This window comes from Thunnus thynnus, chromosome 3 (assembly GCF_963924715.1).
Source record: "Thunnus thynnus chromosome 3, fThuThy2.1, whole genome shotgun sequence".
Lineage (NCBI taxonomy): Eukaryota > Metazoa > Chordata > Actinopteri > Scombriformes > Scombridae > Thunnus > Thunnus thynnus.
Genome location: NC_089519.1, coordinates 9,645,233 through 9,933,590, shown reverse-complemented (window position 1 = coordinate 9,933,590; position 288,358 = coordinate 9,645,233). Strand labels below are relative to the sequence as shown.

Sequence of the window (288,358 nt, the reverse complement as noted above, 5' to 3'; positions counted from 1 at the left end):
AAGCCTTGGAAAGGAAACTCGCCAAGTACATGGGGCTGGTTATTGCATGTTCAAAGGGCGGCTGGAGAGGTTGGATTCAGGGGCTTTGCTGCCTGTCATCTCTCTGTCAAGCCTTCATCTTCTTGGGCATTAAGGAAGAGAAGAACCATCAGTGAAGTGGCAGCAAGCTTCAAAACACCTCATCAGAAGAACTGAGGGGCCATCTGGACACATATTGGGATCAGATCAGCCTTGGCCCAGTCACCTGGTGGAGGTTGTATGATGTTGAAAAAATTTCAGAAACATAACTGATGATGTGTCCAGAGGCGAATGTTTCAACACTAAATCCGGTTCAACACTGAACTGCAAAACTAAAATGTGACTATATCCATAACTTCACAGACATCCAACAGGGCAGTCTAGTGCATTTACCAATGTGTAAGAGAAAAAGAAATAAAACACAGATAAATAATAAAAACTAAGAAGGACAGCATCATCAGGTACAAATAAACGGTAGGTACAGATAAAAATGGCTACAGGGGCTACATTAAAGTTAAAAGTTAAAAGTTATGGCCAAAGAAACAATAAAATGACGTGATATACATAGATGTACACATACATAGTGTATGTATACTGTACATACATATACACACATACCCATACGCCATAAATATACATACATACACACATGTATTCGCACCAAGCTAACTAAGGGAATGCTTAATCTGAAGGGAAACTATTTCCTCCTTTTCCACCTCCCTCTCCCCGTCCCGCCAGTCAAACATGATGCATTGTAGGCTTAGTTTAAACTATGTACACGTCAGATTTATCTTATTTTACCTTTCCTGATCTGTGTTAGAAATGGGTCCCAGATTTCTTTAAAAGTGTCAGTTTTCCCATTTATTTTGTATATTAGTCATGCATAAGAGGCAGTTCCTGGGCTGTGAACCATTCCAAGTAGGTAGGTTTGGTCCCCCCCCCGCCCCCCGTCAGTATACCTCAGTATGACCCTTCAGCTGTAGTAAGAGTAACTTTTAGCCATTGGACCTTCCTCCCACCTATTCTCTCATTTCCCATATCCATACCTTATACTGTATCCTGAATTTCTACTCCCACGTTTTCCTTCTTCCATTTTTATTTCACCTTTCCAGTTGTCCTTTTCACTCCTCTGTTCTAATCCTCTTGTTCTCCCACTGAGGCCAAAGGTTGAGCTTGAAATAGATATTCATCATTCGGTGATTAGCTATTCAGATCGGCTATTAATTCACCCCAGCGGAGAGGAGAAAGTGAGGGAGAGAGAAACAGAAATATGGTTTAAAAAGAAATGTAAGTCAGAGCAATAAAAATCAGAAGCACAGAGTTGAGAAAAGAACAAGGTTAATTGGGAGGCTGAAATAAGATACCCCCACTCAGTCGTACAACACGTCTCCCAGGAGGCACATTCAGAACTCATGAAACATTAAGACATTTCAGTCATGTCTACCTTATTTTAAATCATTTATAGTGTTCCTGTCAGTGATTTCCTCGTATGTAATTCCTCATTCATCACAAAAAACTCAGGAAGATTTCAATGTCCTTCAATGCTCTGCTGTAGAGAAGGGTATACAGTACTTATGAATATACAAAAGAAGTATTTGCATGTGTTTAGTCTGTGCATGCACTATACTGTACACGTGTATGTACTGTAAAGAGGCATGCCCCTTCATGTGTGTGTGCTGTAGCATATCAATGTCTAAATAGAGTCATCTGAATGAAAGATGAATCATGTTAAAATAATAGAAAAAGAGAGAGGTCCAAGCTAAACAAGAGAAGTGTGTCCTTGAGTAATGAAATAAACTAACCAAATTACAATGGTTAAGGTTGACTGTGAAATACTCCAGAATAGAGAAGAGAGTGAGCGACTAACGGAAAGAGGTGAGGAAGAGCATGAGGTAACAAGACATGAAAATTTGAAGAAGACATTAAGATAGATGGAGAGAAAAGGCCAAAATAACAAGAGACAGCGAGACACAGAGAGAGACAGACGGAGTGTGTTTCTGATTACAAGGGAAGAAAGATTGCCTCGGTGACATATTAGTTTAATCAAGCTGTCATCATTCAACTAAATTGATGCCGGTCCTTCCTCATTTTCATCCCTCTCGTGTCTCTGATGTATTCTGACGTGCGCACAGGGAGACTGGACCCACATCTGACCACAAATTGCCTACTCTCCAAAAGTGCACTCCATTCAACGACTGTGTTTGTGTGCATCAGTGTTTGCAAACAGTTTTTGTCCCTTTTGTGTGGATGTGTTCATGCATCTGTATTTGCAAATTTGTGTGTGTGTCTGTGTGTGTACTTCCCAGAAGTGGACTGCCTGCAGCTCATTGGCCACCTGTTTCTCTGTGATAGCTCTAACCCAATAAAGAGCTCAGAGAGACTGACTGGCAGTGGCTGTCAGGGCAAACCCTGCCAGAACACACAGTCTGTGAGCGTGTGTGTGTGTGTGTGTGTGTGTGTGTGTGTGTGTGTGTGTGTGTGTGTGTGTGTGTGTGTGTGTGTGTAGTTGTTCAACTGTGTCTCTACCCTTATGTTTCTGTTTTTACTATACAATATTTGCACCTTGCTATGGGAGGAACCCTGTGCTCATCTGATTTGTTTCTTACCAACTAGGTTTCCAGATGAAAACTTTTGAATACACCCTTAATCCAGACTTTGGTGACTCAAAGCACAGCTACCGCTATTAAACATGGAGATGTTGAGTTGACATGAGTCGAAAACAAGGAATAGAGCTGCATCACTTATCAAACTTGCCTTTTATCTTTACACTGCTGACAGCGCGAGACAGAATGACAGCTGAGACAAATAATTTGCATGCCATTGTCCGAGCTATGCAAGAGAATGGATGTTGCTTAAACAAGGATATGCTATGACTAATACACAGAGAAGTCTGTGATGTAGTGCAGTGTTTTAAAGAGTTGAGAGTAAAGATTGTGGAAAACTGTTGGTGATGTAACCCCTAAGCCTCTGAAGATGTTTTGAAGTCTAGATTTGAAGCCCAACTTTGCCATGAAAGACATGCTACAAATCAGAATCTGCAGAGATAATATGAGCAGATTATATAGGCAGTAAGATAATAGTGATCAGTCCAAGCACATAAATTAAATCCGCACAAGCTTAAACAACTTAAAATTAAATGAGAACATGCACTATCAACATAAAAGCATTATTAATACCAAGAGAAGAAATGCACACACGCACTCATGCCCACGACATGTTGACACACAACTGGGGGAACCACCATTTCTCCTGAGTTAAGGGTTAATGATGTAGAGGGGAAATAAGGCAGTCAGAAATTATATTACCTATTTCAATGTGTGTGTGTGTGTGTGTGTGTGTGTGTGTGTGTGTGTGTGTGTGTGTGTCTGTGTGTGTGTCTGTGTGTGTGTGTGTGTGTTTGTGAGAGAGAGAGACAGAGAGAGAATGTAATATAATAGATTTGTTTCCATGAACAAAGTGATTGAGAGATAAGGGGGGAGAGCCTCTGGTTACTGTTTCATCACAGCAGATAGACTGGACTCCACTCTCTGTCTCCCTCTCTGTCTATCTCTGCCTCGTCATGACCGAGCCCCACAGATACTCTCACATACAGAATACACACAAGCACACACCATCCTTTCTCACACATGCTGAGCACACCTACATAGGTAGAAACAAAATGCTCTCAACATAGTCTCCTTAATACCGACTTAATCTTAATTCCTATTTGCATGCCAGTTAGATAATGAGATAATCACCTGCTCAATGGACATGTTAAAACTCAGGGAAAATCCAACACACAAGAAAACAACATTGCATTCAGGCAGGAGTCCTAATTCATTGAGAGTTGTGTTCAGCAAATTCTATGTGTTTCAGAAATCATGTAGCATCTGGCACCCAGTGTATCTTCATTTCTGAATGAAGCATGAAATAGTCATACACCACAGCCTCCTTTTCAGTACCACGGACAGCATCACTGCTACACAACCCCCACCCCTCACACACACACACACACACACACACACATACACTTTTTGATATGGCAGATTGTCTTGGAAGCCTTATGGTCACAGTGTGTCTTTGATAGTGTGTGGTTAGTGCAGTGGTTGGTTTGTGTGTGCATGCCTAGCACTTTTTTCAATATGCAGTGCTTAGGTTAATTATGTTTAATCACACATGAATGTGCTATAGCATAATACATTCACATAGAAGAAGGTAGCTTTGTGATACTCTTATTTTAGAAGCTAGGTCAACATGATACCTCATGAGGCTAGTTTTTGTACCTGATTTCTCGAACTCATTAACCTGTTCGTTCACATTTATCAGGCTGCAGATTCTCCACAAGTTTCAAACTGTTTCGTCAGTGAGTTCTACACATGCCATCCTGTACCAATTATAGGAAAGAAAATTAATATCAGCAGCGGTTCAGATGAAAATAGCAGTTCAGATGTAAACATATTGATGTCACCTCCTATAGGCATAAAGTAATAGTTGCTGCAATTTTGAAGTCCAACTGAAATCACATTTAGTCAATCCTTTTTGCAGTCAAGAATAATTTCAGTGTTTTTTAGTGTCAATATTTTTTATTTTTAAAAAAACTTAAAAAAAAGAAATATAAACCTTGGACAGACAGTCTTTTGTTAGCAATGGTGTGTTGTGGAACAGGCTGTTGTCTGGAAGTTTGTCAGTGTGAACAATTTGATTGGCTGTATCTAAACGTTCTCCATTTACGTAGACAGAGAACTAACTGTATTCAGACAACTAATGCAAAAACAAGTGGCACTATCATGAAACAAAAAACAACTCTGACAAACAGAACATAATTTTTAGATTCAGCTGTTTTGGTATTTTCCAAAACTTTCAGCTGAATAATGGCAATAGAGTTTAGGTTGCATGGGTTGCATGTTAGGACTAATGCATGGATTTGGGATACATACCTTATAACCTGGTAAATTAAGATCAGTTGCTAACACAAGAGCTGGTACACACTCCACTACCACACACACTCTATGGTAGTGAATATATAGTGCTGCTTGAAAGTTTGTGAACCCTTTAGAATTTGCTCTATTTCTGCATAAATATTACCTAAAATGTGATCAGATTTCCATTCAAGTCCTCAAACTAGATAAAGAGACATCAGTTAAACAAATGAGACAAAACCCTTACACTTGTTTATTTATTGAGGAAAATGATCCAATGTTACATATTTGTGTGTGGCAAAAGTATGTGAACCTCTAGGATTATCAGTTAATTTGAAGGGAAAATTGTGTAGTTGGGTGTTTCAGTCAATGGGATGACGATCAAGTGTGAGTCTGGGAGGCCCAGCCTCATTTAAAGAAGAGAAATCTGGGTCTTCACTATGAAAGTATGAGCTTCATAAAACAGGTTTGTGGAAGTGCATCATGGCTCAAACAAAGGATATTTCTGAGGACCTTAGAAGAAGAGTTGTTGAAGCTCACAAGGCTGGAAAGGGTTACAAAACCTTTTTCTAAAGAGTTTGGACTCCACCAGATGACTGTCAGGCAGATCATGTACAAATTGAAGACATCCAACACCATTGTTCCCCCCCAGGAGTGGTTGAACAACAAAAAACACACCAAGAGCAGGCTTGTAATAGTCCAGGAGGTCACAAGGGACCCCAGGGTAACCTCTAGGAAACTAAAGGCCTCTCTTGCAGTGGCTAATGTCGATGTTCATGAGTCCGCCATCAACAACAGTGAACATCAATGGTGTGCAGGACAGAGTTGCAAGGAAAAAAGCCACTTCTCTCCAAAAAGAACATTGCTGCCTTCTACAGTTTGCTAATGACCACGTGGATAAGCCAGAGGGCAATTGGAAGAATATGCTGTGGATGGATGAGACCAAAATCAAACTTTTTGGCTTGAATGAGAACCATTATGTTTGGTGATGAGAAACACTGCATTCCAGCATAAGGGCTTTATTCCATCTGTGAAACATGGTGGTGGTAGTATCATGGTTTGAGCTGCTTTGCTGCCTCTGAACCATGACAGCTTGCAATCATTGAAAGAGTCATGAGTTCTGAGTTGTACCCATAAATTCTATAGGAAAATGTCAAGGTATCTGTCTGTGAACTGAAGCTCAACAGAAAGTGGGTCATGCAGTAAGACAACGACACTATACACACAAATCATTCATTCCAAAGAATGGTTAGAGCAGAAGAAAGATAATGTTTTGGAATGGCTGAGTCAAAGTCCTGACCTTAATCTTGTAGAAATGCTGTGGAAGGACCTGAAGCAGGCAGTTCATGCAAAGAAGCCCAGCAACATCCCTGAGTTGAGACTGTTCTGTAAAGAGGAATGGGCTAAAATTCCTCCAAGGGTTCACATACTTTTGCCTCACACAAATATGTAAGATTGGATAATTTTCCTCAATAATAATTTTAAAAGTTTTTTTTTTTTTGTTTAATTGTTCACTATATCTGGTTTTAGGACTTATAAATATCTGATCACATTTTAAGTCATATTTATGTAGAAATACAGAAAATTCTCAAGGGTTCACAAACTTTCATGCAGCACTGTATACATTTATAGTGTTCGAATAACTAATTTCTTCAAAACACAGCAGCACATATTGGGGCCAATAAGGTGTTATATTTATTTCCAGCAACTAACAAAAAATGATCAAGCAAGCACAGAATTAAATGCTTGTGTCTCCACTGACGTGGAAAAGACTGTTGGCCTCCCAATTAAATGTGCTGAAAAAACTGGCCAGTAGATAGAACTAATTGCCAAGCCCTCATATAAAGGATATTCTTTGATGTTATGTTACATCTTGTCAGCTCAGGCAACCATAGTAAGACTTTGTGATAGGACCACATGATTTTTCATGGTTGTTTGATTGTTGTCCATCACACCACAGTGTATTAGCAGAGAACATTGTTTACTGTACCTTAGGAAGAAATATATGTATAGTGTATGAGAATATGTGACTGGTAGTCTTGCTCAAGCAATCTGGTGGGTAAAGAGCCAATCAACCATGTTTAAATGCCATAATAAGTGGTTTCTATGTCAACTTTTATAGTAACCATGGAGATAGAAATCCCAGAAATGTCAGCAACTGCTGTCCTTGAGGGTTTCTATCTCTGGGATTTCTTTACTGTATGTACAGTCACAGTATCTGCTGTTGCACAATGACATTATAGGATGCCTCTCGGGTGTTACACAGTGACATCCATATTGACTAACTGGTCTCCGTCAGCTGGCCGTGCTCACACTTGCTAACACATAATACCAACAAGGGAATTTGAACGGAGCAAAGCAAACTAAAAACAAATGGAAGTAGGGAGATCTGTACATACAACCAATTTTTCATGTATTTTTTAATATGTTGGAGACAAAGTAGGATAATGTAATGAGCATGTACAGTTCAGGTATATGGCTACAGATATACAATCATGTAAATGAGGCTTTAGCAGTAGATCAATGCTTTTCTCTGCCTCATTAGCGCTTTCCACTGTCCTCTCTACCAAATCGCATCAATCCAGCCTACACTCCTTCAATTACAGACTATTGATTATCTGACATGACTGCTACAAACATTTAGGGTCTACGTCTGTGAGTAAGTGTATGGGTGCGTATGCCTGCGTGTGATGAAGAAAAGGTCTACAAGTGTAAAAGTATTGGTTTATTAACCAAGGACTTTGTTTCTCTCCTGTGCTCTAAGTGCTATCATTTATTTTCATGTGTAATTCAGTTTGTAAGAGAAGGCTCCACTTTTGACATTTTTTCATTTAGTGAAACTTTTATCTTTGTAGTTTTTGCCAATTCCCCATTCATATCACTCTGTGTCATAAGTATAATCCTCTGTGTAGACTACTATGTGCTTGCTAAGATACACATGAAGTCATCTCACCTGCTGCTTCACATGATAAGTTCTGCCATTTCCATTGTATTGGTGCTTGACTAATTAATAATCTATTTGTTTGTCTAAGAAGTGTCCCACTGAATAATGTGTTGTCTCCTCCATAGAATATATTGTGTTCCATTTTAGCATTTGCAACCAACAGATCATTCTTATTTTTTCCTCTTTCTTACTCTTTTTTGCAATCATTACAATGAAAGAGGCAGAAAACACTGGTGTAATGATAGCTTTTGTTGGTTATTTATCATAATATTGGGTATTTTCCAGTAAAGTTTCCCAACTCGTCACCCACTAATACAATGGCGCTTCTCCTTGACCGTGACCGCAAAAAAATGTGAATCACCTCTCCTGTAAAGATCCAATCCATAAAAGGTTTGAGAACAAGTCGGAGGAGTTGCAGCCTGTCCTGCATTAACATTGCTCTGACAACAGCAGGTCATAGCAGAGTAGCCAGAGAGTTGTTAAGATTCATGTGACCATGCGATGTTTCTGCAAGGAATATATTAAAGAATGAATGTACCAGTAAATTACTACCTCCTTTGTGGAGAACTTAATTGAAGAAAACCCTGAAATATCCTCTAGAAAGGGATGTGCAGACCTTATAGAAAAGCAAAGCTTTTGTGATTAGATGCAGAAAGGGCATTTGATTAAGTTAGATGGTCTTTTCTACAAAAGCTGCCAAGAAAATTTGCAAATTTCCATTACACTTTTATCAGAAAAATCCATGCAATGCATGAGAAGCCCGCACAAGAATTAAAATGAATGGGGATATCTTACATTCATTTGTCTTAGAAAGAGGAACAAGGCAGGCCACTTCTCTGTTTATTGAGGCTTTAAGTCCAACACAACACTATTAAAGATATTAAAGTCTGAAACTGCTTTTGTTTGTGGACGATGTCTGGGACAACCCTTACAATAATCCAGGATTGATGGTTCTCTTAGTAGACTATTAGGTATGAACTGAAATTTAAAGATCCTCTCCAGTTGTCTTCATTTAAAAATATTCTACTTACACAATAATGTGTCTGTTATAGTTTTCCCAAAAAAAAGTATTATAATCTTGTATAAATCCTCCTCCTTCTCCCTCATTACAAGTTACAGAATCTATGGATATGCAAATATTGTTCATTTTAGAAGTTAAGTTGCTTATGGACCACATATTGGCTTCCAAACTATTTGTGATGTCACAAATCATGCTCATAGTCCCACCCCTTAAAATACAATTTTTTATGAGCTCAGAGAAACTTTCCACCTTTCAGCAGATGTGAAAACAGCCTTCTAGTGTCAAACTCTGCACAGTGAAGCTCAAACATTCAAGTGAAGGAACAAGAATAAAAATATATTTTTCAGTGTGTGGGGACTTTAAATTTTAGTACCCCAGCTAATATTTGGGAGGCATGCAGCATTAGAACAAAAAAGGATAGTTTCATGCATTCCAGCTAGTTCCACTGATAAATTAATGATATGGTGAAAACATTACATGATGGAAGGAAATTTTAAACGCAATCTCGCATGCAAGACTTGTTCTAGTCTTCACATGTCTTACCCTCTCAAAAGAGATGACAGGAGTATATATTCAAGAGAAGTGGTCAAATGTAGGGCATGTGATTTAAAGGCTTGAGAAAAGGTCGTAACATTTCAGCAGTGGTCAACAAGGTCTTTAAGGTGGAGAGAATGCAGTTGAAACAATGTTGCCGTCTTTTTTTAAAACTTTACTAAAGGTTATCTTGAATCAAAGTCAAACAGCCTACATGGCTCTGATACAAACATTTCCATATGGTATGTTTTGGAACCATCCAAGGTTGACTTTGTTCTGGAAAAACATAGTGCTTGAAGTTGATATACCATTCAGATTTGATACACTGTACTTGCCCTTTGAGCTGAGACATAGTGCACTATATCCCTGCAAGTGAAAGACTGACCTCACTTTTGTGATTATGTTTTTATTGAGTTACCTAACAAAAAAAAAAGTAAAATTAAGTAAGACCCGCTTCTGTAATGTCAGGTCTGATTATTTCAGTTGTCCCCTTTTAGTTTTTGTTTTAGTCTTGTTAAACTTCCATCGACAAAAATGGAACTCAGTGCTTGAAAAATGCATTTTACATGATTCCAGTGAAAATAGTTGCAAAACAGGAGATGTTGGAGATATTGATATGTTTATGTATGCTAAACACATAGTGGAACGTTAATTTTGTCCCACAGCCTCAAAATATTTTTTTTAATGTTTTACCAGAACAAAGCCCTCTAATTTAACTTTATCTTTACTTTAAACATGAGACCCCTGAGCCACAACATCACCACACAGTAATTTGTTTCTGGATTGCATTATATTAAGCGACAACAAACAATTATATTGAATTATCAGCCAACCTTATCAGTCTCAGTGTCAGCTTTCAAATACCCGTGAGTCAAACTGTCTGCACAGACTGTCGGCACAGTACAAAGTAGTGCAGCAAGCCGTAGCTACAGTGCTGCTGTGTTTGAAACTTGGTCTTCTAAATTTAGACAGACACTGGGAACAAGGGAGAGGAAAACTTTCTGTAAGTTTTCACTCTGCAAGAAGACAACGTCCTTTGTCAAGCATAACAAATAAATCTGCCAGATTTTGTTGTAACTGTCTGCTCCCCTCTACCCCATGTCTCCCCTGTCTCCTCACACATCACACCTTTCCTATGTCTCTCCTGATCCCTCCATCTCTCTTCCTCTCATGATTATCTCTCTCATCATCACTTCTTAATCTCAGCCTCTACTCCTTCCCTTCGACCCTCTCTCTGTCTATACACTTATATTCCTTTCCTCCATTTTTTTCTCCTCTTTCTTCAATTTAGCAGCCCCAATAAGTTTATCAAATGAATAGACACTTAGAGCCATGAGGTATCCCTGATTACAAACCAATTACAGAATTTCTTTTTTCCCATCCTCTCTCACTCTCTGTGTTCGATCTCTCTATCCTCCTCTGACCCTTCGATTCTTCTTGGTCTGTTGTGAGATCAATAATGTACCTCACCACAGTTGCTCCTGACGTGTCATTGGATTGTGGCTTAAATGGATCTTTTTGAATATGTGAAACCAATTAGAAAGCTAATTCTCTTAAACAGGAATAAACCCCTTTTTTGAATAATTGAATTGAACATTGAAGTCTCTGTAGCTCAACTAAGTCGCTAAAGTTGTATGTATGTTGTACTCTAACAAACCATATTAGCTCATCTATCTCTTAGCTTCTAAGCTTTACATTCATTTTAAACATTAAATAGGTAGAGATGTGCATCTTTCTATAGAACATAAGTTATTGCAGGAGGTCTATAAAACTAAGGTATAATCCTTTCAAGAATAAGAGCATTTAGCACTTAAAAACATTTACAAAGAATCAGTTAATAGGCTCATAACATCTGATTTGATTGTGGGTTACAAAACGCAGATTACCCCATCTGTAGAATTACTGGACATTTTGGTCAAAGGTTCGCTTACCTTTGTTCATTTAGTGAAACACTGGAGGAAAGGGAAACATGCCGGTGCGCTTGTGCGTCTCTGCAGGCGTGGACCACGCACTCCATTACTGGGAATATTTCTTTCTAACATGTGATCACTGTGCAACAAAGCAGATGAGCTTCAGCCACTGGTGAGAAAGAACAGAGACTTTTCTTCATCTTCCATTTTGTGCTTCACAGAAACTTGGCTATGTGGATTGATACCAGACTCTGCGCTGCAGCTGACTGGCTTCCACCTGTTCAGAGTGGATTGCAACACAGAGCTCTCCAGCAAAATGAAAGGTCGAGATATTTGTTTTTATACTAACAGTGGCTGGTGTTAAGATGTGACAGTGATACTGCAGCACTATTTTCCTTCTCTGGATTTTTTTTTATCAACTGTAAACCCATCGAAATGAATGAACCAACCCATTCATTCATTCTGGTTGGTGTTTACATTCTAAGGACCGGTTTAAAGAATCCAAATACAGATTTAGCAAGATGGTGAGAGATGCTAAACAACTGAACTCAACAGCAGCTCTCAGAAAACAACTCAACCCCCTTTCTAGAAGGACCTCAGACAGATTAACAACTACAAACCAAAAGCCCCTTACCTGAATGAGTTCCTGACACCATCCCCCGTGACTCCATCTACCAGCTACTCCTCCCCCACCTCAGCAGGGTCCAGGGCCTCTCCACCTCTGAGGCCCTCTCCTCTCCTACCACAATTAGGGTTTTTCCATTGGCACTTTTGGCCACCCCGAGTCAAACCATGCTGCATTGATTTGCATTTCCATTACCAGTTTAAACGCATCGAGTTGTGCCAAGTTGCACCCAAGATGGACCATCTCCGGAGCCGGGTCAAAGCGCACCCGAAGCAGGTTGTAGTGACATCTTGCAAACTGCAGCAAACCTGTGATGACCCCCCTTCTCACCCTCAAACAAGTGCGTGTTGCACAGTGAGACTGAACTCATGTCTGTGCTGGAGACCGGAGAGAAAGCTGTTTTTAAAAGTCTCTGTGTGTTCACCTCTCAGGACATTTGTAGCTTCTAACTGAATCGCTGTGGTTTAATGCTTAGTTTCTCTCCTGTGTTCCTGGTTGTATTTTTTCAGATATCTGCTTTATTTTATTACTTCCTGATTGGCCATATCAGAGCTGCGTTAAGTTACTGCTGATGAAAACATTTCCTGTTGCTTCATATTAAAAGCTTTCCATTGATGAACTAACGGAAGGCTTTTATTGTGAAGAATTTAGAGGAAATGAAATATGTCTATCCACTGTTTTACAGCCATGACTTTGACCTCTAGTCACAGCCATTATCTATACAGCCCAATGCTTTCAACTCAAGACAAGCACGTAATCAGTTTAAGACACACCTTCAAGCAGGTAGCCCTGTTGTAATGGGGATGCAAATCCCTGCCGTGTTGGGCTGATGCGCTGAGCCAAACCGAGTCAAGCCAAGCCCACATGTGTATGTTAACAGACTGTTCAAAAGACAGAACCCCCACAAAGCAGCTGGACCGGACTCTGTCTCTCCCTCCACCCTGAAGCACTGTGCTGATCAGCAGTCTCTGGTGTTCACAGACATTTTTAACATAACACTGGAGACATGCCACCTATCAGCCTGTTTCAAGACCTCCACCATCATTCTCGCCGCCAAAAAACCAAGGACCACAGGACTCAATGACTACAGACCCATTGCCCTGACCTCTGTGGTAATGAATTCTTTTGAGCACCTTGTACTGTCCCACCATAAATCCATCACAGACCCACTCCCCCCTGCAGTTTACCTACAGAGCCAACAGGTCTGTGGATGACGCGGTAAACATGGCCCTCCACTTCATCCTCCAGCACCTGGACTTTGCAGAAACCTACGCCAGGATCCTGCTTGTGGATTTCAGCTCCACCTTTAACACCATTATCCCAGCTCTGCTGCAAGACAAGCTCTCTCAGCTGCACATGCCTGACTCCACCTGCAGGTGGATCACTGACTTCTTATTTGACAGGAATCAGCATGTCTCTGACTCCCGGACCATCAGCACCGGTTCTCCTCAAGGTTGCATAATTTCTCCACTTCTCTTCTCCCTGTACACCAACAGCTGCACCTCCAGTCATCAGTGAGTCAAACTCCTGAAGTTTGCAGATGACACCACTCTCACTGGGCTTATCTCTGGTGGGGATGACTCCGCCTGCAGGTGGGAGCGTCTGGTGATTTGGTACGGCCATAACAACTTGGAGCTCAATGCTCTAAAGACAGTGGATATGGTTGTGGACTTCAGAAAGATCATGTCAATACTGTGTCCTTCTACTTCCTGGGCACCATCATTATCCAGGTCCTCAAGTGGAAGCTGAACATCAGCAGCCTCACCAAGAAGGCTCAGCAGAGGATGTAATTCCTGCATAGTGAAGAAGTTCAACCTGCCAAAGCCAATGATGGTGCACTTCTACACTGCCATCACTGAGTCCATCCTCACCTCCTCCATCACCATCTGGTATGCTGCTGCCACTGCCAAGGACAAGAGCAGACTGCAGCGTATCATTCGCTCTACTCAAAGGGTGGTTGGCAGCAACCTGCACACTTCCAGGGCCCTGATGCGGGCAAGAAAGATTGTCACCAACCCCTCCCACCTTGGAAATAAACTCTCTGAACCACTCCCCTCCAGCATGAGGCTGCGGTCCATCATGACCAAAACCTCACGACACAAGAACAGTTTCCTCCCAATTGTAGTTGGCCTCATCAACAAGGCACGTACATTAATGCACGTGTCCATATCTGACTTATGCATTACATTAATGCACATCTTGCACATATTCTGTATTGCACATATCCTTATACTTCATACTGTGAACTTTTGCACATTCCCTGACAATATTTTGCACATTCTTGCACAAAACTGTGCATTTATTTTTAAAAACAGACATATCAAACCTATTATTATGCTTATAAAAGTTCATTCATTCATTCATCTTCTATTGTTAATTTGTCACTTATATTTCTTGTATTTTGCAGTACTTGCCTGTATTTGTCCTCACACTGTGTTTATTGTTATTGTTACGCATCATCAAGCCAAAGCAAATTCCTTGTATGTGAAAACCTACTTGGCAATAAACCTTTTTCTGATTCTGATTTCTTGTTCTGATTTGCATACATTAAAACAAATTTGTTCAACACCTCTCCACTGTCTTTGCCTCCAGTCAAACTTACCAAAGCAGCAGCTAATTCTGCAGCCAGCAACTGGAACTGTTCTCCAGACACATTCAGCAAGTGAAGCCGGGCTTGAAAAGCACAGCTCAGTGATGGGATTAGTCTAATATCAGAATGCCAAAAAAAAAAAAAAGAAATCAAAATGTAGATATGCTTGGATTGTTATTTTTCTGATTCCTCCCAAGCTGCACCTCAGATGATAAACTGCAAATAACATGTACATACCTCGGCAGGGAACATGTGTAAAATAAAATGTAAAAGCTCTAATAAATCTGGTCCTGAGTCTGTGCAGACCATCCCACTCTTCATAAACCCTGATTCAACCGTCAGATGGTTTTGACGAGTTATTTTCTATTTGACTTCCCACCCTGCCAAGTCATGGAGGCTGTTTATCATTCAGAGAGTGAGCTTTGTTAAATCATTCTTAGTCCCTGCTTTTTCCTCCACAATGACCTCTGACCTGCCCAAAATGCACCGTCTCTTCCATGAGACAAAGCCAGTTGCGTCATCCTACTGTGACAGGCATACGTGTGTGTGTGTGTGTGTGTGTGTGTGTGTGTATGTGTGTGTGTGTGTGTGTGCGTACGTGCATGTGTGTATGAGGCAGACAGACAGAGGTCTTGCGTCTGTGTCAGGGCAGGAAGGAGGCACCAGCATCCTCATCATTAAAAAATGAATTCTACACTTTCTCCCCCCAGAATAAGAGTAATTTAATGAACAATTTGAGAAGTTTTAAAAGATCCAGAAAAGGTTGTGTGTACATGATTGTTTTGTTTTTCATCTATTTGTCTTACCTTATGCTACATTCAATTATGTACATTAACCATTGGTCTCTCTGATATTCAGTTGGTGATTATTGTTAGCAGACATTTTGAAGGAAAAAAAAATCAATCACAGTTTCAGATTTTTAAGCAATAACCTAAATAATTTAACTTATCCTGACATTGTGATGTCTACAATTATAAGCATTACTGTCATAAAGCAGGTTAATGGGGAGAATAGAGTGTTCTGCAAACTAAAAAGTGGGTTATTTGAGGTTTGATTGATGGTTTATTGTAACATTGCAAATTATATCAATCCTTTCCAGGTTCATGAGGCGTCACTCTGACAAGCCAGTCAGTATTGATTTTTATGTCATTTTTAAGGGCACTGTCTCAAAGAGCTTAGTAACTAGATAAGTATTGACAGTTAAATTAGTTTTTTTTTGTGTGTTACTGCTGTTTTTCAATAATATGTGAATGGAATATGTTATTTTTATGTCTTATCTTTCAGTTGACGTTCTCCATTTCTCATTAAGAGCCTGAAGTGGGACTAAGGAGAGTTGTTAGGTCAAAAGGTTATAGTATGTTTTATTACTGAATCTGTTTTAGAGTTTGTTTAGCATGAGCAAAATGTCCCAACCTTTTTTTTTCTGGCTATAGCACGTAAGTGTAGTTATGAATTTCCAACATTTACTGTAATGAATAGAAATGGGGTTTGACATCTCTCCTATAGAGAAAAGAAACTTCTACCTAACTTCCAAACAAACAATTATGGGCTTTGTCCTTTGGGTCTTCCATACATTATTCAAAGCAGACACTTGGAAGCAAATATGAATACTAAAATACAGCCAAAACAGCTCAAATAGAGTTATATTCCAAATTATAGCAATAATGCCAGCAGGGCTTAGTTAACATTAATATCTGATTCTGACCAATATCTGTCATCTACAAAGCTGGCATGTATGAAGGTCTTTCAGTTGATGAACTCCCTGTAGAGCCATCTGAAGACAGCAGGTTTGTTTGAGTTTGTCTGAGTAATCGGCCAAGGGCAAGTTATTAAACCACAATATGAATTCAGAACAACCAACTAGCCGGACATAGGTTCATAGCCAGTGAGAGAGCGAGGACAGAGGTTTTGACTCAACAAAACAATGTGTCTGTAGTGGTTTGTCCTGTGGGAGAACTGAAACAGTGTATTTGGCAAAAATATGAGTGTGTGTAATGAATGGATATCTTTAAAGTGGATTATACTGCAGGAATGCATTAGAGTGTATTTTCTTTTGACATTTTGATACTTTTTTATGATGTAACACTGGGTCACAATATGAAGGTTATAATGTTCAATTTTTGAAACTTCAGTTACAGCCACAGGGTGTTAAGTACAATGATTTTGGATGGAATATCAACCTGCAAAACACTAGAACCCCTTTTTTTTTTATTTGTGTTTATATAATATATACTGTATCACAAAAATGAGTATTGTGTCATCATTGTCATTCCATTTTGCATTGCATTTTGATAACTGTATATTCACTCTTTCTGACTCTGCACAACCTTACCAAAGATATTAGTTTATGCTGCAGCAAAGCTGTCTAGACTGTTACTTTATGCCCCCTCCCACCCATGAACTCCCACCCATTCAGTTCCTTTACTAGAGGACAAGAGAGACTGGTAGATCAAGACCCTCCCTGGTGTGGCGCCATTTTCGCAGGACAGACTGTGGAGGGGACGGGGAGGGTGGGTATTATGATTTAATTGTACTTACATCACAAAATCATGAAAGCACTGCATGTGTGTGTGTGTGTGCTTGCGTGCGTGTCTGTGCTTGTTTGTCTTTCAAGAACTGAGCTACAACTTAGCTCTTGCTTGACTCAGAGTTATAACACCACTGTGGACAACATTAATTATATTTATGATTTAACTTCCAAGCAGTGACAGGTTACAAGAGGGTGACTGTTTGGAGTAACAGTAATGCTGGCCACTGAGAATGACATTTTATCTGGTGAATACAATAGTGTGAGTGTGAAACAGTTCATCAGTGAGTGTTTAACAACTGCTCATACTGTATTTATGTAATGCTAGTAATGATCTTGGAGCTGGGAGAGGTTTGTAACTTGCTCATGGATACATCAGCAGGGCAGACGTTTGCTGACTCAAGGGCTTTAATTGAATACCTCCTCTCAACATCACCCTGTGCACACACAGGCAACAGTGTATAAAGTACTGTAGGTTATGTGTATGTGTAATTGGCTGTGTAATGTCCCTACGTTACAGAGCTCATTGATTCTTGGTATTCAGAGAAATACACTTTCTAATTCAGTGTTTCTTAAACAATGTGCCCAGGAGGCTGCTGGTATGATTAATGGCTGCAGTATCGATCAAGCTAATTCAAACACACCCTCTCTTCTAATTGTTCATTCTTAGAGGTAATGCAATTCATAAAGCAGCATGCTGGTGTGGTCCATCCCCTAAAAAAATGTATAGAATGTGTCTACAAATACTATATATGGTTTTGGTGAAAAAGAAATAAATTGCCTCACTTGAGGGCAGTAGTAATTTGTCACGACTCATGGACCACATGCAGAAACGCACACATTGAGTGAAAACGCTTTGATTTAATTTGTAATTAGTTCACTCTGCTGATAGCAGCGCAGTTGAAGCAGTGCCTTTATGAACCCAGATAAGCAATGGGCCAATAACTTAACAAAAAAGACTAGGTGATTTAACATTGTGCAAATGCAAAACTAAAGCTATGCAGAGTAATTACACTGAATCACCAAATCATAGGCTCTGTCAAGAGTACAGTTAATGTTGTGAGCAGTAATAATTTTGTTCTCTGAACTCCAACAACCTCTCTGCTCCAGCTAAGCTCCCTTGATTACCTTCACACCAACTTCTCAAACATTCCATCTATTCTCAGCCCTCCCTCTTTCTGACAGTTCCCTCACTTTCCAGTCCGTGATGGATCTGTCCATTCGAGAAAAAACACCTTCTCCTCCATCGTGAGGGATCACCTGTCAACTGGTTTCTCACTGTGTGTTTGTTTGTGTGTGTGTGAGTGCCTACTGTTAGTGTACTCAGTGTAAATGAGCTTGGAGGGGATTCAGAGGAAGCATTTCGTTGAACTTGTGTTCCTCGCTAACACAGCAAAATTTTACCACAGTAAGCACAGCTCACAGAGTTCACGCTGGTCAGGAAGGACAGATGAAGGCAGAGAGAAACGAAGACACAGGGTGGAGGCTAAAACAACAGGAACAGTGAGTCTGTAGGAGTCTGAGCACCATATGTGAGAAGATTAATTTCAATTGATAATGGAACAATTAGTCGACTAATCAATAAGTTCATCAACAAAAAATTAACTTACAATAAGTTTGATAATTTATTAATTATTTCCCTAATTTCAGCTTCTCAAATGTAGAGATTTACATATTTTTTCAGTTTTACATAATTGTAAATTGAATATTTTGGGGGTTTTGAAATGTTGTCAGATAAACTAACAATTTTGAGATGTCACCTTGGGCCCTGGAAAAAATGTGATGGTATTTTTCTCAACTATTACAAAACCACTTAAGTAGGAAATGCAAAAGTGTCAAGAGCAAATATTGAGCTGAATATCATACTGTATCATCTGGTTGTCGTCATTTAGAGGGTTAAAGGTAGATGGAAAAGTATGATTTCCTTTAGACTTTCCTTAGACCTACATCATTTTGGAAGTATTGGTTTACACCCTGCTTGTACAAAATATCATAATCTTTCATTATTTTGGTGAGTATTTTGGTCATAAACCTAGCTGGATCTCAGCTCCTCTGCCCCTTTTTGCTGGGGTCTTATTATTACTTCCACCAGCAGAGTTGAACAGGGGTTAAGGTCTATTTTTCCCCTTGCCTTTCCTTCTGTTTAGTTTGTCTTTTGGCAGGAAATGTTAAAAAGTTGAATGGGTTTGCACTAAACTTAATGGAAAACGTTTTTTGGGGAATGGGGGAACTAATAAATGTTTCGCTCCACCTGACTAAATGGGAATGATTCACAAAGCAACTGCCTCTTACCCAAAACCATCCAAGGTAATCACTACTTACATCCTGCCCTTATGTTCCTGGTCTGCAGAGATCCACTTCACCAGTTATTGGCCCAAAAAACCAAACTACTCCATAGTTTGTTAAAAAAAAAAAAAACTCTACTACAGTAGTAGATGGCCAATTCAAGTAAATTAAATCAAGTATAGTATTCCTGCCACACTTGAGCTCCATGTTTTCCTGATGCTCTGACAGAAAAATTGAAAATGCCTTGTTCTTAGTATGACACATGGGCTTCAAACTCTTGGACGACAAAGACACCTACATGCTAAGGACACATACATTAGGCATAGCATTAGACTGCTTTACATCTTATCTCACTGACGGAAGTTTCACCGTCTCTATTGGTGACTTTGTGTCTGATTCCTCTCCACTGTCTTGTGGTGTCCCACAGGGCTCTGTTCTGGAAATATTAATAAACTGAAATCAGTAGTTTCGAAGGGTGAACTAGAGATGCTTACACATGCCTTTATCTCATCTCGCATTGACTATGGTAACGCACTTTTCTCCTCATTTAGTATGTCTGCTCAGCAATCCAGAATGATGCCACCAAGACTACTCGCTATGTCAACCATGCGATCTCATATTACCCCTATACTTAAAACTGCTCACTGGCTCCCTTTAAAATTCTCTTTCTTACTTACAGAGCATTGCACAGTCAGGCTCCTGCATATGTGGCTCATTTACTTCACCCTTACTCATCAGCTCATTCTCTTAGGTCAAATATGCTAAATTTGCTGTCTGTCCCAGAGAGCTTTAAGGCTGTGGAGAGGTCATTAAGCTTTTGAGGTCATAGCACAAACTATGGAATGCTCTGTCCACACCTTTACGATATGCTGAATCCATAGAGTCTTTTAAAAAGCAGCTAAAGACATACCTGTTCAGACCGACGTTTGGGTAACCTGTATGCACCAGGTCAGCATTTTATGTTTTTATTGAGTATTTTTATTGTGTATTGTGTTTTTTCATTGCGAAGTGTTTTTTAGTTTTTAACTTTTTAATCACGTGACTTGGTTAGTCACTTTATCTGCTATGATTTCTGTCTTTTTTATATGTTGTATTAGGCCCTTGTAAAGCACTTTGTGACTCATGTCAATGAAAAGTGCTGTACAAATAAATTTGACTTTACTTACTTTACTATAGGTCAGGACACTTACTGATTTCAGCTCCACCACAGTGTCTTCAATGAACTCCATAGCAATACACTCTACAACTGGATGTCTGACTCACCAATCAATCACACACTGATATCTGTATGAGATTAGTCATCTTACAGGGAGGAGGTACTGTAGAGCAATTTGTAGCTTGGTTTTCTGACAACCACCTGCCCTTGAATGTCAACGAAACTGTTTTTGACTTCTGGATAAAGACAACAGCATAGCAAAAGAACCGCTGAAAGAATTACGAGATTAAGCTTCCTGGGTGCACAAATCACAGAATGCCTGAAATGGACTACAAACATTTTTCTTAGTTAAGAAGGCCCAGCACACTTCATAACAAGTTGTATGTAAACAGTTCTCTATTGTGACCACTTGGCCGCTCTACTGGAAATGATGCGTTTCTTTTTTTGTTCAGTGTTAGTCAAACAAAATGCCCTGCATGTGTTGGATTTAGATAGATTTCTCTAGACAAGCTTAGATATCTATGAATGCATCCAATGTACCATATTTACACAGTGTACTTTGATGGTTTGTGTGATCATAATCTGTCACGAAATCCACTTGGTAAAACCAAGAGGCTGTCCTTGCAAGAAAAACAACAATGTTGGTAATTTGTTTAAAGTCCTAAACTGACCTATGTTAACATTCTCCTCACATGGACTTCTTTACTGTTGTTTATCAGGAGCAAAGGCAACTCAACAGTCAACATTATTTTCTTTTCACCATGACCACAGTTTTTCCCTAACTAGGTAGCTTTTGTGCTTAAATATGACCAAACCACAAGTAAGTGGTGGAAGATCAGAGAATTGAAATGGTCCTGCAAGGCACTGACAAATTATGTGTTCCTACTAATAGGGACATCAGATCTAAACACACTCATAGGAGTCTTTGCAATAAAGACAATGACAAATGTTTGTGCCTTATCTTATCTATATATCAGGATACAGAACAGTATGAACAGTTCACTTCAGTTGACAGCAGCCCAAAACCTTGATGACAGATATAGTTATGAAATGTATCATTGCACATAATCAAGGAATTTTATGTAAAATGGCATATTTGTCTGGCGAAGATTGACCAGTATCTTTGGTTTACAATAATGCTGCATTTATGCCATTTTGTAGAACAAGAACTGTGTAAGGTAGCATACAGTCAACAACCAATCCAATCCATCTTTGATTCACACGTGTGAGATTTCTATTATAACTATGTGTTGACAGGCAAGAGGGGGTGAGAGTTTGGAAAGCTTTGGTGTAGAGACAGAATGTCTATTTAGCCTGCTAACGCAGTACTTGATTGACTGTGATTTTGATGTTTTTAGTCACATTTGTTGCTTTCTTCCTGATTTGGAAATGCATACCAAAGATGGAGCCAATAATAGAGCAGATTGAGGACAGTTTGACAGAAGAGGTTTAGCATTATAAACATTTGTGCTTCTCATCTAAATGTTACAAAAATGGAAAAATTACTCTTGGAGAGTCAGTGGAACACTTTGAGAGCATCTTGATGATTATTTTCAAAAGTGTAAAACTATAAATTCAGCAGCTATAAATGTCAACAAAGCAGTGCCTATAGTGTTATTGTGCATTAATGTCTCTTGTGTAAAGTTTATGCAACAATATGCAACAGAAAAGCTTAATCTCTACTCTCTTCCACACCATGCTGCATAACCATAATCAGGCTTTAAAACACCCAAATGGACAGGTTGCCTGTGGATAAAGGTCTGCACAAAAGGAGGAGGAGTGATGGAAAGTGAGGGGAGACAGAAAGAGAAGGGGGGGTAACAGATTAAAGTCTGAGTAGGCAGCTTCACAACATTATTAGTAGGTAGTACACACCAACAATGCAAACAAAGTTAACTTTTAGCAAAGTTGGATTATATTTCAATTAAGGCAAAACATGGAGCTGCTAATTAAGATTAGCAGCTCAATTTTTTATTCACTGCTCACTGTGAAGGTGGTGCAAAGGTATTGTTCTCCTCACACTCCCCTTTATCACAGCCCCATACCGTTACAGCATGCACCCACACTGCTTGGAGCAATGAACACAAAGCAAAGCACCAGAGCCCTGATGATGCCACACATCCAAATCGTGAGTCTATTCCTGCTGTTACCAAGCTGGCAAATCCACTGACAGATTACAGCTGCTCATTAAATAGCCTCTCTATTGTTTTTACAGGTTTTCTCCTTCTGCTTTAAAACTGTCTGGAGCCATCAGAGACCCTGAGCTAGCAAATGTAGTGGATAAATTTCACATTTCCACCACACCTCACCAAACACAACCACACTGATGAAGCAGATGGTGGTACTATAAAATGCAACTTTATGTTTTAGGCAATCACTCTTGACCCATATGGCACTGAATAAAATGTTTATTTATTCATTACAAGATATTTTAGCTGCCTTTAATTATATGCAAACCCTTTTGTTTTGCTATTTTCCCTCCAAAGTTGATCAAGTCTTTAGGTCATTTTTGGGAGGGCCAGCAAATTTCAACTGCCTATATGTTGCCTCTTTTACAGAATTTGGCTCTTGAAGCGGTTTGGCAGTGGTATATCAACAAAGTTGCTGATTCTGATTAAAAATATGGGAAGGAACCAGCTAGATCGTAAATGGTTCATGGGTTCAATTTGATGGATAGGTTTCAAACTAGTGAAGCAAAAAAGCTTTACTCTGGTCAGTCAGAGGTAGAGCAACAGCATGCCATCTTAACATATTGACCAAATTATTTCTTGCTAAAAACGAAGCTGTAGTTCATATCGGTTATTTCTGCACTGATCCACAATATAAACCAATTTTGTAAAAACAATATTTTGACTTCCTACATTATGGCGAGTAAACATACAAACAAACTAAGTTATAGTTTGGGATGGGCCCCGGAGACTACAGCAACACCTCTGCACAGTTAATGACCTTAAATTACTTTATATAGTACCAGTGACAGTGATAAGTCCTAACATCATGATCATTACAGAGAAAAATAATGAGTAATAAAAAATAATTAGTAATAAAGATTCAAAAATGAAACCGACAGCAATTTTAAAATGTACTGCTACAGCACTCAACTTCCAACAGATATTTGCACAGTGCCTTCAAAGTCTGTCAGATCACATTTGGTCATGCTATGTAGTAATAAATTGGCCATTTTGCAAATTTACATAGTCAAGTCATCTGTGTGTGTGACTGATGAGCTTGGACCACACAAAAAGAAACTTACAGCTATTGTAGGCAGCAGAGACCACAAGCCAAACTGCCATCACATGGATGGAAATAAAGCAATTGTTGCAGAATAGGCAGAGTACAAAACAATGTACGTGTTACTCTCAAATTATATCAGCTAACTGCTGTTCATGTCGACAAGAGTGCACATAAGAGAAATGTTTACTGGTGTCAGTGGAAATAAGGTTCAAATGGGCCTAGATGAGACCAAAACAATCTTCCACAAGTTCTGCAAACCCTCAGCTTTAAGTTTGAGAGAACACAGTTGACTTTTATAGGTCAGAGTTTTCTCTTCCTTTTCCCTCAGCTGATACATTATTTGTATGAACTGAACTGTTTCATATATTACTGATAGCAGGAGTTAAACTGGGATTTGTTATGTTGGGAGGTGATTTGGCTCAAGGATCTTAATCTGCTGTATCCTATCATCCCATCAGCACACAAAGAAACTGGTCTCCAGTCTACTGCCATGCTAATGATTTTTTAATGACAAAATATATTAACACAGGAAAATATATTTGAAGAAACACGTTAATATCATTACTGATGTCTGAGAGGATGCCAGTATTTAACAGGCCAAACAAGAAAAACGATGAGTTTTGTTTGGGTCTCGGTTCAGTGGGTCATTACTGTGAGCACTCTCTCCTGCAACACAACAGCTTAACAGAACGAGGAGACAGCACAGCAAATGAGTCAACAATGTGGACGCACATGTGGCAGCGTTCCCCTTGTCTGTTTGACAAAAACAGCAATAACGAGCATCAGTGTAAACAATAAGAAAACAGCAATACCGACGAGTCAAAGTTGCCCACAGGGGAACCTTAATGATTAAATAAACAAGAGGGATGGCGAGGGATAAGAAAACAACTACCACTGGGACAAGATGGGACATTTGTGTGTGTGTGTGTGTGTGTGTGTGTGTGTGCGCATGTGTTTATGCATCGCATCACATGTCTGTTTTATTTGTGTGTTTTTGGCCATGTATTTTTACAGCAATATTTTTCTGTACACTTAGTTAAACAATGAAACACAGGGTTGGAGTATATTTGCCTATAAATGAACAAAGATGTGGGTATTAGTATTCAAACCAGCAATATTAATTATGTTCAGATATAATGTAAAGCAGGCTGTAAATGGACATTTCTGTTACCTTTAAGATAGAAATACCTTATTTAGGAACAAATTATTTTTCAGTTGTTATTTCTAATTGTGGCCATTTGAACTCTCATACAGTCGGTGGTGAGGTGTGGGCATTTCAACATTTTTCTCCCTAACAGGACCAAAAGTAAGGCAGGTATGATGGAAGACAGAATGAGAAGCACATATATTAAAACATCGGGTCTGTCAATCACTCGTTCATAAGTTGTGTGCGATATTGGTATTTGGAAAAAGTCGGGGGGGTTTTCTTCCATATGTCTGTCAACTTTTCTCATTCTCCGTCCTGTTGACCTCCCTCAGCAGCACGATCTGTCTCTCTCTCTCACATACACACTCACAGGTTGTGTCAAGTTAAATGTTTTTATGGTTGGGCAGTCACTATTACTAACTGATGAAAGGCTGTTGTTATGACAAGCATGGCCTTGAAGACAAGCTCATTCAGCTTTGTAAATGTATTGTACCATCCAAGGCTTCAAGAAAGACTTTTATAAAGTTATAAGTTGTAAAGCAATTTTTTTTAAAAAGCAGACTGATACTTTAAATTAAAGCTTTTGTCCTAGTTTAGCCTAAAGGATTAAAATGTTGTTTATATTATAATAAATAAGCTGATTTAAAGTTTTGTGCTGCACTGCATTTTTCTTCCATATTCTCATTAAATAGGCAACTACAGTATACTGCATCTTTAAAAGTAAATACAGCCCATGGAATAACATCACAAACACATATACAATCATCTAATACAATGCAATGCCAAAGCCCTGAAGCAATGTGTGTTTGTAAGGATTATAATGTGTCTCTACTTGATGAGTTGTATCTACAGTATATATTTTGTCTTGTCCTTGGCATAAAGAGACAGGCTGTGGGGAGGAGAGGATTTCAGCATCAAACAATACCCTGGCCATTGTTATGAAACACATGTTTACTTGACAAAAGGTTCTTGCAATTGTGAAATTGATTGAATCAAGTGACACACAGTAATGACAGCTGTGTATTTGTAACATTACAAGTTAGTGCTCTCTAACTCAACAAACAAAATCTTTTGGAATAGCTCAGCACAATTTTTAATAAACATTTTCTTAGATTAATGTCTCTTGTCACTGGCTAACATACTGTATAAGTGCCACAGATGAATCATTGCCCATCATCTGTTGACAAGTTGTATAGCAATATGCTGACCATGCCTAGTCTTCCTGACACACTGTATTGATGTCACATTTTCACATGGTTAAACCCTCCTCACACCCTCTGAGTGACAAAACAAACCTGCTGTGGTGAAAATGAGGAGAGTTGTGATACTGAGAGGAAAACAGTCAGCAGTCCGTGGATGTTGACATGTGGCCAGAAATTGAGTTTCCTCACATATACTGTATATGTTTCTTATTTCAACACTTATTTTGAAACAGAGCAGTTAATCAAGATGGTGTCACACAAAAAAAAATCTGTGTTTTAATAAAATATATAACATACTGTACCTGATTGGGGCAGTGGTGGCCTAAAGGTTAGAGAAGCGAGCTTGTGACTGGAGGGTCGCCGGTTCAGTCTCCTGGACTGGCAGGATAAATCTGGGTGGGGAAAGTGACAAAGCAGCACCTGTCCCTCATTACCACTACTGAAATGCCCTTGAGTAAGGCCAAGGGCATTTCAGCTGGCCACTGAGAAAGCTGCTCAGTGGCAGATCAGACTGTGGGTGTGCTGGGCAGCTTCCAGGTACGAATGTGTAACTGAGAGAGCATTGCTCTCAGTGAAAGTCCCCTGAATAAATAAAGGTTTAAAAAAAAATTAGACTTGTCAAGAATGATGGCTCAGTTCCATTGAAGTGTCCTAGTAATCCATATCATTGAACTGGTATGCACAAAATCAGATTTCTGGGGCTGCTATCCATTTTGGTGTTGCAGCCCCAGAAATCTGATTTTGTCCATCAATAACATCATCAATTACACCTCTGCTTTTCCTGCTATGACACATTAAAATGTGAAAAAGGCCAAAGGCAGACCTCACACAACAGCTTTTAAACAACTTTTCATGTGAATGTTTCCATATATTTTAAAGTCATCCTTTCATGCAAACCTGTCTTTATTGTATTTCAAACATTTTGTTCTGACATTTTATTGTCATTAACCAATGAGAAACAGTTGTGTACCTCTAAATCAGGTACTTCTCTGGTGATGCATCCTTTCGAATGGACAGTATTCCATATCTTAATTAAACACCTCAACATTTTTTAACATATTGTAAAAGCATGGCAGCCAGTCTAACATATCATGGCAGGAACTGTATTTTCACTCGAACACACAGAATAGTGCTCCTGTCAAGCTCAGCTGCTACAATGGTGCTCTCGGCTACACTTTAGCATTTATTAATAAAGCATAAAGATTTAATTCCTCGAGGGAACTGAACCAATGGCCTTTTCAGTCACAACCGATGTGCTCCAGCATTCCAACCCACAGTACACTGACTTAAACCTCCAGGGAGAAAAGGTAAGGGGCACTACAAGGCCAGGGACCTCCAGCTCCTCTCGACCTCATGAAATTGCCATGTTTTTTCCTCTTCTTCTCCTCTCCCACACCTGTCCTGCCCTCACTCCTTGTTTTTTCTTGTTATATATACAGTATATGCAGTATATCAGGGGCGGCCCTTGTTATAGGCGACATAGGCAGTTGCCGGCACCACAAGATAAAGGTTGTTTTTTTTTTTAAAGTGAACTATTATAATAGTCTTGGCACCAGAATGTTATGTTAAAAAATGAAATGGTATTTAGTGTTTAGGGTTGGGCACATAGGGGGGAGGGGGCAATCTAAAATCTTGCCTAGGGCACCAGCACTGTCAGGGCCGGCCCTGCATAGACAGTCTAGTATTTCAAGGCTGGCTATCATGACAGTAGCGTCCTTCTGTCCTCAACCCTAATGAGTACCTTTATAACCTGTATTAGTGAGACAGATTTCTGTATAATTACTGTAGCTGCTGCCGTAAGTGATTCAGATTCCCTCTCAGCGAGCAAACTAATGCAGATTAAAGCAGCCTGATCTTGAAATCAGACGACAAGAGACCTCATTAACACTTTATCGAGGCTAAATAATACAATTGAAATAAAACGGCGGCTCACACTGCAAAACAACAATGTTGGATTAGTTCACAGAATGTGACTCTTGAGGACTTCAGTGAATTTATAGGGCCACACTTTATATAAACGATTTAATGGTCATGGTAGGAAAACATTGGAAATAATTAATAATTATGATAATTGAGTTAGAAACCTAAGTTTGAGGAGGCCTCACATGGTTCAGCCTCATCTATGAAATGCAGCTTTTCAGACAACAACAACAAAAAAAGTTCAAAAAGGAAATGGAAGAAATAAGATTTAGACATTAGATGAATGTGTTGCTTAATGGCATCTTCTTTCCAGGCAGTAATGGCATTGATGACGTTTGGAAAGCTCAGAAAGCTGTCTTCTCTGCTTTTCTTAATGGCTTTATACTCCACTCCATCCTTCATTATTTTTCTCTCTTTCAAGATAATTGGGATTTTAAAGTAAACAGTCTGCCTTCACTTGACATTTTGAATTTCTGTTATCACACACACTCCAAAATCATGAAGATGTCAGCAGTTGACACTTGCTTAAGTGCTAATTAGATGTGTGTTGAAGGAGCCACACTGTAAATGTTAATTCCCACCGAGATGGGAACCCAACCAGGACATTCATCTGCCTCTATAACCTCCGTCAGCTTATTTAAAGCTTACACACCACACTGCACTATATATCCCAAGGCCAGAGTTTAGACAGGAATAATGTATTACCGGGGCAAACAAAACACACAAGCCTCACTGCCATACACACAGACTGACACACACTGAGGAATATGAGGATGTCCATGTACAAAAACACACAAGATTGCTCCACTGATGATTATACTTGTGGGTGTGATGAATGAAACTATCTGTACGAGTATGTGTGTGTGTGTCTTTAAGACAAGTAAAGAGTGATGTACGTAAGCAAGTTGTTTTGTGGCGATAAGAATTCACAAACATGACAGTGACCAGCCATCATATGGTATTATTATGAATCATGTGACATGAATTTTAAAACAGTCGACGTAATAAGGGAGCAGATGTCAAACAGATGCTGTGCTCCTTTGAGGATCATACTTGGCCTTGCTCAAAACTGACAGCATGGGTGAAGGGAATTGCCACTGGAGAGATACTGTTCAGTACATGTGTGTTTTATTATATTTTAGATTAATTAATATTCTAAATAAATTAAATCTGCTATATTAATCAGTGACAGAAGGAGTGAAAGCTGTTTCAACATCTGCTAAAAATCGTACCAGCTGATCTCCACCAAGCTCTTTTTAATAATCCTCTTCCTCTGACATTTACATGTCATGCATTTAACTGGTGCTTATCCAGTGTGACCAAAGTACTGCTTTTTTGAAAAGTATTTTATCTAGGAGATGATTAACTTTCTCAAGTATTCAGGAACAGCATTACAAATCTACACGTTTATGCTTTTCTGACGAGAGACCTCTTGTAGTCGTGTAACTAAGGACTGTCCTATCAGAGAGGCAAACTCCGAAGTTTCAAAAAGTTATTATGACACCACAAAACCTGTAAGGAAAGAGGTCAGGGTGGATGGTTGGGTGTACAGAGTCAGTGCTGGTTTCTCTTTATTGTGACAAAAATCTTTCCCTAAGGAGGTTTTGTTGACTGTTGGTGTGGAGTTTGCATAACTGAACATTGAACATCATGTTCAAAGCTGAACATCATGTTTGTGTTTTTTTCGTGAGTTTCGCGGCCACTATAGGTTGTCCTACACCCTTGGGAGGGGAGAGGTATTCAGTTTTTTGCAATCTGCAACCTCACCACTAGATGCCACTAAATCTCACACACTGGTCCTTTAACTGATGACAGACAACAACTATGTTGAAAGAGCTACAGTATTTTGTATCTTTTCCAAGGAATAGATTTGAGTTCTCACTTTTCAGTCAAGTAAGTCTTATTAAACAGTAATATTGGTGAGTTTGGTTTCTTGCTCTGTCAGGACACTTTGGCGTGACACTCACAACACAGAAGCCAACAAGGCCTCATATGGTTATTTTTTGTTGTATAGCTAAATATCAGTCATATCACTTCTGAATTGAGCAACAGAAAAGAAAACTATTTGAATTATAACATCATCAGCTACCTCAGCTTTTTGTTGTTTTACTATTTCTTTCAGTTGAAATCTGTTGACAAATGATGCAATTGCTTGCAAATTTTGTTTTTATGATGGGCTTTAATCACACCTATGAGACTACCAAATAAGAACTCTGCCCTGCAGCAAAAACACTATTACTGCTTCAGTAAATTTTTGTGCCTTAGATCTCTGCTACATCCTGTAACTTGCATGTGGACTATGCAAAATTTGCTGTCCCTAACGTTCCTTTTAATAAGTTAAGAACATTTATAACCTTGGTGACTGCAGTTCTCATTGCAGTCTTCCTCTTTTTCACTAATGTAAAATTTATTTCTGCTTATTTTGGTGCTGGGGGGGGGGGTTTAAGGTCATTTTCATGGTAGAGTCTGTAATCTCTTCATCAATACTTTGATACACACGGGCCACTGACTGCAGATTATATGACTTTACAAATCATAACTTTACATAGCATACTCAACTACATAGCATAACAAATCTCTCTAGCCACTCAGTCACGCTGTAAACCGTCTCCTCTCTTCCCTCTCTAAATGTGTCCTGATTGGCAGCAGTGCAGAAAAAATGGCAGGATGAAGTTATGTTGCTGTCAGCAGAAACTGTGAACTGCTGACAACAATGATCCCAGATGTCTGTCCCAGGAAAAATGACAGAATCAGTCATTTTAGCAACTGCTCCACAACAATATACATTTATATTCGAATGACAAAGCCCTCCAGCAATCATAGTCATTCTGACATTCGACATGATTATAGAGTGACAAAGTTTGCAGAGGGAGGAGGTTGCAGTGGATGCTTGGGTCACCAAAACATTGCCACAGAGAAGCAGAACAACAACAGCAAAAAACAACAAACAGCAGCAGCAGCAGGAGAAGGACATCCCCACATCAGCGCAGTCCATGGGGTTTCCTGCGGATGAGAAAGCACAAAGAACTCTGGGGAAGAAGTCAAGTTAGTAACATGCATTAATGGTAAATGAATACATACAGATGGAGAAGAGGAGAGAGGAGCTCAGTGTGTCAATGGAAGTCCCCCGGCAGTCTAGGCCTATAGCAGTATAACTAAGGGATAGTCCATGGTGAGCTTGGTCGGCCCTAATTATAAGCTTTATCAAAAAGGAAAGTTTTAAGCCTACTCTTAAAGGTAGAGAGGGTGTCTGCCCCCCAGACCGAATCTGGAAGATGGTTCCACAAGAGAGGAGCTTGATAGCTGAAGGCTCTGCCTCCCATTCTACTTTTGGAGACTGTAGAAACCACCAGTAATCCTGCATTCTGGGAGCGCAGTGTTCTAGTGGGGTAATAGGGTACTATGAGCTCTTTAAGATATGATGGTGCCTGACCATTAAGGGCTTTGTAGGTGAGGAGAAGGATTTTAAATTCAATTCTGGATTTTACTGGAAGCAAATGCAACGAAGCTAAGATGGGAGAAATATCATCTCTTTTTCTAGTTTTTGTCAATACATGTGCAGCAGCATTCTGGACCAGCTGGAGAGTCTTTAGAGACTTGTTAGGGCAACTGATAAGAAAGGAATTGCAATAATCCAGCCTAGAGGAAACAAATGCGTGGACTGTTTTTTCTGCATCTTTTTGAGACAGGATGTGCCTGATTTTTGTAATATTACATCAGTGAAAAAAAGCAGTCCTTGAAATTTGTTTTATGTGGGAGTTAAAGGACATATCCTGATCAAAAATAACTCCCAGATTCCTTACAGTGGTGCTGGAGGCCAGGGTAATACCATCTGGAGTAGCTCTATCATTAGATAATGTGTTTCTAAGGTGTTTAGGGACAAGCATGATAACTTCAGTTTTGTCTGAGTTTAGTAGCAGAAAATTGCAGGTCATCCAGGTCTTCATACAGGTATGCTTGGAGTTTAGTTAACTGATTGGTTTCATCTGGCGTCATTTATAAATATATTTGGGTATCATCCGCATAGCTATGAAAATTTATGGAGTGTTTTCAAATAATATTACCTAAAGGAAGCATATACAAAGTGAATAGTATTGGTCCAAGTACAGAACCTTGTGGAACTCTGTGTCTAACTGTTGCCTTCATGGAGGATTCATCATTAACATGTACAAACTGAAATCGATCTGATAAATAGGACTTAAACCAGCTTAATGCAGTTCCTTTAATGCCAATTAAATGTTCCAGTCTCTGTAAATAGGATGTGATGATCAATTGTGTCAAATGTGGCACTAAGATCTAAGACAAGCACAGAGACAAGTCCTTTGTCAGATGCAGTTAGGAGATCATTTATAACATTCACCAGATTTAGATAAATCTAAATCCAGATAAGACTAATTCACCAAAAATCCTCCTCCTTTACTATTAGTACAATATCTGGGTCTAAAATTTAAAAAGTCCCATATTATAAGTACCTGGGTATCTGGTTAGATGAAAAAATATCTTTTAAAACTCATGTTGAGGAGCTGACTAAAAAGCCTAATTTTAAATAAGGTTGTTTTTTGTTTTTTAAATAAACAGTGCCTGTCTTTTAAAAGTAGGTTGCAGCTTGTACAGGCAACATTTTTATCAGTACTTGACTATGCAGATGTAATTTACATGCATGCCCTGAAACCCCTTGATGCTGTGTATCACAGTTCTCTTACATTTATTACAGGTGACAGTTTTAGAACCCATCATTATATCTCTATGAGAAAGTGGGTTGGAAATCACTTACCACTCGAAGGGAACAACACTGTCTCTTTTTTCTTTATAAAGCCATCCTAAATAAGCTACCATTTTATTTATCATCACTTTTAAGACTTAGAAATATGGGATACCACACTTGTTCACCAGAGTGCATTACCTTGTTTATCTATATATGAACACAGAACTGGGAAAAATTATTATGATGCTCCTCATAGGTGGAATAAGCTTCAGGACTCCCTTAAATTAAATAAGTTTTTATACCTAGAACATTTTAAGATTCTGTTGAATGATGTTTTGTATAATTAATGCCCTTTTTTTTCTTAATTGTGACTGCTTTGTCCCTGTAAAATGTACTTATTGTACTGCCTTCTTGTTTTTTTATATTTTGTGTGTGTGTTTGTGTTGTATTTATGCTAAAAGTAGTAAAAACCAATATGATTATTGGTTTTATACTTTTTGTTATTTGGTTGTTTTGGTTGCGTATTTGCAGTTGCACCATTGGAAATGGGAGCTTTGCTCTCAATTGGTTTCCCCTGCTAAAATAATGGTTATCTATCTATCTATCTATCTATCTATCTATCTATCTATCTATCTATCTATCTATCTATCTATCTATCTATCTATCTACATTCACACCCTTTGGTTAAAAAATCATTAAGTATCAAACTGTCAGAAGCGGTCACGGTCATTTATTTCACTGTGAAAATGTTAATGGAAGTTGCTGGACAATAAACTCTGAAGTGACTAGTGAAACCAGTCATAATGTATTCTCACAACAACAGAAAGTTGACAACTTCATTTAAATGAAACAACTGGGAGACTCAGCTTGTTTGCCAGTGTTGATAATGATATTAGACTGGTTAGCTAGTGGCAGTGGAGTTGTGTTAACAAACAAACATGATGACCAACATAGCAACAAATGCAGTGGGACGTTCAATATGACATAATTCATCTCCATGAAAGACAAATGTTAGATAAAGAGTCACCCTCTCCCTCCCTTTTCTGATGGTTAAATGTTTATCTGCGGCCGTTGTATGTATTTATCTCCTTAACAAGAATGTAGCAAAGGGATCATATAATGTGCTGTAGGTTGTTTGCCTGGACACTGAAGCTGTTGTGTTACAGCGTGCTTTTAACATGAACAAGGACAAGGACAGAACCTGATTCGTTTAGAATGTATCCAGTTTTTCATGTATTGGTTGTCCAGCCCCCTATTTACTGTGTGTGATTTGTGAATAAGCATGTGCAGAGGGTCTGGTTGCCTGTCAGATCTTTATTTTCTCTGTGATGTCTAATGAGCTTAAAGTAACAAGAACATTGTAAGCTTTGTAGACTACTGTATGTCATGCAATAAGAGAAGTCACGTATTTGACACATGTATTAATAGTTTTTGATGTAAACATAAACTTTTAGATCTGTGAATGTTTAGTGTTCAATCTTTTTAGTATTCTGTACTGATCTGTACCTGCATCGGAGTGTAAGCTTTGTAGTATAATAGGTGCAAAGTGCAAATATTATATCCATGATATGTGAATTGTCTCTTTTTTATGTGAACATAAATCTGTTGTCACAGTAGAACAGTACTATGCATTTGAAGAAAATGACACATTGTCCTACTTTATATTTTATTTCTTTACATGACGTGTCTGTCTTGGCTTCTGAATCATTCCACTGCTGAAATGAGCGCTTAGTTTCAGAGTTTATTTAACGGGCCCCTCTAAAACAGCTGGTCCCGGTCTGGCCCCTGTGGTTAAAATGGACTAGAAGTGCCACTGTTTGTGACATGTCAAAATATCTTATGTGAAAAAAGGCATTTTAGGTTAGCCTAAGTGGGTTATATTTGAATTACACTTGTTGAATTATGTGTGACCAGTGACTCTCTACCTCTGAGCAGAGTCACACACATTGACCTTTTCACTCAGTCAAAGCTCTCCCTCTTAGCTTCCTCCTCCTCTTCCTCTTCCTATTGCAAGCACATTCAAAGCTAAAGTGGTACTCCAGAAACTGCCAGAATAGCCCTATGTTTGAGGATGAATATTTTACAGAGTGGAGTTTTTGAAAAGCACAGTCTGCACAGCCATTCTCTTTTTTTCCTCACTATATGAAGCTCATGTAGTGCACGGCTGCTGATAAAATTGGTTCATGGGGGAAATAAAAGAAATAAAGAAACAGGCGGTTGCGATGAGGAAGCCACAGAGGGACTACACTTGTGCATTGCTTTTCACTGACCAAGCATTTTCTCTGATATAAAATGAGTAAGTATGATGTTAAAATAGGGAAAAGAAATCAACATTTGCCTGCATTTCACTTTTTAACTATCAGTCAGCTTCCAGATAACTGCAGCAAGTTGTAAAATTGGGTCTGATAGATTCTTTTTCTTGTAATGTCTTTATTTGAAGTCCAGTATTCAGCCTTGAAATGTGACTTTCATTGCAAGTCTCTGATGCATATGATTACATCATTTGGTCAGGGAATAGTGAGGATGGCAAGGTACAACACACAGTGGGGCTGTTTGATTTGCTGCACTGTCAAATTTATTTCCAGATTCACACACTCCCGCCCATGCAGATACCCACAAAGGATATTGCAGGCATTACATGAGATGACAAAGGACAAAAGGCAATAAAGGAGTGTGACATGAATGCAAGGTTTCTCATAGGGAATACACACACACACACACACACACACACACACACACACACACACACACAAATGTGCATACATAATGAATTACTGTTGAATTCAGCAGAGAGTTGACAAAACAAGGCAGGGTTGATTGCTGTAAATGAGCTGAGAATGAAAAGTGTTAAATTAATTTTGCATCATCCACAGCCAAGGGAATTGAATGAGAAAGTAGGCAAGAAATCTGGTTAGAGGTGGAGAGCTGCAAGATTCAAAAATGTCTCTTGCTGCCACCCTTTCTCTTTTGTTTTTCCTGCCGCTCCTTCTCTTCTTTCATTCTGACTCCATTCCTATGTCCTCCATCATTCACGCTTTTTGATCTCATTGTCAGAGACGTATTCATCCATTACTCATGCATGCACAATTACACACACTAACCACATAACTGTAGTGAATCAGCATATACTTTCTGTGTACTCGGCACATATAAAGTTCAGTAGAGACCGGGAAGTGTGGGAAGAGCGCTCAGAGCTGAGAACTGAGAGACAGGTGCCCTGCGAAACATTTTGATTAAAGAATAGGTTTATAATTTTTCAAGTCTGTCTTAAAACAACAGTCAGGTTCCCCAAATGAACATTGAGACAGGTTTTGCTTGCCGTAATCATTCCTACTGTTCATTCTGACTGTTAGAAGGTCCCCTCCTAATTGTTTACAGTACAGTTTCAGTGATGGGGGACAAAATCAGCATCTCATTTTGAGCAAAAATGTGTAAGAGTTTATCTTCAGATAATATGAGGCTTCAGCCATCTGAGTTAGTCAAATGAAGTGGATATCTTCCACAGTTACAGTCTTTTTAGTAAAAATTCCCTCTTTGTGTCTCAACAGTGTTTCAACAGTGTTTCAACAGTGAAGGATTGTGACAAAAAGGGGAATTTAGTATTAAAAAGATAGAAGCTTTGGAAGATATTGACTTGATTTGACTGATTTGAGCGACTGAAGCTTCATATTAGCTTTTAAATACATTTTTGCACAGAAGGAGGACTGTAGACTTTAGCATCTAATTCACAAAGCACCCGCAAAGGGTAAAATGCACCGCAAACTGTGCTGCCAAGCAAGTAGCATCTTGGTGCGCCTGTTCCATTTGCATATATGTAAATTAGGTAATATTCATACATTCAAACCTCATTGCAAAAAACAGTCTAACACAGAACATTAATTACTGTCTAGGTCTTGACCAATCCAGAGTTAATGAAGTTACGGCTGCTGTGCTGTGTGTGCGTTAATACACAGCCTCTTTCTCAGTGTGGAGACACACTTATCATTTCAGCTGCTCTGTGATGCTGCAGCCAGCTGTGACACACAGCCAGCTGTGGGCAACAAACAGAACATCAGTACTGATGTTTCTGTTAAATCCCAGATACATTCAGTGACACCTGACCAATATTATTCTAACACGTTTCAGACCTGCCTGAGTCACATTAATAGCTGTATTTTGACATTTGACATTTCGGTAGATTATGTTATAGATGTGAAATACGAGAGAAGTAAAAAAAAAAAACTTTGAGCGTGTTTGCGCCAGCATATCATTAACACAAAATCTTTTGTGAATAGGACCTTAAAACGGGGCAGATTGTGGATGCAAATGCTGCGCAATTCACAGTGCAATCCATTTTTATGGATCTGGCCCTAGGTGTTGATTGGAAATATATCTAAGTGTAAGTGTTTTTTAACATCATGTAAAATATGACAGTTTGAGACATCTTTCATCTAGTATTTAAGGTTTTGCAATGAACAGTGTTTGTATATTCATATATTCTGGATTTTCAACAAAGGAGAGGGACTAGATGTAATTTTGAGATTTTTTTTAATGTCTTTTCTGAAAAAAACAAAATATTATCAAAGCAGAGTATTTTAATGTCTTAAAACACATCAAGAAGGCATCTTTAAAAATCAAACAGAAGTTATTTCAGGGCACTTTTCACATAGAGCAGGTTAAGAACATACTCTTTAATTTATAGAGACCCAACATCCCCACATGAGCAAGCACTTGGTGAAAGCAGCAAGGAAAAGCCCCCCTTTAACAGGAAGAAGCCTCAAGCAGAACCGAGCTCCAGGTGAGCGGCCATCTGCCTTGACTGGTTGGGTTGAGAGAGAAAGAGGGAGGGGAAGATGGGGGAGAGAGAGACACAGAGAAGCACAATAACAACAATAATAGCATTAACAACAATAATAATAATAATAATCATAGAAGTATGACTAATAATAATAATAGCAGGTGTGGGTGTCAAGTAGGACCACGGTGGTCCCAGCAGCCACAGTCCATGCAAGCCCACAATCCATAACTAGGGGGTCAGTCCACGACCCTGATCCATAGGAACCTGTGGGACGAGAAAGCGCTAAAACTCAGAGGAAAAAGCCAAGATAGTAACACTAATGGTTAATGAATGCATACAGATGGAGAGGGGGAGGAGGATAGAGAAGCTTAGTCCCCCAGCAGTCTAGGCTATAGCAGCATAACATGGAGCTGTTTTGACAGTGGCCTTAAGTTTAGTCTTGACAGGAGTAACCATGTCCAGGGTGGATAAGCATAATTAATTAAAGGCTAATAACTGGTCATTTATGTTAGAAAGAATAGTTAAAAAGTGAGGAGTAAGACTGAGTTGTGTATTTGTTGAGAAAATGGAACTGTACTTTTTGCTTTTGAGGTTTGTAGTAGTTTGGAAAACTGTGTTAAGCAGGATACACATATGGCCAGAGACAGCAAGATCTCTAATGGAGAAACTGTCTAGATTCAAGCCAAGTGTAAACACTAGGTCTAATGTGTGTCCACAGTTGTGGGTTGGACTGTGCACATGTTGGACAAAAAACAAAAAACAAAATTGTAGGACTCAGTAATATTTAAAAACTCAGGTGTAGAACAATTTTAGGTGTTATTGACATGAAAGTTAAAATCCCCAACAATCATAATTTTATGATACTTTAGAACCACGGAGGCTAAAAATTCTGAAAATTCAGTGAAAACACAGGGTTAAAAGTTGGGAGTGTGAACAATGAAAATTTATTGAGTGTTTCCTAAAGGACATATCCTGATCAAAGATAACTCTCAGATAGTGCTGGAGGCCATGGCAATGCCATCTAGAGTAGCTCTATCATTAGATAATGTGTCTCTAAGGTGTTCAGGGCCAAGCACGATAACTTCAGTTTTGTCTGAGTTTAGTAGCAGAAAGTTGCAGGTCATCCAGGTCTTTATGTCCTCAAGGCATGCTTGGAGTTTAGTTGACTGATTGGTTTCATCTGGCTTCAAATAATAATAAATTCAGTAATCAGTCATCATCTGCATAACAATGAAAATTTATGTGTGTTTCCTAATAATATTACCTAAAGGAAGCATAAATAAGGTGAATAGTATTGATCCAAGCACAGAACCTTGTGGAACTCCGTGCCTAACTGCGTGCATGGAGGATTCATCATTAATGTGTACAAACTGAAACTGATCTGATAAATAGGACTTAAACCAGCTTAATACAGTTCCTTTAATGCCAATTAAATGTTCCAGTCTCTGTAAATAGGATCTGATGGTTAATGGTTTCAAATGCTTTTTTGATTTTGTCCGATGCAGTTAGGAGGTCATTTGTAACTTTCACCAGTGCTGTATCTGTGCTATGATGCCCTCTAAATCCTGACTGAATATCCTCAAATATACTGTTGTTATGTGGGAGTCACACAACTGATTGGTGACTGCTTTCTCAAGGATCTTAGAGCAAAATGGAAGATTAGATATGGGTCTATAGTTGGCTAAGACGCCTGAATCAAGAGTAAGCTTTTTGAAAAGAGGTTTAATTACAGCTACTTTAAAGAACTGTGGTACATAGCCTTTTAGATAAAGAAATTGTTGAAGTTAGTTCAGGAAGGTCGATTGGAGAAAAACAGTCTAAATATATATCAGGTTTTACAGCTGTTTATAAGGTTCCTGTGTTTGGGGATAAATTTGTGCCTGTTGAGGGCAGGAGGTGATTAATTTTGTCTCTAATAGTTAGAATTTTATCATTATAGAAGCTCATGATGTTGTTACTACTGAGAGCAATAGGAATACATGGATCAATAGAGTTATGACTCTTTGTCAGTGCTGAAAGGAACTTAAGGCTGTTTTTTTCCTCCTCTATTAATGATGAGTAAACAAAGGGCCTTCCTATATGTTTTAAGACTATCTTGCCAGACTAAGCGAGATACTTCCAGTTTGCCGGAATGCCATATCCTTTCAAATTTTTGCAATGTTTGTTTTAATTTGCATTTTTGGGAGTTATACCATGGAGCTAACCTCTTTTGTTTTATTATCTTCTTTTTTAAAGGGGCAATGGAATCAAGTGTCATTCACAGTGAGCCTGCAGCACTGTCAACAAGATGATCAATTTGGGAGGGACTAAAGTTAGGATAAGAGTTTGTTGTATTGAGACATGTGATTGAATTCAATACCGATGGAATTGCTTCCTTAAATTTAGCTACAGCACCATCAGACAGACATCTAGTGAAAACATTTTTGTCTAATGGCTTGTAGTCCAGTAATAGGAATTCAAAAGTTATTTAGTAATGGTCTAATAAAATAGGATTTTGTGGAAAAACTATTAAATATTCAATTTCGATGCCATATGTCAGAATAAGGTCGAGGGTGTGATTAAAACAGTAAGTTGGTTTTTTTACTCTGAGAGAAGCAAATTGAGTCAAATAATGAGATAAATGCAGTTCTAAGGCTATCATTGTCGATATCCACATGAATTTGAAAATCACTTACTATAATTACTTGATCTGTACTAAGGACTAAATTTGATTAAAAAAAATCTGAGAATTCAGATAAAAATTAAGAGTACAGGCTAGGAGGGTGGTACAGTATAACAAAAAAACTGGCCGTAAAGTTTTCCAGGTTGGGTGTGAAAGACTAAGAACAAGGCTTAAGTTTAGGTCTAGGGTCCACCTCCTTGGCCAGTGTTTCAAGTAATGTGAATATTAATATGACTGGGAGAGAGTGGATTCATTTAGGCTAACTCATTCTTCAGCCAGGTTTCAGTAAGACAAAATAAATCAACATGATAATCTGAGATTAGATCATTTATTAATACGGTTTTAGATGATAGAGATCTAATGTTTAAGAGTCCACATGTAATTCTCCTATTTTGTTGTACTATTGCAGTGGTGGGGTTTATTTTTCAATTTTTTTTAGATTTTTGTGAATAACTCCTCTTTTGTTTACTTTAGATTTAATTGATTTAAATGGTTGGGGGACAGATACAGTTTTTATGGGGGTTTGGGTGGGTAACTGCTCTAATGGAAGCGCAGAGAAGCATGTAGGACTGAAGCTCTGCCTCCTGGTCTCAACTCTGGGTTGTCATGGTTTTGGTCTACTAATAAACTAAACTAATAAACTAACATATTAGATATGAGAGCAGCTCCATCCAAAGTGGGATATACGCCATCTCTCCTAATCAGACCAGGTCTTCCCCAGAAGGTCCGGCAATTGTCTATAAAGCCCACATCGTTTGCTGGACGCCACCTTGACAGCCAGTGGTTAAATGATGATGTGGCTATACATGTCATCACTGGTCAGATTAGGCCAAGCTCCCAGGAACAGCACTGGGCTGTGAAGCCAATTTGACATAGCAGCCAAACCGTGTAATTACGTCACGTGATGCTATTGGGCCCAAAAAGACTTTTTCCCATAGACCTACGTTGTGAAAGAGATGTCTGTAAATCAGCAGATCTTTTTTTTTGAGCATTACAAAGCCTGCGAGATGACTCGTCTCACTATCAGAATTTGATCCATTTGGTCCGATCACATTTTGACAGTATAAAAGAAACACACGATTGAATTGTTTGCATTCAAGTTAGCCAGAGGGCTAAACCGGAAGTAGCCGGCTCAGCTGGCGAAAGTCACTAGTGCACTTGCTCTATGGGCCCAACAGACGCGGAAGCAATACAGAAGAAGTTGAACTTTTTTGGCTTCATGCGCCACTAAGCAACTTTCATAGGAATGAATGGGGCACCACCTCAGATGCTGTATCCAGTTCTCTTTATACATCTTATACTCTTTATACATCCTGCTGAGCTAAAGTAACTACTACAACTGTGGCAGAAAAGTCGCTAAAAGGAGAGAGCTAAGAGTGCAGAACTAGCATAAGTTTAAATGCACATTATCTGCAGTAATGAAGAATACAGCAAAATTAACTGAATTGAGAGCAGCAAAAACGCTATCAGTAACACAGCCGGCAACCAGAAATGAGACAATACCCTTACTGCAGCATGTCAGCAGCACGTCAGGGGGGATCAATGCAGGGATCAGGGACAAGTTCATCATAATGTCTCATTGAAGGAGAGCAACTTTTATCTCCTGCACAACCCTAGATATGACACCTGTCCAAAGCAAATACCACCTGAACCTTATGAACAAAGTGAAAATTGTGAACTGGATATGTGAGATGAGTGAAATATAGTCAAGCCATTAAATGTCCGTTCAGAAAACAGCTTTTTAGATAATGAAATCTGACATAAATGCTTACCCAAAAAATAAGTTTACTGTATGAGCATGCGTGTGTTTGTATGCACAAGCGTAACTGCCAGCTAATAATGTTGGCTTGGCTAGCACAGACAAGTGTACTTTTGGTTGATACGTTGTACCTGTATGGACCAGCAGGGACCAAAGATAGGGAACAGCAGGTACAGATGGCCAGTGGGTGTACATGGCTACATGCTGCACAGCAAAACACACACACACATGCAAGCATGGACACAAATCATACAGCAGGGCCAGATTCACACATTAAGCTCCACACATTTTTTACCCTTTAATCCTCGAATTCCAGCTCTATAATTATGAGCAAGGATACATCAAACAAGAGGTAATAAATATGCAAATCATGGTGTGTCGACCTTTATAATGTAATGCAAACATCGTGACAGAAGCCACATTGTGTGCTTCATTCTTGACATGCCATGAATCCTACAATATGCAGAGCACTATCAGTTTCCTGGTTTAAGGCAGTACATATGCATGCTAATAAATGGCAGTAAGATATGAACTGCTGAGTCACAAAAAATGAAAGTTAATAACCAGCATCATTAACATTACATGGATGTTAAAAGAGAATCATAATGACTTTAGCCCTCTAAATTTTGAGCTTTTACTCACAGGCTGTCTTGGCCCACCCGCTGTCATCTTCTTCATCTCACTCAGGTCAAGTGAATTTTTAAGGAATCATCAAAGTGGATGGCACTATCAAGCCACATACTCTGTGCCAAGATATAATTTAAATGGCAGAGGTGCATTGTATTCCGCTGTCTTGCACGGATGGGTAAGGAAATTGAGAAGAGAAGAGAAAAGTGTTGCATTCTTTATCATGTGAGAGTTCCCAATATCGTCAGTGCCATCAACGAACTAGAAAGCAGGTGTCTTTAGGAAACCAATCTTATCAATCTAAAAGTTATTTTTAAGAGCTCAGGATTTTCAAAAAGTATATTTTTTTCATTATTTGCATCATTATGGTAAGCTTAACAACCAATTTCATCCCATTGTTTTTTTTCTGTTCTGTTTTTTTTTTTTTTTTGCTTGATTGTGTGAAAATGGAGGAACTTTCATGTATATTGTTTATTAATTTGAATAAAGAATAAAGTTATTACAATTCATCCTGAGAGGGACATGAGTGTCTGACCCACCAGCTGTACATAAAGATCAGCCGGTCCTCACAAGAAAAACAACAGTATAGGCCTAAAATTCAGCTGGCAAAAACAACCTATTGTTACATTTACGCCATATAGCAGCCATAGTAATTACGACGTCAATATAAGGTGACTTCCTTATTAAGTGAAGGCGGGCTGGGAGGATGCAAAAAGTCAAAAAGTGGACATAGCTGCAAGAGACCACTGTTTGCTTCCCGTTTCCAACCGCGAGTGTCATGTTTTCAACCACAAGTCAGGACATTTTTTTTAAAAAACATAATGTGGGGATAACCACATTTCAAGTAATAATTTTAACCCAAACCATGGGTTAACCATTTAATCATTTAACCCTAACCCTAACCCTAACCCTAACCCTTCCCTGAACATAACCAAATGGTTTCTGTGCCTAAACCTAACCAGACCTTAACCACAGCGTTGTCAAACCAAAAAACATAATTATTTTTTAACAGTGATTTGTAACATTTTTGGAAGGCAGTATATTAATGTTGCCATATATTACGCTCCTATGGGTTTTTCTGAAAATGCCATCCGTCCTATAGAGGGTGCTGAACACACACATATATGTTGTTTTGGGAGTCATTGGAAATAGACCTATTCTGTAATTTCAGTATGAGGAGGTGTTGTAAAGATGAACGTAGCAAGGTGTGACATCACCCATTGGTTTGAATTGGAGCCCATTTGAAGCCCAGAGTTGCTGCTTGGAGCTGAGCGCACACTTGGGCTAACATTTTCTACTTAAGTTAAATTGTGCTAACAGGGAAGGTATCATAATCATTTAACATTAAACTTCCGAAATATTGTGACAATAATCTAACTGACATTTTCAAATCTTAACGGAGCAATAATCTCCAAAATGGCCACCAGCACAGTTATTAGAGGGCCCGAATTTAGCAATTAAGACCATAATGACCCGTTGAAAAAAATTTTGACTTTGCATTTCTAAAGAGAAGTTGACACTTTTTTATTGGGAGTCTATTGGAGCCAGGGATTTTTTGGAGCCAGCATCTAGTGGCCATCGGTTGCATTGCACTTTAGGGTACTTCTGCATTGGCTTCAGCCTCAAGCTGTGGTTGATGCCCCTTGGTCTGAACTCAATTTCATGGCATCCAGTAGTTGTCAAAATATTTCACTCAAAACCACAAATCTCAACTTTATGGTGGCCCTAGAGGAAAACTTTGTCCCAATCCATCCAGTAGATGGTGAGATATTTCACTGGATAAGTGAAAACTTTGACCTTCTGACGGCATCATATGAAAAGTCAGGGGATCACCATTACAAATATGATTCCTCCTCAGGGGACCATGACTGTCTGAAGAAAATGTCATGGAGATCCATCCAATTGTTGTTGAGATATTTCATTCCTGACCAACCAACATTGCCATCCCTAGAGCCAGGCTGCTAGCATGGCTAAAAATCTTGAGAGAAAAAAACTCTGAATAGCCTCAGTCAATTCATGTAGACAAAGCTGAGCCATGTATTGTACAGGCTCCCTACTTTAATTGCCACCATTATTAATTATTTCTGATCATTTCCTCCTGTGACCATTAAACTGTTTAATCAAAGCATGTCCCTCTAAATTCACTGAATGAATTACTCCAGGGTGACATTCGGTGAGTTAATCTGACATGGTTGTTTTGCAGTGTGAGCTGCCATTTGATTCTGCTGTATTATTTAGCCTTGATAAGATGTTAATGAGGTCTCCTGTTGTCTGATTCCAAGATCAGGCTGCTTTAATCTTCTTTCATTTGATCGCTAAGAGAGAATCTGAATCACTTCAGGCAGCAGTTAATAGGTATGGGAATCTGACTCAATGACACATATTTAAACTTATTTATTAAGTTAAGTTATGAACGAATGCATAACATACTGTAGATACTAGATTATACATATTATATTATATTATAGTATATTCATCAGTGTGTAAGCATTCAAAAGTCTTAGAGGAAAGGAAGAGAAACCATAGAGATGTTCACAATATTCAGTTACTTGAATACTCACTTGTTTATGTCCTCCATCAGTAATGAAGACAGTTTTGTTCTCTGACCTTTGATAAAGTACTCTCTCTTCTTCACAGAGTAGCAGGCTGTCTCATATAATATGAGCTGAACACCAAATGGCAGATTTAAAGAGCTTATGTGTGAAATTCAATTCATCTAAATGTGAAGCTAGAGGAGTGCACTCAGTAGAGTGCAGATCTCCACCAGGTGTGTACAGTCAAGATGGCAGCGAAGATAACAGGGATTTATTCGTGTCGTACTGTGCCTAACTGCAGTGGATCATAACATATCAGGTATGGAATTAATCTGCAGATGCTCCGATTCAAGATGAGCCCACTTTTCTATGGATGTCAGTTTTTGAGCCACAACAAAGGCCAAAATGTGGCCTGCAACAGACTAGGTAAGCCACATTTTTAGCCTAGCTGATTGCTAGAAATGTCTCTTGCTATGTTGTAAGGCATATTGTAAAATGGCGAGGACTGAAAAGAGGAAAGTCTAAGCTTTGTCTGAAAATACAAAAGTCTAAGCTTCAGGCTCATAAGAAATGGTGTTATAAAGTAGTTTTTTCAAAAATTGTGAATCACTACAACCACAAGAGGTCCTTGAACATACAGTCATAAATGCGCACTAAAAATCAGGTCAGAAAGAATCAGAAATCACGACCAAACACATGATCCCCTCCGGACTTATGCTCGGTGGAGATAATAACCTCATACCTCACTGTGTCACATGCGGATGAGTGCACATGCTCTATCTCTTCTATTCTGTCCTTCACTTTTCCTTCTTCTCTTCGCTGTCATTCCCTCTGTTTATATCACTGCCACTGTCTAACTGTCACTTAGAAAATACATTTAAAAGTTAGGAAAAATGAACGTGGTGCATCACTTTTCTGTTTTTTACTTTTTTTTTACTTTTTATAAATGTACAGTACCCAAGAGGGAATCCACGTTACATATGATGACAATTGTGTGAGAAGTCACTCCCTCATTCATTCATTCACTGTCCTGTGTATAATAGACACTCAATAGTTTACTCACCAGTGAGTGATAAATTGAGATTTCAGACTTACTAATCATCATAATTTTGTGTCAACACTTACAACTGTGAAGTCATAAAACAGTTGTTATTGCATTGTGGGATTGTTGAAAGTAGTGTCCATGCCATGGACACTGCTTTTTTTGTCCCACTGTGTAATTTTTTAGGGCAATGGGGGGAGTCGGGAGTGATATGGGACACAAAATGACATGATGCATCAATATTGCTATATGTCATGGATATTTCTGGGGTGCATTTTAAATCAGAGTAGACAGGAAATGAAAGGAAGAGAGAGACTGGGGGTGACATGCCACAAAGGTCCAGTGCCAGAATCGAGCCACGGACATTGCACTTATGTGGCATGTGTCTTAACCAGGCTACCACGCCAAAACTATGTTTATTTTATTTTTAGTGAGAGCTACAGGTAAATACGAACATTTAAATGGGGGGACCGGCATTTTGGTCTTTAAGTTTTCGGACCCCACACCATGAGATAGAAAGAAGATAAAACACACACCATAAATTGTGCATAGCTGCAAACCTGAGACAGCTGTTGCTGTGCCTTTGGGACCGGAAACTGCTGATGAGTATCATTACTAAACACCGTCAAATAAAAACAAAAGTTAGTCTTTCATCTTTTAACAAGAATACATGTATTTAGTATTCATAAAATACCACTTCTTTTAAAGTATCTTAAGATGAATCTTACTGATAATATGCTTTATTTTTCCGCTACCAATCACATTGTAAAAGAGGATGTCAGATGTTTCAAACTGTATGACATTCTGTGTCTTTGTTATGTAGATAAAAATAAAAAAAAACTCATCAAAAGCAAAATAAAGAATGTTTGACAGAAATATGATTTCTGTTTCTCTGTGAATACAACTGGAATTTATTCAGGAAGACGTGATAGTAGTCTAATGTATGGTTTGTGAGGAGCTTTATATGGCATCCACACTCACACAGACAGAGATGGAGTTTTGATTCACAGCCTGACTGCACTGTATTTCATCGTATACATAAAAAACATCAAAACTACTGTGAAGCATCAACAATAACCATGTGACTTTTCAATAACCTCCACGTATAAATTGCATTGCTTCATGTTCAAATTTCTGTGGACATAGTGAAACATGAATGAAAATGTTTAATGATCTCAGTGTCTTAATGTACCAGTCATTTTAATGTTTGGCTAATGTGTGGTGGGTTTATTCTGTATTTTTAGGTAATCCATTATTGCAGCACTTTGTGTGTATAGAAGCTTGGTCTTTTTACTTTTTTAGTGTTGAGGTAGAAATTCTACTTGGATTCTGTCTTTATATTACTATAACATTTGCATAGTGAGACTGCTGTGAAAAGTAGAAATAAAGCTTCTACTGTAACAGCATACATCCATGTGAGATCCAGGAAGATCCATGTGTGCACATGAGCGCGTGGATACACACACACACATACACACACACACATACTCTCTCTTGCACACAAAAAAGGGAGTACTGGGAACTGGCGGCAGATGTACTGTATCTTCTCCCAAAAGCCCAACTGTTAGCCTTCTGTTTTTATGACTTTCGCTGCTGGCAACTTACCCTCCCTCTCACGCGCACACACATGCTTAAGGTAGCATGTGGTATGTTATGTTTTAACTTGTGTTTTATGCCTGTCACACACACATACACACACACACACACTGCCTTTACTATATATCTTCTGTCTTTACAGTTGACTCACTTTCTCCTCTTCAATCAGGTGATATTACTGCTTTCAGAAAACATCTATCAAAATCATCCCACCTGTAGCAACCATCAAATAGCAGAGCACCGCTACACAACAACAAAGGCAGTTTTATTTTTCATGCCCTGATGCCCCTGTGTAGTGTACCATAAAGTTTTTGTTTTTGTTGAGACCTATTGGAAAACTTGCACTCAAAAACTTCAGTTTTTGGTAACCAAACAATTTTTAGTAATGACAACTTCAAGAGAACTCAGCCTCAGCTCAGCCTTTTAGGGTGCAAAAGTCCCATATTAAAGAGTATAGCATATAGTAAGAAACCAGTACACTTTCAATTCAATCTGGAAATTATGATAATAAATATTAACCATTTATTGCAGTAGAATTGTTTATTTAAATTCGACTGTGGCTCAGCTCTTGTCATGTTTCAGACACAGAACCTTTCAATTTTCAACTGACGAGAGCTGTGACTCTTACTAAACACACAGTATTTTCTGCACATACTCATGCCCCCAGGACGTCCCCATTAAATTGAAACTTTACACTAGTGCCAAAAATACTAGGTCCAATAATGGCAAAATTGTCTTTGTAGTACTGTACGTGATGACCATTTCAGTCATAATAGAAGAAGAATGGAAATTAATACACGTACTGTATGACAATTAAGTTTCCCCAAAATATAAAATTGATCCCATTTCTCAGTTGATAATAGCTGAAATCCAATCAAAAAGCACACTTGAATTTATTATTTATTATTTATTATTTATTATTAAAGTTGACATGGTTGAATAAAAACACAAGATTTGACAGAGTTTTCAGATGATCAGGAACAATGATAAAAGTTTTGTTTTGTAGAATTCAGCAACTCAGTTATAGTTATAATCCTATTAATAGTCACTGGTATGTCACCATAAATTATGAGTTAAATGCATATGTCTTAATATTCCTTCTACTTCATTAAACAAAGACCTGCATAAATATTCTTCAAAGATTTAGTTCTGTTTTGCCGAGTATTACAAAACATCTGAGAAACAACATGACCCTGGTGGCTACTGATCAAATAATCAGCTACCACAAGACTGAATTTATAAAATGTGCATTTTTATTATAAGAATCAAAAAATGCACTGTTCAGTAAAATGAATGCCAGATCTGAGAAGAGTTTGAAGGTTCTGACAAACAATATTTGCACTTGTCTGACTAGATGAGAAAAAATATTGGCACTGCTTATTCCATTGTTTGTTTTTAATTTTCTAAAACTTGTTGTTCATAACTTTGTAAAACTTTGATTAAAAACATGGCTTTTGGACTGTGTTTTTTCCACTTTTAATCAGGTTACTGCACTGTTTTCTGGTTTATTGATATCTTTTCTTGTTTGTACATTTTTACATATTTTAGATGACTCAGGTGGAGGAGGTGTCCAGGAGGTGGTGTGGCAGATGGTGGGGGAGTAAAGGTAGTTGTTAGATTGTAGAATAAAACTATGGTCTCATTTATTATTAGATGTTTCATTGTCATATTCTCACTTGATAATTCTCTAAGTTAACAACAATATAACTAAAGTTTTAAGTCCATCTGTTAACTTCTTCTGAATATTTCAAGCTAATTGTTCTGTGTTTTTGATATCCTGGTCCGACATGCTGTGCATCTTGCACTGGTTTAGACATTTGCTTCCAAACATCTGTCTTCAGTTGATTTGATGGTGTTGTGTTACTCATAAACACTGAGCAGCATTGAAAATTAATTGTCTGCCAAATGCCATAAACAAAAATGCAGACATAAATGTGTTTGTGACTTGATGTCACATTAATGTTTTGCTCCACAGCTGATGTTTGCAGAAGTATCGTATTAATCATATAAATCAAAGACAGAGTGTGCAGACTGAGTCACTCATCTCTCAAACAACTTATAGCATTCAGGGCAGTATATCCACAGATGTGTTTTAACAAGGGAGGGGTTGAGGGAATGAACTGTGACTTCAATCACTTCCTAAGACAAAAGCTTCAAGAAGCAGAACAAGAAAAAGAGAATAATGAGACATTATAGTGGAGACGGAAATAGAGTAAATAGGATGTTCTCCTCTGAAATGTATTTGTCTTCCTTTATTGTTGAACATATCAGTTTGCCTATGGAATGAGACAGAGCCCAACTGTGTGCTTTTATGTTGTTCACAGAAGGCTGCGCATAGCTTCAGGGCTAACACATGGCTACATTACAGAACATCGCTGACAGAGTCACAGTGCCGTGTTAGTTATACTCAGCATGAACACTTGCAGAGATTTAACAAGAAGGAATGCAAATTATTACAGACACAGGCTGTGGGAGGAATATTTCCTTGTTGTCCCTTATTGCCTGACTGTAAATTTGTAAATGTTCAGACACACACGTACAAACACTTATTTTGTGGCTGTGCTCCCAAAGCCATAATAGTTGTCAAAATCTCCACAGGAGTGGAGGGGTACACCATCAATTTAGTATTACACTTCCATAAAGTTGGGAAGATTAGACATAGATTTTTAAAAGAAGGCATCTGCGGCAAAGATATCCTGACCGTTATTACCAGTCTAAGTCAAGCTTCAAAAACATTGGGTACTACTGCATTTCCCACGATGCAACTTGACAGCATCTTTCATTAGAACCTTCTTGTCTGGTAAATGCCCATGTTTTTCAAACATGGACACTCTAGGAAAAAAATTGCCTGATGAGATCATTACGATATCATTTGTCATTTTCTCAGTCTTGAAAAAGCTCGTCCAGAGTCACAGAAGACATTATACTGACATTTAACTGTTTTCACAGGCTGAATAGTTCTCCTAATGACAAGTAATCTGATATTAATGTATAAAATCATTGGCATACTCCTTTAAACCATTAAACCATACACTCTGATGTAAAATAAAAATGACCGCACCTTTGAGGAAATCTACCTGTCCTCTCTTTGAGCAGCGTTACCCGCCGCTGGGCTGTTTTCATTTTCTTGTCCTTTATTTCTCTTTGCTCTTGTTGTTTGACTCTCACGGTCTCTGTCTTTTTGAAACATTATGCTCAATGATGGCCCTGCTCCTTATGAATTAAAGATAACAGTTTCTCCTCACTCCAACTATAGTCCACCCGCTCTTTGACATCTCCCACAAACTTTCATAAGAACTCTCCTTTACAAACTCGCACACATTCAATAAAAATGTAATTCTCTCAGCACCTCAGCATGTAAAGGATCATTTCCTTTACCACCGTCAGTAGATGGGTGACTGAAATTGCATCTAATGTTCAATGAGATGACATCTACAAGAAATAAATTGGAAAATTGAACAGTGTGAGCTTTTGAAAGAGCTGTTTTTTCAATTGGCAGCTTGCATACCAGCACCGATGAATCAGGTGGATGAATACTTTGATCTCAACTTTTAATCTAAGTGATGTGATAAGTTTCTCAATAAAATCTATGTTCAGACGGATGATTGTCGGCTCTATGAAAATGGATTGGATTCCTTCCAAACAGACATTACCTCTCCCTCTCTCTCTCTCTCTCTCTCTCTCTCTCACTTTCCTCCTCTTTCAATTTTGCTTTCGTTCTCTCGTTCTGTTATCCAGAGACATTTATCTTATTTATGTTTAATATATGTAAGATTACAACTCAACAGCAATTTATGATTGTTGTAGAGAAAGTAGAGAGAAATGACTTTCAGAAATGGATTTCAAACGAATACTCACACTTTGTACCTTCAAGTATCATATAGATGACATATGCAGTAAGTTTCGTATGGTAGTATAAAGCTTGTTCTTTTCTCTTTTTTTCCCAATTCGAAGCCCACCTCAGATCCCACAGTCTTTGGTTCTCAGTGACAGACTCCCCAGAGAAACACCTCACAGCTTCAATCCTCTATTTATCTGGCTCCTTGCTGCTCACCGGGACTCAGGGACTTTCACTCTGTATTCTCCTCTTTTTGAATTCCAAGGGCAGGTGTATGTTAGGACTGTATTCATTCACATGCATTACTCTGGTAAATAGAGTTGCATGCCTCTGCGCATGAGATCTGTGGTTTATCATGATACCTGAGGCTTTTACTGTCAGAAAAAATTTAAAAGGAGCTGTATGTGCGAGTGGCACCATGCTGTGATCGGATCACAACAATGATTCAGAAAAGGCTGTGACGTGCATTTTTTTCCAGAAGCCTGGCCATTTTTCTGACAAAACATCCTTTCAAATTCCAGAGATGATGCTCAGTATAATTTATGGCACTGCATTTCACATTAAATCGATATTTTGATATTCTACAGAGTCCCTGTGTCATTATAAAAACATCTCACAGGTGCCTCAAGCACATGGAACCATGCATGAGAAAAGCTTGTTCAATTATTCATTTATTATTATCATTGTATTCATACATATTGCCTTTTTGCCTAATTTATGTAATTTCCGGTGGCACTCTTTAAGTAGTTTATAAAAGTAAACATTTAGCCAACCACAATTGTGAAGAAAAGTATATTGCTCTGCAATTATCCGACTTGTTACCTCTAGGCTACAAGTAATTATGAATTATTCAAACATGCAAAACAGTTTCAGGTAAATCTCAGAAGGCCAATATTTAATTGAAAATTATGTTGCGAAAATCTTTTTTATTACCTTGTACTGGTATACCTATCCTCAGGAGTTCAGTTTTGTAAAAATGTGATTATCCCTGAATTTACTATTGAACATTTACAGCAATTAAGTATTAATGAAAGAGGAATTCGATGCCTATGGCAGTTTAAGCAGAGAAATCTCAGCAAAACTCCAAGATGCAATACTCAAAGTGAAAGTCTAGTTTGGAGACATAATACAAGAACACCTAGCTGTCCATTATATTTTGAGATGTTTTGTCATTTTTCAGGGTGTTGGGTGGACTGGAGGGGAGGGTGTGGTGGGAGGCATAATACCTTTTCAACCACTGGTGGGTAGAATTTTTCTGACCACATTAAAGTTATAATCCTTTGATAATATGGTTGTCATGTTTGTTTGTTTTAACCAATACCCATTAAATGTATTTACACTCTGAAATTACCTCTTCAGTAATTTTCAATATTAGTGACGGAGTACACCATTTGTGCGCTACTCAAATAGCCTTCACACGCAGGAGAGATTCACAGGAAATGATGCAAATACAGTACCAGTCAAAAGTTTGGACACACCTTCCCATTCACTTGAATGAGACAGTGTGTCCAAACCTTTGACTGGTACTGTATGTAATCGAGCATTACTGTTTGTAATTTTATCTCATTGATGTCAGCCTCTCTGTTTACTGCTCACTCTCATACAGCTGTATTAAAGCTGTATTAAGTTACTGCTAATGCAAACCAAACATTTCCTGCTGCTTTACAGGATTTGAGTTGAGTTTTAGTATCTGCAGGCAAAAGGCTGCACCCCTCCAACTTCTCAGCAAGGTAACCAGCTCTTTTCACCGTGCCCTGCTGTTGAGACTACTCACACCATCTACAGCTTAAAATGATCATGGCATGAGTGAAAAAGGCCAATTATTGACTTTTTAAATCTTATTTATTAAAACTATGAGTTTGTTTGGCTGCACTGTAAACTGATACAGCAGTTACTCCTCTGTATTTCTGACAAAGTAGCTTTTCGGGAATGTTTTCTGACCCCTTGGACCTTTAGTGTTAAACCACACTTGCTGTTACCACGGTAACCACAAGTGTCACCAAATCAATAAAAATTGAAATCTTGAGGATTCCTACTTTAAAGGCCTCTGATCCATGTTGGCTTACACAAAGGTAGTTTTTATCACATGGTTATTATATTTGCTTCAATATGTGTTACGTGTTCATGAAAGCCAAGTGTAATTTTGCAGTCTGTATTCTCTATAACAGTCAGTCTCCAACAAGTACACACTGATCAACAGAATCGAGTCCCGGCAGCCTACCTGCATCCGTGCTTGTTTCAGTTCAGTGCAAGCAGCAGGGTCTACGATGTAACAAGAGAAACCAGGTTTTCACTGTTGTGTCCACGGAGCTAGCCCCAGGCTACAGCTGGCCTTTGAGAAACAGATTTCTGTGGACAAAGATGCTCTTTTGGAGGAACGATCATGCTGTGTTTGTCTGCTCCTGCTTCCTTTGTTGTGTCAGCTCCGAATAGAGCCCTCTACCCACGGCAGTCAAGACATTTAGCTCTGGTCTGTGAGCATCTCGGCCTTTCAGTATGAGCAAAGTACACACACAGCTCAAAGTCTTACTTTCTTCTTTTGCCCTTAAAATTTACACTTAAACCAACACGCTGAACCAAAATCAACGTCTGCTAAATGCTGTTATAAATGTCTTTGTCATTTAATCCAAAAAGGTGCAACACTACAACATTTGGATGCCTAAGTCAAATTACAGCCTTACAGTTTTAATTCTGATGTATTTCATGACAAATTCCTTTATGCAAGAATTGAAATCTCATATTAATATGTGACAGAGTGCTGGAAACAGATACTTTGACATTAGCCTGTCGACAGTCTGACAGGTGTTGTTTCTGTTTTATTTTGTTCTCCCAGGTGAGCCAAAATGTGAATTTTGACAACTTCACACTGCGCTCTCATGTGCTAATGTTCCATTGCCTCGAACAACCATCTTATAATCCTCCTCATATTCTTCTTTACACCTTTCCCCCGCTTCAGCTCTACTATAAATATCTGCTTCAGTGGAGTTAAAAAATCTGCACACCTTCATAGAGTCAAGGACCCTGTCAGAGCACAAATTAATGGTATTTTTCCCTCTCCTAAACTCAAAATGACAGTTCTACTGCAAAACAGGCTATTTAGCCTTCCCCTTTTGTCTTTCTTTTCCTCATTCCACTGTCATCCGTCTCCTCCCAGCTGATCTATATTGTCCCTCTTCCCTCTCCTCTCTGTACACAAAGCAATACCCTCAGGGAATAAATCTGTAAGTGAAGGTTTGCTTTGAAAATTAACGTCTCTTATTGAATCAAATGAAGCATGGACTCAGGGAGGGAGGTAGGAAAAGGTCAGCAGACTGAGAACATTTAATGAATATTGAATCCACCACCTCTCTGTCTCACATACAAACACACACACACACACACACACACACACACACACACTCCAGCAAAGCATGTTTCAATCAGAGGAGTAATACAAGAAATAATAATATCAATCAAAACATGCACCCATTTTTCCACAGGGACTGGATGTATTAGACTGGTAAGAGAACAGGTTATACCTAAATCCATTTTCTTTGTGAAAGAAGTGCAGTAGAGTCCTGTATTTCTTTTGACACCAAAAGAGTAGCTGCAGTCCTTTTAACCTATACAAGATCTTGGCGTGTTGTAGTTGAGTGTATCTGCAAACAGTTTTATTATGTGAATCCATTGTAGAAGAGATTGTTTATTACAGCATTTAGGCAATTAAACAATTCATTCTTCTCTTTCTTTCACCCTCCATTTCATCTAGCCTGGATTAGACAATTATTGATAAGACATCAATTTAAAATCTTACCAGAAGTATAAATTTCTCTATAGGGAGATTTGATTGGTTTTAGCATATCTTTGCAAACTTGTTGGAAAGTTAGCATTTTTAATACATGTATACTTTGGCAACTTCTGATAGCATCATAGGCATAACTCTTTCTTTACTTGTTTCATGAATGACAAATAACAAAAACACCAAGGTACGACAAGGCCAGAGTGATTATTCTTTCGTGGCAAACATATCTTTGAGGGATCAGTGGTTCTGCTCCACTGCATATTCTGTCCTTTTTCTAGGATGCAGCAGAGAGGGCAACTTCAAATTGTCCTCATCAATTGTAACAAAATGACCATGATATCAGTGAATGCCAATAATGTGCTTTGTGCACAATAAGTAAGACAATAAGTAAGCAAAGTACATTTCCTCACCACACAAACATTAAGAGAAGGAGACTTGATTAGAACCAGGAGGTACTTTGACATTTAAATAGCACAGTGTAACTTAAGGCCAAGTTGACCTGGTAGATGTTAGCCATTCATATCCATTTCACTTCAAATGTTGCCTATTTACCTTAACTAAAAACTTTACCCTGACCTTTACTGAAGCATTTTATCTCCATTACCAAAGTTCTTCTTGCTTAAATCTTACTATAACTTGTGATTACCTTAATGTAATATACAATACTAACATGTGAAAATCATGTCACGTAATCTTTTTGTCACAGCATCTGTGTGCACAACATGTAAACTTAATTTCAGTGTTGTTCAGTGACATTTTCCCTTTAAATGATTATCTGCGAGACAGTAAACCATCTTCCCATTTCTGTATCTATTAACCTGCACTTCCTACCACTCTTATCTGCTCCCATTTCTCTGATTAGTCACACATTTTATTCCAACAAGACTTTTTCACAGCAGACATTTAGATTTGTCATAGTAGTAAAAGCGCATGTGTTACTAATAACATTAACAATGGCTTCGCTCTGTTCAAGTGTAGCAGTAAGTCATGACAGTGTGACAGTGAGCCAGCGTGTACCAGGATTGTGGAGGAAGTGAGGACAGTGTGGGAGGCAGGTAAGGTCTAGAGGTGTAAATTGTAAATCACTGATTCGAATTGTTTCATTCAGTCTAATTAAAAGAGTCGTCACTGTGAAATCGTTGACTCATTTTCATTTTGCGACCATACTGTACAGCAGTAAGTGAATGCTTCACCGCTCATACTTCCATGTTGTTCATCACTAAGTCTGACTGTTTTCAGTTCAGTAGTACATTCAGTTTGTTGCTAATTCAAACTGTTGTGTTCACTTCTGTGCAAAATTGGGCAAATATGCAGCACTGTTTATAAGACAATAAGAAAAAAACAGAAAATCACAAGCCAAAAACTTTGCTCCAGACAATCAGATTTACAGTGTCTGGGTCACAGCATCATGTACAGACAATCCCATATATTCACTCTGTCCCTTAAATGTGCCTTCATTGAATGCACTGAAAGCAGATGAATAAAAAAGCTTGTTAATTATGCACAGTAAACATATGGCTGAGCTTCCATAACAAAGAAAATAAATCAGCACTAAATTATAGTCTACAGTATTTAAACATTTCCGAGCCGTTACCAAAAGGATTACAAGATGGTGTCTGCAGTTCATGAGTGAGCAGCCGGCTCGCCAATTTAGCTTACCAGTGGCCAACTACTCATTTACACCTAATATTAAACTATTCCTCATACATCCATTACACTGTAACAACATTAACAAGTTTGGCAACGGTAAATCACAGAATCAAAGCATATCATGTTTATTATCACATGCTAGTGTCACCTGCCACTAGCTTACTGCTAATTATGAAAACGTGAGTATGTATGATCACATATAACTGAAATTAACTTATATGGCATCATTAAACCTCAGGAACAGCACTTGCCAACTAGGCACAAACTGTCTCTGTCTCTCACTGCTGGAGATTGATGCTGTTTTAACAAGGTGCAGCCTTCAGTCAAGTACAGTTGAGAGTGCGGTCCAATCTGCTGTCACCTCCAGCAATAACAATGTCACTCATTGGCTTTGTCTTTCTAACAAGGATCCTGAAATAGAAGCAGCTTCATGGATTTATCATTTTATTAGTCACACAAATGCTTCTCCGACTACGATGTATCAAAATGTCTTCCTTGTAAATGGCCTATTGATCAGTAATTGAGTTGCATAGGGGTGTCACACTCGGCATTTTCTTCAAGTCTGGTACAGGGCAGCTGTCCCATATTAATTAATAAGAAGCACCAAATCCCCAGAGGCTGATGGGATGATTGGCAGTTTATAGACAGGAATATGTAGGCCTGCCAGAGAAACAAAGAAATGTGAAGCATAGTTACATGTATCTGCTTGTGTGAGTGAAGTAAGTGATTCCCGTCAACTCAAGTGAAGCTGACTGTAAGGCAGAAGGACACATTACTGGCAGCACTGAACATGATATTACACAAGCTATTACTGGCATATCAACCTTATCGATTTCCTATTAAAATGTATTGCCTTTCCATGCCAGTAGGTTTTAAAATAGAAATAAGGAAGTGAGTCAGGGTAAGCAACTTTAAAAAAACAAAATTAATTATAATACTGGTTAAAAGGTCACAGTTGTTCAGTCTAATGAATATAAATAAATCCAGTTATTTATTTATTATTTCTAATTAATTGATTATCCTATTGATAATTTTACATTTAAGTATGACTACATAATAGTAAAGTAACTCATAATGTGCTGAACTTTAATGTCAGATGTGCAGTCTTTAATCAATTGCACATTTTCATCCAAAGCACATAATTCTACCGTTCAACCAAGCTTAAACTTCTACTATATCTTGTATATTCATTTTCTTCTGATGACATTAGAAATGAGTTATATATTGTACTGCTGCACACTTCTAGGACTGAATATGCCCATTTTTAGCTTTTCAAAAATGGACAACATCATATCACTTGCCTCTTAGCAGAAAACTCCTTTTTGCACTGACATTTCAGGCTGGAAACTGCATCAAAGATGTCAGGAGTTGAAAGCCGCCGCTGCAGCTGACAGATTGAAAAATGCTAGAAACTGATCATTTTGTAATGCTGAAAATGAGTAGAGGGGATTCTAGACACTGTGGACATCAGGAAAAAAAAAAGTTCTTGCTGCAGATGTGAGAAATAGAAGCTCTTTTATTTTTCAGCCATGCTCTAAAACCAGTGCAGACATTTTGATCATAGCATCTTCCTCCATTGGGGATTAAGACATGTTCTCCACCTGTATGGGTAAAAACAAGAAACTTCATATATTCAGACAAAGCAACCCTCCTAGAAATTATGTTCATATACAACTAAAATATAACAACATATAACATCAGAGCCCAGATGTCCACAGTGGTGTACAGGGTGACTATGGCCATGGATATATCACAGTCCCAACATGTCCTACACAGACATAGAAACTGGATGTGTGTAGAACAGACACTAGCTGCAGAAAATGTCAACGAACTGTATTTTCCATTTTTTCCTTCCTTCTTTCTTTTTCAAAGGCCCAGGTTGGGCTGGCACAGACAGAATTACATGAAAGAGACAGACACTGACTTTGAACATTATATAACAAATCTCCTTCTGCAGTGACATATATCATATTGCATGTGACCGACATAAAGTCCATATAATGCTCACTGAACTCTGCGAGATGTGCACTAGATAGACTCACAGGTCAGTCTCTTAACGCTTCGCTCAGTTAGAGACTGTGGACAATCTACCAGCTTTCATTGTTAAAACAGGGTGGAAATGATTAGAGAGTTAAAAAAAAAAAAAAAAAAAAAAAAAGCTGCATTGCAGAACCAATCCCCAGTCTTTAGGGCAGCCCTTCATACTGGGGCAGTGACATGCAGTTCACTATGGAGGAGAATGGGGGTAAAGCATCATTTCAAGTAAGGAGTGTCCTTGACAAAATGTAAGGAGTGTAGGTTTGTCATTTGCATCTCCATAAATTATGCTAATTGAGATTCTGCTTCTTTTTGTATAAAATGTCATCTGTCTTACAATTTCACTCTGACAGTCTGATCTAGAATAAAGCAAGCAAAACAACCCAGTATATTTATTTTTTTACAAAACATGGAAGGAATATTAAGCTCTAGTGTATGTGACTCAGAAGTCAAGGGGCAGGGTGATTTGTGCAGGGTGACAAGCAAAGGGGAAAATATAAAAATATTTGTCATGGGGAAACAAATTCTCTTCTTTTCCTTTATCAGCAAACATAGTTGGTATATCTGCAGTCATTAAATATGAATTAAATTTAATTCACCACTGAGCTACTGCAAAACATAGGCAAACTGCTATTTTAAAAACATGCATTGAAACTAATCCCAGCTTTGTCGAGAGTACAGCACCATCAGATAGCTGTTTGATTTTTGAAATGCTGAAATTTATATTAGTGAGGAGCTAATTCGAGCTGAGATAGACTCTGAGGTTAATGTGATGTCTGCTGCTGTTGTTCCCTGCAGTTAAATTAGCACAAGTAATAAGATGATCGAAACCTGTTTATTGCAATCACTTGGTCTTAATGACTGTGTTTGTTCGTGGTCAGTGATTGAATATGTCCTTCATTTCATTACAACTCTCCCTCGCACCCACAGGACAACACAACCTGCTGATAAAACACCAGCTATCTCAATCTCTTTGTTTCAGTCTTGATTTCTTCTCTTTCCTTCCTCTTTCGCTCTGTGTTTTCTGTGTCTCTGTGCTCTCATACCCTGCCTCAGCCAATTTCTCTCTTTCCACCTAATGGAAGCCAAAGGGAGACAAAATGATGCTGTCATCAAACATGGTTTATGTAACAGTCATGGCACTGTGGGCTGTTTGCTGTGCTGCAGCCTCCTTCCGGCCTAATATCTCTCTCCTTCTTGACTTCCTACTCCAGAGACTCTTGCTGGCAGAAATATTTGTGCAGGCTAATAACTTATCACAACCAAACCAACACCTGACACTTAGTCTGTCGCTTTGTGATCTATAAAATTACAATTGAGTACAACTGAGTTTATCTACAAGTATGTCAAGAAGCGCAGGGAATTAACAAAACTATACAAAACATTTCTATCCGTGACACCAACATTGTCCAGAAAAATGTCTCTGACCTGTTGCTAAAAGCATTCATCATAACTCAATAACTATGAAAGAAACTACATTGTGTCTTTATAGTGAAGTGTTGTTTGAATGCAACCCCATGCAAAGATATGCTCATACATCTAAATAATAACACTTCATGAAGTAGAAATTCAAATTATTTATTTTCCATCTAATGATGTGGACCAATGATGATTAAAATGTGTATTTATTGATATACTACTAATATTATTACAGATTAAATATTAATTTTATATCACACTTAAAGATACACAGATGTTTCACAGCAAAAAAGAAGCCATTTTTTACAGTTTTTTTTTTTTATCATTCAATCATATATTGATTAATACATTTATTTATTTGTCCATGTCACTCACTTAAACATTTCAATATTATTCATACATCCACAAGGTATCCATGCTTGTGCTTGTGCTTGTGTGCATGTGTGCGCACAGGGATGCTGCAGGCGTGCCAGACGCAGAGACAGATGTGACAGTTTCAACTGTTTCCTGACAAGGTGCTGTTTGACCTTCTGAATTGCAGCTAGTGCTGATCTATCAGTAGCGGATCTCTTGCAGACATTTTTGCTCGTTAAAGCAAAAAACCTGACATGTAGAAGTGCAGTAAACAGAGATGTTACACAACAAAGAGGAAAGGAGGAGAGTTATGGGAACTGGAAAAGATCAAGAGAGTTTCATACTGTAAGTGTTCCTGTTTGTGGTGCCTTGTCATATGCAAATGAATACTGCAGGCGATATCTGATCAAAGCACAACCTCGTCTTTAAGAAGTTAGTGTTGTTATTATAATAGCCAAATTAAAATCAACTTGAATTTGGTTAAATGTGCCATTAAATAAGGTATGAAGATTGTAGGCCTCCAAGAAGTTATTAGAATACATTTTCAAAACATTTTCAAAGGCATAAATGTGTTAAAGTTATTAGATATGATGTTAGTATTCATTTACCGTCTGCCTGTCTTCTGTTTTCGGAAACTAGATATCAATATTGCCATTCTGAGAACACTTCACTCTGAATATAATTATCTAGCAATATTTTTAACTTTGCTATTTAATAATCAGAGGACGCTGCAGCTCCTAACCCCTGCTCTTCTTTTCAATGCGTATGCTGCCTCTAACTTTGTTGCTCATATACTACAAGATTGCCCTGCGTTTAACAATCAATGTAACACACACTAGAAAAGGCTTCTGCTAAATGCCTCAAATGTCAAAGTAATGCCAAGTAATGTGTCAAGCAACAATGTTTTGACATAAAGTGCTGTCTTGAATAACTGCTTGCCTCAGAGTTTCTGCCATAAACTCCTGTGTATTGTTAAATCAAAAATGTCTGAGCTCAGTGTCCCCTGAGGGAGCATCAATGGAGAAAGCAGCCAGACACGTACAGTACATCAGTCTTGTCTCAGTCCTGAGAACAGAGTGTCCCCCTTCACCAAGGATATCTCTGGCCAGTTGATAAGCACTGCATCTCCACAAGAGAGTCACTTGAAACAAATGAGAAAAGGACTTTTTTTTTTTACTATGCAGATGTCTTTTAACCTATAATTACCATGACATATAATATTTCGCCTATTCAAATAGAAGCTGAGGGTATCAGGACAATATTAATAACTAGTTGACAGAGACTAAGCTGTTAATTCATCTACTTAAGTGTCTCATCCTCGCGGTTTGTCTTATATTCAGTCAACAGCAATTTGCGGGACAGCAAATAACTGTCACAGGGAAAATGAATATAAACAACTGCTTGTTAAATTACACAACACTGCAGTTATAGAATATAAAACAACTAGCTTATCTTTGTCTGGTCTACTGCGTCTCTAAATTTTATAATATCCCAATTAAAATCCATTCATTTTCAGATGATTAAATTGACCGCTGCTGAAAGTGACTGCTGCTTTTCAAACAATGTAATTTAAGGTAAAATCCATCTTTTAATAACATTTCTAATTAGATTTTTTTTGTCAGGAAAGTAATAAAAGAGTTTTCTGACTAATGGTAGCATGTCATTTTAAAACTACTGTGAAAAAGTATGTTATTTGTTTGGTCTTTTGTTGAGCGTTTGTGAATTGCTGCATAGCAGTCACCCATGAGTCCATTACTCACAGTCTCTCTCGCTCTGTCTCTACCTCTCCCCTGATTCAATCCAATCCCATCTCAGTTGAATGAGATTTATCAACATTAAACAATATTGTCAAGGCGGAGGAGTACAATATACTGTCTCTCTGTCTGATTGTCCCACTCACTTCCCCCTCTCTTCCTCCCAGTTTAATATTGCTTAACTGAATTCACTTCAGTTACTGTAGTGCATTGGCATGAATGCTGTATAAACAATTTTGCCAAGGTGATCAGTTCAGTGGATAAATGATGAAGAGCTTGCCCTCCTTCTTTCTTTCACTAAATCAAATTAGCTTGATTGGCATGAGTTTGTGATGAACGATATAAATTATGAATTCATAAAGCCCTGTGTGTGTGTGTGTGTGTGTGTGTGTGTGTGTGTGTTTTGCATTATCTACACACTCCTATATAGGCATGTAGGTATAATTACCATATACATCCCAGGCATTTCATTCACTCTAACTCTGAACTCTTTCTCCTACTTTTTTAGGAGTGCTGCACTCTTTAAAGAGATAAATAACAATATACTAATCTTTTTAAGCAAAAACACAAACATGAGATAAGTCTACAAATAGTAGCTATGTGGGAATTGCAAGAATAAATATTAAAACCAAAAAACTATGGGCTCGCAATTTTCAAGTCTTTTCTTAAAACAACAGGAGCCTAAATGAACATTGAAATAGGGTTTTGGGGTGTTTGTTTTTTTTTTTTTTTGCTTTAATCATTCCTCCTGTTCATACTGACCATTATAAGATCCCTTCATAAAACACTTACAATATAAGTGATGTACAAAATGTGTTTAAATGTTTATCTGAAGCTAATATGAGGCTTCAGTCGTCCAAATGAGTCAAATGAAGTAGATATCTTTCAGTGTTACAGTCTTTTTAGTGTCAAAGTTCCTCTTTTTGTTACTATACTTCCTCCGCAGCTCAACAGGGAAACACTGTCTGAGGAAACACAAAGAGGGAATTTGATGCTAAAAAGACTGTAAATATATCAGATATCCACTTGACCTTCAGAGAGCTTAAGCTTAAAATAAACTTTTTTAAATGCATTTTGACTGTGTGGACACACTGTGGATTTTGGCCCCCATCACTTACACTGAAAGCACATTTGAATGGGATCTTTTAATTGCCAGTATGAACAGGAGGAATGATTACAGCGAGGAAAACCTCTTTCAGTGTTCATATGGACACCTGACTGTTGTTTTAAGACAGATTTGTGAACCTATCCTTTAACTCCAAAGAAATGTTCCTGAAGGGCTGCGTCTACTATGAAACTGAATTACCCCTTTATTATCTCTGTTACTAGACTTACTAAACAGACTCACGCCTTCCAATGAACTCCAGCAATCCATGTAAACCTCCTGTACAACAGAGACCCTCATACAGCAGCGTGTGTGAGGATGTGAGCAGCATCCAGTCACGTAAACGCGTGGAGGCTTTCTATTTGCTCAGGGTTTCGCAGCCTCCGTTGCCAGGTAACAAGGCACAGCGGCATTTCAGGAATTGTAGTTTAAAGGAGGTCGTATCCGCTTTACCAAGCCCACAAGGGAAGGGACATGAAACAACATATCCCAGAATGCAATTCTTATGGAAATGCCCTCCCCTTTTGAACACATGACTTATGGTACTCCAGTGAGTCACAATAACAGGAACAGTTTTCGTGCTCCATGTTCGTCTAGTCAGTATTTTTTTCGGTAGCGTTAGCTTTTCTGTCGTTTGGTGTGTATTTAAGATGAAGCTGTGGTGTGTAGTTGTTGTTGTGTGTCTCGGGGTGGGTGTAATGGCCGGGAAATACTCTCGGGAAATGAACGAGGCCAAGCCGGGCAGCAGTGATGAACAGACGGTGGAGTTCAGGATAGCTAAACTCAACCAGGTGTGGGAAAAGGCTCAACGGGTACGTATGTGTCCGACAAGCTAAATAATATTTACGATTAAAGTTTAGCTCAGCTGCAACGTTAGCAGCTGTAGAAACTGTAAGTAGCAGCGCGACACGATTAGTTAGCATAAATCACCAGTGGTCAGTCAGTGAAGTCAATAAATATTAATATATATTCAGGTTGCAGCTTTTCTCACTGTGTACTTCATTGATAATAGTAGCAGTAGCCGTAACGTACACATACAGGCTATAGATAAATAGAAGGAGTTATCCACAAACTGGTGCGAGGTGGGCAAGCGTAGTTAGCTATAAACCTACTTCAGTTATTAGTTGTGCAGATATTCTTTGTTCATTACATCGACATTTACAACCAAGAAGCTGTCAAGCTTGGTACTGTAAAGTTGTGGGGAAAACATGTGAGCAAGGTGAGATAGCATGAGTACAATTCTACTCTTTCAAAATGACCACAGCTGAGGACCTTTGGACAAGTTCGTTTACTAACCAGTGGCCCCAGTAGACCTCAGTCTGTGGTTCACAGCAGGAGACTGTAATTGTACACATCTTTCTGGTGGAAATATGTCCGCTTCTGTACAAGGCAGAACAACACTTATGTTAGGGTACTTTAGAGGTTATATCCAACTGCAAAAAGAAATGGTATTTTTGTAGGATTTTGTTTTTATCTTTGAGAACACACACACACACAGAGGAGACCCATGTGACTTGAGTGCAAGTTCTTGAAAATTAAGCAAGTTAGACATCTCCTCTGCAGTATACCATGCTATAATCAACATTTTTGGCTATCTTGCCTTCACCTGAGTCGTTCTTGACTGCTCATCAGAGCTGACTGTTCCTGGTGCCCTTTTTATCAGACCAGTGCAGACTATGATCTCGAAATTCATCATCATGGTCAATATAATTACACTTGTAGTATGTTTCCAGCTCAACTTGTAAAAAAAAAGTTTCTCTAGGAAGTGAGACATTTTCATTAAAGATTAAACCCACAGTAAACAACACTTACTTAAGCAAAATGTTTAGACACAGCTGTAACAGTGTGTTTGGTCTGTCATTATATCGCTCTCCTTCTCCTGTCTGTCCTTCCTCACCACTTCTTCTCTGTCCTCACACCCTCAGTTCTCCCGCCTTCTGTCTGACTAACGTTATGTCATTTGGTTTGATAGATGCAGTTGTCTCCAGTGCGACAGGCCGAGCTGCACAGTGACCTGAAAATCCAGGAGAAGGATGAGCTGCAATGGAAGAAGATGAAGGTGGAGGGGCTGGATGAAAACGGGGAGAAGGAGGCCCAGCTCCGACGTAATTTTAATGGTGAGGCAGTCTCTGGGGCTGATCAGTTCAGGATTCAGTTGAACCTCTAATCACTGAAGAGTCATTCTGCCCTGAAGATTTGCACCCTTTTTGCTGAAAACTGCATGTTTTTTTTTTTTTACAAGTAATGATGTTTGAAATCTAGGCCAGGACAATGTCAATCTAAACACTTGTTACTATTAACTAAATGTAAAAAATACCGTAAAGAAGCAGGCTTTTTCCCTTAACTGGAAGGATAAATCTGGCTGTGGTAGTAGTGGGAAGCTGTGAGTGTGATCAGGGTGTTCCTTGAACAAGAGACGTTGGCTATTAGTGAACTTCCCTGAAGAATTCAAGGGTGAACATATATATATCAAGCTATTATACAGGAGTTTCAGCTCAGCTCATCTCAAAATCTGGGTTGGTGATGGTGATGTCGCCCTTGGCGAAAATACAGGATTTTTTCTTTTTTTTTTTTAAATAATCTTCGTGTCTTGCATATGGTACTCAGAGGTGCGTCATGTCTGATTAAAAGTTAAGAAAGTAAATGTAGAGTCTATGAAACTTAGTATGAAACTTTATCAGTGTTGCCATTTAAAGCCAGTGCTTCAAAGAGATCAGTTGAGACTAATGATAGATCAAGCACAGGGCTTTTTTGCTCACCAGCCACTGTGGCTAGTGGTTTTCCAAAGTTACTAGCCACTCAGCATTTTCACTAGCCACAATTTCGTTTTTCTGTTTTATTTGATTAAAGTGGACTATGGTGTGCTTCAGTTTAATAAAAGAACTAGATTTACAATGCTTTAAATGTAAATGACCCCTGTAAAAACCCAAATCAAGACTACATAAAATGTGAAACACTACAGTCATCGTTATAGCTCTGATAAGGTTGTGTGTAAAGCTTCTTTTGTATGAAAACATCCAACCGATTAAGACAAAGACAATAAAACAGTAGCTTCATATTACATATAGGCCTAATAAAAGTGGTGCAGGGGTGTAGAAGACCAATTGAAAAGATAAAAATTAAACTGTAAAAACTTAGCAAGAGAAAAACTTTGTCTATTTAAGTATTTATGAACAACAACAATAGTAAATAATACAAAGTAGAAGAAATCTCTGCAGTAGAGAACAAGTTCTTTTGTCTAATCAATTCAGTTATTGCTAGCTGTGTGTGTGGATGCAGCCGTAAGGTCCATGATGGGTGTGTGTAAGCAGCCCGGCCATGCTCTCGTAGCTGCAGCAGTTTTCCTCGGATCGATCTGCAGCGCTGCTCCAGTTTATGACAAAAGAGTTCATCACACAGAACGCCACCCGTCAAAGTGACTAGTAGGAGTGACTGTGTTACACGTCACCGCTGAATTCTACCCACATTTGGTGGGAGGATGCTAAAGTCAAGCCCTGAGCAAGCACAATTTTTCTAGAGTTTGTTGTGTACTACAGTGTTCATGGTAAAGGGTACACAAAGTATTGTCTCATACTGGAAAAGAAAGTTTATGTAAAAAAAACTATAAGTTACTTTCCAGTCCAGCAACGGAGTCCCATAAGGAATATAATATCTGATCCCCATTAAGGCTAGGCAGTTGCTAACATCTCATGACAGACTCCCACTGTATCCATGGCACATATATTTAGTATGTGAAAGGTTTGGAGAATGCATGAAACACTGACAGAAATATTTAATTTTTTGAGTCTTTTCCTGTACTGTGTCTACGGTCTGTTGGGTTTGACAAGAGGCAGAGCTGAACATCTTGCTTGTAAATTGGTTGATCTGACGGTGTAAACTCATTTTACCGGATGCAGTCATTGTATATCACTTGGGTCAAGAGCCTCAACTGCACACATAAAATATAAAGTATATGAGGCCAACAGTACTCCAGAGTTTGTCTCCAAGTTCCTGCATCCTGTTTATGAGGGTTTAAAACTAGCCCCCCTGTATGTAAACACTCTCCTTATGAGGTGTGACTGGTTAATAAGTGACACTGATGGGTTACTACGGAGATGAGATGGTGCTGAATCAGCTGCTGCAGTAAAGGTTTACTGGAGCAGAATAATGAGGGCTGAGCCAAGTCCAACTTTGTGTCGTTTTCTAGCGGTCCAAAATGAAACAGGACTAGATTGCTGGTATATTATGCTGCTAAATATCGATTCTGCAACAAAACTGACAAGTATCGAAACTTAGTCAACAAATATGTGGCAACATCATCAGTTATCAGTCCTAGAAAGCGTCTACTTGAATTTATGTCATGGCAGTTTGTGGATGCACTAAGAAATGTTTCTTAAAGGGAAACTTCGGTATTTTTCAACCTGGACCCTATTTTCCCATCTTTTTGTGTCTATGTGACTAATGGGGACAGCAATTTTTGAAATTGGTCTAGTATTGAGCGAGATCACTTCAGCCAGCAGCCGCGAAATGGGCTACAATGGAATCTGACGGGGCAATAGTGCCCTGTCAATGTACGTCTACTAAAAGTGCTTGTTTTTGCCACTGACAGGCTCAGATTGTTATTATAAGTGTCTGAAAGCATTATGGAAAGGATCATACAGAGAAATGAAATGTTTTTCTTTACCTTTTGCTTGATCCAGTCTCTTTGTTATTGTGTCTAACCAAGTCTTTGCTCAAGAAGAAGTCTTGTTTTGAAATCTCATGAGAGTTGAGTTGTTGTTGACATCAGCTAAATATTCAGTGCATATACATATTTGATGCAGTGTTTCAAAAAAATTGTCGTGGTTGTGTTTTGCAGTGATCTTGGCCAAGTATGGGATGGATGGGAAAAGGGACACACGGCCACTGGAGAGCAACTCCCTGAAGGACCATGACGCCAAAGAGGGAGACATATTTGATGATCCCAGGCTGAACAAACTCTGGAACAAGGTGTGATATACGTTGGAATCGGTGCCTTTTTGTAGGCGTTCATGACTGCGCCTACAAGTCACTGTGTCACTTTTACAGCTTCCGCGTTGCTGCTGGTGGATAAAAATCTACCAACGATGTTACAAAAACATAAAGACATGAACTATGAATCAGCTAAAAAAGAATATCTCTCAGTTTCAAATAAAAAAAGAGCAGGTGCACCAAACAGTTGATAAGGTTACAAGCTTACAGTTACAAGATTCTCACCCAGCAGCACCAACAGTCATTAAATGTTTACACCAGACTCAATAACTTCATTATTGTGTTAAAAACATTATTTTCAAGAGCTTGTGCAATACATGAATAAATGACACACCAGCACACAAAACATGCTGTTTGTGACAGACAACAAGTTAAGTATGCAGCTAGTTAGAGAAAGGAAATGGAGAGTTTTACTCTAGCTCTGTCTGAATTCTCCAAATTACACTTTTTAAAACTGAAACTTAAATCCTGATATAACACAACGGTGTACTAGTGGAAATTAATCTTAATCTTTGACTATTTTCATTTTTGTGAGAGGGGTTAACAATGTTTAAATACATTCATATGTATATTATACTGACATTAAACATGTTTATTACAATTGCAAGAAATAACTTAGAACTGCAGTGATCCTATCTAGAATCCTTTTCCATCCAAAATATGCCTGTTTTTACTGCTACATTGAAGTTTGACACTTCTATTTCTCCGATGACTCTTCCCCTGCCAGGCTGAGAGCTCAGGCAAGTTTTCCAAGGATGAGCTGATGAGCCTGAAGAGAGAGTTCCAACACCACAAGGACAAGATGCACGAATACAATATCCTCATGGATACTGTCAGCAGGACCGAGGGTGAGCCGCTCGAATAACTCCCTCTGCTCTCTCGCTGAGCAGAGGTGTCACACCGCCTCTGCTTAGTTTTATTGGTATTTTCTGAGGCCAAGTCTTCGAGTCTTTAAGCCCTGCGCTCCTCTCCTCTGCTGCTTCCTTGATGTTTGAAATCTCTAAAGTTTTCAAGAAAGCTAACAACTAAGTAGCAGTTTGATAACGGCACACACTTCGCTAGCTCTTTACTGCTCCTTAGGGTGTGTTTTCTGTATGAAGTTATGTGTTTATCACAAGTTGGCTCCTAAGCTCATACAAGGATAATGCTCAAGTTAAAAATTTACATATTCAAATGAAACTAGGGAAATTTTGCAGAGAAATAAGGCAATTTTCTATCTTTCAGTGCTGTTTTCAAAGTAGATTACTGCAAAGAAGAACACCTCCTCACTCTCTATCACACTTATTTGGCTGTCACCCATTCTGCTGATGAATAGGTCAGTCATGTAAAAGTCAGCATCCAGTCAGAAATGCTCTGTGTTGTGTTTGTTGAGGCGATGTATCCACTCCTCTGGTCATATGTGTAGGTGGCAGGTACCACATGTTGCCACCCACCGCTCTGCGCTCTATCAGCTCTTGTCAAATCTCATCAAGCCGGGAGTTTTAAACCGATGCTGACAGGCCTCAGTGTGTCTCAGATAGACAGCGGCGAGGCCGGGCACGTCTCCTTTTTGACGTGACTGACACTTTGCAGCTGTTTCGTGCCAGAACTTTTCTGTTAGTGCTCACCATGCGCTACGTCTCTCGCGAACAAGCCGGAGGTATTTTTCTGCTTGTCTGATGCATTTAAATATTAAGCCAATCACATGTTGCCTTGAGGGGAGTCTCCGCGCACCACCACACCACCGTCACTTCCATCCGCTGCCTGTCGAGGTTCCCCAGTTTTCATTTCCGCTTCACTTTGACTTTTTTTTTTTTTTTTTCTTCTTCTGATCCAAATGTCAGCGGAGTCAGTGTGGGTGCTATCCAGTTATCTCCTCACCTTTTTCCAGGGTGAGACAGGCAGGAATCTGGTGATAATCAATGCGATAAGGCTCGTAGGATAATCAAGGTTCTTATGAAAAAATGAATGATATCTATAATGTATGATAATATAATCTAGATGAAGTCATAAATATAAAACTTTTACAGGTTATTCTATGGCTACTACTAAACTCTCCTTATTAAATTTTGCCTCTCTGTGTCTCTTTCATCGCATTAATCTCCTCTCTTCTTCCTTACTAATCTCTCTTCTTCATGCTTTCTTGTCTCGTTTCCTCTACTCTCTAAACCACCATAACCTCCCACCCGACGGCTTTTGACTCCTAACCCGCCCCGTCACCACCCCTTTTTTTTTTCCCCATCCGTCTGTTCGTCTCAACAGAAATACACAAGAATGTGATCTCTCCCCTGGAGGGCGACACCAAAGAGCATGTGCTGCACCAGAAGCACACGGAGCTGAAGCAGAAAATGAGAGACCTCAACCAGGGCTTCGAGCGCCTCCGCAAGCTCAGCCACGAGGGCTTCACTGAAGACAGTGGTGAGAGAAAGCGCACACACACACACACAACACAGCTTGTCTCTTCCTGCATATCAGTCTCACTCCGCATTTATCTCATCAGCTTAATCACTGGGATTTGTAATCATAATAACACGCTCCGCCATATCACAGTTGGAGAGTGTTAATATGCTAATGGATTAACATAAGCGTTTTGTGCTTTTAGTTTCAAATTTAATATGTTTCTAAAAGAGGGAAGGACGCAAAAAAAGAGGTTGTTTAAAGCAGCAACCGTCCAGTGACGTAGAACAGCGTGTACTTGTGCTGTTTAAGTCGGAGAAAACATTCATTACTCTCTCATGATTGAATTTTATTTTAGTTTTTTATCTCTCCACTCCACACAGACGTTAACATGTAACTGTTTTCGCTGCTTTTGGTCTAGTGTATAGCAGAGTTTGTGTGTGTGTGTGTGTGTGTGTGGAGTCTCTGTAGTGAAGGTTTCAGTGGGTGTCTGTTGGAGAGTTTAGATAAAGGTTATGTTCCTTCTGCTGATTCATACTGACTCCTTTACTTTCTCTCTCCTCATTCCCCTCAAGCTGTTTTTTCGCTTTTCACTCGACTATTTGTTCTCGTCCTCCTTTCGCTTCCCGCCTCCTCTTAGACAAAATGGTCTTAATCTCCTTCTCTCTGTTTTCTCCGTCTGGTTTTGTTATACCTGCAGTTTTGTTGTGCTTAAGGAGTTTGCGGAGTGAAAAGAAATCTGTGACAGCACCTCAAGCTGAGATTTGAATTCAAGCAGTTTTCGTCTCTTTTTATTTTGTTTGTATACACCAAATTATTGAGCAACTAGTATAGCTGCTTGTTGTGATTGTATTGTATAAAACATCTGCTGTGGCTGCTCCTCTTCAAAGCTCCCTCCCTCATGAGTGCGCAAGTATTGGTGAGGCTCCAAACTTGTCTCCCTGGATAGTTTATCGCTTCATCTTTCTGTCTGTCTGTTCTTCCTCTGTAGAGTTTCGGGAGCCCCGAGTGATTGAACTGTGGGAGGCTGCCAAGAGAGCCAACCTCACTGACGATGAGCTGGACTCTCTCAAGGTAGCTCTTACATCTCTTGTGACAGTGTTTTGGACACTTCTGCTCTCACCAGTTTGTTTCCAGATAACAGTTTTTTTTGTTGTATCACAGTACTGCAGTCTAACTCTTAGAATTAATATTGCAGAAACTTTTTAATCAAGTGCTCGGCATCTGCTGCATTCACTTTTATAGTTTACTTTTTTAGCTAAGTGCTACTTGTGAAAGGTAGGTAAGCCATGAAGCCTTGAGCACATCATTATGATAACATCTTATGCATTACACATTTGACCCAAGTATTCCACTCTCCTATCTCTCATTGTGCTCCTTCAACCTTTTGTCATACGGGCAGAGGATTGCAGTGAACAACTCAATTTCTTTTTTTAAAGATATCTGGCTTCAAGATCAGATGTATCACAGGGAAACATTCAGCTGGGATTTTCTCTACTTTAGACGCATATTGGCTCCCTTGCGCAGCCATCCATGTAACTGACGGCGAACTGAACTTACACTCCTCTGTGTTGACTGAACTTTACTTGTTCATTTAGGAGGAGCTGCGTCACTTCGAGACCAAGGTGGAGAAGCACAGCCATTACCAGGAGCAGCTGGAGCTTTCTCACCAGAAGCTACGACACGTGGAGGCTTTAGGAGACAAAGAACACATCAAGAGGAACCAGGAGAAGTACAACACACTTGCTGAGAAGACCCGGGAGATGGGCTACAAGGTAAGGAAGGATAAAGAGGGTCATCTGTTAGCTTTTACTCCACATTCTGCCATCAAACACCACTGAGCTATTTCCAATGGCTAACTGCTGCCTGCTATAGAAACTAAAATGGGCAAGGAATAAAACATTGTTATAGTGTCCAGAGAATGCAGTTACACAGAAACAGGGGACAAAGGTTAACAACACCTGATATTGTTCCTGTCACAGAAGAGTAGACTCTCTCATTTGTGGACTTGCAGCACAACAGTTTTTGGTAATAAACAAAAGGCTGTTGACGACTGTTCAAGAGCTCCAAAAGAAATGGATTTGAGCCAACTTTACAAGAAAAAACCTGTTATAAATATTGTACACTGTATTAATATTTACACATATTGTATCATCATGGTTATTAGGAAACAAGCTGATAACCAAGTGTATCACAAAGCACCAGGATAAACCCAAGCATTCAAAAAACGAGTGAGCTCTGGTGATTTAATTGGAGATGAATCCTAGAAGTTGGAGCACTTTTTGTATTGTAATAGATGTGAAGTCCGCATACTCAGTTCATTCCTATACAGTATTAGTAAAATTAAGTAATATCCTTGCAGAAGATTGAGGAGAGTCTGAGGCGAAATTCACCATGAAAACAACCAAAACTGAATGTAGATCTACTGGAGTTTGTCAGTAGTTTAAGGCCAGTGTTTGTGCCTTTATTTATACATGAGATAGAATAAAAGTTGAATAAAAGGGAGAGACAGGTTTGACACTGACTGTTGATTCTTTGACTTGATTTCAGATGAAGAAACATATGCAGGACTTGAACAACAAGATCTCTCGCCAGGGACTCGTCCACAATGAGCTCTGAGAAGCTCAGCTGATGGTCATCATCTCAGTGAAGGTTCAATGAACTGAAATAATTTCCTCTGCAGCACACAACATACGCCGCCACCCCCCCTCACCCGCCCCCCCCCCATTCCCTTTCAACTACTGTAAAAGAATCAGTGTTTTCCATGGGAGGTTTTCTACTTTTCTAGTGTTAATAGTTGTTGATTTGTTGTTGATTTTACAAAATCGCTGAATGAATGAATTGTGGGTTGTTTGTACATATTACGCATACGTGAGATTTCTTATAAATCAGCTGGCCTTATTGTGATAACTAGTCAGATGATTAATCATGGTACAGATGAAATAACGATGGGATAGTTTACACACTAGTCTGGTACAGCTAATGACAGGCAGATGAAGAAGAATTGTCTGGTTGTTTCAGCAAAAACTGAAAATGTAGCAGCACTCACAGAAAAACAAATTTTGTAGGGGTGGTTTTTGAGGGATAGTTGAGTCCACTTAACCAGATGATGTGGTTTAGGTGCTGAGTGATGGTCGAGGTCTTGGGGAACAGCAATATAGGAATATTGGCACATTGGTAGCTAGACAATTAGTCCACACCTGTCTGTCATTAGCTGTGCAAGTAATAAATGCTACATCACATACTGTAGGCTGTTACCAGTGTAGTAACTCATACTTTGGCCTGCTCAAATGTGGTCATGTTACTGATATTGTCTTATCAATATGAGATGAAGATGCTCTGTAGATTCAGATAACAAGCACTGAAAACTTGGGACCTGAAAATGTAACAGCAATCTTTAATGTTCAGTAAGATACAGGTGCCAACAACATACAAACAGTAATATTTGAAAAATATAGTTTAATATTATTCATATTGTCTTGGCATAAATAAAAGCAAATACTATTTACACATCCTGTAGAAGAAAGCAGCTCCTGCAGAGACATTAACAGGCTATTCTTGGTAAAGAGCTAACTTTTTCTGACTCCCCCCCCCCCCCCCTCTTGTTGTTTCTCCTCGTCTCCTCCTCAGACACACTAGTGGGGAAACACCACCATAAAAATAAATTAGTGTCAGATATTGGACAATTTGTCCCGATGATATCAAGAGGGAGGTGAGAAATTGGAACACACACTGTGCTCTTCCATTCATCAACTCCTGCCCTCTCACAGACCAGAAGCAGAGACATTGATTACAGTGATGAATGTTACTGGCTGGCTGATTACTCAGTCATGTCCTGCTTTGGCCACATGGGCCTGGATTAATGTAATTTGCACCTGAGATATAACTCTAAGCTGCTTATTTCAATCGAACGCTTTCAAGCTCTGATGTGGAATGATAGCCAAGCAAGCTGGGACTCTTAACGGTCGATTGTTGAGTGTCAGTGTGATGAGGGAGGCTTGATCTCATTGTGTGATGATATTCTGCTCCAACCCTGTGATAAATAATATGAATTTATACCATGGCAGTTGGTGACCTCTTGGTAAGAGTGGTAACAACAAACAGACTCACACCCAAACAGTGCTACAATCAGGAAAAAAGTTAATCTAGCCAGAATATGAAATAAATTCAAGCTTAACAAATTACAATGTGACATCACAATACATCGCTGTATATCTGTGTCTGCTATCTAGAATATCTGTGGTAAACATCAGGTTTTGGTGCCATTTCCTCAGATTAAAGCCATTTTCTACCAACATTCAAGTGAATTTTAAAGGCAGTTATAACCAGTTTCCCCTCTGACATTTGTCTCAGCAGACATAAGTGCCATGCAGCCCAAAAACTTTGGGGGTAAAAGTCATCAAGTGAAATGTAGGAACACTGATTTAAGTATGCAAGTGGGGTTGAAGGAAACTGCACACACAAAGAAATGACAAACATCCATAAGCAGCTATACAAGAGACTTCCCAGGCATTTCCTATTTTCTTCTTATTCTTAGTGGAATGGATTGTTTTGCAGGAATTTCTGTTCACTGGCAGTACTGTGTGTGTATTTATGAGTATGACAATGATTGGTGAGCAATGTAGCTTATTCGAAGAAATGCAGAGAATCAGCATTGAGAACTGTTTTGAAGTGTCATCGAGTTGGGCGTAGCAAAGTCAGGTCGGTGGCCCTCTCCGCCTGCTCTCCAGCTGAGTCAGTCTGTCCTGCCTGCCCTGAACGTGCTCCGCCCCCACTCTCTGAGCTGTTTCCATGGCAGCGATGTCTAGGTGGGCATACCCGATGGAGCCCTCTTCTGGTTGGGTGGTACCAGTGGTAAAAGGGGAGAAAACAGAAGAAATGTGTGTCTACAGTATGATGCATTAACTTAACATTGTGACATACAACAATGACCTCTCAATACCTGGGATGCAACGTTACTTTGACCTCATACGGAGCTGAACCTTACACCATTTTCTTATGACAACATTTTCTTCATTGTTAGTGCTGGAATATATCGATAAAACATTCATTTTTATCTGTGTGATTTTAAAAATGCACACGTTTTCAGTTTGCCAATTAACACCTGATCATTTTTAAACATTTAGATCGCTGGAAATTATTTTGTCACTGCTGTTACTTGCTTAATTTTCACCGTCCAAAAATGTGTTACTAGGCTCTGAAGCAGCAATAAAAATTAAATTCATGTCTGTTCTCAATCAGCCTCTGTTTCCTTACACTTCTTCAAATATCACTGATGGATACAGAGAGGCAGATCAGAAAAATAAGTAGCAGCAGGATGCTCTCAAACAAACCAAATGTTTAAAAAAAATCTGCTTTGTAAATTTTTTTAGTCTGTACGTCTGCCACGCTTCTAGTTACAAGCCGGTGCATGAGAAAGATAGATGACATTTAGCCAAAAAGAACTGATATTTGCAAAGCAACAGGACACTTTCTAATAACCCTGTGCTGTTCTTCCTTCCTTCTTGCTGTCTTTGTTAACTTTCCCTCATGACAGTGGGTGACATTCTGTAATGCTCTATATGCATTGTGGGTGGCAGAGAGTTGGGGGTAAAAATCTGACACAAAGGCTGATGTAAAGATGGAAAAGGAAGAAGCAGCAGGAAACGAAAAATAGAGATTTTAAAATGTCCATTTAAGGCTCGGTGTTCTTACTGGGTCTGCAGAGCTGCAAAGTGTTACCTCTGACAGCACTGTGTGGACTGGAGACTGGAGATGAACTGGGCTCCTGCAGGTCCAGCTCTGTGTAGAGGAGCTCTCTGTTAGTTCTGGCTGGCAGGGGGCTAATGGGGATGTTGACATAATTAACAGTGCTGTCACTGTGTAGCCCGGTGTCCAGGGGTGCAGATGGAGGAGCTTCACTGTGAGACTGGAACATACCTGAGAGAAAAATCCAAAAAAAGAGAGCTCTTTAGAGTGTTTGCCCATTTGATCCTTGCCAATAAATTGACAATTAATCAATAGTACGCTACTCTTCATAGAAAAACACCAAGACAAACCTGTTATACCTGGCAAGTATGAGACATATGACTATTAACTCATCAGAAATTAGGTAATACTCTTACCACAAGCTGATGTTGGGCGACGCATGCTCAGTGTGACAGGCAGAGGCGGAGGTCCAGAGGGAGGCAAAGAGGGCAGCCACCTCTTCAGACCTGCAAACTTATTACCAACATCCCCACTGTCATCATGTTCCTCTCTCACACAGAGAGGAGGGTCTGAATGGGAACACAGTTTAACACATTAGTGTTTGACACTGACACAGTTCCACTTCAATTCACACAGTGGCAGCGAGACAATGAGACACAATCACACTGCACCTGGTTTATCTGCAGAAGGTGATGGATCTGATGGTGAGTTGTCAACCTATAAAGTAAGTGACAAAAGGATTATTTAAAAGGTTTTATCTTGAAGCACTGGAACACCTTACTCTTTCCTTCTGTATCTGTAAAACTTAAGCTGCCTTAAAAGACGGGTTCAAAATTTTTCAAGTCTGTCTTAAAACAACAGTCAGGTGCTCAAATGAACACTGACATGTTTGTCTTGCTGCAATCATTCCTCCTGTTCATACTGACCATTCAGAGATCCCTTCATAATGAACTTTCAATGTAAGGGATGGGGGACAAAATCTACAGCCAAAGAGTATTTAAAAGTTTACTTGACACTAATATGAGGCTTCAGCCTTCCAAATTAGTCAGATCAAATCAATATCTTTCAAAGTTACAGTCTTTTTAGCACCAAAGTCTCTTTTTGTTACGATCCTTCTCCTGCAGCTCAACAGGAAAACACTGTCTGTTGAGATACAAAAAGGACATTTCTTACTAAAGGGACTATAACTGTGAATGATATTATTTGTTTGACTAACTCAAACTGCTGAGGTCCCATATTATCAGAATTTTTTTTTTAATACATTTTTGCACCAAAAACAAGTCTGGATTTTGTCTCCCATCACTTACTGTATATCGAAGAAGAATGGAGAAAGGAAGAGTGATTATAGCAAGCAAAATCTGTTTCAATGTTCATATGGACACCTGATTTATCCTTTAACTTATCCTTTCATGCTCCCGTCAGTTGCTTTAAAGACATCATCATGTTTATCTGTGACATGGTAATATGTAATGTAACAGTAGCTAAAATTAGCCACCATAAGATACTGGTCATACCAGACCAAGTAAGGCTGTAGCAGCAAAACCACTGAGTGTATTGAAATGAGAAAGAGTGTTTTTTATTTATTATGAACTCAACTATTCATTTTAAGAGGAAGACTGGTATTTCTTCTTTTAAATGTTACATAATCACACTTCAAACCTACTACAGTTCTTTTTACAAGCCACATAAGCAAGTAAAACCTTACCGGCGTGAAGCAGCTGTTCCTTGCAGACCACAACTGCTCTGGTGAAATGTAGTTGTCTAAATCATGACTGCACTGTGTGGGGAGATATGAGAAGTTATCGTCATGGCAGGGTTAGATATTTGTCCTGGCAACATTCAACACTGACACTGTCAAGTAGGAAAACAGTAACAAGGACAAAAAAGATGGTGAGAGGGGAGGAAATGCAAGCAGCCGTGGACAGAAAGATTTATAAAGGGATTGATAAGGAGAGAGAAGGAAGTGTGAGGGCATGAGGTGAAGAAATGCGGGTGTTACAGAGCCAAGAGAACAGAGCTGACATCTTTAAGAGGTTGCAGACAGGAGACAAAAGGATAGCTGGCTCAGACATTAGAAATCTCTGACAGTGTGTCCCAATTTACCACTTTCTCCTGCCCACACCAGCTAACAACGCAGCAGTCTCCAGCTTTAGGAATATTCTCTGTCATATGGTTTGTTTCAGCGGACATGAAGCAGGAATCATCTTATTAACAGACATGAAGAGTGTGTATTTTTTGCCACGTTGAACCGCTGACACTTCAGAGTTGAGGATTGATGAATAAAGAAAACTCATTTGTGCTTCGTACAACAGGATTCTCCTCTCTGAGGGTTTCTGTCTGTTTCATCACTGCTCATTAACTTTCTGGGTCCCCTTTTGCTCTCTCTCTCCAGCGTACACATGCTATATAATGAACGCACACACGCGCACACACACACACACTCCTACACAAGCTGTCAAAAATCACAAGACATGCTGCTTCCTTTCCTGCTCTGATAATAATTTGCTCGCTACAAGGGGGAAAGCACTTTTCACAACCCATCAGAAAATTAATTATACACAATGTGAAGAAGTCTCTTCTGGGGGATTTTGGGGTTTCAGACAAATGTATCAAAAGGAAAATAACAGCAGCTCTAGACAGGTTTTTGATGGAAACTCACACCTCATTTTTTACCATTATTGCTTTCCTATATGGGCGGTTCATTGGCTCAGAGATGAGCACTGTCACCCTGCAGTTATAGAAGGACCTGGGTTTGACTCACTGTCACATATGTCTGGTGTTTGAATCTTCTCACCATGTAACCGATGCCTGTGGTCTTCAGACCAAAGGCATCCAAAGTCCTGACATTGGATGTCTTTGGGACATCCAAACTCTCCATATGGAAGAGACAGAGAAGGCATGCTGTGAGTGCAGGAAGGCAGCCAGGCAGGCAGTAGCACAGCATGAGCTGGTGTAGCTCACAAATGGTTAGAGAAGTTTTTGCTCTCCGAGTCCTGTGTTGCAGTGGTAGTGATGAAGAATATTGTGTACAGAAATAGTTAAGTTTAGGTATCATTCTTCCTTGGCATTATGCAGTGTTTTCGAGGGCAGCTACCCAAGTGAGTCATTTGGTTGAATAACAAGTAGCAGAATATATGTGAAGAGGCCAGATAATTGCTACTTGAACTGCAGGTGCATCAGTCGCAATCACTGCAAAATTATGTAAGGCGGAAAGGGCAAAAATGAAAATGACTACATAGGCCAAACAGAATAAAACTGCACTTACAAAGAGCAGCAGTGATAAGACATACAGTATATCCTCACTAAGACCGACTAAAGAAACACTTAATGAGCAATTTGCTGGACAACCTATAACCTCAAAAATTACCATAAAGTTGAACCAACATTTCTGACAGGTAATATATCTATCTATATCTATCTACATATATATATACATACATATATATATGTACATATATATATGTATGTGTGTATGTGTGTGTGTGTGTGTATGTATGTATGTATACATATATATATATATATATATATATACATACACACAGAAACACACACACACACACACACATATATATATATATATATATATATGTTGCTGTGTTAGAAGGTTGTAAGTCCTGCACTTTATGACGACTTTCCTGATGTTTGTGCCATATTTTCTTTCCTTTCCTTTTATTACCTCTGATCAATCAATACAGGTATTCCTGTATTGATTGATCCTCGGTTCTTGTGATACATTCTATTTGTGGAGCTCCCAGTTAATTTGGACTTTGGGAACTTCATTTGTGAACTGCATTTCCCATGTGTACTTGCATGAATAGGCACAGGGTTGCTCTATTTAATGTCATTATACCTTTTGAGATTCCCTTGTGGCAAATATTCACCCTGATGAAGGTCTGATTAATGAAAAATGTTGAAATGTGGCCAGGATACAGATCTATCCCACTAGCACAATAGAGCATTACAGGTCCTCAGAAGTTAAGAGTGCATCCCAAAATTATTACTGTCGGAATATATGAGAGAGGTTCTAATTTTTGTCGCTTGTTAAGAGAGAAAAAAGACATTCAGAGCTCACTCCAGGATGCCTAAATTTACAGAGAACTCTATTACAGCTAAACTTCTTTGACAGCAGGTGCCAACTTGGTAACCTCAGTAATATCACTCACCCAGCCTCTTTCCTTATTCCCTAACATCCAAACCATATTTCTACTGGGGAGCTCATCCTAGCTTATTAGCACAAGGGATAGTTATATAAGATCCCATTTATTTGGTCAAGAATAAAAAAAAAAATACCACTGTGGGCTTAATAAATGCAAGCAGGCACATTAAAGAAAGATTAGCAACTGTGGGAGCAATCCAAGAGCTGGAGTAAGTGATTTGCATGATGATTTGCAAACATCTCGTTTCATTTCATTAAGTCTCTATTGTTAATGTAAATGTTAGCACAGAGACTAAACTCCCAAAGAGAGCTTGAAGCTGGGAAAAATATCAGTTCAGGGCAGAGATTCAATTATATAATGATGAGAATCTGTTTACATTCTTGGATTGTACTGTATTATAATGTGATTAACCAAATCTCCTCAGGGTGATTAGACTCTAGTATTATGAAAATGTTTCAAAAAAGCATATTTTCTCTTCACTGGTCTTACTTAGAGCCTGTTTAAAATATAGAACTGAAATGATCCAGTTCCATACATGGGGTTTTAAGTCCATAGAGGACTTAAAGGTATTAAAGGTACGTGTAGTCTTAGCCTTAGCTAACATGATACTCATGTATAGTCTCTCCTGTGTGAAACATTCTGCTCAGTTGGTTTATTGATTGATTGAAAGAGTGTGAGACCATCAGTACCTGTGTTTCTCCACAAACAAAGCCTCCAGGTAACAACGGTGATCTGGGTGTGGACCTCCCCTCACTGTCCACAGAGGGCGCCCTCTCACTGCCCCAGGAGTGTGAGCGCTGCATCATGGGCTGACGCTGAGCCCTGGGTCCTGTGGGGCAGTTGTTGAACTCTTGTCCCTGGCTACCACCCCCATCCCCACCGCTCCTGCTGTCCCTGTCCAGCCCAGGTGGGCCTCCCTGGGCTGGGGGTTCCCTCAGGGACAGGGTCTGGAGCAGACTCCTTGGGGTATCATACTGCAGTCTGAGCAGGCTGGGGATCTGGTACTCCTCACCGTGCCCCTGAGATGGACAAGAGCTACATCTGGAGGCACAAGAGCGGGAGGAGGAGGTAGCACCACTGAGCTCTGGGGTATGTATGGACTGAAAGGGAAAAGGAGGAGGAGGAGGAGTGGGGGGAGGAGCAAAATGAGGTGAAGAAAGAGGAGGTGGGGCAGGTAAACTGGCCACGGAGCCAAAGTCCTCCCCTCCTCCCTGACTGGCCGTGTCCAGACTCCCTGTGTATGAGGAGAAGCTCCCTGAGTAAGACGACTGACTGCCTGCCGCTATCCCAATCCCACTGTCTAATGAGCTCTGCCGCCCGCTGTCATGGAGACCACGAGGGTGGAGCTGGGCGGAGGACGGACGAGTCCCAGAGTTTCCCATCACAGCCGCATAAAGCCGGTCATCTGAGCTGGCCAAAACCTTCAGCGTGGATGAGCTTGACGCAGTCTCGTTGGAGAGGTGCGGCCTAGCTAACGGCTCCGCCCACAGTGGAATTCTGCTTCCATAGCTTGCGTCTGATTGGCTGGAGGAGGAGCTGGAGATGCTGCTGTGGTCGTCCCCGGCAACAGATGTACTGCAGCTGTAAGTGGAGGCTGAAGAGAAAGTTATTGCTGAAGTAATTTATTAACCAATCCGCAAAGTGACACAGACACACACTGAGATGCATTCATCCTACACAAACCAGAAATTAAAACTGCTGTATACACAACATTTAATTAATAATATGTAAATCAAACTGTTAGTTTGTCTCTGGGTACAGAATATTGTGACCCTGTGAAATTCATTTTCAATTAACTGCTCTCATTCGCTACAGTTCAAGTCCTCTGCAGGCGTTTCTATGGGTGACGGCAGAAATCATGAAGGCTTACTTTCCAAGACTCTCTCTAAGCTTTGTAGGCAGTCAGCAAAAACAAATCATACTGAGCCTCACATTTCTGACTAATATACACACATAATTATGACTATACTTCTCTAGAATGGCCTCATAAATATAAACCAGTGATTAAGCCTTTGTGTGGACAGACATCCAGCGAGCTTGAGGAGACAAGGTTCAATGATGAATAAAAGACTCACAATTTACAAGCCCTAAGATGATGCATGCTATCCCCCTGATACATTACAGTGCTCATGTCGGTTACTCATAAATAGCTTGAAGTGAAGTACATAGAATAATGTACCTGTGCTGCTCGCTAGACTGCAGTGAGACAACATGCTGAGTCTTTTCTCCAGATCTGATGCCTCCTGGCTGATCCGTTCCTCTGCTGAGGCTGGGTCAGCGTAGGGATCCGCTGTTTGTACATTACACACAGAAAGGAACAGACACACGCACACACAAAGACATCATAAAACCTTTAGACTGCAGGGGAATGAAGGACACATTAATACACACAGATTTACCATTTACAATTTGACATTTTGTATTTATAACAGATAATGTTGTATTTGCATCTTAACTTCCTTTACTGGCTTATCTTTGACTGATTTCTGATTCTTTTTATGAGACTATTAACTGTATAGTAAGTCTACTGGAAGTAAAAAATACTGATTAAATTATATGTATTTTTACCATAGACACTGTGTTGTAAGAGCCCTACTGTGCTCATCAACCTCCTCCTTAAGATGTCTGCAATGTATATATGTCTCCATCTGTTACACTGGCTTGTAAATTTAACATCTCCCAGAGGAGGCTATAGACGCCTCGATTATCTGTTGGAACATCAATTTAGTGTAAAACCCTGCCAATTACACACTTAATGCCTACTATATATACATACTGTGGAGGCGGGTGTAAGGGAGGAGGCCTCTGGGGTGTAAGAGTGTGTGTGTGTGTCATTGTGCGAACGTCGCAGTGGGTCAGGGTGTTTGTGTGTATAGGTGTCAACAACCTAACCCCTGGATCTCTGCCTCTGGACCGGAGCAGCTAATGCTAACGTGCAGATGCCAAGTTTCTTCACTACGCTATGTGAGGTGTCAGCTAACATTTGCTAACGTTGCTAGTCTATGCTAATTATAGCTGCTTCACAGCACTGAATGTCGTGAGGTTACAGTGGGGCCCAGAGCAGACTGACTCAGGCTGGCTGACACTAGAATAAAAGTTACAGGGAGGCTGAAGTTTAACTGCGGCCACTTTCAACCTGGATGCTATTTTTCCATTTTTTTTCATTAGACTGACGTGATTCTGACCCAACTCTAACCACCTACAGGCCTACAACTATGCACAGGACAGATGTTAGCCTGTGTTTTTATCTGTCTAATCCAATCCTACTATATTCACTTTGTAACATGTACAACATATAGATGTATATTTTAGTCATATTTTCAGTATTTACATTACTTTAATTGTAGTCAAAGTAGCAATAATGTGAAAACACTCCATCACAAGTCACACATTCAACATTTTACTTAAATACAGAAGTTTTTGCCACAAATTAGTTACCTCTGAAATGTAGTGGCATATAACTATAAGATGTACAAAAAAGGGATAATCAGTTAAAGTACTTCAGGACCAAGTACAGCACTTGAGTAAATGTGGTAGTTTCACCACTGCAGCTCATCCATGAGCTTATAAATATGTCAGTGTAAGATTTTTTTTGGTTGATTTTTGGAGAGCCTTGGCAGTACTGAACTGCAGAGGAGCACTTCACACCCTGACATCGGTGGAGTGTAACTCATTATATTTACCCAAGTACTGTGCTTAAGTACAATTTTAAGATACTTGTACTTTACCTGAGTATTTCCTTTTTATTTTACTTTGTACTTCTGCTCCACTACATTTCAGGAGCAAATTTTGTGTTGCATTACATTTATTTCACAGCTATAGTTAATAGCTACTGTACTTTTCAGATCAATATTTTATACGTTAAAATTATCAGTTTATAAAATATGCATTGTTATAGACTGATATATTCTGATTACACGTATATGTATCAATGAATCAATATTAATTAATACTCCGATAATATATTTACATATGATAAATATCACACTCTAAATGGGGACATTACACATAATGAGAACTTTTACTTTTGATACTTTAAGTACATTTTGCTGCCAATACTTATGTACTTTTACTTAAGTACGATTTTGAATGCATGACTTTTACTTGTGCTGGAATATTTTTATGCTGTGGTATTGCAACTTTTACTTAAATAAAAGATCTCAATACCTCTTCCACCACTGCACCCTGACAAGCAGGATAAATATAATTCTACAGAAACCTACTGACAGGAAAGTTAAAATCCATCAGTATGATGGAAATAGATGGGAGAACTGGGTCCAGGTCTAAAATAGTCAGGTACTATCATAAATTTAAACGATAACTGACTCTGCAGAAAGTGTTAAGAGCAGTTTTATTTGCAGTAGCTAACTGCTGAAATGGAGAGGAAGGTTTCTTCATAAAGTCAGTTGTTACAGTATTAAAAAAAAATAAAGCTAGGAGGGAGTTACTGTGGATTTTTGTGCATTTAAATATCAAAAACCAAAAATAGACCCTGAGATGTGTATGCGTATGCTGTATTAGCACATTCTCACAGTGGAATAAGCTTGTCTCTGTCTATACAAAGGTATTATAGAGTTGTCAGATCCTTGGTATCTGTCCTGTACAGGTTCTGTCTTTTCAGCTGTCACTAAACCCTCTGTCTGCATATCGTAGGTCTTAGAAATGCCTGTGAAATTAGCAGTATGTTACAATAGTACACAAGTCACATGCAAAGGCATAACCCCCTAATCCACAGGGTGACCCTTGGGGATTTAAGCATGTGATGTTTCCGTTAGCATGGCGCCTCAGACAAATGCTAAACATGCACACTAAACAGGCAGTAAACCTTTATAATGGAAGTCACAGAGTCACATACCGATATGATTGATTGTTTTAGTTCAGAGCAGTGGGACCCTTTTGAAAACATCCTTGCTTAAAAGACTGAAATTCCTGCTTACACTGCATCTTATTTATGTTTGCAGACATATTCTGTGTGTATATTGTAAAAAAGCTTGAGTGATACTGTTCGCACTTGTGTTTGTGTGTGTGTGTGTGTGTGTGTGTGTGTGTGTGTTCACCTGGCAGGGCGGGTCGCAGGCCATGCGGGACCCTGCTGGGGTTGATGCCCCTTACGATGCAGTCAAAGAGGAAACTGATCTGCTCTCCTTCTGAACAGGACAAGAAGAACACACCAGCCCCTGGGAGACAGAGGAACAGTGTGGCACAACAAGGCAGAGGTAAAAAAAAAAAAAAAATCTGTAGTAAGTGGTAAAATAATGAGTAAAATCACAATTTTTTGCGCAAGGCCAAACAACATCCTCTGAGGCTCAGAGGGCTCTTGTAAACGCAAGGCTGTTCTTTGAGCCAGTAACAAGCCTTTCATTTAAAGGTTACATAAAACGTCCCCCCCCCCCTCTGCTATCAAGCCAACACAGAAGTAGGAGTCTGTGAAAACACAAGACAAGCAAAAATTCATGAAACATCAAAATCTCACATCATGGTGTTATTTGAAAGACAGCCACAAAGTAAGCCCTTACTCAGGGTTTTAGTTTAAAAAAAAAAAAAAATCATCTTTGTTCTTTTGTTCATCTATGCACGGAGTTTGCTGCTAATAAAAGAGCGTAACAGCTGAGAAAGTAGAGCAGAAACACATTATTTGGAAAGATAACAACTGAGTCAGTCTTAGTAATGCCATTCAGCAAAGTGTCTTGGTTTAAAATGTCATTTCTAAGAAACAGATTTGAGAAGAAAAAAAAGCACTGGTATTGAAAATGTGTCTTAGTTGTGATACATTATGTTTGTATTTATGAGACAATCTAAAAGAAAATTCCAAAGCTCAACAAAATGTACTTAACCTTACTAACTTATCATTTTTCTTACTTATTAAAAAATGCTTTCAGAGCTCTGTTTAGCTTTTCCAGTTGAATGATTGAAAAGATTTTCTCATCGCTGAACATTCATTGTAACGGAAGCCAATCAGCCTCATCAGCCATCATGTATTTTATCGTATTCTCTGGAGTCAGTGGAAATGTCTGGCCAACTCATCGAATCACAAGCTCAGTCAGAGTTTCACAGCAAGAAGGAGATGAAGCAGAAAATATAATCATAGATATTATCTTTGTTCGGCCATTAGCTGAAATTATGCTTGTATGACAGAATTTCACATAGTAACTATCTTTTACATTTTCTGTTTAAAAAAAAAAAACAAAGACTGATAAAGAGACTTTTGAGACTTTTTGAGTTTTCAGATCTCTTCTCATGATTTAGTGCAGTCACAGCTACTGGGGTTGGACAAAATAATAGGAACATAATAAAATCTAATGTAAACACTACCTTTGTGAATGTCCGGTATGTTTTATGTCAACCGTTGAGGAGATGTTTACTCAACTCTGCTGTCATTTTTAGGCTTGTGGTTTGAATTGCATTACATTGTAAGGTGTTCACTGGATGATTGTTCTATACTTAGATAACATAAACTGCAGGCTCAAGGATGGCTCATGCAGGTATGACGTCAGACAGATACCCAGTCTGATGCTGGAATGTATCCAGTATAACACAATACAAACTACAAAGTCTCCAAAATAACCATAAAGTTGAATCAACAACGTCTCTGAAACAAAAACTGAACATTTATTTCAAAGCTGTTGTATTAGACTGCATCAGTTTTAGCAAGATGTACCTAATAAACTGGAAGCTGCGTTTAATTAGGCTATAATTATCTTGTTTTTTTTTGTTTTGTTTTTCCTTTATGGCTTTAACTCGATTACATCAATCAATCTTCCATTTGGTGGAGGTGCTGCATTAACAGTATTAGCAATTTTCCCTCTTGAGTTGCTGTGCTCTACTACACATGCCTCCACCAAGATTTATATTTTATGTATCAAACACTCAGCCCTTGAAAACTTTAAAGGTAGCTGTATAAACTTTGTAAGACAAAACCACAAACTTTGAAAAACTGCCTTTAAGGTCTACAGGAGGTGAGTATCACTTAAAGCCTGATCGGTCAAAGCTCTGCTTAAATGTACAAACACTGTCCAGTATAACTCCACTTATTAAATCCTACACTTTCTTTTGAAATGATCTCATGCATAGTTTGAAAAATAATTCTGTCCGTAAGCAGCATAGGGTTGTATTTCTTTCTACTTTCTTCTTTTCATCTGGTGGGTAAAAAATAAACATAATCAGAGGCCTTGAAATGCTTTTTTCCCTGCACAAACAATTTTGGAACACCTTTTAATCAAAAGAGACATATCTAGTGTTAGAAAGAAAAATATTAGGATGTGTTGGGATGAAATAAGATGTATTTCTCTATTTTCTGTGATTTTCTTGGAAGGCATTTTTTGGCAGTCATATTCACTTTTTTATTACTTTTATACTTTTTTTTATTATTATTATGTTATGAACACCAAGGGGCATTGTTGGACTCCAGTCATTTCACAAATATGCTGAGTTCGGCGACATGAAAGCTCATCTTAAAGGAGACAGATCTTATTTTCTAATAACAAATAAATATTGTAGCAGTCAATTTTATATTGAATATGGAAATGAGCAGCTTTTCTGTCGGATAACAACATTACAAGCAGTCTTTTGTCTACTTGGGACTGGTGTTCAGCTTATTTGTTCACACAGACAACTTCCATCCTCTACACTGGTTTACAAAGTGTAAGAGTTGGGCTTTCTATTAACTACTCTACAACTTTCTGTAAAAATGATAATGACGTATTTAGTAGTAATGGGTCGGACTTTTGTCCAATATTTTGTCTTGAGAATGTTTCACCACTCATCCAAGAGGCTTCATCACTTCTAATAGAGAGTCAGAGACATTTTAACTTCTATTGGTCATTCACACCTTAATGACACATGACAGAGTAGCTGAAGTTGCCTTTTACTTTATACTTCTAACCAGAATTAATGAGAATATGGACAAACTATAACAACATAACTTTGTCTGATGTAGAAATGCTGCATAATAATTTAAAACATATAATGAACACCACACGAGAAAAACACACTCACACGTGCACCAACATACTTACTGAACTACAAGACAACGTGTGTACGTGTGCGTTTGTGTGTGTGTGGTTATGCCTGCTGAGGGACATGGAAAGATTGCTGACATAGCATGTCGGCTTAAAATTTTTTTTACTTAGATCACAAGGTTTGATGGACATCCAAACCCTGCAGAGGATCATTTATTACTGTATGCATGTGTGCACTAAGGACCTGTGTGTGTGTGTGTGTGTGTGTGTGTTGGCTATGAGGCCTACATGAACACGTGTGGGCCTGATAAGCCAGAAAATATCTGTCTAGCTAAGACACAGGCTCTGCTCCAAACATCATTGATTACAGAACACCGTGGCCTCATTAACACATCCAATAAGAGCTGAACTACTGATTTCACTCTATACTGATTCACACTAAAACACTGTGTGTGTGTATTTGACTGTACAATGTCCAAAAAAACATTCATGAGGAAGCTGCCTCAACTGATTATTGCCTAGTAAAAGGCTTTGCACAGCAAGACTGCCCGCTCTCCCACAGGACTGGTCACAGAGTGCATGTGTGTGTGTGTGTGTGTCCATGGCAGTAAAAAGGCTCGTCACGTCACTGTGGTGTAAGCCGTCAACTCTGCAGCCAGAAATTGTATCGTCCGAGGCGCAGCTGACTTTGAAAGTGCAGCTGCAGCAGAGAGCACTGTGGCAGTCAAGGGTAAAATATTTTTATACAGCAGCATTAGATGACCGAGAGACTCGCTTACTGATTTGCTTGAGCATAAAAGCCTCTGAGGGAAAGAGAACAGAGAGAACACAGCTTTTCACAGCAAATATGTTGACTTGTCATATAAAGACAGACACAGGTGTAACTTTACACATTGATGATGACTCCGTTCTATTTAGATGCCCCAGTAAACCATGACAATGAACCAGCACCAACAAGACAGGACCCTGAACATGCAATACAGCCAATATTCATGTTATTAATTACAGCTGTGCTTTTCCTGCTATGATATATCTGTTAGCTAAGAAAAATGACCATTATAAAGTGACTGATCTGACCAGAAGTACAACCAGTGCTGGAGGGAAATCTATGCAGCAGTGAATTTCACTCTGGGAGTTTTACATTATTGTTGATGGTTTGAGTCGCTAACAGCAGCAAAAAGTATTGGTGAGACAACAGAAAAGAGAATCAGTGCTAACAGGAAGGAGAGTGGTGTCAATCTTCTCATGTAACTCTCTGCAAGAGAGCAAATAAGATTGTTTCCCAAAATGTTGAACTATCCTTTAATAGTTTAATAGGAGATGCTAGCTGAAGCAAAGCTAACTATGTTCAATTTTAATGACCGACCCTTCCAAAACACACAAAGAAGTAGCTGTTGTCTGGTTGTTTTGTACTGTGTTTTCTGCTAAATTTCTACTTTTGTCAGGAAAAGCAAGTGCACATCCTCTTACACAATTGCTGCATAAATATTTGCATATATAAGCCATGTTGCACTACCTCTGCTTGGTGACAAGTGGATAAAACACTCCCAACTACTCACTGTGTCTGGGCAGTGTCACAGATAAGAGACTGAAGTGTTTGCTGTGATTTCTGGGTAATGTACAAATGATTGAAACACTGTTGGGACCTGACTGAAAACAGAAAATTTGGTCTGTGAATGTCCAGAAGAAAATATGTTCTAGGTGAAAGCAGACAACACTCCATAAAATGACTGCTGGCACATCTCACAAATACTCACCAAATACAAATAAACATGTAAACATGTAAACTAACACTCTGCTTTTACCTTGCAGTCATGCAAGGAATGTCACTTGCCGATTTGACTCTCACATCACGACTCTCTTTTTTTCTGCCACACCAAGAGGCCCTCTCTTTACCATCCCTGTGCCTGCTGGGTAATATGTACATAAGGTGAAGAAAGCAACTGTGATTGGCTGTCTAGCCCCCGGGCACTATGTGATTGGCTGAGTGACCACAACAGGGGAGGCCGGTATTTATAGCTGTTGCTCATCAGAACACTGAAACCAGAGCCTCTGGACCTCATGGTTATTCCTGTAGGAGCCATGAGTCTGCTTACACACACACACACACACACACAGACGTCACATAAGTGCTTATTGCACTCAGAAACTTTCTCTTCACACTGTTATATCTCTTAAACACTGACAGTGAGGAGATGAAGGAATAACAATAAGCATATTTCCAAGTGTCCCATTAAACACTTTTCTTGTCGTCCATGTGTCTCTTACACACACACACGCACATACACATCCCCTCCCAAAAACATAAAACTGCCTCTCATTCTTCACATACACGCTCACATCAACTGGACATTCAGAGGATACCTAAACCTTGGCAACCACACAAACACACACACACACACACACATACAGAGCATTATTTGGTGGGCAGGCCCACAGTACAGTGTGGTGGGTTCATTTCTTACATTGATAAAGTTACTCTATAAACACCTGCAATAAATCACAGGTTTATTTATTGGCCTGTTAGTGTTAAATGACAGAGCTATCGTTCTGCAAACCCTAGAGGTAAAATTAGGAGAATTTATTTATCTAAAGGAGACACTTTAAAAAATAGAATGTAGATACCTTAGATTTTGGATTTTGGTACCATTTTCTTATATCCCTCAACTTGCATCTTCGACTTCATTTAGTTGTTTGTATTTGCATGTAACAAGAGTTAAATTGATGATGTTTTTTGTGGTCACTAAAAGCCATTTTGGCTTAAAAGAAATAACAAAAGAAATTGTGTTTTCTGTAAGAGACAGAATAATTAACAACCACTTTTTCAACATTTGACCGTCTCGCTTTTTTTGTGCAACATTCAATCAATATGGGAACCAAGAAACAAAATTTGAATTTATGTAAAGTTAGAAAGTATCTCACATTATATGATCTAGATTTGTCCAGTTACACACAAATAAGAAATATACCAACAACAACAAAACTGAGTCAGCTATGTGAGGCTCTGTACTTTGCCAAAGTAGTGTTAGTGTTGCCTTTTTGGCTGCAGGCTGCAGTGTCTATATTCACACAGCAGAAAAACCTCTTACTCACAGTATCCACAGCGAGTGCCCCCCTCGAACACAAAGCCATTTGGCACAGCACCATATCGACGTAACGCCGACAACTTCCAGTGGCCAATGACAACAGGAGGGAGGCCCCTAGTGAGGACCAATAAGTTGTTGCACAGGTGGAGGGAGGCGGGGCCACTCTCCAGTTTGGTACCTGGCTCCACATTGACGCTGAACCTGTGGACTGAGGAGTGAAACACAGACAGACAGAGAGGTGTGAAAAAGACAAATGAGTGTGTGCGTGTGTCCCACATACTTAGTCATAAAGACAATAGAGGTATCATTGATCACAAAGCCACATCAATCACTAAACAAATGAGGTGGAACATAAAAACAAACCGTATACCACACACACACACACACATACACAAACACACAAGCACACATAAAACAGTGATGGCGGTGATAATGATGATTTAGCAGTTCTTTAAGCTCTGCTGGCTGCAATTTGTCATCACTCAGTTTGTGCAGATGGCACTTTTTCAGCGCCAAGCTCTGTCTCCCCCTCTCACACACTGTATTGCATCACATACAGTATACATACTGTACATGTAGAACTATATACTTGCCCACAGAGCATCATCAGTGGAGCCTGGTGGGTAAAAATCATCATCATCTATCCTTGAAGTCACGAGACAATAATAAAATTGTACTAAATAAACAAAAGACTGAAAAATCTAAGAATTTATATGGTAAATAAATTCATAAAAACGTATTTTATGTAGAGACTAAAGGACGCTTGCTGTTTTCTGTTAAGTCTGTGGAGCGAACTGAAGAGCTCTGCCTGGATAACTAGGTGCAGTCTGTCTTGCAGGCAGCTGAACAGTCAAAGATGTAGCTGAGGGCTAAGTCATGCTTTGTGTTAAAAAAAATCTCTGCAAACGTTTTGCATAGCATAGTGAAATGAATTAAAACCAGTGGCTGCCTGGAAGGTAGGAGGAAATGAGCATGCTTGTGAAAATGTTAACAGAAATGTAAAATGTTGTATACTACAACGAGAAACACCACCGGTATAAGAGGCTGCCAGTGGAGGATATTTAAATTAAGATGAAACGGTTTCTACATTTGGCTGAAGAGAAAAGCCTTGCAGCAGCATGGTAGACAACATGCAGGCATTAAATAGACTTTTGTTAGGTAATTGGAGCTGTAGTGATTTACAAGAGGAAATAAATCTGTGAAGGACTTTTTCTAGGTCAGCTCAAGGTTGTGGTGGATACACCGAATCATCCCTAGATTCTGTGATGTGAGTTTTACATCGGAAGATAAATATCCAGCGTTCGTGTTATGAATTTTATTTTAATAATCAGAGGAACAGAAAAGAGAGTTAGTGTCGTTAAACTGGAAGATGTTCTCTGACACTGAGCTCTTAATATCTAAGATGGCTCTAATTCAAAAAGTCAAGACAGCTGCTGTTAGAGGTTTTCAAGGGGAGATATGTTACAGTCACATGGTGATGAAGGAGCAGACTGCTTGTGGATAATATGATTAAGGGGAAGAAATGAATGGAGCCTAGAAAATATCTTGCAGGTGATATTTCAGAGGAAGAATTAGCTGTTCGGAGAGATGTTATAGGTAGTGACAGTGCCATCTGTGCAAAAAAAAAAAAGCGCATTCGAGTCACAGCCTGGCACGGTTAAAATTCAGACCGGAGTCATTTAAATAAGTTATTAAAATTCATGATAGTTGAGGGAACATGTTCTCAATAAGACTAGTTTTATAAAGAAAGTTTGGACAGAGATAAAAAGTTATTTATGAGGCCTGCCAGTTAAAATTCTTTTGTGAAACGCTGCTAACTTATAATTGAAAGCCAGAGTTTTTAACAATAGGTAAAATGATTAAAGTGTTGAATACTTTGAGGTGCTTGGCTGGAACTGTATCAACAGATGAAAGATTGTATTATCTTCCTCAGAATTTATTGTGGTAATAAGGCTCTGAAAAATATTTTTCAGTTCTTGTGAAAACACATTTGCGAGCTTCTTATTGTGCAGGAGAAGTCTCTGAGGTAGAGGAGGGACAAACAACCAAATACTACAATAAAAATGATCCTTTAGAGGCATTATTTCTTGAAAATTTGGAACACACTATAGTATAAGATAAACATAACTTTTATAAGGTACATTACTTTGGCACAGTCCACTCTTTTTTTCCATACCCACTCTCCACTCAAAAGAAAGTTGTGATGTTGAGACAGCAGATTTTGCAGATACGGTCAATGTGATGGGAAAGAGATTGCATCTGTTTGTGTAATTCCACTTCAGAAAGTGGCCTCCAGTGGCTTTTTTCTTTTAATTTTTAACCTTTACGAGTGAGCACAGATGTTTTATTTAAGCAAAACACTGATTCACATGCAGAAATATCCTCCATTCAGTCAAATTACAGAAGATTTTCAGGCTTTGAAAACACATGAAGGCCAATGACTGATTAAAAAAATACCATGTCCTAAATGCACTTAAAAACACAAGTAGTCAGATTTTACTCAACAATAGCAAGAAATTATCGTAATATACATTGATCGAAGGTTTGAAGGAATAATTTGTTGATTGATAACACAGTGAATGAACTCTTCATCAATTTCTGGAACTCCAAACTCATCATCTTTTTTGCAGTTTGTTTTAGAACTGATGAAAAGTTTCTTATTCACATTTACAACTACTCAGTGTTTGAGGATGAGCTCAGATACGACTAGACCTGGAGAATCAAAGCTTTACTTGTGGGCCTTCATGAATACAAGGATTGTTGTTATTGTTGCAGCAATACTTGATAAAAAAAAAACAACTTATAAAACAAACATCACACATTTTTGATGCGTGTTATCGAGCTTTCCCCTTCAGCACACAAAACCCTGCACATCACACCCTCAAACAACAACACAGCACTGCGACATCCACACAAGGCCAAACCACTGACCTTCTCCCAGGCTGTAACGGATGCGGGCATCCCAAGCCAGCAGGGCTTCTCTGCTGTGGAAGCCCAGGACCAGCGTGTGTGCCAGGCAGAGGATGGAGAGGGTGTAGGATACACCGTCGTAGCCCGTCCCTGGCTCCACACCACAGATGCCCTAACAAAGCAGAGTAGTTGTTTCTATTATCACATTTGAGATGGCTGCATTTGGTAAAATATCAATTTTTCCTGTTCTATCAACTCTCCTGATAGAGGTGAAGTGGATTCATCCAAATTAAATTCTGATATCAGGTGTAGAGACTTTTCCAGCCAAAGGAGGTGACAAACTGAAACTCAAGAGCGAAACACGAGGCAGTCTCAAATATCAGAGAGTGAGCAGTCTGTCTGGGGAAAGCTGAATTCATTAATGTTATAGTGAACCTTGTGACTCTCTGGTTCCTTTGGACTTAATAATCTTACACACATAACAACAATATGAGCTTTAAAATGTCTTGATGTGATGTTTTGGACTCATATAGTTAACTGCCAGAAGTCTTTTATAGCTGACAAATTCTGACTGGCATTCATTCTAATGTGACCCACTTCAAGTCCCTCCGTCTATGTGGCATTAGCATTATTTGATCTATGCTGTGTACATGTGACAGCAGTCTCATGATAGCAGTAGGAAGCCTGAGGTATCCATCAAGGCGCTGTAATAAAACTGCCACCAGTGCGATTCACCTGCACTTCAGATCAGAGGCAGCCAGCCTTTGGTCTGCTGCAGCCGAACATATACATACCTCCAGTGTCACATTTAGCCTCTCCTTGTGGCCGCTGCTCTTCTCCTTCCCTTTCTTCTTCTCCTTATACACCAGCAGAGACAGACAGTCTGAGGCAGACACACACACATACACACACACACACAGAATGACAAGCTTTAAAGACTGACAGGCTCAAAAGTCAATTTTCTGATTAATAGCAGAATAACAACACTGTCACTTTTTTGTAATCCCTGCTGCGTGCCTGCGTGTGTTTGTGGCACAGCTGTCATAACAAATCCCTAAAACAATGAACTGATCGGTTGGCACAGCTGATGATGAAAGTCAAGACACAAATGTACGCACATAGGTTACATGATCACAGAGAGAGAGAGAGAGAGGGAGAGAGAGTACATCATTCCCACCACTCCTGCCAGTTCCTGTAGTCATGGTATGTGTGCTGATGAGCTCAGTGTCCTCACAGCATCTCAAGTGAAACTCACTTCATTTTTTGAAGACACGTGGCTCCCTTTTTCTATCAAACTTGCGGAGAAAAAGACCTGTTACACTAAAGTTATGTCACAGTTTCTGTTTGTGGTTGCAGCTTTTCAAATAATTAACCTTAAATCCAACTGGCACTATACAGCCCACGTGATTTTATGTCCCCGTTCTTAATTTGAAGAGGATACGTCTGCACCGTTTCAAGGTGATTTTGCACAATTTAATAAATGCAATGACTCGATCAACTCCGCTGATGCAGCCACTGCGCAACACCCACACGTGTTGACGCGGATATGTTGCGTTATGCGCTCCTGTGGCGCGCAGCCAAGAGTCCGGTTGACAAGTTGTGATTAGTTTAACTTCAGAAAATCGGATGATATTAGTGCCGAATGATACGGGTGACTGAGCTGATCCTGCGTGGTTGTGAAAATGTGCAAAAACCTGACCAGAGTTTATCGATTATAAAAATAGAAGCGGTTTCGCCACTTACCTGCGACCGGAGAGGGCTTCCGAAGAACGACCCACCGAGTCTTCCACTGTGGAGAGGTTTGTAAAGAAACAACAAATTACAAAGTATATATTCCTCTGGTCGGCCTTGAAGTTTAGAGGAAATATTTTTAAGCTTAAAATAAGAAGAACATTGGTGGTATTCACCTTTTTTCCATCTCTAAACTTGACTTGTCCCTCCGCGACAACAGTATCCGTCATCTTCTGTCATGGTTCCGAGCAGCTGTGCGTGTGTGTGTGTATGTGTGTGTATGTGTGTGTTGTGCCTCCCCCTGCTCACAGAGAAGGGGTCACTTTTCAAAATAGCCTTTACAGCGCAGTCCCCGCCGGCAGACTGCACTCTCTCCCCGATAGTTAGACCACCGCGGCGGGGAGAGACAGCAGCCTCCCCCCGCTGGGCCCTGCAGAGTTAGTACAGTTGTCATCCTGCGTCAAGTGCTTATTGTTTACAGCGGAGCTAATTCGATTAAAACCGCATAACTCGCGTACCTTTCACTTAACTCATAAAACTGGCACTCAGCCGAGTGTTAGACAGGGATTCATGTTGCCTTAAAGCTAATCAGAGGAGCCTCAGCTCTGTCTGTAGACAATCCAGGTTAATCTGTAAAAGCTGCCTCAAGAATAATGCCAATTAAGATGTGAAATTAGCAAATTAGCCTCAGAGTCTCAATTATAAATCAATTATTATACGAGATTCAAGAAAATACTTTATTACATAAACATGAATATGCATATGTCCACTGAATGAGCAAATCCTGAGAGGAATACAGCAGTCCTCCTGGTTTTACTGGATACTGACTTAGTGTCTGTCTCACAACAGTAAGGTATATAAATTCTCCTGTCATTGCTCTTGACCAAGGCACTTAATCTCCAGTGCCCCTGTACTGTAAGGGACTGGGGTAGTTTTTCTCTGAAAGGACAGGTGAATGTGTGAAGTTATTAATTGTCTGGACACAAAACCAATAATATTTATCTCATGGAGAGTCATTGCTTCGCTGTGTTGTTCTGAAATAAGAAGACAGATAAGGGTTTCCTTTTCTAAATGTTAACCTTGAACTGTAACTTCAGCTGGTAGACATATTGAAAAAAGAACTAAAATTAATACTGCTACAGTTTTTGTCTGCCTCTTAAAATTACAGGCTTATGTCAAAATGCAGAAATGCAGGTTTTCTCCTGCATGTTATCAGGTATCCTGCTGTGTCCAGACACCTTATTACATACTAGAGCTGAAGCTATCAGTTAATTAACTGATTAACAGAAAATTAGCTGGCAACTATTTTAATAATCTATTAATAATTTTAGTCAATTTTGAAGCAAAAAAACTCCAAACAATCCCCGGTTCCAGCTTATAAAATGTGAAGATTTTCTGCTTTTCTCTGTTTTATCATAATGTACATGTATAAGGAAATTGCAATGAAAAATGTTCACTATTTCTGACATTTTATAGACCAAACAATTCATTTATAAATTTAGGAAATATTGGTCAGATAAATCAAGAATGAAAAGCATTGTTAGTTGAAGACAAACGGTTACTTTTGAATGTCACTGCCAGTTAAACTTCACAAGGAGAAGACAAAATATTTTCCCAAAAATCTAATACTTATTTTTTATTTTCCTGCAGCTGTTTTACCACCATTCATGAAGTGTTTTGATTTTTTGCAGCTGTGAGCAGCTCCAGCATTGCCTTTGTGCATAGTGATATCAAAAGCGCACTCGAAAATTACACACTCTTTATGCTTTTTCATGCTTATACGTGCGCCGACTTTGACGGCTACAGTGTCTTCTGTTACTTTCCAGTGTGAACACAATACAGCATGTACTCAAACAATGCTTAGAATGAGTATGTAGTGTGGAACTGGCACACAGCCTTTGATTAATCTCAGCCTGCTGTCTTCTAATGGTAGCCCTCAGTAGGTAGTCTGGGGAGCAGCTGCACAGTTGTTGACACCGGGCTCTTAACCTCAATTTGAAGCCTAGAAAACGTTTCAGCTGCTCCATCAGTGCAGTCAGAGTAGACATGAGCGGGGCAGACAGTCCGTGAGTCAGTGGGCTCCTCAAACAAAGGTTGCTTTCAATTTACTCCTGTCTATCTGGCGTTTGCCCTCACTTTGCTCCAACTGTCTCTTGGCTTTGACCATGGAGGGAACCTCTGAAGTCTGGTACACGGTTGACCTCGTCCTGCTTCCACGGCAACGCAGCTCCAAGGCCACACCCTCCCACTTCCTGTCTAGTTCTGAACCCCGAGAGCCCCGGAGGTCTCGGGAACCTCTGCGGGTTTGCCTGGTGTCTTCCGAGTCGGCAGCGGCCTCGATTTTGTCAACATCCAAGGCTCGTTTTGGAGTTGCGTGGTTGGAGCGGGATGAAGGTGACTTGGATTTGCGTCGTGAGCGAAGGGGAGGCCGGGGAGGGGGGGGAGGAGGAGATGGAGAGGGAGGTGTGGGGTTGGAAGATGTTGTTCTTCTGCTGGGCATTTTGAAATCTCCTCCTCCTCTCTCCATCCCTCTCCATCTGTCTCTGCCTTTACCTGAGGAAGAAGAGGCTGCAGTAAAAAAAGACAGATGACAAAACAGACAGGAGGCAAAAGAAATGACAAAACACTCACCGCCACTGCAAACCATCCACATGCAAGGAGCACTCCAAGAAAACACAAAATAAGTCCAGAATGTTCTGCGTTTGTCGGTAAAAGTCGGTGGTGCAGTGAGGAATAAGATAAAAAACAAGAACACACGGTCTATAACCTGAAGCTAAGACATATCATCATCCCTCTGTGTTTATGTGTATATGAAGAAGAGAGTGAGAAATTAAGATTATTCATATTCTGTCAAATTCAGTCAAATATCACACTTTGACAGCCATGACCAGACCGTAGCCAACTGCACCAACACCATGGATACAGCATCTCTCACACACACACACACATACACACACACACACACACACACACACACACACACACACACAGAGCTGGGAAGCAGCAGGAAACTAAGTGGATGTGACAGATATTCCTAAACTGGCCTTTGGCTATGACATCATGGGAAAGAGGGTTAGATGGTGCTCACTGCCAGTGTGTGTGTGTGTGTGTGTGTGTGTGTGTGTGAGGGAAGAGAGACCCCGTCCACTTAATACAGGCTGCTGCCATCTACTGGCTGAGAGACAGAGAGATGTATTTTGTTGGTGATAGCTGATGTGCCTTCTTTTTGTTCACAGTTCGTTTTTTTTTACACAATTATGTGACTTTGATTTCAGACTGTTGTCTCATTTCATTACTTTTTTTTTCTTTTAAATGGCTTTGTCTTGTTTCAAAAGCTGCAGATAAATCAATTAGAACAAGCTGCTCACACAGCAGACATGTGGACATTAAATTGTTGAAAGAGCACAAGTGTAATTAATGAGGATAATAGGAACACAGCCATCGTTAATGTTGTTAGTTCCACCTGTGCTTTTCCTGCTATGACAAGTCAAAATATCTGCTGTGACAAATGCTTATTACAAACAAAAGCAGTGAAAGAAAGATTGAAATTAAGGCGTAGATAGACAATCTTTTTTTTTTTTTCTAGCATTGTGGTTCAATGGATGACTGATACAGTCTTCTTCCGACTCTGGCGGATGTACAGACAGAGTCGTACCAAGTACAAGTGCTGCAACTTGTCTTCAGTATTACTCGACAGCAAAGACTGTACTGAAGACTAATGGGCTATATGTCACGTAATTCCCAGCATAGCTTTGCCAGTGTGTTGTGCAGAGCCTTTAATGATTGTGCCATAAAAGTGCAAATAGACTACTCTGTATGTTTTACTCTTCCAAAAAGATGTATAATAACTCGAGTGAAAGAGCAATTTTTAAGTGTATTAAAGTAACTACAAGCACATGAAATAGTTAAGCTCTCAATTCAGTATTACAGTATGTTTAATTAGCTCATTTCAACTCAAGATATCATACAGTGTAATCTGGAAAATGAGGAAGAAAAAGTCTTCTCCCCCTCTTCCTCTGTCCACCATTTTTACGTTTCTCCTCTCACCAGCAGATGGGGCCATTTGAGGTGACAAGCACTAGATGCTCCGCACTAGAGGGCTTTTGTTGGCCAGTGGACACATGGGCAGTGGTCCCAGAAAGAGCCAGTGAATTGAAACACAGAGCCAAAACTGTATTCGTATAACAGCTCCTGTGTACAAGGTTTTCCCATGCAATTACAGCAACAATAAGATAACTGACTAGGTCCTGTAGTATGAAAAGAAGAATCACACCCAGGAATTAGTTTACTTTGAAGAAACTTCAGCACTTCCTTGGAATTTAAATTAGAATTAAATTCAATTTTACTGCTCTTAAAAGGTAAACATTACTGAATGTCAACACTTTGAGGATGGAAAGGACTTTGTATTGTTATTCTCATCTGATAAAACCATCACTATCTTGTTTCCTTACACATACAGATCCTTGTCTTTTTGTCCTTTCCACTCTATTTTCCCGACATTTCTTTGACAGAGTCTTCTGGGAAACACTTAAAACATCATGAAAAATATTTATCTCCCTTTCTGTTTCTGTACGGAGATGGACGGGTTAATTATATGGACTGGTTAAATACAATCAGTTGGCTGCTGTTGTCACATGTCAGTACCGGAGGAAACACAAACACAACAGAAAACACTGAAGAATTATTCTAATGAAAACCGCTACAGAATAAGATCATCATGTGATGCTAAAGACACGCAGATGTAGGCGCTTCTGTGTGAGCGCGAGCATGTATGTGTGAAGTGGAAACGAGTATGTGTGTGTGTGTGTGTGTGTGTGTGTGTGTGTGTGTGTGTGTGTGTGTGTGTGTGTGTGTGTGTGTGTGTTAGGATGAGGAAGAAACAGAACTTAGTTTTGTTTGTGGGCTACCAAAGAGCCCATGACAAAGCTTGCCTAACAAGGCGTTGAGCAGAGGGGAACCCATGCATAGCTAATAGCCCAGTACCCCCAAAAAGCCTTTGTACCCCGAAACAAAAGCCTTGTCCTGCAGACAAACACACACACACACACACACACATATATATAAAGAGGAAAGAACAGAAGAGGCAATAGAAAGAGAGGGAGAGGAATATCAAGTAAGCTAGATAGGAGAGAGAGAGTGTTTGACAGGCTGAGGTGGACAGAGGTCAAAAACAGAAAAAATATAAAAAGAAAAAAAATAAAGAAAAACGTAACTTAAGAATCTTCTTTGCTGGTATTGAAAAAGCATTTCAACTATAATGGCTCAATTTAAGAACAAGAACTATGAGCAGGCTCATCTGAGATGTGCCAGTAATAGTAATAGTAAGGAATAGTTTGATATATTGTGAAATGCCTTTATTCACTTTGTTGCCCCTCATTTCTGTTCGGTAAATATGAAGCTGCAGCCAGCAGCCTTTTTATTTAGCTTAGCACTAAGACTGAAACAGGTCGACAGCTTGCCTGGCACTGTCCAAAGGTAACAAAATCTGTCTGCCAACACCTCCAAAGATCAGTAATTAACATCTTGTTTGTTTAGTCCTTACAAACCTGAAATATAAAGATGATGTGGTGTTTTGGGGGGAGTTATGTGCCAGATTATTTCTTGGCATTAACTTTCTGGAAGAAATAGTCTGTACAACTCTTCATAAAACTCCTATTTGGTGTTTTTAAACACGTATTAAGCAAACAAGATATAACACATCATATCTATACGGCACATATACTGCATATAACCTATATATACACCTTTCGACAGAGCCAGGCTAACTGTTTCCTTCATTTTTCAGTCTGGCTCCAGCTTCATATTTAGCAGACAGACATGTCATTCTATTCCTTCAACAATGGGAATATGAGGGTGCATATAAAAACTCCATGTAAACATTGATCCCAGTTCAGCACCTCGATGCAGAGAAGTGCTAAATACAAATGTGGGACACACATTCATGAAAAATGAAGTGAGGAAAATTGAGTATCTTGGATATTGTTGAAAGTCTAAGAAAAGAAAGGAGGCTAATCACATGATGCTCTGCAGAGAGAGTTTAAACTCTAAAACATTTATTTGATCTATTTACAGACAGTACAGTCAACTGAACAGAACAGAGAATTGATTTCTACTGTGACACAACTGAAGAAACAGCATGGCTGCATTGCAATTCAACAATGACTACAGTAACGCGGTGATTTCACGAAGTTGACTATATACAAATTAATACTTTTAACTGATAGATAGTGAAAATTAAAAGGATGTGGGATAAATTAATGTTTTCTGGAGAATATAGTACAGAATAAAGTAAGAGTAAAACCTGTAAAAAGTGAAACCTTTTGACTTGTTAGTCCAGTTTTTCCAGCTGAGTCCCTGTAGGAAATAACAGCTCAAAACATTGTTGAATTGCTAGACTGTGAAAACTCATTTAAGAAAAAAAAAAAAAAACAAAAACAGATGCTGCTGCGCGATGTAGTGCAAAGAAGAAGACGGAGATGAAAAAAAAGAGAAAACTGCTCACATACAGACGGATCAGAACTTTCTGGATTATTTGGTCAGAGAGCGAGATCGCATGTGTGCGCCGTCGCTATAGTCTGTTTTCATGAGTGACACGAGAAACGCCTGAGGTGAGAGAACAGTGTTGGAAACACAGAATGTACTGTGCTCGAGTCGATAAAGAACAGCTGAGCAAATGTGTGCGTTCATGGTACTGTAGCATATGTCTGTATTTATAGGGTCAGCATGCAGTGTGTTTAAAAGCATGTAATAAGTTGAAAATAACACATGGTCCGCATAGAAGTGCGCTAAAGTAGCCTCCATACCGCTCTGGATTTGGAGCAGCTGATTATTAGCAAATATCATCAACTGTTTTCTGAAGGCAGCTCAACCACCTGTAGCATGAAATAAACTGTGTCCACAGTAAAAAAAAAAAAAAAAAAAAAAAAGAGGGAGAAAATGATTTTAAAATGTGTAAGGATGTGTAAAGTCTTGTTTGTAATTGGCTAAAGTGCATTGTTAGATTCTGTACACTGGGGGGGCTGGAGGAGGGAGTTTGGCACTGGTCAACACCAAGTCATCCTGAGCTCGCCCTCGAGCTTACGTCTCCAGAAACAAATCCACAGCGAGTCCGCTCAACAGTTCACACAGATACACACCACGCAGGGAAATTCCAAAGACAAGCTCCATCCAAGCCTAATGCATCCATTTTTCCTCTTGTCATGTGCCTGACCTGTTATCTTAAGGCTGCTGTTAACCTACAGTAGATGCTGGCCAGAGGGTAGTGCATACATCACTATATCAACTCACTATTTGACTACATGAACACTTATTTCTATTGTATGTGATGAGGGTCTTAGCTCTGTTTTTTTTACATTATTTGTAAGCTGTAGCTGTATTAGCTGTATTTTTACACTTGAATCTGGAGTTTAATGTTTTTGTAATTTGACTTAAATTGCAGAAAGTGATTTGTTAAATTAAAACATGTTCTTGGGGAAGGGAGAAGATCTGGATGCATTCTGGGCCATTCAGCTACAGACCGAGAGTTCTCAAGGTCTGAACTGAAAATGGCTGACAAGGAACTTCAAACTGACTTGAAAGGGTCTCCAGTCCCGCTCGCAGTCAGGTGAAGGAAGAGGTGAAAGTTCAAAAGTTTATAGAGTTCACACGGGGTAGGTACCTGAGCTAGGCCGACCGTCCTGTGCTTGTTGTTGGGGTCGTGGGTGGGGTTTGCACGTTAGGGCTGAGGGAGTGACGTAGTTGAGGATGGGGCTGTTAATGTCCCCCTCTCCCACTAGAGTCAGATCAGACCGGGTGTCCTCCTCCAGCATCTGGACTGATTCTCCCCTGCCAGAGTCCTGGAGGAGACCACGCTGGGCACCCTGGGATGGGTGGATGGGGGAGATGGTGCCAGGAAATGGAGGAGGTGGTCTGGCTTTCCTCCCCCCTCCACTCTCAGTGCCCAATGCAGAGTCCAAGCTCTGAGACTGATGGCTCGCGTTGAGCAAGTGGGTGCCGCCTCCCCTGTCATTGCTGTTCGCCTTATTGCCCCGGCGACCGCTGCTAGGGAAGCTGCCGTTGTTGGGGTTACAGGAATTAGGGGTGGAGCAACTTGGCTCAGGGTCGTAGGGAGGAGGCGCAGCCTGGTTGGTTGCCGCTGGCGACAGGCGCAGAAAGTCTGGGAGCTGCAGGTCGCTTTTGTTTAGCAGGCCTCGCTGGTCGTCTGCTCGGTTGCTCTGAGCTTTGGATATGAGGTCGAAGAACTCTGCATGCACACACACACACACACACACACACATACACACAAGTGCAGACACACAAACACACGCACATGTACGTGCATGTGTGCGCACACACACACACAAATGAATAATCACCCAAAACAACAGTTTGAATACAGTGAAACACATTGATTGTAATTCAGGAAACATGCAGCAGAGGGTGTGTATTAATCAGTTAGACAAGTCAAAGCTACATTCAGTGTGAGCAGAGGTGACTGTGCTACATGTAGCTAGCTAGCTCCGAAAGCAATTGGTGCTGCTTCTGCAATACTGCAGACAGGCAAAAAGGGTTAGTGTGATCATAGCAACACAGCTACAGGAATAAGAGGTCACAAAAGAAAGAGAGGGAGGTCGTTTCATCTTTACCTTCAGCTTCGTCTATATTAATCTTTTTCTGCTTTCTTTTCTCCGGAGCCTTATGGAGAGAGACAGAGTGGTTGGGTAAGGGATGGCTGCTTGTGTTAGGGCTGGGCCCAGCCTTGCCGTTTTCCCCATGGGGGTGGGCTGAACCGGCTTTCCCTGATGGCCTGTCCTCCCCCTGGGGGCCACAAGGAAAGTGGAGCGGGGCATTAGAGCCCTGATGAGTCATGATGGTGCAAGTATGGGCACAAGTACTGACAACACGTGGGAACCAGTGCTACTGATGGTGAGGAGTTTGTAAAATGGGAGTAATTTGACAAGGGATAGGGGGCACATGATGATTCCATGATGGGGGATAATGAGATTGTTGGCTTAATGTAATCAATAATGAATGACATTGATTGAAAATCATTCTAGTGAAACATATAATTTCTAATTAAAGACATGTAGGATGTTCCATTCAGACAACCACAATGTCCAACATTGTGTGTACATCACCAACATGTAGGCTAACAATGACACACACCACAACACCAGAGGGACTAACTATCTACTACTTAAGTGCCACACTACTGCCCTTGAGGCGAGAAGAAGTCTGTTTTAAAAACAATTCCATTAGAATCGAACAAGTAATGAAGTAATGAATGACCACTTCAGATGGTCATCAATAAGCTAAAACCCCGATAATACCAAGAAAACCTAGACAGTAATCGAAGGTACTACCACCACCAACTAATTCCCTTCCAGGTGGACAGAGGGAGTTTCTGGAGATTTTGAGACCCAGCAAAAGCTCTCCGAGGCTGGGCATTTATCACCTGGCCAGTGGATTTGTTATGGAAGAAAGAGAACCAGCAAACCAGAGAGAAAAGTCGGTGATGCATTCGGCCACAGGCAGACCACAATAATGGAACATTAGGATCCTTGAGAGTGTGACGGGGCTCTTGGCCCCACATAACAGTGCACATAATACAGTCACACACAGCCCCTCACGCTGCCAGAGACACACATCATACACCTGCGCACATTTATAACACATTGCAAACAGACATGGGTGATTGAAGACAGCGAGAGAGACACTTAGTAGCGTGACATCATCAACCAGGAAGTGGAGACATTCGGTGGGTTATGGAACATTCCAGAGCGAAAGGAAAAATTGGAAATAAGAAGTTGGAGGGGATCTTACTGTTGTTGATTGGTTTCTGCTGGTAGAGGGCGGGACATGGCTCTTAGAGGGAGCTGCTTTCTGTTTGTCTGCTGAACAAAGGAGAGAGACAGGCAGATGTAATGACACTGATGAAAAATGATACTGAATGAGACGGCAATGCAATTGCTATTTTTTGTTAAGGTAATGAGAGACAGCAGCTCACATTTGTTGATAGAAACTTTGTGTGTGTGTGTGTGTGTGTGTGTGTGTGTTCCTTACCTTTTTCAGGGGTGTTTTCTGCTATATCTAATACAACTCGCAGCCCATCCAGATTGGATATAGGAAGGCCTAGATCTAAAGGCTCCGACTCCCCACTCTGCATCAAACAGACACACACACGAAATGAGAATAACTTTATCACGACTTGTCTGTCTATTTCTGTCTGTCTACAGGCATCTAGGCTGAGGGGGGACTTACAATGCGTGCCACCAAATCAGAGAGGTGCAGGCCATATTTGGCCACTACAGGCCTGAGGACCTCAGTCACTGGCTTGGTGGGCTTTGCTTTTAGACCCACTGAACGGTTAATAGGGACCAAGTCAAGTCTGGAACAAGAGAGAACAGAATTAACACTTCCTGTAGGGCTCTGTAGCTGTAGTGTTAGTGGTAACAACATAGCAAGGACTGGTTGCAAAGGTTATTTTGATATTGCATAAAAGCCAACCTGATTACGACTACATGTTACTGACCTGAAGAGAGTGCGTTTTTCTAGTCGGAGGTCTCGAGAGCACAATGTCATACAGTCTTGGTCCAAAACAAGTGGCTGAGAGAGCGAGACAGAGAAGCACAGAGAGAAAAATAGAGTTAAATAAAGCAGAAGAAAACAAAATCATGACAATTTCTGCTCTAAAATCCTTCTTTTTTTACATCTTTTATCAAAAATACATATGTAATTTTTTGATTTGGGTACTTGGGGGCACAACTTCACAACAAGCTGAAAATGAAACATGTTTGACATATTATGACCTTATGAAGTTAATATGGCTAACATGTTGGCAATCTATTGCCTGTTTGAGCAGTGAGACTGAAAACAAACAGTAAAACCAAAACAAAGACCCAAAAGATACTAAAACGCTCCACAGAACTGAGAGAAACTGGGTAATAAGTCTGTGGGTTTGTCACCAAGACTGACATCTTTCATATTTAATATAGTCATTTAACCAATTGTTCATATAGAACTAATGATTAAGGCAGCTTTAAATTTTTTATTTATATTTTTTAAAGTAACCATCTGACCCTATTTTTTTACAGAATCTTTGAGGCCAAAAAACAATATTTGGGACAGCCCCACATCCATTTGTGTTGTACCTTCTCCCCTCCAACCAGGAAGAGGTCTATAGCTGCCAGGTTGATGCAGAGCTTCTCACAGAGGCCCAGCAGCAGGTCCCTGATGGACACTCCGGCTCTCAGTGGCACAGAGCAACATGAACCATCCGGCAAGGTTATGTTACACTGCCTCAAGGGGGCGCTGCCCCCTCCACGCTCTGTTGACACTGATACTGCACCACGGGAAACATCACCCTGGAGGAAGAAAACAGAGACAGAGACCGGGAGTGAGAGAGGAGATAAAGACAGTGAGAAGAGGGTTAAAATAATAAGAGAAACAATAGAGGTAGCAGCTGATAAACAAGCAGTTTTTATGACATTATTTCAGTAATTTTAATGTTTTTTATTTTAAGTTACTTTTAAAGCAGATAAATTAAATTAAATGAGGAAGAGAGTAAAAAAGCATCTCTATGCTGACATGAATGTCTATGTTCCCATTGCTGTAATGCCTAAACTGATTATCTGGCGATGTCTCTTTCCAGACTGACCTCATTCCTCCCTGACCCCGATGTCCCAAGCTCCAAACTGGCTCCTGAAGACAGTGAACCCTGCGATTCACGGCGACCGTTGCTGCCAGAGAAATCTGAAAAATAATAAACTTATCAGTAGTGTCTACAAGAAAAACAAATGAGGGAGTAATTCCACAAAAGAACAAATAATAAAAATAAAGTAAAATAAAGAAAACTACTGACTGTAGTTTAAGTCAGCCAGCTCTCGTTTCTTCGGGCCTTTGCCGAAGCTCCTGTTGCGAGACCAGGAGAAGAACATGCCCTTCCTCCGATCTCCTGAATCATCCCGGCTGTCTTCGTTCAAAGATCGGCCTGACTTGCTCTTCTTGTCCTCCTGTAAGACACAAACAAAATGATTGAAGTGGGGTAGACAAAGTAGTTTGCACACACAGCAGGCTCATTAGAGCACACACAGACACAGTCAGATGCAGTGCCTTTCAAAACCTTTTATCTGTTCTACTGATGAAAATACTGGGGTTCGTTCCAACTCTTCAAAATAGTTTGGATTTTTAGGAAGTCTGTGACCCCCTGAAATTCAATAACCACTTGTATTTTGGTGTAAGAAGCAGTACAAGCTTATCTATATTTATATACTTATATATTTATAAGCTGTGTGTGTTGTTACCTTCTTCGGTGTGGAGAGATTGGAGCGGTCGGAGCCAGTGGTGCTGTGTTTGGAGGTGGGGCTGCTGGGAACATGGTAAGGGTCAGGCAGGGGCCTGCCCTCCACCTCCGCCAACATACACTCCTGGTACAGCAGAGACTTGAGGAACCGTGTGTAGCTGTCGAACTTCATTAGGTTGAAGATCTAAAGGGAAGGAAAGAAGCAATCAGTGGGCAACAGAAAAATACAGGAAGGAAAGAACAAGCGCATAAAAAAGGAGGGAGGAAAAGGGAAAAACAGGAAAGGAAAGGGGATGGAGGGCAGGTAGAGAGGATGGAAAAATAACCTACGGTAAAAGCATTGAAGAAAGAAAATGAAGAAAGGAAGAGGATAGAAAAAGGAATGAAGAAAGGAGGAGGATTAGCGAGGATTTAGAAAGGAGAAAGATAGCAAAGACTGAATAAATTGATGACAAGAAGATGCGTACAGATGCTGAAAGCAGCCCTTTGAGGTTGTTCATGTTCATGGATGACTACTGACACACAAATGATTTTATTTTCTCGGAGACCAACACTGGTCCAGAGGATGTGTCCTCTTATGGAGCATGAACATGCTCTGTAAATCACATGCCAATGTGTCTGTTATATTTTCATGTGTTTCTTGTTAAAGATACATGTACTCGGAGGGAAAGAACAAAAGGAAAGAGCCTGGTGTGAGTGTGGGTGTATATGTGTATGTTTAAGAGCTCATGCGTGTATAAGTCTGACCCAAGATTCTGAGTCAATGGCGCCACGAGATCTTGATGAGCCCAGGGGTATTTTGGAAAAGCTCATGTCAGGCTTTGATGTGTGTGTGTGTGTGTGTGTGTCTCAGGGAGAATATGTGTGCATGTTTGATGTGTAAAAATATAGACGGTGATGATGAGAATATCCTTCTAGCCTTGTGACTCTTATCAGTTTGAACATCTGAGCTCAGCTGTTGAAATCAATAGACCTTTTCAGTAATTCTCCCCCCTCCATGACTTGGAGATCTAAGAGGCCATTCACATCCATGATGCTAGACAGCAGGCGAAGATGAATAGTTGACCTTATGTTGTGTGAGCACCCAGTGCTGTAATACTAGTACATTTTCAATAAGGGTCTGTTTTGTTTCAGTTTTATTAGTGATAATAATTTGTCCTTAAGGGAAAACTTTCACTTCCCCCCCACGAGGAAGGTCAGAGGTCAGTGTCATCTAAGTATAGCCTCTGGATCAGATGCTTCCTGTTTGACAGAAGTGTTTGCTAGTCACCTTGGGTTGCTAGTTAACTCTATTGGTGTGTGTGTGTGTGTGTGTGTGTGTGTGTGTGTGTGTGTGTGTGTTTGATGTATACGCTACCTGCAGTTGCTGCTCCTTGAACATGTCAGGTTGGGGGGCGTTGAGGATGTTGTCGGCGAGCTGAGCTTGACTGTCTATGTTGACCGGTGTGGTGGCTTTACTGGACAGGAAGCTGTTGTAGATTTCCCTGGCCCGCTGAGATAACTGGAAAAGATGGGAGAGTAAAGCAGAGTGAGTTGCAGTAAGGGACATGGAGTGTGGAACAGATGTTGAAGTAGAGATAAAAAAAGACAAGATTTTTAGACAAAGAAGATGAGTGAAGAGAGCTAAGTAACACATCTCCCTCTGCTTTGCTAGAGGGGATGTCAGTGGATAAATGAGTGTGATCTGACTATGTGCTTATGAGTGTTTTACCTGCTTTTTGTCATTCTCAGGGACGTGACTGAAGAACTCACAAGCCTGCCAGAACAGGATATTCTCCTCACTGAACTCTTTCTTTAGGAATTCCTGCAGCACAAAGAGGTAAAGGTGGATAAAAAAATGAAATAAAAATCAAACTAATATACGGACAGAAGTGTCCTACAGTAACAAGCATGATTACATCAGCTGTGTAGTATAATAAACGAAAAAAGTCAGTTTAGAATATGATGAAATGCAAGGAAATTAATCCTTTGGTGAATCTGTGCAATAATAGAGTATGAACTGTATACCTGCTGTATAGGACACTTATCATCTCTGTATGCAGTATAGGTCAGTGGTTACAGCAGGTCTGTCTCTATAGCTGCTATCCAAGAAATTGAATGCAAAATCTGATGCATCAAATTGTAATAACATTCTTACAGTTTGCTTGATGAGGATTCTGCCAGTAGAGATATTACACAGTCTAAACAAAATGAAACTGCAAGCCGGCCTGATCAAATGGTTCAGCCCCACGACAGATTTGTAACATTCAAAAATGTCTCTAAAATAAGTGCAGTCCAACTTTTTAGCAATGATCTACTTTTTAACATAATGTCCCAACATACGGCAGAATACTCAGCTAACAAAATTATTTCTAATCCACCTTTAATTTCTTTATTTCTATTCTATTCTTTCTGTTATTTTTTAATTTTTATTTCATGTGAAAGGTTTCATTTAAGTCCCTTTCATAGTTGGAGACGGCTTATGTGTCCTTGTGAATGTGCATTTGCCACCACCCGTCATGTGCTGTTACCGAGAAGTAGCGGACGCCCACGGGGTCCTGCAGCAGCCTCTCGAAGCAGACAGCCCAGCTGGCCACTCTCCTCTCAGTGTGGCGCCGGTGGCTCTGGACGCTGGGAAGGCTGGCATTACTGTTCAGACTGTTGTCGCTGCTGCAGCCCTGCAGCTCCACGCTGTTCAGTTCTGCGCTCACACACACACACACACACACACACACAAACAAACACATGCAACATCAAGTACTTGTTGTATCTCAGTAGGGCTTGAAATCTCTAGATACTTCCCAACTTGATTGTAATCAGGGTCCAAGGTTAAAAAAAATAAATCTCTTGGTGTATCTCAGTTTTAGATTTCAGTACTTTTTTACTGTATGTACACATTCACAACAGCAGAATCATCAGGCAATATGTTGTTGGCTGTGTGATATGGTTACAGTACATATTAAGATAAATTAACAGGTTTTTCCTAAATGTATAGCCACTTTGTCTGCAGGATCTGTACCTGAAGGCAACACTATCAGCTGATGATAAGGCCAGGGTAGCAGCCAATCCAGTGAGAGCTTGTTAACCCTCACATGTCCGCGGTGTGGTTTTTTGTTGCTTTATCATTCGCTTTGCAACACAACACCCATACAGCAAACTTTCACTCATACAATTCCTACAATATTGATATTACAGATTTGACCTAAACATTTGTTTGAACTACTTTCAACTCATTTGTTGTAAATACACTTACTTTATAATTCACGACACTCAAGGGTCTCCTATTCTTGCCACTATCTAAGTGCCGGGCTGTGACATACTATGGCAAATATATACAAAAATCACATATTGAATAATCAAACTGAGAACTGTGTACCACTGTTTGCACTATATCAGACAAAACAAATTTTACTCATCAAGCACTATTTTAACATTCAAATGAAGGAGTTTTGAACATGGATGCTTCATTGCTCAAAGGAGATGCATCTAAGAATCTAGTCTTTTTCCCACCACCAGACCTCAGAGTGTCTATGTTCCTAATGTTTGGACAGATTAGCAAAAAAACAAGATCAGGAGGCAGAAGGAAAAAGGAGAGAAGCTGAGAATAACCAGAATAATGCAGCTTCAGGCCTGACGAACTTAAAGTGGGCAGCTCAGTTGAGATAAAACAAAATACAAGAACTGCCAGAGGGAAGCCATCACCGGTCAGGTGCCCAGGACGACGCAAATCCTGTAAATAAACTGAAAGACCAGTATCCTGCCCAAAGCTAAAGTTCTGTGCGATTTACTTGGAAAATTTGAAATTTGCTATAAATGGATAATTGCAGTGTGATTTCCGCTTTTGCTCATTTTTCTCCTATTTAATGTTATCAATGACAATTTTCACACTGAAGATACTTTTAATCCTGCTCAGAGTAAATAACTCCTGAGACTTCTGCTTCACTCATTAATGGTTCTGTATTGCTGTGAATGAGAGGCCAACATCAACCAATCCATTTTCCTCCTCAGTGTCACAGGAACTGAAGTCTATCACAACACACACCCTGGATAAATCATCATCAGTCTATTACAGAGATACTCCAACAATATGAAATGCATCACAACAGTAACACCAGGCTATAAACAATATGCACATTTTTTGAGAAAAACAGTGAGAGCTAAGACAGGAATTATGTTAGTAACTGTATGGTTTTGCTTTTCTACTTTCCACATTTTCTTCATCAGAATAAAAATTCTATCAAAAGCAGACAGTAGCAAGATTGTCATTTAAGCTAACACGCAACCCAACCAAGCAAAAGTTTGATTTTAAACAGTTAGACATTACAATTTCTGCAACTTTCATAACTGAAATTAACTGGAAATATTCAACAAGTAAGATTTTAAAAGGTCCTGAAACCTATTTTCTACACGAACACACAATTTTCTGCTAAACTTTAACAGCTTGGGTTATTTCACAAGAGGGATTTCTGTATTTATATTTTCCTCTGTTCTGTATTGGATAATGGTGATGTCAAATACTTCTGTGAACCAGGATTTTGCAATATTTGAATCAAAATGAGATGACAATCTGAGGGGTCAGGCCAGTGTCAAAATCTGATCAAACCACACCCACACAGTCCTGATGAAGCAGCTGAAGTTTTGAAACTCCTTATAAATAAGAACTAAGCATGTTTATCTTTCCAAACTTTAATTGATGCTTATTTGTTATTGAGAAATACTTCAAAGTTGAAACCAAGTTTTCAGGGGCTTTAAGTGAGATTACTGAATAACTTCATTCTGATGTCCGCTTCTCAAAAAGAGGCACCTTTTAATACCGATGCAAAAGGAAGTCAACCGTTTGGAAAGATAGTTAGCTGTGAAAATGCTCAGCTTTAGTTCAGTTCACTGTCATATTGTAATGAAGATAGAGAAGAGCAACGCTAAAAGCAAAGGCCGAGTTCACTGGAAAATGTAAGCCACAGTATTTAATCGTCACACCATTCAGACTAGCAACAACATCTTTAACCACAGCACTCGCTCTACCACATTTCTGCCAACAGACAGGTTTAAGCTCATGTGATCCATAGTCTGCATTCAGTAGCTACAAAAACATTTATTTAACTAACTGTGATCTGGAGATTTTTTAAGCTTCCTCTTAAACATGGCCTTACAATGATGTAGCCAGTAAACTAAAAGATAACCGACATCAAAACCTTCTACTGTCAATATGTTATCTCCTCTGTGTCTAAAATCTGCATTTTCTTTAATTAGACAAGAAACACCAGCTGTCTCCTCACCTGGGTAGAGCTGGTAGGAGCCTGTGTGGTGCCAGCGGGGCAGGTAGCGAATCCTAAGAGGTAACCAAGCCCCTCCATCCATACTCACCCTATCAGGGCCTCTCGCAAACTCAAACAACACCAGGTCGAACACACACAGATACAGATGACAGCATCACAGGGAGGAAGAGAGAAGGATGGAAAACAGGAATAAAAGAAGAGGGATTGAAGGAAGGAAGGAGGCTGTCGGTGGTGAGCAACCCAGCTGACAACCTGAGAGACCACAGAGAGAGTCAGGTCACAGCATGCACACGCACATAGATTCAAATACACACACACACACATATACGCGCGCGTCTATGAGCTTCCAGGTAGGTAAGTGATACAAGCACACACAGGCCTTGAGATGATGAATAATTAAGAGCCGAGGGAGGAGGGAACTAAAAACGCAAGAGCACACACATGTATGCCTCTACACACAGACACACACACATACACACAACCTGCAGTATTGATGAGGAGCTTGTTAAAGGAAGGCCACTACTGAGACTAATGAGGCCTGCAGCTGCACACACACACACACACACACAAAGAAGAAAGAATATACATCAACCTACTCTTGTCTTGACTTTTCTGACAGGTCAAAATAAATCAAAATTTGTGAGAAAGGTTTACAACAAGGCACAACACAAAATGTATATACACTACCGATCATATAATATTACTACTGTGATTCTGCTATAGGCCTTCAGAAGTCACTGTCCAAGTACAGTCTAACATTCAACAGTCATACAAGGACAGTTACTCGTGTAACTGTCAAAAATGTAAGTAACTTTCACTCAAGAAATGGCCTAAATTCATGCATACAGTACATTTTATGTTATTTACATGAATGATTACATTTCCTATTTGCGTGCTGTATTTAAATGTCTGCTCTAAAAACACACTCAACCCTTCTACACTGAACCATGAATACATAATCATGTAAAACTTTCAAAGATGGATTTAGTATGTTTTTTAAGGGTGTGTTTTATTATTGGATTTAAAAATGAAATGAAATAAATGCAAGTTATATTAAAAATCAACACTTAGTGTTTACTATTATCATTACCGACATACAGGAAACAAGTTTTCTTACTATGATTGAACAGGTCCTACAATGAACACAAAATTATCTGCCATAGTAGAACAGTCTGGGTTATTTCACATGAGAGCTTTCTGATTGACCTATAAAACCCTAAATGGGCATGCCCCTTCGTCCTCATCGGTTCAAAGACTACACTTTCCAAAAACCCACCCTTTTACTATTTCCATTGATGACTGTCCGGTTCACCCCCACCCACACACATATTTCTGAGTACCCATCAGAACTGAGCGACATTTGAATTGAAATGTGATGACAGTTGAGATATGGGATAGATAGAAGTTGTTTGTTTATGTTGCCATGCCACTATCAATCAAATCTGATCAAACCACACTCACACAGTCTTGATGAAGGCAACTAGTTAAGTTATTGACTGTTTAACTCTTAATAAATAATACCAGATGATTACTGTTCATGCTTATTTAATAATGAATATTTAATGTTATGGAAAAAACTGGAGATTTAGTACCAAGTTTTTAGGGGCTTTAAAACTGCCATTTGAGTGGAGTCTATGTTACACTGGAGTGAAACTGGCAGAAGTTAACGATAATGCTGGACAGCGTTTTGCCATCATCTCATACAATCAACACCCTCAGTACTGCTGCTCACAAAATAATCAATAATCTCTACAAGTGTTATTGGAAAGAAAGCAGAAATGCTCAAGAGAAAATTACAAACACCAGGCACTTCCAGGTAACTTGCTGCAATAAACCCAACTTAGCTCTAAATCCCAAACATCTCTTATATCAATTTGATTTAGTGAGAATATTGGAGAAACTTTCTTACAGAATCGTCTGTTTAGTTGTGCAGGATTCCTCCCGACCGAGATAACATTCATTGTGTAACCTTCACTGCGTTAATGAGTTTCCACTGCGCTCACAAACAAAACATCCTCTCTTCCAGAGACACGTGGTGTGAATAAGTGGTTATAAACAAACATGTCTGCCATGGCTTCTACATCCCTTTTGTGTTGATTCTCACCTCCTCTTCCTCCTTTTATCGCCCATTAGCCATAAATTGTGTCTTTTAAGTGCACCGTGAGGCGTTAAAGCTCCATTAGAAAGTCTCCTAAATCCAAGACCTTTCGTTTTTGTTGGCACATGCTAATTGCACACAAGACACAGCACTTTACATCTAATGAGATCCAGAACAACACAACAAAACACCAAAAGGGAACACAGAGTAAATCCTATTAAGACATACATGCTGAAAAACACAGAACTGATAGTATAGACGTGAGCAGTAATAAATTAAACCCTGATATAGATCATTTGTATTATTAAAATCTCAGTATGCTTCAAACAAAGTGTCTGTCGGTTCATCTAACAGCGACTGAAACACCCTCCCCCGCACCTTTCCAACTTCAATATGTGGATAGATAATGTCTGCCAATTTTTGTTACTTCCCAAAATGACAATCTGACAAGCACGCCCAGGTGTGTAGAGGTGAGCAGGTTTGCAGGATGGCAACTTCCCTCTCACTCTGTTTCACACAACTATAATATCACTTTTTATGAGTGCAACACCATCAACGTCTTGGAGGAGGCGAGCCATTTGGAAAAGCTATAAGCACCTTTTCTTTTAGACATGCTATTACATTGTGGTAATGTAGAACTGTCAGTTATTAAACTATTCCATCTAATTAAAAACTGCATCACAAATACACACGGAAGAATTAGTAAAGTAAAAGCAACATGTCAGCCATTGAGAATTTAATCTTTCCCTTTAAAGTTGACTCAACACCTTCTTTTGTCTCATGCTGTGTGTCCCATCCATGACTTGCCACGGCAAGTTCTTGTTGTACAGTTGATCTGTTTACAAAGTTGGGACTATCTTTAGGTTACAGCCTGGAGCAGAGCAGGTAGAGGTGGGGCAGAAGTTGAGCAGGTCAATTCAAGCCAATTCAATAGATAATTGTCAAGGGTGTGTTGAATGTCAAAATAAAAACAGAAATTGGCAGAGAGAAGGTTGAGATAAGGTCATGAGAAAGGTCAACAAAATTATGAGAATAAGTATTGAGAAAACAGATCAACTCACCTCCATCGGAGACTGCAGCAGACTGTAAAAAAGCACAGAGAGACATGGATTAGGATCTCTCCTCATCACACATTCATACAAGCTGGAACAGTACATGAGGGCCAAGAGGCAGCTGCCCAGGCACACACGCTTTTGACCACATGGAGACACGGACACAGACTGACTGTTTCTTCTCACAGGATCTGACCCATTATCATACACACTTTCACATCATGACACAGTAGGTTAGCGCCCACACTCATTGTCTTGTGTGTGGGTGGAATCATCTGTGAACTGGCTGTGCTTGCTCTGCAAGAAAACCTCCTCACAGGGGTGTGGCTTTACTGTGTGTGTGTGTGTGTGTGTGTGTGTGTGTGTGTGTTTGTGTGAGTGTGAAAAGGGGAACTTTTAGGCCTACCTGCCCCCGATTTCACAATGAGGTGTGTTGTTTACTTCCGTATCTCACAATCACTAATTTTAGAATTTATCATACAGCTACACAAAACATATCCAAATAGACAACATAACAAACTTCATTGAATTTGCATCTAATCAACAGCCTTTACTGTCTTACTATTTTCCACTCACACAAACACAGACAGAGAGAACTCAGTTCAGACTCAAATTCTATTTCCCTAACAAAACAGCACACACATACACACACACACACATATACACACACACACACACAGCATACAACTCAGGGATTTTTATTCCAGACATGCTGAGCCGGGATGAGATCATTCAACGCAGACATCAGTAATGTAGCTAACTCTGGAACATAGTTGAAACACTCTGTGACTCAGGCACAGCAAAAGGAGAGGAGTAGACAAAAGGGAGAAAGAGAGAGAGAGATAGAAGCGAGACAACAGAGGAGGGGTGAGCAGCAATTTAAGACAGAACTGTTTGCCAAAGAGAATATAAGAGAAAGACAAGGGAAGCAAATAGCGGAATATCAAACTAACAACGGCTCGCTGGATGTTAAAAAAAAAAAAAAAAATCAACACCGAGCCACACAGTCAATCTGTCAGAGGCTTTTGATGCCGTTAATCTGACCACCAATCTTGCTAGTGACTGACTTTATGCTTATTTATTTAACCGAAGGCAGGCTGTAGAGAAGCCATGTGGCTATGAAAGTGTTTTGTTCCACTGTAAATTGCTGTGAACGACGCAGGATGACTAAAAAAAGACTATTTGTTGAAGGACTATGTCTTTGTGTTCAAATCAATAAAATGACTACAATTGAAACTGACACTAAAATAAAAATAGAAATCTGCTAGTTAACAAAGGACTTTAAAAGGGTCTAAACAAGTCAGTTTCCTCACTGTTAAATTCAGACATAGTCACACAAATATGGAAAAAACCGTGCTCTCCGGTCCGGCCCCCTCAGAAAAACTTCAAGAAGCAGCATCTTATATCACTCATACACAAAAACAATCCCTCCTAGGATCAACTATATGCAGGCTTTACAGTAAAAGGGTTACATCAGTGTAGGCAAATGCATTACCAGATTTCCTGTCACAACCTGATATCTTCTAGTAACCTGGTTTTTCATGTGCATATAAACACACAGTAGTCAATCTTCAGTCAGTCATGAAGTCTTGTTTTCAAAAATTCACACACAGCTTTTACTGTAAAAACTCATCGTATTCAATTCATTCTAATTCATTTGTGCAACATCCCGATGCAGATTCAATGTGCACTTTTAAACTACATAAATCTGATTAAGTTGACCCCCCACCCCCACCCCCCTTCACCCCCCCACCCTCTCCAGGCCCCATTCATGTGCATCTTGGCCATTTTTCCTCACTTGAGTCAAGCTGTCCTGGCCAGATGGCAAAGTCAGTGTAATCACAGGGATTATCTATTTCAGACTGTCCCTGGAAGAGCAGAGGTTGGCACCGACATGTTAAAGAGATTTGATGTGATTTTATAGGAGTTGATTGTGGTCAAAGCAGCACAGGGGACAAGAGAAAATGACAGAGGGAGAAACCTCAGCAGTGGAGACTGGTTACCCGATCCTCACACTGATTAGAGTCCCACACGTTTCTCGTTTCACACACATTTCAATGTCTCTGATGTGCATGTGTGTTCGTGTGTGTGTGTTACGACATGCTGTGTATTTTATATGGGTGTAGCCGATGTGCATGTGGCCAACATCTGTTAGAGATGTCTTTTGTATGTAGGGTGCATTCTTTTGCATTTGTGAATGTATGTGTGTGTGTGTGTGTGTGTGTGTGTGTGTTCACCCCCCGTCCCCATTCAGATCCAGCGTGATCACTTCCAGACGTACTCTGTAGTGGAGCGGCTTGGCCCCTGGTCGAGGCCCCAAGTCTCCTCTCTTCTTTCTTTTCTTCCCCTCTAACCTATTTTCAAACTCCCTCCTTTTGTCTCCTGTTTTCCCCCTATCCAGTCATCTTGCTCTTTCTTCTTCTGTCCCTCATTACCATCTCTCTCCTTCCATTTTTTTCCTCAACTCACTCTCTTCACTCCCTTTCCTCTGTCATTCCAGTGGTGTCCCCCCTCCTCTCCTGGCAGATCCTGGTCATTCCTGACAGCCCACAGGGAATGACTGGGGTTTTCCAGACTTTCCCTCAATTCCTCCTTAAGATTTTCTATCCAAGCCTCTATCCACAGGGATGCATGCATCTGGAAAATTGTGCTTTGATAATAGAGAGTCATAATATCAAATATATCTCCCACAGTCTGCAGCCAACAAAACTCTCCTTCCAGTTCATAGCTTCCATGTGCTCTCAGTCTCAACTGCTCTAAGACTTTATTAGACTACTACATCATTATTGGCAATAAGCTTTTACTGATATGTCATAGCTCCAATATTGTCTGCGGTTATTGGTGGTGATGCTGATTTCCACAGATATTAATGGGGCCTTTATGTCCCCCATCATACAGTAAATGCACAATAAGTTCAGAAGAAAAAAAGTGACACAGCTGCACATGACTTATAGTCATGATTAGGCTTTCCACATTTGCGGAAGACTTGGTTTATTGTTAGAAGAAAAAAAGTTCCAAGCAAAACCTCTCAATGTGTGTTGTGGTTAGGATTTTTGTGAATTACTGCAGAGCTGTAGCTAATGGTTTCTTCTTATCAGTCAACATGCTATGTATTCACCACTTAAACTGTCTCAGATAGAGTCAGTCATAATACTGCATGACAGCCGTTATATTCCTAGCCGTGGCTAGGAATATTTTGGTTGTTTCTGTGTACATCAAACTGAATGTTTCTGCAGAAATAAAATCATCGGCACTAAAAGAAAGTCTACACTTTCATTAAATACAAGCTTAAATCAGTGATTGACAATAAGAGCTTGGTCAGGTATTTGACTTTCTCTTGCTCTGACATTTTTGAATTTTATGGTATTCCAGAGCATATAATCTGACTATCTGCAATATTTGCAACACAGTATACCACAATTATTTGATGTATTAATACAAAATAGACAAATTTACTTGACAGCTGTGATCACAGACACATCAGACGCAGTCTAAAGCTTGACTAATACTGGATTTTGTGGCTGATACCAAATTGACAGAGTTTAAAAACAGATTATATATTAGCTGAAACAGCATTATATTTTTTAAACTTTGTTTTAAACAAACGCATAACAGAAACAATTATTTCTGAAAAGGGTCCCTTAACCTTTCTTACTGAAAGAACTGCAACCGAGATATGTGCAGACTGGGACCTTTTGAAGTTGAAAAGTAAACTTGTCAGTGTTCTTTGGTGGGCAGAATGTCATTTGAAGTAGGGCTTCAGGTAACAAATATCAATTCATATGTTTTTTTTAAATCCATCAAATAATTAAGTCAAATTGCTCATAATAATTTATCAAACCCCAAGGTGACATCTTCAGATTGTCAGTCCAAACCCCAAAAATATTCAATAAACACTGATATAAACCAAAGAAAAGCAGCTAATCATTATATATGAAAAGGTGTAACCAATAAATGTTTGGCATTTTTGCTTGATAAATTACTGAAATATTAATTAAAAGTAATTGTAATTTTATGTTCCTAGACTGATTGATTGACTAATTATTTCAGCCCTTATTGGTAGATATCATCATATATCAATAACATCAAACCTCATATATACCCCAATTGTAACTGGTTCAGTGGCCTAATTTATAGCGGCTGCTGGAAAATCTTGAATTGTTCTGAGAAGTCCTGACTGTGCTCTGAACAATGATACTTCGGAAATGTATTCACTGTGTCAACATTCAACACCCTCACCCACTTCAACAAAAGATAAGATATGTCTTTATAACACTCACTTGCAACACACGCTGGTCTGAATCACATCCAGGGCCATTTATTATTTCCAGTTGACTTGATGATGCATGTCTCTCATCAGGATCCCTGTCTATACACAGAAATCTTCTACATACAAGATGCGACTGATAAGAGTGTAGGAGGCATTATATTATGACTGTTGATCAGTAGCGATAACATACCCCACTGGATTATGTGTAAAACATGGTTTCTTTGTGTACAGGTCCAAACATGTTTGTTCACCTACATCCTCCTACTTTTCAGCTCCCTGAACATAAAATGCCACCGTGTAGCCACATGCACAGCCTGTTTATGTTGGGTTTATGTATGTGTATGTGTGTGAACGTGTGTGTAGGGAGTGGTTGGTCACCTTGTGTGCAGGTCCCAAGTGCTTTATTAGCTGTGACTAGTAAGAAAGGGGTGGTTTACATCATCAGTTATGCACTCTGGACATTGGGTTCAAACTAGAGCTAAACACACGGTATAATTTACAGGTGTCCATTCTCACTGTTATCATAATATTAATACTTCAAAACCCATAAAAGTCTCTTTAAACAGTCTGAAGTTTCCGAAACGTTCCTTGTCTGTGTGTTGTATGTGCCTCTAGGTGCACGATGATTCCTGGAAAAAGACGTTCTGTTTTATAAGATGAGACATAGAGCAGCCAGTAACACTTGACAGGGTGAATAAAATATGTCTATCTGTGGGAGAAACTGTCAGGGATAACATACGCACAAGCGCTCACAAAGACAACCCTGTTTGTACCACAGGAACCTATTCCTGGCTCCGACACTGGAGCTGTAACTGCCACCTTTGGTAAGGAATGAGAATCCACTCTTATGTAGGTGTGAGAGCGAAGTGAAAGATGACTGAATAGACTGAAATATGGAAGAACACTGAACATGTCCTCTAAGTGTACTCATGTGCCTGTAAACACTGGCATTACCACAGGAGACCACACCTATAACTGAACAACTGACATACACACGCTGTCCTTAAAAGGTGACTTGGAATTCACAATGCAGGTTTCCAAACTGCACACGCTTAAACACACACACACACACACACTTCCAGCTGAGGAGGAAGCTGTTGCGCCAACAGTCTCAATGTGTGCGTGCCTGTGTGTTTACTTTTGAATATGAGGTGAATAGTAGCTGCCATTGAGAAGACCGGACTCACTCTGCCAGGATTGGCAACCATGAAACCACTTAGCTTTAGCGTAGCTTAACTCTGTGAGGCAAGATGAGGCAAACAAGCTGATTAGCTTGTAATGATCCAAAAGTCAGTCAAATGAGGCTCCGCAGGTGTGAACACGGAGGGGGGGGGGGTTGCATTCCTTGCAACACAGAGATGTAGATGCACAAATAACAAATCTAAGCACTTCCTGAAAAAAATGATTTTCAGAAAGATTTTGAAAATACATAACTGACTAAAGCAACAGATAAACAAATAGAACAATCAGGAAACTCCGTGTCAATGGCCCCATGGGTTCAAAATCTCAACAAACATTTCAAAACTTAATTTTTTATTCTGATGTGAAATGCTCTGCGACTGTCTCTGGAATTCTGGGAAAGCCTAAATCCCTGCGATGCACTCAGGAATCAATATCTACTCTCCATGAAAGAGAGGAATGCAGATAATGTTTGCTTCCCTACAATAGAGCCGCACAGGAGATGTGACTCAGAGGCTGAGCGGGTGATAAATGTCTGTTTTACTTGGCTCCTTGCCTTAAGCGCACCACCGTCACACAGGCAGAAGAGGGAACAGACGTGAATACAATACAATCTGATCAAATACCTCTGTCTGAACACCCGCAGACACACGCTCTCACAGCTGCCAGTCCACACACCAAATGAAGTGAAATTCACTAGTACTGAGAGAGCAGAGTCAGCTTACCTTTCTATTGTTTTATAGCTGTTTTTGCTCAGTTTCTTTAAACATGCACAGGACGAACTTTGGGTCACACACACAGAGGCAAGAAAAAAAAAAAGAGGCTCTTTCTGTCTTCGCCTCCATTTGTCTCAGTTTCTGGCCCTGTCCCAACCTCTGTCTCCATCTCCCGCTCTGGCCCAAAACACATCTGGCTTTGAGAGGAAGAGAAACAGCCTGGAGCTTTCTCAAACTCTTGTGAGTCTTTCTTTTCTTCTATCTCACTTCACCTTTACGCACACTTCCCCTGTCTGACACCACCGTCCACAGAATGGATTGTTCATTTTTAACTTCTGCTCTGTTCTTTCCCCCCAAGAGCTCCTTGTCCTCTCTCTCTCTCTCTCTCTCTCATTCATTTCCATTTTCTATCTGTGCCTCCCATCCTTGTGTTTTCCCCTTTCATACTGTATGCTCTGAAGGTAATGGATTCCTCTTTCTCCTTGTGTTCTCTGCTGTATGTAATAGTCCCCTCGTTTTCCTGTTTGTCCCTGCATTTCGCACGTGTAGCGAGCGGAACAACACTGGTACACACTGCAGACACCTTCACTCATCCCTCTCTGATATTCATGACAAGGCGAGCTGAAACTGGAGTACGACACTGACGCCTTGTCATCAGGAAAAGTGCAGCTGATTTTTTGTTGTGGCTTTTTCTACATGTGGCACTTTAACAACCTAACCAGTCAGACTTAGGTTTGTTATTTGAAACTACTTTGTCTTCTTATGTTTGCCTCCATGGACATGAATAAATGAGTAGATGAGTAACTCTTTCTGTACACTTTTACTAAAATGTACTTAGAAGTTCAGTACTTTTCTACAGACCACTTGTAAAGCACAGTAAGTGTGTTGTGTGTCTGTGTGTGTGTGTGTGTGTGTGTACTACTCACTGTATTGAAGTTCCAGACCCGCTTGAAGGAGAGCCTCTTCCTCAGGCTCATCCTGCTCTCCTCTCACAGAGGAGAAAACCTAATGACTGCTTAATCTACATATCTAGCACACAAAAACAGTCATGTTCACACACACACATACACTCGCGCGAACTCTGACGCTAACTGAGCTTCTTTGGAAGTTTTCTAGGACAGGAAACTGCAGACAGCTGACTCGGAGGGAGCCATGCCTCGGCACATCTGTCACACACACGTTGAATTGGCTGTAACTATCTGCTAAAGCTGCGAGAAGGAAACACACACAGTTTCTCTCTCACTACATTATATAGCCCTCTCCTCTCTCTCTCTCACACACACACACACGCACACACACTCCTCCACAACCTGAACTGACAGACTGACTAGGAAGTTCCATTCTCTCGCACACACACACACACAGACACACCGCTTCGTTTCCATAGTGACACGCCCCCATCAGGCAGCAGTTACAGAGAAGGGGAGGGAACAAAGGTCAGTCTGCCAATCATGTTGAAGCACAGCCTTTACCTCTCCACCCTCGTCCTACACTTCCCTGTTCAAATCGCAGTACATGAAGGTTTAGGTCTGATCAAATTCAGCTGTGTCAGATCTTTTCTGGCGATTTAAGAAATTATTTTTGTGTTTATTGCTTCATGTGTTAAAAAAGGACAGATGAGAAGTAGAGAGGGGATAAAAAGAGAGACAAAAAACTCCTTTAAAAAGATTAATGAAAATTCTAAAGGTTTGCTAAAAGGTCAACTGAAGCTAACAAAGGCACTTCACAGGACAGAGCAGCCTACTTCAGCACACACTCACTCTTTCTCTCACACACACAAACAAAGGCTGCGATTGAATTTGTGCATATGGCCTTGAGCCTACACCTAGCTCCCCCTAATTTCCTGTTTTGGCAAAAAAAGAGTAAGAGTTTCTCTCACACCTTCTAAAATACTTCCACAATCTGTCTTTTTGATCCCACTGTCTTCGACGGTGATGACTCACTGGAATAAACCATACACTGGTTGGAAAAGACATGCAGTAGATGAGTGTGTGTGTAGCTTCACTAAGCTGCACTGTGTGTGTATTTGTCTTGTCTTCATGTTCAATTACAATTACTGTATTTAATTAACTGTTAATGAGTGTCTCCACTTATCTTCTCTCTATGAGCAGGCCTTGTACCAGACTGTAGAGCTGTGGGGAATCCAAATATATTACAGCATATAAAACTCTCTTTTGTATTTGCATTTTGTGCGCATTTATTTAGAAAGTCTCACCTCGTAGGATGTGCCAACCCCCACTCCCCCCAAAAATAAAACATCAAAGAGCTGAGCTACATCCTCTAAAACCCTGAGAAAAACCATAAGACATTAAGAGCTTTGTCAGGACCTGTGTTAACTAGAAATTCTAGAAATTTCTTCCTATTATTTTCAATGTGAAAGTGTCACTTTAAAGATTATTAGCCCAAAACAGGTGACATTCACTGCCCTCTTTTCAGCACTACAAGTGCCATTTCAGGCCATGGAGCTCAAAACGCTGCGCCATATTGTTGTTAAAGTTAATGTTAGCCTTCCACGTCCCCGTATCATAGCAACATCAGGGATGGCTCCGGCACTCAGCCCCCCCACTACCACTACCACTACCACACATACACACACACTGAGGCTGACAGCGCTGCCAGAACACTAATTACCAGTGCTGCTAGCGCTAAAGAGGCCGCCCAGTAGAACCTGAAAACTTCCAAGTTTGCCTGGTTCAGCTAATGCACCTCAAATACCAGTAAAGCTGCACTGTTCAAATTTTATTTCAAAACAGCTGGCTAGTTTATTCATGCATCTTCAACAGGCCAGGAAGAACTATAAGTGGTCTAAGAGTAACCTGTGCTCAAGCTCGGCCCAAATCTGTCAAAGGAGGGGAAGAGAGAGGTGCCAGGCGCCGCATGGGATAAGTGGGATATGACAAAGTTTAAATTGGCTAAATCCACATCCTGGTGAGAAAAGGAAGAGAGAAGAAAACAAAAGAGAAGAGAAGAAAAAAGAGAAGACAGGAGGGATTTCTCATGTCTCACTCCTCTCTTTAGTCTGATTCCTGTGGTCTAGCCAAGCAGCTTTGTTTTGTTTGTGAGAATGTGCAACTGTGCGTGTGTGTGTATCTGGGTGCGTGTGTGTTAGATTATGGTCTTTTCTAGGGCAGTTCAACATAAGAGGGAAATATTCTCTTCTGCAAATATCTGATGACAGTAACACAACAGGACTACACACGCAGAGAGACATTCTTGTGTGCACTCAATGCATGCACGCACACACACACACACGCTGAAAGTTAGCACTGAATAAATTTTGTGCTTCTAGAGTGAATTAGCATTTCTGAAACAATGTTTTATTTTAACCACACATACTTTTATGGTTAAAATACACATGTTTGGCTAACCATGTACATGTACAAAGCATTTACTAAACACACAAGCATACTTAGATCTGTTGGCATATAAACTAAGTGGGTTATATCAGGCTGTGAATTAATTATCTGATAAATTCAGGTTCATTTCCAACTCTAACACTGACATAAAGTAGTCATGTTCATTGAATAGATGAATATGACTAGAGAAAAGGCTAGCTCCTTACTATTAACAGAATATCAAAACCTCTGATGGCTGACAGAATCATATCATCTCATTGTATATTGTCATATTGCCCAAATCTATATTTGTTATTTTGCCTAACCCCTGTATATAATGGGATTTTTAATTAGTTTTTAACTTTTCCAAATTAACATCATAATGAGAAATATTCAAAAAGTTAACTTTGTGATAATAACAGGGATTAAATTAAGAAAAGATTTGTGAGCCTGAAAAGTTGTCTAGGGAGGAAATACAATGTACAATGTATTGAATTAAGTATTATATGAATTTAAAACTGCTCTATGCCTAAAATTAGGCATGGTGCCTGAGAACGTACACCTGTAATAAAATAGAGTGAACAGGAACCAGTGTCTTAACTGAGAATATGAAAGAGTTAGCATACAGCAGCACACTAGGAATCAACAGATGGTTTTCCTTAATGGTCAAACTAACGATATTGTATCTGTATTTACTCACTTTCAAATCATCTCTGCCAAAGAAAACGAACCACTGACAATATTTTTGCTGCAGAAAAGAGTTTATTATCCCTTCGTTTCTCTGACTTGCACGCTAACACCCACGTCCAACAAAACTCAACAGTGCCCTCTGCTGTTGCTATTGAGGTGAGGCATCAAGTACATCAGAGCAGGAAAAAAGCTTTTTTGTTTCTTCAGATCATTTTTCTTTTGATGCTGAAAGAAATGTGCCATTAGCTGTACCAATGATTATTTAAATGTGACAGTAAATCAATGACAATGAGTTAATCAGCCTTATCAATGGGACTAGACAGACCACCAGCTGAAGGCAGACGTCACTGGCAACAACACACACATGATGATATTTAGGAAAGTGAACATACGTATGTTGGCCAAAATAGCAGAACTGGCCTACTTGTGAATTGTGTAATATGTCCTTGAAATCCCACTCATCAAACTGGTGACTGTCATATCTCTATTACATGTAGAGACACGTACCACTACTTGTTATTCAACTTGATGTGACTCACGTGTTGCTCCTTTTTGAAATTGTGATTTACAGTAGTAAGTAGCTAACAAGCTGGTGACAACAGTCACAAATGTTGCAAAATTCTGTCTTATGGCAAGGGGATAAATGTTTAAAAAATCATGATGACTCATGCCAAGCACAGGAAAACTACACTAGTAAAGAGGAACAGGGGTCATAAGCAGACCTTCAACAAACTGACTGAAAGACACTTGACAGGATATTTGCTTAACAGCACTTCAAACTAAAGCCTCAAACTGGTACGTTTTTTTTTTTTTTGTATAATTTTGTCTACCCTCTGTATTTTTTGAGTGCATTTAATTCACAGCCCAGCAACTGACTTATCACATGACACCGTTTGATTGTGCTGATGTGGTAAACTGCACCCATCTGGCACTTGATGAAGATAAAAAGGAACACTTGTGTTTATCTGAGACTGGAGCTACATCTGATGTGACTCCTGGCCTCCTGAGGTGTTTCATGTACAGGAGCAGCGTTGATCCTGTCTCATCATCTGATTTTCCTACCCCAACACACTCTGCTCCCAGGGGATATCACGAGGAACACACACACACACACACACACATACACACACCCTCACATAGAAGATGTGCGTGCAGGTTGTTATCTTTGAGCATCGGATTGTGTGCTTATTCACTTTTTGGGGGGGATATGAATGAGTGTTTTTATGCCTATGTGTATGTGTGTGTGTGTGTGTGTATGTGTGTGTGTGTGTGTGTGTGTGTGTGTGTGTGTGTGTGTGCTGGGTCAGAGGGCTTTCAGGCCGTTCTTTTCTCACTGCTGTGTTTAGTGAAATAATGTCCTGTGCTGCTTTCCACCAGAGTGTCAAAACCCCCTCACTCAAGATTGCCCACACACACACACACACACATACACACACACACACACAACTGACCCAACTGACTACATGAAACAACCTTGTTGACTATAATCTCACTCCACATACTATGACATATATTAACACAATGTACATTTAGTATAAAATATTCGTCCTATTTTTTGCAACTAGACATACTGTAACTAATTGGCACGATTATATTTGAATAGCAGACCACAATAACATATCAAAATATTTTCCTCACAACAATTCCCAGTAAGATCCATGGAAAATAAATACAACACTGTCTCTTTCCTCTCTCGATGCCCTGCAGTTTTTGATCTAATGGACTGAATCAAAGAATCAACAGGCTTCCCTTTAACTCAGAAGAGCCAGAAACAGCCTTGTGATTGGCTTCGCACAGGTCACATGATCTGTCATTCCAGAGCTAGGCCTCATAAGTAAAGTTTAAGTTCATTCAACACATTTAAATTTAAAGAAATATGTATTGGAGCGTGAGCTGACAGGTCCACAACAACAACAAAAGCAGAGAGCTGTGACATTAAGCAGTAGCCCTCATTTGTTCTGTTGCTTCACGGTTCAAATAAAAGAGTTTGATGAGGCTTTACATTCACATTGGCAAACACAGTTATAGTTCTGATAGAACCTACAGCATCTGTTTCAGTAACATTGGTCAACAAAAAGTCACGATTGTGTAACACAATCTGCATGCAATATGTGACAGAAGCAAGGGAGTCATCAGTGACATGCGACTGCATCAAATATAGGAAGAGCACACGCACATAAATACCCGCGCACACACGCACATACACACGTGCACACGCAACTCGTTACTCACTGGTTCAGCGGCCGTTTCAGAATCCACGCTCAAAGTTTGCTGCTCCATGAAGGAAGAGACAAGTAATCCTCAGCACTGCGTGTGAGAGCTCCCCTCAGCACACATTGTCATCAGCTGTTCAATGTGTGTGTGTGTGTGTGTGTGCAAGCAGAGAGATGAAGTGATGGCTTTCAAATGTCCAAACCGCTACAGAATGTCGTTGTCGCTTGATTCCCCTTTCCTCTCTCTCTCTCTCTCTCTCTCATCTCCCCTCCTCTCTCTCTCTATCGTCTCCCTTGCCCTGCCTCTCTGCTCTCCCCCTCCTCTTTCTCTGCTTTTCCACCCACCCTTGTATAATTTCTATTCCACCCACACTGCTGTGGTCTGAGAGACCCGCACATACACACGTTCTAGACGAATGCGGAGGCAGGGCTGCAGAGGGAGACCCCTGCCATTAAGGAACACACACACACACACCCACACATAAGATCAGTGCTGGGTGAATGTGTTACCCTCAGTGCTCTTCTGTCATCTGCTTAGTATGCCCCACGCATGTCTCTGGAGCACGGAGAGTAAACTGACATTCATGATGGGTGGAGAACAAGGGGGAGAAAGAGGCAAAACAGGGAGAAGTGGATGTACTGAGGGTTTAGCAATGATCTATCCTGGAGGACTGAGAGGCGACAGAATACAGGAAGAGAGATACAAACATGCACACAAGTAGAAGGAGAGTGAGAGAAACAGTGAGTTGACAGCATGGACTGATATCTGAATCTATGATATGGCTGCGTACAGCAGAGCTAGGAAATATCTGCATTCCTCAACATGCCTTGACAGACAGTGGCGGTACTCACCCTAACACCCCCTCCCTCCCACACAAACCCTTCTCCTGCCCATCCTCTACATGGCCCAGGGGTGAGGAAAGCGGGTGAAGCACCACTTCACTCATATTGAGCACTGATAAATTCATGTATTTTACAGACAGGAACATACAGGAAGTCGATCACACAACAGGAACACAAATGTTTTCACTACAAGGCACAACAACATCACAGCTTCGGAAAGGGTTTTAAAGTAATGTCACAAAGATATTCAGGCCCTGTGTTCACATAATTAGGAGGAGTTACTTCATGTGTCCATATCGCTTATTCCAATTCACAGTCACTATGGGGCTGGAGTCTATCCCAGCACTGTATTTACATTGGTTTTCAACATTGGGTTTGGCTGTGTGTGAAAAACATAGACAGACATGATGTAAAAGTTTGGCTGAATATTTTGTTTTAAAGGGGAACTCAACAGATTTCACATGAAGATCAGTTTACTCATCAGGGTTAGTACTACTCAGCATGTAAAACTGTATATCACTGTATGTCTTCTGTGACTACAGAGAGAGCTTTCTAAAGTCTGAAAAAAAGACTGTTTGTTTGTTTGGTCATCAAATATTGCAAGCCTCATCCTTGACTTATTAATAATTATCAATAATAACTTGGATGTTTAATCAGTATATACTTATTTTGAAGTAAAAATCTCAACTTTCTATCATTTTCCAGAGCTTTCAACTGCATATCACAGCCTTCCACACAGGAGTTTTCTGAGCAACTGAGCCATAATTGAACCTTAAAGAATAGGTTTACAATTAAAATAAGTCTGTCTTGAAACAACACTCAATATTTGGTACATTAAAACAGTTTTTGTTGCTGTAATCATTAACTCTGTCCATACTGGCCGTTAGGAGATCCCCTCCTAATGCTATTACAATGTAAGACAAAATCCACAGTCCTGGTTCTCTTTAAAAAAAAAAAAATAGTAAAACAAAAAAATGCATGCCAAAGTTGTACCAAAGTCAATATGAGCCCACAGCAGTCACAGTTAATCAAAGCAAGTGGATAGCTTCCCAGTGACAGTCTTTTTAGCACAAAAATTCACTCTTTTTATCACAGTGGCTCCCTGCGGCTTAGCAAGGCAACACAGTGTGGGGAATTTTGCACTGAAATGGCCTTAAGTTTGGAAGATACCCTCCTGACTCAACCAGATGAAACTGCCAAAACCTAATATTAGCTTTAGATGAACTTTAGAATGCATTTTTGCACAGAACAAGGATTGTGGGTTTGCCTCCCATCACTTCCATACTGTATGGGCATGTGAGTATTGTATTATGAAAGACTTAAAAACACCATTTAAGGTTTAAGATGTTTTTCTTATCAGACCACTGTTTGACAAAGAAATACTCATAACAATATTTTGCCTTTCTTAAACATTCTAATCGTTAGAGCATTAGATATTAGATCACATGTAAGTTTGCTGGGAATTTGACAGATCCTGAACTTAAACGTAAGGTGAGTTGACCTCAGAGCACAGTGGAAACTGTCAGGCAAATGTCTTGTGCTTAGGCCATGATGCCTGTTTGTGTGTGAGATTAGATGAGAGTTCCCACAATTCCCCATGGAGAGACAGACTGCATTTGTCTTGGCAGGGTAGATGACAACATTATGGTTCTAAGTCAATTAGCTTTTGGGTAAGTCATGCAAGTACAAGCACAGAGATATAAAAAGCATGAACCAACACAAACATACACTTCACAAACAGGCACACGTCTATGTAGTAGATGATATTGATAAGTTAGAAACTGTCAGGCTTTGGTATTTCAAAACTACGCAAATATTGAAAATCCAACATGTCTGTAATGTTATGCCCATCTGCCATCAAAGGGAAAGTGCACAAAAAGAATACATATAGAAAGACATTAATGAATAAAGAAATATTGAATGTCTATTGCTGATAAAATGACAGCCATAAATGGTATCAAAAATGGGATATGACATGATGAAAATATTACAGTTGCAATAATTATCTTTTGGTCTCCTGGAGACAGCAGAAACAGTTTTGAACACAACACCGATTATCATTAACTTTTAAGTTGGTATGGCGAACTTGTTATCTAACAATTGTTTAAACAGTTGCTTATTTACGCATCCAGCAGTTACAGAGCAACATTATCATTCAAAGTCGTGTTTCTGTCCATCTGGTGAATGTAAGTCCAACATTCACTTTCTTTTAGCTCTGGTTTGGGTCTCTACCAACTGCTGAAATATCTGGCTCTTTAACTGCTACTGTAAATTCTCGATTATGCTCACCAGCTGGTCACTAACTTTTGGAGCTATTTTGCTGAAAACAACACTATGAGAGTGGTGAGAGTGAACCAAAACGGTAAAGTTGCAGACTTGACAGCAAAACAATGAGGTGAAGCTCGCTATAAAGCTTCATAAATTCACAGGGAGCTGCAGAGTTGAGTGATAATTCCTGGTTATAATAGAAACTATAAAATAAAAATATTGATTATACATAGCCACTTTAAGGGTCATCTAACAATAAAGCAAGGAAGCTCTATCTGTCTGTATGTTTGTCCTTCACCTATCTGGAGAATCGTTCATCCGATCTATTTCATACCTGGCAGGTGGATTGCTGGGGACTCAAGGAAGTGCAGTGTCGAGTGTGAAGTTGTTTGAATGAGCTGTTCTAGAGAAATATATAAAAAAAACCTTATATATAACATTGATTTGCTTCTTTGGCAAGTGGAGTCAACAAGCGGAAATACGGACACCGCCATTCTGCCATTGCAACCCACAACATGGGCATAGGTGGGATTACATCCATAGTGATAATGACTTGAAAAAGTTTAAGAGACTTATGCTCTACTATTGAACTTTGTACTGTGAACGAAACATGGCATTTACATTCGAGACTTACTGCAGGATGTCTCAGACATGTTTTGAACGGGCACTGCAGTTCATCTATGAATCTATGTCTGTCTTGTCATGGAAATTTTTGCATGTCTCACTCAAGAACACACAAAGACACAAGAGAGAACATTAAACCTTGTTACTTGTTGAAGCAGTTGTAAACACTGTACAATATTTCACACAATCAGTAACAATTATACAAATGTCCATATACAAAAAAACAAAACAAAAATACAATTGTACAACAGACAGTGTGACAGTGAGTCTCCAATTGTATTTTTGGAGAGAAAGCATGTTGTTAAGCCATCCCTTTCTCTAAAGATTGCGACCACACAAACCAGACAGTTTTATACCTCTCAAAAAGTTAAAAACAGTCAGGCCCTTAAATGGACACTTCCACAAACTGTTACACCCTCTTACAAACAAGTATGGTCATACTATGACTTACAGAGACCTAATGGTCAGTGACTTCACGCAAGGACATCTTTTAAATTTAGCTCATCTAGGCAATAGACTTAAGGCAAAGGGTTGTTTATCTCTAGCTAACCCCAGAGGTCAACAAACAACCCTCAGATAGGAACAAGTTCAAGAGTTCACACTGAATTGACAACAAACATTGACTCCTTAGTTTGAAAACATTTGTAACATATATAATATATACAGTAAAATAAATCATATGATAACCACTATTTAAACCTCTCTCACAGTCTGTCTGTCTGTATGTTTGTCCTTCGAATATCTTGAGAGCCATTCATCTGATCTACTTCACACTTGGTGGGTTCATTGCTGGGAACCCAAGGACATGCAATGTCGAATTTGGTGCAATTTGGACACACGACATGTTTGATATTAATACACTTTGAATAAACAAGTGAACAGTGAGCTGCTCAGCTCCATGTCTGAGTGCAGCAAGGGCTGTTTGATATAAATACCGCCACATCATATCTGGGTGGGGCTTCTGGACTCTCACTTGCTGAGCGAGATAAAGGCACATGCCTCGCTTAGTTAAACTGCCTGAGAGAGAAGAACACCTGCACACAGGAGAAAAAAAACAGCGGTGGAGGCAGTATAACTAGCCAATAGGAGTGCAGACACGTTTGATTGGCAGCAGAATCAACCAATGGAAGGCCGTAAACTACTTCTATGGTTGAACCTCAATTTCATCTCACTGGTGAAGTTTCTGTCTGAATTTAAACCATTTAATTTATTAAATCCTTATTGTTTTAATTGATATGTTATGTGTTATATCACTTGACACATACACATGCGGTTCTCAAGAAATAATAAGCATTTGGCCTGTTCAGAACAGGGACGTTTTGAATGGGCACTGCACTAATTACTGTAATCTGGGGAATGTTATACAAAACTTACATTGAGGTTGTATAAACCAAATGACATGAAGAATCCCTTTGGACCTGCTTTAGCTTTAGTGCTGCCAAACCTTAAGCCAGCACCACCTTGGGTATTGTACACTGCTAAGATTTTTTAACTTGCTCCTGTGGTCAAAGTTTAAATCATCTGAATTTTAACCCTTTTTGCCACCAACCTTTCAAAATGGATCCAGTAAGATTACAAGTGACCAGAATACCGTAGTTTTATTTTAAAATAAGAGTTTTCAGCATTAACTTCTCTGTAGACTAAATAAAATCAGGGCCTGAGTTTCAGTGCGGGATTGCGGGTTTTGCGCATAGTTTCATCGATTACCGCAAGTCTAGCACTTATACTGCAGGGAATTCCCGCACACATTTACAGCAATGTCTGATAATGTTCAGCCAACGTTTGCACTGGTGCTGAATGCAGGACGCCTGGCCGGAAGCGCTGCATCAGACGGACCGACTTCTACCCTGGACAACACACATGGCGCGCTCTCTCTCTCGCTCTCTACAAGGCTATGAGCCCCCTCTGCTGTTGCAGCATCTCTCGCAAGCATATGCAGACAAACTTGCAACTTTTTTAAACAGAGTTGTTATTAAGTGGAAAGAGATGAAGCAGAGGAGACAAGTGTACAGGGAAAGTATAAAGGATGGAGACAAGAGAGAAGAGGGAGCCATCAAAAGAAAGACTAAGGACACTGATGCATCTCAAAGAGATGACCACTAAGAGAGGAGAAGGAGAAAGAGACAACAAATTACAGCAATGTATATAGTTCAGAGAATCAGAGGAGAGCGACAAAATGCAATCTGAGGTAAGAATAGGGCAAGGTAACACCTGTAGTTAAGTTCACAAGTAGTATCCCCCCCCAAAGTGTATAAATCCCCCCTATATGAAGCATTTAAGGGGGGAATTCCCCCCATTTTGAAAAATGAATTTCAGGCCCTGTAAAATACTAGATCTGCTAAAATTAAACAATATGTGCATCCCTCCACAGAAGGCTTCTTGTAAAGAATAAAACTACTTTGTCAAAACCTTTCCCCTGAGGGAACATGCCACCAGATAGCCCCACGGCTGATTACTTTTCACATTTCACTCTCTTCTCCAAAACATATAGAGAACATTGTGTGCACTGGTATAACATCTTTTTTTTCCCTTGCTAGAATTGCCTCTCCCACCAACGCTTGAGCTACACTAGAGGGAAATTTCATCTTCCTCCACCTATCATTATGTTGCAGCTTGTGGAGGAAACAGAAGCAATCAGCCCTGCAATCAGCCTATTGTCTGCATTGTTTGGTACTTAAATTTGTGCATATGACCTCTAAATGATTATTTGTGCCTGCTTTCATTTGTGAGTCTTACTAGTAAATAGCTTATACAGCTGGGACCAATTGCACCCACAGTCACCTTGCCATACACAGTTCAGCCTTCTAGGACCACTTGAGATTGTTTGCGTGTGTGTCAGCGTCCTTTCAAATGGTTAATTCAGTTAGCTGCATGGGAGGGTGTTTTTTTAATCTTGCTGACTCGAAAAAAACGATAAGAGCATATTTATGTGCAGTATATGTTAATGACATGGCAGATACTCCAACTTAAGATCGACACACAGCTGGAAAGGGGCAGATGTGTACAGCCTGACTTCCTTCCCTTTACTGTTGTCATAAGACAATGTCTGTTTGTTTGCATATTCGTGTATGTGTGTAATGGTTAAGTGTGTTAGGGTTGAGCTCTACAATTAGACCCATCACAAGATAAGCAGCAAGCCTCAAGCTTTGGCAACATGCACTGTGCATACATTACTGTGCATATTTTATACACACTCACACACACTTCAAACAACAACAGCATGAAGTCTGAAAGCTGCTAGAAAGGCTTAAATTGCACAGTGAACAAGATGGCTGAGAACTGTGTGTGTGTGTGTGTGTGTAAACTAACTGCAATTATAGTGCAATCATAGTAAGCTTATGTGCATTTATGTGTTTGAGTGTTACTGACTTCAGGTTGCAATGTGTTTGTGTATGTGCATGCATGTCTCTTCGTATGTTTGTGTGTGTGTGTGTGTGTGTGTGTGTGTGTGTGTGTGTGTGTCTACATACTCTATGTACTTTTGTGTTGAGGCCTCACTAACGAGAAGAATGTCAGCTTGGTGCTCATCAGAGCTCATTAGAAGTGCAGGCTAAGTTCGAACCCCATTACCCCACCACCCACCCCCCTCAACACAAACACACACACATCAATCTCTCTCTCCTCCCCCTTCTCCCGACACAAAGCCCTCTCTGTTTGTGGACATTACAGCATGTGCAGCAAGAGAAAAAGGCCTAACGACCGGAAGAAAAAGGTAGAATAAAGGGGGAGGGAGGTCGGGGAATGAGGGTGAGGAGGAGAAAAGAAGAGAGAAACCCTGCAATGGGATGGTCTGGCAATGGGACAGAGAAACACACACAACGGTGGACAATCCAAATGTCTACTGAAATGCACGGATGCTTCAAATATTACCACCTGCTGTGTGGTTTCTGTTATTATCTTTGTCATGATTAAAAATATATATATGATGGAATGGAGGCTGTGTTGTATAGGACTTTTTCACAGCAGATATTTTGACTTGTCCCTGTAGGAAAGGCTCAGGTGTAACTAACATTGAAGAGTAACTGCACACCCAAATTCTGCTAGCTCCCTCCCTCCAAGCATATTTAAAAAATGCAGCAAAGGACTGCACAGCAGATGACTGTAGGGGGCGTGGCCACCTGGCTACGTAGTGTGTGACATGAGAGGTAAGGGGACACCGACTGACCACTGCTCAGTGTAGCATGAATAGTGATGTAGAGGTGGTAGTCAGAGCTAACCAGCCATGAGCAGCTGCTGTCAGACTCTGTGTGTCCACGCTGGAAACATAGAGAGTCACATTCAGAAGCAAATTCATGGCCCTTTGTAAATGTTTCTGTGTGGTAACTTTGTTGTAGCTGAGCTAGCGGCTCAACTACAAGAGTGGTAGGTGGGTGTTAACATTATTTTCTTATATAAATTTCATGACGTAGATAAGCCCCAACCAGCCGACTCTCGTCTATGTATGTCAATATTAACACCGGCATTGATGTGTTTCATCACAGCGCAGTCATATCATTTAGTTTACAGCTCAACAAACACATTTAAGCGTGCAGTACCTCTTTAACGATGGCTGTGCTCTATTCCCAGTAAGCCATGACAGTGTGACAATGAGTCATCATGCACAATACCAGGACCCTGAAACTGAAGCAGCTTAATGGAATTCAGCCATCGTGTGCACCTGTGAAAAGGTCTTTGTAATGTGTTCTGTCAGGCAGCTTCAAGGCACAACATGGAGATTAGTACAGCAAAGTATAACCCCTTTCCAATTCTATTATAAGCCAGCCAATCTGGAGCTTTAAGTCGTCTAGCGTTTGATTTTCTCTTTGAGGAATTTAATTTATTCAGAAGATTTTTTTTCTCAGAAAATCTACACATAGCTACACACTTTAAGGCTAACATAAGTAACTAATATGTCAGTGAAACACTGATTTTTTTTATGTGAAACTGCTTTATTCTGTATTTTTTACCTGTTTATTCCCTTTGTATGTTTGTTTTGGAGAGGAGGAGACCTCTGTGGATAATTTGCTCCCAGTAAAAACCTGCTGAATGTCTGGATCTTAAATTATCAGAGAAACAAGCTAAGCAAATGTTAACAGCGGCTTCGCTTCCAGCCCCTCCTTATGTCCTGTGTCCGCCATGCAGCATCTGAGAAATACTGATTTTTAACGTGAAACTGCATTATTCAGTGTTATTACTGGTTTTAATCCCTGGGTCTGTTTGTTTTGGAGAGGAGGAGACCTCTGCGGATAAATCAGCTCCAGGTAAAAACCTGCTGAATGTCTGGATCTTAAATTATCAGAGAAACAAGCTAAGCAAATGTTAACAGCGGCTCGGCTTCCAGCCCCTCCTTATGTCCTGTGTCCGCCGAGCAGCGTCTGAGAAACACTGATTTTTAATGTGAAACTGCATTATTCAGTGTTTTTACTGGTTTTAATCCCTGGGTCTGTTTGTTCTGGAGAGGAGGAGACCTCTGTGGATAAATCAGCTCCAGGTAAAAACCTCCTGAGCAATGACCACTGAAGTAATCCTAACCGGGAGAAGCTGGTTGTTTAACAGTGAAGACAACAACTCCCATGATCCCACACTACTTCACAAGATCATCAAACTCCATATTTTGTTGTTGTTTTGATTGAGAGACCCCTAATGACAGAAATTACATATTGTGTGTTTAATTATATTTAAATATATTTTTGGGCATGTTGACTTACAAAGCAGCGTCAACCAGTCTGAATCCAGCTAAGGAGCTTTGCAGCATGTCCTGACATTCAGTCTCTCTCCCTCTCTCCCCATACTTCCTGTCGCTCTCTACTGGGCTGTCCAATAAAGGAAAAATGCCAAAAATGTATATGAAAAACTATTACTACTGAAGCAACATAGTGGAATCTGCTTATCTGCTCCCAGGGTGCCCAAGTAGCCACTAAACGGCGGAAACATTTAGCTTTCCTCTGATCTCTATCTTAGGATAACAGAGACAACCAACGCCGCTGTTATGAATCGCGCTCACAGACAGCAGGACTCTTCTATGGTCTCCCAAACTTTCACACACACATACATACACACAGGCAGGCCATGATGAGAATAACACACAGTATGTTTTACTTCAGTTTAACTTTAGTGTACAGTGTTATCCTGTAGCTGCTGTCTTTTCACTCACTTTAAGACTGAAGGAACAGCTGACAAAAAAAGATGCTGGAAATGGATTGTTATATATTTAAATTTCAACATAATTAAGTTGAGTATAACTGTGTACAAACCTGGGCCTTGCCCCAAGGGCACTTACAGTGGTAGCCATGATAGCAGTCTATTGTATCTCTCCTGCCTGAGTACTAGAGCAGCCGCTGTACCCACTGTAGACTTTCTCTTTATAAAATGTTGTAAAGTAGGACTAAATAGGCATATTGTTAGGCAAAACTCATGTCTCTCAAATGACTGGATACCAGGTCATTTCTTGCAGCTAAATGGAGAGCAAAAGTAGGATTCTCGCCTTGGTGTAGCCACACTGCACCCAGTCGGCAGAAAACGCTGAACCTGTACAGCGAAATGTGTGGCTGCACATATCAAATAGTAACCATAGTTAATATAGAGCAGTCCCCCGCTATCAAAGCTGTATGTCTTAATCTAAGTCTATGACCCTAAAATATCAGCTGAAAGGTGCATACTGGCTCGTTCTATTTGCTATGTTACCATGGTGATATGAGAAGAGGGCTTTAAGTGTCATGTGAGGATGTATGATGCGCTTGAGCTGCTATTATTAGAGATGGATGGTGCACGTGTGGCTCAAATGTGACAACAACACAGCGGTCAGACGAGGCAGTTCAGAGCATCGCAATAACACTCAACACTCATTGGTGGATGTATGTACAGTATATGTGTGCTGGTACTGTATGTTTGCATGCATTTGCTCTTACCTCCAGGTCGTCCAGGGAGCGGGCCAGGCTGAGACGCTTGGAGCGTCCAAAGGAGCGCCTGGCCGAGGAGCGCTGGGGGAGAGGAGGGAAGCCCATGGTCAGACCTCGGAACCGACCACCCTGAGGGGAGAAAAGATACACATGTTCAGTTCGTGTGCCATTTGTGATACAGTGCATACAGGTAGGGATGGCAGTAGCTGAAAAGTCAGAGAAGCAAGCTGGTGTCATTGAGGTTGCCAGTTCTCACCCTAGACCAGGTGAGAAAGGTTTGTGGGGTGTCAAGGGCTGGTGTGTGTCTTCCCTTCAACACCTGCTACTGAGCTTCCGCTAAGAAAGGTACTTTAGGTTGTATTAGGAAGCTCCCAGGTGTGAATGTGTAGAACTGAATGAGTATGATAAAACAATGCTCTTTCCAACTGAATTGACTTTCCAACTATAGGAAAACTGATGGATGCAGGGAGTTTCTTAGTGGTCTGGATTCATGGATTCATAAGATCCCAGTCTTTTATCACATTTCACTCCCCTCCCCCTCTCTTCTCATACTTTGTCACTCTTTACTGATACTCTTCAATATTAGTTTATGGCAGATATATTAGTATTGGTGTATATGTTTGCTAATAAGTAACAAGAAATTCCAGCATAGAAACACCAAAATATGTTTATTGTTTATTTTTCAACTGTAAAATCAACTGTAAAATGTCACCTTCAGTAGATGTCCTGGTCACAGATCTTAAAAACATTTAAAGATCCCCTCCAGACATGTTTTAGATACATAAAAATACTCTACTTTGAATAATCATTTGTGTCTAGTAAAGTTTTTCCCCCAGAAAGGTACATTATCTCATTCATTTAAATGACATTTACACTACTCTTCTGCCTCACTGAAAAATCCAGAATCTATAAATATGCAAATATTTTTAATTTCAAAAGTTTAACTGCTGGACAAAAGATGTCTCCTCCTTGTGTAGATGTTTCCATTCTCAGTGTTTGTGTAATCAACATCACACTTAGACTGGGATTGGCTCCAAACTAATTGTGATGTCACAAAATCATGCTGGTAGGTACACTCAGATTTAAACCTGCAGTGCAGAACTTTTGTGTCCCCTTTTGGCAGTGACAGTAATTACAAAAACTCTGTTGACACATGCTTACGTCATAGGCTCTGCTGTAGCCGACTATGTCACTACTGTTGCAGCTGTAAAACGGAGGATAAAAAAACGGAGGAGTGTCACAACTCCGGCGAAATGACTCATTTCACTATCAGAATTTGATCCATTTGGTCTGATAACATTTGGAAAGTCTAGAAGAGCTGCATGATTTAATTGTTTTCTCCTCATTCAAGTTAGTGAAGAGCTAAACTGGAAGTTAGCCGGCTCAACCGGCAAAGTCTCTATGGTTACCCTTAACATTGGTGCAAATTTCCAAACAGGTGTTATTTGGATAAACTGACCACTGGGAATCTAAATGGTTACTTTCTCACCTGAAAAAGTATTAAAATTTAATAAAGTGACCTACTAACAGTCCTACAGTGAAAATTACAACAGAAATCACCGTCAGTTGGTGTGAAATGCATTCTGGGATACTTAGCTTCGGCCGCCTTCAGCACTACCGGTGTGCCAGCGCGGGAATGCCGCCACAGACACAAGATTAAAAAACTCCATATACTGTGAAATACAAAAAAGATTTATCTGGTAGTGATAGACTTCACCAGCATTGTGTGAACTGGTTTGGCAAGGGCTTGAATGTAACTGGTGTTGATTTACATGTAAAAGTCCTGCACTGCAGGTTTAAGATGAGCCCAGAGGAACTTTCCCCTTCAACAGAAGAATGTGAAAACAAGCTTCTAGTGTCAAACATACATCATACGGTGAAGCACAAACATCCAAGTGAAGGAACAAGAAGAAAAACACATTTTTCAGTGGAAGGAGACTTTAAGGGATCTTTATCAAAAATGTCTGTTAATAATAATTAATAATAATTGTACTACATTTTTGTTCTGTATTAAAAGTAATAGCAGCCGATATATTGTTATCAAATATCAGTATTGTTATCTGCATCAACCTTAAAAATCCATTATCTGTCGAGCTATGACACAGACACCTGAAAAAATATACGTAATAAATAATTTGATAACAGACCACTCATTCTCTCTAACACACCCTTGTTCAGTTTATTTCTTTATTATTATTAGTGCATGGGGACTTTACAGTACTCACACTCTTGGTGGACTGTGGACTATGTTCAATAAAAACCATATCTTGAGTATACCTGTTAATAATGCTCTCATAAATTCAGTGGATGTCTACATTATTACACAACTTTAATAAAAAAAAAAAAACGTTTCCATTGATAATAATATGATAATTTTTCTATTTGTTTGCATTATCCAAACATATAGTAAATTATCCTGACCGTTATCCAAACAGAAATTTTAATCTGTACCACATAGAAAAACAACAATTTCCTTTCACCATATGACTGGTGTCTGTGTGTATTGACTTTTGAGCCAGGTCCTGCTCTACTTGAGTGTCACTATTAGGACAGGTGGTATAGAAAATTGAATGTCTAACTGTCATGTAAATGAAAATATAACATAACATGCTCAGTACCGTCTTTTGCTTTACATGAACAGAATCAGTGCAGCCTTGTCTGGAGTTTTGCTGTTACACATGCATGTCTGTTTAAGAGGGGTTTCTTTTTTTTCCACTTAAATGTTAAATTCCACATGTTAGACTTAGGCATGTACAGTCTTGTCATTTTGCCCGCAGTACCAGATTGTACTTTAGTCAACCACAGCCATAGCACAGAGACAAAAACAAGAGATGGACATTTATTTGGGTTTTATTACTGTGTCTGCTCACTGTTCTTTCATTTAATAATAAAGCTAATGATAATATATACAAATCATATTCAAGATATTCATATTTTTGTAAGGATTACCGCAGTGGAAACCCACTAACTGGAATGACTGAACTTAAAAGTGGCCAGCTGTTACATGACGCCATAAACTGCTGCCTAAAATGAGCACATGAGAAAATTAGTCACTGGGTCATCAAGATTTATTGTTAAAAGCCATCTGACAGTGATGTAACCAAGCTGACTGGTGCTATAAACTAAGATGAGAAGCAGCTTAGTCTTGCGTTGACTTCAAACAGTCTACAATTAGTCTATAATTAACCTTTTAACAACTGTTGCTCTTTTGTCTTTAGAGAACAACAGTAATATTCTGGTGCTTTCTATCTTCTCACAAATGGCATTTTCTTCAGACACTGTAGCATAGAGCATATATCAATGGACCCTAGTTGACTAATGAGGAATGAATCAATGCTGACAGGCTCCAGAGGCCAAACTATAACACATGTTGAATCTGACTGGCTGATTAGGAGCAGGTCTTGGCAGCATTTCATCAGGAGATGACCAGTGGTGTTGCCTGGATACCGAGTCAACCCTGCATGTGTATGTGTGTGTGTGTGTGTGTGTCAGATAACACAGATTTGAACATTTGATGTGATGTTGACACAAATATTCTCACATAACCTCTGTTTTACCTGTTAAAAACAACTCTTATTTATGATGGCTAAGATGAGGAAAGCAAACAAAAGGTTTTGATGAACTGAGATTTTGGATAAAAATTAAACCGAAAATGAATGTCTGTTGATCTGAGCCAGTGGTGCTGGGGTTGTTATGGGTGTGGCTGCACCAGAGCTTTTTCAGAGAAACATCTGAAAGACAAAAATTTTAGTGGGAAATTCGCAGCTTGTATCTGTGCAGTAGATCTTCTCCCCCCTGTCTCTCTCTCTCTCTCTCTCTCTCTTCCTCACACACAAACACATGCTATCGATGTCACAGAAAAGAGGTATCCTTCCTGTTTACAACAATACAGCTGTCAACATAAAAACCAAACACACACACACACACACACACACACAAAACACTTAAACACTACACTAATCTGACCACAGCTGAATTAATGTGCTAAAGCCTTGAAGGCACAGTCAGTATAATTAAATGGTTATTTTTTGATTACATGAAATACAATAAATGAAAAAAAAATCTAAAATAAATAATATATGTATCATATTTCAAGAGTCAAGATTAAACTGCTTGTTTCTGTATTTGGTATATTTAAAGACTTTAATTCCACAGTGAGGTATTCAATTCAAACATGTCATGAAAGTAGAGAAAAATCATATCTACTCTGTTGGACAGATACACTTCAGATACCAGGGAAAATTAATGTATAGCTTTTTTTAATAAAAAACTGGCTTGGTTTCCTATGGAGGATCAAGGTAATGCAGGTTCCAAACAGTGAAACAGTGCCACCATGTGGCAAACAGTCATAGGCAATTAAAATCACATTGCCTCAATACACTTAATACACATACACTGTTTTTAACAAGTCAGGTAATGCTCAAAAAAGTATTACATACTTATGAAAGATAGATGAAGTGCAACAAATCTACATTCATCTCAGCAGAATCAGCATTTTGTCTCAACTGCTGGCATTCCGTGACAGCCACAAGCTCCAAAGCTCTGTGTCTCCAGTCTGAAGACATTTTTCAGAGAGGTTAACATCCACCTTCCTGTCACTGTCAGCCTCTACCCTGCCCCTCGCCTAGTAAACACTTCCTCTGATTGTCCCCTGGGGTCCCTGGGACCCTGTCCTCTAAGAGCTTTACTGGGGAAACTCCAGCCTGTTTCAATATGAAGGAATCAAGAGTCTATCCCCAGCAACTTCTTAAAATGTAAATCAAGTCAGAGACGATGCAATTGTTTCCTACATAGTTTTAAAGATTCTGTAGGAGCGTTTCAGCAGTCTGGCTGATGAGAGGTTAATGCAGAAGGAATCCAGTCGGGCTGGATATATATCTTTCACTCTCTGTATGTATCTGCTCCTTTCTTTTGTCTGTAAACAATAGCAGACAGTCAATAACGGACTGCATCTCAATGCAACAGGAAATGTATTCCCACTAAATAATGCAGCCAATGTATTCAACTGCAGATTTATCTTAATTGGAAAATTTAAAGCATTTTTATTTACTGTTTGTCACATTAATTGATATAACCATGTTGTTTGAAACTCTATAACTTTTATATGCAAGGATAAAGCTGTTAGTTGTGCACTATACATTTACTCCACTAAAACTTGTCTGAAAAGCTGCTCTGCTATTACCAGTGAGACTCATTACGGAGGGAAACAGGTGGTTTTCAAGTGAAGGCAGATGCTTGGCTGGTGCATAATATATGATCTGATACTGGAGCAGTGGGGATAAATAACTTATCAATCCACTTGTACTAAGCCTGGGGAGAGAGCCAACTGGGGTGCTCGCATTATTCAATATAGTACAGGCATGTTTGGTGGGGTAAACATGGTCCATGGAGACTTTCAAACCACTGAAAAGTTTTACATCTGAGTGAGAAAGAAACTTCATTCAAGACCTGAACGAATTAAATGCAGGGCGTTGAGAGGGAAAGGGTGAGAACGCGGAGGATGAACACAGATGGATTTATAGCCTCGATAAACTGTAGTCTTGGACAGACTCTAGTCAGAGTAAATTTCCACAGCACGGGTGTGTGATGGGGGATGCTACCTGCTGCCCGGGCTTCTCATCTCATGTTCACTTTTAACACAACTCTTCCAAAAGGCCACAACCCGCAAACTGGCACAGCGTAACACATCATAAAATGAACTGTTATGGAAAAACTGACCATTTATAAGGTTAAAATATGTGAACAAAAATGAGTAAAATAAGTGGTCAGCAGGAAAACTGATAGAAAAATCAAGGGTATGACTAATAAAAACACTTTCACAATTTTATCAAAAATTTACCTTTTTCTCTCCATCCTTGGTGTTCCCTCGTTTCTTCTCTCTTTCACCTCTCTCTGCCCCAGTTCTCTCCCTGTCACCAGCACCAAATAGCTTCTTAGCCCACTCATCTTTCTGAGCAGCCAGCCGGTGGGTGTGGGTGTGTGGATGTGAAGGAGGAGGAGGCTGGCTCCCTCCAGGTGGTGGCAGGTGGTCTCCAGGGGCCAGTGGGGCCCGGTAACGGTCGGCTGGGATCTTGTTCATGGGCGGGGGCAGGGTGCTGCAGTTAGCTGATGACCATCCGTCGGTGGATTCGGCGTATGACTCCTGATCGCTGCTCAGGCCCTGGAGGTGGCTGTGGTGGTGCTGCTGACGCCAGTCTCTCAGTACATGGACTGGCAGCCACCGTTGCGGCTCCACCCCTCCTCCTGCTCCTCCTCCAGCCCCTCTCTTTTCTCCTCCTCCCACAGCTCCTCCCCGCTTCCCTGGTGAGTAGTGGTGTGGGTGGACACCTCGAGAGTGCCTGCCGGGCACGTCAGGGTGAGCCAAGGGGAGAGGGTGAGGGAGGTCAGCCAGGTGTGGTTCGTGACGGTAGTGGCCATTTCTCAGAGCTGGTGGAGGAGGAGGAGGTGGGTGAGAGGCTGCGGCTCCCAGGGTGGGGCTCCAGGCCTGCTGGGATGAAGGTGGACTGTCCCAGTGGCGTGGCCCAGAGACATGATTGTTGTTAGGAGGACCTCCAAGGTCAACTAAAAGCACTCTGTTGCTCTTCTCCTCTGGTAAAAAGTTGCCGATCCCACTATCACTGTTGCTGCTGGTGCTGTGGTTCTGCTGGGCATCGTTGTCTGGATCATGGAAAGCCCGGGCCCGGACCCCTTCAATGTTGTCCCCCATGTCCCGGTAGAGTACAGAGACAAACTGGAGGAGAGGCTGGGAACTGGGGGGGAATTCCAGGCAGCCTCCTGTGTCTGGGTCAGGGGTACACTCAAAGCCAAACCTTATGGCCACGCCCAAATGGACCTGAGAAAACAAATATTTCAATGTCAAATGTTTGAAAAAAATGCACAGGTATATATTTGTACTGCTGCTAAATGTTTTTTAATTGAATAAAATGTAACTGATAGTATTTCTATGGCTGATTAGCATTAGCAAATTAAATAAACTTAAGGCTTTCTGTAAACAAAAAAAATCAAGCAGCATCATACCTCAATACTTTTTGAGTACTAACCAAAATATGTCTGTAGCACTGACTATTGACATCTGCCAAGCTGGAATTGAAAGCTTGCCCAGATTCTTATTCTTATTTACTTATTCTGTAATGAGATATTTCCTCATTTGAAGCAGAAATGTGGTATTTTAGACTGTATTCTATTGAGGAAAATGTCTTTTACAGCTGCTTTGTGTTTACACAAAATTACAAAAAACACATATTTGAGAATTCTAGCTTATTTTGTTACAGTTTTGTAGAAAAATACACCTACGCCCTCAATGTGAGGTCTTCAGGTCAGATTTTACATAATAGAATGTGCCATGTATCTGTATAAACACATTTATTCAGTTCCGTTTATTCAGGTTTTACTCTTGATAGAGTTGTGATAAATGGAACAGAGGTATTTCCGTTTGAAGTGCGATTTGTAAATCACAATTATATTCCATCACTGTCTCTCTGTTCACACCTGGTGGTGGCAGAGGTCAGGGTCCACAATGAACACGTGACAGGAGGTCCTCAAACCACCCTCTTCGTCTCTTCCGTTGCTGAAGTAACGGTCATCGTGGTCATCTGTGGCCTGCATTGTGACCAGTCCGAAGAATCGCCGGTCATCGGGACAACAGGCGCTGAAGGCAAGTTTTTCTGCAGGATAGGTGGCCAGGACCTGACCTCTGTCACTGCACAGACGCACACTGTCATGCATGACCTGGAAGGATATACGTAACGCATGTCACGACTTGATAGCAGGGGAAATAATGAGACAATCACAGTTACCAGACATCCTTAGCAATTGCATGATGACAGACAAATTTTCATCTTGATACACTGTGTTTATACTGCTACAATAGAATAATCTTGTCATTTTATTTATTGCTTTCCAGCACTTTAAGTATAAATGCTAACAGACCTGTTAAGTGTTGACTTTTTTGAGGCCTTGTGGCAAACAAGATTAAGGCTTACTAGGCAACTGAGTTTACATTAAGCCACTATTGTTTATGCTAAATTAAAAAATATGTCAAGTTATTGTCCTCAGATGGGATACAGAACATTTAATCTAACCTTCATAAGGACCAGTGAATGGATCTTTTGCTCGGCCCTGAGGCGCCTCATGCTCCCTCTGATGGCTTGCAGGCTGTCATTCTCTAGACTTGTCCCTGTGGAGGCCAGCTCAATGGAGCCAAGATAGCCCACAATCATGCCCACATTGAGGATGCCCTCGCCAGGCTCTAAGCCCATGTCACCCCCATCTCCTACATCCACGTCTTGCTCTTCATGGTGGTGCAGGTGCAGATGGCGGAAGTCTGAGTCCAGGAAGACCGAATCATCACAAAGAACCTGAGCCATCTCCTCCTCAGAGAGTAGGATGGGGTTGCTCTGAGAACGGGAGGAGCTACGATATGGGGGGAACTCTGGATCAGACAGCGGGCGTGGTTTGGACGATGAGGTGACCCCAGGTCTGTCCTTGTCTGAGCTGCTGGAAGAGTGGCTGGAGTTCTCAAAGATCATGTTAAAAATTCCTCCAGACTGCAGCTCCGCCACCACCTTCTCTGCCCGGTTGATGCCCAGCTGCTTAGAATCCAGTTTAGGTTTGTACCAACCCCCACGGGCTCCACAGCCTGACCTGCTGTTATTGTTGTTGTTAACACTATTGTCGTAGAAACCATCCAACTCATCATCGCTAGAGCATGAGTCCAGGTAAGATGCTGCCATTGTGTTGCTGCTATGGTGACGACCACCAGAGGTGCGTTGGTGGTGATGGTGTCGTCTGTGACGCTCTCCCTCAGCAATTACTAGTTTCAAGACGCCAGAGCAACGTCCAATCAGTTTGACCACGTCCTCATGTGACGCCTTGGAGACGTTGATGTCATTGACAGAGAGGATGTAGTCTCCTGATCGCAAACCCACATAGTCCGCAGGGCTCCCTTTCAGAATGCAGCTGAGAACACAAGGGCTTTGGCCTGACAGTGTAAAACCATACCCAGTTCTCCCTCTTGCCACCTCCACAGCCCGGATACGGCCCTGCTGAGTGGAGGAGGATGAGGAGGGTGGAGGAGGCTGGGGCAGACCGAGCCCACTTCCACCACCAGGGCGTCTCTTGGATGATGCATCCCCTTGCCTGAACATTGTGCCAGGGAACTTTCTCTTGTCCATTAATTGAGTGAGTTTCAATTAGTCATTATATGTCCCTATGCTCTGTGATGCTCAATCAGGGACACATATCCACTGTCTGTCTCCTTGTCAAACGGCTCTGCTGTCAAGCTGCTACGAAAAAATGAGTCGCAGTTCTAAATGCAGCAGAGGGGTGAGAGTTTGGCTTTAGCTCTGGCACCGGCTCGCTACTGAAGCAATCCCATCCTGGTGTCAGTCGCTCCCGCTCATTTACCTGCAGCAGAGCAGAACAGAGCCAAGTCAACCATGAGAGTTTTTTCCTATACTAACATACTCCTGTTGTCTCTACCTGAGCCTCTATCATACTTTTATTTTATATGTAGACCAAATATGCTGTCTGTGTAGCCTATGTGGCAGTATAGCAACTCAATATGGTAATAAAATCTGACAAAATGTCAAGGAATGCAATTATTATACTGTTATTGAGTGCAGTGATGGTAGTAAATAAAGTGTGTGGAGGGGAAGGGACTCTACATGCGGCAAAAGCTGGATAGGGTGGAGTCTGAACACTTTTTGTCCAATGGGGAAGCATGTTTTCAAAGCAGAGGCGTTTTCACACCTGGCAGACATGCAGGTAAATTGGTCAGACCCAGCCTACAACACCTGCACTGTGTGGTAACTTCAGCTTGTTAACTTTCATAAAGTTGCATACTCCTTAGAAGTAACGTGGCGGTTCGCTTTCGTTCGTGTTCTACTATTTGGTAATACAGAGTCCAAAACATTCACTGAGATGAAAATGTAAGAAAAGTTAGCTGACGCGTTGCATTTGCCGTTAGCAGGTTAGCCGCGCATGCTAACAAAAGCTAGGTCTCTTAGGGTAATGGCCGTTGTTGAGGGATATTAACGGCATGTATTAGTATGACTTTACAGCGGAGGAGTGCATGCGTTATTCCGTTCATTTACAAGAGTTAAAAACTTTTTTCTTGCCGTCACTTACTGTTCGAAAAAAGTGCATCCACCCCTGCTTAAACGTTAGTCCCGCCCCTCGATTTCCAGCTCTTTGGAATGTCGGCCTGTAACCATGACAACGGCGGTGTACACAGGCTTTTAAATGCTGTCATTGGTTTCCCGGGTTGTCAGTCAAAACAGTGAACGGTTAATGTGGATAAATTGACAAAAGTTAGATTGAGAAATCCCAAATAAAAAGTATCAACAGTCGCCGGACTCCACAGGTGTCAAAAATTCAGCGTGACTAGTAGAGCTGATGAATGTTGGGCGTTTTACTGATAACAGCGGGCGTGTATTGATGTGTGTTTTACCACCACGCAGCGGGAAAGAGAGACAGCAGAGGGGAACGACAACAGCTGGGTAACATAACGCCTCAAGTTGTAAAGCAGCGACAGCAAAGTAAAAAGGTGGATGCAGGTCTTTTTTTCATGTTCCGACAAAAGACGTTTTTTGGTCTAGCGGGTTCACCCAGTAGGAGAAGTAGTGAGAGAAATGACTTACTTGTCGGTGCCAGACGATGCTGCTGCCCGGGCAGTGGCCATAGTTTTGTAGCTAAGGTTAGTTAGGTAAACTCATGGACACGATGGGTAAACAAAAGAAAAGGCTGCACCATCTGGCGAAGTAGCCTTAAAGAGGAGGAGGAGGAGGACCGGAGGAGAGGGAGGTGTGTTTAGAGAGTGGGCAGCAGAGGGAGGGGAGGGGGGCATCAAACTGTTCAAATAATGCAAGAAAATCCACTGTAAAGTGTTTAAATTCCTTATTTTCATATTGGCTATATTATCTATTATGTCTGGGAAAGACAAGTTTACTGAGGCTGAGGGCAAACAGCTGCTGAGCAGTGACATCAGGCCCTGTCTGGTTTTTGGAGGAAGGGTCCTTGAACTAAAGATAACCCTACTATGTATTAAATATAATAATAATAATGGTAATACATTTAATTTGTACTGCACTCTTCATTCATAGTGAAACTCAAATCGCTACAGTATTAATACAATAGAACACAACATAAATATGATAATAAAAATGAGTTATGATGAAAAAGCCTCAGGGCTGCAACTAACAATTCTTTTCGTTATTGATTAATCTGTTTATTATTTTTTACTTTTATTTATTATAAGTTTGTATGGTGGTAAGGCAGGTTGGGACAGGGGAGCGGGGTGTTCCTGTTTGTTGTTGAAAACTCAACATACTTGTCTATCGCTGTGTTTTCTTATGGTCCAATATACAATCACCAATAAATTGTTGAAACTAACATTACATAACAAAGTTTAAAGCTGATATTAATGTAAGTTGTTCATTTTGTAAAGCTCTGTCTGATACGCTGCTACATTTAGTTTGGATTCTCACACTAGAATATTAAGATCTTGCCTGTTTTTATTATTGCTAATAAATGTAATGATGAATGAATGAGAATAAAAAGTGTTGTCTATAATCTGTCGATTATCTTCATGATTTATTGATTAGTTAAAATGTCAGAAAATGATGAAAAATGTCACTCACTGTTTCCCAGAGCCCAGGGTGATGTCTTCAAATGTCTTGTTTTGTCCACAAGTCAAAGATATTCAGTTTACTGGCACAGAAGACTAAAGAAACCATAAAATATTCACATTTGAGAAGTTGGAATCACAGAAACTTTTTTTTTTTCTTAAAAATGACTCAAAATTCTCAAAACAGCTTAAATATGAAACAGTTGTTCTTCATGCCAGTGATGTAATAAAAGTTGCCTGTTTCAGCAAGAAATCTGCATGTCTGAGTGTCAAAAAAATCTTTGATGTGTACAGAGTAGCTTAACTTTGATACCTGAATTGCTGTTTCAAACTAGAAAGACAACCAGTTACAACACAGTAAGACATTCACACACCTGTTGATTTATTGTTGGTTTTCTTACCTTCAAAAGTTCCGATTTTGCTATGTAGAGTCGCAACAAGCTCCAACAGAAATATCTAAAACATTGTTAGGATATCAGTACATCTCTTGGAACCTGCTCATCTTAATGATGTACTTAGTTTTACATTGTAAATATGTGCTATGCTGACTGTAAATCATACAGATGACAAGATAAAACCCTTTGTAAAGTTCAGCCATTGGAAGTGTTTGCCATGTGCAGTTGCTTAATACCTGGGCCATCATGATTTTAGCTCAGGGCTTCATGAGCCATATGGTAGCTGCTGGGTAATCTTGTTAATACCTTTTAATCATGAAGCAACATCTTAATGGGCTCCTGTAAAAAACCAGGAGCCACATATATTTTCATACTGTGTGGTCTATAAAAGGGAATTACAGGCTTGCTGAGAAAAGGAAATTGTGCAAAATGTGATAACTTGATCATGTAAGAAGTCAGTTAAAGGTCAGATAACTGGATTCACGACATGATATAAATATAATATGCTACAATAGACCTTTTCAATGAGAACATGTTGGTAAATGGTGTATTTTCTGTGTGCCCAGCTCAGCTTGACCATTTGTTGCCCTTCTGGCTAATCTTGTTGGGTGGAAACAGCTTGTTCTTTCTGGCACAGAGGAAGACGAGGCAGAACGTTTTAATAGTTGTAACCTCCCAGGTTGATCATGTTGGTGCGATTTTCCCAGGAACACAGCGGAGACACAGTGGATCCTGTGTGTGCTGAGCAATCAAATTTGTACTATCTTTACCTGAAAGCACATACGACACCTTCTGGTTTGCCTTTGAACTCTCAGGAAGAAAGTCATATAATCAAATCACGAGCATCACACAAGATAACTTTAACATCTTTAAATAATTTATTCATGTTTTCAACAGATCATATGCAGTGATTAATCTCTTTAAAATAATCAAATCAACTGAAATACACTATCTCTTTCATTCTTTTTTTTTTTTTTTTACAGGCAATTGTAAAAAATAAATGTGAAGGCTCCGAGGGTCCTGCTGGGGGTCCAAACTGAAGAAAGGGAATCCCATCGTTCTTAGTCTGTGCCTCTTCTGCAGCCTCCACAGAAACAGGATCGAGTAATTCTAAATAGCGGCAAGTAGACGCCAAACTGTATTTTCAAGAAAGAGGAAAAGAGGTATTTTTTTTAGAGCCAAGCACTAACATGTTAATCGCAAAGACAGTTCACATTATGGGACATTTTATGAACCCGGCAGAGAAAAGCTTTAAATGATTCTCAGCATTTATTTATTTTTTTATTACATTAAACCAGTAACTTGACAATGTAAGTTGTCAAATATGCTCTGAATTGTTCCTTCTTCAAATGGGAGGAAAGTGGAAAAAAATGTCTTCAAGGGAAGCGTGTTAAACCAGTTGAACATGACCTTTGTCCCTGACCTCCACGCCCATCTCCCAAAACCACAAAAGATTTCTGGGCAATCGCATTACCCCCTGCAGGGGTGTCCAGTCAGTCTTTTGCTCTTCTTATGCCCGGAGAAGATACTCAAAGACAAACTGAAAAGAAACTTTGTTCACTCAAGCAGTATGAAATCCTGTTTTTGAATAATTTCCTTAAAGCAGTGCAGAAAAAAAAGGTTGTTTTGACATCCTCCATTACTTTTACCCTCTCGACACAAAATCCAAATAGACTCTGAAGAGACTGTTGATCTTCCTACTGAGGGAAAACAGGACTCATTTAGGTTCATTTAATCTGCTTCAGGGAGGCCTCACACTGGAATTTCAATAACAGCTGCAGTCTGCCAAGCAGCAGAGGACTCACTCATTTATTGTGTGAATACATTAATTTAACATGATCAAAGGAAACCAGTCACATTGCCTTTAAGGTTGGAAAGTGGTACCATATTGAGCAAACAAAAATCGCTGTGATGTTTTTACTTTTATGTACTGTAGGACTCGTTGCATATCCAGAAAGCGCCTAACAACATGAGAAGAAGTTCAAGTTTTTAAGTGCTAGGTGTATTTTTAATATTCTGCACAAAGACAATGAATGATGAAATATTTACCAATCTTTAACAGAGACAAAACAATATTTAAAGCTCAACAAAAACAGAAAATTCCTGCTGTCCCGTGGCGTCACTACGCTACACTTCCTCCTCTGTTGATTTGTCAAAGCTGCTGTTGGTTGCTAAGGTTACAAGGCTCCCTTTGGATTGTGTTGCATCTCTTCCACACAACAGTACCCATGGAAATACAGTATTAAGGACTATGCAAGAAAATAGCAGTAATGCTAAGCATGCTTTCAAGCTTTCAGTGTACAGGACATACATATATTCAGTCTTTATCTAAGGCAAGTGTATGTACAGAGTAACGAAGCCCAGCACGCTCCCAGGCAACTCAAGGTCAAGTCTTCAATAAAAACACTATAAGCTTGTTGCTTTCTGCATTCTGCGGTCTTCTGATTCACTTTTTTTTTTCTGATCATATATCTATGTGTGTGTTTTAAAACGGACAGACAGAAAAGAAAATGGCATCACATTGTCTTACTGTCAATTTAAAGATCTCTCATCTTTACACAGTTCTTATCATGCACCATGGCTTTCATATTACTTTACAATTACTTTGTACAAGATACGAAGGTAACTCCATTTAAAGATGACTGTAAATTACTTTGTCTTATTACAACAATAATAATCACATCTTAACATCCTGAGAATTAAAAAAGTACAGGAAATGGACAGGTGGAATCATTCAGGTGCACTGTGGGATCATCATACAAGACTCGAAAGAAATTTAAAAAAAAAAAAAAAAAAAAAGACTAGACAGATGAGCAATATCATAAAATCATGAGGAAATGTTTTCCCCCTCTGCTACTGATAAAAAAAAAAAAAAAATTAAAAAAACCACACTGCAATTTTGGTATTTTTCTTGCTCAACAGTTTTCACTGTCTCAAGTGTTGATAGTGTATATGGGCCCTTGAAAACAATTAAAACTGTATAATTTTGGAAAGCGGCAGAAAATGAATATATACCTGTCTAGTTCTTTGTTCTCTCAATGACGCATCCACAACAGGCCACTGCACAGATACAGGAACTGTAACAACTTGCTGAAACGGGTGCAAACAAGTTGCCCTTTTTTTTGCAGTGACGTATACATGTGCAACATCCATCCCCTGCTTCTCATCATCATCTTGAAAACAAATTACTATGGCTATTAGTGATCATTCTTACACATAAAATATTTTACTATTTAACTCACTCTGTGTGTGTCACATAAGGACAACAAGTAACTTAAATATTTAAAAAAAAAAAAAAAAGTCTTCAAAAGATACTAATTATTGACAACATTAAGCAGGCATTTCTGACTACATCTCCTGTGTCAGCCCATTGTCAGTTTCCTAACCAGACTTTAAGCACTCTAACAAAAAATGCACTGAAAAATAGATGCATTGAAACTTGAAATATAGTAAATACTTTGCATTTTCTATTTTTTTTTTTCTCTATTTGACTTTACTGACATCACAATACTCAAGCAAGTCCTCACAGGAAAATAAATCTAATTTTGTGTTTGATTAATGTTATCTTTATATGTTTGTTTTTTTTAATCAAGGTGCTGGGTAGGAGGAAGTGTTCGAAGGTGCTGTCGTTCGTCTCGAGGAATGCTCTGTGCAGGGGAGGGGGTTGTGGTTGTAGGCAGAACCACAGTTTGAAGGTTTTGCAGTCAGTGTCCTTCATATAATCACTCTTCCTATTCACAGACTGTCCTTTTACATTTAACATACACCCTAATAGTTATACGGATTGACTACTGAATTCATCATGGTGACATCAGTAGTTCTTCTCATTTCAGATCAGTGAAAAGGAGGGAAACGGATGAGGCTACAGTAGATTATTCTAACACATTCTTTTCCTCCCCTCCGTCTCAGCTTGAGGTGTATATGGTGAGCTCGTTTCTCACCCTACCACAATCATCACTCTAATCCACTTTTCTCCCCCGTGCTTCATCCCCCCCCACCCCGCCCCACAGCTACTCTCTTTGCCTCCGTGTCCATCTCAATCCGCTACCCTCAGAGTGATGTATCCTGGTGGATTGACTTCAAGCAGCCCAGCAGCTGGTAATAAGGGCTGCCTGGCGAGGCCACAGTCTCAAAGACAGATTGGAAAGCCCTGCGGTCCAGCTCCTCGTCAATCTGGTGCCTGTAGAAGTCCATGGCCACCAGGCAGAACAGGTTGACGTCCACCACCTCGCTGGAGCCCATTCGGCTGATTACGTGTGGCAGTCTGGTTAAGAGCAAGGGGGGTTAAGGACAACAGCTCACACTGTTTGGTACATTTACACCTCTATGCTACTACATATAACAACCCAATCAGCGTCTCGCTCATGAGCTTTACTGTATGTCATGGAAGGATACAGGGCTGAGATCCACTGGGAGGTGGAAGCAGAGACAAAGAAGCAGGAGAGGCTCCACATGGCCATGGCCACCGGTGTCCTCTGGGTGAAGTTTGACAAGGACAGCAGCACCCAGTCTCGCACCATAGATGACTGGCCTGTGGCATGGAGTGTCTGGAAAACCTGGAGGTGGATGCACAGCAGAAGGAAAGTTAAAATCTCACTGAAGTGTGACATTGTTTAAAGCGTCTGAAAAAAAGCAGCTCAGCATTCAGTTTGATTTTTGCAACAATAGACAATGTAGATTTACTTGGGAAAGGAATCAATAAAAAAATGCACAATAAAGTCACAGATTCATTCTTATTTTTTACATCTACAACATGTAGTTTTAAAAAGGCATTGCCAGTTTCGCATCACCACTTAAACCACTCCCCCCAGTTTGACCAGTCCAGCTTTCATGTACTGGGCTAGATTCTCACTGGAGGTTTTGCAGACTGCTTCTTATTTTATTATACTCTCAATTGTAACAGTACAATGACATTGATCTCGTTTATTCTTTATTTTACATCCCTGTAAAAAAAAGAGAAGAAGGGTCACAGTGTCTCTGCTCCTGCTTGATGTTGTCTTGACAACCTTTGTCTAAAATCAGACAACGGGTCTGATTAGACAAAGAGCTGGCTAGAGTTGTCAAAATGGAGGTACCAAGTAACAACTTCATTGAAATTCTGTGTCAGGCTCCTTGCAAGAAGCAAACTACCAGTAAAAGAGCAGAGAGACTTGAGAGCACTGTTGTATTTGTCTGGTGAAAGAATCTGATTTGACAATACAAAGAGTGGAGTACAACCATTTTCATTTTTCAAAGCAGGAGAAGCACAGGTGTTAATAATAACATTGATAATGGCTCTGTTCTATCCATGTGTCATCCCAGTAAGCCATGACAGTGAGCCAACATTCACAATAGCAAACACCTCGAAATGTCGAAATACGTTTATCAGATCACATTCTGTCTTGTGACTCTCCTGCAAAGTATGTTTTCCAGGTCGTTATAGTAGGGCATAAACTGCGAGAGAGAAAATGTATTTTTGATTGGCATGAACTCATGTCCTGCTACTAACCTTGTAGACGACAGTGGCCATGAATTGCGGATAGGGCTGCTGATTGGACAAAAACTCTCCGATGACCTTGTTCATGACGTCCTGTGGTGGGAAGAAGTCGTCCAGAAACTGAGGCAGAATTCTGGACACCACTCGAGCCTCGCTGGGTAAACCCTTCCTGATCCTGCGAACAGGAAACCCCCCCCACGGAAGAGCAAATCATGATAAGAAAAAAAACAAGTGCATCTACGGTTTATCAAGAAGTACAGCAGCTGCCACCATCAAATTATTTTTTGGACACTACAAACCCACAGAGATCATCACCTTGAAGGTGAAGGAAGAAAGCTGGAGAATAAGTAACGTAGTCTTTTTCTGTTACCAAAGCTCTGCAATTTATGTAGAACTGAGGGTGTGTGTGTGTGTGTGTGTGTGTGTGTGGGAGTGCGTCTACCTGTCGAAGAGCACAGAGACCCTCTCCATGGCAACAATGATCGACTCGCTGTCTGGGGCCTGAGGGTCAGAGTGGGCGGGGCGACTGGCGGGGCTGGCTTTCTCCTTGCCTGAGGAGAAACCAACATGACCCGCTGTGACGCCCGCCGCCTCCGCTACGGCAGAGCCAGAGTCAACCTGACCTCTAACCCCTGTCACTTCTGAACCCGACGCAAGCACCGCTGAGAAGACGAGAGGGGGGGGTGGCACCGGTTGAACCAGTGGGGGAGAGGTTAGAATGGGAGTATGGACACCGATAATCACAAGATTCAGATGAGAATTTAGTTGACCTCAAAATAGAAGATTGGTGAATTTCTGGGAGCTACCTTCAGTCAAATTGGCTTTATATTCCTTCCTTAGTAGTTTCTTTTGCAAGTGACTAGTGCTTAAAGTATTAGAGGTTTTCTATTGCATGTTTCTTGAGTACATTACATTCTAGCTTAGCCTCTCCTGTGACCTGAATGTGCTTCAGCTTGCTTAGCTGTAAAGCACATAAAAGGGAAGTATGAACAAAGTTAAAAAGTTGGTTTGCAAGAGTTTGGGTTTACTCAAAGAATTTGCTGGATTGCTCTTGGCAACAAAGAAATGTTATTTAACCCGCCAGCACAAGGAGAAGAAAATGCTTAGGGTTGCTAGAGTTAGTTGGGGCCAACGTAGGGGTTAGAGGTAGGGTATATCAGATGTATACAATACATAAAATCACATGCAGGGTGCAAGCAGGATTTTTTTTTCCCTAAATGCCATCATATAAGGCTGGTTGGAGCTTTGAAATGTCTGTTACACTGTTATGAGATGTAATGAATTTAAATAGCTAATATTAGTCATGACATGGTTCACAGTGAGTACAAGCAAGTGTTACTGACATTACTAACTGTGGGTGTAAAGACAGCTGATGTGTAAAATGTGGCAAATGTAAACATGCAAATTTGGTACTATGACAAATTATTGTTGCGATTGAAATTGTGGGTACAGTATACTTTCATTATACAACATTAATCTAAGATGGAGACTCTCGTGCATATAAATCGGTGCGCTTTTGATGTATCACTAAATATAAAAACGTTCAGCAATTTGTCATGTGGATAGTATGTACTGTCAGCTGCATGCAATTTTGGCATACACAGTCAGGCGCAAGCTCGCAAGTCAGTTTTTCAGTACGCCTAGCTGCAGCAACACATTCCCACATAGTTATTCTTAAGCTTGTCCCAGATTTCCTCTTTAACACTTCCCCTTTGTTTCAGTCACTCACAGCTGTGAGGGGTTGAGATAAAATAACTGCAGAAATGGGACACTACTTTACTGACTTTTACACATCAGAGGCCACAAGTGGGATTGGGGTTGAGTGGAGGAACACTTTAACATTTAACAGCAAATCAAATCCTACATGATACAATATTTTTAGGTGTTTGAAAGGTGTTAATACAGAAGCCCTTAAGTCCTGTAAGATATTTTGTCTTGTATGCACAAGTTATCTTGAACAAACAAGATTTAAAAAAAGATTCTAGTGATAGTGGGCTCTGTAGTTTATGATAGCAAAGGCAAATATGTAGGGGGAGGTGGAAGGGTCACTTCACAGGGATAACACTTTATTTTACATGCTATTAGGAAAGGATGGAGTCTAGGATGAGAACACTAGGAATAAATGGGAAACAGCTTTATTGTGGTAGAGTAATAGTTAAACTTGCTGGTCAGCAAGCTTAAGTGGGGATAACCAATTATAAATTAGTCTACCACTAATAAAGAGTGTCTATGCAGGTGAGTTAGCCAGCTAGCTCGATGCTATAGTGAGCAGTGGATTGTGAAAGTCAAGTCACAGCAGCAGTGATGGTAGCACCAGTCTTAATGTTGTGCATGCTGGTGAGTTAGCCCGCATGCAAGATACAACAGTGCATTCAGTGGTAGATTTGATGTGCGTCAGTTAATTAGCGTCTTGCTTACCAGTGTACATGCAGGTGAGCATGAGGCCCAGGGCAGCCATGGCTCTGTGTGGTGACGGCATGTTCACTCTGTCCACGCTGAGTTTGACCAGCGCTTCTCCATCCACGCGTGACAACTGCTCTGACAGCAGGAGGCGCTCCAGACCCCGCAGCACACAGTGATAGATGACCGAGGGAGTGGAGTCCTCGCTGGCCGACACCATCACACCGCACACCTGGAAGACAGGGACAGAAGCAGGAGATAAGAAAAGAAAGAGAACAGATCAAAAAAGGAAAGGATGTATAATGCCAGACACACTGCAAAAAGCTAATGAGGTACTTAAGTATTCAGGATACAACTTAATTTGTCACAAATATGCAGACTGATTCTTTTAAAATAAAAGAAAAAGGCTTATTTACCTGTATAATTCCAGCCATAAACTCAGCTCCTACATCCAGAGGGTAGTTCTCCATCATGTAGAAGGCCACTGCGCACATCACCAACACATGCTGCTGATTATGTAGGTTCACACAGCTGCAGGACACAGGAGAGGAGAGAAATATATGAAGTAATGGGCCCAAAAATACCTGGACGAAATGGACTAAATAGAAAGACCAGTTGATATTTGTTTGAAATGTGAAGGGCAGCACCTAGTGGCCAAGAGTTGCACTGCACTCTTCACCTTATTAAGGTGGATGAAACAAACTTATTTCAAGATCTACTTACAGTGCAGTCACTGACATTAAACACATATTCTCCGAGGCTCTTTCATCATTAATCCAGCTTATTAAATGAAATGAGGTCTGTGTGTGTGTGTGTTTCTGAAACAGAGGATGAGTGTGATACTCACTGAGCGATAGCCCTAAGGTTGGAGAGCAGGTATTCAGAGATGGTAGGGATCAGCTGTTTGGCTGTGTCATCCAGCAGGTCACACTCCAACACATACAGCACTCCATGCAGAGCCCCCATGCGGCTGGGCAGGTGGGTGCTGCGCAGGGTCGTCTCCAACAGGCGACACACAGGCTCTGCTATTGCTTTGTCCTTTTTAAAAATAAAAAAAAACAAGGTTGAGGTGTCTTGCATATTGTCTGTAGCTTTAATGGTAAATGATTACAGCTCTTCTATATAACAAAATCATCTTTGCCCCACCCCTCCTCCATCCACCACACACACACAGCTCTACTCACCATGCCCAACACAGCAGCTGCCTTGCAGATGGCAGGCACCAGGTACTGATTGAGGATCTCATCCTCGGGCGGGTGGAGCTTCTGTAGTTCCATCAGGGTGGAGAACATCATGTCAAACTGGTTCCTCTCCGTGAACAGGTCCGACACTGCCAGCAGCTACAGAGACAAGAGAGAGATGCCACAAAAACTTAAGGTCAAGTTTAACATGACCTAATGTGAAACCTAAAGAAAATTTAAAGATTCTTTTTAGTATTTTTTCCCTTTTCTGAAGACAGACAAGCAGCATTTTATTGTCTGTGGTTCAGCTAAACTGTTTTGAGGTTCAAAACCATTCCTCAGAGAAAAGCAGACAATCTTTTACTAATGTGAGCAGACAGATCCTTAGCTGAACAAGCGAGATGAAATTGAGCATGTGCATCGTAGCTCACCGATCGGACCACTTCACTGACGAGTATGGTCGGAGTCCTCCTGTTACTCGGGGAGCCAGGGATTAGCCACTGACTGTAGAGCTCCAGGAGAAACTGGGAACATGAGTGAATGTCCACACCTGCACGGTGCTTCCTGAAAGCACACAGACAGCAGTAGGTCAGGGCGTGTGCGTGCTTGTTTCAGTGCGTATGTGTAGAAACTGAAGAAATGTGTGTATGCCTGCAAATTATTTGTCTGACCTGGAGTTAATAGGAGATATGGGTGGGGAGGTGGGTGCTGGAGTGTCTGCTTCATCTTCTTCATCCTCACCCCATTCTTCCTCCCTAAGCGGGGTGATGTTGTTACCTAGCCAAACTGAATGGATGGAGACCTGGAGAAAGAGCGATGACAAGTAGAACAAACCCTTAGCATTTAACTATTGAAAATCTAAAAAAGCACTCCTCAAGCTTCCTTTATTTTTCCTTCCTCTTCTTTCATGCGTCTCTTACTTGTCCCAGTTTGTAGTCCATGTTGCCCATCTCCCTCTCTGTGTTGATCTGAAGCAGTAGCTTCTCATGGCTGATCAGTGTGCCTGCTGAAACAGAAATGAAGAAATTAAATTTAATTAGTAAATTAAACATGTGGTAGGCGTCATTGCAGGAGCTAAAGATATAAAGTGTGTAAATGTTTGTTGTCTGTTACCTGCAGAGGCTGCTGACAGAGAGGGCACAGGGTCCCAGGCATGGTAGGGGTGGTGTGTGTGGACATTGTCTCTCTTAGACACAAGAGCCTGAATTTCTCTCTCCACTTCACCCCTTATTACTGCAAGTTTCCTTCCAAATCTGGGCACACACACACACAAAAAAAAATCTCCAAATATTGTTGCATATTTCTTTAGGGCACTAATACAGTGGAAACAGAAAAGGGCTGCATAGCTACCGTGTTTCCAGGGCCTTGAGGCTCTTGTTGCGGGGCTGCTGTTCCAGACAGCTGACTGCAGGGTTGCCAGCAGTGGGCAGAGTCATGGCACTCAGCACCAGGCTGGTGATGGCCTGCACTGCCAACACATTCAACTGGGTACGCTCCAAGTCCTCCTAGACAGCAAAACAGATGAGGGGAACAGAATTTCAGAAGAATTTAAAATTTTTCAGGTATCATGAAACAGTATTTCTTTAGTGCTTACTCTCTGAACAAATAAATGTTTGTGGATGTTTCTCATCAAAGTAAGCATTTGTGTGAGTGTTTAAGCAGGTACATAGGAGTCATGAGTTTTTTTTTTTTAGTATAGTATGTGCGTATACCTCCTGCTGCGTCTCCTCCTCCTGGTCCATTGTGATTGGTTGGGTTACCAGCACCCCCAGCAGAGTGGCCCAGGTCTCTTCAAACTGAGTCCTGCTGCTCCAGCCTATGTGAGAAAATATGTAGAGGTCACATTCAGACAAAAAAAAAAAAAAACTCACTGATGCCACATTTACTTTATAAATGTGGCATCAGTGTGATGAGATACTACACACATGAATGGAGACAATAGGGAAAAGCCCATTTCATAACTCTGTGTGTGTGTGTGTGTGTGTGTGTGTTTCTGTACCTAGTGTATTGATACGGTAGAGGAACTCTCTGAAGACATCCTTTTCCTGCAGGAAGTCCACGGGGATCTCAGGCAGCGTTGTGCCGAATTCTCCTCCTGGCTGTGGGGACCAGCCCAGTTTCCAAACCTGCACACAAGCACAGTATGTCAAAGTTTATACTGTATGCCATGCAGACACATACACAACCACAGATACAGTTTCTTTCACATACTGACCAGTGGAGGTACTCGGGTGAAGCTGTTGACCAGAGGCAGTCGGGACAGACTGATCACAATGTTGCGCAAGGTTGGTGTGAGAAAAGCAGGGATTGCACTGTTCCTATGGTGACCCAGGGAAAGGATGCTCTGAAGGCCTTCCACCAGCTCCGCCATGATTTCACATGCTTGCCACTCACACATGTCTGCAACACAAAGAGGGAATCTGTCATATATTCCCTCCAGCTTTCACCTGAGATCTGCTCAGAACACCATTAGACATTGAATGGAGTGATGCGGCAAGCACTGAAATACTAAGTTACATGAAACAACCCGGCAGTTTAACTGGTTCTGTAAGTGAATGCTCACGGTCAGCATGTGGTGAATCCACTTGGTCTTCTTCAGCGTCTCTCTCTGCCTTTGTCTTCTTCTTCTCTGGATACAGAAGCTGGTCTCCGGGACTCACAGCCACTGGAAGGCCAAGACAAAGTTTTTTCCAATCAGCACAGAATACTTTTGTTTTTTTATTAAAATGGCATGTAACCACATTAAGTCATAGGAAATGTACAAATATGTCCTCCTGGCCTCCTTACCTGCAACCATAATGAGGCGTAGGCAGTAGATGAGGGAGCAGGTGTGTGTGGTGTACTCTGGGGTGGAGAGTTTGTTCCAGACGCAGGGCTTCTGCAGAGCCAGACACAGGCAGGACAGAGCCCACTGCAGGTCCACACTCAGGGGCACGTGATCCTGGAGCAGACGCCACACTATCACCTGGGCAAAGAGAGAGAGACACACACACACACACACACACGTGTTAAAGAACCATAATTAATACATTTGAACACTAGACAAGATTGTGTGTTGGTGGCTCATGCTTGAGGTAATTGATAAATGCCATCCCCATAAATGGCACCAAATGTCAAGTAAACTGTACTGAGTGAAGCATTGAAATCTTAAAATCTTTCTAAACTACAAATTAAATATTTTTGTTCATTTCATTTTATGAATCTACAAGCAAGAATCAGTCCTCTCATCCAAAACACTCAACAGGTAAATAGACAATCAAATGCTTAACATGTTAATATGTGGTCTTTTACCTCTGCGGCAGTGCAGGTGAAGGTGGTGATGAGGTGTTCCTTGTCAGACGGGATATGTAGTGAGGAAGGCAGCTGGCTTACACTGAGCAGGTACTGGGACAGAGCTCGACAGAGCGACAAAACCCTGGGGTAGAAACCTGGCTTATCTGAAACACATTGATGCATTGAATGCATTAATGCAGAGAATACTTCAACTGTAGGTCCACAGATTTTCCAGGCTTCAAACTGACAGTTTTCCTGCTTGTCATACATAGCACTCAGCAATTTACACAACTCCTCCTGCTCATTAAACTTACTTAAAATCTAAACTTCTTCATCTGTTAAATGAGCCAGACTCTGATCTAACAGCATTAGAAATTACACGACTCTGCCTTGTGTGTTTAATCCACCAATCTCTCCTTCTGATTCTTCCCTCTCTTACCATACACAACAGCCAGCTGGTCCCAGTACGGCTGTGACTGGGAGGGCGGCAGGAAGGACTGGTGTGGGGCAGGAAGTGACTGTGTAACCCCTGCAAGCTGCTCTAAGGTCACCTGCAAGGCTGTCTCCAACAAGAGTGACCCCTGACCCCGTGCTAACCGCTGCACTCCCATACTCAGGCATGGACACAGCAGACTGAGGTTGAAATCCTGGAAAATAAATGACCAAGTTTAGGTTGGAGTTAATATAGAGTCAATTTGGAGTCAGTATGTATAATAAAAAAGGGGTGGTGTGTGTGTTTGTATCTGTGTTACCTTGCAGCTCATAACGTTGAGAAGATCAGCAGGAGGTAGTTTGGTAAGGAGCTCCGTAGTCTCCAACAGCGAAACGTCTCCACGAAGACAGCACTGGGACTTCACCAGAGCCACATACCACTCCTACAAAAAAATGTCCGCAAGAAAAGTATTTATCCTTTTGTGATTTTGAGCAAAAATGTTCTTAAAAGCTGCTCTTGCATGCTTGTGAGCGAGACAGAGTCAAACCTGGAATACAGACTCAAATGATGATTCTTTACCTTATCTGCAATGACCAGTTCAGGCGCAGGGGGTGGATCCCCATCCAAGGGGTGTGATGTCACAGGAGGGGTGGGGCTGCTGGTGTCAGCAACAGTGGCTCGGAACCTGTCCAGCAGGGAGTAAAACCTCTGATGCCTGTGATGGGAGAGATGAACGAGGATATGACACCTTTAGTTTTTCCAATTTGACGGAGATTGTTAACAGGCACAGGTGAGAAGTCTGGTTGGCTGTAATGCTTGAATGTCACTTTCCCCTGCTACGCATTGTAATGAAATTAGAGCCAGTAGTTTTCCCATCATTTAGGGTACAGTATTTCGATCCATTTGGTTTTGGACATCTTAATGTTTTGCTTTTATTAACTAGTTTGTTTTATTTATGGTTTTGTTGTTGACATTCTGTTTATTCCTATAAAATCTAATGTGAGTAAATGTGTACAACAGACTGTTTCATTGTAAAACTTAATACCCTGTGTTTTAATGCTGCACGCTATTCCTCATAATGGTTGTAATGCCAGTGAGCGTTACCTCTGAGCCAGGCCGCTGGTCTGGAGGTATTCCTGGATCCTGTCCAGTTCCTCCACAGGCAGCTGAGCTATACTGTTCTAGAGGGTGGAAGGATTAACAAAATATCAACTTGAAGGAGATGACAAGTACACTACATTAAAGTACAATATTTCAGCATTAACACTTAAGTAAATTAACACCAAAGTAAAAACATTCTCAGCTTTTCCCCCCCAAATATTCACCAATAGACACAACATTTGCATCCAAGTATGTTTACCAATTGTATTATAATGGATTTATGATTCTTTTGAACCCATACAGGTTGCCTACTTGCAAGACACTAAATTAGGCCCCATCAAGTGTTCAAATTACAAGAACACTCCTCTGTGACAAGAAAACCCTCACTGTACCTGTAGTGTCTCAGCCAGCAGCATCTCTACCCTGCGACACGCCAGTGTGTCCACCATACGAGCCAGAACCCTGAAGGGTGTACTGAGCAGCTTGTCCACATACAGCATCAGCAGGGAGCCAGACTGGCTCAGGTGGATGCCTTCCAAACACTGCAGAGTCTTCTTCAACATGGTAGGCTGCAAAGAAAAATGGGAAGCACATGCAGAAAGAGGCAGAGAAAGAAAGATGAGTGCAAAAAAAGATGTTACATCACTGATGATACACGTCAACATTTAACACTCTCTTCTCTTAGAAATAAGAGAATTAAGTAGAACACCGAGTAGTGAGTAAAACTGGGCAACCTGAATATAGAGGAAAAACAGAAGTTGAGACGAGAGGAAAAAGACAAGGGTAAAGAGATGTAATCTCACAGTAGTGAGGTTGTCACAGCGGGACTGGATGGCCTGGATGAAGAGGCCGCTGGCAGCTGAGTTTCGGTGCACAGCGCTGATGAAATCTTGTACTGGAGGCTCATGGGAAAGGCTGATGAGGTCACGTACGTGGTTGACAATCAGCCATGTCAGATGCTCTGAGTCGTGGAGGTTCTGACACTAAAGGAGATGGAAAAAGTCACAATTGAAGTGAAAGAGCAAGATCTATCCCAACCTTGGCAAGAATCATTCTAAATGGTTTGAATGGTGTCACAACGGTTTGCAGCTAGAAATAATTAATAGTATTATGGTTTATTTGTAATTAATTTCAACAGTATGTAATAATTTTGTATTGTCCAACATTCTTAAAGAGTCTCACCACATAGTCACAGAAGAGGATGAGGGCTCCCCTGTGTACAATCTCTCTGTTGACCATGGATAATTGGGACTCAGGTTTATCCTCTTCACCTTCTCCTGAGGAGTGGGGGCTCAGCAGCTTCGTGCACGAGAGGCTCTGTCTCCTGATAGAAGGAAAGAAAGGAGGATGGACACAGGGTTGGCAGACGGGAAGTTTGGGAGGGAGTTTTATTTATATAGCGGAAAATCATAAAGGGCTTTACAATCTGTACAGCATATAACCCCTCTCAAGTATAAACAGAAAATCTACATCATTTAATTAAAATCTGTGGCACAACAAATTGTCAGATGGTTTATAGTGCACTAAAATTAGTAAGAACATTCTAGCTTTTATCATTTGTATTTGTTTGTTGCATTCCGTTATACTGCCTACACTGTTCTTACCTGGGTGTCTGGTGCACCTCAGCCCACCAGGAGTAGTTGGTGTAGTCGATGATGAGGAGGACCTGGCACCAGAGCAGCACCAGGGAGGGGTGGGTGGTGATCAGGCACTGCACCATGCTGTTCAGACCCTCTAAAGGGTAGAAGAGGCCAGCCTCAGAGCCGCCAGTCTGTCCACTGCCACTCTCACCCTTCAGAAGGCGGCTGGCTGCAGCTGTGATCCTACGAAACATCCCTGGATGAAAAAAAAAAAAAAAAAGTCATTTTTTTTCAAGAAAACTGGCTTACATTCAAAGTGCATTGATTTGTAAAACTTTAATAGGTCACACTTGTTCTTATGTATAACATGTAATATATGCACACAATATAATATATGCTCACCACTTTTGAAGACATGTATTAAACACATGAGCAGTGTGCCCAGCTGCTGGCAGTAGAAGGTGTGTTGCTGCTCTGTAATGTCCACTTTAACCCGTCTGGAGGAAATGTCATCCAGCAACACCCCTACCAGCTGGAGCAGGAACCTGAAGGGAGGGGACGGGGTGAGGACAGGGAAGTCAGACATGTGAAGGAAAATAAATTGCAAGAAGGCAGGGAGGGAGTAGCAACACCCCTAAATTCTTGATGTCAGAAGCTTCCTAAATATACACAACAGTGAACACACTAACCTGGCAAAGGTTTCCTCGGGCAGGGCTTTTTGTGCCTCGCCGTTAGACTCCTGGTTACCGAGCACGTCAGCGGCGGATGGGTCATTTGGAGAAGGGTGTTGCTGATGGAGGCGGCGGATTGTGTGGCAGGAAAGGAGATGTGGGGAGAGGGAAAGCTCGTGGATCCGTGACAAGACAATATCCTCAGTGGACTGGGAGACGAGCACTCTGAGCACCGCCAGGATACCGGAAACCCACAGCTGGACTGTAGCTACTGATGCCTGGAGGAGCGGAGGTTTGATTACAATTCAGACTTTGTGGAAAACACTGATATTTTGCAATCAATTATAAAAAAAAAAAAAAAAAAAAAAAAAGTAGACAAGATGTTTAGGTATAACAATTTGGTAAGTGTATGTACATATTCAGGTATCAGACGAGATGTCTCACCATGCTGGCCGGGGTGGTGAACATACTCTTGAGCAGCATGTCTACAGGTCTCAGAGAGGAGGGTGCTACACTCTCAAATAGAGTGTTCAACACTCCCAACGCCTCAGGAGAGTCCAGATGCATCTGTGGAGACACAACACACAGATGTGTTAGTTGACAGCAGATAATAGTTTACTTGAACGCCGATTTTTCACAATGATCTTGCATAAATTAAATTCTATGATTTCCCAGCTGATTAACGGCACAAACATCTTAACCTGTGTGCATGTCTCACCTGCTGCTTGGCAATCATGGGAAGTATGACATCAGCAATCTGTCTGGACAATCTCTTCCATTTGTCCTCATTCTCTTTGTGACACTGCTGCAGTACAAGAATGAACATCTCCAAAACCTACAACACACACACACACGGAAAAGAAAAGGCTTGGATCGCTTCAAAATACTTTATGGTATGCAGATACTATGTGCCTTGTATTTGAGACTGTACCTGATGGTACTGTACAAGCCTGAGCAGCATGGAGACCACCACTTCTTTCTGTGTATCCAGCTCTTTGCCTGCATCGGCTTTGTTGGAGCCCCTCAAGACAAACAGGTCATGGACGATTGGCTGCAAGGCTGGAATCGCTGGTAGAGGAAGGAAGAAAGTATGTAAAACATGTTTACCAACAGAAGAAATAACTGCGTATGCGGTGTGTGTGTTGCTTGCATTCCTCTCACCGTGTGTGACAGCTTTCCTGCCGCTGGCCATGATGCCGTCACACAGCTGGATGATCTTAGGGATGCTGATTATCTGCTTGGAGTGGTAACGCTCGTAAGACAGCAGCACCAGGAAGAAAAAGATGTTGGGAATGATGGCCTCTGAATCTCTGAGGAAAAAAATTGCAACATTTATTAATTCATTTGCAGGACAGCTTTGTGCGAGACATGGGTTTGTGAATATTGGAGAGACAGATCGCCCTGGTTTCACAGAAAAAGTAAACTTACCTGAACTGTCCCACTTCAATGTACTCAAACTGCTTCAAGACAAACCCTATGAACACCTGGAACACAGAAAATGTTTTCCCCAAGTGAGTAAAAGTCCCAGATGTCGCATGCAAAAGAATGTATGCATTTTATTTATGTGTTTAACCTGATCTGAGTCCAGCAGGCAGTAGTTGACTCGGAGCTGCACGAGCTGGGCTAGCAGATCCAGCACTTGTCTCTGCAGGGCCACAGATGTGCTGGTGGTGTACTGCTTCAAAGCTTTGATCACCAGCGGCTCAAACAGACGGATGTGGTTGTGGATGGCATTCTGGGAAATCAGATGAAACCAGAGCTTTCAGAATTGCGGCATCTCACTCAAATAAATGAATAAGAAACAAGCAGAGCAATATAAGTCTACCTTGTCTCCTCTGTGGCGTGTTGCATTTGCGATGTTGGACCTCAGCTGGGTGGATGCTTTTTGCATCACATCAAACCATCTGGAAGTGGAGAAAAATGGGTCTATAATGCTTTGCTTATTCTATGTTAACTTATTTCTGTGTTCTACTGAGCACATTGCCTCATACACAAAAATCATGTGTGATCTATGTGCTACAACCCACCCAGAGGTGTCCTGCTCCTGCTCAGCCTGCACCATGTTACGGAGACTGGCGTCAGCCAGTGCCTGGGTGAAGTGTGTGTATGGTGCCATGAAGCAGTAATGGTAGAGGCCTGGTCGCAGGCTGGACGAGCCAAGACGGAGAGCCTTGCCCTGGGAACGGCTGGGTCCACTCAGGACGCCCTCGTACTGGGATGCCAGGTTGGTGCCAAACAGGGTTTTCAACAGCTGAAGAACAAGAGTAAGTCTTCAACTGTTAGAGCAAGGAATGAATTGAAAATCTGCAACATCTAAATAAACTAAATCTAATGTAATTTAATAAGAGACATTATCTGACTTTGATTAAATCTACCAATTAGATTCTCGAATTTAGCCATAAATAAAGGTCTACAGTGGAGCATAATCATCAACTAGCGAGTCAGTTCTTTGCATTTATTATCAATTTTCCAAGGATGTCTTGTCTTAACGCAGGATATTCCGGTTTTAAACAGTAATGTTCCTCAAAGATGTTGGTGTGACATAGTGTGACATTTTTTTAATCTGTGAAAATTGTGATCATTTAATTTTTGCTCTTGTAATTCAGTGACTTAAGTATTTCATGGGACACTTCTTTAGTAAGGGCTCTTGCCTCCACAGGAGTAATTATTACAGGGGACATTTTTAAGTACAATCCCTTTCTTTGTTATATCTGGTATTAATTCTAAATTGACAGGCAGTGACTATTGCAAATAGTCAATTTTTTAAGCATTTTTTTGCTGATTCTCTCTGGCTTCTTAGAATCAGGAGAATTCATTATGTGAAAAGAAAGTGAAGAGATGGTCATCTAGCCAGTATATTGCTATGTGTGTATAATAATGAATGTATGGAACCATCGCACAGGGAAACCAATGCCTTTACAGGCCCTGTCGGCAGGAACCAGCCTCACTCTGTGTGGAGTCACACTGGTTGCAGCACACTGCTCAGTGCTGGAACCACAGAAAGACTGCCACACACACACACACAAACAACTCAAAACACAAATAAACACACCTTTAATCAGAAACACACACAAATTACTGACCTGCTGTACACAAACAGTAGCCATGGTTGGTTCTCTGGAGAAGCAAGACTTGAGGTAGCCCAAGATTTCCTCCACACACTGAGAAAAAAAAAAAAATATATATGGTACATCATTTAAATTTTATTGATTCCAGTCAGCAAGATTATTATGAGCAAGAATTTACTGGCTTATATTAATGAAACAAAATAACTTGCATAGTATCTATATTGACCTGTTCAATCCTCCAGAACATCCTCCTTCCTGCTCCCACTGATATCAATACTGTCTAATAGAACTGAAAGTCATGTTTACCTTGCTGATGTCATGTAGTGTGGCCAGCTCCAGTAGCTGAGACAGAACGTCTAGAGTAGCACGCAGGAACCCTCCAAATTTCTCCTGGCTACTGTGGAGGTCCAGCGTCACCTAGGAGACAAACAGAAAAAAAGAAAATAAATAATCAATCAACAACACTACCAACCACTGCCGCCACCACCATTCAGGCTACTAAAACCGGTTTCTTTCATGTAAGCAACTAGATTACAAATGAATGCGTTTTCTGACCTTGTAGTTAGCATGCGTAGCTTTGAGGACGTCATAGAGCTTGAGGTAGGGTGGCAGGTGGTAGAAGCTGCCGAGGGTGGTAGACTTGTTTACGGCTGCTGAACTTGTGCCGTCTGCTGGTCTGCCTGCTCACAAAAAACACAATATCAAACATTAAATACTCACAGACACTCAGAGAGATAAACTGAACCTATGTTAGGTGGGTTTGCATGTACCTGTGTTGACCTCATTGCTTTTCTTTGGGCTCATAGGGGCAACACTGGGCTCAGCAACCTCTTTCTCCTTGCCTTTCCTGCGGATGGGACTGAGGGAGGGGGTGTTGGTCAGGGAGGGGAGGGTGGCCTGAAGAGGAGGGAGACGTATGAAAACCGTTACCACCATTACCATGATACTATAAAAATCAACAGCTCTCTGTCAAAGTTACCTTAGCTGCTGGTCCCGGTGGTGTGTCGTCCAGCACATGGGCGCAGATGTTGAGGATCTTCAGTAGGTGTGAGAATAGCTGCTCTAACATAGCCACCAGGGAGCGCTCTGAAAGCGCTGCCCAGGGTTCCTCCATCTTATTTGGGCCTCCACTGGGGTTTGTGCTGCCACTGCTGCCTTCTTCCTCTCCAGCCCAGGGGTTGCGCATGCATTTAGGAGCCACAGCTGGGAACAGGAGTATCAATAACAGGTTACTGATTTTGCCTGAAAAGTTTTGTTTAAAGTTGGATTATATTTTTACCTCTAATTTCAAGCTACATGATCATGTGAATTTTTTCTATACATTCTACCCACCAGCAAGCAGGTTGCCAGAAAGCAACAAGGCGTCCTGGTGTGCAGATAGATCCAGTGGGAACCAGGCGGAGGAGAGTAAGGAGAGAACCATGTTGGCCATTCCTACTGTCAGAGTTCTTCGCTCCGTGTCTGGTGCAGATGAGGAGGTGGTTGAGGAAGCTGCAGCATTGCTGGGCTGCGAAAGACTGGATAACAGAGGGACAGTGTCAGGAGTTAATCAGGTGTGTTTATAACACTACTACATGGGTGGTCACATGAAGAGGTATATGTGTGCGTGTGTACACAAACCTGAGGGCCCTGCCCCTGCTGCGGTTGAGACTAGAGCGAGATGCAAAGCTGCTACTAGAGCTAACGTAGCCGCAGTGCCAGCCTGTGTTCCAAGTGCACACTGGAAAATTTGAAGCCAGGAGGCACAATGCCTCACAGCAGCCAAACTACAAAAAGGCAGCAGAAAAACAGAATTTAAGCACATTATGTTAATACATAGTCACAATCTTTTATTCATATTTGCTGTAACTATTACCAACTAGAATCTAAATTGTTGCCGATGTACAGCATAAATAGTGAAAAAGTGAGACAAAAGATGTATGAGTGTGTTTGTGCGAGTGTGAAAGCTCACAGTCAGAGCTCTGGAGGTAGAGGAGGTGAAAGCATGGGAGACAGCGGTGACAACTCGAGACAAGTTGTTCTCCATTGTGACGTCAGACACAGTGTTGGACAGGTTGTAGCCTCGATACGTCCTGTCAGACAGAAGAGCATTCAGTTACTCAAAGATTATATTCAGTGGTTTCCTCAAACATGCTGTGTTTCTAATCTAATACAAGGCAGTTATGATCACACTGAACTGCTTGACGGAAGGCTTGAATTCGAGATGGCTCAACAATAATTTTTAGTAAAATTGTGACCATGAGAGCCTATGAAATGCAACATGAAATGAGTGTGCACCCGTGTAAAGTGTGTGTGTGTATAGGTACCTTGTGATTGTGCTGACTGTGAACTGGGAGGGAGGTTGTGTCTCATGCATCAGGAGCTGCAGGTAGACTGAACTCTGGTCCCGGGCGATAGCCACTATGGGGTCCACCTGGCCCTGGTCACAGTCATAAAACAACCTGGGAACCAGCCTGTTGGAGTGAGAGGCACAGAGAGGAGAAGAAAGGGATTAAAGGAGAATAAGGAGGGAGAGGTAAAGTTAACATGCTTGTGCCTCAGACATGGGTTTGGAAAAAGCAAAATATTGGGATACATTCTGGACCACAGTTGGAGTATATCCCCATTTCAAGGCACTTAAAAGTTGCTGGTGAATCCTGCTGAGCAACCGTTCTGTCACAAGAAATTACAATTGAGATTCAATAACAAGTTTAAAAACAAAGAATAAACTACAATAGTAGTACACAAGTGTATACCTGCTGACAGCTGAGGCTGCCACGTGCCGGACTCTGGGGTCATCATCTCCCAGCAGGTGGACGACTACGTCATTTAGAACTCTTTCCTGCAGCCGCAGTCGCTGAATAGAGAGAAATGTGGACAAATTAGGGACCAGATGACAACTCAGAAGTTGAAAACTGAAAAGACATATTCTGCATTTGGGTGTGAGTGTGTAAAACAAAAAGGGTACAGGAAAGGTAAGAAAATGAGAAGTTACCCCAGTGTAGTGATGATCTCCTTTGTGCAAAGTCTCAGTTTTCCTCTCCAAGAAATTAACTAACCTGAGAGACAGGAAAGAGTAAATCTCTAGAGGACAATCACAGCTAATACATTGTACTGATGTGTTCCAAGCTATGTTTTTATTAAAGTAAACAGTGTGCAATGAGCATCGTATCTCCCGCTAGCTCCAGTAATACAAAAATGGATCATGAATCCATCTTACCGGAAGTCCATCTCAGCCAGGGTTTCCAAGAGCTCAGTGCGAACGAGCCAATAGGATGAGTCCCTCAGAGCCAGCAGGTCTATCACCAACTGCAGGCCCAGCTCACTCAGGGTACTGCTGCACACAGTCATGATGCAGTGCTGAAACACACACACACACACACGTCAGATTCACAAACATACACAGTGCACTACTAATTCTACTAACATTAAACACACAAATGTCTTACCCTGACTGCAGAGCAAGCCATCTTGCAGGTGACGGAAGACTCATCTTTCAGAGTTTTTTGGAGCAAAGGCACCAAATCCACCAGGGACAGAGGGTTACCTGGAGAAGAACGGGACACACGGGTGATATTTAACCTAAAATTCTAAACAGCACTCAGTGTGTCTCAATGTGTCAGCACCAAGACAAACTGCTGCACAAAAACATCCCCACACACACTCACCTGTTGCACTCTGCACACCGGCCAGCCAGGTGTGTATGTTGTAACGTGTTTTGGTGAGTGCAGCCTGTATGATGGCTCCACAGAGGATGGCCGTAGCCCCTCTGATCTGCGGGTCCCCGTGATCAATGAGGCCCAGCATATCACTGATAAACTGCTGCTCTGCAAGGGGACGGAGAAAGGAACGAGGGTCAAAGGTAGTGCTAAAGGCACATGAATAAGATTTGCCAGTTGATGCATTTTGTAATTGACCATTACTTATCTAATCCATACAAATTGTATCATGACAAATTCTCATTTCTCCATAGCACGGTGCACAATTCTCATGCCTGACAGAATGTCACAATGTGAGAGTTGAAATATCAACAGTCCACCCCCACAGGTGTTTTCACTTATTGCCTGATTAGACCTCTCCTCAGGACTGTGTGGGCGTGTTCAAACTCTACTTAATTGACATCTTCCTCACTCTCCTGTCAGTTTAGGGGGCTGGTGATGTCACACACATCTCAGTAAGCTCTGCCCACTTTCAACCTGAGCAGACTTCTAATCAGCCAGAGTAAGTGAAAACACCTGTGTGGCTGCACAGCCTCTCATGTATATAAATGACAAGTTGCAGTATTTGTCCTACAAATTATAGGACTTTGTTCTAGTAAAACACTAATAAAAAATATCTGAATTAATGGAATAAACCTAACTTGTAAACTGTTGTGAGAATCTCAATTTTGTCCACAATGAAGGATTGTCTTTATTTATTTTTTTTTTATTTCTTACCTTCTACTGGAATGCCATCCAGCGGCTCCAGGTAGAGGGAATTAAAGAAAGCTTCAGGATGCAGTGCACCTGCTGCACCGATACAGCTGACCGCCAGGGCCTTCACGCTCACTCGCACCTCCTTGTCAGGGGTCAGACCTGGACAAACACAAAGCAAAGATTGACACACTGAAACATCAGAGACTCATGCAGCTATGTGACCGGTCTGATAGCGGAAAGTCAGATAAATCTATTCTGAATTATTGAAGTGAACGACTGTGTTGAAGTTTCTTGTTCGTTTGTTTTTGATATCATTTAAAATTTTATCGTCCTATGTTTTTAAGTTTTATAGTTGTACAAAAGTAGTGTTTAAATAGTGTTAGTGTTTATATTTTAGAATTTATATTTCTTGATTTATTTACTCTACACACATATGTGCCGTTTTGGTAACACTCACCATTCTTTTGTCCTGTCAGCAGGAAGGAAGCAGCAAGAAGCCGTACACAGTGCACCAGAGGCTCCACCCCCTGGTCTGTATAGTGTCCAATTGGACCCTTGATACGTGATGGCTGAGAAACAGGCAGAAGAGTTAAAACAATCAGATGCTTCACCTTTACTTTCACTTCCCTTGTGAAACGCTGGCATGGAGATTTGTGCGGCTGTGTCTATACCTTGTTGTCCGGTTCAGGTTCAGCAGGTTCATCCTTTGGTAAGAAGCGGTCCACACTGCTGTCTGAACCCTGCCGGTTGTGACCTCGACCTTCGAAGAGATGAGGTTTGCTCAGAGCTGCACACACACACACAAACAAAAACAATTAGGCATTATCAGTGCTTCAATAATTTTCTGTACAAACCACAGTTTCTGTGTAAGCATGTCTCCATTTGTGCACACAAACATACCCAGTGCTGGCTGTAAGAATGGTTCTCTGGGTTCTTCTTGGGAGGAAGGTGCTGCCCCTTCATCTTCTTCATCCTGTAGTGTTCCAATCTGCATCCCAGAGTACTGACTCTCGCTGCCATCCAGCACCTTATACACACACACACACACATAGAACAACTATCTCCAGAAAGGAACAAAACTTAACTTTACAGATACTTCACTTTACACCTCAAACACAACCACATGCAAAGGATACCAAAATAGTTTTGACTCATTCATTTTGAGTTAGATTTTCTGGGTTGTAGACAAATACAGCATCACAAACAAAGACCAGGTTGCAAGTCAAACAAACGTTCTCCTATTAGAACTCTACTTCATGCTTGGGTCGATGCGAATTACAGCAAATCAACTGCATACAGGAACAAAGCACAGGCTCGAGAACTCCACAGTTGTGGTTGAGCACCAGAGGAAGACCAAGCTTTTGATCCAAACTATTGACTTTGAAGTGAATGCCACCGAGATGAGCGTAATTTTTTTGTCATCTACATGAGCTTTTAGATCTAGTTTAGCAACAGCTTTTTTCCTGTTAAGATATACGAAGTATTCCTCTAAGAATGTGAAAAAGTGTTTGTTTTTTTTATCCCCTCGATGTTTGACCGCTGGAACAAAAGCCCGTCACCGCCTCTCGAAATATTTAGAGGGAAACAATTTTTTAAGGAAAACAAAGGAATTAGTGGCCATCATGCTTCTACTTTGAACACTCCACTCCAGGCCACTGAACATGGGATGTCGGGGTTGCTTGTTTTTTACAAAAGCCTTTCAAAAGCATCGCATTTTTAGGAGGGAAATCATTAAACATGGAGCCGAGGAAAAAAAAGAAGGGGGCATAACGTATTGTCAGTGACAACACGAGAGGAAAAGTAACAATGACGGAGCACATTGTGACGAACAAGCGAACGAAAGGAGGAAAAGTAGAAAAGGCAGACAAGCAAGCCCCTCCCACTCTGTTCAAAGTGTCCAATCGGCTGACCTTGTCACTAGTGCTAGAGGAGGAGGAGGTGGCATAGAAGGAAGAGGAGGAGGAGGAGAAAGAAAAAGAAGACGACGAAGAGGAAGCAGTGTAGACAGAAGAGTCGCTGTCTGTGGCATCGGGACCCTCGGTGGAAGTTGGCGAGGGCGGGGGCGGCTCAATCACCCGCGGCAATGGAGTGCACGACTGCGACGAAGTGAGCAGAGGGATAAAGGAGAAGGGGGGCAAGATCATAGAGGTAGAATTGTTAGAATGGACAAACTCACCAAAATGTCTCTGGAGGGAAGCAGATTAACATGACCTGCCTCCCAAAAAAAAAACAAATGATTGAACCTAGGGAGTGACTTCACATCTTTTCTGTATTTTAATTTGAAAAATGACCATAAAAGTGGTTTGCATGTTGTACTCCATTAATTACCTGTAGGAAAAGGCCATAAGAAGACAAGCGTCCCATCTCTTTGAAAAGAGAGTCGGCCATATTTAAAGTTCTGATAAACATATTATCTCTCCCAATCCAGTTTATACCCAACATTGGCAGGATTTTTCACAAAAAGTGGCTTTTAATACTGTAGAGCATGAACTGAAGCTAATGGCTGTATGTAAGGTAGAATATTAACTGAAGAAATTATACTATAATTTGGGTAATTGTTTACAGTAATTTTAAGTATATGCAACTTATAGGTAATGGGCTAAAAACACAACCAATTAAAAACCACCACTAAAAAAATACCAAAGTGAGATGAAAATTTTGTCCATTCTACAAATCCTAATTCTATGAAGTGTATCATTAATCATCAGGAACTAGGCCATTAGGTTTACAGGTACTGGTAGCTTTAACTGGTAATTGAGTCTTTCAGTATCTAGAGAAGTATGCTGTCCTCTGCATACCACAAAAACACAGAAGTGAAATATGGTATTTTTTAAACCAAATTTAATCTCACTCTCACACCCGTACAATCAGACTGACCAGCTCTGCTACATCTGAGGGAGTGACAGCTGAGTCTGGCCCCTCTGTGGTGGTCTGGGAGGAGTCGCTGGGTGGAAGCGAACGATCATTAGTGCCTAGCAGTGTCCCGCCCTCTCCTAAAGGCCCTCCCTCTGGCGTGGCGTTCTCCGGTGTGGTGTAGTCAGCTGTTTCTGGAGTGATGTTGGCCCCGCCGCTGGAGCTCTGACTGAGCATTTCCTCCTCGTTGTCATTGGGAGACTCGGGAGTGTCTGACGCAGATGTCCCGCCGCCACCGCCGCCGCCCTGCTCTGAGGAGGCACTCAAGTCAACGGAGTCGCCAGGCTGCAGGGTATGCTGGGAGGAGCGCGGCTGCTCCGTGATGATGTCCACCTGGGCTGCGGAGGAGCCGTCTGCACCGACAACAGATGCTGGAGGAAGGAAAGACACACACAAAACTAGATGGTAAAGCCCCAATCTGCTTTAATTTTTGATTTTTTCTCTGTAAAATATAGTGAGTAAGACTGCCACAGTTGCCAATTATTTTACATTCCACCTCTTGGTTGATGCGACTCACCTGTGAAGGCACCAGTGGTGACCTCAGTCCTCTCAGGGTCATCCTCCAACCCATCCTCCTCCCCAGAAAGCATTTTACCTGCAAACAACAGGTTTAAGGTCAACACACCAGCATCAACACTAGCTGAAGTGAGGGAAAGAGACTAAAACCTGGGTGGGGGAAATTTACTTTCAACTGAGTAAAAAAAAAAAAAAAAAAAAAAAACCACCAGAAACTGCTTCAGATTTTCTTGAAATGGTTAGTTCTAGGATATATACATTGAAATCCTAATATTGTGCATCCTTAACAAAATATCGAGAATTTAGAGGAAAATCCACCACCTTAAGTGACTCAGTTGGAGGTAAATTTTCCCAAACCTTGACTGACATATCAGTAAGAGGTCAGAGGCGAGCAGAAGAGATAAATAGACTAGTCACCTCTCTGTTTCCTGAGAAGGAGTGGACTGCAGGAAGACCCTCCCCCCGCTGCAAATGGCAGGAAACAGGAAGCAGAAACAGGAGGTGAGGAAGAGAAAAGCAGCAGAAGCGCCGCGAGACTCGTAGGAAACGCGAACAATTAATTACAGACAAAAGAGAATGAGTAAGCCAGCAAAGAAAAAGCCACAAACAGATATCAAAGCAGAAACTAGAGAAAAGTGCAGTTTGGTCGAGTGATTAACTAGCAAAGTCAGTATGGGTTAATGAATTAAAAGCTATCAGAATCACATGTATGTAAACACTGCAGGAGCAACATTAGATTGTAAAAAAGGGGATAACAAGCTTTATGAGCATAGTCCCAACCAGTGGCCGGACATTAAGACGCTGACGGATGTGTTTACCGATAAACTCCAGGATGCTGCCAGAGCGTGCGCGACTCTCAGTGTCCTGCCGAAACACGGTGGCGTGTGTAATGCTGCCTGCGGTGATGAGCATGTGCAGGAGTTCTGGTGGGGGAGTCCTGAACATCTGCTGCAGGAGCTCCAGAGCTGCTGTCACCACATTGTGATCCCAGTGCTGTGTGTAGTGTAGGGTCAGTTCATACACCTGTAGACACACAAACACACAAAAGGATTAATCGTCAACTGAGCTCTGATCACAGTGACAAAATCACATGTAGGTCTGACGTGTGGTCAATATCTTCAGCCAAAAGTATGCTAATATTGAAACTTACACTCTGACACAGACACACACACACACACACACACACACACACACACACACACTCTCTTAACCTGTAGCAGCTGTTCAGGTGTTGGCTGTACGTCAGCTTCCTTCCTCATCACTCCGAAGCTTCCTTTGAGGCTGGTGGTGTTGACTTGTTGCTGCAGCAGAGGCATCAGGTAGCGGAGGGTTAACAGCACCCCCAAGATCAGATGGCTGGGGTGCTCCTCATCCACTGGAACCACCAGACCTGCACACAGGACAGACAGGAGGTCAAGCACATGTCTGTTGCCTGTGTGTCCTGCCAAACTAGCTCGCAAACGCTTGCTGAAATAAGTTTAACTGTTAAGTAGAAAAGTGTCTCTGCATCGCCTTGTAATCCAACCAATCTAATCAAATTTATCTGCAACGTACAAAAAGGAAAAGGGTGATCATATTTCTATCAACAAGCATATAGAGTGTGTCCTACCCAGCAGCACGTTCAGAAGCCAGGTGTAGAAGTAGCTGGTGCGTCTGGAGTGTTGGCACACACTGACAGCCGAGCTGGCTGCTGTCCGTCTGATGGTGGGGGAGCTGGACTTTAGGTTGGCCACAAATGACTTCAACAACACCTGGGACAAAAAAAGGGTTGGACAACAATGAAAACAAGCTTTAAGGATTTCCAGATATGTATATGTCCTTATGAAAGTGTGTTGCATTAAAAATGTTCTATTTGATTGTATGTCTGTGCGTGTAAAGGGAGAAAGCCTTCAAAACAAATATTTCTATGGAGCCAAGAAGGGAAATAAATACTTATGAAGAGAGGAAACCTCAGGAAGAAGATTTAGGAATAGCTGGCGCAGAAAGAAACACAAGGGGAAACTCTGCTACACCATTTCAAATGTTTCTGCTTTAGAACCCCGTGAGAGGATACCTTGATCTCGCCATCATTGGCAAAATGTCCCAAGGCTGCCATGATCTTAGGCATTGCTGCAGCCAGTGTCTCCTGCACAGTCTCCTCCTGCCGCTTGGTGATTCTGGTGAGGCATGGCAACAGGTTGACCAGGTAGGGTCTGGATCACAAGGGGGAGGCGGATGAAGGGAAAAGTATGCAAAACAAAAGGAGAGTAGGAGAGAAGAGCATTGAAGCATAGTTAGATTATGAAATTGCAACCTATTTGTCATATGATTGAAGTAAAAAGTTTCAGGCACTTGTGCATATACCTGCATTTCTGTGGTCTGATGAGGTGGGCCAGCTCAGCAAACCTCCACAAAGCTGCCCTCAGACTCCGAGAGGCACCATTCTACAAAATACACAAACATCATCATCATCACAGGTACCAACATCACCACTTTTAGCATCATACTAATATCTTACAAGAGAAACAGCGAGCATTTTCATTTTCACATTTTACATGAAACGACAGTCAAAACTTAGTGAATGAGATGAATTCAGTTGCATAACACAAAAAATGACTCACAATACAGACACATGCCTCATTACCTTTTTAATTTCTTTGTACAGCTCCAGCTGCAGTCTAGGCAGGTTGGAATCCATTAGTGCCTGAGGATAAAATGGATCAAGAATCATCAGCACAATAACACTAACATGTAACTTCAATTAGTAATTTAGTGAAAGGAACCCTGGATTGTAAACTATCAAAAGACAGAAACCAAAGTCAGATAATATCAAGAGCCTGTTGCAAACCCGTCAACATAATGCACCACTGAGCTCCCTGTGAGCAAAGTGTGGTTTGGAAAATCAATCTATGGTGCTATTTGTTTCAATCAGGGTGGAGGAGAATGCTGAAGAAAGCCTGGTGGGAGGTTTATGGGGTCTTGCTCACTTTGATGATTTTGTTTAGGCACTCATCGGCTACCATCCGGACATCTGACTCGCTGTCATCACTGCAGAGCAGGAACATCTCCATGGCGATGCCCAGCAGCTTCTGAAACTCTGGAGACGTTCTGCTCCCAGGACCATAGGAAAGAAAGTGAGGAAAATGTAACTACACACATATTTAACTTTCAACAGAACATGTTTATACATGAATAACTGTTCACACATGAAACACTTAAAGCTGGAGTGTGAGACTTTTACATATAAATGAACGGCCGTTACATTCAAGCCCTTGCCAAATGATTTAATGCAATGTTGATTAAGCCTATCACCACCAGATAAATCTCTCTGTATTTCACAGTATACAAAGTTTTTAAATCTGGTGTCTGTGGTGACTGCAGTGGCATGTTTTACATAAACCAGCAACGATTGGTTTGCCAGAGCTGAAGGCCATCCATAGAGGATGCAAACCAGAGACTTCCACCAGCTGAGCCAGTCAACTTCCGGTTTAGCCCTCCGCTAATTGGACTATTTAACTATTCACTATCACTGCCAGATTGGGAGACAAAAGTTCTGCACTTCAGGTTTAAATGAACACACCCCCACACAAGTGTCATTCTTCCATTCAGCTGGATTTAAGCCAAACAGCTTTTCTCCAACTATCCTGAATCCCTGCCTTTCTCCTCACCTTCATCAAAGACAAAAAAACCCAAAAAAAACAAAACCCACTGGTACTAGAGGGTGGTCCGACTAAAATCATCAAATCAGCCAATAATACCTAATAAAGCTTAAAGCAAATCAACCAATAATCAAAACTAACTGAATGTGCTCAGTGAATTTCATACTAATCTGCCCTTCAGATTTCATGTACACCAGTGAAAACAATTACAAAATATTTAGGCTACTGAGAGCATGAGCTGAAAGGTCAAGAGGTCACCAGATTTGTTAGGACTCATCCAGTGGTTATTATTGATTCCCATACAAAAATTCACAGAGATCCAGCTAGTAATTATAATAACTTGCTGTGGACCAAAATAAACGCAGCAGATCATATTTAGCACTCCTATAATAAACATTTAAAATGTGGCAACCATTCTGTCAGTTTGGCAACAAAATATTCAACTTTGGTCAGTTGTTATCACACTCTTTTAGGTGTAAGGCTTGACTGGAGCAAACAAGATTTTAATACAATAAGCAAGGCCTACCTTAGAGACTGAGCCACAATGTTTTCACATATCGTCAGGCAATGGGTCACCCTGTCCTTCTTTGTGGCAGCCTGCTCCTTTTTCCTGTGAAGAAAATTGGGAGCATGAGAGGAACAGAGAGAAGGCATTACAGAGCAAAAGACAAGGAGGGACTGGGTTCAGAGACTGACGCAGTGTCACTGTGAAATTTACTACATGCAGGAAGTCATTTCAGGATCTTAATTACATCTGTTGCTAATAGACCAACAGTAAAATGGATGGAATACTTAATATAAGTAGTCTGCACCGCCCCATAAAACACTGCTCACCTTTTTAGATTTCACTGCAAGAGATCAACAAAATTGAATAGATCTCCACACAGCACATTTTAACTTTTATCCAAATTCAACAACTTTCTCTTGTTAAAAAGGGAGAAACGTCCATTTGAAATGCTTTTATGTCTCAAATGGGAACTCACAAGGACATGATTTCAGACCTATTTATCCTGCATCTAATGATAAAGCATATCAAAGCACTGACAGCAGAATAAAGCCTGTTGCAGTGTGTGGAATGTAATGCTGGGTACGGCAAGTTATCTAAGATCACTAAGGGGGAGGCAAGAAGACACAGAGCATCAAAAATCATGGCTACTATTCAACCGCATAATCATTTAAACATATATAATCACCATAATGACATCTGTAACATTGCCTAAGATGCAGAGTAGGATAATCGCCTGATATCTGCTGTTTTACATTATTTAATGAGCAAAGAAGTAGCATTGTTACCTATGGCTACATAATTGATTATGAACAATTACCTCTGTGTATGAACCCAGTAAGCACCACAGCGGTCATGCAAATGAACTAATGCAAGCTATTAATGTGGAAGTTTTCTTGGAGATGACCAGGCCCGCACTGTAATAATCGCTTGTGATCGTAACGCTGTATGCCAATAAAAATTCTGTCCATCTTGCTCATGACTTGTTCTGGTATCACGCTGATGTGATAAATGATAATCCTGTGACAGCAGAGCAGGTGCAATTTTCAGAGCGAGGTGCTACAAATGCTTTTCAATGACTGCAGAAAGCTGAATTCATGATTGGAAAGACCTGGCTTTTCCCAAGATAATGTAAGTCTTCATTGGCTCACCAAAAAAATTTAGTTTTTAACATCTACAGCTGCCCATGACTATAGCTGTTACACAAATAACGAAACGAATTATGACCCTAGTGCGTTAATAAATTGGTCACACTGTGATGAGTCTGCTCGGTACAAACACAGCACTTGACATGATATAATAGGCTAAAAAATATGTACATTTTAAAATTTGGAAAAGACGGTCATTACTGTAGCTGTCTGTCATGAGTTCTTGAATTAAACAGGCTTGACTCCTTAAGCAGGAGCACAGCAGAAAACAAGGCGTGCAGCCCCCCCAGTACCTCTCGGATCAGGGTGGGATCACGGGGTGCGATGGACAAGGCGTAAATGACGTCAGTCCATCAAGAGGGCTACCATAGTAATTAATGCACCTGGTCACAATATGTACCCTTCCGTGCGAGCCATAACAACTGTATTCATTCAGACTGTGAATATGGCTTGCTCTCCTGAGATCAACCCATTAACCAGCAGGCACTGAACATATTAATTTCTCCCTGACCCCTTTTTTGCAGGTGCGTGGGCATTAATTAACGAACGCCTGTGTTACAGTAAAATCTGATACCTAAAACTCCAACGCCAAGGGGACACTCAGAAAATACCGAGGGAAGAAACCTCGCTGAGCAGCAACAAGTGGCTCTAAAATAACAGAGAAGTTGGAAATAAAATCTTAGTATCTGTATGATAGCTTCCATGTTAGCGTAATTAGCTTCGAGCCAGCTATTAAGCCTGTGAGCCACTGCCGTTAGCTGCTGAGCTAAGCTACGTGTGTAACCCCGCGGCTGTTTAGACAAAAACCCCACTTACTGTCTCTGGACAAGCTCCTCGGCGGTTGGTGGTCCCTGCTGTTGCTGGAATGACTTCAAAGACTCAAAGGCCTTCATCAGTTTCTCCATGGTGGCCATTTTAGCAACCAAACAGAAAGAAAGCTAGCTTGGTTTAGCTAATATTTACAATGTGAGCTGGAGAGCGAGCGGTGCGTAGCGCGACGAGAGTGCTAACACCGCTCGCTACAGCTACCACCTGCTCTCTCTGCCTTCTGTGGTGCAAGATAATCTCTTATCCTTCCACAATATTTTTCCTACGTGAAGAAAATGTTGGTCGATAAGCCATCTTTGATGCAGCGGTTAATATCACACCAGGAAGTGGCAAACGTGACAGCTTGACAGAGAGAGGGGGAGGAGTCCATCAGCGACCAATCAGATTGCGCTTTTGTGCTGATTGACATGAGAAAGAACCAATGACAGACTGTGAGTTTTTTTTCTTTTGTTTGTTATTGTTGCTGTCACGGGACCGCTGAAATACAGAATGTAAAAAACAGATTTGCGCAACAGAAATACTGAAGTTTGTATCAATCCCGCAAGGAAAAGGAGTGAGGAGGCTATGAGAGCTTCCTGTGAATCAGATCAAGGAGAAAATACGTGTAAAGGCTCTCACCCACACACGGATAATTTAATCTACCCATCCCTGACTCAGTGGGAGGGGTGGAGAATGAATGAAGAAATGACAACTGTCCAATAGAAAGAAATATTTAACTTTAATCTGTAATGAATTCCCATATAATGGGGTCAAGGAAGTAGTAGTAGTGAAAGTCTTAATAAACCTGCATTAAATATCCTCTCATGCCACCAGTGCAAAAGTTACATATCGTGGCTTAGATATAACAGATTTTTGCAACACAAGTCTATTTTTCATTCCTCCCATCTAAGCCCATTTATTCACAGAAAAAACAACACATTAAGATATGACACAAATAAGTCAGGACACATATTTTTTTATACAAATGGCAGTGTATTATTTCATAATTACAAATGTCAGATATGGTACAACAACCAGTGATACAACTTGTACAAGAATTAACAATGACTGCAGTGGTTGAACGACATGACTGTACAGATACAAAAAGAAGAAAAAAAAAAATCAAGAAGTCCCAGGCCCCGTTTGAATACCAATAAAGCATGTCATTCCTCCCTTCCTTGAAATATCACTTCACTGACATATCTTGACTGAAAGTGAAACCCAGAAGAATCTCCAGGCATACATCAATGGTTATCCCAAAACTAGATTCATGTGACATCAAGGAACTGAGGATCTCTCACTTCTAAAGATGCTGGAGAGGGTCATCCCAGTTTTAGCGGGGCTGACTCACCATCACCATCTTTGAGGAAGGCAGGAGAGAAGGAATGCTTGCTATGTGTTCAAACAGGGCCAGCTCAGCTGGTCACCTTGCCATTTATAAAGTTGTCCTCAGATACCAGTGAGATATGTTGGCACTAGAAGGTCATCATTTACATATACAAGGAACCTGAAGTATTACAAACCGATACATGCTTGAGTAATAAAACATATGTATTTTTTTAAAACAGGCATTACAATGCACTTAGTGCGGACATTCAAAACTGTTGAGCTGTTTAAAGTTCCTTTATGTGAAGGAATTTCTCTCAGAATGGACGGAAGGATTAAGAGGTTGAAAAAGGTGGGATGTCATAAATTAACTTGGTAATTGGCACATACAATAAAGGCTGTCAGTCTTTCCTCAGTAAATTCTTCAGATAATAAAACACATTTGATTTACTCAATGTTGCTTTTGGTATCATTGGCAAAAAAGTTAAAGACACTTCCTATAGTCATTGTCAAAACACACCATAGTGCAATGAAACTAAACAGAATTTATTTACTGCTATATGGATGGTAGAAGAGTAAAGTTACTCCAAACAATGACAGAGGCATGGGTGGCGAACACAGTTTAGTTTCCCTGTGAGAGTGAGCGAATGTGGGTTAGAGCTTAATTACATGTTAGAAATACATCATTTACAAGGTTTTTGAGGCTAAAGAGCTAAAAGGCTAAAATCTACATAGGCAAGAGAAATCAGCTTCAAAATGTGCCTGAGAGCAACAAATAAGAACAAAACACTCAGAAACTCAAGTGACAAGCCAGCAACAGCTAGATGCGTTTGATTCCTGATTTTGATAATGGAATGTGCAACAGGGGACAAAACTTTTAGAACAAGCCAACTCTCCGAATTAGTAACCGGGTGGGGAAATATATGCGTACCATTTCACATATATGCAGTTTTGAGTTGTTTGAGTGACATTCAAGTCCCTACGTGATTTTGACCTATTGTATTGACAAAATGCAGACATTGCTTTGTTTTATTAGTGATGTTGGAAACATCTGTAGAATCACAATGAATGAACCCTTTCAGTAACTTAATTTCTAACTTCACAATTTGGACATCAAATTTACTTCAATGCATTAGGTTGAACTAAAGCTGCATTTGCATACAGTATCATATACACACACGAAGCTAACATGTCCAGATTGGGTATTCACAGCATTAAAACAGGTGGTGGGGGAGTAAACAGCGACTGCCTCAAAAGCAAAATTCACAAGCAAAATGGCTTCAAATGCCTCTGAAATGCCAGTGAGAACAAACACAAATAGTGAACATGTTGAATCCTTATTGTAACATGTTTGGGTAATGCACAGAAAATCTATTTGTCCACGATTGGTTAACTTGGAGGCCAAAAACTTCCTCTTTGATAAAAACAAAAGTGCACAACAGTTGTGGTTCTGCAAGTGGTCGAGTGTTCCTGTACACAGATGATGGTAACTCTGCAGGCAGGAGTTCAAATATTATCCACCTGTTTCTCCCCGTCTACACGCATACAAGCAACTGTCTCAAGTCATTCCTATGAGAGAACAACACACAAGATTTGAATGGAATAGTAAAAAGGTGGGCGCTATTACGGTTAACAGATTTTATTTTTATCTAGAACAAACACAGCTAAAGCCACAGGATTATAGCTGGAGGTCTACTAGCAGGATATGTGGCCGACGGGCATCGTGCTATCTATGATCAACAGGCGCACAGGCCAAAGCAGGCTGTATCGCGACTCAGTGCAGAGGCTAATAGCTGCTGACAGCTGAATCAATGGAAGTTAGTTTGATGCAACAGCAATTTGTTATCTAGATGAAGCCATTGTCGGCTGCAGGTCAGATCTCTGATACCACCCTATCATCCTCATCACCATCACCTGTCACTATGTTCCAACTCAATCACCAGTCAACCAGTCTCAGATTTACTGTTATACTAAGAAATATGGACAGCAAATTACTTGGATAATTCGAGGGAAAGGAGATGAAATAAAAGAGGCTCATAATTACTGGACAGGTCAGGAAAACAAGGTAAAGCCAGGTAGCACAACAAAAGTGAAGCAGGATTAAAAAAAAAAAAAAAAAAAAAAAAATTAAAAAAAAAAAGATGAGGAATAAAGAGAAATCGCCAGAATTGTTCTGCCTGAGTGAATATTGTAACAGACATTTACTTAATGATAATTATCAGGCCTTGTACTGTATTATGGAAAAAGCCCTCCATAATATTTCCTTTATTTTCCAGGTCTCAAAGATTGTCAGAAATAAATCCATGCCACCTCTGCTAGACTCGAGTTGGTACAGGCACCTAGAAGACCGTTTACGACACACCAGCCAAACACCAATACTTGCCATCCAACCTGCCTAACAGAGCTGACGGAAGGACATGGATTATCACTTCTAGGTCAACTTCGTGTCCTTCGATCGAAAGGACAGGTGGACATTTAAGGTGGAAACGCACGGGAAGGGTTTAAGCAGCATGGCATAAACACAGCAAAGTTAGACTGGATTTATTTTCCCCTTAACATTTGGATCTACAAGCTTCATTCAGATCTACCTGAGCCTTGAGGGGATACATAGGCTATGGGTTTGTCTGGGACCGGGCGGGTCTGATGTGCTAACAACACGTCACATTGGCCAAATCAATGATAAACATACAGCACACATAAAAACAAAAAAAGGCCTTATGCTACATTGAGAAAAATAAAAAGACAACTGGTACTGTGCTTCTTAAAAAAACTCCCCAATACACATTATCCATACTCATTCCAAAAGAAAATTAAAAAAAAGAAATAAAAATGTAATGTATGCATTCAAGTGGTACTTTTATGGCTTTTTGTACAATACAACCTTTAGTGAAAATATACATCTAGACATAAATTCAAGTACAAATGTACAAAATCTTTAAACTCATACTTTTTTCTTTAATTATAATACACTTTTAATACAGCTCATAAATACAGGTCAACATTCACTGAGTTCCTAAGATTTGCGCTCGGTTGGAGTTTGTGGTGAAGTTCAGCGGCGGGTTGGGGGGGTGGGGTTAGGCAGGAGGCAGGTGGAGGTGGAGGGAGTGGTTTAAAGTCGCGAGGGCTCTTCGATCTCATCGTCACTGTAACCGCTCTTAAAACAGACCTGGGAAGAACCAAAAGTGAGGATATATCATTAGCAACTTTGATCACTACACCATCTCACCGTCAAAAATGTTCAAGATGAGGGTTTGTTTTGTTTTTTTTTCATTTTCCAGAAGTGCTGACCTTGAATTAACCACATCACAAGTGTTATGTGCTGTAAGGCAAAAGCTGTACCCACACGTTACTGTGAGCACGTACCAGCTGACATGTGGTAAATTAGAGAGGAACAGAGAACATGTGATTCAAGCAAAGGCATTGGTTTGGTAGCAAATAACAAATTATGATGAAATTGGTCATTATGCTTTATTTTAAATTGGTAGTATGACAAAAAACATGTAGAAATGCTATGCAGATCTCTGTTGTGTTGATGCACTACCCCTACTTTCTTGACAAAGACCTTATACATAATAATAGATATCTTAATATTAACTAAAATCATGCATGTGTAGTGTCTGCAGTCTTCCTCTCAGGCTGCATATGAGCCCCAACAACCTCCACCAACAAGACGAGATGGACTCTATGCAGCCTGAGAGGCGAAACGTGGGGCACAAGTGTAAAGTAAAGCACTCACTGCTGCTGGTAAAGCTTATTGCTGTGAGTTCACAATAACAATCAAAGGCAACTGAGATGAGCATGTTGACAGTTTTATCAACTCCTTGCTTCTCTAATCTTGATTTTGGCAGCTGGACATCAAGATATCTGTGTGGAGGATTTCAAAAAGTGAGAAAGACATGCCCCCTCTTGTCCCCAGATTACTCATAAGTACAATTACAGAATGAACAAAATGAAAAAGGTCTCAGCAATAAATACCAGATCAAAGATAGTGAAAATGTTACGTGTTAGTTGACAAGCTCCTGCTGCCAAAAGTGAATGTTAGAAACATTTATTATCCCTGCCAAACACTTTGTGATATGTATCAATGCATCTGAAAAGCTTCAGATCAGGTCTTCCCACAACCACAAACCAGCTTCTCTCAAGAAAAAGATTCCTGGCGTTTGACCCTCTGAAACAAAAGTGGCATAAAGACAACTACAGGCAAGAATACAAAAAGGGTTAAGGAGGGACTGAAATATTCAACCCCAAGAGAAAAGAAAAAAAAGAGGCCTTAATCCAACCAACTATAACTAGGGATTGTTCTGCATTGTGAGAAGATCTCCAGAAGTTCACATGGGTCAGGAGTTTTCACATGTTGAGTTTGGACAAGGCCTGATGGGAAAAAAGGAAGGAAAGAAGGAAGAGAGGAAGTACCTTAGCCCCCACCCCCTCGGACAGTTGCCGGAGCACTAGCACTTGCCTCTCTTCTGAACAGGCGGTAGAAGAAGCCTCTCTTTGGTGGAGGGTTAGGCCGGTTCACGTCCAGGTCTGAGCACAGCGTCCCGTCAGTCTCGTAGACATTGATTTCTTTGAAGCACTCCATCTCAATCATCTGCAAAGGAAGAGAAGCCCGGTTATCTAAATGTATGCCTTTTATTTAAGTGGTTTGGTTCAACTAGAGGCCCTTGGGTCATTAGTTTATAGTACAACTCTCTCTGCAGATGTAGTTTCTCTAGAGAGGCATCTGGAAGCAGCTGTTATAGTATCCATTTAGGTAAGACATTTAGGATGTAAATGAACACCCTCCACACTCTGTCTCATACATATTCAATAACCTCACTCATTCACAGGCAAAAGTATATCAACGTTTGTGTGTATTAACATGAATTTGTCCCTCTACTTGACCCCAAGGTATTCTTCATTCATACAGGTATTTCTATGTCACCAGTAGTGTACTGCACTGTCTGTGTCTGACGATGACATCATCTAAGTGGCCTGCAGTACCTCGTTCTGCCACGGGATGGAGACACTGCCTGTGACAAACTTGTGGTAGAAGTCGTCGTCGGTGGGGTCAAGGTTCACGCCTTTGACAGTGGAGAACTGCTCGATGTCCAGGACGTCTTTACAGTACACGGCTCGGGGCTGAGAGAGAGAGAGAGAGAGAAACAGAAAAAACAAGGAAAAGAGAGAGTGAATAAAAATCAAAGAAGTGAAACAACTGTGAAAAGTGTAATTATCTTCTTTGAAAGCTGTAAAATACTAAATCTGAAATAGTTTAAGTCACATTCTTATTTCAATAACATCAAAATCTTCACACCACGCCTGTGGACTCTTTGCTGCTCTGTTTTCTCTCAGCATGGCCCTACTGACCTGAATAACCCAAAATAGAAAACACAGATAACACTATCAACTTTCAACTATTGATTTAACCTCTCGGGCCAGTCGCTCTCCCTCACTCAGTCTATTTATGACACTGAAAATGTAATGATTCCCTCTGCAAACAGCTTTGTTATCCCAGGCAGAAGTCCATGAGAGCAGCTTGAAATAAAAGCTTACAGCGTCTTGTTTTGATGAACTACATTATTCCAGGGAAGGTGGAGTTCTGTATCACAGTCCGCAGTGACACATATCCACATCTGAGAGTTTTCCAGTATGAGTACAGCTCATGATTACTGTGAAACAGGGCAACTTCACTTTAAATGCTATAGGAAGCATATTTTCCATTCTGTCAGCTAGTTTCAAACGGGGATTTCAAACAAGGACACGGATATCACACTCCTGCTTCTCACCACCCCCACCAGCTACCATGATAAATAGCTTATAATGGAAGTGTTTGTTTACTTGTGACAATGGTATTTCCTGTATGCTGATTTGCAGCTTGCCAAGGTTTCAGGCTACGAGCTGTGAATGGAGACTGTATGTACGACTGTGAGTGTGTGAGTTTATGTGTGTTGTTCTTACATCGGGGCTGAAGGGAGGGTCCAGAATGTTGGCCTCCAGCCGTTTGAAGTTGATGTTTCTGAAGATGGGGTGCTGCTTGACCTCGATGGCCCCGCGACCCTGACAACCCAGTCGCTCCTTGGGGTCCTTGGCCAGGAGCTGACAACACAGCGGGAGGAAGAAGAAGAGGCAAAAGAGATTTCAACTCCCTAAAGATGTGCGTGTAGTAAGCAGATAAATGATTGCTTAATATATTTCACATTTCTCACTAAAAATAACATAAAACAAACCTCTATTGTGATTTACTCTACCAGTGATTTACTCGACCAGTAAATCACACACACACAGGGGATTCCTACAATGTTGGATAACTCTTGACAGTTTTATGACTAATCCCTCTACTTAAACGTATACAAAACACACACGGACGTGGTTTGCATGTAATCCTCTTGACTTCATATATCTGACCCAACATAATCTAATAAAGGCACAACACAAATCCATACACTCAGGGGTTAATACAGCACCATCATGGATAGAATTAGAGAGCGCCATTGTCCGTCTCTATGAGAGCTTCTGGATAATATTACCACCACACCACCTACGGTACAGCAGGCTTATGAAGTGGATGAGTGCTGTTTAGTGGTTTGGCTACTAGCGGACACTCCGACTGGCCCTGTTGTCACTCAAACAGTGATTGCTTGCACAATCAACAAGCTGATGGCTTCTCACTTTTTCACCACATCTCCAACTCTCTCTTTGTAGTTCCCCTTTGTTTCTCTTGTCCTCGCCAAACTCTTTCACAATTTACGCTAGGTTTCAAAGCAGAGACTCTCACTTTCTGCTCTTGACATCTCAGTTCACTTCTCTATTTTGGGCTGTAGTACTAGCTACATCTCTCTAGCATTGCAGACTTTTTCCCCCCCTGCTGTATTCTCTCCCATTCCTTATTATCTTTCTCCTATTTCTTGCTGAAACCTTTATTCCCTCGCCGCCACCACCCCACCCACCCCCTCTTCTCTTCTCCCTGGGGAGTCTTTGATTCTGTTGAACCTCAGGTCAGAATGTTCCAACACGTCACACAAATAAACGTCCCGTCCCCTCCTGCTCAGGCACAGAGAAGCTCAATGGCTCCCTCTTTGAACACAAGAATAGTGAGATTGTGGAGGACAGAGGGGGTGAGAGAGAAAATATTCCAAGCCAAGTTATCATAAACAACTGATCCTAAACCTGCACTGATCAATATTTTCATATAAACAAGTACAATGTGAAAGGGGTCGTTCATAGTGGTGAACCAATGTAGAATTATCATCAGACTCTGCAGTTCCCCTCAGCTCTACAGAGCGTCTTTCAGTTTTGGTTTTATGGCCCCACAATTTTACTGTTTTTGTTCAGCATCATTTCCAGCAAGAGCAGGCAGCTGTTTTCAGAGAAAAATCTCTAATGAACCCACTTGATGCTGCCTGTCCGGTACTAAACAGATAGTCAAAAGTAAGTGAAGAGCCGGTGGACGCAACGGTGTGTTTAGCAGCTACGGAGACAGATATTTCCCTCATGAGAAGTTAGAGACAAAAGCAAAGTTAAAAGGAGATTGAATATTGAATTTGTTCTTGTCAGATCACCACAAACTCAACTACAAATGAATGTTAATATTGCTTTGTGTCTACTGGATGTGTAAGTAGGAAACAGGTTTGCCAAAACAACTTTAAATGGTCTGCTGTCCTCAAATAGCCAAAATATAAATATATAAATTATAAATAAATAAATAAAAATCTGATAATACAGGTTAAGGTGCATTTGTTTAGGAATAAGGTGCATTTGAAAGAAAAAAATGCCTTCATAATAAGGAATAACGTCATCTTTCAGAGAAACAGACAACGAGGCACAACACAAACATTTTATGGTATAATTATGCTGGGATAAGCTCCAGCTCCCCACGGTGTACAGGACATGTGGATATACTTAAAAAAACAAATGATGATGAACAAATATTATTATATAACCTTGAAACAGAATTATAACATATACTATAGTTCATCAATGATCTAGAAATACATTTATATTGCCAAAAAAACAGGCTTTATTGTAAAAAAATTACATCTTACTGTAAGAATGTGTTTCAGCCATTCCCATAGGAAGCCTAGTTTATAGCCTTTTCAGAAGAAGTAAATATTTGGCCCCATTTCAAAACAAACCAGCAACTTGTAATTGACCAAAATAAAGTTCAAGACAACATGTTGCAACAGCAGAGAGTCAGATGTTCTAATAAAATACTGTCAGTCAGACAGCCTGCATCTAATATCTCATTGTGCAACTTCTGCTTTTTACTGTGTCAGTGTTTATTAAGTGAGTGGCAGAACATAAAAGCCGCCTCCCTATTAAAGCCAGCGCTAGTAATAGTAAAGACAGTAACTGTCGTAATATAAAGCAGTTCATGTAATTTATCAAGACATGAACTTCTCGACATGAAATCCTCATCCTGAAGTAGTTTGACAATGTTTTTCTGCATTCTCTCTCCATGCCCTCATTTGCCACAGGTCTGAACAAATTTTGTTAATGTGCTCTCCTTCCTTTTTCCTTTTCCTCCCTTCCACCCTTCACCTAAATCCAACAGCCATCTGTCTCTTCCATCTCTTCACCCTCACCTGTCTGCAGATGTCCTTCGCCTCCTCGGAGAACTTATCAGAGTACTCCTCCTGGTCCTCGCGCACTCGTCTGTCCACCTCCTCCCGCTTGACGCGTTCCTTGCGCTTGCGGAAGGGCGACTGGCCTTGGATCATCTCGAAGATGAGGCAGCCCAGCCCCCACCAGTCCGGGCTGACAGTGTAGCTCTCGTTCTGGATCACCTCAGGAGCTGCAGAGGCAGGGATGAGGGGTGAGAAAAGAGAGGTCCGAACAAGTGGAAACCCGACGGAGGGGTTTGAATTGAGGTGAACTGAGAGAGAGGTCATAAAGTTCATAAAGAGGGGTCGAAAGTTCAGTGATTTTAAGCACACTTTTTTGAAAGATGAAAAAATGTAAATTCTTACCCATGTATCCAACAGTGCCCACTCTCCCTCGTATCGTCTCTCCTTCAGGGATTTGAACTGCAAGACCCAGGTCTGAAATTCGGATGTGTCCTAAACAAGATTCACAGATTACAGACTTCATTAAGATCATGTTAAATGGTTAGAACAGATTACAACATTTTACTGAATAACTTTATCCATATTGACTTACAGAGGAATAACAGAAACCAATAACATGCAGTGTAAAGGTCAAAGCCATAGCACCCTGACAATAGCCATATTACCCTAGAATGATCTTTTTAAGAGAAAAGTATAAAGAAAAAAGTAAGAGCTGAAGAGAGACACAGAGGAAATTCCTCTTGTTCAAGATAAGACCATGTTAGAGAGAGAATAGATGATATGGGAGTATGACTCAGAGGAGAGAGCGTGATGTGAACAACTTGAAGAGTGACTTTTTAGCCCGTGAGAGACAGGAAAGCACTCTGCTGCTATGCTTGCACAAGATACACTGGACTAGTTACAAACTGTTCATTCGTCTCGTCATCCACAGTCGGCATCAAAACACGTGCACCTACACGTTAGTCCACACACACACCTGACTTGAATAGTGAGAAAAGTGAATTGGGACATACCACGATCATCCAGAAGAATGTTTTCAGGTTTCAAATCCCTGAAAAAAAAGAAGAAAAAAAAACATACCTTTGATACTGTGCTCGTATAAAAATAGAACTTAGATCTAAGAATTAAGATATAAGAATGAAATCCTGGATAAATATTTATATTGCCAGAAAACAGTATTCTTTATTTACTTGTCATTTCATTGACATTTCATTGTCTTTTATTTCCTGTGTGTTTGTTGTTCTACAATCTGTCATGTGGTATTATCACATTCCTTATCTGCGCACATATCTTTATTTGCTATATTTGCCATCATGCACTGTATTGCGCTGAGCTGTCATTACCAGTGTTGCAACAGAACTTCCTGACTTAAAGATATCAGGCTCATAAAGTTTGTGTCTTTTAATAAATCCCTTCTGTAAACTCATTTAGATGTTTTCAGGCTATTTTACTTGATTTAAACACTCTTTTACCTGTGCTAATCATTGCATTACCATTTTGTCTTGTAAACTTCCTGAAAAAAGCAAGACACTAAAAGTTTGTTATTTACTGCACTACAATAGCTATGAAATGTGAAAGCTGGGGCGCTTCACTAATGTCAAACTCAAGCACGATGCCAACTGTAAAGTTTACTATAACACATGCATAGATTAAGGAACACTGTGTGTGTTCATGTGACCATGTGGGTCATGTGAATGTGGGTGCGTGTGTCTTATAAGAACATCAGTGTTTATATTAGCATTACTCTGAGCCTCCACTGAGTGTGACAGGTGCAGTACACCTCGGTGCGATTGGTGCACCAATAATTCAGTCACACTTCATCAACCTGGACTTTCTACTTGTCCCAATCTTACACGACCACAAGCACTCTTCCAGAATACATTTCTTATTAACACCAGAGCTTAGAAAAATAGGTAAACATACAGTTAATGATGATTATTGATTAGGTTTGTCAATTAAACAAAGACTTTAAGTCTGGGTCAAGCTCCAAAATCTTGGATCCTACATTTCCCATGATGCAACTGGACAGCATCTTTCATTTAGACCCTCCCTGCTTGGTAAAAACCTACGTCTTTGAAATCCTACACCCCTAATTCAAACATGACAAGTCTCAAGCCTACTTCCCTGATATCATCACTATGACATCAGTTATTTTCTCAGACTTTAGAGAGCTCCTTCAGAGCCACAGAGGACATTATATGACTGTTTTCACAGGCAGAGTAGTCGTAAAATTGTGTAAAATCAGTGGAATGCCCCTTGAAATGCCAGAACATTTATTCTCATGTACAACAACAAGATTACATAATGTGGTTCTGGTCGTAAACCTCAAAACATTTGTCCCCGGATACAAAGAACTTCAAAATACTCATGAAAAATGTCTCTAGGCCTGATACTGTCCTAATATGCGTATACATCTTCACAAGATATAAAAGATGGCTACATCTGAGTCCTACAACCCCGTCTATACCTGCCCCAAACAGTGACCTAACGCATGTGACCTAACCTGTAGACTATCCTCTCACGGTGCAGGTCCTCAAGGCCACAGCAGATCTCAGCAGCATAGAAGATGGCCCTCTGCTCGTCGAAGCCCGAGTTGCCCATGTTGTAGATGTGGAATTTTAAGTCACCACCATTCATTATGGTCAACACCAGGCACAGCGCATCCTTGGTCTCATAGGCATATGCTAAACTAACCTGGAGGGGGGAGGCAAATTGGGGAAGTGGTAAGAAGGGAGGAGAGGGAGCAAGTTAAGAAGAAAGGAGTTGGTGTATAAGGGGGGTTTTGAGGCAGGAAAGGGGGAGGAGGAGGAGGAGAAAGAGGGAAGAGCCGTGGTCAGAGACAGGGTAGCGAGAGGAGCGTGATAGGTTCATTTGGTTTGTCTGATGTCCTAAATAATCATCCATTATCCCAGATGAAATGACAGGAATGTACACAAAGAGAAACACAGAGAGAGATATAACAGATATGGAAAACCAGAAGTTTCTTCTTCACTCCTGACTCCACTGCCTCATGTCGTTTCTCTCTAATCCCACCATCTATCTCTCTTTTTCCCTCTTCATTCCCAATGCCCCCCCCCCCCTCCCTCCTGTCTTTTTTCCTCTCCCCCTTCTGGGTCAGTGACACGCAGGGTATAGTGTGTGTGGCTGCGCTGTTGTGTACAAGCAGGATGTTGCTGCCATCGGGAGGAATCCCATCTGCTGCGGACTATGTAGTCAGAGACGGACCACAAGAGGGGATGGGAAAATTCTTGTGTGATCTCAAGTGAGCATCACACACGCATACATATACATATGGAAACAAAGACACAAAAATACACCACGAGCCAAAGCAAACAGTCCTCCAAAAATCATGCTTATTCATTAGCAATGGACACTTCTATTGATCTTGGAACTACGAAAAGATGTGGAACACACTGAAGCTTGGTGTCTGTGATTTCTTAAATGTGTAAAAGACTATTAAAAATACCCCAAAAGAAGCTTGAAATTCAAGTATTTCAACTGTACCATTAAAATTTCCACTAATGCCTGACATCTATGCCAATGTAATACAACGACAGACATCAAGAAAACCCGAGGCAACCTTCTTACTGGAAATGACTTTACTCTAAAAGGAGGTGAATCATGAAGTGCATAACATCCGCTCTGCCTCCCTCTGTTCATCTTGTCAAGTAACGCACAGAACAGTAAGTAAAAGTTGGTCTTGTTCCTTTGTTCTTTGATCAGATATTTATATCAGATTTAAATCACTATTTGAGGAAAAAATCTTATTTGAGCAGAGATTTGTATGGAAAATTGTATCATTACAACATTAGACAAGTCTGACTTGTTTTTTCCGTCTTTTTTTTAAAACAGGTTTATTGTATTGGCACCGGAATCTAAAAAATTCAATTGATAGCCAGCCAAGTCTGCAACAGAATGAGCTGGCTCGTACCTCAGTCTCACCTGCTGGAAATGCTAGAACAGGGTCATTCTGCCCTGAGTTACACACATACACACCCACACAGAGTATGCCGTTAAATGTGAAAACATAAGCTAACAGTATGTATTGACTAATAGTATGCACTGATCAAAAAAAAAAAAAAAAAAAGGTAAAGAAGAATAACGAGAGAGAGAGAAATGAGGGGTTTGAGAGAGCACTTGACTCTTCTCCTTGCTACTGCTGTTTGGTCAGTGTTGCTAGGCAACAGAGCTGCTCTCGTAGGTAGAGAGGCACATGAAGAGTCATCAGTTCTGCCTGCAGCACAGAGAACGAACACACACACACAGAGAATCATGTGCCAATCCCAGGTGACAAGAGCTGCAAGTCTGAGGTTCTGTAACAAGCCCACTCCAGCCTCTGTGTGTGTGTGTGTGTGTGTGTGTGTGTGTGTGTGTGTGCGTGTGCATGCCCATGCACATGCTTTTGCCATGACTCACTCAAAACAAGGACGCGCAACATAGCTCAGCCTGCATCAGAAAACGTCTAAACCAATCCATCTAGTACAACTCAAACACAACCATTAGCTTCAAACGGGGAACATGGAGAAGCTCTGCTCCCTTACAGTCCAGGTTACTGCACAACAGATCAATATCACTGTTCTGTACAGTTAACAAAGTACACATTGCACAAAGACCCACAGAGCAGAAATGAACATGCTTATCCCTCCAGTCGCTCCTCCCCATGTTCCAAGAGAATTAAACAAGCACTTGCTGTAATTTTCTTGTCTTTGGAACAATCATTTTTTGGAATAACAACACTGAGCCAAAGCTAATTTTTCTTTTCCTGTCTGAGCACCTGAGATGCTTAGTGTGTACAGTTGGACGAAATGGAAAGACAAGCACACATCACCAGTTTTCCAACTGCGTTTGAGTCCTGATGTCAACAAGCGCAAGTCGAGCAGGATTCAAATTCAAGCATTTCCATTTTTACGTACAAGGGGTGTCGAGAGCAGAGGGAAAGAAAAAAAAAACAGAGCAAAATGCAACAGGGACATACACGCTGCATCACAGGTGTACACAGTGAGAGGTAAAAGGAGTTCAGATGGCTCATATTTTAAAATTTGACGACTGACAAATGCCAACTCTTTTACTCGTTATTGTTTTTCTTGTCACATGTCCCCTTATATTTCATCTAGGATCCATAAACATTACAGATATCTCCCTTTGAGGTCTGTTCCTTTAATGTATCATCTTACATGTTAATGGACTGTCAGCTCTAGATTTCTGCCGCTCAGTGCAGCATGGATCAAATGAAAGGCTAGGTGACTCCCTGAAAAGCGTTGAAGCTTGGCATTAAAGCGCCAGCCAAAAACCACCTCTTACTCATGACTATGGCTCAATTTATAGAAATCCTCTATAGGAAAAATCAGCCAAGAGCAACGCCACTATTAAGAGTTTGAGGTATGGTGGTATGGTGGCAGGGTAATGATTTTTATTTTTTTTCAGAGCCCGGACACTGTATTACTTTCTTCTATGTGCTGTTGCTTTACTGTGAAATGCACGTCATGTATGAGCCTGCAATACTACTGAGAAGTTCTTTAGAAATTGTTGTATATTCCTCTTTTCTGCGGTTTCTCAGAAAAGCTCATGTTCTTGCTCTGACATGCACTTTTAAAATTTCCACTAATGACGGGTTCGCAGTTTTTCAAGTCTGTCTTAAAACAACAGTCAGGTGCCCAAATGAACATTGAAATAGGTTTTTCTTGCCATAATCATTCATCCTGTTCATACTGGCCATTAGAAGCACTTTCAATGTAAGTGACGGGGGCCAAAATCCACAGTCCTCCTCCTGTGCAAAAATGTATTTAAGTTTCTTCTAAAGAAATCTATTCTGAACTCAAGCTGGAACACAAAAATGAAATCAGAAAGTTAAAAAGCGTATGACCAATGGCGTACAGGCACGTGTGACAAAGAATACAGACATGGCTTTCAATCTATTATTTGGCTCTTTAACATCATTGCAACAGAAATGTATAAAAATGTCAGCAAAACAGATTTCAATCAATTTGAAAAAAAACAAAAAAAACATCACAGATGATTCAAATCTGACAGCATGCTTCAAATAAACTCAAATATGGCATGTTTGCAAAACGGCAGGTCTGTCACCAAATAATGAAGCAGTTGTTGCAGCTTTGATTGCTGCAGTGTGCGACTGTCCCGCAGTGCGCTGTCACCTGCAACTAGTCAATAATGTCATGTGACTGATTTGTTTCCACTTCATCCCCATCATGTTTCTTTCCACTGCGACTCAGGAGCTTGTCCACCTGGCGCAGACGTCATTAAACAAACAGAACTTGAGTCGCAGCGGCTCTCTTTAACAGCTGATCGACAGCCTTTGCAAACACGCCAGTTGAATTTCATTTGCAGCGACCAATAATGCTTTCACATATGCACACACACTCACGCACACACACACACACACACACACACACACACACACACACACACACACACACAAAACAAGTACAATTCGGTTGAAAAGTTGAATAAGAAAAAGGTAGTACTTACTACAAAACTACTGTTAACTTTTTCTAAAATGCGTTTTTCGTTTAGTGCCATTGCTTCACCTTTTCTTTTCTTCACTCGTTTCTTTTCCAGCTTTTTACAGGCGTACATCTTACCGGTGGCACGTACTTGGCAGGCACAAACCTGGAAAAACAAGCAGCGAGGAAACATGATCACACACACACATTTAAAAAAAAAAAAAAAAAAAAAAAATCTCTTTAAAAGTGTAACTAATGGAAGTTAATATGTCACACCACAGATTTCTCCACCTAACATCACCAGAGTGGACACATAAACAGCGCCGTATTAGCTAACTGTTACTTGTACCAACTTAAATCATTAACATTAACATCTCAGTTCCAAGCTTGACGTGTAAAAGGAACATAACGTTGGCTCGGTATCCATCATAAAAAACGAAATAACAAAAAACACCACAATAAACTGTTATTGAGAGTCAAGAGTTATTGCTGTGATACTCACCTCGCCAAATCCACCTTTTCCTAGTACTCTATAATGTCTGAAGGTATTTTTGGTTACTGGTTGCCTGCAGGGATGGAAAGACCAAAGAGGAAGAGAGACAGAGAGACAAAACAAGTAAGAGACATAAAATAACTGATGGGTTATGTCATTCTCTCAGACCGTGTGATGGTGCAGACAGAGTAATGCTCTAATATATTATTAATCCGCCCTGATGACTGCTGTCTCCACCCTGCTTCGGTTGCCAGCCATTATGCAAATCATCATCAATTATTAACCACTCGCACAGAAACGCCAATTGGCAGCACCACCTTTGTGTTTGGGTGCAAACACTTCTCCTGCTACTGGTCTGTATATACTGTATACTGTAATGTTTATCTTCTGTTTGTGCATTTCTGTATTTTTTTTTGTTTGCTGTAAGCATTTATTAACACACGGTTATCTTTTTTTCTTTTTTTTAAATTATATTCATTTGTAAGTTTCTTGATGATGATAATCCCTCCAAAAAAAATAAAAAGTCTGGACATGAACTGGTAGTTTAAAGAAGACAATACGCTACCCTTCCTAAACAAAGAAGTGGAAATGAAGTGAGACTAACCTGAACTGTTAATAATTAAAGCATATACAGTCCCAGATGTCATTTTTATGTAAGTATGTAAGGAACGGTTTACATATTTGCATTACCAAGAGTGTAATCTGCAGTGACTACCCACCTCTCCAACCATTTCCACTGCAGGAAGCGAGAGAAGTACATGGACTCCTGGTAGGAGGAAAATGGAGCTCCACTCAGATAATCACGAACTATTCTGGAGAGAGAGAGAGAGAGAGAGAGAGAGAGAGAGAGAGAGAGAGAGAGAGGGAGGGAGAAAAAAGAAAGGGTTGGTGATCATTTTAATAACGACTTAATAAGGATGTAAACAACATGTCACTCCTAACCAGGAAAAAAAAAAAAAAAGGTTCATGTATGACTTGTTGCCAAATTTTCTAGACAGACAAACAGACAGCTGGCTTGTCTACCCCAGAGAGCCATAACTCCTTTTAACATCACAATGACTAAAAAAAACAAACATCCTCTTTATCTGACTTACATGTGCATGTTTGGGTGTGTTGGGGTGTGTGTGTGTGTGTGTGTGTGTGTGTGTGTGTGTGTGTGTGTGTGTGTGTGTGTTTACGCGCTGCTGGCTGTGTCACGGTTCAAAGCGGTTCTCAATGGAAAAGACGGAAAAAACTGTGTGTCGATACACCACCGTGAAAAATGAAAAATGCCTTTGAACAGAGACATTCCGCTCAACTCAACCAGGAAACTGGGGATTTAGGGAAACTGGTTTTTGACTGAGCGGGAGGTTGAGCGGAACATCTAATCTCACTTTACCCGACACGTGAATGTGGGTGTGAGTCTGTCCGCTGGAGTCACATACAGACATAATCATCCACATAAAAACTGTAAGATTCCTGCTTTAAGAGGGGAAAAAAAAAACTTCATCAAAATAAAGTTTTCTGTGGAGAGGAGGGGTCATGAAAGGTCACGGCTTCATTGACTCCGGTCCGTATGTCAACTGTCACTTCACTGAGAGTTGCGAGAACATGAATCTTTGACACGACCCTGGCAGCCTCTTGTGTCAGCGTCCTTTTCATCTGCTTTGACCGCAGATGTTGACTTAAACACCAGGTCATCTTTAACACTGTCGTACCAGACAGAAATGAACTGAACTGTGCTGAGATGAGTTTACACTTCAAGGTTTTGTGACAAAAAAAAAAAAAAAAAAGATACACTCTAGTAGCAAAAATGTTGCGCTTATCATAGCACCTTAAAATCTACTATCCTCGCCATCAGCATTGTTGACTGATAACGTATTCTAACGGAGAGGAGAACCAGATGCCGGAGGAATCTTGGGAGATTACGGCACCACGGTAGCGGCTCCACTTTTTAAGGGTTTGGTGTTTGCCCCTTTCTCTTCAGTCAAAACATACAAGTCAGTAGGTTTTTCATCCCGGATCTCAAGGTAAGACTGAATTTATTCAACGAAGCTTTGATGGTTCTTCTTTATGCTCGCATGAGCAGATTATGAGTGTAGACTGTGACTCTTTCACCCCAGACCTACTATTAGTACACCTGAACTGGTCACATACAAATAATATAGATATTGTATTATATTTATTTATTATATTAAATTGTACTAATTGTGTTAAAAAACTGACCCAAAGTAATTACAAGCTGGATGTTAATTAGTCCATTAATCTCTAAAGACTATAACAGATAAAAATAAAGATTCATTTAAGTCACTATGGCAAAAAATACAAAAATGACTGATCAAATTTATATTCATATATTCTGCAAAATGTGGGAGACGATTCCCAAACTTGTAAAAGAAAAGAAAAACATTGTTAAAAGTGCATGAGGTCAAAGGTCCCACATACTTACCCAGTTTTCAACATTTTGCTTATCCATTAAGTCAATAAATATTTCACTTTGTTTACAGGCCTTCAAGTGGGAAAGGCTACAAAAGGCTAAATAAAATTCAGAGCATTTTAATGCTTCTGTTACAGAAGTCCATGTTTCTATCTGTTTTATACAGTAGCAGAGAGACTGAGACAAAGGCCAGAGACTTGAGACTGACACATCAGAAAAGTTTAACCTGTTTTACCCATCTGCATTTGTACTCAAACTAAAACATGACTGCATTGACACTGGTCGGTATCAGTGACAATTTTGTGCTCTGTAACTATTACGTGCCACAGCAGCAGCACTTGTGCTAGCCAATAAACAAGACTCTGGTACAGAGGCTATTCCAACCATTGACATGTAATTAACATGAGCAGAACGCTTCAGAGGTCAGCTGCACAACTCCTGAACCATAGCAGAAAGTGAAAATTACACCAGTAATGCTTTCTCTACTGCTGACCAGTGTGCAAACCAAACGTTTCAGCCGACATATATCTCTTCTACAACCCCGATGTTTAAGAGAGATGCTCATATTTGTCTAGGAGAGTTTCCTTAACCGTTTTTCAAAATGACTTCATCACTAAAGAAGACGAGGAAAGCTACCTGTGGTTACCAACAGCACTGGGGTGGCTGTTCTTGGCAAAAGACACGAGAGTAGAGAGTTTCCACAAGGGGAGTACCCTCTGCTGTGTAAAAGAAAACTGAATTATGTCATCATAGGACCAAGTTACTCTGCACATGACATAAACATTCATCCAGCCTGACGAGATCTCAACTCTTTACAGGGGTACAGCGTGTACAAGATTTTGTCAGGTTTGTACTAAAAATCATGTCACTTATAACTCATTAAAATCTCCTGCAAAGCGCTGGTCTACCCTGTAACCTCAACATATATGATACCTCGTTGTCATCAAAGTCTGAAGAACACCAAATGTTTCGCCCGCACAAAATTCCTGTCTAAATTCCTTTCTTAAACCATGGCGTGAATGACTAACATTTCTCATCCAAGTTCACTTATCAGGTCAGTGAACTTCACTTTGTCTTAGAGGTCAAGACTGTCCCCTGACACTTAAAGAGAGGGGCTCCAGAAAGGCAGGAGCCTAGCAGTTCTTTCTTGGAGTCGAGCCTCAGACAGACACCGCTGGGAGTAGAAATAAACACAGCTATACAGTTGGAGGAAGGCAGCGGGTAAGAGAAAGAGAAGGGGAGAAAAATCAGCAGAGAGACCTTTGTCAAGACAGGCGATACATTAAAAAACACCACGATATACATGTACTTAGCAGCCATGCTTTACTCTTGCTATGACATAACCGTATGTTCCACTGCAGCAGAAGAAAATCCATGAGTGAGCTAATACATTTCTGCTAGTGGGTGTGTGGCTCTGCCAAAAGTCACGTTTCCACGTGCAGCACCACGCTTTCCTACAGGCTTTCCCTCTGAGAAAAAAAAAAAAGGATAAACCCTGAGTCAAAATTACTTATCGGAAGAAAAAAAAAATTAAAGTTCCACAATGGAATATCAATATTAATGATAGTGGAAGGAAGGAGTGACGAACGAACTTGAACAGGAATCCCATTCAAAAACAGTGTTGCTGTGAGGCTTTTGGTAACACAAACACGTGCCTGTGTTGTTCTGTGTTTGTACACTCTGCCTGTTTTTTGCCCCGCTCTCCTTAACACTCTCTTTCCATTTCACCTCACTTTTCCCAATTTCTCCGTTTTTTTTTCCTGTTCTCGTTTCATCGCTCTCTGTGAGTTTTCTAATCCAGCCCCTCATACTGTGCTTTCAGTGGGCATATCTCTTCCTCCCTCGCTCTGTTTTCAATCCGGTCGAGAAGTTTGACTAGAGTGGATGCTGTGCTTCCCACATAATGAAGTGTGGAATTTGAGTGTTATAATTCTGTGGCCTCTCTCTTTCTCACAGTCTTTCTCTGCCCTACTAAATGCCTTTTTCACTACTCAGAGATGTTAAAATAGAGATGCGTGCAGAAGGGGAAGGAAACAGGGCCAGCAGACCATAACCTGAGACGCCAAAGAGAGAAGACAGGTGTGTGGTGTGTTGAGTTCATCTTAACCTCAAACACTGACATTTCCAGTTTCAAAACCAAACCCTGACCTTGCCCAACCTTTCCTCCTTCTAGCAGAGCCTTCTTTCTTCGCAACCACACACACACACACACACACACACACACACCTCTTCTTATGTCCCTTCACTGCTCGCTTTGTCACCCTCTCAATTCTCAAGCAAATCTTACTGTGCTAAAACACAAGCCAACAAAGTTATGTTAATGAGCTAAAGACAACATTAACAGACTGATGACACACACACACACACACACACACACACACTACAGCATTTCAAAACTATTAATGTAGATAACTTAGTTAAATCCATGCCTGGGAAACAAATTCATCTAATCTTAAAAAAATCTTTAGAGTCCTTCATAGTCACCCTGACCAGCTTCGACACGATATGAGTAATTTATTTCATAAATCCCACAGCTTTTAAACAAATAAAGTCAAAACCAGAGTACAAGCTGAGAACATGAGTATTTTCCCAACCGTGATTCCCACTTCTGCTAAAATCCTTCGAGCAGATTCCGATATTCCCCAGAGAAGTGAATCAGAGGCTGCTCGCGGCATTTCCAACCCAAGTCGGCCTGTGTGGCTCAAAGTTGGGACTTCACAGAAATTCGGCTTTTGCCAGGACTGTGGAAATGTGGCTTTGACGTGATATATTTAGGTCATATATTTTTCTTTCTCTTGTTTGAGAGTAATTCTTTTTTTACATGATCCATGACAAATAAATAAAATGCAATGTTATGTTTTCTGTGCACCACGCAGATCTGGATTCACATGTCATCTGCCAAGTCACTGCCACATTATTCACACAATCCAAAAACAGCTTTTTAAAAAACCATTTGGTGTACACTTGTCTGTTAAAAGTGCCTCTGACCCAGGTTTTAACTCTCTGATGTGACGTGTGGGGTCCTGGTTAAAGCTCGACAAACAAAACTTATTATACCAGCATTACGTATCTCTTACCAGCCTAAATGTATTCACGTCACAATTCTCTATAAATAGACTATATTCCCTTTAATTAATCTTTAATAGCACAACCAATAACATCTGACATGAACTTCAGCCTACAAATCAGCACACAGTGCAGTTCAGGTATCAAGAATCTTTAACTGCTCATACAGTTTTTAATCAATACAAACTCATTAAAGGTGAACCAAAACCATTAAGGAAATGTGGGAAACAACACCAGCGTATATAATAGTAATCATTACCTTTATCATTACCAAGCTAAATGTGACAACTTGTGACAAACATGACATATATTTCACAATATATCTTTGAGCTCAAGTCCACAGTAACTGTGGCAGAATTAAATTATCGAGCCAAAACAAAGTTAAGTTGTGCAATGAGAAGTACATTCGGGATAATAATCCCCGGTCTGTTTGCTTCTCCTGGCTCTCAGAGCAGGAAGCAGAAACACCTGCAAGAGTGTGTGTTTGTAAATCTGTGTTTGTGTGTGAGAGCGAGTGTGTGTACGGGGGGGGGGGAACACTGAGGTGGCTGTTGTTTTCATGCCAGCCATCCGGATGCTCTCTCTGCCCACTGCTCTTTTTCAATCGCTTTTCGTTTGCCAGTTTGTTTGTGTGTGTGTGTAATGCTGCACTCCAGGTGCCAGCTGCCTCATCATCACTAGTGACAGGGCACACTAGTCCACACAGTCTACAAACACACACACACACACACACACACACACACACACACTCTTTCTGAAGGAACAGGCTTCTGTTGGTGCCACTGCACTTTGACAGCCAGATCATAAAGAAAAACAAATCTATATGTTTCCAACAAACAAGCATTTCATTAACAGACTGAGTGTGGGAGTGCTGATCACAACTGAGAGCTACATGTCAGATCATAGTCGTGGACATTACAAGAAGTAATCCGACATGTGTGGAGAGGACAGAGACTTACTTGGTGCAGTCATTGAAGAGCTCCTTACACGGACTCTGCTCCAGTCTCTCCCGGCACCCAGCGACTACCTCCTGCGGTATGTCTGGCAGATGGGCTGCCGACTTGAGGGTTAAAGAGACACAGAAACAAGAGGGTGAGGCAGGCAGGCAGGTAGACAGACAGACAGACAGACAGAGGGACAGAAACAAAGTGAGAGGTTGGTCAAATATGACTGCAGACTGTCAAGGCTAAGAAAACAGATCAAAACATTATCCTCCTTTCTGCTTGTGATCCTGTATGGGTAAACTGGTAGCGCATGTCAACGAGGCTGTGGTCACACCTCACTTGTCTGGTGTGGTCTAAACAAACTTGGGTTCGTTTGTCATTTTGGTTCAGTTCATTTAGGCTGGTGAGAACGCTGTAAACTATTTGATAATGGTATGGGACACATTCAAAAGCTAAACTAAACAATCCAGTTCCTCCTTCTTGCGGTATAGGGCGGCCTATTTCCTGTATTGTATTTCTAGAGGAGGGTCATCATTTCTGTTAGATGAAGTCAAAGTAGAGTCTCGACCAATAATGTTCATCAACGAACTAAGAGAACTAAAACAGAGGTGTGAACACTGCCCAACACTACTGCAGACAGGGGTGTAAATGAAACTTGTCACTGGCAAACATGTGTTCATATGTGTACTGATAACATCAAGACACAAAGCACTAAACAATACAGAGAATAAGAAAACATCCTTTCAGTTTATTGCACTTAATCATGCAGTTAAATGAGACGAACAACTGGAAGAATTAACATGTAATTCTGCATATACAATATGCAATATTATCTTATAATGAAATCAAAAGAATTCTTGCGGACTCTCAAGATATCAGTCTGTGTATGTGTCTTACCCCATTATTAAAGTATGTGTCTAAAACATTCAGTCCATAGTCCCTCCTCTTCTCATCAGGAGCTAGCTGGTACATGGCCTGTCAGAAGAATAGAAGTGTGAGCAACCACACCAGCGCAGGAAGCCATGTTCATTCAGCCATCTTTAATATCACTCCAAATAAGGTCAGAGACAGAGAGAGAGAGAGAGAGACGGCACCAGAAGGCAGGAAAGAAGAAGAAGGCTGAGAGAGAGAGAGAGAGAGAGAAAGAGAGAGAGAGGAAAGGGTGAGGGGGTTAATAAGAAACAAGAGAGAGAAAGAAATTAAAATAGAAATGAGCGTGGGACTGCAGACAAATAGAAAGATGTTACCAGTTACAAAACATCTCATCTTAGTCAAGGCAGCAAACTGGCAACCATGTTCGTCATCCCGCTTCGCCCGTTACTCTTGTCACCTACCAGGATGGCGCCTCAGTTTTCACTATTTCCCCATTGCACTATCACAGATTGTGTTTTTGGTCAAATATGGCTGTAGGCAGGGAGATGTTCTGGAGTTTGACTGCTCCGAGCTGTGTGTTTTGTTTGAAAACAAGCTCGGCAGAGAGGAATGGGACTGAGCTGCGCTACTACGCATCACAGCCGAGGCATGAAGTCCTCTATGCGACCAACAGTCCATGTCAAGCACTAAAATGTTTCTTGTTTCATGTCTTGCATTTCTGTCAGCCAGCGTGAGAGTGTATATGCATCTCCCTGTGCGCGTACGTGCTTGTCTACCTACCTTGAAAAAGACTAATGTAGGTTTTTATTAAATAAGTATGATTCCCCCCCATGTTTTTCTTTCACAAATACCTCCAGGGGCCTAGACACAAGCTTGGGCCTGTGTTTGCCTGCTCACCCAGGGGACCTGCCTCTGACGTGGGCTTGACCTCATGGAGGAGTGCATGGAGGAAGGGGAGGGGTCTGTTCTCTGACAGCCTGTCTAAGTTGCTAATCACCCCCCACGCCCACCCCACCTACCACCCAGTACTACTGCCAAGACCAGGCAAAGGACCAAGTTCTCTCTTTCCCCTCTCTTCCTCCCCGCTCTTATTCCTTGTTCTGCAGGCCCCAAATCAGACCAATCCCACAGGAGAAAGCTCAGAGAAGTGGAGAGGATGAGAGAGACTGAGACAGAGAAACAAGGACAGACAGGTAAAAGAAAATGTGTGAAAAAAGAACAGGTGTAAGCAGAGTACTAGTAATGGGCTCATTCAAAGTCTTACCACAGCGTCCATAAACTCAATGCAGCGTTTCAGCTCTGGCCTGGTGTCACAGTACTGACGGAATAACAGCCGACCAATGGGCTGCTTCTCACATAGACTGGTGTAGTCCCTCTCTGAGAAGAAAAGAAGAAGAGACACGCAGAAGTGTTACACTACACATTTCATAAATGACATCTCTCCAATAGACATGGCTTCATGTAAAAAGGTTGTGACTACAACTGCAATACACTGACTATATTAAGAGGGTTCTCATTCATAGCATTCATTTCAATGTCTCACTATGGGATACGCCTCCCTACATTTTCCTCAGAAGAATTTAGCTCATAACACCAATTCTGATCGCCACGTCCATAGAACTACCTACCCTTAAATAGCTTGCACTACAATGCAGCGTCATTCAAACACCTCTTTTCACTTTGCCGCATATCTCAAGCTGTTGCATAGGCTAGCTAGCTTAACTGTCCATAGACTGGAGCTATCTTGGCAAACCACTCCATCGCCGGGCGCTAGCTGCCTTCAATCAACTCTCAATCAACAGCCTCGGCTACCCACCACAGTAGCCTGGGTGCTTTACCAGTTTCGCACAACAAGCACACTGGCAAGACACTCAGTTTCTACAAATGAGCACACCAGCTAATTCACCATTCCTCTCCATTAGCAAACCAGCTTACAAAGATGGACTCCAGGTCTGCTTGTGCTGCCTTAGACTGCCATCGAAGCCCCTGGTTCATGCAGGCACGGTGCCTGTTTCACCGTCAAGATTCTACGATGATGGCTAGCACACCAAGCTAGCTTGTCTGGAAAAGACCCTTACCTGTCTGTCGGTGACATGCAGGTCGACAACCGAGATAAGGTGGGGAAGAATGCAGATGGATTATGAGGATGACAACGAGGACAGCTCGGAGCTCCTCATATCCAAGAATGACGAGAATGGGAACGAAATTGAGAGCGACACACGTCCCGGCGGTTCTGAACCTGAGGGCGGATGTGCTGTCCAGGGGCACACCACTATATGGAGAATGGACTGTGCGATTGTGGAGCAAGTGTGGATGCGCTAACACCACACTGTGGTAGATCTGTTCGCATCAAGAGAAATGCGCGATGTAGGAGCGCCTCTCGGTGTGGACGTGCTCGCACATGTCTGGCTGCCCGTCCTCCTGTACCCATTTCCTCCTTTGGTTCTGATACCCCATTCTGTCCAGAGTGAGAGGGCACCACCACAAACTGACTCTAATAGCTCCGCACTGGCTGGCAGAGATATATCAACTCCTGTGTGGACAGCCATGGCAACGCCTGCTACACAAGGACATACTGTCCCAGGCAGGGGGGACAATATTTTACCCATACCCAGAACGCCTGGCACTACGGGCCTGGCCCGTTAGTGGTATAATTTACATACAGTGGGGGCTTACTCAGAATGTAATTAACACTATTCAGAGCGCTAGAACCTCCTTCACCAGGTTCCTTTATGGCTGTAAATTGAGGGTATTTGAGGAGTAGTGTCAAAGGGAGGGACACATCTCCTTTCAATGGTTCTCAGAGGTGCATGAGCGAGATGTCTCACCAGACAACCCTTCTTGCTGGGGCAAAGGGAGGTGCTTATTTTGAATGATGCTGCATCATAGTACAAGCTATTCAAGGGTAGGTACCTGACGTGGACGCCACAATCACCAGCCAATCAGGACTGGCATAATGAGATAAATGCTTCTGAGGAATATGTGGGAAGGCGTATCCCATAGTGAAACACCATGGTTTTTTTTTTCCTTCCTACCCATAGTGAGAAACAAACCCAGGGAAGCATTTTAAATGTCTCTATGAGCAGTTATGCAACATTAGCCAAGCTTATCTCACTACCTTAACCTATCTGTACTGGGAACAGGTAGCAGCTTTATTCAGAGGTACAAAAATACACATTCTTCACATCAGAATTATTCATTCATTCATTAACAGAATCCATAATTTCTTCCTCGGATAGACTTAAAAGCCTGTGTCCTAAAAATATAACATTAAACAAAAAAAAGAGAACTACAGTTTTGCTAGCCTCTGTTCAACTAGCTTCCATAACTCTTATTTTCTAAGTACATTTTTTTCTTAAAAGCTGATACATGAACCTAGGTTTTTCTTTTCTTATCCAAAGATAAATTGATACTTACTACTATAAAACTACTTCATATTAAATTTGAATACTTTGTCCTCAAAAACAAGGAGTGTACATAACATGTACACAATGTTACAATTTGTAACTTCGGTAGAGTAGACCAACTCTCCATATTTGGTTAAATCTAAATTAATATTTCCTTACTTCTGAGAAGAGCTATAGCCTCGTCCAATAATTTAGCTAAACTAGGCTAATCCCATTGAAAGACATACTTTCAATCTGCAGACATACTATAATCCTGGGTAAGACGGAAAATGTACCAACTAAGAGACAGGTTACTTTTGGTGGGAATTTCAAATGTGCTACAATATGCTAAAAACAAAACACACAGCATGTCTGTGTTTTCTGTTTTCTGCATGTTGTCTATGCATGTGTGTCTCTTGTGCAGCTGGCCCCGGTCTATTAGGACTAATGGTGTCCATTTGAGTCATATTTCCTCTGGTACCAAATGAGGAAGAAGACCCAGGACATTTTCCATCACTGGCTGACAGTAAGGACACACATACACACACACACACACACAAACACAAGATAAACATACAAACAAAAATAGGCCACACACATTCATGGACACATGCGCACTTGTGCACAGAGGAAGGAGGAGGAGGGATGCATGGGATGAAAATTTCTGAGTGGTGACAGCTACAGGACAACCTCCAACAGTAAATCAAATCTTCATGACAGCCCTCCCAGCTGCACTGTTTATTACACAGCAACTCTGCAGCTCAGTGCTTCTCATTCAAACTCACCATTTATACGACCACAAAACCAAAGTTATCACTTGGCTGAGCAAACAGCCGAGTGTAGAGATATGATATTTTTATTGCTTCCCTTTCCACTGTGTGACCACTGCGTTTTAAATCTACAGAACAAAAGCTCTTTCACAAAATCTCACTGAGAGATCCCTAACTGTATTGCATTGTGCCTGCCTTCAGACACTGCCTTTCATCTTTGATCACCAAGATTCGGGAGGCCTGCTTTGGCGTTTCTCTATCAGCTGTGTTCAGCTGGAAAAGCCCCTCATACTCTGAGCTGATAAAGGCAATTTTAGGGCACCTGTACAGCAAAAATGTTTGAAGTTGTTCATTTGAACTCTGGAGTGTTTCCTCCTGTAGTTTGATTCATCTGGCCAGGTGAGAACAATGTTGTTTGAGCTGGGTATGATCAATGCCTGAAAATGTGGATCTGTGGTCTCTATTTCCACACAAACAAGAGTTAACTTCCCTCAAAATCTTGTGTCTCGTAGTCACAGGACAAGTTACTAACACTGCAGTAGTTACTTCTGAGTACACAGGACTTTTGTTTATGAGTTCGTTTGTTTGCAACTGGGCATTGCGAACCTAAACAAACCAAATTCAACAAAGTCAACTTTTCCACTCTGGATCAGAAGAAAATGAACTTTGAATGCTCTCTTAGCTTGAATAGTTAGTGTCTGCTCTCCAGCAACCAAAAAGCTTAAGATAACAGATTCTTGTAGTTCTCATTTTCTGCATATCGCTACACAAACAGATTTAAGGACATTAGGTTTGCAGTGTCCAATGTAACATTTTTTCCCCCACGGACCCACTTAGTAGATCAGAGTTTTACTGGCTCAGCAGCCAAAAAATGAAAATAACTCTTTTTTTCAATAATTTTGGTGATTTATTGATTGTATACATGACATGTACAACAGTGATGTTCCCTTTAGATTTGGTTGTTTTCCTTTAGTTATGGATATGTAATGTTGATATACCATATTTCCTCAAACAGTGGCCGGGGTCTTTATTTACCTCAACTGCAGAGGGTACCAGGTCTTTATTGGAAGCAGGCTTATATTAGAGAGAGGCCTTTACTTCTAAATTCCCTCTGTTTGATAAGTATATTTGCTCATATTATAGTACGAAGCCTCATTGTTTTCTGATCTGCTTCCGTTTGCTCTGTTAAATTTTTGTTTTTTCCCCAGCCTGTTTTTGGGGGTGGCCTTTATTTGTTCATGTTGACCACGCCCCCAGCCATTATCAGAGACCTGGCTTTTAATTGACTACTGTCTTTTATTTGAGAAAATATGGTATAACACAAATATCCAACATTAGGAACATATTGGATCAGTAAATGAATGGTGTATAAATGTAGGTTTCTCCATATTGTGTGTAAAGCCAAAGAGTATGGAATACATAGGGAGAAGAGAACAGAGTTTATGATACCATAATAACATTTCAGCGAGTATGGATGACCTTGATAATAAACTCTTGTGTCAAGAACTGAGACAATTCTGAGAGATCTGCACAAATGTACTCGTTAAGATAGAACAGTGACAGAAAGAACATAATGGCATTTGTTTGTGTGTGCGTGTGTTCACTCCAACCTCCTTCTGTCTGCTTCCATGAGCCACTTGTCCACTACAGACATGGAGTTGAACTGTAATGAATGAATGAAAAAGAGAAACGCAGAGGAGGAAAATGAAACTAAGAGCGTCTGTAGCCACAGTAAGTCATCTGTTGAGTGTTTGATGGTTACTCATTTGTGCTTTAGAACGTAAACCACTGTGAAACAATCAGGAAATAACATTTTATTTCTCTCAATCACTGCTTTGTTCTTGCTACCGCCGCTCACTCTCCTTGCTTGACCACTGCTGCTCTCTCTCTCTCTCTCACTGGTTTGCGCTCTCCGCTAGGGCTGTCACAGTGAAGGAATTCCCCCTGCAGTGATTCAGGGTGGCTCAATAGCACGGTATGCAGTCTATGCGGTATTAGCGCTGGCTTTTATTTTTTCTTTTTGTGAAAATCAAGGTATGTTAGTCTGATTATGTGTCGGTCAAATGGAGCAGCAGCACCTGACGAACACGGAAAACACTGTTAATCATGTTGTGGCAGGAAACAATATTGGTCTACAGCAGAGTCCCCACCTGGGATTTATGAATGGAGTCTGGCTGGACACTCCTTTACATCGTATGATTGGTGGAACACTACTTTACCTCACATATTAAATGGCAGCATGCTCGGCCACGCGGTGACCCGGGAGAGTTTAACATATAACCAAGACAAAATATTCATACAGACATGCTTTTAACTACCCCGTATCAGCATCGACCCCCTGTCGGCTCACTCCAAGCCCAGCTCTGTTATGAGTGCCAGGTTAGCTGGCCCCCAGCCTGCGAGATACTGCGCATGCCAGGCGGGATCCTCCGGTGCTGCCAGATTGGAACGGGGGAGCCGCCAAACATTCAATAAACACACACTGAAGTGTAAAACAAGAAGGGCCTAGACTCATGAAAAAAAGAAAAAACATGAACACAGCACAGTTGTGGCGGTTGCTTGCCATCCACCGCAGCTGGCTTGTCTATAGCGCGGTATTGCAATATTGCGATTATTGCGACAGCCCTACTCTCCTTTCACTCACACTCACGCTCTCTCTCTCTCTCTCTCTCTCTCTCCCCAAAGCAAAGCCTAACTTTACTTTTAACATTATCAAAAGAAGATTAATGTCCTCCCCTCGTCCCAAACTGTATACCCATGACTGGTCACTCTTTGAGGTGACACACTCCAATTTGCGTAAGAAAAAAATCACAGAAACTGTTCAACATTATTGAAAAGATGTTTAAGTAACTGACCGAGTAACATTTGTTGAGCACAGAAATGATCCATGTGTCAACATGCATGACTAACCTGTTAGTAACAAAACAATAATAGTTGTGGCCTTATGGTTACGGGGAATACCACATAACTGCAACGTCCACGGTTCGACTCCCAACCCCTATCTCTCTCTCCCTGTGTTTCCTGTCTTTCTCTACTAACTGTCAAATAAAGGCAATATGCCAAAAAATAATCTTAAAAATAATAATAGATTTCATTATACAAACTAAAATAATTTAAACCCCCCTCCCACTAACACACACAAACACACACACACACACACACATCACTTTCACTTCCCATTGAAATAGGAGGTAGTAGTCTCAGCAGTATATACTGTGTTATTTTCTGTCATAATTTGTTTACATTTTAACGGTACACAGAATTGGGACTTGGCAACAATCTATACTCAGCGACACATGAATGATTTTAGTATCTATGTTTTCATAGACTTAATGGGTAAACAAGTCAATTTTCTAAAAACAACACATTCCTGTAAAAGTAAAAAACTACCACAGAGGCAATTCATGTTGAGGTTCTGAAAAAAATGTACATTTTTAAAAAAATAAAACAGCAGAATCTGATGTTAGTAAATTCTTTAGTCCTGAGATGTTTCTAGTTTTTCCAGCCTTACTGGGTTGAATATACAACATCGCTAGGGTCAATGTCCGTTAATGTCCAAAAGTAAACATAGCAATAACGCTAAATGTTATGTATAATTACAGATTTGTCTTTTTATGCTCGCCATCTACATCTTTTAACTGACTCTTAAATTTTAAGCAGAAATGTGAAAAGTGAAAAAGAGAGCAGTTTCTTTGGCCTGGCTCTGGGTTAGAGTGTGTGTGTGTGTGTGTGTGTGTGTGTGTGTGTGTGTGTGTGTGTGTGTGTGTGTGTGTGTGTGTGTGTGTGTCCAAGCTGAATCCAGGCTCTAAATCATTTGAATATGAGAACGTAAGCCAGCATTCCACCAATGAAAAATTTCCCCTTTGCGTAAGAGAACACTCTCCCCTGTCGTGAGGAAAAACAACTGTGAAAGAGAGACGGAGAGAGTGAGAGCGTACAGGACGTCAAGGTGTCAGAGAAATATGGGAGAGGAAAATGAAAGGCCTGAAATGAAGAGTTGTGAGGCTTAAACTAGCCTGGACTAGATCAGTGGACTAAGCTGCAATTACGACTTAATTAAAACTCCAATTTAGGCCAAGAGTGAGTTAGTGAGACAGTTATGTGCACTAATGTGTGTGTGTGTGTGTGTGTGTGTGTGTGCAATAGGTACAATAGTGTGTGTGTGTGTTTGTGTGCACATCTTTGAGGCAGCAATGCTCACTGCTGCTATGCAACAAGAGCTGTTAGTCTCCATCCAAAATACCTCTGGTTTCAGGAGCGCATTAGACAAGCAAACATGTCTGCAGTGATCAAACTGCTAAGGTAATAGGTGCACATGTGCTGTATGTATTGGATGGATACCAGAGGAAAGAAAAAAAAAGGGAAGAGGAGATGGAAGGAGAGGAAGGAGAGAGAGAGAGAGTAGTCTGGCTGGCAGACAAAGTGGCTGCAGCCCACATAATGTAATCTAGGCTTCCTAGAAGCACTGCACACTTGTCAAGGCTAAGGTCAAATGCCTGACATTATCAAGACACAACAAAGACACTGCTATCAGTCACTATACTGTATCTTTCTATCCACTGTGCCTACACTGTGTTCGGGCATGCGTGTGCGTCTCTGCTCACGGGGGCGTGTGTGCATGTGTGTAGATGCAAATGCCTACACGTCTGTGTCTTTAAGTATGCAAAGGGGATTATTTTGATCCTGCGCTCTGTGTGATAGGGAAATTACGCAATAGCGTCTATGTAATAGTGACGTATGTAACCCTCAACAGCTGCTACACACACACACACACACACACACACACACACACATGCACATATAGCCCATTTTTAGATTCTGCTGCAAAGTTATAATATAAACGGCCATAAATATGTAAGACTTGACAAGTATGATGCTCCTTCACACTTTAGGTGACGTTTATGTGCCGTTTTTTTAAACCAGGTAATCTATCACAGCTGACGACAGTTACATTCAAGTTAATAATAATCAAATCTGTCGGTGATGATTTGTGATGAGCACAAAAGCAACACAATCGACGCTGAGTAAGAGATATCACCGCAGGGAGTATGTGCATCTTCATCTCTTTCACTCATCCTCCTTCCTTTTCTCCCTGCCGTTTCTCTCCTGTACTTAAGAGATCTTTTCCCCCCGTTGTAACGGTCTCTCTCTCTCTCTCTGTTTCAGTTTTCCACTCACACTCCCTCCACAACTCTCCTGTCCTCCCACTTTTGTGTTGCTCTGAAGTGGTGGAAAGAGGGAGGGAGAGAGATACAGATAGTGGGAGGGGGAGGCATGGAGATAGAAAAGAGGGAGGGAGAGAGCATGTGGGGGAGGGTAGCACTGCAATCTCTGGCAGAGATAGCTGTGACGCACTATTACACACACACACACACACACACACACAGGCAAATATATTCAGAGGACTAGGGTGAGTGGGTGGGGGGGGGGGGGCAAGGAGATAATGTAGCTCAGGAGTAGAGTACTTGTCTGGGCCGCAAAGAGAGGAACCTGCCCCTCACTCTCAAGTCAAACCTGGATGTAGAAAACGGGACGTAAGCACTGTTGAAGACGTTTTGATTTGACACGTAAGACTTTATTAAAAACGTATTCCCTGAGTAACACACACACACACTTATACACACACCGTTTCCTGTCCCCTGCCTGTAACTGTGGGTGGAGACGGGTAGAAACAGGAAGGAAGTCCAATCTGAACTTCCTCCCTCAGTTAGACCCACCCCAACGACACAGCATGGCACGTTATCTTTCTGCGTCACACACACACACACACACACACACACACACACACACAGCATCATCTCCCCCCATTTCTTACCAATAGTGCGGCGTAGCTCCTCACACTGGCTAATGTGGGGGAGTTTTAGCATCTCCTTCCATTTCTTACTGCGGCCATTCCTCTTCCCTCCTCCACCTGCGAGACACAGAGAGACACTGAAATCAGCTCATCCATCAGGCCGCTGTTTCGACGTTGCACTTGGAAGTCTTTCACCGCGTCCGTCCAGTGGCATTTTTTTTTAACACAAGAACAAGACGACATCCAGCCAAGTGTGTGTGCGCTCGTGCATGTGTGAGCATGTTGACCTTACTGTGACCAGAGGCAGGAACAGCTGGTTCGTCTCACCAGTCGCCTCCATGCATCATGACAGAACATGTGGTGAAGAATGTTGACAGCTTCAAAGATCATGGGGGCACGCACTCGTCTTGTCACACACACACACATATACAAAGTGCCCGGAGCTCAGTCTCAGTCAAGCATTAGCAAAACATAAATTTAACATAACGTTCATGGGTTATCTCAGTGAAAACACTCACACACACACATGCACGAGCGCACACACACAGGGTGGTGTTCGGATGGTCCTTTTGGCAGATCAGATGACCCCGATGTGAGGGGTGAACGACCTCTAGGCACAACAGTGCTCTTCAGAAGACTGGGGTCACTCCACATATTTTACTGAAACACTCATTCCAACACCAGCAGGGGCGGTGTTGTGTGTGTGTGTGTGTGTGTGTGTGTGTGTGTGTGTATGTGTGTGTGTGTGTAGAGGAAAGAGAGAGAAATAGTCAGGGGTAAACTGAGGTATGTACTCCTTGAGGCAGACAGAGTACTGAATAACAAGTAGTACACTGATGAGCTGCTGCTGCCATTTACAAACCGGCATGTTTACAAAGCACAAAGCAGACATTTAAACAGACAAGAAGAAAGCTTGTACGGTAGTATGCATGATCACAATTGATGATCATCATTTCACTGGAAAAAAAACACCCTACATACTGTTTACAACTTCTAAAATGTGAGCATGCGCTTACTCATCTTTTTGCCAGATCATCGGAAATGTAATTTATTTGGTGTTTTTGACTCTTGATCATACAAAATAGCTTTTACAACTTCACTTAAAGCCCTGGTAATATGCAGCCAGAATCTGATATTATTATGTGATTATTATTATTATTATGTGATTATTTCAAAATCATGATATCTTAATCAAAACATGGCGGACTAGATATGAATTGACAAGTAGTAAGTTCATGGACATAATATAAAAGACAGGGGTGGCTATAATAAGAAAAGCTGTACGATACAGTACCAACACAAAACGACACGCTTTTTGATACCTTACTTTAAAAGAGTGCCCTACTGATTTAGTGTTGCATTCCTCTAACACTGTTGGACTCATGGACAGTTTTTTTTTTTTTTTTTTTTTTTAAAAAGCAGAACCAGAGATACTGTATTTTTTTCAAATCCATGCCTACTTCTGCCTTGTCAAAATCAGGTGCCTACATTACACACAATGCACCTCGATCACTAACAGTTCAGTTGGATATTTGGGTGTGTTATGCTAGTAGCTAATGTAGCCCCAAGCTTCAACGCCAACCAACTCTGAGTCAATTTATCAGACTTTGACTCATATCTCCCTCTGGAACCACAAAACTTTTTGTTTGTCTTTTCACAGGCGTAATCCTGAACACCTGTAAACAGACTGATGTGTAATCTCACAATCTGTGGAGTTCCCCTATTTTTCCACAAAATCATGTTTTTCTTCATTTGACCCACATTTCTCAAATGCTAAATGCTGTCAAGCAACTATACAAGAATTAATCCTAAATAAAATACAGTCGAAAAAGTATTGCAAAGTATGATTTCAATTAGAAACTGTCTGAAAGAATCAGTAGCAGCACTAAACATATGACCAGTCATTTCACGCCAGCTTTCAGTAATTGACAGTTTGTTACTCAGTTTACTTTCATGCTGCAGACACATCCCAGCCGTTGTGAAAAAAGTATTCAGGCTAAATACCTAACCTTATTAAACTGTTACATGCCTTTTGAGTTTCACTAATTTGTCGTTAAAATACAAATGATGATAACAGGAGGCATCTCTTTACATAAGTAGAAAAAACAAACTCTTCAGTAGTTTGAATTGTTATTTAGGCAGTAAGATATTAGCGAGGAAGACAGAGAGCAGGACAGAAAGCTCTTACTGCAGACTCACATCTGGTTTCAGAGTCAGCGGATTTAAACATCGACTATCTTTGGGCACACGTTGCTGTTTTTCCCATCTATCCAACTCCATGTTTTAAAACGCTGAGAAAATAAACTAGCCGAACCCGACTGAACCACGTCTGCTGTTACAGTTTGAGGACGACGGAGAGGGAAATCCTCTGCCCTGAAGTTCACGAAACACCAGCTGGTCCAGCAATGACGTGACAGTTTCAACAAAAACACATAAAGGGGGGTGAAACACCTGCAAAACAACACCTTCACAATACACACAAGCATATTGTTGATACCAGTGAACGTGTTCTCACATCAAAAACATCCTCATCCCTATTTCACAGCAACAGGCCTCTTCATTTCCATCACTTTTTTTTACATTTAATTATATTTTCAAGTCTTGTCCTGTGTTCATGGCGAACAATAACAACCAAAAACTGCCTCACCGAGCCAGATGTCAACACTACAAGTGGTCACAATTTGTTTGGAGAAGAAATAGTAACACACACTTTCAAAAAAACAGACAAATCTTTAACTTTTACACACCTTGAACGACTAGACAGGAGTGTTATCAGCAGCTACCTGTTGACGCTTTGTTAATGAAGCTCATAAGATCACACTGATCTCATGTTGTACACATTGACAGGTATGTTGACAGACCTGTTGTGGTGCTGCAGGGCATGTAGACACATCCACACATAGATGTAAAAATACGAGTACAAAAATGTTCCCTTTATGAAGCAAAAGGAAAAAAAATAAAAGAAGAAAACAGCAAAGACAAATGTTAGATTTGACTATTGGATTAGCTGTCATACACTCTTATCATCTGATGATAGCCAGTTGCACCTGGCCAGGTATTTTGCAGGAGAAATCCATGTACCCACTCGAGCCAAAAACACAGAATGATTGATGAATAGAGTCAAATCGGCTCAACAAAAAGTAACAAATTGTCAGAGATTAATGTCCTCCCTGTCAGAGGCTGATAGTGTGAGAAGGAAATTTAAGTGTTAGGACGTGTAGTGCCAATAAAGGTGGGAAGTGACAATGCTTGTATACTCTAAAAAAGACATGATGGAGATAAATGTCACCTAAACTTGAGGTCAGATGGAAAAAAGAACGAGAGAGAAGAAGTGAGGAAAATGACAAAGATACAGAGAAAAGAAAGACAGGGATTTTAAGAGCAAGCTGTGGAAGAGTGTTTGTGTATGTGTGTGTGTGTGTGTGTGTGTGTGTACGCGCACGTGCCTGTCAGAGCTGGCCGGGCCACCCCACCCTGTTTAATGTCACTCTGACGTCAAAGCCATGTGTGCAGGCCCTTAATGCAGACAGGATGGAGCAAGTATTTATTTAACTTTGGTTCTCCCCTCCGAGAGAACGGGGCCCTCCATAAACACCGGCTTCAGAGCAGTTTCGCGTCAGCCAGCTCTGAGATCATTGCGCAGGATCTCAGGGCAGGTCTGCGCATGCGCGGCAGGGACGAGATTCAAAAGTTGCAACATGCCGAGATAGACTGATGTCGACGAATGAGAAATCCTGCACATTCCTTTCCTTAAAAGATTTACAGACAGCAGCAGGGTCATCCTGGCCGCACGGCAGCCCAAGACGTGTAACATCTAACCAACAACATCTCAGACTGGCCGCCCGTGCCTCCCATCAACGCCCCTCTCTCTCCCCCCCCCCCCCCCCCCCATTTCCCCACCATGTTTCCTGTCGCTTTCTACTGTCAACTATCCAACAAACGGAAAACACCACAAAAGATGCCGTTAAAAAAAAACAACTGCCTGACAGCTTTGGCCACAGATGAATGGATGACCCAACATCACACTCAGCTAGTTTAAAACAACTTTCCGTTACCAAAGTCCTCTTCTTCCTTGTTGATAAGAGCCAACAGTCTGTCATGTCTTAAAGGAGAGAGTGCCAAGTGGCTTCAATGCAAAACATCTGATGGAGCCTTCATGTCTTATTACTATGCAACAAATTTCATTTTCTATCATTTTTATCTAATTAGCTGCACTGCTTACAGTAGGTATGGACACACTTAATAGTAGTATTATTTAACTTCTGTCTGAAGTGTATTTTGGTGCATTTCCTCCATTTTTCAAGTCTGACTGGTTATACGTATTTAAGAAATGGGAGTATGGGAAAGAGATAAAAATACACTAAGAGAGAGAAGGAAAGAGAGGGAGTACACCGACAGTACTTCCATGCTGCTTTTGTTTGTGTGTTTCTGTCTGTCTGGAGTGAACTATGAGTGCATTGGCGACTACATTCATGGGTCTCCTGCGTCTCTGTCTGTACTGTCCTCCTCCCTTGTGATCGGTTGGGGTTTTCACATGCTTTCAACGCTCTTGGAGGCCAACTTCAGTGCGACACCTTCCCAAAAAACGCTCCTCTCCCTGTCCTCCCTTTCCTCTCGCTTTCATCTCAAGTAGGAGATGGAGCCAGACTGGAAGTCACACAGTAGACTGTAGCAGTATCATCTCGACCCAGATGCTTTATGTCTGAATTCCTGCAACTGTCACATTTATTTTTAATGTCAGCTCAAATTGAGTTCATAACTTGTTTCACATCCAAAAGTCGATGTGGAAAAAAAAACGACCTTACAGACCTGAAACTAGATCTAGATAGATTTACCGGCAGGCCTATATATTGCTAATATTAGCTCATCAGATATATTGTATCAGTGTATATGTCAGCAGCTAAGTAACAAGAAATTGCAGTAAAGAAATCAAAAATACGTGGTTGTGGTATTATAGTGCATTACTGTGCATAGTTTGCCCATTACAGGGAACTAGTAAGTTTATTTTATAATTGAAAAATGTTCCACTTAGTGCAAAAGAGCGTCAAAAACATTTAGGGATCCTTATTTAAATGTTTCTTCATTAACTGTAACAATAAGCCAATTAGTCGATCAAATGAAAATTAATCAGCAAATAATTTGATAAACAATTAATTGTTTTAAGCACAAATACCAAAAGTTCCTAAGTGTGAAGATTTGCTGCTTTTCTTGGTCATACAAGATAGTAAATTGAATATTTTTAACTTTTGGACTGTTAATTGGACAAAACAAGACATTTTTCACACTTTTTTGATGTTTTATAGACCAAATTAGAATCGATTAATCAAGAAAATAATTGACAGATCAAAGGAAAATTCAAGTTTATTTGAACCTAATGTTATTTCCCATAAATGTGGCAGTTTTGACTCTATGTGTCCTGCTAACTTTGCTCTCTGCAGTTCCGTTATTGAGATTCTGGAGATTCAGATAGAGATTCAGGCAAACAAGGCCTCATGTATACCGACCGTCAGGGCAACCTCCATCAGCCTCCTACTGCTTTAGAAATACACATGATTTTTACATGAATTGCTTCAAAAGTTTGTTTGAGAGTCGGAACAAAGGTAAACACAGGAACTGGCTGCTTGTAGCAGCATTATGTCTAAATGCATAGAGAACTACATCCGGGGCAGTTTGCATGTCAGTTTGTTTACATCTGACGCTGTGGATAGCTCAGCGTCTGCTCCTGCCATGGACGTATAATAAGAGCTTGATAGGGCGCTGCTGCTCCACCTTGCAGACAATTTTTCCCAGTGGCCACTTGCAGTATTGCAGCGAAAAAAAACCCTGAAGCCTAAAAAGCATTTTCCCCATAGACCTCCATTGTAAAAGAGATGTCTGTAAAACTGTTGATAGGACACCTCGAACTGCAAACATGACTCTTTCTATTATGAACTTTTAATCCATGGAGGTTTTATATTTGTAAAACTTTCCTCAAGCCGAGAAAAGCGATTTTAAAATCGGGTGGGGCCAGCAGGGGAAACACTACTGCGCATATTCAGTGGGAACAACGTGGAAGCAAACCCAGAAGCTGAAACTTTTTTTGGCGTATGCACCAGCCGTGTAATTCCTATAGGACTGAATGGGCGCCATTTTTAGTCCGGTATCCAGCTCTTATAATACATCCATGTTCCTGTTAGAGAAGTAGTAACTTAGTTGATGAAATAAATCATGTCTGCAAGTTTCCAAATTGGAAACGGATAAAAAAAAAAAAAAAAAAGGATAAAATGACCAGATCCACAATGTGCAGTTATCATGAATTACCGCTGGATGATAGAGACTAACATATTGTAATTCCTCACACCGTTATGTGTTGTAATCGCATTTTCCTTACCATGTGGATCTGAACATTTGATCCAGCTGACCACATTCTTTTCTTCCAGTTGATTCTGTGGAGGTCAAAAAACCTCCAGAACGACAATGTTGATAAACGCTGTAAATCCATTTGTAGTAGTTACACAGCTGGGAGATCTTATCTGTAGACATGTCTAGATTTTCCGAGTCTGATAGCAATAAGTCCCACTCTCCAGAAGAAGTTTTCTTCTTCACTCATCAGGAGAGGAGAGCTGTGACTGCAGAACAACAGTTTCTCTGAGGTAACCGTTACTGTACACCGGTGGTGGCTGGGGACTCAAAAAATTGGGGAGGACCAGAGGAAAACCAACATAGAATCTTACAACAAACCGCATCAAACTATATCATTGTCCCACCTGATGAAATCGGAGGGGTGGGGGGCAATTTTATATGCTTGAGTGGTGAAAAGGCTGCTTCTTTAAAGACATTTAGCATATACATATTGTCTCTAAACAAAGAAGTGCTCATTTTAGCCATGGAGTGGTTCAAATGTGTCATTTTACCAAAAAAGTGAAATTCAAATTTACAGTATTGTTCTATTGTGACAACAAATTTATGTTCTCATCAAAAACAGACAACATATCACATGATTTACACGTGTTTCCTATGTATTTTCTTAGTATACAGAAATATATAAAATAGAACAAAGCTTATAATGTGATACAGATTCAGATCAGTGCTGAATACAAGAAAGATTGAACACTAAAAACATTCACAGATTTAAAAGTGTAGGTTCACATCAGAAAGTATTAATGCATGTATCAAATACATGACTTACACACCCTTATCTATGTGGACGACATACAAAATATAGTCTACAAAGCTGACATGTTAGCACTAGGGGTGTTAACATGAACACAAAACTCACGGTTCGGATCGTATCATGGATTTGAGTCACGGATCAGATCATTATAAGGATCAGCAAAAAAAAGGGGGGGGGGACAAATAAAACTTTGATTTCCATTAATTTTGTAACACACTTACATCAAGAAACAGCAAGGAACTTTTGCCCATGGTCTTAAATGAAAACAACATTAAAGATGTCCAATGTTTAAATAAAACAAAATAAAATATATAAAATATTCAGTGCTCAGTTATTGCAATGTGAGGCATGAAACCTTCCTCTTTTAAACAGTGAATGAAACAGCCTCTGTCCACGTCATCAAAACTTGATGATAAACATTCACCGCTAACGTCAGTTAGCAGCTATATACTAATTAGCTGCTCAGCTGCAGCACATTAAACAGCAGGTAAACATAACTCAAATGTCACTTCGGAACCGTTAGATGCTGGTTTGATCTTTGCTCTTCAAAATCCCTGTTAGACTCTGTCTGCCCATGACTTATACTTACAGCTTTTCGTTTACTTTGTCTTAACTGAGACATTAAATTTTGCAATTAATCCGCAGTTCATATGCCAGCCGAACCGTGGGGAGCAATCCATACGGATCAACTACAATCCATTACACCACTAGTTAATGCTTGTTATTCTAGTTACTTTAAGCTTATTACTCAATATATGGCTCAGCTTTAAAACGAACTAAAGAAACTGTCAGAAGCAAGCAGCCAGACCTCCTGCACACTAGTCATACAACATCAACAGGTGACTGAACAAGCACTCGAAGACAGCTCACTGTAACTTCAACAAGCAAACTACCCACAACACATTATATGATCTCTGCTGCATTCTTGTTAAGGAGATAAAAAAAACACAAAAAAGCCACACAGAGACATTTAACCATCAGAGATGAAATTAGTGACCAAAGAGACAGAGAGAGAATCTGTATCTGACTCACGTTATCTGACGTCTTCTTCTTTCTATCATGGAGATGAAGTATTCATGTCATAACGTCCATTTGTAGCTGTTGGTCATCTTGTATGTTAGTTAACAGAACTTTATGGCTGCTGCTTAACCAGTCATTATCATTAGCAACAGCAACAAACAAGCTAACTCTCCTGGTTGTTTCTCCGGTTGCTTCTCTCCAGCCTCCTGCTGCTGCTGCGCTGCCCAGTCCAGATCATTTTTCCCATTAGCTTAACAACAGTCCTTAAAAGTCCTTCCATGGATGTATAAAGAGTCCTTCAGGCTGCTACAACAAGCCAGCTGTTGCATTGGCTAACGCAAGGAGCTATCTACTGCTGCTACTCTGCCTTACAGTGGAGAGAATTGAAGATGAAATCTGGAAACTATCATTGGACCAACTCGATGTCAATATTGCATTCTGGTTGTTGATTGGTAAGGGAGGACGTCCTCCCTTGGAGCGTCATTTTACATGTCATGGCCAATCACAGATTAGCATGAAAAAAAATGAAATACATCCCCCCCCACCCCCCCACCACCACTTCACACACTGCTCTTTCTCCTCCCTCCCTGAAGGTGTCGCTGTTGAAGCATTTTAAACAGAATATCTGTAATGGATTTTTTCCAAAGAGGAGGAAAAATACTTTATAAATAATACTGAGATTTGTAATGGTTTATTTCAACCAAATATTCTCTTTTATATTTTGTTCTCCCTTTTGCCTCTCAAAAAATAGAGGAGGATCAACCTCCTCTGCCTCTATGGACCAGCCTCCACTGCTGTACGCTGACTTTCCTGACGATCCTGTTGCCTTTCTGCCTCAATTCTTCGTTTTCCAGTTGTTTTATCTCTGTGTTCTCTCTGTTTACTCTGTTTTCTGTTTACTCTGGCTCAAATAAATACGATTAGCCGTTCAAATTGATATGACTCACGATCATCCTCACAGTCCACTGGATAATTCGTCATTGCATTCCCTTACAGTCTAACCACAGATGAATGTGGGTGGTTTGGTTAGCTGGCAAACTGCCCCGGATATAGTTCCCTGTGCAGTTAGCCAAAATGCTGCTACAGGCAGCTAGTTCCTGTGTTTACTTTCATTCAGACTCAGAAATTTTTTTTTGAAGTGATTTATTTAAAAGTCATGTTTATTTCAAAAGCTGTAGGAGGCTGACGGAGGTTGCCCCTATAACCGTAAGTATACGCAAGGCCTCCTTCACCTGAATCTCAATATCAGAGCTGCAGAGTTAGCAGGAGACATAGGCTGCATTCGAAACCACCTACTACACTAACAATACATACTGATTTGGCCAAAATGTAACATGTAGTCTGCAGTATGCCAAAAACACCCAGATGTCGTACTCATTCAGAAAGAAGCCGGTCATCTCGACCGTTGCCATTAGCTGTGCTATTGTTTACTTCCACTTTCCAAACCCAGTGTTACACCATATTTGGTTACACATCGGATTCTGTGACCTGCCCTATTATTCCTAATCAAACCTTAACCATCTCACTCCTCATGCCTAAACCTAACCAACACTGCAGGTCACAGAATCTGATGCATCACCAAATACTGTATATCACAGAACTGGCTAAGCGTACTGCAAATTTAATCAATTTAACAGTTTCACACTGCATACTACTATGAAACGTAGTATGCAGTACGTAGTACATACTGCACATGTAGTACATCCTACATATAGTATGTAGCACATACTGCATACATCAATATTATGTAGTGGGTGGCTCCAAATACAGCCATAGAGTCACAGCTGCCACATTTATGGGGAATACATCAGGTTCAAATAAACCAGAATTTTCCTTTAACTGATAATGAAGAGGTTATGTTATGTGTTTATTAAAGAAAAAAATGTTTTTAACTCTCAAATATCAATATCATTATCAGCCTAAAAAAAATCCAGTATCAGTCAGTCTCAAAGTAAAGCGGATTTATATCAAATACAAACAGAAACAGGTATGAACATTTTCTTCTACAAGTTATAAAAAAGGCAGCAAGCCTTTAAAGAAAAACTGTAGATATAGTAGGAGGTATTTCATTTGAATTCTTTGTATTTGGGTAAATCCCAGATAAACCTTACGAGATAAGATTGTTTTACTAACTGTTCTTTATAATTACTATACAGTTAGAGAAAAGTGTTATAATAAGGCATGTACAGTATGGATACCATAAAATGATTATTTGTGCACATATTCAGTGAATAAAAGCCCTTCCAAGAAAATCAAAGAAATAGCAGTGATGAAAAAAAAACAACACTTGGATGGTGAAACAGCATCACTGGCAACTTCCTCAACTGTGATTCCCAGCTTTTTTCAGATGTTACTGTGAACACAGAGCAGTGTGGCGCTGCTGTCTTCACAACCCTTCTTTATTTTGCATCGCCATATGGGAGAAGCCGCTCACCCATCTGATGAACACATGTCACATGCTGACACTCAGAATAACAGCCACAAGGCCAGAAAATCCAGCTCGTCTGTGACAGTGACAGACCGACCACGGCAGCGAGCAGCCAGTATTTACATCTTCACACAATATGCTTCAGGCAGTTGGGCTGCACTTACACAGAGTGACTTTTAATGAGTGCACGACGGTTTGTTTCCCTGAACCCCAACATAACAAGCGGCAGAGCATGCAAAGATCAGGCTCAACGTGCCCTTAAAAAGAGAAAAGTGAAAATGAGGTATGTTCACTGTGCTAAAAAGTCCAAACAAGCTCTTAGGTAACTCTGCTACATTTTGGCACAAACAGCAATTTTTCCAACTTTCAAAACACTGATAACGCTGTTTACCAAGATATTTTTGGCTAACGTTAAGTGTACCCTGAATATTTGGTACCAGCCCATGCCTTGTCGGGTCTGCCTCCACACCCTGCAGCAGCTGCATAGGTGGAGGTTCAGATTGGACGGCAGCGGTGCTCTCCCAAAAACATGACTTAAATGGTAGGAAATGAGAGAGGGTCACGCATAGTTTAGGCCCATTGTAATATGAGCATGCACACGCACATAGGCACAATGGAGCTTGGCCATGATAAATGAATGGCCTGTTGCTTTCCCAGTCGCTCTCCCGTACAGCGTGTGATTGGCCGGAGTAGCCCCTGATATGGAAAACATTAGCTGCGAGTATCTGTGCTGCCTATTCAAAGCAAAGGCCCGGTGTTTGCATAAGGTAATCCGTCTGTATACTCGCACTGAAAGACACACATCAGCTGAGCAAGAGAGGAAAAGAGAGACATGTGAAAATCAGGCAGCACTGCTCCCCTCTAATCCTCACCTCTCTCACATGTCCCTTCCCTTTTCCTCTTCTCTATGACTTCTGGCTCTCCTCCCCCATATAAACAGCTCTCCCCCATATAAACAGCTCTCCTCTCTTGTTATGCCTTCGTTAATTCTTTATGGCCAGACTTGTCTTTCTCTCCATATGGCCCTGGGAGAAGGCGTATGTCACGTGCAAAAATGTGAAAAACATTACAACATCGGAGTAAATTCCAGGACACGACAATAAAGGAGCAGGCTGGGCGAAGGGGTGTGGGGGGGGGGGTTAAGCCTCACACGAGGTAGGACATGCAGTTTTTCACATGAGGAGAAAAGACATACACGCACACACACAGCGAACCACAAAAACATGCGCTCTCGCTCATTCCAGCAGCATGCTGTGGTGTTTTGCAAGACCTTTCCTTCCTCTGCCCCATCTCCGTGTTTGAGATATTCCATTAAATCTAACTGAGAAGTGCTTGAAAACTGACCCTTGTTTTTACAGTGTCTTGAGGGAGAAGGGGGGGGAGAGACACAGTGAGACTACACTTGAGCAAGACATGCAGAGTTGGAGTGTGTAAGGGGACAAACTGGGAGGTTAATCATCTATATGTTATCTACAGCTGTCTCTCAGATGAAGGGCCCACTGGTTAATTTCATGGCCATGCTGAAAGAACAGGAACATATAACAGCACTGAGCCCTTGAGTGTGGAACACATAGTACATATTATTCCTTGAATATTATCTTTGATAATACAACACCTTCAACTCATATTTAAAGGCAGGACTGACATCAAATTTAACCAAGGGCAGTGCATACCACTGATGCCAAAACTGAGATTGTAGGGATGTTTTAAAAAAGCAAATTAATAAAGTATGAGGGACTTTTTAAGTCTGACCCTGACTGACCCCTAAAAGCTCATTTTTTAGAAACAAATTCTTCATTTGAACCATGAGAACTTGTAAATATAGTCAGGCCGGCTGTACACATTTTTTAAAGCAGGCTGACAGCTGGCTTCTCATAGGAAGAATGCCCATTTTATATTTACTAAGGCGGCTGGAACAATGTCCCTATGATGTTCACAAAGTGCTTCAGAAAGTGCTTCTTCATGCTTACTCAGCTTGCCAAGAAATTGTGCTAATGAACGTTCCGGTAGCCACCCAACTAACCGTTGCTGCTGCTGCTGCTGTGCAGCGGAGCTATGTGCGCAACACACTGCGTTTCGTTCTCCACACCGCCCATTTGTGGGTGTAATAACTGTAAAATGAGTCCCACATCAAGGGACAGTCACAAAGCAATGTGTTTTATGAGCCTCAGCTGGAGGAAACACCCCAGAGTGATGACAACAAGTGTTAGCTTGGCTATGACCACAAAACTAATAAAGCTGCGTTGGCTAACGTCACAGGAAAACCCTCACAAATGGTCTGAGAGGACCTGCTGGCCTGCAATTTGAAGGGTAGTGGAGAGGGGGCAGAGAGCAGAGAGGTTAGTGACACCAGACAACAGAGGCACATCCACTTACATGTGTAATGTTCTTGTGCAACAAAAAAGGAAGCTTCCAACATGTAAGGTGGAAATGAGTTACATAAGCAGGATTAAATTGTCTTCTGTTTGTCAGAGGAATGTGAGCACTGGACTGTCCACATTCCTTCCGTTTTATGAAGACAGCAGGAATAACGAAAGAAACACCGCAGAAAAAGATCGAGTGAGATCTGATTCCAGGCACAGAGGTGTGAGGGGTAAAAGGCCCTTTATGTTGAGTCACTGCTTACATTTGAATATGAAAATATGTGTGGAAATGTAGTAAAATGAAGTATGTGATAAACATGCTCATGTTCCTGGTGTACATAAGTTTGTATTAAAGGGTGATAACAATCAGCTGCAACATTCAACCCTGTTCTTCTCTGCCCTTTGGACAATTTCATTTCTCTTCCAAAGCTTGAATCTGACCAAAGTCATTGACAGCTCACCACTTTATTCCAAGGAATAGTTGGCCATTCTTATTAACTCAAAATTGAAATTTAGATTTCACCTTACTGCACTTGTGGCAAAGGTATACAATGCACATTTTTTATTCACAAATGTATAAAACTTTATATCACATCAATATATTACCACTGTAGCTACATTCAAGCTTAATTGCTGATTTTTTTAAGCTAAGGAAACATAAGCAGTCTTCAGGCTTTGGTATCAGAACCTCCAATTTGCCATTTCACAAACTTTGAGCAGAGTTCAGTCTCTTAAATAACAATAAATCTCAATAGACCAGAATGCATTACAGCCACTACCACCTTGTGTTTTGACTCAGAGGTGCAACTCTGTCATGCTCAGACCATGCCATCACCACTGGTCTCTACACCTACGATATTTATAACTCACAGCTGAATGCAACAAGTAAACAGCAGCTCTCAGAAGAGATTCTGGGTAATGTAGTCAGTCACACACTGAAATAAGAGCAGAGGCAATAAACCCCAGATTCACAGCTTTTGCTAACATTTTTTTCAGTCGTTTCAATTAGAGCTTTTTACCCAGATGTCCAAGAGCTGTCTAAAAAAAAACCCCACAAAAGAACAACTCCCACATTCATCTTGCCTTCGTTCAACATCTTCACTCAAAACAAACCAACACACACAACACAGAGAGCACTAATACAAATGCTTGTAATTTATGACATGATCATACAATTAAGACGATCTTCAAATGTTAAAAGTTTGAAAACTGTATATTCAAGCTCCAACAATTAGACGATTGACAGAAAATTAATCGGCAGCTGTTAAACATTGGACGGTTCAGCTTCTCAAACAGGAGAACTGACGGCTATTTCTTGTGTTACTTTATACTCAAATATTTAGGGGTTTTAGACAGCTGCTTAGACAAAACAAGACAATGATGATGTCATCTTGGCCTCTAAAAATGTTCCTCCCTGACATTCAGAGGCGTTTTACAGTGTTGCCTGATGTTTTATAGACCAAACGATTAAATCGCAAAACATTATATGTACATTGATCCATAAAGAACATAATTGTTAGTTGCAGCTCTATTGTATATGTTTACCTTTAGTATTGATGTAAATATAAATATTTTGATAGTGATTATTGGTCTTACTGTCGAATCCTATCAGTTGATCACAAAATGACGTAATGTGCAGACTTCTTACATATAATGATGTAAGAACATACAGAGGTAGTTTCATTGAAACAGTTTACAACATCAATATTTTTAATAGAGCCCAACCATTATCATTGGCCGATATTGACCATTCACAGATATATCGGTATCGGCGTATATGTTGTTCTATTACATATAATTTTTTTTTTTTTTTATTTATTTATAGTAATTTATAATTATTAAATTCAGTTTCAGTGCACTGATGGCATTTTATACAATTAAGTTTATTGTTAAACTGTAAAATATAAATATAAAAAATAAGTGTTTATGTGATAACCATGTTTGAGGGATCACTGCAAAAAATGTGTTTATGTATATATTATGTATATATAAGATTATTATCAGCCTATATAATATCAGATTTTTTTTAATCCCTAATATCGACATCAGCCCAAAAAATCCAGTATCGCTTGGGCCCTAATTTTTAATGTTTACAGCATCACAGTTGAGATTAGAGTTAGCATTCGTTGACTTTTCCATGTATACAAGAGGAAAATATGTCTCATATAAAGCAGCTTTTCAACACAGCAGCTTGATTCCAAATTGAGATACAACAACCATACTGTTCATCTAAAAGATTCCTATTTCATATAAACTATATTTTATTGCAAAATTATAATAAAAAGGAACCCTCCAATTTGGTTATTAGAGCTCTGACAAATAAATGTAATGGAGGCAGGATATTTTACAGCTGAAGAGTGAGCATAATTTTTCTCAGCAGACTTCACACCACCATCTGCTCCGCTATGATAGGGTGCTCTGCCAACTCAGGTGCTGCAAAGTACTGTAAACAGTGGAGTCTGTGGGACAAACTATGATAACACTGTTTCTAAATTATCTTGAGTGCTTTTAACTACATTATGTACTGCAGGTTTTCTGTGAACATAAGCCAAATATGTGCACCAAGTCCCGCCTGTGATAAACCAATATTAGCCGATTACACCAGCCCTCCAATATATATATATCAGTCAGATTCTACAATTTATAGGTAAATAATGAATATGGGTACTACTTAACTGTGTGAAAAAGGGTTTGGACTGTCAATACAATTACTGATGTTGTAATATATGACACCATTGGGAATCAAACTGCTTTGCTGAAAATAACTCTCTTGGCTGAGCTATTACATCCACATAAACTGTGGACTGCATCTATGCCAAAAGCTCTCCTCTTGGTATTCTTGCAAATGCCATTCCCAAAATTTTCTAATATATTCTCAGGGGAGCCATAGCAAGAGTTTTCTCTGGAAGTAGAAGACTTTCGCCTCATGCAACCGTCACCTAATGCAGCCAGAACATCCCTTAACACTGTAAATGTGGCTTTTTTCCTTTCTACATTTCGTACCACACGTATGTGTGAAATTCACTGAGGCAGGGATGGGGAGTGGCGGTAGTGTCATCTCTACAACACAAACCACTTCCCTTGACGTGTCATTTCAACTGTAGCAGACTAGGCACACCCTGTCATAACACTTCTCGCTCCGGCCACCCAGTTTCACATGCACAGGTGTGAAAAAGTTGGCCAAAAAGTCAACATTTTGAGCATCTTGTTGCCAGACACAAAGGTTTTCTAAGTACCAACAGATGTGTTAATTCTGGGATGGAGAATACCAAACGCTGGTAAAAGAAAACCTATGATTTTGTGCGCACCAACACAAAGTAGCCAGCCCTACACTGAGAATTTGTCATTTCCTCTCTGCGCAGTGACATCAGATAGATTGAGAACAACTGATTTAATGTCTTGCTCAAGGACACATCAACAGGGCAAACTTGCTGACTCAGGAGCTTGGACCCAGCTCCTGCAGTTGAAAAAAACCCACCTCCATGTACAACTGTGGTGTATGTAGAAGCTTGGATGCCATGTTGCATGAAGGTGACCTAAGAGAGAGATAGGCAACTGACTTCTGATTCACAGGAGCGGTTTTTCTGCACGGGTTTTGGTGTTTGTGGTGGGGATCGCTCCACAGCTCGTGACACTGCTATTGTTGACAACTGTGAGCTGTCAAGTGACATACCCCAAACACTCTGACAGCTGCAAACACCCACCTCTGGAAAGACCAATTAAAATCAAATTAGTCTCCTGTGCACCTTAAAGAGATAAATTGGGAGCCATTAGCTGTTTTAATCAGTGCGTTAATTAACAGTGAATGGTATAGCAGGGGGAAATATTTCAAAAACAACACTGCTGACTGTACACTCAACACATTTGACATGGTGGTTGAAGTCTCCATTTTACAACAACTAAATCTGAAATCATCACTAAGACCGCAACTACTCATTGTTGTCTTTACTGATTAATCTATTTATTATATTTTCAACGAACTCATTACTTGTACACGACCTTCACACCACTTCCGCTCTTCCATTCTTATTTTTAGTTAGTAGATGACTCAAATCATTGCTGAATTATCATAATCAATTTTCTGTCATATCACTTACTGGTTAATCCCAATGTTTCAGAATTAATCTTAATATTGAAATAGAGAATATTATGGTGAACCAGGATCACATATTTAGCCTTCCACTCTCTGCATGTTTATGGACTCACATTTATCACTGAGGGCCTTTTGGAGTCTGTGGCGACAAAGGACTAAATCCTGACAGGTATTCAGCCTGTAGATCTGATCAGTGTACAACAACCTCCCGGGCTAACGCTCATGACAACGTCTAACACCATTTAACAGGTAAAGGAAAGCCTGATGCCTCGTAAGGAGCAGCGGCTGCTATGAAATGGATTCACTGCTGCTGTGTATAATCCATTTCACAGCAGTGTTGGCGTTTAGTCTTGAACTGAAACGTAGTCTGAATATAATGCAAACCATAAGCAGGGAAGGCCTCTGCGTGCGCACACTGAACCGCGACCCCCCGAGCCATGTACGCACTGTGAGCGACTCGCTGTCGAATAAAATGGATCAACTTGCACAATATCCTCTGAGGCCACGCAGAGGCAACAGACCCGTCTGCTGGTGTCCAATCCGATTGGAAGAGAAACAAACGAGTGGAAATCGAGCAGTAATAACAGCTTTTCTCCCTCCTCTGGCTGCTGAAACAGTGTTGCACACCCACCCTGCGCCCACTCACTGGCTACAAAGTAGCCTCTCTGCTCTGCCATCTCCTGGAAACAGATGGATACTCGCCTCTTCTCCACCTCCAGGTGAGCTGCTGCGGGATCACCGGCCCACTGAACAGCGTGCACACCCGGGGCTGTAGCGCCTGGGCCGCCGGGGAACACGGTGGGCCTTCTTCCAGTCTCCCACTGCACCCAAAAACCTCCACTCTTAACATTATTCCTTCACCTCAGCAGCTCCCAGTCAACAGCCAAACGGCATTGCAGTGGCATATTTTTGCGTCAAATAATACCACACATTCACTTCAGCTTCCTAATTAGGTTTTAAACACACCGAAACCTACAATGACAGGTAAGAAGAAGCTGTACCGAGACACAGAGCCCCACTGCGTAGCTATATGTTGCTCCACACTCAATACCATGTAACATGAATACCATTAAATATCCGTTATGTCATCGTAATTTGTAAATATCCATAAAAAACCCCACTGGTGCTTGTGTGAAAAAATTTGCTCGACAGCCTCTAATGCAACGCTGCCATCTAACCGCGATGCTGCAAACACTCCCTGCGTTGTTCACCCCCAGCCAGCTGGGCCTTATGTTAACCTGCCCGGTAAATATGTGTGTTGTTGGTGTCCAAACAGCTGATTTCAACGGAATATGTTTGGAGTTTGCCCGGAGACAAAGCGCTGCGCAGGGATGGAAGACAGAGAAAGCATAAATCCCAGGGCGGACAAGCCGAGGAGCTCAGGCTCGTCCATGGCCATGTCGCTGAGGTGGGAGAAAAAAAATACACTCAATTTCTTCTTTTTTTGCCGTTCAGCTGTGCTTACCTTCTCTTGCCTTCAGGAGAACCGTGTTGGCCACGATATTTTCAATCTCCATTGTCAGAATGTGAGTCCCGAGCAGTCGCGATACATTTCACTCAGCGGAAAAAGACGGTTTTTCTGATCAAACGTGCCGACGACGGTGAGGCTGCTGCACGCGCACTGTGCGAACGCGGCACTGGCGCATAGTAAGTCTTTAATAGTGGTCGTCGTTTCTCTCCATTGCAAGATGTTTTATGAAACCCTACCTACGGAGCTGTATGATTACGACGGGGCTTGTTAGCATTCACAGCCTGCCTCCCTTCCCTCTCTGCCTGCCTTCCTTCCTGCTTCGGCTCCCTCCTCCTCCTCCTCCTTTCCTCCTCCTCCTCCCGCCCTCCTCTGCACAACGAACCAGCGAGAGTAGGAGGGATCAATTTACAACCAGTGCAACCACACACACACATGCATTCATACATGCATGCATGCAATCTCCAAGGCTCCTGAAATTATGGATGGTTATACCATTTATTGTGTGGCAGTTTTTGGATTAAAAGCTGCTTGTGTGTGTGTATGTGTGTGTGTGTGTGTGTGTGTGTGTGTGTGTGTGTGTGTGTGTGTGTGTGTGGTGTGTGTGGGTTTTCTACAAGCTCCCCTCAAGCATACTATTCTCCACAACCACACATACTACAAGAGCCTACTGGAAACATCTAGAAAAGAGAGATGTTTCCTTCATGTAATCAACCTCAAATGTCTTTTTTTTTTTAACCAAACATGAATAAACATACAAAAATTTAAACTTTTCCTCCCCATCATTTCCTGGCGTATAGCTGTTTCATGTGCTGCCAGCTCATGTATTGTCAGGAAACATGAATGCCATCAGCCACAGAGGCCTGTTACAGACCTCTTTGTGTGAACAATGTGTCTGACGGTTTTAAGCTGTTGCATTATGCCGGGTCATACAGCCTGGAGAAAAGAGATAACACACTCGTTTTCTCCTCCTCACCACCGCACTGTAGTCCAGCATCCCTCTGGGCTTTCTAATCTGACTCTTTGATCTACTGAACAGACAATGCCTCGAGTAAAGCCGCGTGTCTGCAAAAAGAGAGAGAGGCCAGGCGATGGTGATGTGGATTGGTGAAACTTTACATGTGAAATTTGTTTCTGAAACAGTTGAAGGATTCATGAATGAGATAAATTGAGAATGAAAACAGTCATTGACCAATAAAAAGCAGTTTCACCATGGATTGTGCCATTACAGTCATGAAAGAATTACAGGGAGGCCTGAAGGTATCTGTGAACCAGAGAATTGAGGAACTCAAAGGTCAAAGGTCACTGACTTTTATCCTCAGGTTTTTTAACACCGCATGTGTCAAGTTACTGGATCAATAATGTGTCCTCACTCATTTGTGTTTTGTTGTTTGACATCTGCTTTTCAAACAAGTAGGAATGAGGAAAGTGTGACACATGAAATCAATAATTGCTAACACACTGTTTCCCAGAGAAACAGCATACCAGTTTGCAGACGTATAGCACCAAAACGTCCACTAACATGATTAATTACCTTTAAATCCAAAATCCATGAATATATGATTATTTTTCATTTCTGGACATAAGATCAGTCTCGGCCTCAAGTTTCCACATTACACTTGTGCAACTTTCATACTGGACCACAATTAGCTCCAACCTAAGTTGTGATGTCACAAAATCAACTTGCACACACAGATAACATTTAAGGTTGAGCTCAGAGGAAGTTTCCCCCTTCAGCAGATGAGAGTGAGCTACATACAATTTTGTCAGATGGTGTTTGTAATAAGGTTAAACCAATGTTACTGTACCAATAAAACTATTTTTTATGATAGCAATATGTAGGATTACATAAGAAACATGCAAAATCACATAAAGAATAATCACATTAATGGTTGTTGCAATGAACCAGGTTCCATTTCAGCAGACAAAACTCTTAAAATGCGCAAAACTAATTGTGTTAGTTTCAAATGACATTTTGATTAAAACCATTAATATGGATGACAACATTCTGTAAAACAAAAACATGATATGATTATATTGACAGAATATGATACCACTGATAACCAATATAAGCTAATTACTGCCCAGCCAAATTGATTACAGAGTAAAACAAAAGACATGTCTGCTTTTAGAGTTGTTTTTTTGAATGGTAGAATGCAAAACTATCTGATTATAGGGATAAAAAAACAGACAAATTTGTTCTTTAAGGACACTTTAGTATGATGTACAATGAGAACTGGGAGTTTGTACTTGTGTGCTCCAGTTGAGGGACGGTCACATTACTCTACTCTACAACCTGTTGTATCATCAAGACAGGAAATGAACCACAGTTGTAGTTATAAGACCGAGACGCAGACGACTGAACCGCCAGAGAAACACAACACACGTTTTCTCTTGTAAAACTTGGATGTGGTCCAATGCACAAGTCATATATGCAAAAGAAAAACAAACAAGCCAAGCAGCCATCAACCTGCCAGCCAAGTCATGACTGATGCGATTTAATTTTACACCTCAGATGTAAATTTACATGTGTATCACTTACAGATGCTATTTTATACTTGCTCTGATTACTTCAGATTTAATACCAAAAGGCTTTACTTATAAGTGTGATACATAGAAGTTTTGAAAGGTCAACCATAATCTAATAACATCTAAATATCTAAAAGATCCAGGATATAGATAGTGTCTTTCCTGGTTTAGTGCAAGTGGTAAAGTACGTGAATTACCAACTGTCTCTTTTAGTAACATTAATTTTTTAACTTTGAACTGTCTTGTAAAAGTATGTCATTATCTCATTTTGGCATAAAAGTCTCGTCATAAAACATAACTTCCAATTCATGCAGGTAGAGCTGTAGGTTTTAGTGCCAAAGGTTCTTGGCTGAGAGCTCTTGGGCAATAAAGAACAGAAGTGCCTGCTGACTGCTATCACCTGAGATGATCAGTAGTTTTTGTTGCCTTTTAGTGTCAAACTCTGCACAGAATTCTGCACTATGAAGCTCAAACATCCAAGTGGAGCAACCAGAGGCAAAACATATATTTGAGTGGACAAAAAAAGAACTAATGTGTTGCCTCAATTTATTCTTAATTTCTACCGAAAGTATTTTCTTTACTAGAGGCACAAGATATGGATGTAACAGACAAGTAGGTGATCTCACTATAACTCCTTAATCAGATCACATCAGTGGGAATTCCCAAAGAAGGAGTCAGTCTGTATATCAGAGTGATTGTAATTATTTCATCGATGTCCGTAGCCCATCAGTACATGGTTTATTTGTTGTCAATGTGAGGTTGCATGTCTGAAACACCAGCAGTCAGACAAGAAATACTGTGGTATCACAGATGGTCCATATAGATTCAATGCTGCCACCTAGTGGTGATAATGCAAAAATACAAAAAGGACACTACATACAGTATTCATACAGAATGCTGTTTTGGACAAATGTATTCTTACATATGAAGTGTATAAAGATATTAATATAGATGGATGAATAATATATTCTAGCAGCTAAGTGTATCTTGTGGGGCCCTGACCCTTTTAGTTCTTCGGTCAATCATGTATTATACAACTATAATTCATCTACACCGATAAAAATGGCCAAATTCTCTATACAACTATGTACTTTTGAGAAATACTTAATCTGATTCTGATTGTTATCAACAGTAATGCTAGTGTTCACTATTTTTCTAGACATGTACTGTAAAAAGATTACAGATAAGAACAGATTAAATAAGATGGACCTGAACAATCGTTATAAGGACACTGTGTCATGAGAGCAGCTGGTTAATAAGATAATGTTCATGATGATTAAGATATAACTCAACAACCAATTTAACTCAAAATCCTCCTGCACTCCATTTGTAAATACTGAGTGTGACCTCTCTGTTGTCATGTAGCCTACAGTTAAGGCACTAGATGGTGCTGCTGACAAAAAAAGTGTCAAACTAAACAGAACTTCACAACAACCTCCAGGAAACCTCCACCTATGGTTTCAGGTGTGGGTGCTGGAATTTCTACAAAATAACACAGTAAACACTTAGTTACCCCTCATATACATATTATTCATATTCACTTCTATTTCTGAATGTACAGGGGATGTTACTCTCATTGGTCTTATGTCCTTTTAGGTTGTGGGAACACATACTCTCACAGTGATTTAACAAAATCTGGGGAAAAAAATGTTTGATTTTATAATGAGGGGTTTTATTTACGACACTTTGTTTCTCAGATAGATGGCAAAAGCATGATGAATTATTTAGAAACTTAAAAAAAGAGAAATCCCAGATGATAGTGTCAAAGACCTTGGGGGGGAAAAGTGATCTTGGACAGATGAGTCTCAAGGTTGATTCACAGAAAGAGTCCCACTGAAGATGAAAACAAGTGACCCAAAATATTAAACATGAGGTAATCATTTCTGGAGCTTCTCATCCACAAATTCAACTGAGACGACTTTGAAGATCACTGTATGTATTAAAAGGGAAGAAAACTCTGAACTATCAAGATATCTTCATGGTCTACATAAGGCCCAACATGATCTGATCTTTGATTATGAGGCCTGATTGAGTCATTTTTTTTTTTTTTAGATTTTGCTGGCCGGCCACATTAAACCAGAGGTTCCTAAACTTGTTCATGCCAAGGATGCACTTAGAGAGACCATAACAAACCATTTCAAGATTTAAGAATTATGTTGTAAGTCTGTACATATTTGCAAAGGTGCACACACTATAGATGTCAGGGTAACATTTTATACTTTTTTTTCTACTTGCCCTTATTTGTGATTTTCTTGATAATTAGATTTTTCTTTTTATGTACTATGTGGTTGTTGCTTGCCTTGTCTCAAGAGTTTCACTGCTCAGAATGACCCTGTGTTACACTGTGCATTTGACTTGTGATGAAAATCTTCTTCAACCTTATACTGAATTAATTTCTTATTTGAATTTGTGGTCTTTTTTATTTGAAGAGCTCAACAGACTATGGTAACACTGTGTATTGAAACAAACAGGACAGAATTAAGATGACAACATTTCTCACTTCTGCAAAATAAGAGTGTGGGAATGGTGAAAAGCATGAAAAGTCTTTGTCTGTGTTTGCTTCACTAAGATAGCTCCTGCACATCCTTTTATCAGTGGCAAGCGCTGTGAAATGAGACTGCATATCAGACCCTCACATCTGTGGAAAATATGTTTCTCTAAACGCTAGACAGTTTGGGATGGTGGTTTGTTCTGTTTTGTACCTCAGAGGATCGAAGTTTCAATCAAACTTCTGCAGCAGTGCATTTAGGACAATGTAAACCTAAACAACCCAACCGTTCAAAGCAGATGGCCACCCACCAAGAGCCGGGGGCTGCTTGAGGATTCTACCTGTTAAAGGGGAGTTTTTCCTCACCGCTGTCACCAAGTGCTTGCTCATGGGGGAATTGTTGGGTCTCTGTAAATTAAAGAGTACGGTCTTGACCTGCTCTATGTGAAAAGTGCCTTGAGATGACTTTTGTTGTGATATGGCGCTATATAAATTGATTGATTGATTGATTGATAGATCACTGTGGTCCAGGTCTATCTAATTGCATCTGAGAGATTTTAACCATATAGGGGGATTTTTTTTGCCTTTTTTGGACCACTGGGAGTTACAGAAATAAAAAAAAAACAACAATTCACAACTGTTTTGAATATTGGTGAGTTTGTAAATGGTATGATGTTATATTGTTTTATGACTGTATGTTTTTATGACTTGTTGAAATAAAGGGGAGGACTTTGTATAAGCCCTCTGAGCTTCCTTCCTCTCCTGCACAATTTAATATAATTTTTACTGTGAAATATTTTTATTGTAACCTTTGTGCAAATAAAGAAATACAAAAATATATCGTTGAAAATGTGATGAAACAAGCAGCTGTTCGCCTCTCTGTTTCCTGGGTGTGTGTGTGTGTGGTGTGTGTGTGTGTGTGTGTGTGTGTGTTTGTGTGTTTGTGTCTGTGTGTTTTCACGTGACGGCGCAGGAGAGCTAGTGCGCCTCTCAGGCAGCGGTACACACGGAAAGCAAAAGGAAACGCCGCAGCTTTGAGCTCAATACATGTTTGCCTGAACGTCGAGGAGTTGGACGCTTGACATTTTCGAAGATGTTTTCATTCGGGGAGAAAATGGAGTTTCTCATAGGAAACCCCTTTTCAACGCCCGTCGGTCAGAGAATCGGTAAGTCGCAGATGCTTTTAAAACTACACAGAAGTTGTGCACCGTTGGATTCAATTTGGCGTCATTATTTAAATTTATACAAGCAATAACATGTTTCAGCATTTTAAAACCACACTGCCATTGGTGTATAATCACTTCATAACACTTTTACATTTGTTTTTCTATTGTAAATACTCTAAAGTCTTTGTTAATGAACTCCATATTTGACAGAAACATCATTAAAAGCCTCAGAGCTAATCAGACGACAGAGGCGGGCTCATTACCCTCTATCTTTCAGGTGATTGGTGGCTCGGAGTTAAGTGACACGACAATATGCCAACCAGTGATAGCAAAGGAGCCACTTCATTTTTCCTCTCACTTCCTCAATCATATGTGTTTGTCAAGCAGTTTCACACCTCAATCACAAGTGTTACTGACTGTCTTCAACAAGCATATGTCATGACAGACAACGTTTAAGGCAGCAGAGTTTCCTCTAAATGGCTGCTTCTTTTTTTTGTGAAAAACTGCAAATCCCCACACATCCATAAAATGCTTGAGGCCAGCCGGTGATGCCTGGAAAGATGTGTAATCTGGACAGTCATGAGTAGTGAGAAAATGTTACACACCCGTCTCAACCCTCTCTTCCTCTTATCTCATCCACTTCACTTTCTCACACATGAATGTCAGAGAGGCTTCAGCTACTTCTGAGGCGAATGAGAACAGAAGCAGCTGACAGTCACATGAAGTGGAGGGAGCTGGGGAAGGAGGGAGGGGAGGGAGTAGATGTGAGGAGGGGAAGAGAGTAAATGGGATTGAGAAAGGCAGGGGTGAGGGATCGGAGACATGTGTATTGGTGGTGGTGGGGGAGGAGGGGTTGGTGGAAAGGAATGAAGGAGATTTAGAGATTTATGAGGAGCCTGTGAGGGTTGGAGTTCAGGAAAGCTGGCTTTGATTGCTAAGTAGTTCAGAGGGAAAGACATGTTTGAGCTGAAAAACCCATTTTTTCTGAATCAGCCTCTTACTATAAACAATGAGTTCCCATAAAGACAATTTGAGGAGAAACTTCTGTGTTTGTGCTCTGGTTTAAAGTGGGCAGTGTTTGGTTGGAAAAAGGTGATGGTGGGTATTTCCATCTACCAATCTGAATCATAATGTGATGACAGTTTGTTTGCTTATGTTGTCTGGAATGTGCGCCTTTTTCAGTCAAATCAGATCCAGCCACATCCAAACGGTCCAACAAGCCAGCAGATTTAATTGTTAAAGGAGCCAGTGTTATACAAGTTATCAGGGTTATCTTAGTTTGGACCCAGAGACTAAAAGCTTGCTTTACAAACTGGGTGAGGAGGTTGAAAGACATGTGTTTACAAGGCAGGGAGGGTCTCAAAACAGATGCTGTCGAGTTGCATTATGGGAAATGTAGGATCCAGTGTTTTTGGAGCTTGACTCATATTTGGTCAGAATATCTTGACCTCTGGTGCTTCGATTTTGACAATTCACTTTTAAATTTGTATCTCGCAAGTCTCCTAATGGGAAGGGCAATATGAAAACGCTAGAGTGGTACTTTAAGCCTTTCTTAATTAGTAAACTAAGGAAGCTTTTTTGTAACTTTAAAGCTGCTCTAATCAATATTTTTATATCAACAATGGGTCAGATGACTCAACTCTGCAGTTGCCCTCAGCACTGCACAACTTTTGAGCGTTTTAGCTTCTTTCAGCTGATTGTTTTGGTTTTACAGCCTGCAAAGTCTCACTACTCTCTTTAACGTAGTTTCCACATGCAGCAGGCTCTGAAAAAACCAACTGTACACTGTTTGCTCCTCACCAGAATGGCATATATACAAACTTAGCAACTAGCTGGGGAACATAGAGGAGCATTAGCTGCTCTAACCCTTAATCAGGTGACCAGAAACATGGCTCCAAATAAATGCACATGCTGTTGCATATCTGCAGGGTGCGTAAATATGCTTTTTTTTTTTCTAACACACTCTCCACAAGAAGTGTGGTGATAATATGTCAATGCTGTGTCTACAGCTTGTTGCACTGCCCAAAAGTAGCCAAAATGAAAATCAGTGAATGGAAGATTAATTGGTTTAGTTAGTTTAGTTTAGTTTTTTTCCCTTTAACTTTGATTGTCGCTTATTTTGTCACAAATTTTATGATGAAAATACTTGAAAACTATGAAAATACAGATTTTCAGGTGTTTTAATTAATCCTCTGTGCTGTGTAGACTTGCCTGTAGAGATCCATGGATACATTGGATACATAGATTGCAAATATATGAGGATATCGGAAGAAATACGTCTAGTTATTGTGATCCATTTCTTTATCATCTGGTATTACTGTATTTATTTTACATAAAATTCCCTCTCTGTTGATAGAGCGAGCGACCAGCAGCTCTCTGCAGTCGGAGGACTGGGGGCTCAACATGGAGATATGTGATATCATCAACGAGACAGACGAGGGGTAGGAATGATGTAATTTGTTCTGCTCAATGATTTGTGGTCTCTGGCCTGTAGAGACAGAGATTGTCCTGTCCTTTCATTCTTTTTCTTGACTTCTCAATACAAGTCAGAATAATGATTATTGGTGAAAAGAAGAACACGGTAACATGGTTTCATTAAACCACATTAGCTGCTACCTGTCCCCATCTGGGGCATGTTGCCTTACCTTTCTAACTACCTAATACACTGTATGTATGTAGGTCTCCATGTTTACTACTTTTACTACTACTCTTTACTGTGTCACTTTCTTCATGGCTTCTTTTTGCACGGCCGTGCAGCTGGTTGTGACTGAATGAGCTAGTCATGTAGGCTAATCTCAGTGTATGCAGTTTGGTTTGTAATGCTATGAGGAATATCACTGTATGCCTGAAATCCAAAATATTTATAGTAGTTTGACATGTACAGTAAGTTGGTTGTAAGTAAATAGAAATATTTTAGTTACCTTTTTATCAAAAGACTTTAGCTCTTTATCACTGCAGACATGAGCCACAAACAAAGATACCTTCCTTATGTTTTTATCTTCTTTTAGTTTGTTAATGATAATTGCTTACTTTTCTTTTAGAAATATAAACATGGATGAATATGGTAACTGATCATCCAATGCAAAGTTGTGTTTTTCAGGCCCAGAGATGCAGTCAAAGCTATAAAGAAGAGAATCGTTGGAAACAAGAACTTCAGAGAGATCATGTTGGCTCTTACTGTGAGTAATCGTCTGTACGTTAAAGTGTCATTTGCCCCGTCATGAGCTGTGGAATGAGGGGCGTGAGAGTGTAATCTGAAGGCCAGAGTGACCCTTGACCTCACTGGCTGGTGGCTTAGAGGAGACTGTTTCAGTATAAATGCTTATTCAAGTGGCTAAATCAACATTTGTATTGAGACTGTGCAAGAAAAAGCTTCTTTTGGAGCAGCTTGAATGATATTTGCACCTTCTCTCTGCTGCATACTGTAACTGGATCACTGTCACAAAGGTTCTCGAGGCCTGTGTGAAGAACTGCGGCCATCGCTTTCATGTTCTGGTGACGTCTCAGGACTTTGTTGAAGGAGTTTTGGTCCGTTCCATCCTGCCCAAATATAACCCCCCCACTGCCCTTCATGACAGGGTGCTCAGCCTCATACAGGTATGTGGATGCTCTCATAGCACACAGAAACTGTTTGTACTCTGTTTTCTTTCTTTTGCTTTCTTTGAGTGGTTTGACACGTCTTTACCTGTATTGTTAAACAAATCAGTGGTGTGTTGACATCCTACAACTAAGTTTGACTCTATTATGGCTACGGACAAGAACAACAGTGTTATCTTTAGTGTTCTTTGTGATTGAAATAGCTTCATACTGTCCTGCACTATGCAGTGGAAACCAGTTGTATGAAAGCACATTCTAGCAGAAATGATAACATTTGATAGAGTCAGCCTTGTAAAGCCTGCAGGACAATTCCTTTCTGTTCTCTCTATGTGTTGCTTTTCTTGTCTTCTTGTTCTTCTCGCATTTAATCTTTGCTTGTGTGCTGTATTATTGAATACTGATTTAGGAGTCAGTCTCTTTTTATGTATTCATATGTCCTCTGTGTCATCCTCCAGTCGTGGGCGGATGCGTTTCGTAGCTCTCCCTCCCTTGCAGGGGTGGTGTACGTATACGACGACCTGAGGAGACGAGGTCTGGAGTTCCCCATGACAGACCTGGATGCTCTGTCCCCCATCCACACACCCAACAGAGTGAGTCTGTCGACAGAGTGACTCACAAACTCAAACACATACTGTATCTCTCTACCAGACTTCACAGTCTCTGCCCTCATTTTACAGAGTATCCCAGAAAACGGGACTCCCGAGACGACCCCTGTCACCACTCCACCGCATCAACCACAGACTCAAGCCTCTACCAGTGCTCCCATTCAGAATACTTCACCTCCAGTCCAGCCCAGTGAAGGACCAGCCTCACTCTCTGCAGAACAGGTACCACAGTCAAAGACTTCATAGAGCCAGTGAGGAAAGCCAGTACTGACTGATATGGACTGAGGGCTGATGCCGTTGATGATATTTGTAGCCTTAATATCATTTTTTTGAGATTTGTTTTCAGTTTGACAGTAAAGAGACATTTTCTGTTGATCTGTGTCAAAAATCATAATCACTTCCATTGTGATTCACTGTTGCAAAACGATAAAAACATGAAAAAAGGCTTTTTAATACTGACTTGTTATGCAACTAGTAGCAGCTGAACATCCTGTTTTGCTGACCTCCAGAGCTTGATGTTTTCATCTTGCAATAGTGATGGAGAAATGCAGATGGTGATCAGTACATTTTGACATCACTGATGGGTGTGGTTACAGATGCAACTGAGTACACCTCTGACCTCATCCAGTCATACTCAGTGATCCTGGGTGTGGTCAGTGAAGTGAAAAAGACTTGAAACCTTTAACAAGAAAGGTCAGTCAAACATTGCTGTTCAGACTGCTGTTAAGTTACTTTTTACACTTCTCAGTCAAGCCAATGTTGCCTTGACATAACAGAAATGTATTAATCTAATCCTTGGTGCGGGCCACAAAATAACTAGAAAATGGACTGAATTGTGTTGTGGTTTTTGGCTGCTGTTGATTTGTTTTTGTTTTGTTTTCTCTTGTCCAGGAACAGAAGTTGCGGAGTGAGCTGGCGCTTGTGAAGGGAAATCTCACTGTGATGTCTGAAATGCTGAATGAGCTGAAACCTGGGCAGAGTCAGCCGGATGATACAGAGCTGCTACAGGTGTGTGTGTGTCTGACTCAGAATCGTCTATAAGATCTACTTTATCCAAGTCTTGAACTCCAATTCAGAGGGACAATAAGCTTTAATCTCCTATGTATGCATCATCTAGATACTTGTAGTGATGGTACTGTGGAAATTTATAGTTGAAAATGTTGAATAATTTTTTATATCCGCGATAAAGGGCTCCTCTGTAAACTCCCTCATACATGGGAAAATACATGAGGTAGAGTCACTAATTTCTCTCTTTTGACACTTTATGACACTTTTCAATCTCTCTGGTCTTTTGCTCATTCTTTGGTCTTTACCTCCCACTGAATTCTCAAAGCATTTGGTGAAATGTAGGAAATCAGTGACTGGAGGTAGATGAAGCTGTCTAAGGAAAATTGGTTGCACCAAAAAAGCAAATAGGAACACTTGCTCATAAATTAACTTTTGGACAGGATTTAACATCAAAGATGAATGATTATTTTCTTTTAAGTCACTCCATGTCACTAGCTGTGACAACCTCTCCTCCTCTGCCCAAGCAGCAGCTGTACTCGGTGTGTAAGAGCATGCAGACTCGAGTGGTGGAGCTCATCCCTCAGCTGCAGGAAGAAGGATTTATTGAAGAGCTGCTCGTGGTCAACGATGACCTCAACAACGCTTTCATCCGCTATGAGAGGTGTGTGGCAGCCGACCTGTTTTGTATTTTTTTTGGAAGAGATTTTTTGTTATAAGAGTGAAATACAAGTATATGTGACTTGCTTATGGCTGAGTTTATACTCATTGTATTGTAATTGTGTTTTAGGTTTGACAGACTTAACAAGGCACAAACTACAAATACTCCACAGGTAAGAAAGAGCTTGACTTTCTCTTTTGCTTGAAATAATCTTTTGAGTACTCAGTGCTTCAGACAACTGTGAGGTCTGAAGGTTTTCCATCATTTGGACTTAAAGAATATACTCACACACTAGTTGAGTGTGACGCCCATCGCATTGTGTCATCATCCTAGCAGACCCCTGTCAGCAGCCGGAGCCTCATCGACTTCAGCCCTGAACCTTCAACTCTCAGCCAACCTGCTGTCATCACAACAACCAGCCAACCAGCAGCAAGCATTTTGGCCAATCAGAGGCCATCAGCCAACCACAGTGAGTAATCGGTGTATAACTTCTGCTTCTCGTCTGTGCTCTTTTTGCAACACCAAATCCATATGTACATTGAAGTCTCGAGGATGCAGGATTTGCACCTGTGTTTTGCTTTTGTGATGGCAGAAAACTAACTAGGAAAAGAAACTATGGTCACCATGAGGAAATCCTCACAATGCCCTGCTGTTACCATGTTATCTGTTTAGAAAATGCGGGTTTAGACTTGATCAATACCAGAATTTTATAATATTGCTATTGGTGCATACATGACATATCTAGTAAAAATGCTGTTTTCCATGAAGTAAATTTGTGTTATACAGAAAACTAGCGAATAAAGTGAAGTGCTTTGTTTTACAGTCAATTGTGAATTTCTAAATTACAATCTTCTGTCTTGCAGAAGAGGAGGAGGAGTTTGACATGTTTGCCCAAACCAGAGGCAGCTCCCTGGCTGAGCAGAGGAAAAGGTGAGTGGTGCTAACTGGTGACTTACTTACTTAATTATTTATCCTCTTCATCCGGGCTGGGACATACAATAAGGCCTCAATTATAAGCCGCCACTGAACCTTGTCTCATGCTTTGGCCGGTGCTTTGTCTCATGAGAGACCCATTTCTCCCAGTTCCATCATCACTGTCCTTCACCAGGTGGTTTTTGGTCTGCCTCTCTTTCTCCTCCCAGTTGGGGTCATCTCAAGGCAACCTTAGGTGTCCTTTCCTATATATATATATATATATATATATATATATATATATATATATATATAGTTCCTCATTTGAGATAGTTCCTCATTTGAGATCTTGTTAGGCCAGGCTGTCACTATGTGTGTGTGTGTGTTTGTGTGTGTAGTGTCAGGTATGAGGACCCAGGAGCTGTGGAGGGCCTCGCTGGAGCTCTGGACTCAAGGTTGCAGGTCACAGCGGGGGTACGTAGAAAACACTAACACACAAATGGATTTTAACAAGATATTTCCTTTGAATAAACAATGAATAAACTTGTTCTGTACAATGTAATAAACTGCTAAAAGACAGTGTCACCTGATCCTTTACTTTTCTTCTTAGGTGCCACCAGTGAAAAACTCTGTGCAGAATGATATTGACAAATGGCTATCCTGTGATATGGTAAGACTATCTACAGTATATACAGTGCTCTTTTGCAAAAAACAAACTCTTTGACATGTGATAACAGTGTGATGTAATCTTTATTCTTTGTGTTTTGATGTGTTTGAAAATGCAGCAAGACCAGTCTGCAGTTAGTGAGGGAGTTTCCAGTGAAGGTATGTTGATTTCTCTAGTGGTCCATTGCTGCTATTTCTGTGTAAAGATAATGTTTCCTAATTCCTCCTCACACCTCTAACTATATCTGTCCCTTTCAGAGTTTGATAAGTTTTTGGAGGATCGGGCGATGGCAGCAGACCACAGCAGCCAGACGACTCGCAGTGTGCCGCCCTCCACATCCAAACCAATGCCACAATCTAGCCAGCAAGAGAACAGATCACATGACCAGCTTTTTTCGCTCTGAGTTTGGGAACAGAGAAAGAGGAGCAGGTAGATGTAAAGGTCAACATGCACATACCATCACACTGAAATATACGTCACACACTGTGCCAAGTCAGGTTGTCTCTGAAAGTACACACACACACACACAATAAAACCTGTCACTACAGAACTGTTGCCTAGTCAATTCATTGCATAAATGCAGTATTTCTTTGTTAATTCTGCTATTTGTTATGTTTATGTGGTTATAAACAACTTTATGTGACTGTATTTATGAAATGTATAATATGTTATATTATAATGTTGATGTAAACAAAACCTAGATTTGTGTTTACAGTTAAGCATAATGTTGCAAATATGTTTGATATTACACCAAAGTGTGCCTTTGACCCAGACAGCTGATTTTGTGCGAGAGAATAAATGGGGCAAACATGTTTCATCTGTCCTTCTTGTTAATTTGTTCTGCTATGTGATTATTTCGACTACCATGAGAGGAATTTACCCTGAAGCTTGTTTTTTAACTGATCTATAAAGTTTTGTGTATAAATTTTGTGTGACGGAACCGACACAACTCGAGCAAATCGAGGTCAAATTATGTTCGCTGTGAATGTGCAGAACTACTTACTTTATAGGAATTTGTTCAAGTTGAAGTATCAACACATGACGTGAAACCAAAGCTTCTCAGACTTGTCTTGTATTTTTGCAAATGGTACGATAGCCAAAACATCAGAGCCTTGAATGATAGGTGGGAGCTCAGGTGTGCTCTGGACACACTCAATAATATGTCTGCTGTTTGTGTGATAAGGCACTAATTTCAGTATGTTATTGTTGAAGAGCCCAAGGATGTCTGGTGCTGAGTACACAGAGTCCCTGAGGCACCCAATAATAGGAAGACAGGGGAGCACCCAAACTAAATGAGTGAAAAGGAAGACCAGACGAGCAAGTTTTCATTCTTCTGTTCCAGACCATCCAAACCTAAGACCATGTTCAGACTACTCAACTGTGGAGTCTGTCTCTGCTTGATTTATGTGTCTGTCCTCCTACATGGACCTGTAGCCTTAACTTCAAAGGCTTCAACCCAGGATCAGCTTCCAAATGTGACAGAGGAGGACACAGGCTGGGATTCACCGTTTCTTCAGCTGAGAGCCAGTCTGCCATCTTACTCGCAGCCGATTCGCCCATACACCCTGCTGACAAACTCAGAAGACTACCACTACATGCCCAAATCTAGACATCGCCGTCCCTCTCGCCTCCTGCGTATTCTGGGATCCTCTTTTGACCCGTTCTGGATGTCTATAGATCAACCATCTGAGGCCTCCGGGATCTGGACTTTAGAGGGAGATGATGGTCCACCTCACTCACTACCTGCCAAATTACCCAACTACACCGCTTTCAGAGACAGGTTCAACTTGAGTGCCTCTCCAGAGCTGAGAGAGGCTGCAACAAACCATCACCAGAAGCTAGAAGAGGAAGCTGCAGGTCTGGACTTCGGGTTTCTGCCTTCAGATGTTGTCAGCTCAGTCCGAGCCTGGCTGGTGCGCTCAGCCACATGTGGATTACGTTACCAGTGGGTGGATCTGGGCGCTGCTTTCTGGCCACGTTGGCTGCGGCAGACTGATTGTGAAAGATCAGACGGAGTGCGAAGCTGCTCCTTTCCCAGTGGGATGGAGTGCATTCGAGCTCAAACAGCGTACATAAAGATTCTGGCTTGGCACTGCTTGGAGATCAGAGAGGAAGAGGAAGGTGATGGGTCCAGAAGGATTAAGGCTAACAGGTCTGATGGCAGCACTGAGATTGGGACAAGTGAAGCAATGAGAAGGTGTTCATGGAAGCAGGTGCCGTATCCTGTGGTCACAGCTTGTACATGCTCATGTAAATGAATATTTTTCTCACCAGTGCTTCAAATTTTCAGCTCACCTGCAACCGGGGCTCCATATGTTTATGTATTTTTTTTTTTTTTTTACTGTGATTGAATTGATTTTACTCATGTAAGAAAAAAAAGTCAAATTGCTTGTGCATCACTGGTATTTGTTTTAGGTAGAGTATAATAAACATATTTGCTCTTGATGGTTAAATACTTTCTTAAGAAAAGTTGTTACAACACCATTGCACTTTTCTAGACACCTTTTGCACAAACTGCCTTTGTGTTTAAGTAGAGATTACTTATTCACTTTCCTTATTTTGAGATAGCCTGGGGATTTGAACTTACAACATTTTGGTCACATGCCTGCCTCTTTAAACTTCAAGTAAATGTCTTCTATTGCTAATAACATGAGTCCCATACTGCTATGTGGGTCATGCAACATTAACATTCATGTGGGAAAATATTGTATCATTGTGTTTCAAGCAGTGGTTGCAATACTCTGTGATCAAGACTTGTTACTTCCTCTTTTTCACCTATTCACAATTACTGTCTCATGGGTGAATCTGAGTTTCAGATTTTGTCCTTTTGTGCCATTTTAAGGTGTTAGCAGATAATTGCAGAAGCTGAAGCAGTTTTCAAAAGCCAACAGTGAATGTGTATGGTTTTCAGTCTGCTTTCTTTCTCATATGACATATGCAAAGCCATCGCTTGAAGTTGAAACTATATTTTTTATTGATGATTTATAATGCTATTTAATCATTATTCATCTGTATGATAATCACATGTTACTATTAAAAAAGGTTTGAAAAAAGTTTAACTTCCATTTGTCAGTTGTGCTTGAAATAAATGAAAATATTTAAAGTTCGATTAAAATCATTTTTCGGTTGTGAATGTGGTTCTGCACTTAAACATTTCTGATTCTCATCAATCAAAACAGTGAGGAAGCCTCATTACTGCCATCTAGCTTTTGTTAGTCTAACATCACTGTGACAACACTATACTATGAAAACAAAAACCAGATAGTTCAACGGACTTTCAATTTATTAATTTTAGCTGGAAAATTTCACATCCATAAATAAAGTTCTTGAGGTCTCGTTCATCATTTGAACATGATTGAATTTAGAAAGTATTTTGAGTCTATCCAACTTATAAACAATAAGAAATGTGCACATACAGTTACAATTTTTGAATTTGGTCCAGTACTGAGTGAGATCACTGCAGCCGGCAGCTGCAAAACAGGCTGCAATGTAATCCTTTGAGGCAATAGCGCACCGTTAATGTATGTCCATTAAAAATGCTTGTTTTTGCCACTGTCCAGCTCAGAATGTTATTATAAGTGTCTGAAAGGACCATACAGAGAAACAAAATGTTTTTCTTTACCTTTCACTTGATCCCGTCAGTTTGTTGAGTTGTTGTCGAAATCAGCTTAATATTCATCCATGAAAGATTTGGAGAGAGGAATGCCAAGAGGAGTTTGTTGTGTTGGAGTATTGAAAGCGTAGCTTTGTGTTATCTAAAAGATTCATGGTTGAATATTTAGCTGATTCCGACAACTCAACTATGGTGAAATCTCAGAATGAGACTTCTCCTTGAGCGAGACTTGATTAGACACAATAACAAACAGAATGGATCAAGCTTAAGGTAAAGAAAAAAGTTTTATTTCTCTGTATAGTCCTTTCCATAATGTTGTCAGACACTTATAATAACAATCTGAGCCTGTCAGTAGCAAAAACAAGCACTTTCAGTGGATATACTTTGATTGTGCGCAATGCCCCAAAGGATTACATTACCTTGTCCCCATTAGTCACTTAGACACAAAAAGATGGAAAAATAGGGTCCAGGTTGAAAAATACCAAAGTTTCCCTTTAAAGGAGCAGTGTGTAGGATTTAGTGGCATCTAGTGGTGAGGTTGCAGATTGCAACCAACTGAATACATCTCCCCTCCCTCTTCCCTTCAAGCATGTAGGAGAGCCTATGGTGACTGCGAAACTCACAAAAAATGCAAAAGGCCCAGTCTCGAGCCAGTGTTTGGTTTGTCCGTTCTGAGCTACTGTAGAAACATGGCGGGCTCTGTGGAAGAGGACCCACTCCCTATGTAGATATGAAGGGCTCATTTAAAGGTAATGAAAACACACATGATTCTTATTTTCAGGTGATTATACACTGATGAAAACATAATAATGAATATTATATTCCATTTCTGCCAGTTGATCCCCCTTGCCTGATATATTATCTTTATTTCCTTGTGATACATGTTTTCTGTTATTGTCTTATCGTCACACATTCTGTAAGTGACGGTTTCTATAAATAAAGAGATGGGGGAAAAATTATAGCTAACTCTCTTACTGTCAGTATTTTAATCTCAGACACTTAGACGTTGAAAGCCAAAGGTCCGACGAGCATGAAGGCAGCAGTCTGGGCTGTGACGTCACGTTCCAGCGTACACAGACAAGATGGCAGCGTCACTGGAAGACGAGTTTGAAGATGCGCCTGATGTGGAGCCCTTAGAACCAACACTGAAGAATATCATCGAGCAGAAATCTTTGAAATGGATATTTGTAGGTGGAAAGGGAGGTGTTGGTAAAACGACATGTAGGTGAGTGGAAGGAAAACGTTCATTAGCCTCCGCATATTGACTCAGGTTACGTTGGCAGCTAGCATAGCTAACGTTAGTTTTAAATAGCCGTCACCATAAAGTTGACCTTAATCTCAGTTATTTAATCCGATCTGTTACTTTCCATAATGTCGATGTAGCGAACGTTATTTTACCAGCTTAAAACAGAAATAGTTTTACATTTCAAGCTAGCTAGACTATTAAACCAACGGTCAATTTGCCAGCTGGTTGATTGCTGTCAAGCCCTGTCACTAGCTAACGTTAGCCAGCTGACACATGGATTCACGTCTCTCTGAGATGGTTTCATAATAATATAACCTGCTTCTTTCCTCTCTTAACGGGAAAACTTTCCACTTTGTTGTAATTCAATGGACTTAGCTTGTACTAAAGTACAGCACTAACTTAAGCTAATACGTTGTCGTTAGCTGTCAAGTCTGCTCAATATCTGACTCGATGAGGCCACAGAGTTAGTGATGCTGACAAAATCATTTACGGCAGGACTGCACATCTGAGTCACTATTTATAAAGCATCTTCAAATTAGTGCCAGGTAATGCCTACAAAGTCACATATTTTTACGACCAAAGCATCGTGGATCTATTTGCCAAGCAGCTAGAAGCATTCAGCTAAAACCATTTAAGTTTAGAAAATGTATCACTTACCTGGCTTTCTGTAATGCAGCGTTTAAGACCAGGAAAAGAGAACATGCATAACAACAGGCAGAATTTAGGATATACATATAAATATATCACGAGGTGCTACTGTGAAACACTGTCCTGTCCACCTACTAACCTGTCTGTCTCTTATGTCATTTTTCTAGCTGTAGTTTGGCTGTCCAGCTGGCTGCGGTCAGGGAGAGTGTCCTCATCATCTCCACTGATCCTGCTCATAACATCTCTGATGCTTTTGACCAGAAGTTCTCTAAGGTGCCTACTAAGGTCAAAGGCTATGACAACCTCTTTGCCATGGTAAGGCAACATGCAAGAAGCAAACACACAACACACAGAGTGTAAATGTACCGACTGGGGTAAAATTAATGATGTGTAGTCGAGAGGTATGATTACAGTTAACAGGTAAGCAAAAGTAACAGTTACACTAGAAAAAACTATTGATGTAAACATAAACACTTTGATAATTTAATCAGTCAAGTAGACAGAAACGTAGGTACTTTTGCTTACAGTGATTTCTGTTGATGTTTCTTTGCTAAATGTCATGCACCTCATGAGGCCACTGACTGTTCAAGTCTCATGATGATTACACATCTAGGTCTCAGAAGCACAAGCCAGCATTTTGTAAGAAACTGAATGCCCAGAGGCCCTTAGAAATAATTGCTGTGTCGTGTTTCCACAATGTTCTGTGTGTTTGTGAGTGCAGGAGATTGACCCAAGCCTGGGTGTGGCAGAGCTGCCTGATGAGTTCTTCGAGGAGGACAACATGCTCAGCATGGGCAAGAAGATGATGCAGGAGGCCATGAGCGCCTTCCCTGGCATCGATGAGGCCATGAGCTATGCAGAGGTCATGAGGTAAGACAGTTGGATCAGTGCAAAGCCAAACCACCTTACACACATTACAAGTAGTGCCGATACAGAGTTGCTCTACTTAACTTTTTCATAGCACTACTACTCAGCTGATCCAATGCATGTAAGCTTATTATCTGTTTCCCTCCATTCAAGATCTCTGCTACTTACAGACAGTTTATTGTCATAACTCACAGTTCTGGTGAGACTTTTTAAATCCCCATCCTCACCCTATCTTTTAGTAGCTCTCTCACATGATTATGCTTCTCTCCCTTGTGTCTCAGGTTAGTGAAAGGAATGAACTTCTCAGTGGTCGTCTTTGACACTGCTCCCACTGGCCACACACTGAGGCTGCTCAACTTCCCCACCATTGTGGAACGTGGTCTCGGCCGCCTCATGCAGATCAAGAACCAGATCAGCCCTTTCATCTCCCAGGTGAAGAGGGACAAGCAGATACAGCCATTCATTGACCGTAGACGTTCACTAACTTTTATGTGACTTCATAGCCCCTCTTTCTTTCTTTCTTCTCTCGTTGTTTCTAGATGTGTAACATGCTCGGCCTGGGTGACATGAATGCAGACCAGCTGGCCTCTAAGCTCGAGGAGACCCTGCCAGTCATCCGCTCAGTCAGTGAGCAGTTCAAAGACCCCGTAAGTCACACAAATATAAAACAGTTGGAGTTATAACCTAAGCACATTTCAAAATAGCAAGTGTTACTATGCACTTAACCCTGTTATTGAAACAGTAATGTGTTTAACTTTTGCCCCAGCAATAGAGTTTGTTTTTTATTTCCACTGCAACTTGTCTCCTGATGGCAACTCCGTTATATTGTGGCTCAGCTACTCTATTGATCTGTTGCATTTACGCTGGCTCTGCAGATAACGTCTTAATGTCTTGACGTACCCATAATATATTAAATATTTAGAGCAAGTCGACATTTGAGCTTGTTGTATTTGTTTGTTACTGTCTATGTGTTGTAACTCTTCTCATTCTTCCACTTGTATCCCTCAGGAACAGACCACCTTCATCTGTGTATGTATCGCCGAGTTCCTCTCCCTGTATGAGACGGAGAGGCTGATCCAGGAGCTGGCTAAGTGCCGCATCGACACACACAACATCATTGTCAACCAACTTGTTTTCCCCGATATAGAGAGGCCATGTAAAATGTGTGAAGCCCGCCATAAAATTCAGTCCAAGTATTTGGACCAGGTATGTAGTTTGTATTTTGTGTTTCTGTTATGGCAGCAGTTGCAAAAAAGTGTCTTGGACACCTTTAGCTTTTTATTAAATGTCACGTGTCTTTGCTCTTCTCCCTACAGATGGAGGACCTTTATGAAGATTTCCACATAGTCAAATTGCCGCTGCTGCCCCATGAAGTTCGAGGTGCTGACAAGGTCAACACATTCTCGAAGCAACTACTGGAACCATACAAACCCCCAAACAAGTGATCTCCATCCCCGCAGGACCTCCCCTTTCCCCCTTACAAGACCACACCTCTGCAGTCTGAACTCACGTCCTCTGAGCTCCCCCCAACCAGCCTCAAAAACCCCGCAGTAACGGCCTCAAGATGATCCACTCAGTCCTCAGCCCACCACCATCCAGAGCAGAGCGTGCTCAGTGCTACAGCGAGACACACGCTTTTAATGAAGGGGAGCTGATGAAATCATAAACACACACACACACATACATGATCCACTACATTGTTACAGAGATAGGACAGTGCAGATTAGTGCTGCCTTACTCTCACCTCACCTTCTCTTTCCTTCATATTGTCTGTGTGGCAGTTGTACTATTCCTACTTTAAAGCATTTAACTTTTTCTCAAAAAAAAACAAGAAACAAACTTCCCCTCTTCCATCCCACGCTGTGTCCAGCCTCAAAGTGTTCCCAGTGACGGTGCTGTGTATTCCAGGATAAAACGGCTTTCAGATGGTCGATGTTTATGCCTTGTTTAATCTGTGTGGTTTGGTGGCTGTGTCTGTTCTCCAGTTTGACTTCAATTTCACACATTCATCTCTCACACATCTGGAATTTACATCCAAATTTCTACAGATTCAGGGTGTGACGGCAGGGCAATGAAAACAAACAAAACACCTGTGGTCTTAAGTAAGTTTTGTCCTTGACCAAGACCATCCATGTTATTGCAATAAAGAAAACGAGAGCAGTCTCAAGTGTGTCTTTTCCCATTTGTCACAGTGATCATGGTGTAAATGCAGTTACCTAATGCCATCAAGATTTTGAATTAAGCCCTGTAGGTGGTAGCTATGTAATTGTTTGAACTTGACAGTCTTAATGGCCTCTGTTAATTATTTTAGGCCGCTGTGGTTGCTCCAGGTGGCATTTTGTCGGAGACGGCACCAGATTTATGAGATTCAAAAGCAAATGTGTGGTGAGACTCTTGATGTTTGAGCAGCTGGAAGCTAAATTTGAGTGAACCCCAACACCGCTGAGCTCCCAGTACAAGGTTCCCATACAACGCTCAAAAAACTCTACCAATGCTCTTCTCTGTCAAACATTTTGTGTCCACCCTCATGTTTGCTGAGAACTGAATGGAAACACTATTGAAAGACATTAGTAGCCTTATTTAGTGCATTGTTAATTACAAATATATTGAATGTTGCTTGATCAAATGTTGAACAAATGAATGGTGAGCCCTGGTCATTGAATACTGGACTCTGATTGGCTCACCTGATGCTTCATTGTTTTCCTATATGTTCCAACAGAAAGATATAGATGACAGGTGAATTCATCCTCAAATAAAAGCATAATGTCCCCTCTGTCCCTGAATGCTTTTGAGTAAAAATAATCTGTTTTCTATAGATTTTCTTTAAATTATGTTGCGAGTGTTAATTAAACAAACTTGCCTCAGCTGAGAGCCTTTTGTGGTCATTCTCTTGATCTGCTTAATGGTTAAACTGTGTTAATTGGAGAAAAGCGCGCGCGCACACACCAAACTGACAAAAGCATTAAGCCTCAGTTAACCTTCAACATCACAGTTCAGGAGCAATAAACAAACCTCCCTCTGAGATCATACAAAACTTAAGTTTATACAAATGAGAGATGCATGCATGCAAAAAAAAAAGTGTGCCACTTCAAAAATGAACTTCACAGAAAATCCTTAGAAGTATTGTAGGCCTAATGAGCACCACAGGTACTATCCTTCCCTTAAAAGTGTCCTGGTAGGGAACTGTACCGGGAACAAGTGGGATTATTAAACCCCACTGGGATTTTTTTCTCATAAAACGAAAAAGTAAGTTTAAAAACATAAATAAGACGCATTTTGCTTCCAGTGATTTGGTATTTTATGATGTTTTTCCATAGATGATTATAAACCTGTAAGCGTGAAAATGGATTTTGTTTTCATATCACTCAACACGAATGTTTGCCATGGTCCACTTGCTCCCGTTTCATAATTCCCTACTGTACTGAACGGTCCTGTGCGCTCCTTGTGCCCCAGCGCTGCGGCCTGTCGCTTGTGGTCCATCACTGAGCCGCGCTCTCCCTGTCGGGGGCCGCGCTAACGAGCTCCTCCTCCTAGTTTTGGGGATTTACCCCGGGGCGCACTGACCACTGGACGCACCGAGGAGGCTCCGAGGATTACTGCCATGCAGCCGACCGAGCCTCGAGTTAACCGAGCTGACGCCAGGGGATATCAGGGTTATGCGCTCTTTAGCAAAACACCACTGGCGAGCCTAGAGAGCCGCACAGAGAAGACTATACTGCTGAGTGGAGATATGAAGTCATTTCTCCAGTGGTGCCAATTACGCACAGAGATGCGCTGACTAACTTGCACATCCATCAAGACGAAACACTACAAAAGGTAAGGAGATACTTTCTTTAAAGACAAAAAGCATTGGCTCTAACATAATAGTCTAATCATTTAGTTTCATGCAATAACTTAACCCTCCTAATGTGTTAGAAAAGTGTTTACACCTTTAGTGTTTGCGGGTCAAATCTGACCCGTGATTGAATTCATTAAAAAGCACTGAGAAAAAACACTAATTTTCATCCAGTAAAATGTTTTATCTGCTAAGTGACTTATTATTCATCCATAACCATAATATATACATACTTACTTTGATATTTTATGTGCCTTAGACCACATTTAACTTACAATGTACAAATCGTTTTTAGTTTAAAATAAGCACAATTTATCTATTTTATTGCTTATGATGAACAGAACAGGTAAATAAGACCCTGACATGATGTGACAAACAAAATAATTCCTAACATAACTTGTTTATATTTTCTTATACGTTGAAATGAGCAATTGTTACATCTGTTGCATTATGGGTCAAAATTGACCGCATAGACTTTGCTATGAAAAAAGGAGAAAAGTCAATTTGATTTCCTCAAACAAAATTTTATATTGGTCAATCACACAAGTGTCATCTCCAGCATGTTGTGTGTGTGTGCGCGCGCGCGCGTGTGTTCACGCTGTGCCAGGTGTATGGTGAGATGTGAGAAATAAAGCGTGAGAAAGTCTGCTAAATACAGCTGGGGAACAGGAGATCTCTCTCTCTCTCTTTGTATGTGTTTGTGTGTGTATGTATGTATGCCTGTGTGTGTGTAGGGTGTGAGTGAAAGAGTGTGTGTGTGTGTGTGTGTGTGTGTGTGTGTGTGTGTGTGTGTGTGTGGGGGGGGGGGGGGGGGGGGGGGGGGGGGATCATATTTGCTGCATACCACTCTACAATTGAATTCAAGTCAATATACTTTCTTGGCATGAAACATAATTTTAATTTTACTACACAATATGTTTATACTATTTTTATAGGATTTCATTACTATTATTTTTGTTTTATTGTAATTTTTGTTATTCATGTCATTCAAATTTGACCCATAAAACAACAGATGTAACTTTTCTTTAATAGGCATTAAAAAGTTACTCCTGTTACTCCTGACCACCTGTTCACAGCCTCTGACCCGCTTTTGTTCTCATTGCAGGTGCAATTACAGACTTGATTCCTTACAGCTCTTTTCTTCTGAGGATCTATAAACTGGCTGTCACCAATGACTGTCACGTACACGGCCAGAGTCGCTAATGCTCGCTTCTGTGGCTTCTCCAAGCTGCTCTTGGCCTGGAAAGGGAGCATCTACAAGGTGTTATATAAAGAGTTCCTGGCTTTCTTTGCCATGTATACTGCCATTAGCATCACTTACAGGTAGGACAGAAAGAGCTTTAGGACATACTGGTCCCCGAGATGATCTGTGCTGTGATTCACAAATTATTAGTAAACTCTGGATCATTTTTTATTCTTTTAGATTTTTCCTGTATGATGACCAGAAGAGGTATTTTGAAAAGCTGGCAATTTATTGCAACCACTATGCTAGCCTCATCCCTATGTCCTTTGTACTGGGTAAGCATTAATGGTCATTGTCAAATTTGAAACAACAGAGGAGGGGGCAGGATTAGAGATACTGTATATAATAATAAATATATGAGAGCTCTTTGATTTTTACCTGTTTGGGACTCTAGAGGGTAGTAAACATGAATACACTGACAACTTCTCATAGGTTTAGGTTTCAGCTCTGGATGGCAGGACCTCTCCTCAATATATTTATAACCTGGGGGCCATATCCATTAAAATCATTCTATCTCTGTGCAATATCTACTATTAGTTGTACTAGGAAATATTTGTGTAATACACATTTTCGCAAGGATTCCTCAACAGAGATGGGGTACCAACCTACTATTCTAACAGACTGCAAAGTGTATTTTTCTGCATTTTCTTTTTTCCATTAATTCATTCTTTTCTCTCTTTCTTTGTGTATGTATATACAGTAGGCTAAAATACTTGATAACACTTATATACAGTTTGCAATAAGTCAAAATGATCTGACAATAACAGCTATTTGGTGTATCTGCTGGGAACTATTTTTATTACTATTTTTAAATTTGCTGGGGACCCCTGAGACCACAGTTGAGTTGAGTCCCTGGACCACTTTTAGCTCCTCCTTCAAGGTCTGATGTAAACACCTGCATCTCCTCTCCACTGGTGCGAGCAGGTTTCTATGTGACCCTGGTGGTGAACCGGTGGTGGAGCCAGTACACCAGCATCCCACTTCCTGACAGGCTCATGTGCGTCCTGTCAGGGGGTCTCCAGGGGAGCGATGAGCGAGGCCGCCTGTTGAGACGCACCATGATGCGCTACGCCAGTCTGTCGTCCCTGCTCATCCTGAGATCTGTAAGCACAGCTGTCTTCAAACGTTTCCCCACCATGGACCATGTAGTAGAGGCTGGTGAGTGTGTAAGGACAGGGGAGGCAATGGGGATGGTGGGGCTCAGCCTTAGTTATGTTATACGGGTGTTCGTGTTATTGTGTCCACCTCTGTGCGGTGTTACTGTACAAAAAAAACCCCAACCTTAAATCATTTGTGTTTGTTGGCTTCTGTTCTACATTACAACCTATCTGAGTTTGTCAGCTTGACTTTTCTACTGTACTCAAAAAGTGACAGGAAGCAATGTGATCAGTCACATGCTCACGTCATGAGAGTGTGTTTCTTCCTCTCCTGAACATTCCCTACACCAGCAAGTGCAGCAGAAATCACAGAGACAGGCACATCATGAAACTCACTGGTGATAAACAAAAGATATCAAATGTCTGCAGCAAGCTCATAAAACACTGGTGTGGCAATCCCCTCCTCAATGTTTTCTGAGTTAAACCTGTTGCATCTTTTGGTGAAATCAAAGTTTGATTTACACTGTGACATTGTTTTACAAAGTCACAAACATTATGTCAGAGTGATGTGATAAGATAGAGCTAAGACATCTTCACTGAACACATTCAATCAGTTCTCGCTCACTTTATGTCAACTTCTTTGGACAAATAACATCTGACTCAAAGAAAAGTTCAGGCTTAGGACAAATGACACTGATTTGATGTGATGTCTTGTTGTATTCCTACCTACATGCCAGTTTTGAAATGAAATTGAAATGAAATGAGTCGTGAAGTTATTAGTCTGCTGTTTCCTTTTGAACTGACTGTTTAAAATCATTGTGCAGGATTCATGACGAGAGAGGAACGGAAGAAGTTTGAGGGCCTCCACTCGCCTTATAACAAATACTGGATCCCCTGCGTTTGGTTCACCAACCTGGCTGCTGTGGCACGTGGCGAGGGCAGGATCAAAGATGATCACACACTAAAACTGCTGCTGGAGGTGCACCATTACACACACACACACACACACACACACAGGTCTACTGATTTATAAGTGAAACTACAGTTCTTGCGTAGATTGGTTTAAGATGTATATTCACACAGTTATACAGTTAAATGATCTCAGACAGCTTAATGTTTGTGTGTGAACAGGAGCTGAATGCGTTCAGAGGGAAGTGCAGCATGCTGTTTCATTATGACATGATCAGTGTTCCCCTGGTCTACACTCAGGTAAGCAGCTTGGGAAGTGGCACGCTGGAGGTGGAGAAGCCATGGTAAATTGCATTTGAAAGTAACCCAACACCGAAACACCTAACTATCCTAGATAACTGAACAATACTTAAAGATCCCCTCCAGACATGTAATAAGACATAAAAAATACTCTGCTTGGAACAATAATGTGTGTCTGATATGGTTTTTCCACAAAAAAAGTGTAATTACCATGCTAAAGCCCTTAAATTGACATCTTCTCCTTCTCTCTCATTTAAAATGACAGAATCTATGAATGTGCAAATATATTTCTTTTCAAAAGCTTAATTGCAGAACATAAGACATCGCCTACTTCAATATAAAAGTCATTCTCAGTGTTTGTGCACTGGGGGGTTCAGGTTTCCACATCAAACTAGTGTAAATTGCACACTGGACCACAATTGGCTTCAAAAAAAGTTGTGAAGCCACAAGTCACGCTCAGGGGCCTGCCCCTTAAAATCAGATTTTTAATGAGTACAGAGAAACTTTCCACGTTCAACAGATGAAAGTGAAAACAAACTCTGCACATACATCATTCTGCATCATGAAGTTCAAAGATCCAACTGTAGGAACAAGAAGAAGAACAAATTAATGCGTGCAGGGGGACGTAAAGGTTTATGTTATGACCATCTGTTAGGATTATGTCAGTTTTCACCAACAGTTTGCTTAGTTGAATGGCTCTCTTTACTGCAGTTCCTATGAGCCTTGGTGGCCGTTGCAGTGGAGAGGATGCCACTCAGAAGTGTGTATCAGGAATGTAGCGTACTGAGAATGATTTATTATCAGGAATAAAACACTGCACCATAGCTGCTAAATTGATCCAAAATCAATTTCCGAAAGTAGATCTGAAGCATCTAAATTGAAGCTGATAAAGTTCTGCAAATTGTCACTGCCTTTAGTGGTGTGCAGAGCAGATTTTAAAGCTCAGTAACTATGTTTCTGACTGCAATGCTCCTTCGCTCCTGAAATTTTTATATACACATGGTTTATTGATAAGAAGTGAAAGGTACAAAACCTTTCACTTTTTATCAACAAACCACATTTTTTTCAACACAGCTGCTATTGCATGATATGATGTTTCAAGCAAAATTTCATGACCATCTAAAAACAGGAAGATGTTGTCTATAGGAAACACAAATACGACAAATATTTCTTTAACCCTTGGCTGCCCAATATAAATCTGCCTACTGTACTTGTCTATTCCTGTCTTACTGAACAGTCTGGTCACCTGGACTTTGCTTTTACAGACCATTTTCAAAGAAAATACTTTGACTTGTCAAAGCAGAAAAAGTACAGGTGTAATTAAAGACGTTAATGATGGCTGTTCTCCATTTAGGTGTGTTGGTAAGGCAGCTTGACAAATATCAGGGTCCTGACATTAGCTCAGCTAAATGTAATTAAACCCTCATTAATGTTAGTAGTTGCACCTGTTTGGCAGGTCACATTGTCATATTGTTTTATCAGAGTTGGGTAATGTTACCTTTTATTTTAATTAGTTACATGGTAACATACTGCAACACTACAAGTTCAAGTACAAGTTCATGATTAAGTTTTTGGAGGCCCATTGTTTTATACCACATGCCATAATTGAAGAAACTTATAAGATATTCTAACCTGTTAGTTGTTACCTATATCTGCCCCGCAGGTGGTGACCTTGGCAGTGTACAGTTTTTTCCTGGTGTGTCTAATTGGTCGACAGTTCCTGGACCCTGGTCAAGGCTATCCAGGTCATGACCTTGACCTCTACGTGCCCATCTTTACCCTGCTGCAGTTCTTCTTTTACGCTGGATGGCTCAAGGTCAGACAGTGGGTCAAATATTGAATGTTCTCCTTTAACAAGTAGAGTGTAAAGATCCCGTAGTTTTGTTATAAAAGTTTCTGTTTTGTCCTGAAGGTCGCCGAGCAGCTGATCAATCCTTTTGGAGAAGACGATGATGACTTTGAGACAAACTGGTTGATAGACAGAAATTTCCAGGTTTCTTAATGCTGTCTCTTTGTCTTAGGCCATATTATTGAATACTGTTTACTTTGCCAATGTGTGAGACTTTGTGTGCACTCAGTAATTCAGTTCTGTTTGCGACAGTTTGCAAACAGGTCTCGTCTTATGTTTCATGTTTTTTGGAAATTAAGTTTATTTCCATTTTTATTGTGGATACTTGATCTGTGTGTGTGTCTGTCTGAATTTCACTCTGCAGGTGTCAATGATGGCGGTGGATGAGATGTACGGAGATCTGCCAATGATGGAAAGAGACCGCTATTGGAATGACTCTAACCCCAGACCACCCTACACTGCTGCCACTCTCTTTGTTCTCCGCAAACCCTCCTTCCAGGGTTCCACTTTCGACATGGCGTAAGTTTCTCGGTTTTACCTTTTCATTGTATGTGTACTCGACTTGTGAGTGTGACTTTCACTTTGAATCCCCCTGCTTGCTGGGAAAGTCTCGGTGGTGAAAGTGAAAGTGTTCATACCTCATTCGAAAAGTAAGTAGTGTGATGTTGTCAGGTCTGAGGAAGAGTAACAATCCATTATCTACCCTCGATAGAGGATGACACCAACCAACACCTTAATGTCTGATCTTACAGAAATCATTGTGACATTTCTGGTGCCATTTGACAGGATTCCTAAGGAGGAGATGCACTTCCAGCCTCTGGAGGACATTGCTGAGAACCTGGAGGAGTCAGGCAGTCGTCACCCCAACATGGCCCTCTTCAACCGCCTTCTCAACGCAGCCCCCTCCCCCACTGGCCTCATGGGAGGGGCTCTTCGGCGCACCTCAGCCCAGCTTCAGAGGCTACGCCACTCCCCCAGCATTGACCAGTGCACCAGCGATGATGAAGACAATGAAAGTTGTAAGATAGGTAAAGGGGGGTCTCTGCCATCAGGGCTGGGGCAGGACACCCAGAGCACCGTGAGTAGTTTTAGAGACGAGAAGAGTGCCACAACGCCTCTACTGGAGATTCAGTTTGGGGCAGAGCAGGAGAAGCGAGGAGTGCACCCTGCTTTCAACCATGGGAAGCTGGGGAGGGGAAGGGATGGGAGGGGTGATGAAGATGGCCAGACAAGGGACGAGGGAGAGAAAACAGAGAGTACAAGGGGGGAGATCCAAGCTCCTGTGTCACTACTTCCTCCCGCCCCCTCACAATCCAAAGAGACTCCAGCCTCTGCCATTCCAATCACCTCCCGTCACCCTTCTGCCTTCCTGTTTAACCCCACTGCCCACTCCAGTCTGGAGCACTGCAGCTCGCAGCCAATTATCAACCAGAACAGAGCCGTACCCGCCATTCCCAAACCTCCTTTTGGTGGAAACAAAATGTCCTTCCTCACTGTGCCATCTTATAATGAACCTCAACGTTTTCGCAGTGTGAGCATGGGATCAGAACTCACTGGGTCTTAGGGGGGGACAATGGTTTATGATGTTGTCATGAACTTTTGACTCTTTGAAACTATAATGCTCGATTCAGTGCACGTTTACGATAATGAAATTAGTCATAGATAAGGAACCGTGCTTTCATTTTTACTTTGAGTATACAGCACCTTTGGGGCAGTTTTTGGAAATAAGATTGTTCAGATTTTCCCAGATTTTCTCATAAAAACTTTCCAAAACATCCTCCCAATTCACTGCTGACTTTTCAAAGTCAACTGTGAACTGTACAGAATTTTAACACATCATCTGGGACCTGGGAAAAGTTTGGTATTTGATGGCATTTTGAAGGAATACTCTGACATCACGGAAGATTCATAGTCTTACTGAGTGTGGGAGAAGAAAAATATTAATTTAATACCTGTACGTTCAGTACAGAGATTACATGTTTGTGCTAAGCTAGGCTACACAAATTTCATCAGGTTTAGCCTAGCTAGAAAGTGTCTTATTTACATTTTTGTGTTTTTGCAGCTAGCAAATCACTAACCAGTACATCCAAGATTTATGAAAGTCTACAAAGCGTCAGTGTCGTCTATTTTGTTGTTGTTGTATTTTTCTTGTTAAATACAGAAAATACAACATAATAAGACAGCTTTGGAGTTTTGCAGGGTATCTTTGAAGGAATCAGGCTAGCTCTTTCTCTTAGAGCTTAATTTGTGCTAAACTAGGCTAAACACATTGCAGAACTACCTCTGTACAGTACTGAAGAGATGCAATTGAAACCAGTTGTTTCTCAAAATGAGAAACTAAATGTTCAGGTTCTTCAGTTAACATCTTGTAGAAAATATTGCTTGTCACTACTTAAATCTGTATTATATAAAGATGTAGCCTAATCAAAATTTATCCTGGAAATGGTGCCGAAAAGAAGACAAATGTGTTAAAACTGTTTTCTTTTTCACTTTATTTACCTTGATTACTAAAATAAACCTGTAAATAGAATGATCTCTAATACATTATCTTGTGTATTTTCAAAAATGTAAGTTAAACAAATAACAAATGGAAAGAATGAATGAGTTAACAAAATAGCTTTACAATGATGGCATGAAATGAGTCATTGTTTTGCATTGTTTCTAATGGAAATTGAATCTTACCTGTAAAAATAAAATTTGAAATATCACACAATGAGGAATGGAACTGACAATCTAGTGATTATTTATAGGATATACATGTATGTACATACATTTAGGTATAATACAGATATAAAAACATAATCAATGACACTTCTTTAGTTTCTATCTAGTTCCAAAATTACAAAATTGTCACTTTAGTACCACATTTTACCAGCAGGGGGTGATAGCGGCAAACCAAACAGAGCACGTACACAGAGACCTTCTCCCACATCTGCCCATGAGAGGAGGAAGCTGGGCTCTCCATGACGATGAAGGGTCCTACCTGGGCTGCAGGGAAAACGCCCTCCTGGCCTGGGTGGACTGCCTCTGCTTAGCCAGGAAAGACTGGGCAGTGCCTGGAGTTCTGGAGTCCTCACACAGACTTTGCTGCTGCAGAGCAGAGGACTGAAAGAGGCAACAACAACTGTCGGCTGTTAGTGAAAACATTATAATACTCTAATGTAGGCATGTTAACCAGATCCTACCGACATCCACTACCACTAATAATCTGAGTGCTACTGCAACTACTATCACTGCTGTATCAGCATAGATTAACCTGATAAAATGTCACTGAATGGAGTACCCAGATAACACAAAGTCAAAACAAGACCGGGACTCAATCCCCTTTCGTGGTGTGGTTGTGGGAAGCCAGTGAGGGATAGCATGAACTCTGTCTATGGTCCATCCTCCGAGTGAAGCTCCTCACTGGTAGCTGAGAAGAAGACATCATGTGTACTGGAGAAAGCATAACGATGTCTGTATGTTTCTCACGGCCAAAAGTGAATTTAGTGATTAAAATGACTACAGTTCAGGGGAAATTGGTGATAACCATCCAAACTGGGGTAAAAAGGGGCGTATGAAACATCATGCAAAAAAATCTGGCCTTATTTAAAGTTATTTGCTGTGTAGCTGTGATTCAAGTGTTCAGAGTGAGTCTGATTTTGAGTGAGCATGAGTTTTTCCTGACCCATTTAGAGTTGTTTGAATACAAAAGAAAAGCTTTGACAAAGGCAGATATCATTTCATCTAAGCAACAACTTACAGTGTTTGTTTCTGTTAAACTGGTTTGATTCACCATGATTGAACATGTGCATATCATTTACCAATATGACACAATGTTATGGCATATCGTTACCTCTCAAATACTTATGACAAATGGCACTTGACTGTAAGTGATTAAAAGTTCAACGAACAACAGTTATGAGTTATGAATAACAGTCACTCTTCCCTTATTTACTCACCATACTTTGCCAGGCTGTAAGAATCAGTTTCTCCTCCTGTTCCCATCTGGACCTTGTATTATCTCCCTGAGAGTCCTGTCCATTTGAAAAGTGTTTTACCAGGACAGTTTAACACAATGACATTAGACAAAGGTACTTCAGAGAAGTATCAGAGTCTGGACAGACACTAACTCACCTCTGCTGTCATAGTATCAAACGGTCTGGCTTTCTCGTTGCTCGTCATTATTTGAGATCACAACACAGTCAAAGCCAAGCAGAATATAGCAAACAATAAAACAAACAAACAAAAAAGAAATGTTTGCGTGACTGACCAACTTGTACACCAACGGCCCCCTGACCTGCCCCGGCTCTCTGCAGCTCAGTGCTGCTCCTGGCTGTGTTTTGCAGCAGAGGCCCTGGTTTTGTTGTGTGGCAGACAGAACAATATGGAGAGGTGCTGCAGGCTTAAGTGCTCTGGCTCCTCTCCACAGTCAAAGATGCCATCCTGCTGACTCGGGCACATTCACTGTTGGACATTCAGTCACTGGGCTGGGGATTAGTGGGTATAACACAATATAATTAGCTCAACAATAGATATGGCTTCTTGTTGAAATGTAGGAGTATAAACGTGGGTATCTCAAAAGCATATTAGCATAGGACTCATGTTTGTTGCCCTGATGGTTGGCCGGATTAAGGAATAAAAATGCATTGATGAAAAGAATAAGAAAAGAATAAGAAGGAATTTTGTTTATACTTGTGTCAGTCGTGTCATATCATGCTCTAATGTTTCCACAAAGATCCATGAGTTAGTGTGCACATTTGTTTGTCTGTTTTACTGAGTCATTACCAGTTTCAGTGACCCAGAAATACCGTAGTTCCCCTGATTATCAGTTGACCAGCATCAAAAGCCAGCATTATCAGCATATCAGGCAAGATCAAGCTATAGAGAAAATCTCTGGCCGCTAGTGGCTGAATGTATTCAGGAGGTCTCTATTTCCTGTCTCCCAGAGACAGTTTTAGCAAAGGTCAACCCATTCCAGTCTTTGAGCTGGCTTCAGGGGAAATGTGGTTTATGTTTTTGCCATTAAGTGTGAAAACATAAGTGTGGGGGAGGATTTCAAAGAAGTGTGTGTGTGTACATGTTTCTCTGGAACCAGGAGCACTGAGGTCAGCAGGCAGGCTTACTGAAACTATCTAATTACGACTGAAATCAGCTCTGCAGCTCCTCACGAATGGTTTGACCATATTTACCACATGGTAAACTGTATTTGCTCACATTTCACTTATTGCTGTATGTATACAGCAGGTTGCTACTTTCTGCTTGTGGGACTTTGTGGAAGACATGCGCTTCTGAAACGGAAAAAAGTGAAAGAAACAAAACAGACATAGAAAAATGTGGGAAGAAAAGAAACCTTCGTAGACAAGTTTCTTGAAATCTGCCTCATCTGAAACCTGCAAATGTTTACTCTCTTAAGAGAGACGCAGTTCACAAGGCCACAACAGACACACCAAGCGCCGCAGATTCCTGTTAGCTAGCAGGGCCTGAACATCTGTTGTGAAATCTCCCTCCTACTGCTGTAGTTTCTGAGCTACAGTCTCACACACTGAGATTATGAAAGATTTCTGCAAAATCACAATCACTTTGATTGCATCAGAGAAGTCCTCTTTATTGCACATTTGGTCTTATTTTTGTACTTTTGTCCAATGGGGGATAAAAGCTCAATGGTCAGATGATCATATAGTTGTAAACATGGCAACAGTTCGACCAGGTTACCTAAACCACTTCATTTGGAGGTAAAACTGAAAGTGAGCACACCTGAAATGTCAATAATCATTGCACAGGAAAACTGTGGGTGTGCAAATCTACTGTAGGTACTGTAAATCCAAGTTCAACCAGAAGGTCAGTTTTTTTAATGGTTGTAGATTACAGTAGGCAGTTTGGTTAATAATTTGACTGTTTACCTTTGTTTTCTCTTCGAGATATGTTTGATTAACCTGCAGGTCTGTTTAAAACCTGTAAGTCATGTGACTGTTTATGTTTCTCACCCCGTCAGACTCCTTTTAGCAGTGTTGCCTACTGAGTACAATATGATTATTACCTATATAAATGATGCCAAACCTACAAAAGTAAGACCTAGATTGTATGAAACCAGAATTTTCCTTTATACAAAAGACTAAAGAATACAGAGCGATGCTGCATTCCAAGACAGTTTGAAAAAAATATCATAAAAATATGGTTTAACTGAATCACAACATTTTATTAATGAGTTTTATCTATGATGTGTATGAGGTGTTATGATGTAGGAATTGGTCACTGGAAAGTGAAAGAAGGTTGTATTGTTAAAAATAGAAACATATCGGAAATCAAAATTACACCCGGGCTTTCATATTCCTCTTCACAAAATAGAAAAATAAATAAATAAAAATAATGAAAATACAAAGCAAAAAACATACACCTCCTTTAAAATCAGAGAAAACATCTCAGATATCTGTTGTTTCATATCTTGTAATTTCAAAAAGTACAGATAGAAATAGGACATGTTTTTTAGGAAAAACACCTACACCCATGAAGAACATGAAGAACATAACACGCACACAGTAATGCCAGTAAATGCACACATGAAAACAGGTCATTAGTACGACCACAAGATTTGTATTGATTAGTTTGTTTAAACACACACACACGCATACAAGTACACGTACACACACAAACATGCACACACTGTTTATAACTGCAACTTGTTGCCTTTGTTTGCACATTATGCAATAATAGGATCAACCGTACTGTTTCAGCTGAATAAACACACATGTGACTCCAGTCAGTGTTTATTGTACCAATTCTAACTCATTTGTTTTTGTCTGGCATGTGTGTGTGTGTGTGTGTGTGTGTGTGTGTGTGTGTTTGTGTGTTTGTGCGTGTGTGCGTGTGTGTATTACAGGCACTCCCTGTCTTACACACCCTGCTTCATGAAGAAGTATTCTGTACATAAGGACCTGTCTGTCTGGTTCTCTCTGGTTGTGTGTGTGTGTGTGTGTGTGTGTGTTTTTTTTTTTCTATCAGCCGGGTCTGTTACAGGCTCGTTCTTCCTCTCTGTGTCACACACACATACAGTATCTTTTTGGCTGTCTATTGTACTAACTTTATTTAAAGAAGACGACTTTATCAGTACTGTCTGATCCAGAATGAATCAACTGTTTGTTAATGGTCTGTCTGTAATGTTATCAAGATAGATGAAGTACAGAGACTTGTTTTTGAAGTGTATGTGTGTGTGTATGTGTGTGTGTCTACAATATAGTGTGAGTTTATCACCCAGTAGATGAAACATTTCCTTGATTGTCTTTTTCCTTGTTTAATTGTTTCTAGGTAATTCTCGCTTCCCTAAATTGTCTCCTCACTCCTAGTTTCCATAAAACACAGCAGCAGTTCAGGCCTGTGATTGCACACAAACTAGAGTATTACGTTGTTCTCTACAAACAATGTCAATCACATTTAGCTACAGTGCTTGTCAGGGGTCTTTGAGTGAATTTCAGGGGGTTTATATTAAAAGTACAAGTATTTTACTGCCTAAACATCAGCGCATTGTGCAAGGACTATATTGTTCATGGATTTTTCCCTACGCTCTGCTGGCATCAACTCACAGTTATATAATTCTGTACCAAGTTATATTTAACAACATAAATCTTCTCAGATGCAGTTCCAAAGGACTAATTTTTAAATCTAATTAAAATGGGGTCCACGGTCTAATGTGGATCTATTTTTTTTGGCATGAGTGAGCTGTGGGTGGAGGTGAGAAGTCTTTGATATGGAAAACTCAGGCCTTTTTCATAAAATCAGTTCAATTTAAAGGTACCATACGCTCATATTTTTTCTTTCTGTTCCGATTTGTCCCTAACAAGCACTTCACACCTGTCACAGCGCAGTGTACATGTTGACCACTGTCTGTTTCACTGCCAGCTGCCTCCTGCAGCAACAGCCTCACAGCTTCCTCCACCGCAACCCTCAGTAGCGGAGGATCTGAAAACTGGGCAACGTCTCCAAAGTCAGACTGCAGGTTATTATCTACCTGAGGATGTTATTATTTCTGGATAAGGTGGAGCAGACTTGACAGATGGGAGGGATCCACTACTGCAAGCAAACTGGACTTTAAAAGGATGATTATATTGTGACGGCTTTGACATTAAAGAACCATTCTTGTGGTTTTTGATTTTTTTCTGCCTACTAACCATAAATTGCCTACATTACCCCTGACTAGACAGACAGGTAATGAAAAGGTATAAAAATCAACAATGAAAAAACAAAAAAAAATTCAAGCCTGGTTCCAGACATCTGAATCACTGCCCACATCTCAGTGACATGAAGTGAAACAAAATGACAATTCAGTCTGATTATCAGGTCAAAGACATTTGTAATTCTTGATATAAAGAAATTCTTGATTTGTGACACATCGAAAGAAGGTTTGACTTTTAGACTACAGAGATTTTCAAGCTGTCTGGAAATCAAGAACGCCTACAAAGAAGAGGTCAAAGATCTGTATGTGCGCAGTTACATTCAGATATACTACGATGAACAACAGAAACAGGCTGGTTTAATGGTTTCCCTAAAGAGAAAAGGCCTTGTTTGTATGTGATTTAGGTGACATTGAAGACAAAGTCCATTTATTGTTTAATTGCTCATGTGATGATAACATAAATAGATAAATAGATGGATGATTATAAACAAGACAAAGACTATAAAGAGTATAAAATAATTAACTAACTAACATCACTGTTTCTTGTCTTTAAAAGTTGCTGATTCATGAGTCGTTGGTGGCCATATGACTAGAATGTAATTTTAACAAAAATAAAGCAAACTAATGAAGTGACACCAAAAGCCTGCTGTGAGGTAGTAAATCAATATTAAACTACAGATCGGTGGCAAATTAACATATAATTATTTCTTATTTCTTTGATTCATCAAAGCATTCAGTGAACCCTTGTTCCATATATGAAAACATTTGAGTTCTTTATGTTTCTCCACTCATTTATTCAGATTTTTCCTGTAATTTTTAACCAATCTATTTATGATAAGTTTTGGAAAATATTCTCATTTTTTGTGGTTAAAGCTGTAAACACGTAAAACAATGGCATGACCCTTTTAATAAGAACATGTTGAGAAATCCAGCAGCAGCTGCAGGGATGCACATCTGCATTGAGAACAGATGGGGAAGGGAGGAGGTGGGGTGGGGAGCGGGACAGCAAACAAGTGTACTTGAGGGCTGAGGGGTGACTAGTTAAGGGCTGACTCCCTGCCCTGACCTCTCCTCCTCCTCCTCCCTTTATTCCCCCTCTCTCGCCTGCTTCCATGTCACCCCTGGGCTCCCTGATGGATGCTGACAGTAACGGCTGTCCTCTGTCCCCCAACACATCACCCCACCTCCGCCATCTCCTCCCCCCCTCCTCCCTCCTTCACTCTGCCCTCTCGCTCTTGCCCGTTCAGCACTGACCACAGTGACCTCGCTTTGGAAGTTGGCGTCCTGCGGCTCGGCTCTGAGCTTCTTGGGTGGCAAAATGTCTGAGCCCAGCTGTCAAAAGCACATCTGGGATGTGATCTGCCACTCATCCATGACTTTTAATCTCTGGTAGACAGTTGTGTTTCTCAGTGCTACAGGCAAATAAGTACATGCCTCTGAAAAACCCAAATGGAGTTTTACTGCATGTATCAATACTTGTCTTGTGATTCAACTGCAATGAAACGTAAGAGAAATTTTTGGGATGAGTCAGTTTGACACCTGTGCTAAGACAACGGTTACACAGTGTATCACGTATGTGTAGAATTATCGTCACATGTCAATCAGTTCTATAAACTGGGGTGTGGCAACACACACACACTCACACGTACACACTCCTTCCCACTTCCTGTTGTGCAATTTCATAAACCACCGATGTGAGGACTGAACTTGTTGAACTGGATAGAAGATGGCAGGTAATCAGCACAGAAGCTGGAATGGAAATAAAACTGGGGCAAACTTACTTACACAAAAACACACTCCACGTTGACATGGGTCAGTAATGATGAAGTAAACTTTATAAAATAGCAGATGAAGGAGGGAGAAAGTGGAGGATGTCATCTTTCGGATGGGACATGCATTATTCATGCTGTCAGTGGGGACGATGGTGAAGTCACAGGAGTGTAAGTAATATCGTGTGTCACATAAATCAGCAGCAATGATGACCTCATTTTACCGCCGTCCACACCCACACACTTTAAGAAGCTCCACATGCGTGAGGCTTCATACACACGTACACACACACACCCCCAACCACATACACACACACACACACACACACCTTAAAAACATGTGTGCAATTATGTTTGTCTTATACTTTTTTATGTAATAATGCACGTAAATTATGTTTACAAATAGGGTGTGTCCCTTTCCGCTTTCTCTAGAAGTACACCAGTACAATCTCTGCCTCTCTCTCTCTCTCTCTCTCTCTCTCTCTCTCTCTCTCACACGTACACAGTCAGTGGTGGAAGAAGTATTCAGGTTCTTTACCAAAGTGAAAGTTTAAAAACGTTATGTTAAGTTGACACCAAGTTGTTAAGGCCTTTAATATTGATACCATTGATGTATAAGTTACTGTTTTAACTGGTCAAAGTGGAGCTAGTTAGCTAATTTAGTGCAGTGGTTCTCAACCTGGGGGTCGGGCCCCCTCCAAAAGGTCACAGGGTAAATCTGATTGGTTGTGAGATGATTAATAGGGCAGGAAAGAAGAAAAAACAAAGTTCTGATACAAAAATATGTATTCTTTTTTTGTGAAATATCGGATAATCGTACCTCTTTGAGGCTGAACTGCTATTTAAATCAAACCACTGGAGAAGTTAGAGAGGAAGTGTCTCTTTAGAAACCCACTAACAACTAATAGACATCTGAAATGTGACATGAGGACCCAAGAAGACACTGCTTTTTTCTCTAATGGTTCACAAGCCAAAAAGGCTGACAACCATAGGTATACTCTTTAACTTAATTTAGAAATTAAATGCAAAAACATCATACATTTTTACTGTTAAATCTTAATCTGAAAGGTAACTAGTAACTACCGCTGTCAAATACATGTAGTGGATTAAAAATATCCTCACACACACAGTCACATACACACACGGCACACTGTGCTCATCTGTTGTTGTCTGGAGCTCAGGTGTTGTACCTGGCAGCGAAGCCAAACACCCGTCCGACAACCACCACACCTGGCTGGAACCGCAGACAACCACATGGCAATAAATTGTCTTTCCCACACAGAGCCATGAGTGTACACAGCAACACACACACCCACACACACTTGTAGCCACTGATTGGAAGATAACTGCAGCACAAGTCATTCTCATTGTAAAACACAGACAGACAGTGAGGCAGCAAGAAAGACGCCCTCAAATATGAAGACTACTGTAGTATGGTCCCTCCTTGCAAAGGAAAAAAAGACGTTGTGAGTTTCTTTTTCCCATGGCCTCACGGCAACACACAAACAAAACTAATCACATAACAAAACACAGACGTGTCTGTTCTGTTCTGTGGTAAAGGCCTCAGAACACACTCAGCAGCTATTTAACACATTTCCTTCTTTTCAGTTACTTCATTCACAGTTTTATGATCACACATATTACTTCAGTTTAAAAAAATGTTTCCAAATCTCTCGATCTCGGACAGGTTCTCTCCCGATTCCTTGCCTCAGGCCAACCTGAAGCCAGGACGGGATGTCAATAATTTCCCAAGCCTTTATTTTCCGCCTCCATTCCAGGCAGTTCTTGTCTTGTCTTGCTGCCTGTTGTTTTGCAGCTCAGAAGCCTTGAGAGGTGATCTCATCTGCGCCTCGCTCCTCAACCCCCGCTCCCAAAACAACTGTGTATTTATCTGACCAAAATAGCCACCTCAGGCTGGAAAAACCCTCGTCAAGGCAAACAGAAATAGGCCAAGAGTTTCCAAGGAAGCCAGTCTGGGCCGGAGGTGATGGTTTTGACTGACAACAGCCACAGGGCAACAGAACAAGACTCTGTATTTACTGCTGTAAGGTGATGGTTACGGGGAGATAAATAAAAACTCTTATTATTCTAGTGCTACTCAAAGACAATGGGAATACAGGGGGTGGACACATCAACTGCAACACTTGAACAGTGTCATACAAGTGAGAAAAACAGAACAATTTGAGCTTCACAAAAAAAGTATTTGATGGAGGGCTGATGTATTTGATGATGTATCTGTGCATCCCTTGTAAGGTGATCCTGGTGATTTGCAGCTTACTGGAAACACTTTATCTTAAGTCTCCCTATTCAGCATTTATAAGCAGTATATAAACATGTAATAACATAAGGACATTTTTGTGTTTATTAATGTGCAGTATTTGTCAACAATTATAACTTCTCATATGAAGGCATATTTTACAACTGTTTTACTATATTGTCATTCATTATATGTTTATACACCAGCACCCATGGGTGACAAATACATTAATAAACTTAAATCTGCTTACAACTACATTATAGTGTGTTATAAACCATTTATTAACTGTTAATATACTGCTCATGAATGCTGAATAAGGGGACTTAACATGTTACCCATAGGGAAAAGGCTGCAATCCATACTAGTATTATGTTAAGGAATGCAGATGAAATAGGTTGAATCAGTTTTACTTATTTCATTCAGAGGCCTTTACAACATACAACACCCTTCATCTTTGCATGTTTGACCATAAATGACATTATTTTTAATAGAATTGTTTAAAAAAAACCAAAATTGACTAAATTTGACATATATGTAATTCATCATAAATCTTCTAATGAAGCTATTCACATCAAAAATGTTCTTCATTTTCAAATAGTCTTGGTTAACAGGCAGATAAATGGAGGTTTTCGGACTCGGACTGAAAGGCTTAACAGGAAAAAAGGGAGAAATTTCAAGTCTTTCGCTTCTGTTTTTAATAGATTCTTCTCTGGTTTTAAACCTGCGCTTCCCTCATTTCATGTATTTGCTTAAAGGAATAGTTCAGCAAGATCTGTCATCGCAGTGAGGTTGCCAGTTAACAAGCAAAAACCTCATGAAGTCACTGCTCCAGGCTAAGAAATTGTGCGGAACATAACCCCTTGAAAAAATGCAACTTGTCGTTTTACAGTTCGGTTTTCATTTGGATTAAACAAACAAGATATAACCTATTAGTTAGAGCGTCAAAGGTGCTGGTAAACAGATTTTGTTACCTTTGTTACCAGGCTAGCTGTTTCCAACTGTTTCCACTCGTTATGCTAAGCTAAGCTAGCTGGCGGCTTGCTGTAGCCTTTAATAGATAAATATGATAGTGGTATCAATCTTTTCATCTAACTCTCACAAGAAAGCAAAAAAGCGCATTTTCTAAAATTGATTTGTTTTTCATATCTAAATTGAAATTTGATCAACTATCTGATCAACTATATTAGCTTTGTGTCAGTTTTGGTTAAGCTGGTGTTTTGGACTCAGTAGACCCACATAAGCCTGAGAGTCTGAATGGCTCTCTCTAGACACCAGTGAGATAATTTGGTCTAACTGCCCTGAAGTATAGACCTGAGACACACACATGAACTAACAGACACGCCACAACATTCACACAGACAAACAAACATTAACCCACGGTCTGTCCCTTCTCTACTCCACCAAAGGAGGAGGTGGCGGGTAAGGAGAAGAGAAAAAAAAAAAAAAAATCCTTGAAGAATAAAAACACATTCCATTTCCCGTAAAGCCGGGAGACGGAACCGTGAGTCACTGGGGCAGTTTGAAATGGGCTCTTTTTAGTTCCAGACGCGTCGTCTTTGAACGTCTCCACGTGGAGCTTTTAACCTCCGTGGGTCCTCTCTGTCTAATGTTGTTGATGGTGCCGCTCTCCTTCCTTCATCCCACCTCCTGCTATTTGTTCAGCCGCGACTAAAACAACTCATTCACTGACTGTGGCTCATGACAGCTCGTCTGAAAGTGATCCTCACTCTCATCTGCTCAGTTCAACTGCAGGTCATATAGGTACTGTGCGATGTGGACAGGATGATGAATGATTTCAATAAGCTCACAGTTTTTCTAATGTATTATTTTAATTATTCTTTACGGTCAGAGTATTATACATAACACACACACATACAACCACATTATAACACATATGATTACACATAAGGTACGAAGCCAAAAAGAAAACCACACATTTAATCTCAGCAGTATGTTTTTGATAAACCACATTCAGATCCCCCCCCGACATTGATACCAGGAAAAGATTTTTACTGAGAAGTCAAATTGCACCATCATAGTGGGAATAAACCCTCCCCTCTCTTTCTTTTTCATCTTTCAGTCTCCTCCCATCAGTCTAGACGGTGGCCCCCCAAAAACAGACCCAAAATCCTGAAATGATGCTGATTTTCCATTTAGTTTACAGGCAGCAGGTCTCGCTCCCATCACACACACGCTGACAGCTTAATTGACTCTGCTGAGGAAGAGTCCATGATATCTGTTCTCTATCAACTCTCCTGCTGGCGGGACTGAGTCACACACTGAAGTTCAGGTGGACCAGCTATCAGCCGAATCTGTTCACACTCAACAGGCAGCCTGATTAATGTCAGATCACATGAATAGGCCAGCTGGCTCAGGGCTTTTTGTTCTTGCCGCTGTTAAGTCATCGTCTTGTGTCCTCCTCATCTATTAGTTCTTGTTATCTTGTCTTTTCTTAAGGTGCCTTCTGGTGAAAATTAGAGGCAGCGTTCACATCATCTGGTCTTATTCTATGTTTTTTCTATTGTCCACAAATGCTGTAGAAAGACTAAAAACCTACAATGCATTAAAGGAGCAGTCCACTAATTTTACACAAGAAGTTCAGTTTATTTGTCATGAGAAGTGTGACTCAACCTGTGAAAGCAGTCGTGTTATGTCTTCTGTGATTCTGGAAATAAATATCTCAGCTTGGGCTAGAGGCTTAACATATTCAACTGGAGATGTGGGGATTGAAAGAAGTAAGCATTTTGAAGGCAGGGGTGGAGGGCTTCAAATGAAAAGCGCTACTCAGTTGCATTATGGGAGTCCTTAATCCTTTCGCTGGCAATCAGCCCCGAGCCCATTTGTTTATACTCAAGAGGGGAATTTTTGAAAATGGGTCACAAATATTTTTTTGTAAGGCTAAATAATTTCCTAAAACAGCTGGGCACTGTAGATTTTTAGCAAACTTTACTCAAACAGGGTAAATTATTCTTTATTGGGGGGACTATTTTCATCTGCGGATTAATACAGATTGGGTGCTCTGGTGAGTTTTTACAGCAGCAGGACGACATGTGTGATTTACACAAAATCAAGTGGTTTTTGGACAACAGTGGAGGTCTATAGCAAAGAGGAATAAAAACTTGTTAGTTCATTGTAGGTTTCAGACTTTTCATGGGATTTGCTGACAATAAGAATCAATACAGAATATCACTAATCCTTTAAAAGGAGGGACTTTAAAGTTTGATTGCTGATGTGAAAAACTATAATCAGGTGGTAAAATGAGTACAAAACAATATTTTATAACAACATAGATTTGGACATCTCAAAATAGAAAAAAGGCTCAGTTTGGGACGCAGTCATAGACTTGAGTCATCAGAGGAGAGTGTTCAGGTCTGGGCAGCTTCATGGAACAAATGAACACACACACAGGCAAGCGTGTATGCACATATGTGTGTACAGATACACACTCCCTCTCTCACTCTCTCTCTATAACACAAACACACTCACACATAAACCCTTCCTCATTGCCCTGGCTCTGCACTCGGGGGGACAGCAGTGAGTCAGATCGAGTCATGCACACACACACACAAACTCGTCTCAAACTCTCATACACACACGCAAGCACTTGCCAAAATGCCCAACTGCGGCAAACTTTATTGGTTGCAGTCCTCTGAGCTCCCGTAGATACAGGAGTGTTGTTATATTTAGAGTGAGTTAAATAATCTGGATTTATAGAGGCTGAAATCATACAACTCTCCGACCTTACTGATGATAGTTGTGTGACCTTATGATCTGTCGTCACATGCGGTCACATATCACTCTTTTTATCATCTATAAATTTCATTTTCCTCTTGTAACTGAAAATGAATCAGTCACATGTAACTGATTGACATTGAAGCTGAAGTTTATATTTATCAGTACTGAAGGGTACCAGTCCTAAATCTTTCTTTAACGGTGGATTAGGGATTAGTCTTTAAATATAGCTATTGTTGTCTTGTCAAAATTAATCCATATTAGGAGCTACGGCTTAAAACACGCCAAAAGGGTTATACAGAATCTTGGAGAAAACACATTTTTATTTATCTGTGGGGGATAATTAACATCAACAACAATTTGATGCGTGTCACATGGAAAATGACAGATGGACAGCCTTACAGTCAAGAATTAGATATAGAAGAAGATTAAAGTTTGCCACTAGAGCAACACTGTTGTATAAATGTAGGCTGTAGATGCCTTGAAGGGACAGAGGAGGGAAGAGATTTTGGCTGAGTTTTCCATCCACCCCCCATCCTCATGCAGAACCATTAATCAGAGACAATATGAAGTCATCGCTCCCTCATGGGATTTTTCTGCCTGTAAAAATAAACCTTAGTTTTGCTAACACTTGTATCACGAACTAACATGCTTTGGCAGACGGCAATGTGCTCTTTATTTTATGGTGACAATTTTGAAAATAAAAAATTCTTACAAGGATCCTTTTATCAAATCAACAAATCTAATCAGCCCAGATAAGCAGGACTGATAAATTGTGTTTCTGCTAGTTTTCATTAGGTTTAAAACCAACAAGATGTGATACTTGGAAATATAAGGAATCAATCAGTGAGGTAGAAGAAATGTCTAATCCAGGGAAAGCCTCATATTTTCCATGAAGAAGGACTGAGTGTTCCACAACTCCCTGAACACACACACTCAGACAGGGGAGAAAAGAAAAAAATAGAATAGAAAAGAAGAGCAAAGAAAAGAAAAAAAATAGAAAGAAAAGAGAAAGAAAAGAGAAAGATGAGAGGACAGATGGATGGATGTTGTAACACAGAATGGGAGGTGAAAGAGGGCGGTTAGCTGGCATGGTGTTTGTGAGCAAATGTATGCGTCACTGAAGCCATTCCAAGATGCACAAATGCACTCTCACACACATACACACACACACACACACACACACACACACACACATACACGCACACACATTTTGATAGACTTTGGCTGTTTCCTTGACAACAGTATAGTATTTTCGTTAATCAGAGATGGCAGATGTGTGTATGTGCGTGTGTTTGTTTCATCTATGTGTGTGTAAGAGAGAGATTTTACAATCCAACAGCTGTTAAAAAGCTTGTTAGTCAAGAGGGATGTGGCGAACAATTCTGGAGAAGTCAACAGTTTTGCGTCACAGGGACTACTTTGCCCACACTAAGCTAAATAAGTCATCACAAATAATAAAGTTACGAAAAGGAATATTCAATATCGGTGTATGTAAAATAAAGGAGAGACGAGAGATTAGAGAGTGATTGAAGGCCCCGGAGATGCTTCAAAGGCCCACACACAGCAGCAGAGGTCTGATGTTGTTTGGTGACACAGTCACATAATGTCGCCGTTGTGTTGGATCTATTCTCAGATCATCTAATTGCTTAGAAATTCATTGACGTCATTTAGGGACAGAGACAACAAACTAATGACAAATGTGGATGAATTTGACAATATCAGGTGCACTTCCTTTACTGCTATACTGGTGCGTTAGATCTGCTGATACCATGGAACTTTACACTTGTCTTCCAACATGTTAATAACCCTCACGCCTCTGTAGCAGCATAATAATTATCAAGAGGAGGTCGTCAGCCTTGAAAATAAACCAGCTGTTCTAATTTGTAATTAATTAAAGGCTGTGAAAAAAGTATACTCTGGTTAAGAGATGCTCATATGTAGACGAAATATTGACACGCACACATACACACACACACACACGCATTTCATGACAGGAAATGCATTTCCTGCTGCATTTGGCACAGGATGTGAGGTTAGTAACTTGGCGTGTTTCAGTGTATTATGAATGAGAGAGACACTCTCACTGTGGACCACAGTCTCACTCACAGCACTTTTGAAGTACTATAATCAGCGGTAATCATATTTATATGACATGCTCAGCTCCCACACACGTTCTGAGTTTATATAAAGACACAGTGGCACAAATGTGTACTTATATGAGTATAAAAATACAAGAAGGTAAACTAAAAACAGGAAGCATGCTGAGAGAACTGATTGGCTATTTCCATTAATCAGATTCAGGAACAGCTTTTTAAATTAATTTATTTAGCGTTGTTGTCTTTCATGTTAATGTAAAACTCCAACTTTAGAGGTCTATTATTCCTTGAAATTAACGTCAAATTGTGCAATTGCAAATTGTGTAAGAATAAATGTATGTGGCAGGAAAAAATACAAGGTGCCTTGGACAAAAACGTTTGCAAAATGAATGTAATGGAATGGAATACAAAGCAAGGTGCAAATGTGTGCAAAAGGTGCAAAACTTACAAGAGTAACACTTCCAAAGCAAAAGAGCAAATAGTATCTTACAACATTATGTTGAGTAATTATTTTGTGAGGTTACAGATTTCTTTAGAAAAAGCCTCTGTTCAGGACTGAAACATCCATATTTGGTTTGGGGAAGTTAACACTCAAGCAACTGGAGGCACTGTAGCGTTACGTCTGCCAAACTGCTTGAAGCATAGTTTCCTGTAAAAGTGAAACATGCTATTTGAAAATACAAACATAAAAGAAAAAAACTCTAACCTCTTTGTGGCTCGCCTAGGTTTGTCTTTATGTGTTAGAAACCTGTTGTTGTTGTATGTTTTAATGAATAACATTTAAATTACATTTTTATTTATAATATTGTAACTACTATAGGCAAACTAGCTCTATCTTGCAACACACAAACAAGCTGCTCCTTATTTCCAAGTTTTCTACATGAATCATTGACCAGTGTGGATGCTGACCTTTTGACCTTATGTACTATATGCACATAATAACCTTTTCTGGGTTCTTGTTTTAAAACAAGTCAGCTGGAAATATTAAAAAGTCAGCCGGAGATGGAGTTCTAAACCAATTTACTGAAAAGTGTTGATTAGCTAGCTAGCTACAGCTAATCAAATCTGCAAGGGGGAGTTGTTGGTGAGAAATTATAAGCCTGTTTTTGTCTACTTCTGTCTTAAATTAAAGACCCATTGTTTCAAAAATGACTACAATTTCAAGTAGTAAATCTGCTGCCGTTATCTTTGTAAACTGCATGTTCAGTGCTTCACTGGAAAACAGTGGGGTTTTAGGGCTTAGGGAAGGATCAATTAGCCGGGTGTCTGCATGTGCACACATGCATGCGTGTTTGCTTTGACCATACAAGAGGACTCTCATCATTACTATGTGTGTATGTGTGTGTGTGTGCATCTATGTGCTCTTGCAGAGTAAACAAGGGTCAAGTGTTACCCCTGGGCAGAATTTTAAATACATTACTTGTGCCAAGAATGTCTACATAAAAAACACCCCAAGGGCAAACAGCATGCTCAGCAAAGCACACATAATGCACGCCTGTACAAAAGGAGAGAAAAAGAGACAAATAGATAGATAGATAGATAGATAGATAGATAGATAGATAGATAGATAGATGGATAGATAGATAGATAGATACTATCATACCCATCTGATTGACTGATAACACCCTCCACCTCATTTCTGGGCACCAGACTCCACCAGTAATACCAGACAGCTGGGAGGCAGAAAAAGCAAAAGCGCAGTTTAACCGTTTCACTGCCAGACAGAATTGAGTTGGCTGTGGTTGTCTGACTAAAAGCTTTCTCTCTCACTCTCTATATATTAGTGGTTTCACTACAATGAGCATTGATGAAAGTGTCACTAGGCCTCTCCCAGTCACGCCTGTCTCCACCACTACCTGACAGATTACTGAACACTATGAGGAGACATCTTTAAGCATCAGCTCTGATTACTAAGGGCTGGTGTATTATCCGTCTATTCTGCACCTAACTGAAATGAAACCAAATGTTCTGATAAAAGTCCTGAATTCATGAGACACGCACATATGGTTCATCACCTCACCAAAAAGGCTAAAAATGAAGCGCTCACCACTTTTGAATTTCAGTGCCGCTGCAGAGGGGATGTTTCTTTGTAGAACCTATGACTACAAATGACTCTGAGTTTCCCCCCCTCTGTGTTTCTCTTTCCCCTTTGCTCTCATGGGAATGAGAGGGGGATGAATATGAAAGGTGGAATTCACAAAAATTATATGACAAAAAACAGATGAGGAGAGCAACTAAATTAATTAGTTGGTCTTAAATTTTAAAACAGATGTGATTATAGCATAGCTGATTCTAAAGTTTTATGTTGATCTGATATGAATAACTGGATAAAAACAGGTTTGATTTGATATCAATCTTGGCTGTATCGTTTAACATTTGCATTGGTGATGAAGAATTATAGCATGTGCACTAATGTGTTTAATAAAAGCAATGCTTCTGCTTGGTCCTTGGCTTTAACAAGTGTATAAAGTCAGTATTTGTGACAGTGAAGCATGTCACAACTGAGAAAACCAAGAAAGTCTCTGCTAAAGCTTGTGTTGGATACATTTGCATGCGTCTCTCTCATTACTCACCACTGCCATGTGGCTGTTGGTTAACAAAAAACTGGCATGCTAATAACATTAGCCAGTACTGTGATGGGTGTGGTTCACATGTTTAAAGGTCCCCTCCTGACAGGTTTTAAGAAATATAAAAATACTCTGCCTTGAACAATTATTTGTGTCTGATATGTTTTTCCACAAAGAAGTTCTAATTCTAGTTCTAATTAAAGTCCTTAAAATTACATCTTCTCCTTTTCTCTCTTAAAAAAAAAAAAAAAAATATGAATATGCAAATATTACTTTTGCAAAGTTTAACCGCTGGTTTTAAGATGTCTCCTACTTCACTGAAAGGTCTATTCTCAGTGTTTATGCACTGGTGGCTCCAAGTTTCCACATCACAATTGTGTAAGTTGCATATTAGACCAGGATTGGGTCCAAATTAGTTGTAATGTCAAAAATCATGCTCATAGGTACATGCCTTTAATGCAGATTTAAAGGCAGAATTTGTAGGATTTGTCAGTTGTGGTTTGTAAACACAACATTCAAAGTTGGCTCCTCCTCCCCGGCTCAAAGACACCAGAAGCTCTACGTAAGTTGCTACG

At 40.6% G+C, this 288,358-nt stretch overlaps 10 protein-coding genes, 1 long non-coding RNA gene and 1 other non-coding gene across 35 annotated transcripts; 6 read left to right on the top strand and 6 right to left on the bottom strand.

Annotated features, from left to right (window-relative positions):
* Positions 1–64,166: 64,166 nt before the first annotated feature.
* Positions 64,167–76,254, top strand: lrpap1 (low density lipoprotein receptor-related protein associated protein 1). Its single transcript, XM_067584120.1, has 8 exons — positions 64,167–64,464; positions 65,625–65,769; positions 68,490–68,620; positions 69,369–69,489; positions 70,883–71,038; positions 72,009–72,091; positions 72,616–72,792; positions 73,568–76,254. The coding sequence occupies exons 1-8, from the start codon at positions 64,303–64,305 to the stop codon at positions 73,634–73,636; spliced, it is 1,044 nt and encodes a 347-aa protein (XP_067440221.1). The 5' UTR covers positions 64,167–64,302; the 3' UTR covers positions 73,637–76,254.
* On the bottom strand, positions 74,399–97,211 carry LOC137179453 (protein Dok-7-like). 2 transcript variants are annotated; one of them, XM_067584119.1, is made up of 13 exons: positions 96,724–97,211; positions 96,560–96,605; positions 95,611–95,699; positions 94,838–94,988; positions 91,914–92,114; positions 85,920–86,039; positions 83,042–83,152; positions 81,552–82,456; positions 78,411–78,482; positions 77,377–77,422; positions 77,122–77,274; positions 76,739–76,936; positions 74,399–75,851 (listed from the first exon to the last, which is right to left on the bottom strand). In XM_067584119.1, the coding sequence occupies exons 1-13, from the start codon at positions 96,775–96,777 to the stop codon at positions 75,715–75,717; spliced, it is 2,283 nt and encodes a 760-aa protein (XP_067440220.1). In that variant the 5' UTR covers positions 96,778–97,211; the 3' UTR covers positions 74,399–75,714. The 2 variants fall into 2 exon arrangements, with proteins under 2 accessions (XP_067440220.1, XP_067440219.1); XM_067584118.1 differs by having other exon boundaries at positions 76,712–76,936; positions 96,724–97,207.
* Positions 96,062–108,264, top strand: LOC137179455 (uncharacterized). Its single transcript, XR_010927817.1, has 3 exons — positions 96,062–96,615; positions 107,695–107,809; positions 108,177–108,264. It is a non-coding gene; the product is annotated as an uncharacterized lncRNA (long non-coding RNA).
* On the bottom strand, positions 98,664–151,043 carry rgs12b (regulator of G protein signaling 12b). Of its 11 annotated transcripts, none has more exons than XM_067584106.1 (19): positions 150,889–151,043; positions 148,330–149,653; positions 147,737–147,976; positions 146,088–147,080; positions 140,258–140,377; positions 117,242–117,263; positions 111,338–111,507; positions 110,539–110,631; positions 110,185–110,328; positions 108,829–109,011; positions 108,387–108,537; positions 108,183–108,277; positions 107,677–107,889; positions 107,058–107,131; positions 106,787–106,913; positions 106,589–106,685; positions 106,349–106,419; positions 105,172–105,343; positions 102,568–104,789 (listed from the first exon to the last, which is right to left on the bottom strand). In XM_067584106.1, exons 2-19 carry the CDS (start codon positions 149,419–149,421, stop codon positions 104,188–104,190), a joined length of 4,659 nt encoding a protein of 1,552 aa, XP_067440207.1. In that variant the 5' UTR covers positions 149,422–149,653; positions 150,889–151,043; the 3' UTR covers positions 102,568–104,187. The 11 variants fall into 11 exon arrangements, with proteins under 11 accessions (XP_067440211.1, XP_067440213.1, XP_067440212.1 ...); XM_067584105.1 differs by lacking the exon at positions 150,889–151,043 and adding an exon at positions 150,377–150,459; XM_067584109.1 differs by lacking the exon at positions 150,889–151,043 and adding an exon at positions 150,377–150,459 and having other exon boundaries at positions 105,172–105,220.
* A 2,989-nt stretch (positions 151,044–154,032) lies between these two features.
* htt (huntingtin) lies at positions 154,033–185,743 on the bottom strand. 9 transcript variants are annotated; one of them, XM_067584095.1, is made up of 68 exons: positions 185,383–185,743; positions 183,440–183,523; positions 182,242–182,362; positions 181,899–181,958; positions 181,619–181,698; positions 181,329–181,467; positions 180,885–181,026; positions 180,487–180,665; positions 180,094–180,298; positions 179,693–179,740; positions 179,277–179,354; positions 178,724–179,130; positions 177,757–177,942; positions 176,747–176,873; positions 176,518–176,633; positions 176,304–176,415; positions 175,868–176,005; positions 175,100–175,258; positions 174,881–174,978; positions 174,652–174,791; positions 174,427–174,490; positions 174,188–174,288; positions 173,759–173,905; positions 173,404–173,524; positions 173,073–173,218; positions 172,785–172,969; positions 172,432–172,655; positions 172,223–172,349; positions 172,008–172,132; positions 171,759–171,869; positions 171,468–171,545; positions 170,412–170,635; positions 170,210–170,288; positions 169,958–170,119; positions 169,813–169,868; positions 169,546–169,694; positions 169,316–169,452; positions 169,103–169,219; positions 168,829–168,951; positions 168,403–168,662; positions 168,116–168,258; positions 167,738–167,969; positions 167,316–167,457; positions 166,937–167,116; positions 166,526–166,702; positions 166,137–166,213; positions 165,612–165,747; positions 165,352–165,474; positions 165,039–165,246; positions 164,618–164,763; positions 164,114–164,291; positions 163,890–163,991; positions 163,542–163,726; positions 163,326–163,452; positions 163,039–163,142; positions 162,677–162,831; positions 162,440–162,579; positions 162,247–162,332; positions 161,998–162,128; positions 161,758–161,890; positions 161,330–161,485; positions 160,993–161,183; positions 160,562–160,676; positions 160,164–160,377; positions 158,188–158,407; positions 157,758–157,920; positions 156,665–156,825; positions 154,033–156,533 (listed from the first exon to the last, which is right to left on the bottom strand). In XM_067584095.1, exons 1-68 carry the CDS (start codon positions 185,478–185,480, stop codon positions 156,320–156,322), a joined length of 9,792 nt encoding a protein of 3,263 aa, XP_067440196.1. In that variant the 5' UTR covers positions 185,481–185,743; the 3' UTR covers positions 154,033–156,319. The 9 variants fall into 9 exon arrangements, with proteins under 9 accessions (XP_067440196.1, XP_067440200.1, XP_067440198.1 ...); XM_067584099.1 differs by having other exon boundaries at positions 158,188–158,296; XM_067584097.1 differs by having other exon boundaries at positions 162,247–162,329.
* LOC137180671 (small Cajal body-specific RNA 14) lies at positions 171,265–171,396 on the bottom strand. Its single transcript, XR_010928044.1, has one exon. It is a non-coding gene; the product is annotated as a small Cajal body-specific RNA 14 (non-coding RNA).
* A 1,163-nt stretch (positions 185,744–186,906) lies between the features above and the next one.
* Positions 186,907–238,308, bottom strand: grk4 (G protein-coupled receptor kinase 4). Of its 3 annotated transcripts, none has more exons than XM_067584093.1 (16): positions 237,971–238,308; positions 219,470–219,565; positions 210,763–210,875; positions 209,523–209,600; positions 208,641–208,741; positions 202,919–203,011; positions 202,209–202,272; positions 201,732–201,872; positions 197,749–197,939; positions 196,259–196,296; positions 195,648–195,737; positions 195,264–195,472; positions 192,640–192,777; positions 191,683–191,820; positions 191,113–191,290; positions 186,907–189,865 (listed from the first exon to the last, which is right to left on the bottom strand). In XM_067584093.1, the coding sequence occupies exons 1-15, from the start codon at positions 238,020–238,022 to the stop codon at positions 191,114–191,116; spliced, it is 1,719 nt and encodes a 572-aa protein (XP_067440194.1). In that variant the 5' UTR covers positions 238,023–238,308; the 3' UTR covers positions 186,907–189,865; position 191,113. The 3 variants fall into 3 exon arrangements, with proteins under 3 accessions (XP_067440194.1, XP_067440193.1, XP_067440195.1); XM_067584092.1 differs by having other exon boundaries at positions 191,159–191,290; positions 237,971–238,307; XM_067584094.1 differs by lacking the exon at positions 237,971–238,308 and adding an exon at positions 227,634–227,744 and having other exon boundaries at positions 191,159–191,290.
* Positions 238,309–243,945: 5,637 nt separating this feature from the next.
* Positions 243,946–252,418, top strand: LOC137179447 (target of Myb1 membrane trafficking protein-like). Of its 3 annotated transcripts, none has more exons than XM_067584089.1 (15): positions 243,946–244,156; positions 246,513–246,597; positions 247,257–247,335; positions 247,604–247,753; positions 248,209–248,343; positions 248,431–248,580; positions 249,250–249,366; positions 249,894–250,027; positions 250,154–250,196; positions 250,361–250,493; positions 250,888–250,954; positions 251,335–251,410; positions 251,547–251,606; positions 251,722–251,761; positions 251,861–252,418. In XM_067584089.1, the coding sequence occupies exons 1-15, from the start codon at positions 244,084–244,086 to the stop codon at positions 252,004–252,006; spliced, it is 1,488 nt and encodes a 495-aa protein (XP_067440190.1). In that variant the 5' UTR covers positions 243,946–244,083; the 3' UTR covers positions 252,007–252,418. The 3 variants fall into 3 exon arrangements, with proteins under 3 accessions (XP_067440190.1, XP_067440189.1, XP_067440191.1); XM_067584088.1 differs by having other exon boundaries at positions 250,358–250,493; XM_067584090.1 differs by lacking the exon at positions 243,946–244,156 and having other exon boundaries at positions 247,244–247,335; positions 250,358–250,493.
* Positions 252,419–252,568: 150 nt separating this feature from the next.
* LOC137179448 (noggin-2-like) lies at positions 252,569–254,661 on the top strand. Its single transcript, XM_067584091.1, has one exon. The coding sequence runs from the start codon at positions 252,896–252,898 to the stop codon at positions 253,859–253,861; it is 966 nt and encodes a 321-aa protein (XP_067440192.1). The 5' UTR covers positions 252,569–252,895; the 3' UTR covers positions 253,862–254,661.
* Positions 254,662–256,261: 1,600 nt separating this feature from the next.
* get3 (guided entry of tail-anchored proteins factor 3, ATPase) lies at positions 256,262–260,841 on the top strand. The gene is made up of 7 exons (XM_067584086.1): positions 256,262–256,441; positions 257,278–257,425; positions 257,832–257,980; positions 258,259–258,409; positions 258,517–258,624; positions 258,986–259,183; positions 259,294–260,841. Exons 1-7 carry the CDS (start codon positions 256,299–256,301, stop codon positions 259,420–259,422), a joined length of 1,026 nt encoding a protein of 341 aa, XP_067440187.1. The 5' UTR covers positions 256,262–256,298; the 3' UTR covers positions 259,423–260,841.
* A 2,103-nt stretch (positions 260,842–262,944) lies between these two features.
* Positions 262,945–269,930, top strand: LOC137179423 (bestrophin-2a-like). The gene is made up of 9 exons (XM_067584080.1): positions 262,945–263,135; positions 263,236–263,330; positions 263,980–264,213; positions 264,977–265,131; positions 265,284–265,361; positions 267,025–267,177; positions 267,274–267,354; positions 267,575–267,729; positions 267,997–269,930. The coding sequence occupies exons 1-9, from the start codon at positions 262,984–262,986 to the stop codon at positions 268,772–268,774; spliced, it is 1,881 nt and encodes a 626-aa protein (XP_067440181.1). The 5' UTR covers positions 262,945–262,983; the 3' UTR covers positions 268,775–269,930.
* LOC137179439 (protein Hook homolog 2-like) lies at positions 269,830–273,399 on the bottom strand. The gene is made up of 3 exons (XM_067584083.1): positions 271,327–273,399; positions 271,152–271,226; positions 269,830–270,315 (listed from the first exon to the last, which is right to left on the bottom strand). Exons 1-3 carry the CDS (start codon positions 271,372–271,374, stop codon positions 270,190–270,192), a joined length of 249 nt encoding a protein of 82 aa, XP_067440184.1. The 5' UTR covers positions 271,375–273,399; the 3' UTR covers positions 269,830–270,189.
* Positions 273,400–288,358: the final 14,959 nt, after the last annotated feature.

Excerpts from the sequence above, each read along its gene's own strand:
- lrpap1 (XM_067584120.1), top strand. The coding sequence starts at position 64,303 with ATGAAGCTGTGGTGTGTAGTTGTTGTTGTGTGTCTCGGGGTGGGTGTA. Across the intron at positions 65,770-68,489 it reads GCTCCGACGTAATTTTAATG|TGATCTTGGCCAAGTATGGG; the intron begins GTGAGGCAGTCT and ends TGTGTTTTGCAG. Across the intron at positions 69,490-70,882 it reads TACTGTCAGCAGGACCGAGG|AAATACACAAGAATGTGATC; the intron begins GTGAGCCGCTCG and ends TCGTCTCAACAG.
- LOC137179453 (XM_067584118.1), bottom strand. The coding sequence starts at position 96,777 with ATGACGGATACTGTTGTCGCGGAGGGACAAGTCAAGTTTAGAGATGGA. Across the intron at positions 95,700-96,559 it reads GAAGCCCTCTCCGGTCGCAG|ACTGTCTGTCTCTGCTGGTG; the intron begins GTAAGTGGCGAA and ends TGTCTGCCTCAG. Across the intron at positions 83,153-85,919 it reads CCTGCGACCCGCCCTGCCAG|CGGATCCCTACGCTGACCCA; the intron begins GTGAACACACAC and ends ATGTACAAACAG.
- rgs12b (XM_067584106.1), bottom strand. The coding sequence starts at position 149,421 with ATGGACAAGAGAAAGTTCCCTGGCACAATGTTCAGGCAAGGGGATGCA. Across the intron at positions 140,378-146,087 it reads CCAAGGATGGAGAGAAAAAG|GGTGGTCGGTTCCGAGGTCT; the intron begins GTAAATTTTTGA and ends TTCTCCCCTCAG. Across the intron at positions 110,329-110,538 it reads CTGAGAATGACAAAAAGCAG|TTATCTCAGCGGGCCAGGGA; the intron begins GTAAAACACTCA and ends CATCTTTTCCAG.
- htt (XM_067584095.1), bottom strand. The coding sequence starts at position 185,480 with ATGGCCACCATGGAGAAACTGATGAAGGCCTTTGAGTCTTTGAAGTCA. Across the intron at positions 163,143-163,325 it reads CTACCGTATCAATACACTAG|GCTGGAGCAGCAGGACTCAG; the intron begins GTACAGAAACAC and ends TTTCTCACATAG. Across the intron at positions 161,891-161,997 it reads ATATCTCCTATTAACTCCAG|GAAGCACCGTGCAGGTGTGG; the intron begins GTCAGACAAATA and ends GTGTGCTTTCAG.
- grk4 (XM_067584092.1), bottom strand. The coding sequence starts at position 238,022 with ATGGAGATTGAAAATATCGTGGCCAACACGGTTCTCCTGAAGGCAAGA. Across the intron at positions 219,566-237,970 it reads TCTCCTGAAGGCAAGAGAAG|GTGGAGGAGGGAAGAGGAAT; the intron begins GTAAGCACAGCT and ends TGTGTCTCGCAG. Across the intron at positions 195,738-196,258 it reads CATTCTTCTGGATGATCGTG|GACACATCCGAATTTCAGAC; the intron begins GTATGTCCCAAT and ends AATCTTGTTTAG.
- LOC137179447 (XM_067584088.1), top strand. The coding sequence starts at position 244,084 with ATGTTTTCATTCGGGGAGAAAATGGAGTTTCTCATAGGAAACCCCTTT. Across the intron at positions 244,157-246,512 it reads GCCCGTCGGTCAGAGAATCG|AGCGAGCGACCAGCAGCTCT; the intron begins GTAAGTCGCAGA and ends CTCTGTTGATAG. Across the intron at positions 248,581-249,249 it reads CCTCACTCTCTGCAGAACAG|GAACAGAAGTTGCGGAGTGA; the intron begins GTACCACAGTCA and ends TCTCTTGTCCAG.
- LOC137179448 (XM_067584091.1), top strand. The coding sequence starts at position 252,896 with ATGAGTGAAAAGGAAGACCAGACGAGCAAGTTTTCATTCTTCTGTTCC.
- get3 (XM_067584086.1), top strand. The coding sequence starts at position 256,299 with ATGGCAGCGTCACTGGAAGACGAGTTTGAAGATGCGCCTGATGTGGAG. Across the intron at positions 257,426-257,831 it reads ATGACAACCTCTTTGCCATG|GAGATTGACCCAAGCCTGGG; the intron begins GTAAGGCAACAT and ends TTGTGAGTGCAG. Across the intron at positions 258,625-258,985 it reads GTGAGCAGTTCAAAGACCCC|GAACAGACCACCTTCATCTG; the intron begins GTAAGTCACACA and ends TGTATCCCTCAG.
- LOC137179423 (XM_067584080.1), top strand. The coding sequence starts at position 262,984 with ATGACTGTCACGTACACGGCCAGAGTCGCTAATGCTCGCTTCTGTGGC. Across the intron at positions 264,214-264,976 it reads GGACCATGTAGTAGAGGCTG|GATTCATGACGAGAGAGGAA; the intron begins GTGAGTGTGTAA and ends ATCATTGTGCAG. Across the intron at positions 267,178-267,273 it reads TTTACGCTGGATGGCTCAAG|GTCGCCGAGCAGCTGATCAA; the intron begins GTCAGACAGTGG and ends TTTGTCCTGAAG.
- LOC137179439 (XM_067584083.1), bottom strand. The coding sequence starts at position 271,374 with ATGACGAGCAACGAGAAAGCCAGACCGTTTGATACTATGACAGCAGAG. Across the intron at positions 271,227-271,326 it reads TTGATACTATGACAGCAGAG|GACTCTCAGGGAGATAATAC; the intron begins GTGAGTTAGTGT and ends TCAAATGGACAG. Across the intron at positions 270,316-271,151 it reads TTACAGCCTGGCAAAGTATG|TCCTCTGCTCTGCAGCAGCA; the intron begins GTGAGTAAATAA and ends TGCCTCTTTCAG.